The 262,517-nt window shown below is 36.7% G+C and overlaps 31 protein-coding genes, 3 long non-coding RNA genes, 1 other non-coding gene and 1 pseudogene across 47 annotated transcripts; 17 read left to right on the top strand and 19 right to left on the bottom strand.

Annotated features, from left to right (window-relative positions):
• Positions 1–4,830: 4,830 nt before the first annotated feature.
• Positions 4,831–5,603, top strand: LOC122312977 (LYR motif-containing protein At3g19508). Its single transcript, XM_043127668.1, has 2 exons — positions 4,831–5,141; positions 5,278–5,603. The coding sequence occupies exons 1-2, from the start codon at positions 4,947–4,949 to the stop codon at positions 5,329–5,331; spliced, it is 249 nt and encodes an 82-aa protein (XP_042983602.1). The 5' UTR covers positions 4,831–4,946; the 3' UTR covers positions 5,332–5,603.
• A 1,834-nt stretch (positions 5,604–7,437) lies between these two features.
• On the top strand, positions 7,438–9,553 carry LOC122313893 (transcription factor bHLH113). The gene is made up of 5 exons (XM_043129191.1): positions 7,438–7,873; positions 7,985–8,113; positions 8,302–8,364; positions 8,538–8,663; positions 9,084–9,553. The coding sequence occupies exons 1-5, from the start codon at positions 7,565–7,567 to the stop codon at positions 9,213–9,215; spliced, it is 759 nt and encodes a 252-aa protein (XP_042985125.1). The 5' UTR covers positions 7,438–7,564; the 3' UTR covers positions 9,216–9,553.
• Positions 9,554–10,222: 669 nt separating this feature from the next.
• On the bottom strand, positions 10,223–11,887 carry LOC122314045 (annotated as a pseudogene).
• A 10,357-nt stretch (positions 11,888–22,244) lies between these two features.
• LOC122314277 (gallate 1-beta-glucosyltransferase-like) lies at positions 22,245–24,202 on the bottom strand. The gene has a single exon (XM_043129767.1). It carries the CDS (start codon positions 24,072–24,074, stop codon positions 22,545–22,547), a length of 1,530 nt encoding a protein of 509 aa, XP_042985701.1. The 5' UTR covers positions 24,075–24,202; the 3' UTR covers positions 22,245–22,544.
• Positions 24,203–43,859: 19,657 nt separating this feature from the next.
• Positions 43,860–46,218, top strand: LOC122314502 (cinnamyl alcohol dehydrogenase 1). Its single transcript, XM_043130133.1, has 5 exons — positions 43,860–44,003; positions 44,107–44,220; positions 44,350–44,577; positions 44,888–45,327; positions 45,735–46,218. Exons 1-5 carry the CDS (start codon positions 43,918–43,920, stop codon positions 45,935–45,937), a joined length of 1,071 nt encoding a protein of 356 aa, XP_042986067.1. The 5' UTR covers positions 43,860–43,917; the 3' UTR covers positions 45,938–46,218.
• A 1,172-nt stretch (positions 46,219–47,390) lies between these two features.
• Positions 47,391–53,998, bottom strand: LOC122313487 (protein unc-50 homolog). 2 transcript variants are annotated; one of them, XM_043128549.1, is made up of 10 exons: positions 53,830–53,998; positions 52,939–53,006; positions 52,668–52,693; positions 51,732–51,822; positions 50,936–51,031; positions 49,861–49,932; positions 49,549–49,607; positions 49,343–49,465; positions 47,872–47,943; positions 47,391–47,793 (listed from the first exon to the last, which is right to left on the bottom strand). In XM_043128549.1, the coding sequence occupies exons 1-10, from the start codon at positions 53,917–53,919 to the stop codon at positions 47,729–47,731; spliced, it is 762 nt and encodes a 253-aa protein (XP_042984483.1). In that variant the 5' UTR covers positions 53,920–53,998; the 3' UTR covers positions 47,391–47,728. The 2 variants fall into 2 exon arrangements, with proteins under 2 accessions (XP_042984483.1, XP_042984484.1); XM_043128550.1 differs by having other exon boundaries at positions 52,668–52,727; positions 53,830–53,989.
• Positions 53,999–55,118: 1,120 nt separating this feature from the next.
• LOC122313486 (transcription factor MYB73-like) lies at positions 55,119–56,361 on the bottom strand. Its single transcript, XM_043128548.1, has one exon. The coding sequence runs from the start codon at positions 56,217–56,219 to the stop codon at positions 55,311–55,313; it is 909 nt and encodes a 302-aa protein (XP_042984482.1). The 5' UTR covers positions 56,220–56,361; the 3' UTR covers positions 55,119–55,310.
• An 8,543-nt stretch (positions 56,362–64,904) lies between these two features.
• Positions 64,905–68,032, top strand: LOC122313369 (reticulon-like protein B11). The gene is made up of 6 exons (XM_043128301.1): positions 64,905–65,109; positions 65,466–65,646; positions 66,116–66,257; positions 66,350–66,419; positions 66,518–66,684; positions 67,685–68,032. The coding sequence occupies exons 1-5, from the start codon at positions 65,073–65,075 to the stop codon at positions 66,682–66,684; spliced, it is 597 nt and encodes a 198-aa protein (XP_042984235.1). The 5' UTR covers positions 64,905–65,072; the 3' UTR covers positions 67,685–68,032.
• Positions 68,033–68,538: 506 nt separating this feature from the next.
• On the bottom strand, positions 68,539–70,974 carry LOC122313368 (protein TIC 21, chloroplastic-like). Its single transcript, XM_043128300.1, has 4 exons — positions 70,587–70,974; positions 70,011–70,268; positions 69,302–69,505; positions 68,539–68,788 (listed from the first exon to the last, which is right to left on the bottom strand). The coding sequence occupies exons 1-4, from the start codon at positions 70,875–70,877 to the stop codon at positions 68,675–68,677; spliced, it is 867 nt and encodes a 288-aa protein (XP_042984234.1). The 5' UTR covers positions 70,878–70,974; the 3' UTR covers positions 68,539–68,674.
• Positions 70,975–73,391: 2,417 nt separating this feature from the next.
• On the top strand, positions 73,392–76,534 carry LOC122313367 (probable LRR receptor-like serine/threonine-protein kinase At4g37250). Its single transcript, XM_043128299.1, has 2 exons — positions 73,392–75,318; positions 75,680–76,534. Exons 1-2 carry the CDS (start codon positions 73,683–73,685, stop codon positions 76,369–76,371), a joined length of 2,328 nt encoding a protein of 775 aa, XP_042984233.1. The 5' UTR covers positions 73,392–73,682; the 3' UTR covers positions 76,372–76,534.
• Positions 76,535–78,675: 2,141 nt separating this feature from the next.
• On the top strand, positions 78,676–82,280 carry LOC122313304 (D-3-phosphoglycerate dehydrogenase 1, chloroplastic-like). Its single transcript, XM_043128180.1, has 5 exons — positions 78,676–79,634; positions 80,206–80,582; positions 80,658–80,768; positions 80,849–80,944; positions 81,442–82,280. The coding sequence occupies exons 1-5, from the start codon at positions 79,097–79,099 to the stop codon at positions 82,111–82,113; spliced, it is 1,794 nt and encodes a 597-aa protein (XP_042984114.1). The 5' UTR covers positions 78,676–79,096; the 3' UTR covers positions 82,114–82,280.
• A 230-nt stretch (positions 82,281–82,510) lies between these two features.
• LOC122313305 (sodium/proton antiporter 1-like) lies at positions 82,511–98,618 on the bottom strand. Of its 2 annotated transcripts, none has more exons than XM_043128183.1 (10): positions 97,991–98,618; positions 97,588–97,667; positions 97,333–97,461; positions 90,939–91,115; positions 86,123–86,229; positions 84,843–84,963; positions 83,962–84,023; positions 83,550–83,852; positions 83,056–83,350; positions 82,511–82,962 (listed from the first exon to the last, which is right to left on the bottom strand). In XM_043128183.1, exons 2-10 carry the CDS (start codon positions 97,645–97,647, stop codon positions 82,816–82,818), a joined length of 1,401 nt encoding a protein of 466 aa, XP_042984117.1. In that variant the 5' UTR covers positions 97,648–97,667; positions 97,991–98,618; the 3' UTR covers positions 82,511–82,815. The 2 variants fall into 2 exon arrangements, with proteins under 2 accessions (XP_042984117.1, XP_042984116.1); XM_043128182.1 differs by having other exon boundaries at positions 97,913–98,618.
• LOC122313306 lies at positions 91,771–93,798 on the top strand. Its single transcript, XM_043128184.1, has 2 exons — positions 91,771–93,230; positions 93,555–93,798. Exons 1-2 carry the CDS (start codon positions 91,982–91,984, stop codon positions 93,587–93,589), a joined length of 1,284 nt encoding a protein of 427 aa, XP_042984118.1. The 5' UTR covers positions 91,771–91,981; the 3' UTR covers positions 93,590–93,798.
• A 3,752-nt stretch (positions 98,619–102,370) lies between the features above and the next one.
• On the bottom strand, positions 102,371–103,865 carry LOC122312828 (protein FAR1-RELATED SEQUENCE 5-like). The gene is made up of 2 exons (XM_043127473.1): positions 102,546–103,865; positions 102,371–102,502 (listed from the first exon to the last, which is right to left on the bottom strand). Exons 1-2 carry the CDS (start codon positions 103,863–103,865, stop codon positions 102,371–102,373), a joined length of 1,452 nt encoding a protein of 483 aa, XP_042983407.1.
• A 3,182-nt stretch (positions 103,866–107,047) lies between these two features.
• LOC122313890 lies at positions 107,048–110,137 on the top strand. Its single transcript, XM_043129186.1, has 5 exons — positions 107,048–107,208; positions 107,296–107,406; positions 108,537–108,721; positions 109,453–109,549; positions 109,860–110,137. Exons 1-5 carry the CDS (start codon positions 107,160–107,162, stop codon positions 110,081–110,083), a joined length of 666 nt encoding a protein of 221 aa, XP_042985120.1. The 5' UTR covers positions 107,048–107,159; the 3' UTR covers positions 110,084–110,137.
• A 669-nt stretch (positions 110,138–110,806) lies between these two features.
• LOC122313891 (putative ribosome biogenesis protein slx9-like) lies at positions 110,807–113,189 on the bottom strand. The gene is made up of 6 exons (XM_043129187.1): positions 112,860–113,189; positions 112,601–112,790; positions 112,386–112,444; positions 111,900–111,949; positions 111,499–111,635; positions 110,807–111,385 (listed from the first exon to the last, which is right to left on the bottom strand). Exons 2-6 carry the CDS (start codon positions 112,618–112,620, stop codon positions 111,181–111,183), a joined length of 471 nt encoding a protein of 156 aa, XP_042985121.1. The 5' UTR covers positions 112,621–112,790; positions 112,860–113,189; the 3' UTR covers positions 110,807–111,180.
• Positions 113,190–113,814: 625 nt separating this feature from the next.
• On the top strand, positions 113,815–119,011 carry LOC122313700 (DNA-directed RNA polymerases II, IV and V subunit 3-like). The gene is made up of 3 exons (XM_043128885.1): positions 113,815–114,379; positions 115,059–115,296; positions 118,406–119,011. The coding sequence occupies exons 1-3, from the start codon at positions 113,937–113,939 to the stop codon at positions 118,676–118,678; spliced, it is 954 nt and encodes a 317-aa protein (XP_042984819.1). The 5' UTR covers positions 113,815–113,936; the 3' UTR covers positions 118,679–119,011.
• Positions 116,439–116,594, top strand: LOC122314606. Its single transcript, XR_006243820.1, has one exon. It is a non-coding gene; the product is annotated as a small nucleolar RNA snoR134 (small nucleolar RNA).
• A 6,860-nt stretch (positions 119,012–125,871) lies between the features above and the next one.
• Positions 125,872–126,861, top strand: LOC122312349. The gene is made up of 3 exons (XR_006243169.1): positions 125,872–126,126; positions 126,568–126,724; positions 126,806–126,861. It is a non-coding gene; the product is annotated as an uncharacterized LOC122312349 (long non-coding RNA).
• Positions 126,862–129,074: 2,213 nt separating this feature from the next.
• LOC122312531 (cyclin-D3-1-like) lies at positions 129,075–131,392 on the bottom strand. The gene is made up of 4 exons (XM_043127173.1): positions 130,655–131,392; positions 130,355–130,556; positions 129,920–130,050; positions 129,075–129,784 (listed from the first exon to the last, which is right to left on the bottom strand). Exons 1-4 carry the CDS (start codon positions 131,195–131,197, stop codon positions 129,485–129,487), a joined length of 1,176 nt encoding a protein of 391 aa, XP_042983107.1. The 5' UTR covers positions 131,198–131,392; the 3' UTR covers positions 129,075–129,484.
• A 5,507-nt stretch (positions 131,393–136,899) lies between these two features.
• Positions 136,900–137,297, top strand: LOC122312829 (luminal-binding protein 5-like). Its single transcript, XM_043127474.1, has 2 exons — positions 136,900–137,140; positions 137,260–137,297. The coding sequence occupies exons 1-2, from the start codon at positions 136,912–136,914 to the stop codon at positions 137,295–137,297; spliced, it is 267 nt and encodes an 88-aa protein (XP_042983408.1). The 5' UTR covers positions 136,900–136,911.
• A 6,503-nt stretch (positions 137,298–143,800) lies between these two features.
• Positions 143,801–150,911, bottom strand: LOC122313342 (phosphatidylinositol 3,4,5-trisphosphate 3-phosphatase and protein-tyrosine-phosphatase PTEN2A-like). 3 transcript variants are annotated; one of them, XM_043128245.1, is made up of 14 exons: positions 150,650–150,911; positions 150,211–150,483; positions 149,283–149,817; positions 149,006–149,107; positions 148,861–148,917; positions 147,985–148,050; positions 147,493–147,669; positions 147,286–147,372; positions 146,911–146,975; positions 146,759–146,835; positions 145,248–145,294; positions 144,970–145,100; positions 144,814–144,883; positions 143,801–144,618 (listed from the first exon to the last, which is right to left on the bottom strand). In XM_043128245.1, the coding sequence occupies exons 3-14, from the start codon at positions 149,727–149,729 to the stop codon at positions 144,100–144,102; spliced, it is 1,845 nt and encodes a 614-aa protein (XP_042984179.1). In that variant the 5' UTR covers positions 149,730–149,817; positions 150,211–150,483; positions 150,650–150,911; the 3' UTR covers positions 143,801–144,099. The 3 variants fall into 3 exon arrangements, with proteins under 3 accessions (XP_042984179.1, XP_042984178.1, XP_042984177.1); XM_043128244.1 differs by having other exon boundaries at positions 149,283–149,823; positions 150,211–150,479; positions 150,650–150,910; XM_043128243.1 differs by having other exon boundaries at positions 149,283–149,823; positions 150,650–150,910.
• A 400-nt stretch (positions 150,912–151,311) lies between these two features.
• LOC122313093 lies at positions 151,312–169,308 on the bottom strand. Of its 6 annotated transcripts, none has more exons than XR_006243288.1 (10): positions 168,938–169,308; positions 168,783–168,859; positions 168,431–168,538; positions 167,049–167,090; positions 153,091–153,185; positions 152,924–153,006; positions 152,734–152,815; positions 151,965–152,108; positions 151,775–151,846; positions 151,312–151,681 (listed from the first exon to the last, which is right to left on the bottom strand). It is a non-coding gene; the product is annotated as an uncharacterized LOC122313093 (long non-coding RNA). The 6 variants fall into 6 exon arrangements; XR_006243284.1 differs by having other exon boundaries at positions 168,431–168,548; XR_006243286.1 differs by lacking the exon at positions 167,049–167,090.
• A 4,403-nt stretch (positions 169,309–173,711) lies between these two features.
• On the top strand, positions 173,712–175,688 carry LOC122313950 (uncharacterized protein At4g06744-like). Its single transcript, XM_043129294.1, has one exon. It carries the CDS (start codon positions 173,791–173,793, stop codon positions 175,393–175,395), a length of 1,605 nt encoding a protein of 534 aa, XP_042985228.1. The 5' UTR covers positions 173,712–173,790; the 3' UTR covers positions 175,396–175,688.
• Positions 175,689–189,247: 13,559 nt separating this feature from the next.
• LOC122313786 (uncharacterized protein At4g06744-like) lies at positions 189,248–191,186 on the top strand. The gene has a single exon (XM_043129011.1). It carries the CDS (start codon positions 189,424–189,426, stop codon positions 191,035–191,037), a length of 1,614 nt encoding a protein of 537 aa, XP_042984945.1. The 5' UTR covers positions 189,248–189,423; the 3' UTR covers positions 191,038–191,186.
• A 6,344-nt stretch (positions 191,187–197,530) lies between these two features.
• Positions 197,531–198,588, bottom strand: LOC122314179 (protein IRX15-LIKE-like). The gene has a single exon (XM_043129601.1). The coding sequence runs from the start codon at positions 198,537–198,539 to the stop codon at positions 197,607–197,609; it is 933 nt and encodes a 310-aa protein (XP_042985535.1). The 5' UTR covers positions 198,540–198,588; the 3' UTR covers positions 197,531–197,606.
• Positions 198,589–206,364: 7,776 nt separating this feature from the next.
• LOC122312302 (scopoletin glucosyltransferase-like) lies at positions 206,365–208,174 on the bottom strand. The gene has a single exon (XM_043126857.1). It carries the CDS (start codon positions 208,048–208,050, stop codon positions 206,584–206,586), a length of 1,467 nt encoding a protein of 488 aa, XP_042982791.1. The 5' UTR covers positions 208,051–208,174; the 3' UTR covers positions 206,365–206,583.
• Positions 208,175–209,599: 1,425 nt separating this feature from the next.
• On the bottom strand, positions 209,600–211,356 carry LOC122313743 (scopoletin glucosyltransferase-like). Its single transcript, XM_043128956.1, has one exon. It carries the CDS (start codon positions 211,213–211,215, stop codon positions 209,767–209,769), a length of 1,449 nt encoding a protein of 482 aa, XP_042984890.1. The 5' UTR covers positions 211,216–211,356; the 3' UTR covers positions 209,600–209,766.
• Positions 211,357–211,711: 355 nt separating this feature from the next.
• On the bottom strand, positions 211,712–213,443 carry LOC122313744 (abscisate beta-glucosyltransferase-like). The gene has a single exon (XM_043128957.1). It carries the CDS (start codon positions 213,251–213,253, stop codon positions 211,817–211,819), a length of 1,437 nt encoding a protein of 478 aa, XP_042984891.1. The 5' UTR covers positions 213,254–213,443; the 3' UTR covers positions 211,712–211,816.
• A 2,261-nt stretch (positions 213,444–215,704) lies between these two features.
• On the bottom strand, positions 215,705–222,435 carry LOC122313192 (probable E3 ubiquitin ligase SUD1). 2 transcript variants are annotated; one of them, XM_043127967.1, is made up of 9 exons: positions 222,064–222,435; positions 220,364–221,056; positions 218,570–219,337; positions 218,256–218,467; positions 217,775–218,140; positions 217,343–217,503; positions 217,097–217,260; positions 216,830–216,976; positions 215,705–216,422 (listed from the first exon to the last, which is right to left on the bottom strand). In XM_043127967.1, the coding sequence occupies exons 1-9, from the start codon at positions 222,340–222,342 to the stop codon at positions 215,916–215,918; spliced, it is 3,297 nt and encodes a 1,098-aa protein (XP_042983901.1). In that variant the 5' UTR covers positions 222,343–222,435; the 3' UTR covers positions 215,705–215,915. The 2 variants fall into 2 exon arrangements, with proteins under 2 accessions (XP_042983901.1, XP_042983902.1); XM_043127968.1 differs by having other exon boundaries at positions 217,343–217,500; positions 222,064–222,434.
• Positions 222,436–225,500: 3,065 nt separating this feature from the next.
• On the top strand, positions 225,501–231,349 carry LOC122313793 (filament-like plant protein 7). 3 transcript variants are annotated; one of them, XM_043129031.1, is made up of 6 exons: positions 225,502–225,765; positions 227,065–227,221; positions 227,494–227,641; positions 227,772–230,181; positions 230,277–230,334; positions 230,683–231,349. In XM_043129031.1, exons 2-6 carry the CDS (start codon positions 227,123–227,125, stop codon positions 231,217–231,219), a joined length of 3,252 nt encoding a protein of 1,083 aa, XP_042984965.1. In that variant the 5' UTR covers positions 225,502–225,765; positions 227,065–227,122; the 3' UTR covers positions 231,220–231,349. The 3 variants fall into 3 exon arrangements, with proteins under 3 accessions (XP_042984966.1, XP_042984965.1, XP_042984964.1); XM_043129030.1 differs by having other exon boundaries at positions 227,083–227,221; XM_043129032.1 differs by lacking the exon at positions 230,277–230,334 and having other exon boundaries at positions 225,501–225,765; positions 227,083–227,221; positions 230,683–230,859.
• A 288-nt stretch (positions 231,350–231,637) lies between these two features.
• Positions 231,638–232,510, bottom strand: LOC122313794. Its single transcript, XR_006243499.1, has 2 exons — positions 232,164–232,510; positions 231,638–232,083 (listed from the first exon to the last, which is right to left on the bottom strand). It is a non-coding gene; the product is annotated as an uncharacterized LOC122313794 (long non-coding RNA).
• Positions 232,511–235,174: 2,664 nt separating this feature from the next.
• Positions 235,175–237,244, bottom strand: LOC122312350 (caffeoyl-CoA O-methyltransferase 5). Its single transcript, XM_043126925.1, has 5 exons — positions 237,055–237,244; positions 236,782–236,861; positions 236,456–236,600; positions 236,201–236,332; positions 235,175–235,798 (listed from the first exon to the last, which is right to left on the bottom strand). Exons 1-5 carry the CDS (start codon positions 237,145–237,147, stop codon positions 235,505–235,507), a joined length of 744 nt encoding a protein of 247 aa, XP_042982859.1. The 5' UTR covers positions 237,148–237,244; the 3' UTR covers positions 235,175–235,504.
• A 3,565-nt stretch (positions 237,245–240,809) lies between these two features.
• LOC122312383 (protein ALP1-like) lies at positions 240,810–242,647 on the bottom strand. Its single transcript, XM_043126965.1, has one exon. It carries the CDS (start codon positions 242,508–242,510, stop codon positions 241,170–241,172), a length of 1,341 nt encoding a protein of 446 aa, XP_042982899.1. The 5' UTR covers positions 242,511–242,647; the 3' UTR covers positions 240,810–241,169.
• A 1,461-nt stretch (positions 242,648–244,108) lies between these two features.
• LOC122313491 (E3 ubiquitin-protein ligase MBR2-like) lies at positions 244,109–250,178 on the top strand. The gene is made up of 5 exons (XM_043128555.1): positions 244,109–244,381; positions 245,413–247,297; positions 249,286–249,384; positions 249,462–249,602; positions 249,762–250,178. The coding sequence occupies exons 2-5, from the start codon at positions 245,597–245,599 to the stop codon at positions 249,891–249,893; spliced, it is 2,073 nt and encodes a 690-aa protein (XP_042984489.1). The 5' UTR covers positions 244,109–244,381; positions 245,413–245,596; the 3' UTR covers positions 249,894–250,178.
• A 7,877-nt stretch (positions 250,179–258,055) lies between these two features.
• On the top strand, positions 258,056–260,497 carry LOC122313088 (transcription factor bHLH95). The gene is made up of 3 exons (XM_043127815.1): positions 258,056–258,538; positions 259,508–259,975; positions 260,121–260,497. The coding sequence occupies exons 1-3, from the start codon at positions 258,164–258,166 to the stop codon at positions 260,214–260,216; spliced, it is 939 nt and encodes a 312-aa protein (XP_042983749.1). The 5' UTR covers positions 258,056–258,163; the 3' UTR covers positions 260,217–260,497.
• The last annotated feature ends 2,020 nt before the right edge of the window (positions 260,498–262,517 follow it).

Below are 262,517 nucleotides of genomic sequence, written 5' to 3' on the forward strand. Positions count from 1 at the left end.
TTACATAGTAAATTCTGTCTCGTACATTGCATCCTAAAAATTTCTTTACACGAAATTAGTTAAATCGCTTGCTTTTTACCAATAGGTGTGGCTTTAAAAGATTGTTTTTATCCATAAAGTGTTGAACCTGGATCTTGAAATGAGTGATACTTCAAATCAAGGCCTTCACCATTTGGGCTAACCCATTGGAATAAATTTCAACAATTCCACATGGAATTAACTAAAAAGTATAAATGATAGTAATGAAGAAATGCCTCCAGCCACGGACAATCGAAAACTGTTTTTGTCCAAGTGATACTGCAGCGATGAAAAATAACAAACAGTAAGCAAGCAATGCGCACAAGAAACCACGTGTCGATAAACTGTAGAGGGGAATGCTCTAAGATCCAAAATAAACCACATTTGGGCAATTCTCGTGAAGCACATGGTGGACTCTGATTCAGGAACCAACTTCTCTATGTTGGAGCTTAGAAAGAATAGAAAGAAAGGAACGAAAATATAGGTGAATGGAGTGGACCATGCCGACTTAATAGAGCGACATACAGCATCCCATGTGCTCACTATCATGAAAGCTATCAACTCCAGGACAGATACAATTGCGAACAGGACTACAAGACTTTCGTCACAAACTTCTGTGAAGTTGGATCCTTTCATGGTGCATTCCCCACTAGCATCTGTTCAAATAATATATACTCACGGATTGCTAATTACCTCCCAACTCAGAGCCAAAAAGAAATATATATATATATATATATATATATATATGGGAAATCAAATATGTCTTCAATCCAAGAGTACTCAACCCTGGCAACAACACTGGTATTAAGTGCCTCTCATCCATAATGAGAAAATAGTTCACTTTTATTCAAAACAATGCAGCAGTAAAAGTTAATATATGTGCTCCAGAAACTACTGCACCATGCTTTTTTCAAAAAGAATCTTGGGTACTAGAAATCAGTCGACAAGGAATTTAAATTGCCATATTGATTACAACAGAAAGGAAAACAAATCTTCAAATTTCTTGTTTGAAATGGCCCTACTCGCATGCAGCCTTTTACTACTTACTAGAAAGCAGAAAGTTCCTACTGGATATCCACTCTATCATCGCCCCAAAACAACTTCTTGCACTCAAATGTGCTGATCCAGCAGCCCTTCAAGTACCTGCAATAACATGGGGAAAGGAACATAGCATGTGTAAACCATTCCATAATCATGGCAACTCCCGAGATACACAATAATGTTTCCCAAACAAACAATGATTAGTGATGGAATGAGAAACCACAAATATAACCTTGACAGAGTATTTCCCCCCGAATAGAAATTGAAACACACAACACACAAAAACGCTGGTTGCAAAAAAGGCATTTAAGTGAATGAAGTGAAAGAAATAGCGCACACACCAAATTCCAAACGAGAAAACATCAAAATTCTTCAAAACTTGTGAAGACATGGAAAACTCAATAAACCACACATCCAAAATTATTATTGTCAATGCTTAAAGGAAGGTGTTGTGACTTCTTTCTTATTGCAAAATCTACACTCTTTTGTAATTCTTTTAAGTCCTTACCCCGCTGGAAGAAACAACAAGAAATTTGTTATGTGTGATACCCCATATGATAAGATTGAAGGTAGGTGGTGTATGAGATCCCATATTGTTTGGAAAGGAGAAGTTTTTGCTCTTTATAAGGTTTTAATAGGGCTCCAATTATATCATTAATTAATCCTTTTGGAGTATGAGTAATGTAGTTTGACCTTCCATTGGAGCGTTACACTATGATTATGTATTTGAACAAGACATAACTTGGAATTCAGCTACACAAGTACTAATTTCTAAGACAGATAGCAGTAGAGTTACCATTTTCTTGAATTTTATTCTAGAACACTACAAATGATGCTTTTCGTAACAATCACATATCAGTATGTTTCTGAAATAAAAATTACATTTTTTAATAGGTAAACAAGGGGTGCAACACGAGGACTTCCTAAGAGGTCACCAAAATGAAAATTACATAACATGGCAATGTTTAATACATGGCGCCATGTCTCATAAGAGCAAGGAAAAACAAATAAAATTAGGTACTCCGTAGTGTTACTGTAACACGATTGAAAAGCTACTTTGAACAATGAAAAATAAAAAATAAAAACCTAAAAGATCCCAGAAAAATTAGCATTTCCAACGAACTTAACATACAAAGAAGATCCAAAACCCCAAGAATTGACTATATGTAAAATCAAGTAAAAGACTAGACACAGAAAGTATGCACCAGATGACTCTTAAGTCTTAAAGCAGTGTTTTATCAACATATAAAAACTGTGTTTGGAGGGTTATGGTAAGTCATGACAGCTAAATTAATTAACATAATCTTTTCCATAACTACAACCTCATCAAGTCCAAATAAAAACTCCAAAGTCCAATCATTTCTAGGGTTCCTCATTATCCATTTACTCATAAAACATCATAAATTTTACTAGAATCATGTCTCAGATAGAAAGGTTTAAAAAGAGAGTAATGTTACATATAGTCATGGAGTGTGCAAATACCGCGCAATCGCTTTGAAAAAGAGGAGGGTCCACGATTAAAAAGTTTTTTTTTTTTTTTTTCATGCGGGTTCTGTATTAATTCATTTTTTAAAAAAAGACTGTGCGACATTTGCACAACTACGACTACAAATATCATTTCTCTTAAGAGCATTGGCAATTGATTCTTTTATCTTCATATGTAAAATTACATATTTTGAAGATTGATTTTGAATATGAAGAAAAATTCCTATATTGGATTATGTATTTTTTGATCAAATAATAATAAAATAATAAAGAGAGAGAAGAGAAAAAAGAAAAGAGAGAAAAAGAGAGAAGAAAGAGTTGGGAGGAGAGAGAAAAAATAATAAAATAATGTTTGAAGAAGGAAAATAACATCTTTAAAGATGAATAATCACTGTTCATAATTATTTAAAATTATAAAGATAGATAAGTCAATGTAGGTGATTTTAAGACAAATTTATTCAAATTTGAGAATAAAAATAAAGATAAATAAATCATTACTAATACTCTAAAAGATAACCCAAACAGTGAAGCATCATTCTCACTGCCTTTTGGACGCTTGAAAGTCCTCTGCATAACCCGTGTTTTCCACTGCTCCCTATCAATCCCAATTCCAAAGTCATTTTATCAACCAAGCTCAAGATATTAAAAACTCCCACCAAGCCCTCACCCTATAAGGTATAAACCAAGCTCAAGGGTAACTAGATTTCATGCCAAAACCTTTAATGCGGCCACGGAAATTAGTGGAAAAATAACAAAAAAAAATCAGAAAGAAGTAGTCAATTTCGGCCATGTGTCCTAGAAACAGCAAGAATCACAGAGACTACTAGCGATCCTGACAAGTACGTCGGAAGGTACCATGGGACATCTCACAAAAGGCCCGCACATTGACAGAAAGGTAAGATGTGAGGCGGGGTCGTAGCCAACACGTTGCCGAGTGGTAGAAGGGACTGCGTACATCCTAGTTCTCCCAAGTTCCTATTGAAAAGACAAGAAACCCACTACACAAGTAAAACCCAAAAGAACTATAATTCAGCATCTAATAATGTAGAATTTCTATCTTTTAAAAATAAGCTTTATTTGCCAGGATGATGCCCAAAAAAAAAAAAAAAAAAAAAAAGGAGGATTGTGCGAATTAAAAACGAACATGCTTAGAAAACAATGCACTAGGTAATTTCGCGGAACACAAAGAAACAGAAACCACAGAAAGAAGGTTTTTTTTCTTCCTTTTCTTTTTTGATGTGTAAAACCGCAAAGGAAAGTAAAGGTATTTCGGAGCTCATTTTCTTTCTTTAAGACCTGAGAAAATAATTATTTATAATTTAGTCCATTTTTTTTTTCAATTATATGGAAGAAAAATTAAAGGAAAGATAACACATGCTCATGATCGTTTGCTTAACTCGCCTTTCAAACATCTATCTATTTACTCAAACCGAGCAGAAATATACTAATTGCAATTTTTGAAGTACTTGTACATTCAAATAAAAAAGAATAATGAAACAAATGAACCGCGTCATGAAATTCATGTTTCCTTTATTGTACTTGTTTTTTTTCCCTCGTAGAACTTATAATGGTTGACATATCAGATACTTGGGACCTAAATCTCACATATCAGATATCCATAAATCTAAAGCAACAGGGATAAATAAATAAGTAAACTACATGATTTTTCTCAATTTCCACACAACCAAAAGGGGGTGCAGGAGGTTAGGGTTCAGGTGGGGACTTGGGGGTAGGACTAGCGAAGGAGAGGTGGTGAGACTGGACGCGTGGAGGGGGCTAGAGGCGGCGAGCGAAGATGGAAGAGAGGCAAAGATGACCTGCGGGACAATGACCTAATGGTCGTGAGCAATGACCGAGATAGGGATCTTGAGCGCCAAGCCATTTTTTCCAAAGTCGGAAAAAAGGCGCCATAGGACGAGGGTTTATACTTTTAAAGGGGATAATCTCATTCATTTATAAATGAAAAAAAAAAAAACTCATTTTATGTATCCATATCTCTTTATTATCTGTTATTCTGTACTCTATAATTTGAATTTTTTTTTTTTTTTTTGAAGAAGTGAGAAATTATAAATTTTACTATTTTGAATTAAATTATCTTAAATAAATAATGAAGAGATTTGTTTTTTTTTTTTAAATGGTTTCAAATGAAACTCACGTTGGGCCTCAATAGCCAGGTGGAAAGAAACAATTGGACTACAGAAGTGGGCTGGTTTTAAAAAGCTTCGAACACATTGGTAACCGAATATTTAGACACCATGAGCGGCTGGACCAGCTAAAAGGATACCGAGTCCAAGGATCTCACTTTTACACCCTTTTCTTTCCCAAATTTCAAGCACGCCCAAAAGAAAGTGAAGCCCATTCTATTTGAGGAGGTTCTGGTTGGCTGTTGAATCGGAATTGATATGGAGAAAGCGCTGAGAGTCTATGGCGAGGTCCTGAGACTAGTGAGGCGGTTGCCAAAGGACACAAGGCCTTACTACGCCAAGTATGCGCGCGAAAACTTCGTTAACTACAGAGATGTCGATGCCAACGATCCCAAAGCCCTCGAAGAACTCTTCCACCGTGCTTACAATCACTCTGTCTGGGTCCTCAACAAGGTCCTCCTCTCCACACCCCCCCGCCCCCCTGGGGGCCTCTGTCTCTCTCTCTCTCTCAAACAAAAAACATTTTTTTTTTTCATTTGTATTGTGTTTTTACTTTTGCTGAGCCATTTCGGTTTTGTTGTTAATGCAGTATTCGGTGGATCAATCGGCCGCTGATAAGCTGAAGGATATCTGCCACGCATAGTGGATACGAATATGCCTGCCAAATGCTTGCTTCTATTTCTCAAAGAGCAGCTTCCCAGTACCATTTTTGGATTTTCAAACTGATGTTTTGGTTTTTTCTGACAAAGGGTACCATTTCTATTGCATAATGTTTTTTTGAACGTGGGTTAGAAATAATTGTGATCACTTAACAATGGTGTTGGAGTGCTGTATCCGCTATTGAACTGTTATAGCTCTGGCTGATATGTCTAATAATCTAATGCTACAATATGGGCTTTGAACCTGCTTTAGTTATATTTAACTCTCTTATACTGATGTTGGCTATGATCATCAACAAGGTGTGTCTTTATTATTGCTGTTGTAAATGGATATTGAGGTCGGAGGCAATAGCCATGTTATTGTAGATCAATTATTTCGAACTTTCCTCTTGCGATGTACTGCTTACAGTTATATGTTATTGTTGTTAAGTAATTGACCAGCATTAATAGATCGGCAAAATCTTGTCATTTGGGGAGCTACTTTCTCAATTTTAAACATTGGAACTTTGTTTGGCAAGTTGGGTCGAATCTGTTCTTACCAATTTTTTCCGTAGATCGGATGCATTTATATCGTATTGCACGTATGAACCTGGGAAACATTTTTCAAGATACAATTCAAAATAATGCCGACATTAATGTAGAATAGAAAGGAAAATAAATAACTTTTCCGAAACCCCAGAGACCAAGACAGAGAAATGTGTGTTTCAAAAGCCCTTACCATGTAAGCACAAGCTGTTATTACCCGTCAACTCCAGTCAACTCTCTAATTTACCGAAGGAAAGAATCCCAGGCTTGGTCGAGTTCCGTCACCCAGCCCGGTAATAATTTGGGGAATCGACCTTTTTTATCTCAGGTGTTGAAGTCCGCAAAGGGGGAGACATTGACAATAACGGAGCCAACGACCAACGAGGTGTCGGAAGACGCAGCTTGCGACGAAGCAAATGTCTGGAACAGCCTTGACTGTTGTGCCTCCTCATCCTTACTGTCTCACTCTCTCGTACATTTTCCCCACGTGTCTTTTCGATTAAAGAAGGTTCCACGTGCGAAATATGTGCCATTCTTCCTCCTGCTTGCAAGTCTGCTAGTCTCGGTTTCACCATCAAATAGAGTCCGTCCTTCATCACGATCATCTAAACATGGTGGGATCTATTCGTAAGGTGTCTTAGCTTGTGATGTAAATGTTTCAGACTTTAAAGTGAATAATCTTAAATTGATTTTTTCATCGATAAATGGGGGAAGTTTATTCCTGGAGAATTAGGTCATAGATGTCACGTACGGTCGGTCTTATATTTAGGACGGATGGAGGCAATATCAACAATTTGTACAGGTTTTTTTTATGTATTTATTTGACTCGGAATCGGTCACACAAGTTGCCAAGCATAGTACCAGGCACAGCTTCTTATTATTATACTATAAAAGTTGGTGAAGTTTCAATGTTTCATGTTGAAATTGGACGTTTGTACTATGTGAACACTGCCCAAGAGGCCATGATTCCGACAGCTCTCGCATGGCGATGATCCTTCTGGAATGGGACCCAACCTTGCTCAGTTTGTTTCTAATTTCTCGGTCACCTCAGCTAGGTTCCCACGCGCTTCCTGCTTCGTGGCTGGGCGCAAGCCTCCTTTGCATTCAAGAGGCGCAATGGCGCATGTAGTATGCACTCGTGGAATCCTCATTGAAGTTCCACTCGATGCCGAGGAACAGTGCGTCGGTGGCGACTCTTCGCATTGATCCATCAGTTTCTGGGGTTGCCAAAGCCGAAGCAAATCGACCGGGTTTGGGCAAAAATGCATTGGAAGGCGAAACCACGGTTTTCTCGGGCTGCGTGGATTTGACCGAAGACGCCGAAAACCAACGCCAGCCAGCCTTGGAAAAAGGAAGCTCATCACCAGCCACAGTCACGGTTGAGCGAGCCCTCTAGTTCATATAGTAGCGGCTCTCACCACGACTCCACCACAAGCAAACTCAACGAAGTCAGAGACGTACATATTTGCATCTCTAATAAGAAGCTTCTGCCGTTTTAACCTCAAAACGAAACACAACGTTTTAAAACACCCCACCCCCCCCCCCCCCCCCCCCCCCCCCCTCTCTGTCTCTCTGTTTTTGTTTCTTTCTTTGTGGTCTCTTTCTCTGTCTCGCTGGACATTAAATACACAAAAGAGGCTAAAATATTGGGCTTCTGCTTTATTGGTTTGGGCGGAAGATTACCGGGTTTCGATGGCGACGAATGAGGGATTTGGGGGGGACCATCTCACAGGGGAAATTAGTTTCTCCCAGTTATTGTTGGCAGATGATGATAGCGATGTTGCTGTAGCTCTTGATGTGGACCGGTCCTTGAATTACTCTGTTTTTTCCTCCGGAAAGCCTCCCAAAATGCTCTGCTTCGGGAACTGCGATCAGCAAGAAGCGGAGCAAGTATATCCTGAAACTAAAAGGACTCCCCAGAAATCAGGGGTCACGCGGAGTGACTCCTCCTCAGCTTCTTCCAGCAACAACGGCAGTATAAACATGTTGTCAAAATCTGTTGTAAGTGAGAATGCAATTATCCCAAAGTTACTATTTTGGTTTCGTTTGACAGACAAAAAGATCTTTTTGAATGTTTATTTTCAATTTTCATTTTCCTTTTTAATTCTGTAGAAAAAGAGAATTGGGTCGGGCCAGGAATCCGTGCAGTGCACCAACACCATCACCCCAGCTGTGGTGACAGGTCAGAGAACATCTAAAAAGACGAAAATGGAGAATCCCACGCCGGTCGGCCATGCAAAGGTTAGGCAAATCAAGATGGATATAAAATTTCACCCTTCCTTTCGGACTCCCTCTGTCGCACACCCAAGTTTTTTTTTTTTTTTTTTTGCAGTATTTTGTTGAGCAAGTGATAAAAAGGGCTATTCGTCGGATATATAATTTCGCGAGTAATGGTGTTGTTTTGCTTATCGGCTCTTTTGAAATCACAGAGGAAAGAGAAGCTAGGAGAAAGAGTCGCAGCATTGCAGCAGCTTGTTTCTCCCTTCGGCAAGGTAGAATGTCAACTTCAAATACATTATCTAGAAAAATAGATTTTATATTTCAAGTCCATGCAAGTCTTTCCTTTTTCTTTTTGGTTGAAATCTATGCAAAGTTGAAGTACGATATTTGGGAATGGCATGCGGCGATCTTTGGAAATTGAAACTCTGAAATTGAAATGGTGCAGACAGATACAGCCTCAGTGCTGCACGAAGCGATGGGATATATCAGGTTTCTGCACGACCAGGTTCAGGTTCTGTGCTCCCCTTACCTTCAGCGACTGCGCTCTTCACCGGAACTCCTACCTCTACCTGTACGTAGCAGAGCGCATCCTTCTTAAATTTTTTATTTTTTATTTTCGCCTCTTTCATCGTTGGCATAAAGTCACAATATTCCTTTATTTTCTACCAATTTGCGTTTCTCGGGTTTTTAATTACGCATATTACATTTTTGGAATCGTTGTCAATCAGATTTCTATTCCAGCGGGAGCCCCCAGCGGATCCCTCTTTCCTTTTCGATAAGTTTTTGAGCAATGTTATAGTCGTGGAATTATAAACGTCGTGTAATTATTTTAAAAAAAAATGAGATCTACGATTAAAAAATTAATTTTTTTTCACGTGGATCTCATATTAATTTTTTTTTTTAAAGTAACTATACATCGCTTGCTTGTACAAACACAACTGCAAATACCATTTTTCTAAATTTTTACTCTCATATTCTGTGGTGACGTTAGGATGACTTGAGGGGCAGAGGGCTGTGCCTGGTTCCAGTGGAATGCACCGTACATGTGGCGAATAGCAACGGTGCTGATTTTTGGTCGCCCGCTGCCATGGGGAGCAAGGTTACGTTGTCAACAAAGCAGTGAGAATACTGGTGTCAAACTCTGCTTTTTTGTTAATGGCGGCCCATATCCTTTTCTTTCTTGGCAATATGGTGGCCAAATTTCACTCAGTAATCTGATAATATGTAAAGGCAGAAGGGTTTTGAACAATGACAGAAATGGTGAAAAAAGAAAAGAAAAAAACAAAGCATTAGGGAGACAGCTTGCTAGGAGAATCAAAGCTGGCGCATGGTTAGGAAGGAAATAGTAGCTGAAAAAAAAGTTTTGTTTTGTTTTTTTCGATTCCTGGGTACTTTTAAGAGGAAAGTAATGCATTTTTCCTTTCGATCTTTAAGAGGAAAGTAATGCATTTTTCCTTTCCATCTTTTGGGTGAAGACGTGTGGTTTTGGGTGTGGGAAGCCTTTACCAGGGCTTGAACCTACAGATTTCCCAAGGCGATTTTGAGAAAAGCAGGTTGATCCCTTTCCTGCAGTAGTTCTCTCGTCTTTGCAGCTTTTAGATTGCAAAGTAGGAATGATATGGTTAAAGTAACCTGGTTAGTGTTTCCACATCAATAGCACTTAAGTCGCCATTAAAACCTCCCGAAGAATTATAAAGAAGCGGAGGATATAACACTGCCATGGAATGTTTATACGCTCGAAATAACGAAGCAAATGTGGGTGAAATAGGAAGAAGACAGATTAAAAAAAAAGATGAAAAAGATAGTAGGAACTACTCAACAAGACCTAACCTATTTGCAATGAAAAATGATAAATGCAAGTAACTTTTCACAGTACTTTGCACGGCTATGTTTTATTTTTTAAATAATGAATATTTTTATAAAATACCTAATAAAATAACATCATTGTATAAAAAAAAAAAAATACACTCATTTTATAACATGGTTTAGTTTGCTTTTATTTAGTTTTGACAAGCAGTTATGACAAGCATGATTACATGATCTCAAACGATACAGTAGTGCTAGCCATTTTACGTTAAAAAAAAAAAAACCCTTCGGCCATTATACATACATCCAAGAGCCAAACAAGACCTAAGCCTTGTTATTAATGGGTGACAGGCTGACAGCAGCACGTCTCTTCCTAATCTCGTCCACAAATGCTTTAATATTCTGGTCGGAGGAGCCACCTTCTGCCACCGCCTCATTGGCAACCCTCTTCCATTCCAAGGTATTACGCTTCATTTCCTCTGCCTTGGGTCCCATCATTGCCTCCAACAAGCACTTCTCGATCTCATCTCTCAAGATCACTCTGTTTTCAGCCAGGCCACGGGATAATCTCATCCCTACTCCAAATACATCGCCCAAGAATTTTGCATTAGTAACCCGATCACCCTACTGTGGAAATGCAACTACTGGCACGCCCAAGGTGAGGGCTTCGATGGAGGAGTTCCACCCGCAGTGGGTTACGAAACAAGCAACCGAATGGTAAGCTAACACCTCTTCTTGTGGACTCCATTGTATTACCTTTCCTCTATTCCCAACTTTTTCCATGAAACCGTATGGCAGAACATGGGGCTTGTGAATGGAATGTTCTTCGGAAGTTGGTTTCATTATCCACAAAAACGAGATCTCGGAATTTAAGAGCCCGTAAGCAAGCTCATTCACTTGTTCGATATAGGCAATACTGCCAAAGGAGATGTTTGCGACGGATGCGGGGGACTTTGCGTTGAGCCACTCGATGCAATCATCGGCTTTCAATAAGTCACCACGGATAATTGTTTTTGGTGCTTTGGGATTAAAGAACAAGGGACCGACTGGCTTGACCATAAAGAGATTTGACATGTAGTCATCGATCTCGTGCTCGAGCTCCCGGAAAGTGTCCATCAGTACGCAGAATGGTATCGATAAGTTCTTGAACTGGCCTAGGATGAGCTTCCCTAACATTTGAAAGGGACTTGAAGGGTGCAAGAATTCGGGAACTTCGTCGTATTTTAAGAGAGGCAAGCAGGGCAATTGAACATCAATCTTGGGCTCGGTTTGAGAAGGGAAAGGCAATAGGTTATGGAAATAATGATAAGGAAAAAACTAGTTGCAAGCATAATTGTGTACTAATTTGTGCATCAATTTAATGTGATTGGTCAAAAAGTATATTTTATTGAAAACAGTATTAATTTAAATTTTAAGTATGAAGGAATCAGTATTGATACGCAAATTAGTACGCGACTTTACTTGTATATAGCAAAACTCTAATGATAATAAGCAGAAAAGACTGCACATGACTGAACCCAAAGGACGGCATTAGGATTGCCAAGTTCGTAGGCAGCGTCACAAACCCATGGGACAAAAGAATTGTTTATAAGAGATGAAACGGGACAATCCTAATTGGCATGTTTCTTGATTATTTGGTGAAGTGCGTCCTTTCCAGCAAGCTCGAGCTAAGGCAAGAAGTCAGTCGGGTCATTCCGTCTAGGCTCGTCCTCTTCCCAACCATCTTCGAAAAACTCAAACCTTATAAAACCATCTCCCACCGGCGTGACTTGGTCAGTGATATTGCTATTGGCTTTACACACGTCTCTGCCAAACTTTTTCGTGGTGGTGAAGGTGACAAGGAGACCATTGGCAGCAAGTCTCTTATCCAGTCTAAGCAAAGGGTTAATGTGACCTTGGGTTGGGAAGGACACAAGGAGTACGTGAGTGGGAGCCTCTGATCCCATTGTATTTCTTGGTGGTTTGTGCATAAGAAGATAAAACCAAGCTCGTGTTTCGTAGAAACTTGCAAGTGTGGCTGAAACGCAAGGCAAGCAGTGTTAATAAATTGCTTATTGCCTCCCCACAGCTTTACGTGTCATTCTCCCTATCACTCAAAGAGAAATGATATTTGCAGTCGTGGTTGTGTAAGTGGCGTGCAGTCGCTTTGAAAAAAATGAATTAATATGGTACCCACATGAAAAAAAAATTAACTTTTTAATCGTGGACCCCACTCTTTTTCAAAGCGATTGCGCGGCGTTTGCAATTCCACGACTGTATGTAATATTGCTCTATGGGAAAATAAGTAGCATCTCTCTTTTAAATTTAACTCCATAAATCTTTTACAATTTATTTCACAATCAATCAATGCAATCTTATTAAAAATAAATTTAAAATTACAAAGCTACACTTCATTTAATATGAGATTATAAAATTTTTTTAAGATAATTGTAGGTTAATTTAGATAACACTATAGGACCAGAACTCCAAAACTAGTAATTAACATACGAGAAAGGGAAATAAAGATCAAAATCATTAGAATCTATTAGGTATGGTTTGGTAGTAAGATGAAAATTTTGAATTTTAAGATAAAATATTAAAATATGATATTTTAATATTATTATTATTTTAGAATTTAAGGATTGTAACTCTCATGAGGATGCACCTCTGGTCTGTCTAAAAAACACATAAGATGATATAGAGACAATATTTAAGTGGTTTGGTAACTTGCATACGTCCACTGAAGCGGAAACTCAGTATTTTTAATATGTTTGTACAAAATTACAAACACTCATAAATAAGCTCTCTATCTCTCAAATGGTTTCTGTTTTGGGTTTCCCTAAAACCTAAATTTTGTTCAGCCCTCTACCTTGATCTCTCACCGCAGAGAGGATGATTTTAATTTTCAGCAAATGACTTCCTTTTATAGGAGAAGGCATGAGGGACAAAACACCCACACTTCTTGACCAAGAGGAGGCTTCTTTCGGTGCAGAAATATTGGTCTATATTTGCTGCTAGAAACTTTCAATGGCTGGCTGGTTGGCTGCAAGTTCAAATGGCATTTCACACTTGGGGGATTTCCAACAATCACCCCCTCCACCTAAGTGTGTCATATTATGATGCTACAAATGGTTGCATCATTCAAATGATTACACTCCTTCATTGGAATGCTTGTTAGCCGTGAGAAATTTTCGCTATCAAATGCATCTACAGGTACGTCTTCAAATGGATGTCCAGATGCTTATCCAAATGTATCTACTACCTTCCTGTCATCTGAGAGCCACAAACTTATATGACTAGAAGGTAGTAGCCACTCACACTTCAAACCATAATTTGGTAGGCCACTTTATCTCTTCATGTCCCCTCAACAGGTACACATTCCACACCACTGTTAAAGCAATTTGGAGCTTTGCAACAGGTATTTCCATAGAGGACATAAACAACTATACTTTCCCTTCACCTAGGACAAAGCATCTATGAAATAAACCTAGATTATACAACCTTTTAGGTGCAAATCCATGGGCTTTCTTTAAAACTGATGTGTTAGAGGATTTTTCCCCAGCACCAAGAGGCCCAAAGGTTGCGCTCAATACTCAAGGGCCTATACTAGCCAAGCCATCCGCCAACCCAACTAAAAGGGCTTTTGACCCGATTAATAGGATTCAGGGCCTCAGAATAGAGGTACGTCTATTGCCCAAGAAGAGTAGGAAATCCACCCTGGCACAAAGGGAGGAAGAACATGTCATCTCGACGGGATTGAACCCTAGGATGAGACAGCGGATTATGCTGCACTAAATGCACCCTCCAGAGGATCATGCCACATTAAATGCATTTCCCCATAAGGCCACGCCGCATTAAATGGACATGGTGGAAGGGACTAAGGGAGGACTTCCCCCTAACCATAGGGCATGGTTGCCTGATCCCCGAGACCAGGTATAAAAGAGAACCCCCAAGAATTAGAAGACACTTTTTATACTCTTTGAACTCCTCTACTCGCTTAAATGCTCATATAGAGGATTACTGACTTTAGCATCGTAAGCTCCTTCGATCACCATCTCTCGGTGTTTTCCTTGTATTTGTAGGCCTGATACTGAAGACTCAAGTTGGTACGAGCTTGTGCCAAAGGCATATGAAACACGACATTAACAGTGACGTCGTCTGTGGGATCCTTAAATTTTTTTTACATGTCATTTGTATACCTAGAAAAACCTGTTCTTAGATAGCTCACAACCAAGAAGAAGTGTAACAGCCCGCTAGAAATTCAATTGTGAAACTTCTATTAACTTTAGGAATCTCGTGAAAAACCCATAAGTTTTCACGAATCCATTAATCGTATAGGTTTTTGTCTAACTACATAGTTAGTGTTATTATTTACTATGGTATTAGAAGTGTATTTTTGATTATTGGAGATAGTTAGAAGTATCAAAATGTATTATGATTTGTGCCATTAGACTCGGAGGGTTATTTAAAGTCTTATGGCGCAATAACATTTTTTCATTTTTTCGGACAAAACGTCTGTTCAAAACTGTAAATATTATTGGATAAAAAGAAATATCTTGAGGTAATTTTCGTGAATATTATTGGGTAAAAATATTTTGAGTTGATTTTTATAGATATTATTAGATAAAAATATCTTAAGTTGATTTTTGTAGATATTATTGGATAGAATATTATGAGATAATCTTTTATAGATATTTTGGGTATGAGAAAACCACACTTAACTCTCAACTCCAGCCTTATCACCTCCCTTATCTCGTCCATAAATGTGTCCAGCCAGCACCCATGAACTTATCTTCAATTACTCCTTCTAATAAAAGATTATCAAACACTCTCTCTCGGACAGATTTTAGGAGATCTTTTGCATGCCCATTTCGAAGCTGTTGTAAGTGTTTTATCATAAAGTCTCCTTCATATAAGTTGTTCCTTTTTGAGTCTAGTTTACATGGATATCTTATTTGCCCCATTTGAAGATCATTTGGTCAGTCAAATATTGTGTAAACTATAGAAAGGTCATTCTGGGAGATAAACTGGAGAATATGTTATAGTTTGGAGTTTTTGACCAAGCTAATGGATAGATATTGGTCCGAAATTTTTATGGAGTATTGTTAACATGTATATGTGACTATTGGTTGAGGATTTTTGCATGATTAAAGGTTTTGATGAAAGATGTTCTTAGATTTAGAAACTTAGAAACTGGAAGAGGAAAAACAGTTTCTGTTTTGTGAAAGTTTAACTCTTTGGTGGTCTAAACCTATTCTAATGACTTTGATAATTTTATTGGAGGATCCTAAACATCTTATATACATGTTATATTATTATTTTGAAGATATTTGATGTTAGTTTCAAAGATATGAAATTTTATGCAAAGAGATATTCAAATAAGTCAAAGTGTGGATATTCTTGGCTAAATTTATGTTTTGGTTAATTTCTAACCATATGATCTTGAATTAGAAGCTTATATATATTTTAGGACATATTTTTAAACCATGTGATGGTTTGGTTTGAAGATCATATATTTATAAGTCATAGATCAAGAGATTTATCAAAACTAGTTGAGGGAAAAGTTTATGTTTTTGGACTAAGTGTAAAACCAAAAACTCCAAATGTTATTTTGTGATTTTGGTGACTTTAGTTTGATGATTTAAAGTATGGTTGATGTTAGGATGATATTATGAATATGTTAGAAGTAAGATTTGATTTTTTGAAATTCTTGGAGATGTTTTGATTTAAGGTCAAAACTTGTGATTCAAGTGCTTGGATATTTTTACAAAAAAGTTTGGTGTTGATTATTAGTTTTTTTTAAATGGATGTTTTAAGTATGGTTTTGAACTTAGGATTGGAAGATGTTTGTTGCAAAATTTTGGTTTAAGCATGAGTTTTGAAGTTGGAAGGAATTGCAACAAAAATAAAGGGAAATGGCCTAAGGATGTTTCGACCATAGTGTGTTCTTCATAGTTGTGTTTTGTTTTAAATTTTTCTGAGTTGATATTTAAGTTTAGGACAAGATTTACATGAGGAATGTAAATTTTGAAAACTTTTGGAGTTAGTATGCAAAATCCTTAAGTTATGGGTAAAACGGTCATTTTCCCACATGTAGAGAGTAAAATGAAAATTTTACTCTTTAAGTTAGTATTTTCCATATTTCAAATTATTAGTGATTTAGTTCTAACTTTTAGAATCACTAATTACAGTTCATCGTGATCGCACTTGAAGTTTTATAAGAAACGCGGAGATCGAGGTAAGTTAGCTTTTAACTTACTAGCAGTCTACTGTGTATGTGTGCTAAGTAAAAGAATTACAGTGTATGTATGTATGTTATCATATATGTCATGCCATGCCAAGTTATCATGTAATTGTCTATTATACAGAATTTATTCTGTCATTAATTTTTATCTGTTACACAATATATTCTGTCATGTATTACTATACATTACAAATATGTCATGCTAAATATGTTGTTTGTTATATGTTATGCCATGTTACGAAATGTTACTATCTCAAGTTGGTTATGTATTTCAAATTATGTTCAAGTCACGTTATGTTACGTCAGGGCTTCAGTCCTTTCATATTCCAGTCACGTTTCATCTTGAGTATATTCAGTTTATGTAGAATACATGGGGCCACAACAACTGTGGAGTATGTATTTAACTGCATAGTGATATATAGAATACATGGGGCCACAACAACTGTGGAGTATGTATTTACACATAGAATACATGGGGCCACAACAATTGTGGAGTATGTATTTTTAATGTTAAGTCAAGTTTGTGTAGAATACATGGGGCCACAACAACTGTGGAGTATGTATTTACACGTAGAATACATGGGGCCACAACAACTGTGGAGTATGTATTTTTCATGTTAATTCAAGTTTCATAGCAAGTTCATGCTAAGTCAAGTTTCAGATCAAGTTCATATCAAGTCAAGTTCAGTTCATGATTCAATTTAAGCTTGTCAATTATGCTATGTTGTACGCTAAGTTATGCTTTAATTACTTATAAATTTGATTATGCATTTATGCTTTTACTGTCATACATGCATCATTAGTCTGTATGGAAGTTTTTTGTTAACTTGCTGAGATTTGTAATCAAATCTCACTGTGGTAGTCCCAACTACCATTCCCCCCGAATGGTAGATCTTGTTACAGGACCTGAAGGAGGATCAGGAGCTGACCAACTAGACACAGTCGACTGAACGACGGTGCGTCGTTAATGTTAATATAGTAGTTAAATTACTACTTGTACGATGGAGTTGCATCTCCAGTACTTTTGGATCATAACTATTTTGGAATAGTGCTGTGATCTTAGTTATTCAATGGATCTTTATGTATGAAGTATGTTTTAAGTATTGGGATATTTTCAGTTTGGTGCATAGTATTGCTAAAGAAAAAAATTATCCGCTGCGAATATTGCATAATGTTAGATGCATGTTAGGATTATTGCATCTTATATGTCATGAACGGGGGCAGGTAACCTTGTGTTGCATGTCTCGACGCTTCAAATGTCCGTCCGATCCCAAACGGAATTTGGGGGCGTCACAAGAAGCAACATCAACGAATATGGAGGCGTGATTAGCAACGATGGAACAATTGGTGAAGAGTCTGACTAGTGAGGTAAGTGTCCTCAGAGAGGAAAACAAAACCCTCAAGGACAATGCCCAAGACCAGGGTAGGATGAAGAACCTATCAACAGCGAGCATTATGGGTCTAGAAACGCCGGTGGGGACGATGATAAGATGAGGAAGGAAGAACATGTTGAACAAACTGCGTAACCTCAAGGGAAAGTATGAGGAGATGACAAGAAAAATTGGCACCTCAACATCAGTGGACCAGCTGCTCCTCAGCTCTGAGGTGATGGCGGTGTCCCTACCATCGAAGTTCCAAATCCCCCTGTGAAAATGTATGACAGAACCCGAGACTTGGTCGAACACTTCAAAACTTTTAAGGGACACATAACCTTGTACGGTTTCTTGTACTATAGATAACAATATAGAACATAGAGTCCATCTTTGATTGGGAGATGGGGTAAAACTTAGCTTAGCTTTTACACGATCCAATAAAATGCAACTTAGCTTCTTGTACCCTTCTAAAAATTATGAGAAGCATTGAATCATTCTCAAACAAGGGCATGAAAAGCATCCCCCTTGTCTAGAGACATCAAAACCCAATCACATGAGATCTTAGGGGTTGTTTGGAAATAATTTTCATCTCATCTTATTTCTTAAATATCACTTAAATACAAATACTTTTAAATTAATTATTATAACTCTTTCAAATTTTCAAATAAAAAATAAAAAATCATTCAAGTTGTTCAAATTTTAAAATAAAAATTATATTCTAACAATATTTTAACTTTATAATATTTTTTATTTAATTTTTTTCTCTCATTTCATAAAATTTAGTAAATACTTAACTCAAACTATCTCACTACTATTCGTAAATCATCTTTTTAGTATCCACAAAATTTTTATTTTATCTCATTTCCCAAACATCCCTTCAAAAAATAGATTCAAATTTTGATGAAATAGAATTCTCCGATTCAAACTTACCCTCTACTACCTAAAAAAATCCATGTTTTTCACACCATCCCTAATCCATTGTTGCCAGACTTCCAAGGAAAAAGTGATTGACACCACTTACCATTTTATAAGCAAGTGGTGGTGGGGCTTCTTCAAAAATTGTAAATCCACGAGGACCTAAATTCTTGGATTCCAATAACAAATTTTCCAAATGAAAAGGCACTTATTTTCTAACAACCTAGTGACTCAAGATAATGATGAAACCTATATAAAACAAAATATGTTAACGTCGTGTTTCATACACTCTTGGGCAGGATCGGTCAGCTGGATCGGGTCTTCATTTGAGCGGGATCATGAGGTAAGAGAAGGGTGGCCTTACGGTGGCCTGGGAAACCTTCGATGCCAAGGTTAGTATAGATATCAAAATAATTTAAAGAAGAAGACAATAGTGTAGTATTCTTCACAACAGACTTGGGTTCAACTTTTTTTACCGTACAGTTCTGGGTGACCTTTATACTTGGTCTTTTATGTCAGGTGGGTCATGCCTTGTGTTCTGAGGCAGAGGGATGCCTCTCTCAGGAGTGTCCACAACCATTTTGCATTTAATCGGCGTAGTTTTGTTGGTATCAGTCATTTAATGTGGCGTGAGTCTCTGGCAGAGTTGTCTGGTGCCGTCTCTCTCCCTTGTTCCCGATCATGGTTTCCCGTGTCCTTCTGCAATGTCTCATCTCAATGTTAATGATTACTTCTGACTTACATGGGTTCGGAGCCCACCTGACTCGCATGAATTTAGGTCCCACCTCGGGCTACCAAGGGAGGCCATTCCAGGCTCGAGCTGATATTCCTGAAACTCATGGGGCCTGGTGAAATAATGGACTTGTGGTAGTATCATGGGTTTTGGGTCCTGATGAAAATACCCCCTAACAAAATAGATTCTAGGTATTGAAATGTAGTATTCTAATGTCTATAATGAAGGCAAAGCTCACTGTAGTATGTAGATTCAATTCGCAGAGAGAACAAATAAGCAGAAATAGATTATTTGATCTAGAAAAAGAAAATAGAAAAAAGAAAAAAAAAAAAAAAAAAAGACTCTTTTGCTTGGTGGAAATAATCAGATACTTTTACGTGTGTTATCTTGTTTCTATGACCCTTATGTGTTAGCTCTTGATTAGAGGGTGCCAAACATTGTTGTTTTTTAAACCAGATCCGAATCGCAGTTAAGGTTCATGCTAAGTCTGCCGAAAATGTATCCCCATAAATGTATTCTATTTGTTTTTTCATGCACTTTTTTAATATTTATAAAAAATTCACAACTTCATTAAAATTATTTTCTTAATCATTAAATAATAATATATAAATAAATAAAAAAACAGTCGGACAAACCAGCCATAGCATTTTCCTTGAAGGTAAACTCTAGAAAAATACATTGGTCGATTAAGAGCATCTTCATTAGCTTAAAATTTATTTTTAAATTTGATCAATATCAACATTTCTTTATATTTACTTATTTTATTTAAATTCAATCCTCGCATTTGATTAGCCATTCATTCTCTATATAATAATAAGATATTATTAAATTAATATTTTTTAAAAAATATTTATTTTTATCACATTTTATAACTCTATCTATATGATATTATTAATAATTATATTATAATTAAATTAATATAAAAAACATATTTTCAAAAGTTATTTAATCATTTGAAATAAAAGTGTAGAATATTTAAAATATTTTATTGATGAAATGAAAGTGTAGAATATTTTAATATTTTAATTAATGAAATGGAAGTGTAAAAATAAAAGTGTACAAGTGAGAAAATAATTTTTTAATTTTTAATAAATAAAAGTTATCTTTTATATTTAATCAATTACTATAATAAAAGTTTAAAATATTTTATATTTATTCAAATTAATGTGAATTTTTTTTTATACAAATAATTTAAATTTTGACCGGCATTCTTGTTTGACCGAGCGATACTTTCACGTGAAGTTATGCAGATTGTACAACCTGGGCACTGGTGAGCATGCAGTACGTCTCCAGATGGCTGATGGGCCGACCAATCGAGGAGGATGGACAGCGATTAAAATGGGCCCACCAATCATCGAGCATGAACGATCAAGACAAGGGCCATTAATCAACCAACTACACACTTTAATGAGTTCCCCAATCAGGCAATGAACGGTTCCTCCTTCTAGACCTTTCTTCCTTCTAGACCTTTCTTCATCTTGACAAGATACTATTTATTGTCAAAACACATATTTTATTTCAAAATATTGGTATCTCCAATTATTAATTAACATTGTGGATAATAATATTAATACCTGATTTTGTGCATGGTTATTAATATTATTAGTTCTAATTATTAATTAACATACGATTAGTGTAGTTGTAAAATATTAAAAAAATATATTAAAAATATTATTATTAAAAAAATAATATTATATTAATATTTTGACTAATATATGGATAATTCATTATTGGGCTATATATTGAATGGTTTTGGATTTAGGCAAAACATGTAGTTTTAGGCAAATTTTAACTTTGGTTTTAGTTAGACCATTACGAATGTTCTCAGAGAAATCTAACCAAAATGCTAGTGAAATCAAATATTTGTCTCCTTTTGTGCTAAAACTTCTGCATTGGACTAGCTAAAATAATATTTTTTGAGTAATTCTATACATCAGCCTCTTACACCGTACACCCATACATGTGGTTGTCAGGTTTAATTTTTTTTCCTCTTCCCCAAACAACATCTTCCCTATGTACAAATATCTCCCCCTATGTGTGGATACCTCTATATGTAGATTTTCTATAAATCTTGTAATTTTGTAAATATCGTTTCTCTCGAACTTGCCTATTATTTTCTTTTACTTTAACAGATTCATGGGTTTGCGGGGGTTGACAACACTCAACGGACGACAGACATTTCTTTTTGATCTAATCAAAAAAATTTGTATTTCTGAATAGCTTTCTATTGCTAATATGTTTGCAGTGTGGGGGACGTCAACACTTTTAACCATGCTAACGGGCACTCTTTCAGAAGCTGCTTCTTATGAGTTCGCAATGCTTACTTGCATTCCTGGGATTATTTACTATAATGACACTAAAATTCAATTGCTCGACTTTCCTGGTATTATTGAAGATGCATCTGAAGGCAAGGGACGAGGGACATGGGAGGGGCAGGAGAAACCCTTAAAATGCTTTTTATTTTGGATAATTATGAATCATTTGTATATATGCAACCTTGTAAGCTACTAGAAAAAGGATTTTGTATGATTGTCTTTTCGTCTTAAATCAAATATAGATGATATTTTAATGGGCACTTGATTCTTTCATCTTGGTGTCATGATTATTAAAAACTTTGATATTACTGTTTCTTTAAGGTTATTGTTGTTACCCATTTGTTGCAATTATTTTGCAACATAATTGCAACCATGAACAGAGAATGAATTTTTTCCAATCTACCAACCTATTCTTCGGAGACGAACTCTAGCCTTACCAACATTGCATAAAGGCATCATGGGCCACGTGCCGAGCAAAAAGCCCATATATACTAATAGTCGAGTGGGCGTCAAGCCTATGGATATGTGGCATTAGCCTTTACGAGACAACATAATGTCCAGGATCGGCTATGAGCCAGCAGAAAAATGATACATATGTTTACATTTTAATATTTGTATTTCAAGAAAAAAGATAAAAATAATAAATTATATGTTAGTGTGTGATGTAGAGGATAATAAATTTATATATAGCTAAAATCCTGTGGCAATTTCCTCCGTCCCGAACAAAAAATCGAGTCCTAATAATGCAACCATAAAAGCAATTTCAAACCCAAATAAAAGGCCAAGATAATACAAAGGCAAATCGTTTCTGACACAAAACTCGAGCAGGGGTTACATATATAATATATGATAAAGTCCACGAAGACTAAAGGAATCATAGCGCCCAGTCCCAACTGACCGGCCTGTTTATGCAACAAAGACAACTATATATGAATATTCCAAAGGAAAGAAAAAAGAAAAAGAAAAAAAAAGGAGAAGATAAAATAAACAAATAACCAAATCTAAAGGTACGATCCCAGTTATTTTATTCCACACTTAAATCAGGTGCACCTTAATTTCCACCAAATTCCTTAATCGGAGAAGACTCTTAGGATGCAACCAAGTTCAGGCTGCCATTTGCCTTTGACTCAACCAGATCTGCAAGTCCATTGGTGGCTGACTTATTGGCCAAGTCTTCAACCCCATTCACCGTTGTCTTACTGGTGATTGCAATGCTTCTCTTCCTCACCTCGTCCACAAAGGCTTGGATATTCCGGTCGGAGGATCCACCCTCCGCCACCGCGGCCTCCGCCTTGGCCTTCCACTGCAACGCATTCTGCTTCATTTCCGCCGCCTTGGCCCCCACCGTGGCCTCCAACAAGCACGTTTCCACCTCTTCTCTAGTGATCACCTTGTTTTCAGCTTCCCCGCGGCACATTCTCACGCCGGTCTTGAACACATCCACCAAGTAAACTGCGTCCGTAACCTGGTCTCCCCACTGCGGGAACGCCACCACCGGCATGCCTGAGGTGAGCGACTCCATGGTTGAGTTCCACCCACAGTGGGTCACAAAGCATGCAACCGAAGGGTGGGCCAACACTTGTTCTTGTGGGCTCCATTGGACCACCCTGCCTTTGTCACCAGCTTTCTCCAAGAATCCATCTGGAAGAACCAGCAGTTCGTACCCAGAGTCTTTATGAGGTGGCTTCATCACCCACAAGAACGAGACCCCAGAATTCAAGATGCCGTGAGCAATCTCGTCCACCTGGGCTTGAGTCAAGTAGACTACGCTGCCGAAGGAGATGTACACCACGGATTGTGGTGGCTTTGAGTCCAGCCACTCTATGCAGTCATCGGCCTTCATGAAATCACCGCGGACGTTTGCGTTCTGAGCTGTGGGGTTCTTGAAGAGAGGCCCGACCGTTTTGATTGGGCAGAACTTGGACGCGTACTCGATGACATCTTGCTCCAGTTCCTGGAACGTGTCCATCAGTACGCAGAAGGGTTTGTCCAAGTTCCTGTACTGGCCCAGAATGGCCCTCCTCAAGAATGGGTACGGAGTGGTAGGGTACAAGAAGCTAGGAACTTCGTCATACTTCAGAAGTGGCATACTTGGCAATTGAACATCAATAAAGGGCTCAGCTTCAGAGGGGAAAGGGACTAAGCCGTGGCAATAATGGTAGTACGCGGAGAAGCACGCACAAGATTGGACCCAAAGCATGGCTGAAGGGAGGCCAAGACTATCAGCCACATCCGAAACCCAAGGAATAAATGGGTTGTTGATTAGGCACGAAATGGGGCGTCCCTGTTCTGCGTTTCTCTTTATCATCTGGGGGAAGACCACTTTGCCAACGAGCTCGAGTTGGGGCAAGTACAGGTCCAAGTCTTGGCGTCTCGGCTCGTCCTCGTCCCAGCCATCTTCAAAGAATTCGAAGCGTATAAATCCCTCACCAACCGGTGCAGGCTCGTCAGTAATGTTGCTGGCTTTTCGCATCTGCTTGCCAATGCTTTCGGGGGTGGAGAAGGTTACAAGCAAACCCTTTGAAGCAAGGCGTTTTCCAAGCCTGAGTAGAGGGTTAACATGGCCTTGGCCTGGGAAAGAAACCAGAAGAACGTGGACTAGAGCTTCGGATCCCATCGTTCCACGAGTACTTGAGCCAAGGCACAAAGGAAAAGAGAGAGAGTTGTTTAAGAAGATTAAGGGTGTTCTGAACAAGGTAGTAATACTGGCTAGCTAATTGTGTGGGATTGGATGGCGGACATGAGGAGGAAGGCTGCAAATATATACGGTGAAGAAATGCTCAAATCTTGGAATTGGTGGAAATAGGAATGACTGTTAGGTGAGTAAATAATATTATTGAAACTTGAAAGTTTGGTTAGAGTCGCAGCATCAAATGTGATATTAGTGATCAACTAGGTAGATAGATACGTACGTGTTGAGGGTGCACCATCAATATCGAATATTGAACTACATATTACTGTCTTACTCATCAACTTTAAACGTACATTTAACCCACGTAATTTTGTTTACGTACGTACGTAATTAAATTTAGAAGCTTAGTTCTCCTTTTATAGATAAATAATTAAATAAAACTTTGTTTACGTAATTAATGAATCTCTCCTTTCGATCCCTACAAACACACACATATATTATTAGACAATGTTGCTTAAGACTTAAGAGTACTTCAGAACATATGATTAGTTACTATCTCTCTCATACGATGCAACACACGCTACTAGAAAAACGGGATGCAGGCCTCATTGCAATTTGCATGCGCGCGCATCTATATAACATATATAGATATATATATATATATAATATTATGTGTGTATTTAATTTAATTATCATGAGATCCTCCAATTAATTTTTTATATCACATGGATTTCACTCTTAATAACAAAAGGTCGAAATTAGTATTTATCATTGAATTCTGAACACAATGTACGCATACCTAGGCCATTGTCAAGTCTAAAATAGAATTCCAATGTATCATTTTAGTTATAATATAGACTTTTAGTTAGATTAGTTCACATTAGACTAATTATCTTAAACTTTAAATAATAATATAATATTAATTATTTTAATAATATTTGATAATTTTTTTTTAATATTTTACAAATACACTTCATATATTAATTAATAATTTTATTAAAAAATAAAATTATTATTTTTTCCCTCAATCTAATTATTCAATAAATATAGTTTGCCAACCATTCATCTAACAATTACATATATAACCATACCAACATTTATTCTATCCAAGATTTACATTTTAAGGAAAGAAAATATTTGAAGGAAGATTTATATTTTTAAGATAAAATCATATTTGATCCTTGTACAGTCGTTTGTCATAAATGGAGAGCACCTAAGATTTACTGTAATTAATATATAAAACTTTTCAGTTTTCGTTTGGCCAATACAGAGAGTTTTTATCATATTTATTTTCCATTTGCACTTACATTTAGCAAGGTTAGTGCCAATGCTCTAATCGAGATCAGTATGTTAGCCATCCAATATCTAGAGATGATTTCATCTATCAAATTGCTTTCTATTTATCTATTTTGATGGCTAACATTTAATTGTTTATTTAATTTCTCTTACCTATTATTCATTTTTAAGGAATCTTGACTGTCATCTGTAATTTGATTGATGAACCATCTAACACGAAGAAAAGGGGACAAAGAAGTGTCGCTCACGGGGCATAACAAAAAGAAAATAAAATTAGGACAGTCAGCATGCTTCCATCCTGTAGTATTATCTCCGTACGTAGGGCCCCGCGTGATTAACGTTTTTCATTTTTTATTCCCGTACTTAACTTATCGGATCCTCCAAACTTTCCTCCAGTTTCAACAGTATGTCAATTTTATGCTGAAGCGACAAATATGCTTTTAAGTTGTAAGCCACGTACGGATGGACGTCGGACAATATTAATGACCTAAACTTAGGAAATTAACGGCGAAGGCTACGGTGCTATAAAGCAGAAATATGAGCCCCGCCATCTTGGAACAGAAAAGAGAGCTAGCTCAGTGACAAAGAATATACATGAGTAGTACTGTAGTACTGTGATACAACCTTATTTTTATAAATATCTCATCTCATCTTATTTAATTATTATAATTTTTTTAATTTTTATATAAAATATAATATTAAAATAATATTTTATAATAATATTTTATTCCACTTTTAATTTTAATCTAAATTCATCTAGCTCTAAAATCACACGAAATGACCGGTACCATTATTTTCTGTTGACACTTACAGTTGATAGTTCGTTGTCATTGCTTTCAAGCCATGACAATCGGTTACCACACGTACGTTACAATGGCATGATCTGTTCTCTCTTTTCCCAAGCAAAGTCAAATATCAAAAACAAACAATTGATCTTCGAGTACATACTCCGTAGGGATTCGAGCAAAGCAAGTTGAAGGGTAAAAAAAGACAAATTCCATGAAGTGGGTTTTATCATAGATTCACCCTTATTTTTACTGCAATACTTGTATTTTTTATGTTTTGTGAAGTATTTTATCTCTCTCTCTATTTTTAGGAAAGAGCTGCATGAAACTGCATGTCCTGCCTTTGTCGAGTCCTTGATACAATATCGACGCATCATCATCGTCTAGTCGTTGACATGTTGTTGCCTCATTGAAGAAGAAGGATTGAAAAAAAAACGTTAAATATTGTGCGGCAATATTGCAACTGTAATTACCATTGGAGTCAATAGAAGAATATGACTCGCTGCTCCGTGCAGCTAATTTTTGAGGTCCCATCAAATTTTCCTAGCTATATACTTAGAAGTCATATAAGGCTGTCAAACAAGTATACGTTAATACCAGATTAATTTCGAATCGATCGGATAGTTAGTTACGTACAGGATTACTGGGCATGCATGTGCCATGAGGCATGATGCCATTTCGATCGACCTGTACTTTTCCTTGAATAATACACATCATGCATGCATGGAACTTAACCATAAATAAAATTAAAGATCAATATATCCTTCCCTGCATCCCGAGCTATATTTTATATATATATATATATATATATATATATAGAAAGTTGAATAATTCAACTTTCAAGTAAAATAATTTTTTTTTTTTTTTTAATCTCATTATCCAAACCAGTCACCTCCTGATCTATCTGCATGCACTCAAACTCTTAGTTCTAGGGGGTACCTCCACGTTTTCGGAAAACATTTGAGTCTGTGAAATATTGAAAAAATTAATTCATGTGTCTAACTTATCTCATTAAACCAATTCAACAAAAGAAATTTGTTCATTTCTTATAAACATACCCAAGACTTTTTTCACAAGTAATGTGAGATTTAATCCTCAACATCATTTCTTACGTGCATGTCAATATTTTTCCTAATCATTGTCATGTGATTAGTAATGTAGGCTCTCATTTGTCCTGAACTTGGTTATGATATTATGAAGAAATTTATGAGTCAAACTCATCTTATTAAATCGGTTCAATAAGAAAAGTTTGCTCATTACTTATAAACATATACAAGACTTTGTTTACAGATAATGTGAAATTTATTGCTCAACAAATATTTATGAAATATGATTATTTAAAAATAATTCTAGGCCGGCGGAGTTTTTATTATTGATCTGGAATATTAGTTGCCTTGAATAAAGTATGTACGTACTTACATAGCTACTCTAGTAAAATCTGCAATTTTAGGTTGGGACGTTATTGAGAGCATCATCATCTTCATACCTATAATTTAACTCAAAATCACATTTCTTCAAATTTTTTCCTAAATTTTATTCATCTTTCAAAAACCTCCTACATCTCATTCCCCATCCCCATCTCTATTATAATAAATAATATTTTTCTATTCTTTTTTTATTATTTTTTTCTTTCACTTCTATTTATAAAGTTAACTACTCAATATTTTTTCTTATTTTTTGAACTATTACTCTAGTGAATATTTTAAACAAAAATTTAAATTATTTTTTTGTGAATATGATAATATTTTTAAAATTAATTTTTTTATATTTTCGTAATTAATTAAATTATTTTTAAAATTATTATTTAAAACTATAATAAATATGAGTATGAGAGAAAGTGTAGATAATTGAAAAATTATTTATTTTATATATTATAATAAAATATTGATAAAAATAATTTAGGAAATGAATAGTGAGTCCTCAAATATGGGGACTTACTGTTTATCCCTTAAATCTTTTTCCTAAAATAGGGATCCGGATGTGGGGGGCATTTTGATCAAAACTCCATAATAAATTTCAAATTATGAGGAATTCGGTGCTTTGGAGAACCGGATGGGGATGTTCTAACCGGATCAGAAGCAGATCAATAGGCTTTAAAAAGAATGGGATTAGCAATATTTGCCAATCTAGATAGAATATTGTTAAATTTTTGTTTCAATTTGAGGGTTTTAAATAAATGAAAAATAAATACATAAAATTAGTTGTATAGTATTTATTATTGTTCATGCTAACTTTAATTTTAAATAATATTATTAATACTCAATTATTAATAAATATTAAAATGTTTAAATCTGTACCAGTACGTACTTAATTAAGAGGTCTTGATTCACAAAGAAATATTACATCTCATGACTTTTTCATTTTTACTGTTGCGATCGCTTTCCTTCAATCATAATCAATATCCCGACCTCACGAGAATGTTTGTTGCAACCGAACATCATGCACGTGTATTTAATGCATGCACATTACTTGTTTTTGCTTACAAATGTATAAAATAATAAATGATTGGATCCAAGGCGCATGACTGCATGAGATCATGGCTGCATTATTAACCACGCGGTCACGTACAATTTGCAGCTTGGCATTCAGTAGTTGAAAATAGACACTATTAATGTCTACAAATATTAAAATATATGTCTTTAACTGCTAATTCGTAAGTAATCTGGTTGGTTATCAAGCGGCAAGAACATGGATGATGATGCATGCTTGAAGAATAACAAATATTAAAATGTTTTGAAAGTGAAGTGGAAAGACGGTTGGAAAGAAGAGGGGCTGTGTAGCAGTTGTACTTGTCCAAATTAAGCAGAGAGACGTGGCCTGCGGGTGTGGGGACAAGTAGCTCACGCTAGCTGCTCTTCAATATCCGAACAGATAACATGGACTAGATAACATGGACTTGGGAAGTGAAAATCGATCCTTTTGGTTTAGTTAAGTATCATCAAAGTTTTAAAATTCGTTTCAAAGACCATTCTGATTGAAGTATTGAAACGGAATATTTCGATATCAATACATTTCGATGTACCGTTTCGAGATTAATTATATATTATATATAAATATTTATATGTATATATAAACTAACAATTAATAAAATAAATACATATATATATATATATATATATATATATATATAAGTGTGTGATATGTATATGTGTATATATATAAAAAAATTAAAAATTTATAAAATGAATATATATTGAAAAAAATCACAAACTTGAGTTAAGATACAAAAATAAAGAAAAAAAATTAAAGAATAGACAGATTATTAAAAGTAACAATACTTCTAGTGCATGGAAATGGGTATTTGAATTCTAAAAATATAATTTTATCTATTATTTTTTAACTTATTTACAAGAGAGTTATTTTTTATTTTTTTTTAATTTGAATTTTAATTTTAGACCGAAATTACTATTTCGGCCTGGAATTGACCTGAACAGTCGAAATTTGACCCGGAACGAAATAGATACCTATCCCATTCTGATTACTGTTTCGGCATGAAAAATTTCAGCCATTCCAAGCAGAATGGAATGATTTTTAAAACATTAAGTATCCCTAGGAGAGCCGTATGTGCCAGGTGGCTCCAACTACCGTTGGGGGCTTCAACGTTCACCAGACTCATGGATATATAGATCTAGTCATCGAGAGAGATCGAGAGAGAGAGAGAGAGAGAGAGAGAGAGAGAGAGTTTTCATCTGTGCTCCATTCTTAATTATTTATTCATTTTTATGGACATCTTTTTGGGCCCGGGGGGAGGGCTTTGGTTTTGTGGTTTTTGCTAATTTGTAAGATTTGAATGAAAACAGTATCCACTCTCGTGGCCCGGAAAGCCTATTCCCAGTTGCATTTAACTGTCTGTCTCGTGGGCTATTTAGATCGTAAGGCCCGCTCTATACTAGTTTTGTCCACTAGCTCCTTGTAGACCAAATTTTCCAAATTCCAAGTTAACAAACCATTATATAACAACAACAACAACGTAATGTAAGATGTGCGGCATGCACTATTAGGACAGCGCAATGTGTGACCACAGTTCAGTCCGTCCATAATTAAAATCCATCAAACTTTTATAGAAATAATTAGTTTAAAATCACCCTGTTGACTTTGACGCCGGAGTAGGAGGCCAGTTGAATTTTTTCTTAATCTTTTTTAACCTCACGTCTTCTTCTTTCAGCTTCTCATGATGCCTTCCATATACTTACACTCTCAGTACGGCTCTCTAGTATTTTTCAATTCGTTTTCTTTAGTCATTTTCTCTTTGTCACATTTTTCAATTTTGTGTTTGATTTTTAATTTGATCATTGATTTTATTTTATTAGTATATAGATTTGATTTTTATTTTTGAAAATAACCAAACGAGGAGCTTGTACGTACGTCCTACCTAGCCGTCGGCAGCGGGATTTCATCTGACAGGTCACTCCAACCCAAAGGGGAAGGAAGCACCGTTACTAGTCATGGAAGGCTCAATAATTATTTTACAAACCTCAACCCTTGCATGTTTAATAAAAAAGAAAAAATTAGTATTACATTCACGCCATGACTTAGCTTACAGCAAGACTCATGGGTACTGATTTATTGGACTCTAATTAAACTTCACGTTCAACCACATGTTACAGATATATCTCATTACCAAAACAAGTTTGGCCACGTAACATGACGAAGATACGATAATATTGTAAAACACATTTATAACTAGCTGCAGTACTGCATTTTATGTAGTTCCAACAATCTGCAATTAGCACCATGCATATATATATGTTGGAATAATAAGCATATACGTACGTGTGTGTGTGTGTGTGTATAAGGCAGGCCTTGTATTTGGAACGACAATAATGGAGGATTACTGGTGAACGCTAGGAACATTCTTATGCCCATCACCAGGACTTGGACCAAAGCGGCCAATTACCCCCGTAGTTGGAGGGTATTTATATTTATGTTCTCCAACACCCGCGCTTAGCCCTGTACTCTGTTGCACCACCCCCTTAGGTAATTCTTTAAAGACAGTACCGTCATGAGTCTCTGCAGCATGATCACCTGCAGGAAACTTTCCTCCATTCAGTCGTGGCCGAACTGGTTCTGCAACATATATGATGCAGCTCAACCAAAGGAGAACAAACAGAAAAAAGGGCAAGCTGGTGGTAGCTAGTTTGAATGCTTTAGCCATGCTTAGCTAGCTAGAGATGGATGTTAATTTGGTGCTACTCGGGCTTAGGAAATTGATATTATTTTGAGAGTGTATGTGCGCTGGGCTGCCTTGGAAAAGAATGCCAAGTTGGTGCTCTATTTATACTAGTTTGATCAGGAGGTAGCTGGCTTGTTTCTGAAATATTGCAACGCTTAAAGATGTGTGTGAATATACTTATGGATTTGGAACTCATGAGATCCCTGATCGACCTGTAGCTCATGCTGGCTACCAAAAAAGGTAGGCTCATCGCAAAAATGGAACTTGAAGGCGGATACATGCATACGTAAAAGTCTATTTTCGAAAACGACAGCTCGGGTTAGTCGTTAGAGTCGAGCAACGTCTTTCTTCCTGCGTAAATCGGTTTGCCAGTGTTAACTTAAATTGCAAGTATCACGTCCGGCCTCCCATGCATGCATACATGCATATATACATATATACATATATTTGCTGCCACTTGTAGTCCTATCTGCCTCAAATCAAAGAAGAAATAAACCATATAAACGATTACCTATGCTCGGTTCAATCCATCGATTCAAACTCGGTTATCTAAGTTAATATATAAAAAAGGAGAAAAATGCGTGAAGGTAATTTAATAACCCAGCTAACGTTGGAACGACAGCTAGCATTAGATCATAATATATGGTTTAGATGAAGTCCAAAAATTGTCTTTGAAGTTGCCCGACAAGAAGGTTAAATTCTCAATCTATCAGCACCATGTTACAGTGCAAATCCAGCACAGAAATAGACGCCACTAAAGACTCTGGCAACCTCAGTGAGTCAGTGGAATGTGGCGTACCAAGAAATTGCTTAATTAATTCATGAGTTGGTTCGTGCATTCATGTGACGTTGTGATCGAGCTAGTTGTGACTAAATGGGGTGACCCCAAACCATATACATATGCAAGCTATCGATCAGCTGGTGGATTTTTCAAGAATAATAGAGAATATTCATTGATCAATAATCAATCACATGATATATACTTTTCAATTTCTCATGTCCCTTCCTCTATTATTCTAAATTTATTTGCTGTTTTCATTCATGGCTCAGCCAATATTCATGCATGACTTTTGAGGTAAAGTCTGTCACAGGTGATCATCAATATGGTCTGGTTGCTGAACTATTGGAATTAACAAACCAAACGCAGTTTTATTTGGGTTTTTTGCATTTCTAAACGAATTCGAGACTTAAGTACAAATTGCAATTAAGTATATGGGTCAGTCCTCAAACTTCCGGCCTGTAGACTTCCAATATGACTGATGCAATGTACTATTTATAATTAATGTATAGCCAATATCATGTTGATCGGGGATTAGAACTTGATCGAGCTAGTATAAATGTAAATGGCAAAACCAGAGAAAAAGGATGCATGCATGGAAGGCTTTTGGGTTATATAATGGAACTGTAGGAGGGGAGAAATTTCGAAGATCTTCGGAGCATACAGTATTATTATAGATCATTTACCAATTGATCTATAGACTGGTAATGACTGGTGGACTTTTTGGAAATAGAAAATGGGAAAGAAAAGAAGCTAAATCACGGTAGTGACGCAACAAATTAATGTTACAGTGCGAAACGGGTAGTACTGCTCCAAGCAACTAAGACAATTTGGATCTTTAACAAATTTAGAATTAGGTGGTGGATAGAACATTTACATTGCGTATAAGCTAGCTATAGAGCCTAACAAATTGCGACTACTTTAATTTCTTCCCATCTTTAAATTACATTAATTAATTAGTACTGTGATTAGCCACTTAGCAGTCAACAAAAAATTGCATAAAATTTTCTTTCCGAATTCGAATGGTGCATTTGAGAAAGATGGCATGGATATATTTTTGTAGTTTCAAGAAATATTCAATGGGCATCTAATATTGTCCTAAAAATTCAAGTAGATATATGGTAATAAAAAGTACTGCTCCACTTATGGTAAATTAATGATCTCTCTCTATGCATAATCCTAATGTTCTTTAACAGACCTGTGCACTAGGTTATTCATCTTTTATTTGAGATCTCATGGTGCTAGCCAACTCGGGCGCTTCCAGGTTCACCATATAAATCTCAGGCCCAGATCCCAAGCGCACTAAGTATAAGAAGAAGGTAAAATTTAGCTGCAAGCATGACTGTGTACTAATATATACATCATAAAAAGTAAATTTTATTAAAAATAGTGCTAATTTAAATTTTGAATATAAAGAAATCAATATTGATACTCAGATTAGTATACGATTTTGCTTGTACGTAACAAAACTCAAAGAACAAATGCGATAATGCGAGCCAAACGAAATACGTATTGGTTGCAAAAGTACTTAATCCGCTTCTAATTTTTGACGTATGGTTTTGATATTGAGAAGTCGTAGATTGGGAGGCTGATCGAGCTTTGATAGATCTAGAGATCATAATTCTCAAATCCGGACAAGTCGTCGGCATGGTTGTCTTTGAAGCTGCTTAGTGATGGACCGATGGTGGAAATGAGAGAGCCTAGCTCCAGAGCTTGTCTTTCGCCTTTCGTGGTATAGACTATTTTACCTATTCACTTTTGGAAGAATGATGAAAATTGTGAGGTTTTTTGCGGGCAGGAGGTTACATTCAGATTAATTAATTCCCTCCGAGGAGGGGGCATGCATTGTTCTCGGTAACAATCTAGGTGTTATGATTTATAATCCAACTTGGATTATCATCGTTAATGTCAAAAATCGGCTGGAAGGGAGGAAATTAGAGACCTCTATACGAGGAGTATCTCTCCACAAATTTACAGGGACTCCCGACGGATTAGCTTCATTACACGCAATGACTTCAAAGAATCTTCTCTCAGTGGAGGCATTGTTTCCTGAAATCTTAAATTCTTTTATTATAATATGAGATATGTGAGGTTATGAGAAATTATAAAATTGTCTATTAGAATATATTTCACTCCAAACATCTCATGGATGTAGGTTTTTATTCCGAACCACGTAAATTTTTATCTTTCTTTATTTATTTTTATTTGCATATTTATTATTTATTTTAAGAATAAACATGAACAGCACGGTATCGAAACTTGAATCACTATCGTGGCCGGAGATGACTATTTCATTCATTCCTGCCTGTCGTGTAATTTTTGACATTCAAACGAGCATACAAATTGATATGTCATTCTCATGTCATGACAGTGAAATGCGAATTAATTCTTTAAAACTTGGTTTTGTTTTTATTTTGTGGCGTTCATGAATAACTGTTGGGTTTTAGCAATGACAAAACCGAAGACATGGACACATATTTACTGGGCTTACACTTTTTAGCTTTCCTATTAATTAGTCCAGAGACGTCTGATCAGTCCATTAGCTTTCACAAACACAGGCACACTCATGCTTACCCTTTGTTGCTTTTGGGCCAGACCTTCCTTCAAAGTCTTCTTAGCCATCTTTGTAACGGGCTTAGACGATTGTTTCCACTTGCCATTATTCTTCCCTCGAGTGGGTCGGTAGCCCCACTCGGACGTGGATATAAAGTATATAATGTCTATATATATATGTATGTATATGGTATATGCTAATAGACACATCGAGAAGGCAATAGTGGTGAAAGATGAGTTAAAATAAATAATTAATTAAGGGGAGAGAGACAAGCGACGACTATAGGTACATTGCGGGAAGACAATGAGGTACATACATGGATATGGATAAGCGAGCAAATGCGTCTACGGTAATGGCATTACAATGACACGAAATGTATCTAGCTCTCCCCAAAAGAGAACAACAATGTATCCGAGAAAAAAAGACCAATTCATGACAATGGAGTAATGTCATGATCTGTTGTTGCCTACGACAGATTTAATTATGTCCTACATCAGAGCTAGGAGCAGAGTTCTCAGGAATCCTTCCCAGAGATTGAAGGTTTTTAGAACTGTGTCCACCACCCTCACTTGGCCCTGAGTTACTCGCTGCCTTGTAAAAGAAGCTACGTGACCTTGAGCTACTCAACGGCCGGGCTTCTGTTGCAGAACGCATAGAGCTCAGTAAGAGGTACAGAAAAAGAATATGAAAGAGGCTAATATTCTTCTGACCTCTACCCATGTTAGATATATAGTACTGCAGTCGAGGTTAAGCTTAAAGGAACAATACTTTTTTTGGGTGTATTCTTTTCTGTGTTGTGTGTGCTTGAGGAAAGAGTGAGGCGGTGGAGTTCTACTTATAGTGTCTGAGATTTTGAGGTAAGGAAGTTCGCTGGCTATCAAGGGAAGGTTAGGACCTTTTGACAAATGTAAGCACTACTTTTTAAAGGCATGCGGGAATTTAGAATTGTTGAGGTGCCGCCACCTTTATTTTGGTTCGGATATAGTCATACGATTATCATGGAATCAACACATTGCTGATTCTTTGGAGAGTAGTTTGAGTGCAAACTCGAAATTTGGTTGTTTCTAAAAGTCCATGAGATATAATAGTCAAATTTTTCTTTCAATAATGCTTCTATGATGGGAATTGCTTGCTCCTAACGTCGAGTTAAAGGTCCAAATTAAGATTCAGATCAAAGAAAAAATATTTTTAAAGAAAAAAAAGGCGAAATGTATGACTTAAGAAACCATACGTGTCATTGAAAACGATTTATTGGATTTCAACCGATGAATTATTAAGGGAAAATCAATCGAACTGACTCTGATATTGGTTTTGAACCTAACCTCAAAAAGCCGTTTCCCAGTCTTGACATGTTGGCCTGCGATATCGCAAAGGTCGGGATCTACGACTTGTAGCAACCATCGAGGCGGCACGAAAGATATTGACGTCCACATTAATTACATCTTTTTTTGGAAAGAATGAACATGATTCATTTAATTTGTTCTTGCAAATTAATGAAGGGTGGACCACAACATCATGATGGAGATTCGAGAAAAACCATTTGCAATATCATTAGGAGGGTTAGGCGTGCCGATATTAGGAGAGTTGCATTACGTTGCATGCATGATTCGGGTGACGAGGTAATAGGCGTCCAAAATAAGTGTAATTAGAGAAGTTTTATGTATTGACCAATTTCTTGATTTTAGAGATTGGATGATAAGTTCCTAAAAAATATGGGTGGAGGCCCCATTCATGGTGGTGGCCGGCCATGATTCTTTTATTTAGGAATTTATTTATTTGTAATATGTTTATGTTATTTTTTAGTTTATTTATTCTATTTTAGATATTAGATGTTGTTTATTTAAATTTAGGATTCCTAAAACTTAGGAATAGATTTAAGAGTGAGATCTAGGTTAAGGGAAGAGAGGGGGAGGCATGTGGCGCCAACTCTAGGGGTTTCTCTATTTATATTTCAGTTTTGTTCGTTTATTCATCAATTATTGTTATATTATTCAATGAATGAGAATTTTTTCTTCAATACTTTAGAGAATTAAGTATTAGCCTGAGCTAATCTTGATTTTCACTATCAAACTTGATTTAGATTTTTGTGTTGCCTTGAATTAACACTAGATCTAGTTAACCAACAAGTAACAAACTCTAGATCTAATCACCCAACAAGCTAAACACAAGTGAGTGAGAGTGATCATTCCATTACATCAACATGGTACCAATGATGCAAAAATGCATGCGGCCTGAGTGGCATGATGACGTCCTGTATCACATAACCCCAGCTTTTAAAATAGAGATCTGAAATTCGAAACACTCCCAAATATATCCAGGAAAAAAAAATGTTACCAATGACTATGAGCCATCACCATGAATAAATAGTATAACCTCTCCCTACATGCATGATTTTTTATTCCTAAATTCTTTTGGAACATTATTCCTGACCCAGAATTGGTTCATGCATGAACTTCTCAACAGATCTGGTTGAATTTTTTGGGTTTAGATGTTCCTCATGTTTTTAGTCCTCTTAAGGTCAGGGGTTTGGACCTACATGCATTTTCCGGTCATCACCGACGTTATTCTCTTATATAGCCATCCCTCGTCTAGATTCACTGAAAATTGTTGTTGATACGTTAAAAGAAAGTTATTCACCAATGAGTTATGAGTCTCTTATCAAAATTAGATCGATATAAATTGCAGAGTTGGACTAATTATATAGTTCGTTGACAACATTTCTTTAGCCATCTGAATTCGAAATCAGCGACGTGGAGTGGTTCATGACAGTGACAATAGGGATATTTGCTTACTGTTCGACCAATTATCTGCATGTGTTTATATCAGTTGTCGAAAAACTTGCTCTGTTTCTTCCAAACAACTTAAGGGGAAAAAATCCAACAACATAGTCATGTGGATGGTTATAATATTTAACTCTTTTTGTGCATCTTGCACCAACATAACTGCATGCAAAGTTCTTATCTCTGATTCACATGATGTTCACCACCCCAAGCCTCTGTGGATGCTTACTCCGAGGCATGTACATGAATTCATAAATTTAGAAACTGATTTATATAAATCACGTGAGGGGAGCCTGATCAATTGAAGATCCTTTATATATTTCTTCATGGGGACTTGCACACTAGCTCTATAGTCTCTGTTTCTTTTTCTTTTTCTTTTTTTTTTTTTTTGTGTGGGAGAGATAGAGAGGAGGGGGAGATGAAGATCAAGAAGAAGAGGAGGAGGAGGAGAATAATAAGGTAAGACATAAGCTAGAAGAATAGAATGATGTCATTTTGGTTGCAACTTTTGACTTTTGTAACCACTCATATTCTCATGTACTGTTATTAGGTAAACTTCAGATACCAGATCTGGGCCCTTCCCTTGACCTGAGTATCAATTTTAATTGCACCAAGTTTTCCGCTAGCATTCTTGCCACTCCATCTAGTAAACAATAATTTTTAAAAAGCATCCGTTCACGTTACAGCAGAACTTGTTTGGTTAATCAAAATCTCATCTTATCTCATCTCATCTTAATTTATTATTATATTTTTTTTTTAAATTTTAATATAAAATATAATAAACAATTTAACTTTTTCAAATCCTAATACAAAATTAATATTTAAAAATTATATTATAACAATATTTTATTTATTACTATTTAAAACATCTTATCTCATATTATTGTGTAATCAAGCGGGGCCTAAGTGACATTTGTACAGTAAAAATGTTTCATTTCATTTTATTTTATTATTATAAATTTTTTAAATTTTCAAATAAAATATAATAAATAATTTTTTTTTTTAAATTTCAAAACAACAATAATATTAAAAAATAATATTTTAATAATATTTTATTCAATTTTAATTTTTATCTCAACTCAAAATCCAAACAGAAACTAAGAGATAATAAACGTTTTGGCACCTACAAATCATTGATGGGAATTAAAGCAACCTGTTTGACCCAATTAACCGATGGATTAACGAGATTTAATCCAATCTTTATGAATACCTGTCATCATTTTAAACAGTTACAACTCCAGTTTGGATCGCAGTTGTTGCCATTAAAACCACCTAACTTTGATTGTGGTAGATATTGAATCAGATAAGAGTCCATTACTTCTCACAATGGAGAGCAGATAGCTGAGCCAGCAATCGTCAATATCCCCCAAATCTCATGCATGAATCTAAAAGAAACCACTGCATTAGGCAAGTGAAAGCGACTCACTAATATTCATAACGAGTGAAAGGATCCTACTTAATTCACTGCATATATCATATATCACTTCGAAGCAATCCGAGGAAAATTCTGCACGAAACTTAGTGTGAAACCAAGCCAAAAAGTGTCGCAGGTGGCCCAAAAGCATTGCAAGTTAGAGCCACGACCAAGCATGATATAGGAACTTGCGTCGTATGTGGCTTTCGAGGTCCAAAATCAATGACCTAATAGTATATGGCTAGCGTGCGTGCGTGCGTATGTAGGGTAGGACTGGCTTAGTTTTGACGTGAGGCGGAAGGAAATGTTACATTTGAGAGGGTCACAATTCACAACAACTTGTGGATGGAGCAACTCTCTGCATTGGCTGATTTCTTTAATTTTGTGATCAAGAGGTCAACAGCCTTGATATTATATCATGTTCCCAATGACCCAAGACACGGCATAATATCTGTTTTCTGGTAGCTACGATCAGTCCAGAAACTCAGGAAATTAAAATATACCAGCTTGATGCATGAACCATGCATGATATTATACGTATTTAATTAATCTTATGATTCATGCATAATATATTATACAACTACAACGAATTTAGGGCGTAGACTATAGTTTATTCCCTTGGGTTATACACTCATGATTTTTAAATTAAATGCTCCAATAAACTTCAAATCATTACAATTTTATGAAGGCTATTGAATTTCAAAAATAAGTTTATTTGAGCTCCTGGCCCGTAGGCTATCATCACCCTTAATGGGTACTTAAATTAGTTTCTCTCTCAGCTCCACTCAAATCCGCACATCTCGTGGCCGGTCTGCAACTTGTCGTCCCTAAAATGAAGATCGTTCCCAAGCAAATTAATTGATGACAAGAAAATCGATTCTAACTTCAATGCATTGCCTCCCCAGTCCGCAACCTCTTTGCTGTCATCGGAAAAGTTAAATCATATACGGCAAAATGAAAAAACGTGGAAAAAAAAACAGTTAAACAGATAAAGAAAGAAAGATATGTCCCTCACCTATCACACAGTCAAGGTAAGTGATAACAAGCTTAGAGTAGTTCCCAATACATTATAGCTTGTATATAAAAGGACTCCAAGTGATCGTGAATAACCTCTGTAATGCATTTTACCAGTTGTTGCACTGATCTCCAAAATAAAATGGCTGGAAAGTTTGGGTCTTTTTGTACTGTTGCTCTGATTCTAGTCTTCTGCAGCGTTGTCGTGTTTGGGAGACATAGCTCGTTTAGAGCTGGGAGGGATCATCAGGGTGTTGTGGACAGATTGTCTCTTCGGATGATAAAGCATTCAGGACCAAGCCAAAGCGGTGGAGGACACAAATCTCGTCATGCTCGAATCTTAGTACGGGCTGAAGACTCTGGTCCAAGTCCTGGTGAAGGACATAAGATTTACAGTCGCATCCACCAATAAACCTTTGCTAGTGTTGAACGTTTTAACTTTCCGTTTCTTTTTCTCAGCGTTTCTTTCCAACTAAATATTCGTGTAATAATGTTTATTTTGCATTACTTCGATCTTCTGATGTGATGAGAATTCCTTGCTTGCTGTATAATCTGGAAACGATATTCTGGAGTCCGGACTAAAGTAGGCAACTTATATTTGGAACGAAATCCAGTATCATCGTTCAACACCAAAATAATGATCTGCATGGATTATACTCTTTAATTTTTCTTTTCCGATATTCCTGATAGTTTTTTATTTTGAAACCACAATGATTCAGGGAAGAAAAACGAGGAAAACGTTTTAGCAAGAATGTTCATATTTTGCATTTGGACAGAGAGGCTCTATGGTTGTCAGTAAACAGAACAGCTAGAAATTTGAAAGATTGATGAGACGTTCTATATTCATATTCACCGTTCAGTAATTAACAGGCAGAAGAAAAGATAATCAGTACTGTACAAAGATAAATTCTATTTCATTTGCTGGGCTTTGACTGACGACGACAAGCCCAACTTAAGTCAAGAAGCTCGTAAGACCTCCCAACTTCAGCAGCCCATCCCGATCATCCAAAAAATAAAAAAAGGGTCCAAGACCTTTTCCCGACATCTAAACGCCCAAATTCTACCCAAATTAATAAGCTAGTCATGGTGGTGAACCCCATAATCCTCCAAAAGAGTCAGCCTCCTATCGCGCGACCGCCAACGTCCAACACTGCACCCATCAACTTTGGACCCTACATCTCGGTCTTACTCAACTTGTGCTCAAAATTCGCCATAGCTAGCAAAAGACGGTAACAACAGCGACAAGTCAGGTACATTACCTTCGTTCACCCCGATCGTAATTAACGGCGCCGCATTTAGGAAAGAAAATCTCCTTACAGAGCCTTGCCCCCAATAAAAGCCAATGCCATTTCTTCCTGGGTGCATGTGAGTGTGTCGTTTTCTGAATTTTACTCCTCGCTCATCGTTTGCTTTGCACAAATCCTTTTTGTGTTGCTATATATGGGACACATAAGTACTCCATGTGCATTGTGCTGATGATGTATTGGGAACACCATTAATATTATATAGTTGTAGATCACCTTAAATTTTGATGGCATGCCTATAACAACTGCATGGAAAGGCACAATATTTCTCTTTTTATATATAGTACGTGTATGCATATACACATATCATATATCATGATGCTACAGCTTACGCTTATATTCTTCTATATATTATGCTTTACGCGGCGTCAGTGAACTTATATGAACCAAACATATCCTGTCGGCGGGTTTTTTAGCTGAATTATGTACCGCATATCGATCAACCTTGACCATCGTAACTTATAAGAATAACATTATATATACAATATGAGTGTTGCATTGGCCTCACACGTACGTACGTAATGTGGAGGAAGGATTCAACTGCATGCTTGCTTAATTATGAGTACTTACGCACGCAAATATAATTGCGTGCGTGCGTGCGTGCGTGGGCCGTGCATCGTTATCTTCTCATGTATACTTGTCTTTATCATCACGTACGCTTCTAGCTAGCTAGGATAAAGCTGATAGACTGCGTAATATGAATGTGTCAAAAGATAATTATGGTGCTGATTTTCTACCAATAAAATCTCTTTTTAGTTTTTCCAGTTAATTATCGAACGCTAGAAGCTTCCACTTACATATGTAGACTTATTAGGGGAGATGTGAACGACAAGATCGTTGATGCATGCCTAATTAATGAAATTCCAGATCGTCCTAATTGCATGATTTCACATCAGAAAGTCAGTCAGCGGTAGAGAATTAGTACAGTACTTGCACCATGACAAAATAGCATTATATATATTTTAGGGAAAATGCTACACAACTTCTAAACACATTATATTCTATTTTTTTTTAATTTTTTAATATTTTTTTTAAATTTATTCTTTTTAATATTTTGGAGCCCATGCCAGGACTTTTAATCGAGGTGTCCGTCGTATCTACATGAATCATGCTACGTCGACGAATAAAGACACACCACCTAATTTTGCTTTGGAGGAGAGATGATGTCACGTCACTCTATTAACATTTTGATTGCGTGCTCCATAATCGTTTGAAAAAATTTCCAGATATCTAAAATATTCTTTAAAAAAAAACAAAAAAAAAAAAACCAAGATTAGGGGCTTGCTCACAATTACCCTCATCACGGGATGGGTATGCTACCGTATGCTTCGAGCTACCAGTACCTTGTGAGGTGGTAGATCCTCGCCAATTGGTGGCTGACCCTAGCTCCACGGGGTTTTGCATGCATGGCCACGGCACATAACATTAACCCTTCTTGGAATGGCAAATTCACACGCGTTGACCGTCTACCACTAGTGCGTGAATCGCATGCGTTGTTATTATCGTTTCTCTTAAGTTTTTGTGCCAGCAAACATTCAATTATGTGTCTTATTTTTACTATATTTTTTCTTCAAATAATTAAAAAAAGGCCGACTAACGTAACAATTTTTCCTGTAATCATAAGATCTTCCTCTTAAATATTTGGTTTAAGTCATAACTACTGTCTCAAATGCGAATCCACATCACATCATTTTTAAAATATTTAATTAGTCTAAAACCTACAACATGATTCAAAGATTAGACTTTACTATTAAGCTTAAGGAATTGAAATAAATTTTTTTTGCTTTTCATTATAGAAATGGTGTCTATTTATTGACATTACAAAGAATCAAGGGAATATTTGTTTGTTACAAATCACAGTAGAAAATAACTATCACTTTGTACTCTATAGTTCCAATTCTAGAATATATTAATTTTGTACAGTATGTGTATTGGTGCTCTGCCGTGCAGTAGAATTATACCAGCAATACATAGATTAATATTTACTACTATAGTTTTATTTTACGGCAATATTATATACAGTTGTAGAATTGTAAACGCCGCGCAATCGCTTTAAAAAAAGTATAGTTTACGAGTAAAAAGTTAGTTTTTTTTAATTCATTTTTTTCAAAGCAACTGTACTCCGCTTGCACAACCACGACTGTAAATATCATTTCTCTTTATTTTATATCATGATTCAAATTTCTGATTTTAAAGTTATGAAAGATTAGCTCATACTATCTGAGATACAATCTTGATAATATTTTTACTAAATGATCATGCTAATATTTTTCCTAAATAAAAATTCGTAAGAAATGGATCCAGGAAATTCCATTGAAAGAGATATAATAATCAATTATAAACCCCTCCCAATGATAGCTCAACCTATTTTATGGACTACAACAATTTGTTTCTTATTGAAGTTGGTAAAGAAACAAGGATTCCGACCATCAATCTATATTCTCCTATTTTCTCTTTATTTTTTGTGCTGTTAGAATTTTGTTTGAGATCTAACCTCTCGAAAGATGCGTTGATCGCTGGGACGGAGATTGCAGGAGTTGTGGTGTGGTAGAGGAGAGAAGTGGTGGATCCCATTCACCTACTTCCATCAGGTTGGCAGGTTGCTTAGACCTCATACCTACTTTCTCATCTTTTGCTTCACTTTTCGTTTTGTCTAGTCTCACTCGTCAATATATACACGACGCCGTTCAGGTTCCCCCTACTCTCTCTCTCTCGTGTTGTCCTAGGAAAATGGCCCTTGAAACAGAGAGGACAACAACAGGATGGGCAGCCAGAGACGCTTCTGGGATTCTCTCACCTTATACTTACAGTCTAAGGTAATCTTAATCCCCCTCTTTGATTTTCTTCTCCACAAATTTTACGGCACATTCCTTTGATTGACCTCATCGGGGTTTCTTCCTAAAACGAAAAATCTGGCAGAAACACAGGCCCAGAAGATGTTTACGTCAAAGTACTCTGCTGTGGAGTTTGCCACTCTGATATTCATCAGATCAAGAATGATCTTGGCATGTCCAACTATCCCATGGTTCCTGGGTAAACTATATATATCTATGCAACCCAACTTCCATCTTTTAGACTTTGAGTGCTCGCCACAATTATCTCTCAGCTCTCTCTCTAATATTTCTTTTCTTTACTTCAAATGTAACCATTATTATGAAACAGGCACGAAGTGGTTGGTGAGGTGGTGGAGGTGGGATCAACTGTGACTAAGTTCAAAGTAGGAGACACCGTGGGAGTCGGAGTGCTCGTTGGATGCTGCAGAAACTGCCGCCCATGCAAAGCGGATATCGAGCAATACTGCAACAAGAAAATTTGGTCCTACAACGATGTTTACACTGATGGCAAACCCACCCAAGGTGGCTTTGCTGGCGCCATGGTGGTTGACCAAAAGTAACAACAAAATCAAAACTCTTCTCATTCTTTAACATGCTAGCTTGATGCCATATCCTGATCATATCCTACAACATAAAATGGAATCCTTGAAAAGCCGAAGTTTACATTTTAACACCGTCATTTAAAAATATTCTATGACTGAGATTTCATCATCAATATAGTGCATCCACACTTGAGCTTCGAAATGAGCGATTCTATGAGTAAAATGTGTTCCAAACCGTTTTTTTTTCCTCCCAAGTTGCAATGCAAGACGAGTAAATATTTAAGCTTTTGATAGAATTCTAATTAAGGCCTTTTCTGTTTATAGATTTGTGGTCAAGATACCGGAGGGGATGGCCCCAGAACAGGCAGCGCCACTATTGTGCGCAGGGTTGACAGTATACAGTCCTCTGAGTCACTTCGGGTTGACCCAGAGGGGATTGAGGGGAGGGATATTGGGGATTGGAGGAGTGGGACACATGGGGGTGAAGATAGCTAAGGCCATGGGGCACCATGTGACTGTAATAAGCTCTTCAGAGAAGAAGAGAGAAGAGGCTATGGAGCATCTTGGGGCTGACGAGTACGTGGTCAGCTCGGACTCGAGTCGGATGCAGGAAGCGGCTGACTCACTGGATTATATCATTGATACTGTGCCTGTGTTTCACCCTCTCGAGCCTTACCTTTCTTTGTTGAAACTGGATGGCAAGCTAATCTTGATGGGTGTTATAAATACTCCTCTGCAATTTCTCACCCCCGTTGTTATGCTTGGTGAGTCGGTGACTCTCTCTATCTCTCTCTCTCTCTCAACTGCTCAATAAGTTTTGGTTTTGGTCCTATCCTTTTATTTGGTTTCCCTGGTTTTAACTCCATAATGTTATCTTTTATCTTCCATGAGTACTTTCGGTTTGTTTTCATGAGTAGGATAGGTTTGCTGGCTATCTCCTTCGCTTTTATATTATTTAGTCGGTTCTTATTTTCCAAACAATTAAATGCTACCTTTGGTTGGTAAAACCATTTGTCAAGGGTTAAATTTCTTCTGCTTTAATTAATGTTTTTGGAGGTGGGTCCTCTATTCTCTCTCTCTCTCTAAAGTCAGACTGAAAATTATTCTCTGGTGTTTGATTTCTCCGAATCTTCTGCTAATTGCGGGAGCTCTGCTTCTTCTGTTTCAATAGGGAGGAAGTCAATTACAGGGAGCTTCATAGGGAGCATGAAGGAAACGGAGGAGATGCTTGAGTTCTGCAAAGAGAAGGGCCTAAGTTCCATGATTGAAGTGGTGAAGATGGATTACGTTAACAAAGCTCTTGAAAGGTTGGAGAAGAATGACGTTCGATACAGATTCGTTGTGGATGTTGCCGGAAGCAAACTTGATCAGTGAAAAACCAGGGCACTCGTGAAAGGCCAAATCCTATATTCCTATACTGTTTAAGATACATGCAGCTAAATGTCACTATTCGCTCCGAGTAGTGTTCAATGTTTTTCTCAAATGATAACAATCTGAGGTGGTGTTTACTAATTTTTTAAAGATATTGATGTTTTGTGTTTCGAATCTAATTCAGCAATTCTAAATGTGTTGCAATATGTTTGTTGTGCCGTGTGGCTTAAATGTTGGATCATGGGTTAGTAGTGACAATGGAAGCTTTAAATTTTATTATTTAATATTCGTATTTGTTATAGGATATATTTTAAATATGGCTATCACTTGGATGTTAAGGGGATGTCAGATCATATTGGCTGAATGGGCACTGCTGAAGTCTTTAGAACTTTATAGGTGTATTCTATAAAATAATCGACAATGGTCGATGGTCGTAGAGCATCCTAGCCAAATGTAGGTAAAGGTGGTTCGTGTGTCGAAGACACAGAGGGGAAGTCTTCGCTTGATAGAAAAGCAGTTTGACTGCCGTGTAATTGACCAATAAATCATCTGCCCGTCTTCAAACGTTGGCCCCACATCTAGAATTCCTAGCCTTCTACGTTAAAGGGTAGGAAAATTCTTCCTACTTTTTTAACGAGGATGGACTTTCTGGCCTTCAACAACGTCAAGACACGATTTGTTCAAAAAAAGAAGCCTTTCTCAACCACCACGGCTGAGAAAATTAGCTTTTATCTTTAAAGTTGAATCACCTTAGCTATTAGCACCTAGTCGACGAGGTTGGTCTTTCATGGCCTTGAGAACGAAATATGATTTGGCTGATTAAACTCATCCCACCAACCTCATTTGAAAAATCACTAACCAATTACTTAAAAAGTCTTGCCACTTTCCAACCGCGGCGGTTGACTAAGGTTATAAGGTTTTGTTTTTGAGTGTATGCTACCATGCTCTTGTGCCTGTGGGTTTAATATTCAAAACCCCCAATACAAATAATTCTTAGAATCCACATCCCATTGGTGAAAAACTGACGATTTATTAGATCCACGTCATATGTACTTGGAATTTAATCGGTTCAAAAATATGTTGTATTTACACGTTCGTCGAGTTCCTCCGCATCAATATTTTTCCTTATCCTATTTCTTTGTTCACACATAATTTAGAAAATTGAGACTGTGGGGGCGGCACACTGGCTTTTTTCTATGAATAATGTTGGGGGCACCTACTGAGTTGTTTGCTAATGCACGTGTAGTCTTTTCAGAGCTTGGTTTCAACACTTGGTCAACTAGCTTGAATTGACTATAACTGTCATACTTCCCAAACCACCTACAATGGGTTACAGAGAGAGAGTCATTGGCTTCTAATCAAATCTGAGCAACTCCAGATTCTTATGAAAAACAAAATAAACGGCTACCTTGAACATGATTTCCAAACACTAGATCGTGGAAAACACTTCTAAGCATAGGTAAAGTAAACTTTTTGAACCTATTATGATGGTAAACACGTGACAATATGGGAAAAAATCAATACATTCAACAGATCCATTGATCAATGTCCCCCAATCAATATACACTTAGCTGCCCTCCCTTCACTTGGTTCCAACTTGCATGTCGCAGCTGCAGCAGAAAGATTTCCAGAAGGAAAGCTACAACAGTTGCTCCATGCAGTGCAGCTGCTTTTCCTTTCACGTTTTCGTGAAACAGTCATAGCATTCATCGAAGCCTCCCGTGTGCTGATGCGGTACCTGAACTAGTCCTCAAGCCTCATTATGTCTGCTACCTAAGTGTTAACCTTACTGAATCATAAACGTTGACTGAAGTACAAGTTCATAAAATATCTCGAAGGATTGAAGCCGCTCAAAATCACTGCAAATTAAAACGCTTTGAATTAGCTGCAATGTTATCCACGGGAAAACAAAATCAGGAGTCACATTCAACACTTACAAATAGGAGAAAGGACAATGACAGCACCAATAGGATATAGAAAGAAAGTGGTCCTCTCCAGAAAGGGCAAAACTGCAAAAGGCCACCATATTAAGTTCATGAAGACAATTAACTCACCATGTCTGAAACTGAAAGCCATATCCAGTCAAACAATTTACGGAAAACAAAAGGTCCAAATAAACTGGTTTGGGAAAATTATACTTCGCCCTCTCAAGCTACCAATCCTTTTGCCATACGGCCACCAAACTACCATTTTTTTTAGAAGCAAAGAAACCAACATTATTAAAAGAGCGCTATGGGTGCAACCCATGTAATCAGAAGGTATACAATGGAAAACACCTAGCTACAGTGAGGAGCAGAACAAGAATTCATAAAATCTACAAGAGAAGAGAAGCAAGTGTTATTTGGGTGATTGTCCGCTCAGACAGGGATTTGAGCATGGACAAATTCAGTTCTATCAAATCCTTTACAAGGAAGGAAGAAGCATCTGGGAACCAGCACCCCTTCAGGTCCTTCTCCATTATGCAGACGAGACAAAGGTTAAGCAGCGACATATCAAAGTCTTTCAATAGCAAGACCACATATTTGACCACTAGGCACTGCTTTATTCACCAAATACAATAAGGCCTGATGGTTCACAAAGAAAAGAACTTTACACCCAGTCTCCACTTTTTCACTAAATAGATCATGGCCAACAATGCCAGTAACCAAGGCACCAGGAACCCTCTCTATGATGGGGACAAAGAAGAGTCCACTGGCTCTAACCACCAGCTGAATGATTGCTTCCATTACTGACCAGAAAGACACCAAATTCACCTTTTATCACACAATCTTCAAAATTGTACTTCGATATACTCCATGTCAAGCACAATGAAGTCATTTGTTATACATCTGCATTCTATTTACTTCCTATTATAACTCCCCAAGCCACCAATAACTCAAACCCCCTTTTGTGGCATCACCCAATTAATATAAGGTGGAAGATCATTGAAGCAGTAAGTGGTTGATAACCTACTTTCTGGTGAATAAACTATATGCACAGAAAAATGCATAAATTATCATCTATACCACATAATGATAAATTTCGATCAACAAACCAATCTGCTTTACATTTTTCGCACGGAAAATTTTTCATTTCGCTCATAAAAACTTGTTCGATTTGAGGATCCAAGCCATACAGCCACAAGACCTGTTTTCACTGTGTTCAAAAGAGAAAATAACAAAGTCCTGGGAAAGTTTGTCCATAATAGTGATGAGACTTAGTTATATGGACCTGGATATGCTCTTCTCTTGTATATGTCATGCGTATTTGGGTTTTGCTTAAATTGCTATTAATAAGATTTTTACTTATCAATGAACAATATGGACCTGGATTCACTCCCACCCAAACCCTCTTCTCCTTGCAAAAAAAAAAAAAAAAAACAAAAAGAATGCTTAAAGCATACCAGTAAGAACAAAGAAGTTAGCTTACCATCATAACCTAAAAAGTTCAGATAATGGTAGTAAGAAGCTGCCACCATGAAAAGCAAGTTTGACAGCAACAAGGGAATGAAACCATGGGCTACCAAAAGTGGTGACAGAAAGTAATGTATGACTGCCATGAATAAAACGCATCAGCACATGCCATTAATCAAGGTTAAATCTAAAAATAAAAACACAGTGTAAAAGAGCAGTTACCATAAAGTAGAACAAAGATTGGGAAGAAAGAGTTGCAATGAACATCAAAAGCGTACAGCCTTCAAACGAAAAAGTCAGCACACTGAGTTATTTAGATGGTAAATACATAATAAAAGCAAAAATAGATCACATTTACAGAGAAATTGAAAGACTAAAATTGGGAAAGCAACAAATACAATATTAGCAAAACACAACAATGAACACACATGAATATATAAAAATTTGATACACTTTGTTCCAACTAAAACTTGGTTAAACTATAATATGAATTCAACTTGTAATGAAGTGGGAAACAAAATTTTCCAGACTTGCCATTCAACTCGTTGCTCAACCACATGACTGTTGAAGGGGGCCTCTTCCCGAAGGTAAGAATTAGTCAGGAACCTGAATGGACAATGAGGAATCCAAACTGTAATTACAATAATGTACTGAATAACATCAGGTCAATCTACAGGGTGAAATAGAACTTGGTGGAGACACTAGAGTAAAAGCATTTCAGCCAGATCAAAAAAACAAATTTAATCATTTTGCATTGCAAACCATAAAATCACTTGAGATCTTAATTTAGAGTACAAATAATGTGCAGATGAAGTGAAAAGGTTACATAAAATAAGGAGCTGAGAGTATTTTTATTTTTGTTTTTCTAATAGTATTTTGAGATAGAACAATAAAACGGAATACATATAACTCACCCCAATTAGTGGATAAGGATCCAAGCAGCTGACCCAGTTTAAGTGGGATAAAGACATGATTGAATTGAGAATTATCTTAAAGTCCATATTTTTTTAGAAATCATGGATGAAAGAAAGCCATTTGTCTGACTGCAAGTTGAGTTCGAGTAACCATATCATGGGAAATAGAGCGTTTTGTGCCAATAATTTCCTTTTTCTTTTCAAGAATACTAAAATTCAACATATTTTTTAAAACCTCCTAGAGCTATTGCCCCCACAATTAGTGCTTAGCCAGCAAACAGTAATCCATTTTATTATTTTCTTAGGCTAACAAACAATCTCACAATAGGAGTTGCATAATAGAGAGCTGTTCAGACCATGGATTACGTCAAGGGCCAAGGACCATAGTCTTTGCAATTAAAGCAGGAGCTGGACAGTTAATGCTATAGGTCCCATGAAAGACCTGTGGCAACCCATGCCATCCTCTGCGATAATTGCAAGGAATATCAGCGCAATAGTTAGTCCAGCCTTGTAGCAATGTCCATTCTTGTACTTCCATGACTTATTGAACAATTTAATACCAAAGCAGGTTCTCATACTGTTGGTCCCCAGGTGGGTGACTTCAATTTTACAGATGCGGGTGTTACAATAAAGTACCCCAACAATAAGACAATTAGGCAAGCATGATTTCATAGTTAGCAGGAAGTTGCTCTTACCAACAACATGTAGCTATAACTACTCCAGTTATTAAAAAATGGAAAAGCAATACTGAGATAACAACATAAACAGCATGTGCAGCACTATGGTCGTACCTGAAATAAAATAAAGATAAGAAAATTAGAATCAATACAGATTAAGGATAGGTTTGAATACAAAAAGCATTTCATCTCATCTCATCTAATCATTACAATTTTCCCAAATTCCCACACAAAATACAATAAACAATTCAACCTTTTCAAATCCCAAAACAATAATAATATTAAAAAATAATATTCTAACAATATTTTATTCAACTTTCAACTTTTATCTCAACTTATCTCATCTCAACTCACCATCCAAACCTACCCTAAAGAACTCATGATGCACGATTTGAAAAATCAAAAGTAATATATAAGGCAAATAAAATATTTAAATAGATATTGTGAGATGATAAATTACCTATCTGAGAGAGTAAAACAATAACTGAAATGCGTGCTTGCAGCTATTCAGCACCAGGATGAAATATGAGTATCAAATCTATATTAAAGGATCTCTCTTAGCTAGTTTTCATAATTTGCTTGTATCTATCTCTAGTGCCTAGTGGTTGCTAGGTGTATTCCGTGTATACTTCCTCTGTACTTGGGCTATTTTCAATTAATAAAATCTTATTCTTACTTAAATATATAAGTATCTCACTCAGCTGAGCATTGAGTAAACCAAACTTTTTGACACTGGTTTTGAAAATGGTACAACTATCACTATTTAGTAGTATTATAGCAGTAGCCATCAAGAGCAAGTATCTTAGAGACTTACGCAGCACAATAAGCCAAAGTTGCAACCATTAAAAGAATGCTGCAGATTACAACAAAAGCAGGATCGTCACGTGCCCATTGATTCTTAGTTTCTGAGACCAAAAACAAAGTAAAGCTTTCAAGTTTCATCTACAATTAGCAGCAAAATTTCATATTACCATATGTTCAATGAGTCTAGACTCCATAGCACTAACAACTAAGAAAGTATGAGACTGCAAACAATGATTAATGTTTCTCCTTCTCTATTAGATTCTTTTTTTTTTTTTTTAATAAGTAATCAAAACTTTAATTGAATAGCACAAAGGCTTAGCCAAAGTACTCAGGATGCATACTAAAAAAACACCCAATTAGGAATAGAAAAAGATAGAAGGAAATCATGAAAACTCATCCCCTTCAAATCTACAGCACCTGCCCCAAGAAAGAGAGTGTTGAAGAAGAAGGTTTTAAGCTCTTTATTGTCCTTTCATGGTCCTCAAGATTTATAATATTTTTACTCCAAATACACCACAATAAGTATATAGGAGATATCTTCCAAGGAAAAAAGTTGCTATCTTGAGGTATGAGTACATAGAATGAATGCCAGTGGGTCTTATCTACACCTCTGAGACTTAATTTTGGACCTTCTAGAGATGATACTTTGAAACTTATAGGGAACACTACTACAATAAATTAAAATTACTCTTAGCCTTGGCTTATCTTCATTTCTTTTGATATATGCCAGTTTATTAGTCAACCAATGTATGTACAATTTCCACACCTAGCCTGCTGATGGCTACATCTTATTACAATCATTACAAACTGTTAGCACGGTTGAAAGTTTTGTTAGTCAGGAAAACCAACAGCTATATGTGATAATCTAATTGAAATACCAGACAACAAATCAACAGCACCAATTACATAACAGTAGCAAATGATATCCAATGGAAAGTGGACTTACGCTTGTGATACTTGGTGTGCTGATAGCTACATCCATTTGAAATTTCAACATGCAAAATACCTAATCAGTAATTAGCAAGTTTCCATATCTAAACTTGACAAATCTTGTCCATGGTAAAAAAATATAATTAAAATGAAATGAAAAGGTCTCCTCTTACAAGAGTGGGTAACTACTTTTTGTAGTAAGAATATTAATATCAGTAGGAAAACAAATAACAAAAACAAAAATATCTTTCTCGTTCACAAAAATTCAAAGGGTTGTGGATACTTACACAACTTTTGGCGAGGTGCATAGGTGAAGCATTTGCCAAAAGGTATATTCAACATCCATTTGTTGCCACTACAATCAACCAGCCACGAGCATAAATGAATACACGAGAAAAAGCTTTTTAAGTATAGGGAAAGTTGAGTGGGGGTTCAATCATATTTCAAATTTCCTAAAAACATTGGCCTAACTATGCGGGACATATACAAGAGCAACCAATGGAATCTATTACAATCAACCAATGGAATAAACAGGAGTAATTTTTTACCATCACGAAGGGAAAGTCCAATATAGCAACGGCTAGAACAGCAAATAGTAAATGAGAGAGCGAGAAAATTGCACAATCATATCAATAGACCATTTACGCAATTTTATACCTTAGTACTGTTGCATTAGCATACAACATTAACGAGGAGAGACAGATGCTCTTTTTCTCGGATTTTTTTGCCCGGGCAACAAGTCCGATACAGAATGTAAGAAAAAATAGTTAAGACAATAAATTCACTTAATCAAGATTACTAGCATATAAATAGCTAACATGTTTATGCTGATTTTAGCAGTGGATGAACTGCTTGATCATCATCAGCATCCATCAGGGACTTTTTAGTTTTTACACGAATCGAGCAAATAAGCCAATAATCTAAATTTTTCGAGAGTAGAAATTAACTCTCAGTAAACTTCTAATTCTAGAACAATAAACCATACAGCATTTCAAAGAACCAAATGTTCAGGTCATGATTGAATACAGAGATGGCTCGCCAGAGTGTGTACAACAATACAATTCGCATATCGAGCTCGTGAACATGATGCGTATTCAGGTGAGAATTGTGCTAAGTTGGAAATTCGATTGGGATGGAAATCAGATCCACTGAGGGAAAAAGACTTCAGAGAGAGGAACCTTGATTATTCGGCGGAGGTACTGAAGGAACATTGGGTTACTTCGAGATGTAGAGGACGACGATCGCCCTTTCGATACTGTGGGTAACATCTCCTTCTTCCCTTTCGACTTCACAGATTCTTCTTCGATCGAGGATCTCAGAATTTTCCACAACCCTCGCTCTCAGATGGGAAGGAAACGTTAAAACGACACCGGCTGGTGAGCCAGTTGGGCCGATAGATGGATTCTATCTTGGGCTTTGGGAGGGACCAAATTTTGATTCGGTCAAGTCGATGCGCCTAGCGCCAACAGATGGATTCTATGTTGGGCTTCCCGTAGGGCCCAGGTTTTACTGCTTGAACTGCTTCTGTACTCATGCAACCGTCGAAAGTTGACTGTAATGTCTTGTCTGCAATGATCCCCTGGTTGAAGGTGTTAGCATTTGATCCGGAACATTTGTTATACATAATACATAAGTACTACTATTACAAAAATATCTCAAAAATTTATATAGTGAGATGGTTTTATATGATATATTAAATTTATTTTATAATCTAATATATCAGCTGAAGTTACGTTAATTTATGAAATTTAGTTTATAAAATTTATTTATAGTTAAAAAGCATTTTTCTTTATTCTACGTCATTCCTGTAAAGATATATCCTTCTATTTTACTTCTAATGTATTATAGCGACGGGCTTGTCCGTTTCTACTTTCTAGTGAAAGTAAAGTAATAGTGCAGGATGAGAGAGTTTTCCACTCATTTCTTCGAACCTCATGTAGAATAGGACAACCCAAGTAAAGTAATAGTCTTTGTTTTTCTAATCTATCCTTTTTAAAAAAAAAAAAAAAAAAAAAAAAAAAAAAAAAAAGGTAACGCTCTTTCACCCTTTTTAAAAACATTAGCATATTTTGCTTTCTTTGAAATAAATGTTGAGACGGGCATGTTAAAGAATACGTCTCAATAGTGTCATACTCTTAAGGTTGTTTTACTTTCGAGATTTCAGATTAAAAATTTATTAAATACACATCACAAACGGATTACGTGTCATACTCTGAGGTTGTTCGCTAATATTCTTTAAATTAAATGCAAATTCCTCAAACCTCTAATTCCACTATCACTTTCTGAAAGGATCCATATTGTTTTCCTATTTTTTGTACGGAAAAATATAATTACAAGTATAATTATGTATTAATTTGTACATTAATATGATGTGATTAATAAAAAAATAAATTTTATTAAAAACAATATTAATTTAAATTTTAAGTATGAATAAATCAGTATTGATATATAGATTAATGCACGACTGTAGTTGTATATAGCAAACTCTTTCTGTACAGAAGCCTCAAATTTTTATCTTTTTTTTCCTCCTAAAATATAGAGAAGCTAAAAGAAACAAAACAAAAAGGAACAATGGTAGTTTCTCTCTGTTTTACCGAGCTTCTTTTTCTCTTCTGTTTTGTAATCTCAATCCCATTCATTCTATTCGAAGTCTCTCTCTCTAAAGCTCAAGCCCGGCCATGTAATTCTTCACTTCCTTTCTTATCATTTCCTGTATCACGGACAATAAATCTGGCGGAAACGTTGTCGTTCTGTATTGATTGTTTGGCATTGCCGGCGTTATGTCTTCATTCAAATCGGGCAGTTCCGACGGTGATCCGCTCTCTTTATATTCCTGGCAAGGCGCTGAGTGACGGCTGGTACGTAACGCATACGACTCGGTCCCTGGCAAGGACAAAGTGAGCAGAGTCAATGGCTCGTCGTACTTGTGGCGGTTATCTGCTTTGTTATGGTGCTCACTCGGTGGTGACTCGTCCCCATGGGAAAGCGACGGGACCGCGCGGGTTCTCGCTCCAGGCCGAACCACATGCGAGGTGGACATCGCAGGGAGAACCGAATCGCTCGCGTCCGATTCGGACGTGGTACATGGACTGTAACGTCGACCCGAAACCGACACAAACGGATGGGTTTCGGAAGATTTCTTGAGCGGCCGGGATAGAGCTTCGTCGACGGTGATTGTGGTGGCGGCGGTGTCATTGCTCATCGAGGTGTACTTCCTCTTCAACGTAGAGTTCCAATGGTTCTTGATCGCGTTGTCCGTACGGCCATTGAGAAGCCTAGCGATGGTGGCCCACTTGTTGCCATACTTAGCGTGTGCCTTGACGATGATCTGGTCCTCCTCGGGTGTAAATGTCCGGTGCTCCACCTCTGGCGAGAGTTGGTTGCACCATCGGAGCCTGCAAGACTTTGCGGACCGCCCCGGAATCTCCTTGCTAATCACCGACCAGCTACGAGCCCCGTGGCTCTGCACCAGCTTCCACAACATCTCGTCCTCTTCAGGGCTCCACGGACCCTTAACCCGATCTTTGTCTCTCTGCGACGCCTCCATAGCCCAAGAATCTTGGTCCATAATCAAAGCTAAAAAACTTAACCCAAAATATATAAATATATATGATATAGCCAAGAAAAGAAAAGAAAGCGAGAAAAGTTTCAGGCTTTCAGCCTGGGTAAAGGCGGTGGAGAATACTGGAGATAGATCAAGGGTACTCGAAGCCGCTTTGGCAGACGAGGTAGGAGCGGAGTAGGAGAGGTTTATAAAGAAAAGAATACAGGTAAGGGTTACGTAGTCGTTTGTGACACGTAAGATTATTCCATTTCGCATCCTTCCCATTGGAATTCTTTTTAAATTTTTTTTATTAATTTTTAAATAATAAAGCCTGTAATAGGAGAATTAAGGTCCTCCCTAGTCCCTCGTATTGTTCATCCGGTGAGTTAATCAGATAAGAGACTCGTTAAAGGATGAGGTTCATTTAACCAGATTATGTGCTGTATATATATATATTAAACGTTGATCTATCTCTGTTCTGGATAATTAGTTGCAACGGTCTTAACAAAAACTACCTTAAGTGGATTTTTTTTTGTTTAGTTGTAGACGTTGATGCTCATGTCTTAGGAAATATATATATATCTTAGGAATTATATATATATATATATATATAGAACTGATCATCATTAAAACCCAACAAATGTAAGTTTCTTTACTTAATTATATATGAAGTTTCTTTACTTAATTATATATGATTCTCTGTAAAAACTGAATTTTGATGTTTATGATAGTTATTAAAAAGCTAATTAATATTCCTGATAAATAACTGTATAGATAATTGTGTGTGCGTGTGTGTAATAGTAAGTTTAACGGGTGTTGGATTTCAGTTGAAGTTCCAAACCAACGAAAAACCTGCAGGCTGTTAATGATGCGAATGTTAACGTCTGCACTGAGTGCTAAACAGGAGTTGATTGTTGGACTTTCTTGCTACTTTGGCATTTCCTAAACTGTAGAAAAAAAAAAAAAAACCCTTTTTCTGTTAAAAAACGAGCAAAACGATATTCCTTTTTGTTTTTTAATTAAAATTTTCCTTACGCCCAATTAGCTTGTCATCATATGGGTGTATGGATGCATGCATGCATCTCAATCTTCAGAGAGATGAGAGCGAAAAAAAAGAAGAGCTAGCTCCGCGTCCTTTACTTTCAACCATTCCTATATGATAAAAATGCTTGATACATAAAAGAGAATATATAAAAATAAAGTCATAAATTAATATAGTTTCACGTGATTCGTTAGTTTTATTTTACATCAAGTCATATCAATTTATTGATTTATATATTTTATATAATTTATCTATTTATGATTAAAATATTTCTCTTCGTATAAACTACTAAAATCATGTTATAAAAAAATATATATGTTACTGTTACTGTATATATACACCGAAATCATTCCATGCAATGGTCAAATGGACTCATGTGATGAAGAGGGCATAAATTAACAAGGAATATGGCATACAAAATTCACACGTGGTGTGGATTAGAGGATAAGCTTGCTATAGCTTGGATGTTTTCTTTCCCAGTGTAATGTTCCCCGGCCAATTATAAAATTTTGGGAATTGCTTTTCCCTAGGTAGAGCACATGTTACAGCCTTTACCATTAGGCACCGTGAGGATGAACCGGAACATCTTGAATAATATACATTGATAATTAATCTATAAAATGCTGGTTTTAATCATATTTTAAGGTTAAAATAACAAACTATGAACTACAATTGATACTTGTTGGACCATATGTTCCCAAAAGGAGGTAGGGAACAAAAAATAACATGTGAATAATAAAATATTATTTGTACGTGGTCGAAGGATAATCGATCGAGGATGTTTTTTCTTTTTTCTTGTGATTTAAGTATAATATGTGTCCCTAACTACTTTGGTGATGTCATTGGTTCCACAAAGTTGAAGGTATTTTACACTAGATGGTATAAGATCTGGTGGTCTCCAAATGAAATAATCAAGATTCCAACTCTCACTTTCTTATAAATAAATAAATAAAAGCTCGAGTTTTGAACCCCTATTGTATTGATATGAGATAAAACAAAGTAATCATCATCGTTTGGGGCAGCTGGTAAGTAGAAGATCAAAGTTCGACGATTGCTTGATTGAAATCTCAAAATATTTTGGCTTTTGGTATCAGAATTGATGACAAGAAGAAAGACATAAGAAGGAAGAAAGAAAAAGAGTATCATATTGATTTCATTATTCAGATAGTAAGAGACAAATGGTTACTAAAGTTTGCATATGAAGTTACGTGTTAATGATGCTCTGAACATGATTTAGCCTTCGCCCCCCCCCCCCCCCCCCCCCCCCACCACAAAAAAAAAGAGTCAAATTGAAGTTTGAGCAACAGTGATGAGGTGCTAGCTATAGACTATGTTTAGTCCTTATTTCCAATTCTTGTTATTTTGTTTTTAAAAATTTTATTTACAGTCATTTTTATATACTTTTTTGTATACTCTACTGATGTAATTAGTTCTATATTAAAAAAAAATTGATCAAACGAATTATATTAGTAGAGTGTGCAGGGAGTACACAAAAGTGACTATACAGAGTATTACTCTTTTCTTTTATATGGACCAGGTCAAATGCAGGCCGGTTGTTGCATTTCTCTTTTATGCTGAAGAGTTTTACTACGTACAAGAAAAGTCACATATTAATCTGTATATCAATATCGATTCCTTCATATTCAAAATTTAAATTAACATTATTTTCAATAAATTCTATTTTTTGACCAATTACATTAGATTGGTCCACATATTAGTGTGCAATTGTGCTTGCAACTAGATTTTTCCTTCTCATAATTACTTCACTATTATTCTTAAAATATTCAGTATTCACTTCTATTCATTGATTATTTAAAACAGTTCTAGTATCCAAACGATTATTCAGGATACGTAGGATTTCCTTAGGGTATATGTACCCAAGCACGATGTGTTGTAAGGCTTTCTGAACCTTAATAGAACTTTCTTTTCAATCACTTTTCTCTCTATTCCCTTTCCCCACTTCACAAGAAGAGCTCCTCTCCAAGAGAGCAGTTTATTCTTGCATTTTGTCAAACACTTGGGGTGTGTTAACCCCTCCCCCCCCCCAAAACCAACACCTCTCTATTTATGTGTGGAGCTAAAATGGCTGTAGATTGGTATTCATTTTCTTGCTTGAACCATCTGGTTTATATCTTATATTGGACCTGGCTACATGCTGACCTCATAGATTATGGAATTTGTGACCCACTCTAATTTTTTGCATCCTTTGTTCTTTCAAGTATAACCACATACATAAATGTAAATACATGCACAAGTTGTGGGAAGGGGGGAATGGTCGTAAAGTGTTAAGCTTTTAACGGAGATCTGATGTTCAATATACAATTCTTTATGCCTGATATTAGCTATTGGCTGAAGAAGGAAAAAACCATTGACTAACGAAATTTTTGACAATGCACAAAATTATTAAACAATTTGTTATGTTATAAAAATTAGCAATTTAGCACACAATCTGGAGCCCCCTGCATTGTTGAAGGCTCCAGTTAGAGTACGTTCAATCAAGTTTCACACACACACACACACACACACTCTCTCTCTCTCTCTCTCTCTCTCTCTCTCTCTCTCTCTCTCTCTCACTAAAAGTTTTGCATTCTCTTTGTTGCAATAACTCTCTCCTCTCTCAAATACCACATCAACTGTTGGAATAAACAAAACCATGTATAGGAATTAGAATTAAAAGCTTTAGAAGCCAAACAGAAAGCTTTATAATACACGGCAATTAGCAGTTAAATTAATTATTTCATCTCTATAATTAAGTGGTCCAAATGGCAACTTGTAAACAAGCTCAATTGTATAAATAGCTCATTATATAGAGTTTGTAAACTCAACTCAGATATTCATTCTTCGATAATGAAAAGCTCAATTCATTCCCTTCCTCTGCTTTCTAGTTTTCCAGTTTTCATGCTATGCATAATTTCACATGGTATCATCGAGTAATACAACTCCGCTGCAAATTTTAATTGATATTTCATCGTTCTTGAATTCTCTTTCTTGTCTCTATGATGGATTCTGAAAATTTTGAAAACTCTGCTTCTATGGCGAATTCTAGGGTTAATCCCTCTGATGATATATTGGACACCTTGCCAATAAATGCTTTTAGTTGATTGGTTATCCACCTGGATGAAAGGGTCCAAGGGGCAAGAGAGATCCCCACACTCAATCTGGAAATTCGAATACCAAATTACCTGTTACAAACGTTGCTTTTTATTTGGAGAATAATACAAATATCCCAAACATATTTTCTCAAGAGCAAATTCAAAACCTGCTGACACTTGCTAATAGCTTGTCCAATACAAATATAACCTCTAATCTTATAGTAGACACTGCTTCCACTTCAGGTATGAAATTCTGCCACATTGATGTTTCTTCTTTCAAGAATAATTCTCCTTGGATTTTAGATATAGGAACAATAGATCATATGATCTATTCTCCTCACTTCTTCAGCTCAATTCAATTACCAACAAAAACCTCTTTCATCCATTTACCAAATGGACAATCTGTTCCCATTTCATTTACTAGAAATGTTCATTTATCCTCTGATATAATCCTACATAATGCTCTTTACATACCTTCTTTTAATGTCAATCTTATATCTGCTTCTAAACTGACCAATGATAACTTCATTGGTTTATTTTTCTTTAAATCCACTTGTATCTTGCGGAATCTCATCAACTGGAGAATGATTGGTCTTGCTAAAGCAAAATTTGACTTATACCACCTACAATTTCCTACTGCTCAATCAAGGAATATACAACCTGATTCAGTTTGTGCATCTTTTACTTCTTTACCAAATAAATGTACTACCAATGCTAATACTTGGCATCTTCGATTAGGACATATTTCATCTACTAGATTACAATTCATTACTCAAATAAATTTCAATGTAACTTCTTCTGAAAATCATGTATGTGAAATCTGTCCTCTAGCCAAACGGAAGAGGCTTCCATTCTCTATATCAAATAATCATTCAAATAAAGTATTTCAATTGGTCTATTGTGACATTTGGAGTCCTTTCTCTACTATTTCATATTTGGGTTTCAGTTATTTTCTAACTATTGTAGATGATTATAGCAGATTTACTTGGCTATATCTCATGAAAACTAAAGCTGAAACTCGCACTATCCTCACAAAATTCATCAGCTATGTCCACACCCAATTTAACACAATCATTAAAACTTTTCGGTCTGATAATGGATAAGAGTTTAATATGCCCAACTTCTATCAAGAGCCTGACATATTACATCAATTATCTTGTGTTAAATCACCCTAACAAAATGGTAGAGTTGAAAGAAAACATCAACACTTACTAAATGTGGCTAGAGCATTGTTTTTTTAATCCAAATTACCTCTTTCCTATTGGTTTGATTGTGTATTGACACCCACACATATCATAAACAGAACTCCTTCTTCTGTACTCCAAAATAAAACAACATATTTCCTTCTATTCCAAAAACATCCAAATTACAATTATCTCAAAGTATTTGGATGCTTGTGTTTTGCTAGCACACTAAAAAATCATAGAGGGAAATTTGACTCAAGAGCCTCAAAGTGTCTCTTTCTAAGTTATCTACCAAACATCAAAGGTTACAAACTCTTGGATCTTATCACTCTTAAAACTTTTGTTTCCAGAAATGTGATTTTTTATGAATCCATTTTCCATCCATACCAGATATAACTTATACACCATTTGTATTTCCTAATTACCCTCAAGTGTATGAATACTCAGATTCTACCTTAGTTCAAAATCCTGTTTCTGCTATTGATTCAGACTCAATCTCAAATCTTGTTTCTATTATAGATCCTTTCTCAGCTTCAAGTCCATCTGAACAACCTTTAAGAAGATCTCAACGAATTAGGCATCCTCCTACACATTTGCAGAATTTCTATTGTGGTAATACAGCTCAGACAACTTTAGTAGCTCAATCATCTTCCAGCTGCACTTCCTCTTCTCAAACAGGTATTCACTATTCAATATTAACCTATCTTTCAACTTCTTAGTTGTCTCCCAAATATAAAAATTTTGTTGCTACCATTACCTCAACCTTTCAACCAAAAACCTTTAAGCAAGTTATTTCTCATCCTCAATGGCAAGCTGCCATGGCAGAAGAAATAAAGGCTTTTGAATTCAACAAAACATGGGATTTAGTTATTTTACCTCCAAATAAGATTGCAATAGGTTGTAAATGGGTTTATAGGGTGGTAAAATTCAAAGCTAATGGCACAGTTGAGAGATGCAAAACTAAACTAGTAGCAAAGGGGTACACTAAAAAAGAAGAGCTTGATTTTTTTGACACCTATTCCCCGATTGCTAAGATGACCACAGTAAGGATATTACTTGTTGTTGCTGCTATAAAATGGTTGCATTTACATTAATTAGATGTAAATAATGCATTCTTGCATAAAGACCTTAATGAGGAGGTGTATATGCAATTACCACCAGGTTATTTCTCACCAAATGACCCTTGGGTTTGCAAGCTTAAAAAGAGTTTATATGGGCTAAAACAGGCATCCAGGCAATGGTTTTTCAAACTCTCTTCCTCTTTGCTTCAATTGGGTTTCATTCAAGGAAAATCATATTCCTCTTTATTTACTAAACAGACATCAACATCTTTCATAACTTTACTCATTTATGTTGACGATGTAATTCTTACCTCTAATAGTATTGAGCATATCAACATTGTGAAGAAGTACTTGCATGATTCATTTACAATTAAGGATCTTAGCAAACTAAAATACATTTTGGGGATAGAAGTGGCTAGATCATCCAAGGGCATAGCCTTATCTCAAAGGAAATATGGTATGGAGATACTGGTTTCTCTACTTGCAAACCAGTTGCATTTCCCATGGAGTCTAATCTCAAGTTAACTGCAAATGACTCATCTTCACCCTTAACTGATCATACAGTATTTCGTAGACTTGTGGACAGATTGTTATACTTAACCATAACAAGACCTAACATAGCTTATTTTGTCCAAGCTTTAAGCCAATTTATGGCAAATCCAACTGCTTTGCATCTTGAAGTTGCCGAGAGGGTACTCAAGTACATTAAAGCCACTCTAGATCAGGAAATTTTCATGTCTAAATCATCCCCTTTGCATCTTAAAGCATACTCAGATAGTGATTGGGGCGGATGCTTGGACACTAGGAGAAGTGTAACTAGTTTCACAATATTTATAGGAGACTCACTTGTTTCATGGAAGTTAAGGAAACAACTCACTTTAAGCAGATCATCTGCTGAATCCAAGTACAGTGCCTTGGCCTCAAACACTTATGAAGTTCAATGGCTTATCTATCTCCTAGCTAATTTGAATTTCCCTCATTCTCAAGCTGCCATACTGTATACAGATAGCAAACTAGCATCTGATATTGCTTCTAATTCTGTCCATCACAAGAAAACCAAGCACATTCAATTGGATTGTCATTTGGTTCTGGAAAAACTATCTCAAGGGATCATCAAAATTATTCACATTCCTTCAAAGCATTAGTTGGCTAATATTCTAACTAAACCTCTTGGATCACTAAACTTTCATCATCTTATTCGTAAGATGAGAATGATCAAGATCCATTCTCATCTTGAGGAGGACTGTTGGAATATACAAAACCATGTAGAGGAATTGGAGTTAAAAGCTTTAGAAGCCAAACAAAGGCTTCATAATACATGACAGTTAGCAGTTAAATTAGTTATTTCATCTCTGTAATTAAGTGGTCCAGATGGCAACTTGTAAACAATCTCAATTGTATAAATAGCTCATTGTATAGAGTCTGTTAACTCAACTCAGATATTCATTCTTTGATAATGAAAAGCTCAATTCATTCCCTTCCTCTGCTTTCCAGTTTTCATGCTATGCATAATTTCACATCAACTATGAATTAGGGTCCTTGTTTACCTATCAAAATAAAATGAATTACGGTCTCTGTTACGTGGAGAAACCTTCTTATATCAACCTGATGAAAGAATGGATAAGCTTAGGTAAAAAATAATATGGAGCTTTATTCTTTTGATCATTACTTTAAGTCCAATGATGAATTAATTCAAAACATGTTGATATCATGCCTCATAAGATATTGTTATTTTTGTGGACTTTTAACTGTTTGCATGACATGTGGATCTATGAGTGGTTATGACTAGTTGGAGAAGCTTGCTGACATATTGTATTTTCATATATCATGTTTTGTTCTTCCTTGAATTGCTGTTACAACAGTATCGCCAAATGAGACGGAAAGAACAAGATCGGCTTGCAAGGATGGATGTTGACTACCAGAGAAGGAAAGAATTGGCTGAATTCCAAATGAGAAGGGAGGAAAGAATGAAAGCTGCCGATGAACGGACAGCAAACAAGCGTTTGAAACGTCAAAAGAAAAGGCAAAGAAAAAAGGAGAAGAAAAGCAAATTGAATGGAGGTGGAGAAGAGCATCATAGAGAAGATTCTTCAGACGATGAAGGGAACTCTGATGATGGTGAGGATGCAGCAAAATGAATGAACAAGCTCCTACCAAAGTCTTATTTTCCAGGCATGGTCCAAAGATTTTATATTAATTGCAGTAACACCATCACCACGAGGGAAAAATCAGAAAGGCATGCGGTAACGATAATTATTTTTGCGGCATGCGGAAACAAGATTTTGGTCGCCGCAATAATGTTTGAGACTATAAAACGGTTAGCATTTACAAATGGCTCAACGCGCAAACGGGAAACTTACGTTAAGTCTGAAGCCCCCTCCTCCCTTTGTACGTTTCTATTTCTCGTCTGGCCTTTCCCTCTTGTATCTTCACACTCTCCCTCCCTACTCTCTTCTCTTTCTGTCCTATTCTCTGTGTGAATCCCTAAGATTAGCGTCATGGTCGACGTTCATCGGGCTCTCGGCGGCGGTTCAGGTTCTCTTCCGCCCCTCTCCCTACGTACATATATTCATACATATTCGTCGTTCTAGGATTCACATTCATACACGTATATATACATCTATACAATATATATATGCCCGCTATTTGCTCATCCGTCGATCGGGTTCCTCATATGTTGCATTGCTCTCTTAGTGATAGTTGGCGGAATTCCTTATTTGGCATCAATTCCGTAACCTCCATCCATTGAGCGATTCTCGTTTCTCCTTTTTGATACAAAATTTTGGAGGAATTTAATTTGCATAATGGTTAATGAACCAATAAACCAATTAGGTATTGAGTTAGCTAATTGCTTAACTAATTATATGCATTTGGGTTTTTCATTATGATAGTTGCCGATGTGCTGCTGTGGAAGAAATGTCATGGAGGGGTTGTGGTGCTAATCTCTGCCACAATATTCTGGTGCCTCTTTGAATTAGCTGGCTATAACCTTCTATCATTCGTGGCAAATGTTCTATTGCTTCTGGTTGTCATTCTCTTTTTTTGGGGAAAATCTGCTTCTCTTCTCAACAGGTATGTTCCTCTTTTGATATATTTACGGTGCGTATATTTTACTTGGGTTATCTCTGATATCTTGGTAACTTTGCAAGTTTCTCGTTGCATTAATGGAAGATGTTCTTACTGAGAAAAATATTTCAAGGAAAATGATGACTCTAGACTATGAAGGGATTATTTATCGATATGACCTGAAACCTATTTGACTTAAAGAGATTAGTATCACAGATTCATGGAACCATCCCGAAAGATAATATTTTGGTTGAACCAGATACAGAGGCATGTGAAAGATTAAAATTTCTTCTGAATGATTCTACTAAAGTAACTACAAGGATAAATGGAGCAATGGAAAGAAAATGGAGTTATGGTTCCCATGGAACAGTTTATTGTGATGCATGATGCTATCTTAGGCCTTGGATTAGTGTGAACAAAAATTTACCCTTTTACGTGGTTTTTGTTTTTCAAAAATAAATCCTATGTAATTCAGGCCTCTGCCTCCCCTTCCTGATATGGAGATTTCTGAGAAGTCTGTTGTGAAGGCTTCTGAAGCACTCCAAGTGTGGATCAATCCTGCATTGTCAATTGCACATGACATTGCGCACGGGCGGAATTTAAAACTTTTTCTTAAGGTGGAGTGCAGTTGACTCCAAGACGCCATTTTTTGTACTTTGCGTAATACAAATGGTTTACATTTCTGTTAAGTTGGGGTTTGGGGTTTCAGGTTGCTCTTGGCTTGTGGATAGTATCTTTTATTGGTAGTCTCTTCAACTTCCTCACTCTGGTCTATATTGGTGAGCTGCTTTGTTGCCCATCATTATGATTTTTATTTATCGTTAATAAAGGTGTACTTCTTAAAAGAGTTCCTTAACCATCAATTTAATTTCTGCAGGGGTTCTTCTTAGTCTTTCAGTTCCGTTGGTGTATGACAAGTACCAGGACAGCATTAATCCAAAGCTGTTCAGGATGCATGAAATCTTGCAGAAGCCATATAGGAAAATTGATGATAATCTTCTAAAAAAGATTCCAATTTTAAACAAGGAAAAGAAGATAGAATAGGTAAACATAATCTCTCTCTTTCTCTCTCTTTCTCTGTGTGTTTGTGTGTGTGTGTGACACTCAGAGTTGTGTAAATAGTGCATTTTGCATTGTAATATGCATATTACTCCAAGAAATTCCTTCATTGTTTCCTAATGAACATAATTTTAATCCGCATGCAGTTCATTGATTTAGCCGCAATGATTATAGGAAAATTCTGCAAAGATAAGAGTTACAGCAGAATGGATTAAAAAACCATATAATGTTTTATACTGTCATCTTTTTTATTTTCTTGATTTTAAAATTTAAAATTCATTTATTTAGACAGGAAATATGTTGTTGGGGATTTCTAGATTAGCTGATACAGATGGTTGCTGCTAAAATGGCGTTCCATGATCTAACTAGTTTGTGCTCCCTTGTAATGAATGCATATCAATTCCAATTAGTATATGGATAACTTTTTGCCAGTGTTGATATGGGGTTTTTTTTCTCCGTTGTTGATATTATAATTAAGGAAGATAAGTGCAATGAGGTCCAGTAGAGGTGGCTTTATCCATTTGGAATCGAAAGTACATCAGTGATGGCAAATTATGTCATAGATTAGGACCCCTATGTCTGTCAGAGATAATTGTATCGCTAGAACTTATAGCAAATTGCCCTTCGTTTTGAATTGTATCTTATCTGATTAGAAACTTTGCGTTTCCTGGCCTTTCTCAAATGAAACTTAGATTTTTTCAAGGAGCCGGCTATGATGTTTCATTACCTTTCTTTAACAAATCTCACTTTTCTGTGAATACTATTCAGCACAGCATCAAAAGGTAAAATCACTCGGGTGTTTCGTAGGGGGCAAGGACTAGCATACTGTGTTGTTGCTGTCTTGTAGCGTTATATCACATGAAGACCTCTTATCTTTCAGATAATTTGTCATTACCATTTTTTTTCGAGTTAGTACTTCGGAGTTATTTTTTTGTACTTCATTAGAAATCTTGTGCAATTTGGGTTTTTTTTTTTTTGGGTGCAGGATATCGAGGAGTTCAGCAAAGTTTCATTAGGAGCGTGGAAAATGGGTTTTGCTGGGATCCTATCAATTCATAGTAAGTGCTGGCATGATTCAAAATCTTCTAACTTCCAGTTATCATCACAATCAACCAGGAACAGGGGTGACACTAATAGGGTTGGTACTGTTCAACTTCTTCTTCTTCTTCTTCTTCTTTTTTTTTTTTTTCATAGTTGATCCTTTTTGGACTACTGTTATTTGAACCTTTTGGTTATGCCTTTTGTGTTGATCTGTTTTGTATGAATTGCCCCATATGGCGAGGGGAAAACTTCCGCTTGTTAATGGAAGGTAGAAATTTTAGGTTCCCTGTCATGCCTCGTGCATTTTATTTTTTCTCAATAGCTTGTCTTCCTGTTGATCGAGACCTATTACTTGTATCATCAAATACCACCGTCCAAGGATCTTTTCATACGTATTAGTAAACGGGAATTGAATCGGTGGAATTTAGATCCAAGTAAATGGGACTTTGGGTTGGAGGGCGTTAAGGATTTAATTGAATAAGAACAAAGAAAATGATCGAGAGGGTGCTACTTTATTCTAGTTTACTTACAATTTGGGCCATTGTTGCCAGTAGAGTGAACGCAAGCAAACCAGTTAGACGATTTCTTGGGCAACATCTTGAGGGTTGCAGCAACTTCAAAGTTGCATTGCATGTACCTTTTCCCTGGGAGAGCCCTTCATACAGATACTGGAAATAGGACATCGACTTTATGTAACGACGTACCCCATCACTTAGAAGCTCTAACTTCTTCCCACGAATTGGAATTACAGGTTTTTGTAATGAATTATTTGTCATTTGAAAGAGTGGTTGCACGATCTTGGAATAGAAATGCATATAACTTTTTGAGTTACCGCATAGAAAAGTGAATATCTAGACATGAATATCCATGGCTCCAAAAACATGGCGTCACCTCCAACTTTTAAATACCTTGTGTCGGCTACCTAAAGGACAGCTTATGCAACTCTAGGAACCGGAATGCTTTCAAAAGGTGGTAATGTCACCGAGCGCAACAACTCTAATGAGAAAACAAGCCCCAAGAAATGAGAAAGGATGGTGTTTGCTGATGCCTGCAAAAGGAATAAACGGTTGAGGATGGTTAAAAAAGCATTCAATACTAACCTAAATGTCTCCAAACTATTCAAAAGACTAAAGAGTAGCTTGACATGTTAATATCCTCTAATCAAATATGAGATTTTACTGATCCAAAGCACCAATGAAATTTTATATGGGGGAAAGTTGAATGAAAACCTTTTAACTTGACAAGTTAAAAATGCAATTCCAGGATTTCAAAACTCATCATTACAGAGTAGAAAATCGGCCACTCATGTTGCAGGCATCAGCAAACCCCATCCATACACACTTTTTTTTTTTTGATAAGTAACCCCATCCATACACACTTATGTGAATTTTTATTTGAATGTTTCATTTTCTCCATGGTGTTAAAGTATGTTGCTGTTCTACTTCTTTATGAAATTAGGAACAACATTGTCTCACAAGCCAACAGCAGCACAAAGAGCTACTTCTTTCAAAACATCATTGATTTTTTTTATTGGAAACTTATAATTAAGTCAAATGAGTACCTGCACCAGGAATACGTCCAATGCCAGAACAGGACTGTACCCAGGAGCAATTCCTTGGGAGTAAGGGTTCACTGAGGATGTAAGAGCTTTGGCAACCAGCAATCCGACTGTGGCTTGCATACCAAGAATGGCAGCACCCAATCCAAGTAAGTTTACTATTATGCCATTTTTTAAGCTTTTGACAACATCTGCACGAGGAGGAGCCTGATAACCACAAGCAATTAATAGGACACAGAATCTTAGAAGGTCTCATGAGCAAAATACTATAAAACATACATTCCTTGGAAGCAAACCTAGGCTACAATCATTGATCCAAGCTGGGTCAAGCTTTGAACTTCGTAGATATAATAAAACGAAGAATCAAAAAACATGAGCAATCTGTCCATGGCCATTGGAACAAAACTTCAGCAGAATTTAAGCCACAAAAGAAAAGATTAAACGTGTAATTTGTCATTGGACATGATAAACTCAGATTCTACGAAATTACATCATCTTATGCAAATGTATTATAAAGACCACGAATGTCTAGTCAATTTTAATCAATTTGAAGAAGGTAGAATTGATACAAAAACAGCGCTATCACCATTAAAACAAAGTCCAACGAGGCTTATACAATTTAGTTAGAAATTGATTCATTTTCACAACTGATGTCATATACACTACAATAACTTCAAGTATCACAGCGAAAACTAAAAATATCAAGCCTTACTTTTGAAGGCTCATTGGCAGTTCTTCGAAGATAATCTGAAAGCCGAACATAACCAAATGACCAAAATACTGAAATGAATGCCGCGGTAATCCCAGCAGCAGTAGCATAAAAAGTAGCCGGCGACGATATCTTCCCGGTAACGACGACCGAAAACGAAAGAATCACAGCGGCCACAACGGTGCACACAAGCTGTGCCCAAAATCCAATACTACCAAATCTCTTGAACTGCCTTGAAGTGTTCTCTAATCTTTTTGCCACCTACAACATCATCAAAATTACTTATCTTCGGCGCCCGTCAAACGCAATTTAAATATGGGTGAGAAAACCCAAATGCTCCGAAACGGCAGCAACTTCTATACATATCCTATATTAAAATTATCGACTTCGATTTAGAAACATTTCCGAAAACCTAGTTGGGCAAAAGAAAAAAGAAAGTGCAAATGACATAAACTGAGTAATTAAAAAGAAATTTATTTTCTTTCAATTTGTTTCGCTACATCTTATCAGCAACCTAACAGCGCATATTTGAAGTTTAAACAAGGTTAAAAAGAAAATTATGGGAGAAAGACAGAGAACCTGAGCGAGCTTTTCCTTTTCGGCCTCAGCGTTTGGGGAAGAGAAAGCTGGAGGGGGAATTGAAGCCCTTACAGAGAAGGAGAGCTTCTGCCGAACGTGATTCGGAGCTGAGTAAGAAGGCAAAGGAAAAGAAAAGGGTGGTTGGTAGGTTTTGGCTGAAGCAGAGTGAGAATTTATAAGTGGTAGAGAAAAATAAGAGACATGGAAGGTCGGGCTTGGCCGTCTGGGGAGGCAAGAAGTGAAGGAAGATCCCGCTGACACCGCCGTCGCCGGCAGTAGTAGCGTTTGCATAGTTGGAACTTGGAAGTTGGAAGAGTCCGAGTACGGAAAAGAGAGGCCGGGAGAGTAGAGAACTGAGCTGAGCTGTAACTTTGGTACTGTTTAAACGTTTCACGTGGCTGGCTACCCTATCAAAAACAAATCCTTTTTCATTTTTTTTTTTTTTAAACGGGAAGATAAAAAAGTTAAAAGAAAGCTCGATATATCAATACGTACACGTATTTAATATGATTTGCGGGAAAGTTAAATTTTAATAAAATAATATTAATTTAAATTTTAAATATAAAAATAATAATATTAATATGCAGATTAAGATTAGAATTAATAATAACAAAATTCAAAAGTTTAAACAAATTAGAAACTCAACAGATGTCAGAAATCAAGGAAATAATTTATTTACAATCTTATTTTTTAATATACTTGATACATTATTCAAATGGATTTTGTGTTGAACCACCAAAGTTTATACAAAAACACCACAAACTAGTAAATATAAAAATTTTTAAAAAATAAAAAAAATTAACGAGTTACCATTTACTGAGTCAGGGAAGTTCCACAACTTTAACTGCTTCCAGGAAATAAACGCTTAAAGAGGAAGGCATCACCATGTGACTAGGAACTTGGGAAGTGACGAAAAGAAATGGCATCCCGAAAAAGGTAAGTGGGAAAATTGTGTGGGATTCAGACTTCTTAAGGAGATCTTCTGTTACTGTAGGACTTCTCTGACCATTCTGCAGACAAAGATGCACCAAATGTGGTGCATTGGACCTCTATTGTACAGCGATCATACCATTGAAGTTATATAAACATTAGTGTCTGTAAATTTTAATTGTGTTGCTTGGACATCAGGACAGCAGGGCAACTTGTTTGTGCTTGGCAAATTTTTCCCATTTCCAGGGTCCCCCGAAAAATGTCCCATCTCCAGATAAAGCCATCCTGGTAAAATCAGGGAGTCTACAATGCCACTCTTGAGCTTTTATTGCTGTCACATACCACTTCAATATAGATAAAACCATAGAAAATTTCCAAAATTAAATGACCCAAAAAAAAAAAAAAAAGAAAGGAAAATTGGTGCAACTCCAATGCTGAAAGTGAAAGCTCCTTTTCTTCAAAATTTTGTCTCGTTCCTTGTATATTTGACTATATTCAACATATATGCATCACATTTGAATAACCAAAACATGTATTCGTGACTATGATAAAATAAATAAATACACGCCCTTTACCCCTTTAATCTTCCCAATTGTCTACTGATGTGGGTTATTTTATTTTATTTTATTTACCTTGCTCTGTTTTACAGTCAAGTCTATTTTATACCTTATCAAATACAATTCAGAAAAATAGGATACTGAGTAAATCATGGGATATAGTCCATATATTGAACTCTAGCACCAGTAATAAAATAGGAAATGAGATCCGCTCATAAAGTTGAGAAGAGAATTCTCATTGGATTATTCAAATGTAAATATACAATTTGTATAATATGATATGATTTTACATTTGACTATTTCATTCAAAACTTATTTACACATTAGATTATCCATTTATTAGTCAAAATAATAATAAAATATTATAAATTTAATAATTTTTTAAAAATTATTTTCTATTAATTTTTTTTCTAAATTAAGAGCTTATACGAAAATACATTATTATTTTTTATTAAATAATATGGAGAAATAATGTAGGAGAAAGAATGAGAATGATGAGGGAGAATAGAGGGAAGAGAGAGAGTGTATAAAGATATTATTTTTTATTTATTTAGATGTGAAATAGTAACAATCAAATTTAATTGTAAACTTTAATTGTATTGTAGTTAAAAGTAAAAAATTTTAAAATTAGATAATCTAATATAAAATATTTTTAACTCTTATTAACTAAATTTCTCATTTGATTTATATTTATATAATTCAATAAAAATGCTCTAAAGTAAGGCTTTATTGGATTGTGGCCCCTTTCATGACATGTTGGTCATTCATTTGTTACACGTTAACCAAAAAGAGAGCAAAATGTAGAAGGTAATTGTGAAGGAATTTCTAAAATGCAGTGCATTCTGCCTATGGAAGGAAAAATTGGAAAGTATTTATAAACCCGAGAGAGAGAGACCGACGGAATAAAAATTGAGAAGTATTAACGACAAAAAAAGATTTCATAAAGATAAATTTAAAAATTAATATATTTTTATATGATAGATCGATCAAAATACTTTTATAATCGAATGTAATAAATCTATAAATTTACTTTCGGGGGAGTCAAATAAAAATTTCGGGTCAATACTCCATAGCACAGTAGACTTCGTTATTGGCAACATGATATGGGTTCCAACTCACTTGGGTGTCTTGTAGCAGAAGATTCCTTCTCTGTTTTACCTACCTGACTCGTGAGTTCACAGATAAACGGAGAGGGTTAGCAGAAGCAGTACAACTTGTCCCCATCGAAGTTATATTTCCCATGTTCAGCGTAGTTCTCCTATCATTATTAATTTATTATTCACAGATTTACTTTTACACCGCCCCTTTTGCTCTCTGCTACACACTGCATCTTTCTGCAACAAAACAACTTTTCCTCTATTCTCTTGGTACTAATTTTATACAAATTACTAACTGCCATTTTTCTCTCTACACTTGACTTCAGAGTCGGTGTCTTTTAGCATAGCACACCTAGTTTTCCTCCATTTTCACTTGCTTATTCTCCCAATTAAAGATTTGGTCACCAAAACAACTTAACCATAGTTGGTCACCCTATCTCTCCTTCTCTGTCTCTGACTCTATTTCTTCACCATGAACTTAGAGCTACGGTGCTGAATTAGTTCAACAAATCATGAGCTGCAACACCAAGAACCTCCATTTCTGGTGGAGAATCACTGCCTCTGTTCTCCTTCTACTTCCCTCATTCGCTCTCAACTCGGATGGGATCCTCTTGCTTTCCTTCAGATACTCAATCCTCAGTGACCCACTATCAGTCTTGGAGAGCTGGAATTACAACGACGAAACACCATGCTCATGGACCGGAGTAGCCTGCACCGAAATCGGAAACTCCGGCACGCCGGATAAGTTTAGGGTCACCAGCTTAGTCCTCCCCAACAGCCAGCTTCTGGGTTCGGTCCCCGCCGACCTCGGCATGATCCAACACCTTCGCCATCTCGATCTCTCCGGCAATTTCTTCAATGGGTCTCTGCCCAATTCAATCTTCAATGCCTCAGAGCTTAAGGTGCTTTCCCTTTCAAACAATGTCATCACCGGTGAGCTACCAGCTGAGCTTATAGGTGGGTTAAGAAGCTTAAAGTTGCTGAATCTTTCTGATAATGCACTTTCCGGGAAGATACCTCAAAGTCTCACTCCTTTGCAGAATCTGACTGCTGTTTCTTTGAGGAGTAATTACTTTTCCGGTAGTGTTCCAAGTGGTTTCAACTCGGTTGAAGTTTTAGACTTGTCTTCGAATCTGCTTAATGGCTCTTTGCCTCTTGGTTTTGGTGGAGGTAATTTGCGCCACTTGAACCTCTCTTACAATAAGATTTCAGGAAAAATCCCACCAGAGTTTTCAGAACAAATTCCGCAAAATTCTACAATCGATCTCTCCTTCAACAACCTAACCGGACCTATTCCGGATTCTCTGGCTTCGCTCAACCAGAAAAACGAGTTCTTTGCAGGGAACACGGACCTATGTGGCAAACCTCTGAAGAACCTTTGCTCGATTCCTTCCACTTTGTCTAATCCTCCCAATGACACATCCACTTCTCCAGCAATTGCGGTCATACCCAAAAGCGTTGGCTCAACCCCAGTAACAGGCTCATCTAACACACCAAATTGGGCAGATCAGAACTCAGCACAAGGAGGTCTAAAGCCTGGGACCATAGCCGGAATAGCTCTCGGAGACTTGGCCGGTATAGGCCTCCTTGCAATGCTCGTTTTCTATGTCTACCATCTGAGAAAGAAAAACAACATTCTCAAACCACAAAATGCGGCAACGAAGTCAGAAAAGAAAGTAGAAGCAAGCATCAAACACGACACGGTTCACAGAAACCCCATGGCTTGGTCCTGCCTAGGCGAAGAGAATTCAGAAGCAACCAATTCTGATAGTGACCCTGATATTAAACGCAAAGTCGGAAACGTCCATCCAAGCGGGGATCATGATCAGAAAGGTGAGCTTGTGACAGTGGACGGAGAGACAGAGCTGGAGCTGGAGACTTTGCTCAAGGCGTCGGCATATATGCTGGGAGCCAGCGGGGCGAGCATTGTTTACAAGGCGGTACTTGAGGATGGGACTGCGTTGGCAGTGAGAAGGATAGGAGAGAGCGGGGTTGAGAGGATGAGGGACTTTGAGGACCAGGTCAGGGCCATAGCTAAGCTGCGCCACCCCAACGTGGTACGGATTCGTGGGTTCTACTGGGGAGAGGATGAGAAACTCGTTATCTATGACTATGTTTCCAATGGCAGCCTTGCGAGCACCAGCTACAGTAAGCTCCCTCTTCAATATCTTTTTTATGTATATCCTTACAAAATTCTCGCGTTAGCCAAATGGAAAATAGAAGGATATTAGAGAGAGAGAGAGAGAGAGAGAGGAGGAAAGGAATTGATCTAGTAAAAATTGGGTTTTTTTTTTTCCTATATCTATTTATGTAAATAGAAAAATTAAATAAACCATTGATCTATTTATTACTAATGTCTTTGAGCTAGTATTTTTGTGCTTAATTTTCTCGAGCCATTTGGAATGGGATATCGTATATTCAACTCAAATTTTTTGCATGAATGGCTGCAATTACAGCTAAACAAAACAAATTTTCATGTTCTTCTTTGTTTTAATTTCCTGATATTCAGGAAAATCAGGCTCATCACCAAGTACTCATCTCTCTCTTGAGGTCCGACTGAAGATTGCAAGAGGAGCAGCCCGAGGACTGGCCTACATCCACGAGAAGAAACACGTGCATGGCAACATTAAACCCAGCAACATCCTTTTGAACTCTAACATGGAGCCGATAATCGGAGACTTTGGGCTGGAGCGCCTCGTCTTGGGCAACAGCAGTCACAAAGCGATCAGTTCAGCACGGTTTTTTGGAAGCCATGGCCAAAGAGTTGCAACAACCATTCGCGAGGGCATGCCAGACCTCCCCATCACTGGTGCCAGCCCCCACGCACCTGCGGGAACGTCAGTAGGAAGCAGTTCATCGCCTTATCAAGCACCCGAGTCCCTCGAGAACCCGAAACCCCAACCCAAGTGGGACGTGTACTCATTTGGGATAGTTTTGCTTGAACTTCTGACTGGGAGGGTGTTCTCAGAGGGGGAACTGGGACAGTACTGGACTGCGGCCGGTTTAGTTGTAGAGGAGAAAAACCGGGTTTCGCTTTCGAGAATGGCGGATGCGTCAATCAGGAATGAAGTGGAGGGCAGGGAGGATGTCATGTTCACGTGCTTCAAATTAGGTTTTAGCTGCGCTTCTCCTGTCCCCCATAAGAGACCCACCATGAAAGAAGCCCTTCAAGTCCTAGAGAGGACCTCGTACTATGCTTAATTAGTGATGTATTTAGTTTCCACTAAAGGTTGCTTGGTTTGGTTTGTTTTGTGTTCGTGTTTAGTTGAGTTGGAGGTTGGACACAGAGCTAACATAAGTGTTGTATGTTTGGCTGATTATTAATTAGAATTTTCTACGTATAATATACATCTTGTGATGATTATGGCATGGCTTATTAAGTATATATATTAATTCACATTAATTCGTAAAGAAATTGATTTTTATAATTCTCTTTATAGATCAAGACATTTCAACAAAATTCAAAAACTACATGGATTCACACACAAACTGTAGACTGAATATACATTGACATGATTTAAAAAATTTCCTACCGTTGTATCAAGCAAGACATCACCCATATCCCATACAAAGACTTCGTGTAATATTTAATTCAATTTGGTAACAAAAAATGATCATCTGAAATTTAAAATTCTCGTATCATCATTACAATTTTTTTAAATTTTTAGATAAAATATAATAAATAATTCAACTTTTTCAAATTTCAAAATAATAATAATATATTTTATTTTAAATTTAAAATTTTCATCTCACTTTTCAAACAAGTGTAGCAAGTATGTCAACATCTATCACATCCATTATAAAATAGATTAGTTGAGTTGGTATGAAGATTGTTGGCTTGGCCTCAACGCTGTGTATACATTTGGATTATTTCAAATTTTTGTGCAATAGAAACGAAATTTTATTTGAATAGTAATAAAATAATTTGAGTTAAAATGTTTTCTAAGTTTTGAGAAATAAAAAAGAAAAAGTTGAATAAAAATATTATAAAATTAAAAAGCTGTTTGAATTTATTTTTATTTTAAAGTTTGAAAAATTGTATTAATTTTTGTATTTTGTTGTGAAATTTGTAAAAGTTGTAATGATTGAAAAATGTTTATAAAAAAAATTAAATATTTAAAATTAAAAAAAATTTTATATTTACTTAATGTTGAAAATGAAGTTTCGATAAAGTTTTAAAACTATTCATTTAACGTAATAAGAAATTTTGTCCTCTACTAAAAATGAAAGAAATCCTTGTATTACAGTACGATGGTTGATGGGTTGGATCATAATGGATTAAGTTGGTGTTGGTTCTTCCCGAAGACATCAAACCAACAACTAGAGAGATCCCACAAGTACAATGGAGTAGAACAGAACTAATCTATTAGTTTAAGGAGGCCCATGGGGACCAGTACTACAATTCGCACCCTGTTGGAATTCTGTGGATACAAAACTTGCCGACAAATTCCTCTTACGTTTTGCTGCTGTGTTAAGGTACCCAATGCCTAATAAAAGATGTATTGAGGGCCATTGGCCCAATTTGCATAAAGAAAATAGGGCCTACCCCAACCCAATTACGACATCCCATGTGGCTTCTGTTTCTTTTCAAATGTATCATTGTATATGCTTTCTACTCACAATCAAGTGAAATACACACTAATCATATTTCTTAATTCTTAACTTACACGGTAAGATTTTATTTGAAAATTTGAAAATTTAAAATTCATCTTTCAAGTTAAATAATTTGATTGAAATCAATAATGTAGAAAATATGTGTTATACACTGATTATAAATAATAAAAGTTATAGGGGATATTCATGGATATATGGAGATCCTATGTAGTCCAAGTGAAAGTGATTGCCATTTCTTCTATTTTCAAACCCCCACCAACCCATAAAGCATATGCCATTTCCATTAGGGTATTTACACATATTGATGCTGCCTTTAATGCCGTTCCTACCACTCGACTAGATGGAGCGTGGTGGATGCATCCCAAAATATTGTTCACCAACCATTTAGGATGGAATTCAGTCTCTCTTTGAATTTTTATATTTGATTTAGGACTTACACCAACCATTTAGTTGTGCTGTGAATCTCACATCATTTGTAAAAATTAAAAAAGAAATTATAGGTAACATCACCTCAACCAATGTGATCAAGCATAATCAAGGCTGAGAGCCTGCGGTTGGTAGCTTACCCACTCGGGATCCCCAGAATTTGTAATTGAGAAAAGGGCGATTGACAAGTTATCGGAAAAAAATAGATTCTATCTAAATATATATTTATTAGAAAGATAATTTATATAAAATTTATCTATTTTAAAATTTTTATCTATCATTATTCTTTATAATTTTGTACGCAAGACGAGCCTGCCTTCCCAATCAACCCAGCCAACAGGTTCGAGAATAAGGTGGGATCCCTGGACCCTTCCCCTGGATCTGGTTGCCGGTGAATCACTGATAAAAGAGCAGATTTTGGAGAGATTCTTTCGTCAATCTAATAGCCGGTGAATCACTTGATCAAAGCGCCAGTAGAGCCGCCTGGACCCCTGGTTTAATGATTTGGTGGGATCTACAGATTTCTTGCCTTTTGTCTTGATTCATATGGTCTGGCAACCATTTCGACCCCAACTCTCACCATCAAGAGCGCGTGTGGAACTACAATTTTCTCATTCAAGCTATAAAGCCTAGCCAAGTTCTAACTTCCCACCATGAACCATGCCAGTTCGGATCTGTCCCAGCATTCACCGTACTGTGTAACACCTACCAAACTCACTCACGTTACTTTTTCTTATTGGAAGTTGGAACCCGGAGAATCTTATTTACTCCCCAAACCAAACCAGCCCCCCGCCGTCGCAAGTTAGCCAACCTCGTATTCTCTCTCTCCCCCCCCCCCCCCCCCCCCCCCCTCCCCAATCCGGCCTGCACTTTCCCACCACCGGTTATGGCTACCTCCTCATCCCAAACCCTCCGGACCCCATTTCTCAAGACGCCGTCTCTTAACTCTAAACTACCGCTCTACTCCGCGTTTTCAGTTGCGATCCATCCCACCCGCAGGTCAGTCAAGCCACTTGTGGTGGTTGTCTCCGCGGCGGCTCTTGGCGGCAAGCCGACCGTGCTGGTGGCGGAGAAGCTGGGAGATGCCGGGATTGAGTTGCTGAAGGAGTTTGCCAACGTGGATTGCGCCTATAACCTGAGCCCCGAGGAGCTGTGCACCAAGATCTCGCTCTGCGACGCGCTGATCGTCCGGAGCGGGACCAAGGTGAGCCGTGAGGTGTTCGAGTCCTCGGCTGGGCGGCTCAAGGTCGTTGGGAGGGCCGGCGTGGGCATCGACAATGTCGATCTGGCCGCAGCGACTGAGTACGGATGTTTGGTGGTCAACGCCCCCACCGCTAACACTGTCGCCGCCGCCGAGCACGGTATAGCGCTTTTGGCTGCCATGGCCAGGAACGTTGCTCAAGCCGATGCTTCTGTTAAAGCTGGTCAGTTTATATATTAACGTTTTTTTTTACAAGGATACTTGAATTGAATTTCTTCTGGACATTTCATCGATTTGTTTTTTCGGTGCAGTTAGGAAACGGGTTTGAAACCATTTTTTAAAGAGTAGTTGTGTTTGGAATCTGGATGGCATTTATTCGAGTTCTTTTGCTTTGAAAAGCAGGGGAAATTAGTTTAGAAATGCATTTCTCATACAGATCTGCTTTCTTGCATTTTAGATTCTTTAATTTGTGTGGTGATTGACATCTGAGTTTAAAAAATAAAAGCACATCTACATAGTGAAAAATAGAAGATTTTGGGTGACCTTTTTATTTTCTCTCAGATCTCTGGATGAAAAATCGATGCTTTTTGGGTGAAGGAAGGGATTTCACTAATCGTTGAGGTTCCCTAACTTGCTTATATTGATACCGGTTATTCTATAGATCGTTTTATTGTATTATAATATGTTTGTTTGTCAAGTAAAGATAAGTAATTACAAATATTTTTAAGATATTGGCTTCAGTTTCTGGTCTAGAAGCATAAAGACCTATAAATTACACAAGTTTTTTATTCCAGGAAAATGGCAGCGGAATAAATATGTAGGAGTCTCACTTGTTGGAAAAACACTTGCTGTGATGGGGTTTGGAAAGGTTGGATCAGAAGTTGCTCGACGTGCGAAGGGGCTTGGTATGCATGTGATTGCACATGATCCATATGCCCCATCAGACCGTGCTCGTGCAATAGGAGTGGACCTTGTGAGTTTTGATGAAGCCTTGGCAACTGCAGATTTCATCTCTTTGCACATGCCTCTTACCCCTGCTACATCAAAGATTCTCAATGATGAAACTTTTGCAAAGATGAAGAAAGGAGTTCGGATTGTCAATGTTGCTCGTGGGGGAGTTATTGATGAAGAAGCTCTAGTGAGGGCACTGGATGCTGGAATTGTTGCTCAGGTTCTTACATTCTCATGCTTGAAGAACAAATTCTTATTGTTGAGAAAGTTTCATAACATGGTCTATTTGTTCTAGGCGGCACTCGATGTTTTCACACAGGAGCCACCACCAAAAGACAGCAAGTTGGTTCAGCACGAGAGAGTTACTGTGACCCCTCATCTTGGTGCCAGCACAATGGAAGCTCAAGTACGTTGAATGACCAGTATTTTTTGTATGCGCTAGCTTTTTCTTGACCAAGTTATCGAATATGTGAGCTTTATATGCAGGAAGGGGTGGCCATTGAAGTAGCCGAAGCTGTTGTGGGAGCCCTGAAAGGGGAGCTTGCTGCTACTGCAGTCAATGCCCCAATGGTTCCTGCAGAGGTATTTATTTGTGTCATCTTTCTTTGCTTTCAGTGTCAAGATCCAGAGTTTTATTTAAATCTCACTTTAGAATTTAATGTGTCCTCTCTCATTTAAACATCCTGGAGTTATACGTGTATTGCATGGCAGATTAGTTTTTGATACCGAACAAGGTGTAATGCAGGTGTTAAGTAGACATTTTCTTCGCTGTGTGAGTTTTCTGTAGTTATTTTTTTCTGAAAGTAAGGCCAATAGACTAACAGTTTTAGTTTTATTTGGCAAAGGAGGGCAAAGGAGAAATCTACATCTTGCATCCTCAAGCTATCTTCATTTTCTTAATTTGCACCCTAAACTACCAAATTTTGATAAGTTGCCAATTTGTTGAAAATAGATAGCACATTGCAACCATGGTCAGTATTCTGGGTCTGTACATATAATAACCTTTACATGTGATGCATAAACTAGATTTCATTGAGTTACTTAAATTTCACAATTTTATCATTCCTTATCAACCGCAGGTGTTAACAGAACTGAAACCATATGTTGAACTTGCCGAGAAACTGGGTAGACTTGCTGTTCAATTGGTAGCTGGAGGAAGTGGCATGAAAACTGTTAAAGTGACCTATGCTTCTGCTAGAGGCCCTGATGATCTTGACACCAGGCTTCTTCGGGCCATGATCACCAAGGGTCTCATTGAGCCTATATCCAGTGTCTTTGTGAATTTGGTTAATGCTGATTTCACCGCTAAGCAGAGAGGTCTCAAGATAACTGAGGAGAGAATCAATCTAGATGGATCGCCCGAGAATCCACTTGATTTCATCCAAGTCCAGATTGCCAACGTGGAATCCAGATTTGCCAGTTCTATGTCTGAGCATGGGGAGATTAAGGTTGAGGGACGCGTGAAAGATGGGATTCCCCATTTGACAAAGGTAGGATCTTTCGAAGTTGATGTCACTTTGGAAGGTAGTATTATACTCTGCAGGCAGGTCGATCAGCCAGGTATGATTGGAACGGTTGGGAGCATTTTGGGTGAGGAGAATGTGAATGTCAACTTTATGAGTGTTGGAAGGATTGCCCCAAGAAAACAAGCTGTAATGGCAATTGGGGTGGACGATCAACCTAGCAATGAAGCTTTGAAGAAAATAGGCGATGTTCCGGCCATTGAAGAGTTTGTTTTCCTCAAGTTGTAGTGCCATCAATATTCCATCTTTCTTCCGTATGTTCCGCTGATGCAAATCACATAACCACATCCTACTGCCGATTTTGAGGAGGAGAACGTTAGTTCTGCTTTGCGAATGAAAAATTTTGTGTTTTAACGAGTTATTAATATGCTTTAATGCAAGTTTCTGTTTCAATATTTGTTGCTGTAATTGTATTACTTGATAGATGCATGTTGGTGCTCAGCGCGTAGTCACGCAGTCGTGTCTCAGCCGAAAACAAATATTGCACTGTCGGTAGAAATCCAAAGCGGGATTTCTTGGTATACGTAGTAGGATCCTTTAACTTATCCACTGCAAGTACGTGTCCTTGCCGACGAATGTCTGCTGTACAGAAACAAAATACAAGACATGGATTTCAACCCCTTAATAGGAAAACTTATTCGACTCCCATTTTTCATTGAAGTCATCAGAATGCTAATGTTTGAGAGCACGAGATCTAAACAATCTGGTTTCCCTTGTATAGTAACTACGATGTTGATGTAACCAAGGTTTGGGAAAAAAAGAAAAAGAAAGATCTATACAATCTAAATTTATCAGCTATAAGATTCTTACCTATCAAAAAAAATTTATCAGCTAAAAGATTCTTTTTCAACTTTTCATCATCTGAGTATCCTATTATCAAACTTCCATCTATTTTCCATTCGCTAGATTAATGCACACTGCCAAATTTTGTTACTGCGTTGCTTGATGCCAAGGAAACGTTCTGGCCAAAGCTGGAACCTCTGCTGCTGAAGTCGTGGACAGGGAGATTAGGAGGTTATGTATTGCTAGGTAAGCACCAATTCCAGCAACATAGCCTGCAAAAGCAAAAGCGCTCACCTGCACAGACTCAGAGGACAACGACTTCTTTTTACTAGAAAGAATAATATAATTTGGTTAGAAAAGAATGTCTTCATAAAAGCAAATCCATACCTTCCGCAGGTACCAAAAGAAATCGACCTTTTCCATCCCCATGAATGCAACTCCAGCGGACGAGCCAATAACTAGCAAGGATCCACCAGTGCCGGCACAATACGCAATCAACTGCCAAAACTCAGAATCTTGGGGAAAAGTGGAGAGATCATACATTCCGATTGCTGCCGCAACCAGTGGAACATTGTCTATAACTGCTGTTACAACTCCTATTGCACTAGCAATCACTTCAATACTAGGAATATGAGCATCAAGGTAATTTGCCAATTCCCGAAGAATCCCGGCAGCCTCCAGGCTAGAAATTGAAAACTCAAATTTGTAATAGTGCAGAAGTAGTAACTTCAGGATATTTCTAGTGCGTGTGTGCCCCACAATAGGCGCAGATATATGTCTTTCTAAAGTCATAATCATATACCATACACAACGCATCAGTTATTGTGTAGCATAAAAAATCAGTAAAACGAAACGGACATAGAAGTTCAAACCATACTCACCTGCTAATGGACAAAAGGGTTCCAAGCAAGAAAAGAGCTCCTTGAGAGTCAATCCGTGATAAAGCTTCTGGTATTTTTAAATTTTTCCTTTCAGATTCACCATTGTGGATGGCATCAGTCAGAATCCAAAGAACTCCAAGTCCAAGTAGCATACCCATGTAGGGAGGCAAACCAGTTACGACCTTGAAAACTGGAACAAAAAACAAAGCTCCAATACCTACTGAGAAAACAAGCTTTCCTCGAGGAGCCATCTGTTCAGATGCCAAAACATTGGAAAAGTCCTGTTCCTTCCCATTAATGTCACTGCATGGAAGAAGAGACTCGTATCATTTCATCTGTAATCCAACAATTCAAATCCAACCTTTCAAGATTTAAATTCCCTGGCTTTGCTTTGACAACTCAGGAAGAGTACCTAGTTAGGGAAATAAGTGCCAGAGGGACAGCTAGAGAAACGACTGAAGGAACAAACAAGATCTGTCAGAATAGAAAATGCTAGTTAAAACATCATCTAGTCAAAACTGCTTTTATAATTGAAACAAGCCCAGTCATTGTAATTGAACAGGTATATCTCAAGTGATTGAAGAATCTAATTAAAGGGAGTTGGTAAACCTCATGCTTTATGAGATTTTCTTATCACAAACAAAAACCCCGGTTGCCTTACATTTAAGATATTTAAAGAGAAAAAAGGGATCAAAATTTCATCATGGTAGAGTAGTTTTATAACTTTCGTGATCAAAGCTCAACTTTGAGAACGTAGTATCAATATATTTATCTCTATACATATAGTCAGTTCCATACTTGCACGAGAAATTTCAACTCCATGGTTCAACAATCCTGAAGTCTGAATTTTGAAGACAAAATTGTTTTTCCCCACCCAATCGAGCATGTTTAACTGCCATTATACAGTATTTAAACAACCAACCTTTTTCGTATATGGCTCAACTTTGAGCAATTCATTTTTTAGGATCCTTCTTGCCCCTCTTTTTCAGGCGCCTATCTGGCAGAGAAATATGCACTAATTACACAATTTAAATGTAGCAAGGTTCAACTAGTAAATCTTAGATTTAGCTAGGTACACACATAAATATTCAGGTCAGTAAATCTATATATATGCTTGATTTTAATTTCTATTAACTTTGTCTTTTAATGACACAAGGCCGGGAAGGCAAATTAGCTAATCCAGATGTTTTAATTGGACCGCCTAGGTCTCCAACAAACAGATATACGAACATACAAAATAAGTGCAAGCATATTCTTTCATGGGATCAGTCTTTTAGGATGATGTTTAAAGACCTTCATTGTCTGTAAAGTGGATAATTGACCATGTATCCACAGCATTGTAGTGGTAATATCACCAATAGGCGTCCATGCACCACCAGCATTTGCCGCTATCACTACAACAGCTCCTAAAAGCCTGCAAATAAAATTCAAATAAGAAAGGAAGATTTACCAATCAAATTAATATCTATAAAAGAAAAAAATCAGCAACGGCTATATGATAATTTAGTAGACATAAGATAGCAAGCGGGCATCCTTTGCTTTCTCTTTCTTTCATTCATTCTTTTCTTTTCTTTTTTTCTTTTTTTTTTTTTGGGGGGGGGGGGGGGGGGGGGGGGGGGGCGTATGTTATGTAGGGACCTCCTCTATTCGAACACCTCAGCAGATAGAGGTTTCTGAAAATCATACGAGTATACTGAGCTCATCATCTACAGTTCAACATGTGCCCATAAAGATTTCTAGCAAGGGTGAGGTTCATGACTGTTATGTACTAAGGCATTAACTTCTCGAAAATGTGCTTCTTATTGTTCTTGGTTTTTGACAGAAATCAAAAGTTGATAGAAATTCTCATGAACCTTCTAAACACTCATGGTCATTTAAGATAGTGGTTCAGATACTGTTAATGATTTTTTGGAGATGCAGTGATCAAATCAATAGCCCTCTATTTAGAAGATTATGAGAACCTTAGAAGATTGGAGAATCCTAGAACGTAAAGATCAATAAAAGGGTGTTGGAAAATATCAATAAAAGGAATCGAACGTCCTTGATCAGTTTAACTCTTGAAGTAATTAGTTTGTTAACATGGTTAAATATCCTGATACAAGTGAAATAGATAAGCAATAAAATAGGCCCCCCTTGGGAATATGCTGGATTTAAAATATCAACTATTAATGCAATGCCATTTCCAAGAGGCATTCTCAAGAATACCTTTCAAGCAACCATAGCCTTCAACTCTAGGCAATCTTATATATATTCTATATATTATACTACCATTCCACTTGCATCTTATTAAGTAAAATGTAGCATATTTATCACCATTGAATGATCATTTATTATATATTTATTTATTATCAAACGGTGATAAATACGTCACATTATATATAATGGAATATAAGTGAGATAATGGTATGGTGTATAGCATAGTTTAAAAAAAAAAAGAACTTGTATATTATTATAAATAATTTTTTTTTTTCAATGGGCTGTACAAATCCAAGAGAAAATAGTAGAGTAGTAACATGCAAAACTCTTGATGATATCAAAACGTACTAGACAATTGAATAATAATCAGAACATACTTGCGGAATTCTGATGGAGGTACTAGTTTCCGCAATAATGACACCATGACAACTGTAGATGTCAGGTTGTCAAGAAAAGAACTAAGTAAAAATGTCACAAAGCCAACCTGCAATTTTCATGACTATCTGTCAAGTTCCATCATGATGAAGTAAATATGATGGAGAAAAATAGGGCTGATGCTGCAAACTCAAACTACAAAAAATATCAAATACCCTCAAGGTTCCCTGCAGTGAAATGCATAGCTGGAACGAGACAAGAAACAACTAATTTCTTTTGGAACTTAAATAGTTTTGGAATTTTTGCTAAAGAGGGACCAAACATCATTATCACTACACACAATTAACAAAATAACATACAGTTATTCTGCCTAAGTAAGTGGTAAAGTGGTTGTTCTGGGATAATGAGCTAGAGTTTGAACTTGTTGCTATGTCAGATCAAGCACTGTCTGGGTAGTTTATTTGCGGCAGTATCAAAGTGTTGGTTACTACTGTCTATGCGAGCTATTTTTAGGGGAAAAGACTGGAGTTGTGGGATCATATTTGTGTTTTAGATGTGGGTAGTTGGCCGGCTTTTGTTGAGGGGGATTTTAATATTGTTTGTGGGGATGATGAAAAAGTGGGAGGTCTTTTGAGAGCTCCTCATACAAAATTGGAGTTTAACAATTATATTCATGATTGCGAATTGATTGATCTTCCTTCTATTGGAAATAAATTTTCTTGGTGTAATGGGAGGCTTGGAGGTCGACAAATTTGGGTGAAGTTGGATCGTATTTTGGTTTCATCGAGGTTCTTGAATTTTTGAGTAGGCTCGTATGGAGTATCTTCCGCAGACTTCTTCTGATCATTGTCCTATGCTACTGTATTTGATGAGGAGAGGGGGAACTACGTTAAATATTTTCAATTTCAGCATATGTGGGGAACTCATGAGGGGTTTCTACCGTTGGTTCGGGAGGCTTGGAATCAAAATGTGGATGGCTCTCCTATGGTGAAAGTTAGTCGAAAACTTAAAATTTTAAAAACCATGATATTGCGGAAATGAAACATTGATATTTTGGGAGATGTGATTTTGAATTGGCTAATGTGGAAGCTCGAATGGTCAAAATTGAAGATATGCTTACTGTTGATTATTCCCAGGATTGGGAAAATGAGCTATTGGTTTGTAAACAAAACCATATTCAATGGCTTCATAGAGGAGATTTTGGGATGTCAAAAATCTCGTATTAAATGGCTGAAGGAAGGGGATTCAAACACAGCTTTTTTTCATGAGTCTATGTGTGTTAAAAAGAAGAGTTTGATTGTGGATCATATGGCGTTGAGTAATGGTCAGGTCTTGGATTCAGCTAAAGCCGTGCATGATGAAGTTGTTTGGTTCTTTCAGGAGCTCTTGTTAATGTCAGATGTTAACTTGGATGAGGAGGCTCTAACTTTATTATTTATGGTGGTTTCGAAACAGAAAAATGAGGCATTATGTGCCCCGCCATCTTTGGAAGAGGTAAGAGAGGCATTATGGTCTATTCCATAGGATGGAAGTCCGGGACTGGATAGTTTCTCGGCTAGTTTTTTCATACTAGCATGGGAGGTGGTGAAGCAGGATATTCTAGACATGGCTAAGGAATTTTTTGAGGGAATTCCGTTGACTACTATCTTGGGGGCTACTAATCTTGTATTGATTCCTAAGGTGGGTGCTCCAGCCGGTTTTGGGCAATTTCGACCAATCAGTTTATGTTCAGTGGTCTATAAAATCATAGTGTCTCATTTGGCCCCAATTCTTGGGGGAATTATTTCGTCGGAACAAGCTGCATTTATTCAGGGACGTAGCATCTTTGATAATATGGCTCTTGCTCAGGAACTTGTGCATGGCATGAATCGTAAAACAAGGGGTGGCAATGTCATGTTGAAGATCGATATGGCTAACGCATATGACCGTGTAAATTGGAGATTTTTGTTGGAGGTGATGCAAAGGCCAGGTTTTTAAGATAAGTGGTGCTCTTTGATTTTGAATTCCATTTCCTAACCTGTTTTTTCAGTTATGTTAAATGGTTGTTGCAAAGGTTTTTTCAAGCCTTCCTGTGGACTTCGTTAAGGCGACCCACTTTCGCCGTATCTATTTATTTTGTCGGAGGATCTTCTTTCAAGAATGCTCCATAAAGCTTTTTCCCAGGGCCAAGTTAAGTATTTTAATACTTGTGGGAGTGTGAGTATTTTTCATTTATTGTATGTTGATGATTTGCTAATTTTTGCTAATGGCAGTAAAGTTTCTATTCGGAATTTGAGGGGGGTGATTAAAAAATATGAAGAAATCTCGGGTCAGTTAGTAAATCCACAAAAGTTCTTGATTTTCTTCTCGTCTAATATTCCATGGGGTCGGAAAGAGGATTTGAAGCGGCTGTTGGTTTTATAGAGGGTGCATGGCCTTGTACATATTTGGGTATTTCATTACATGTTGGGCGTATTAATTTGAGATTGTTTGAGCCTTTGTTGTTTAGGGTGCAAAAAAAGTTGGCTAGGTGGAAGAGTAAATTGTTATCTTTTGGTGGTAAAATTATTCTTATCAAGCATGTGCTTAGTAGTATGCCCATTCATTTAATGTCAGTGATGAATTTGCCTAAAGGAATTTTTGGGAAGCTAAATTCAATTTTCTCAAATTTTCTTTGGGATTCTAGTGAGGAAGCTAAGAAGTGTAAATGGGTTTCGTGGCGGAATATTTGTTTTCCAATAAAGGAGGGGGGACTTGGTATTCGTGATTTGTCTGAGGTTCAAAGCTCATTATTCATGAAATTTGCTTGGAATTTGTTAAGGGGGGTTCTCTATGGTAGGATTTTTTTTCGGTCTAAATATGTGAGAAGCTCTCAGATTGGTTCGGTGATTGAAGGATCAAGGGGGTCTCGATTTTGGTGTGGGGTCATTCAGGCTTTACCTTTAGTTTTAAGTAACTTAAGATGGTTGGTTTGCGAGGGCTCTTCCAGTTTTTGGTTTGATAATTGGCTAGGTGATGGTGCTATTGTTGATCGGCAAATGGTGGTGGGGGATAGAGGAATACATGTTCGAGATATATTCGAATGGGCTGATTGTAATGTTCCGATGTTAAGACAGATGGTGGATGAGGAAACTATGAACAAAATTTTAATATCACAGGTTCACATTTGCAAGGGACCTGATTTTTTTGGTATGGAAACATTCTATAGATGGTACATTGAATACTAAATTAGCTTGGAATATTGTTAGAGCTCATGGTTATATTTTTCCTTGGAAGAAATGGTTATAGCAAGCTTCAGTTCCTAAGAAGATGTCTTTCTTATGTTGGCGTGCTCGTCGTGGTGCTCTCCCCGTGGATGAGGTAATTAAGAAACTTGGTAGCCCATTGGTTTCAAAGTGTCATTGTTGTCTATCTTCCCAAGTTGAATTTTTGGATCATATTCTTTGTGAAGGGGGGGGGGGGGGGGGGTCCAAGGAAGGTTTGGAATTATTTTGCAGCTATTTTTGGAATAAATTTGCCTTCTATATAGGTTTGGGCTGGGTTGATGAATATCTGGTGCAGTCGTGCTTCGAATTCTTCCCAAGTGCGTTGGTTACGTGGTGTTATTCCTATCTTTATTTCTTGGGCACTTTGGAGATCTCGTTGTGCGGCTCATATGGAGGAGCTAAATTTTGATTGGAAGAATATTATATGAATGGTAAAAGGTTTATTTTAGAATCTTTGGGCATGGTGAGGAAGTTCAAAAGATTAGGCCCCCATGATGTTTCGATATTAGCAGATTTAAATTGTCATATGGTGGCTTTGGAGTGTAGAATGCCTACATATATTGCATGCGAGTTACCGGAGGATGGGATGGTGAAACTTAATGTTGACAGGGGTTCTTGTGGTAATCATGTGCTATCCGGTGGAGAGGGAATTGTTAGAGATGATACTAGTCGCGTCTTGGGTGAGTTTGCTCATTGCTATGGTCAAGCCACTAAAACTATTGCGGAATGTCAAGCGGTTATTGATGGCCTTCGAATGTGCAAGCAACTTGGGTTGAGGAATTTCGTGATAGAGTTGGATTCTAGTGTTATAGTGAGATGGTTTCTCTCAGGTGTTTGTAATTATTGGTACCTTTGGGATTTTTGGGAGGAAGCTCAATGTCTTGTTAGGGAGCTTAATGTTCAGTTTAAATTGGTGTTTAGAGAGGTGAATATGGTAGTTGATTTTTTTGCTAAACTTGGTGCTAATGGTGGGTCTCTGGATTTTTTTGGGTAAGATGTTGGTATAGGAAGACTTAGAGGTCTTTTACGTTTGGATAGTTGGGGTTTCCCCTATATTAGATGCTAGTTTTTGTGAGGTTGGGTCTTGTATTATTAAGTGGGATGTTATCTGTTACTAAGGTATTCTTCCACCATAAGTGAATGTTTTTTTAATAAAATTAGGAGGGGTCACTCATGGACAGATAACTTTCGTCTATTTTAGAAAAAAAAAAAAAAAAAAAGAAACAAAATAACAAGAATGTTAAGGGTATGTCCAAATAACATGAATCTTAAGATTTAGTTATGAAAAATGATTTATATAGTTTTAGAATGCGCAAGTCTCACGTAAGATTTCTTAAAAAGTAGAGAAATCTAGAATCCATATAAAAAATTTACTTTTTTTTAAAAAAAAGTACTTGCACATTCTAAAATTATACATAGGCATTACTATTAGTTAAAAAAAAAAAAAAATACTAATAACATGACTTTATATGACATTCGACCATAGGCAACAACTGTTATATAAACTCCAATAATAAACCTGAAACTCCCACAGAAATGGAGATTGTCATGATACCCAAAGCAGACTACTCACCAACCAGAGGAGAGTCCTTGGCTTTCGAGTGGTTATATTGTCAGTAATTAGATTAAAACCTTGATGAGCATTAACTATCTCTACAATGGTCATGGCGCCAAGCAAGAAAAACACTATTTCGCTAACTTCTGCAGTCGCACGTGTTAGCTCTGAAACGGCTATCTCAGTTGAAGGAGCCTGAAAAAGTCAAAACACCCAAAGCATACTGCATAAAGTAATTTATATGGGTACAAGGAATTAAACCAATATCTTTTTTACAGATAAAGCCAGGTCTGTATAGTAAGAGTCATTGGGACAAAGGGGTGTTGTATCAAAGGATGAGAGCAACTTGCCCTAAAACCACTGGAGGTAAGTGAATCAGATATATACAAATCTATTACCCTGACCCTACTAAACATATTGAAAAGCATCCAGTTGACTAGTATCATAAAACATACAAATCCCTTTGTCTCCCTTTGCTCGTGGGGGCTTCCTTGGAGAAAAAGAGTTAAAACTCTGTTTTGTTATAATAGTAATCCCATGCGCAGATAAAACAATGGTACTAAAAACTTTCGCCAACAGAATCCAATTGACTTCAAGAATCGAGGGAGTCTTATCCTAACCACTATCGTATGGAAAAAGGTATAATCTAGGGGGAAAAACCACTTTAAACTCTCAGAAGAACAACACTCCCAACATCCTGTTGCATCAAAATTATGGTTATAGACAAAATAAAAACTATTTCAGCACCCCTAATATATGTACCTAATGATTAACAATGTTTTTCAACAGCTTGATCTGATTACACCCAATCTAAAGCTAAATTATTGGAATTATCACATGCAGCCACTCATGCATTGGACACCCTGGAATTATCACATGCAGCCAATCATGCATTGGACACCCCACGTTTACAACCACCGAATAATGGAATGTGATGGAAAGCATTGGAATCTCCTTTTAGCTAATTGTGTCTGCCACCTTATGCCATTTATGTCTACCACCAAACCACATGCTTTTATTATTCAATTCATTTTCATTGTATATATATTTCTTGCAAGATAATGGAAACAGGTAGAGGGAATATTGCCTTCTCACATAGCTTTGTCTTGTACTTTTCTCTAATATTGTTTCTAAACCATTTCCATTATGGTATCATGAGCCAATCGTCTTCAAGCCCTCCAAATTCCCCAACTCATACAACCATGTCTACTCTTGAGAATCCCAAACCCGAGGACAATCCTCATCACCCAGCCAGTCCGTATTTCATTCAGCCTGGGGAGAATGCCTCATCTCCATTAGTCCCTGAGTTACTCACCACCAAAAACTATATTACCTGGTCTCGCTCCATGCGCAGAGCTCTAAACATAAAAAATAAGCTCGGTTTCCTCGAGAGTAAGATTTCCAAACCTCTGGATTCAGATCCTTTGTTCCTCCCATGGGAAAGATGCAATGACATGATCATTGCATGGCTCCAAAATTCTGTTGGTCCAGATCTTCGACCCACGATTGCCCATGCCGAGACAGCAGCAGAGGTATGGAGTGATCTCCGTGAGCGCTTTTCTATAAAGAACGCTCCTCGCATTTTCCAACTCACGAAGGCCGTGTCTTCCTTAACTCAAGATACTGATTCTGTGAGCATTTATTACAATAAGCTCAAAGGGTATTGGGATGAACTCGAGGTATACGAGCCCATGCCTCTGTGTACCTGCGGATCTGTCAAGGCTCTCATGGAATATCATCATTGTCACAAGGTCATGCAGTTCTTAATGGGACTTCAGGATTCCTATGATGCTATCCGTGCTCAAATACTTTTGTCTGATCCACTTCCATCATTAAACCGTGTTTTCTCTCTGATTCAACAAGAAGAGAGACGTTGGCAACTCCATTATGCACCAACACCAGCACCAACTGCGATGGTCACACGAGGACTAGATCCAAGGCTTTCGTCGTCCTCACGCAAGGAACGTTTATATTGCTCTCACTGCAACATTTCAGGACATTCCCTTGAGCGCTGTTTCAAAGCTAATCCCAACCTTCCAGTTTGCTCTCACTGCTGTATACCAGGCCATACCAAAGATAAATGTTATCGGTTGAATGGTTATCCTTCAAGCCACAAAAATGGCCCCAAGTCCAAATACATTGCTAATATTGTTTCTCTTGAGCAGGAGCAAAATCATAATGGCTCGCCCATTACTCAAGAACAGTATAGCAAGCTTCTTGCCTTACTCCAACCATCTTCATCCTCCACCATTGACAACACACCTGCAGCTGTAAACCAGGCGCAGCTTCTCCACTCCCCCACCATGTCTGGTAACAGTTCCTATTTCTTAACACACAATAGCACAAGCACCTCATCCCCACAGTGGATTCTCGACACTGGGGCAATAGACCACATGGTCTGCAGTCTCAATTTTTTTACACACAATATCACTCGTGTTAGTCACTCAGTTAAACTTCCCAATGGTACAACCACGATTGCCACTTATCTCGGTGACATACATTTTTCTCCTCATTTGATTTTCAAACATGTATTGTGTGTTCCAGCATTTTCCTTTAACCTTGTTTTCGGCCAAGTCTTTAACTACAAATTCCAATTGTTGCTTACTTTTCTTCTCCAATTCATGCTATATACAGGACCTTTCAACTTTGATGACGACTGGGAAGGGTGAGATGCATGATGGATTATACTACTTACAGCCCGAACCGCCTCCTCCCACTGCTCTTCACAATTTTTTTTCTACCTTATTTCATTCCAAAAGTGTCAACACTGCTGTTATTACAAAACATGATGAATTTACTTTGTGGCATTTTCGGCTTGGACATAGCTCCATGACACAAACTGTTTTAAATGATATTGGTAAAAGTGATGTTCATTTTTCGACTAAAGCCAGTCCATGTAATATATGTCCACTTGCCAAACAGCATAGACTACCCTTTCCACAATCAGAAAACAATGTCATGAACCCTTTTGATCTCATCTCAGTTGATATATGGGGTCCCAATTCTATTCAAGCATACGATGGTTCCAAGTATTTTTTAACTATAGTTGATCAATTTACTAGATGTACTTGGCTCTATCTTTTAAAATCCAAAGCTGAAGCACGCCCCTGTCTCCAAAATTTTTGTTCCCTCATTAACAACCAATTTGCTTCCAAAATTAAGGTAATCCGAAGTGATAATGGTCCCGAGTTTTCTATGCCAGATTTTTATCACCCAAGAGGCATCATTCATCAACTCACTTGTGTAGCCACACCCCAACAAAATGCTTTGGTCGAAAGAAAACATCAACATATTTTAAATGTTACAAGAGCACTAAAATTTCAGTCTGGTCTTCCCACAAAATATTGGAATGATTTTGTCTTAACAACAACTTATTTGATTAACCGAACCCCAACTCCCATTCTCAACTACAGATCCTCTTTTGAGGTTTTATACAACAAAAAACCCTCCTACTTTCATCTACGTGTTTTTGGATCCTTATGTTTTGCTTCAACTCTATCCCAAACTCAGTCCAAGTTTGATCCTCGTGCCCGCCGATGTTTATTCTTAGGCTACCCCCATGGCATAAAAGGCTAAAAACTCCTTGATTTAAACACCCATCAAATTTTTATTTCTCGTGATGTCGTTTTTCATGAGGATACCTTTCCCCTCAAAACCATTCTTACCACATCCAATTCCACTCAACCCATTCTTCTCGATTCACAACCTCTCCACATAGATACAGACTCCACCCAACCTGTTCCCCCTTACGTCCAGCCCTCTCTTCTCATACTACACCACTTCCTGCCTCTACAGAGCCACTTCACTCAGACGTACATATATCCAATAACTCACTCTCACCCAATAACCCAAGCCCACCTGCTAACTCAAACCCCACCAACCCAACTCCACGACGCTCAACTCGAACCAGACATGCACCAGCTTACCTACGTGATTTTCATTGCCCTCACATCACTGCATCTAACTTGACTCAGTCCGCATCTCAGTTGACCGGCTCCTCTCAGCATTCCCAGGTTCGTTTTCCTCTGTCTAACTCCATTTCTTATCATTTACTTTCCCCTCAATTCAAAGCTTTCACTGTCTCTATTTCTTCCCAAACCGAGCCAACCTCTTATACCCAAGCCATCAAAGAACCTGTTTGGTGCGAGGCAATGAAGCTAGAACTTACTGCTCTTGAGCTCAATGAGACATGGTCCATTGTGGAATTACCTCATGCCAAGAAAGCAATTGACTGCAAATGGATATACAAATACAAGTTTCGGGCCGACGGAACTATTGAAAGAGCCAAAGCTCGATTGGTCGCGAAGGGCTTCACACAGCGGCCGAGGGTATCGATTTCCATGATACTTTCTCGCCAGTAGCAAAGATTGTCTCCATTCGGTGTCTCCTTGCCATCGCAGCCATCAAAGGATGGGAACTCCAACAACTCGACATCAACAACGCCTTCCTCTACGGCGAGCTTGACGAAGAAATCTACATGCGACCCCCTCCTGGACATCCTGCTGCCAAGACAAACAAAGTCTGCCAATTGAAGAAAAGTATCTATGGTTTACGACAAGCTTCACGACAATGGAATGCGAAGCTTACTGCCTCTCTGGTTGAATTTGGCTTTGTACAATCCAAGGCCGATTACAGCCTATTCACCAAGACAACCTCCACCTCATTTATGGCATTATTGGTCTATGTAGATGACATCGTCTTATTGAGTTCTGATGCAACATCAAATGCCACAGTGAAGCAGTTTTTGGAGTCTAAATTCAGAATCAAAGACCTTGGGAGTCTTAAATACTTCCTTGGGATGGAAGTTTGGTCGTACAAAGAAAGGAATTCAACTATGCCAGCGCAAATATGCACTTGACATACTGGCCGAAACAGGTATGCTGGCCTCCAAGCCATCTCTGTTGCCCATGGAGCCAAATCTAAAACTCAGAAGGGACGAGGGTGACATCTTCAATCATCCTGCACTGTATCGTCAACTTGTCGGCAAAACTTCTATATCTCACGCACACAAGACCAGATCTCACTCATAGTGTACACCTATTAAGTCAGTTTATGGAGACACCGAGGATTCCTCACTACAATGCAATTCTCAAGATTCTACGATATCTGAAAGGGACACCAGGTCAGGGACTATTTTTTCCCGTTGATTCACAACTAAATCTCACAGCCTATTCAGATGCAAGTTGGGCTGATTGCCCAGATACAAGACGGTCAACTACTGGATTCTGTGTATTCATAGGAAAATCCCTGGTTTCATGGAAATCAAAAAAACAAACTACCGTCTCTAGATCGTCTGCGGAATCTGAGTACAGGTCAATGGCATCGGTGGTATGCGAGCTAACTTGGCTAAAGTACCTTCTTGCCGATTTGCATGTTAATATTTCTGGACCTGCCACATTGTTCTGTGACAATTTAGCAGCCATTCACATAGCTGCGAATCCCATTTTTCATGAACGGACGAAACACATCGAACTAGATTGTCATCTAGTCCGAGACAAAGTGACTGAGGGACAGGTCCGAACAGTTCATGTGCCTTCACATTCTCAAGTTGCAGACCTACTCACTAAGCCGTTGCAATCTCCTGCGTTTACTCGACTCTTGTCCAAGATGGGAATAATCAATGTTTACTCTCCATCTTGCGGGAGGGTATTGGAATTATCACATGCAGCCACTTATGCATTGGACACCCTGGAATTATCACATGCAGCCAATCATGCATTGGACACCCCACGTTTACAACCACCGAATAATGGAATGTGATGGAAAGCATTGGAATCTCCTTTTAGCTAATTGTGTCTGCCACCTTATGCCATTTATGTCTACCACCAAACCACATGCTTTTATTATTCAATTCATTTTCATTGTATATATATTTCTTGCAAGATAATGGAAACAGGCAGAGGGAATATTGCCTTCTCACATAGCTTTGTCTCGTACTTTTCTCTAATATTGTTTCTAAACCATTTCCATTATAAATACATATGATTTTTTTGTAACAGTTTGATCTGATTTCAAACCATTAGCAGCTACTTTTTGACCTTTTGTCAAGGTCCAGTATAGTCAGTACAAGGCACCTTTGGTTTATAAATCCCAAGATCAAAGACAACAAACTCGGCAATGATGTCACCAAATGAACATATCATGGACGCTATAAATTCTGTTGAAAATCAGAAATCAGAGAAGGGAAAAATACCGTAAACATCATTTTGTTCTAAATTTACTTTACTACGCCAAGAAATTTGCAGGACTTGGAACACGATGTAAACAAAATTTAAGCACGAACTAGAGCCTACCAGGATTTAATATGAACCCTTCATTGCCAGCAAAACTTATATCACAGGAGAATTAGGAACGGTATAGAGGTTGTGCTTGGACAATATGTCCGACAATTTCAAGTAACAGATAATCTTACCCCGATGCTACGCACAACCCATAAGCTCACGGCCATCAGTAATCCTACTCCGCTTTTATTCAAGGCCAGAGAATGTTCAAAAATGATGCCTGCATAACCTATTCCAAATAGCAATGCCATCGCAACATCCTACAGCGCAAGATTTGATCACATCATCTGACGTTAATAGAACTCAACGTCCATTAATCCCCTTTCTCCTTAAAGGCATGTAATTATCATGGGAAACTCACCCAAAAAAAAAAAAAAAAAACTTACCCCGATTCTATTGAAGCTCACCACCATCGGCAAGCCTACTCCACTTTGATTGAAGGCCATAGATTCTTCAAAAATGATGCCTGCATAACCTATTCCGAATATCAATGCTATAACACAAGATGTAGCACCTACGTACTCTCGAAGTTTGGGTTGGTAGTAGATAATTTTGAATTTTAAGATGAAATATTAAAATATTATATTTTATATATTATTATTATTTTAAAATTTAAAAAAATTAAAATAAATTGAATTATTTATTATATTTTGTATATAAATTTAAAAAAATTATAACAATCAGATGAGAATTTGAAATAAAAATTCTTACGTGCCAAACCACATATAAGCTCTCAAGATGAACAATGAAGCTTTGTATTTTGATCGAACAAAAAAAGAGTCTACGAACCAGGGGAAGAATTTAAAGTCCAAGTTACTGATGATTTCGTAGAACTTGTGACAAAGGAGGAAATGGGGGAATGGCCTGAAAAAGTTGACAATAAAGAGGTGATGCCTTTATAGGAAGAATAAATAGACGATGAGGTCGAGCTTTCCACACTTCCACACCGCTGGCCTTGTCTTCATCCCAAGCAAGAACGCCATGGACAAGCAATCTTGAACACATGATTGATACACAGAGACAAGCCAAAGTAAGAAGGAGCGAGGAAACCACGGGGGGAGCTTACTTTAATTAATCCTGTCTCCCTTTGGCCCATCCCCCTCTAAAATAGTTAGCATCCGTGCCTAACAAGTTAAAAAAAATGACATTTTTCTTCAAGCACGAATTTGGCCATTACGAGGGAGTAGGGATTGGGTCTGAGGACATTTGGTACGAAGAGATGAAGAGAGAGAAGTAATCGCCAGCTTGATGATATTTTGGATTAGGTACAGGCGGATCCCAGCCGAGAGTGGACACATCGGAGCTTTGCTTTTCAAGGCGACATACTTAGAATCGTGAAGAAGGTGGAGGAGAAGCTGGCTCTGGGGCGTGTTTGGCTGAGTACATGGCTGTTGATCAATGATATTGTCGTTGCGACTTGCATGGGAAACCGAATGGTTGTGTAAAGTCTGGAAATAGATAGATTTATACCCTGTTACTTATACAGATTAGATGTTATGAATAAATAAAATATTATTATAATATAATTTTTTAATATTAATTTTATATCAAAATTTAAAAAAATTAAATTATTTATTATATTTTGTATAAAAGTTTAAAAAATTATAATGATAAATTGTGATAAGATTAAATGAGATTTTTAATTTTGATTAACAAAATGAGCATTAATAATAGTGAGTGGAAGAAGTGCTTTTCTTTATTTTTAGAGTATTAGTAGTGGTCTCAATAAACTTTTGCTAAAATTTAATTAGAAAAGTTACTTTTATAAATTTTAGCTGGTCATTTTTTACAATATTAAATAATAAATTCAACAAATTTTTTATTATTTTATTAAAATATTAATTTTAAATTTTAACCAATCTCTTTTATTTAATAAATTTGACCAGTCATGTAAATAAAAGTTAAATTTATTGTACATTTATTAAGTCTTTTATAACACTTTATTTTATATTTTGATTATTTTTTAACTAAAATTTAATTGAATAATTCTTCTTGCAGGCCGATTAAGTGGACTGCAATACAGTCATAATGAAACGAGTCGTTTCATTTCATTTACACGGGAGGAGACCAAGTGCAAAAGACATCCGATGGTTTGAAAGCAAAAGTTGCGAAACGAGTCCGAAGCAACATACGAAGGAATACCCAAGTCTTTCACCCCCAGATACCCAAGTCACCCCATAGCCAAATCATCGGCAGAAGCTATTGACCCAAAACCCAGCAAACCCAGTCCGATACCCAGCAGCTTCGGCACCGTCACGGCTCCCCATCTCCATCGCAGCTTCCAATCGGTGCTGTAACGTATTCCGAAACTATACTCCATCTTATTTTTCTTTTCCCTTTGTTTTTTGTGCTGGAAAATTGGTGGGGGGTTCTGGTAATTGGTGTTTGATAATGAAAAATCGTAGATGTGTGTTTAATATTGTCACATTGTAAATTTGTGTTAAGATCTCTGCTTGTAATTATAAATTTTCTGGTTTATATTGTCTGCACCGTAAATGTTTGTTAAAATGTCTCTTTGGTCATTAAGAAAGAAATTTTAGCAAAGGTGCATTGGTTCATTCATAATCACTTGGCCATGAGTCAGGAAAGGTGCATGCACCCATGTGCCTAAAAAACCTGGCATAAGGACACGAGATTCCGATTGCTATAACATATAAGCTTTTTTCTTTTTTAAATTGTAAGCTGCTGGAGGAATCGGCTAGGCTAATTACCTTTAAAATAAAAAAAGAAATGAGGAAAACAAATCACGAAGAAAACTCATATTGGATCTGCCTACTCAACCAAGTTAGCAGCTGTAAATTTCACTTTGCTTTGGAAATGCCATAAAAGAAAGATGGAGAATATACACTTTTTCCACCTTCTAACTAACATGTATTTTACAGTACTTTGTATCCTGAACTATCAAAATTCATATACTAAACCTTCTAACTACCGTTAACTGTCAAATAGAAATTTTCGTTAAGATTTGTTGGTCACGATTGTACCATGTAGTTTGTGTCAGTTTTGTTAGGTTGCGATGCTGAACGTTGGAGGGAGTAAGTATATTTTTCCCAATAAATATTTATGTAAATGAAGTGAATGCTTGTTTCTTCTTTTATTGGCATACACTCTTAGATTAGCTACATATTATTACTAAACACATCCATGCACAGACACCGTATATATAAGGGATTGAACTACATCTTATTGATACCAATTCATCTCATGTGGTCAGATTATGCTTTCACTACACTCCCACCAACTTTCACTTTTTTTTACATAATAATATTTTACATAATTAACTGCTTTAGGCATATAGCAGTGCAGCACTACACAGTTTCAATCGAGAGTTTTTGTTCTTGATACGCAATGTCTTATTCATCGAATTCTTCGAATTATGCTCCAAAATGTTTATGCAGAGAGATGGCACGCTTAAAGTTATCGAAAACATAAAAAAATCCGATGCGACCTTTTTATTCCTGTCCAAATTATAATAGAGAGGTAAACACTAATTAGTCTTGTTTATGCAAACATTCTTGTATTAATTATAATTTGTCACACTAATTAGATGTTTGCTGCAGGGAAGACCCTACTGCGAGTACTTTTTATGGGCAGATATTGAAGTAAAAAATGAAGACAAAGTTATCTGCGAAAGAGAACATCCCTTCCAAAAGAGAGATGAAGAACTCCAAAAAAAAGAGGAAAAACTCCAAAAGAAAGAGAAAAAACTCCAAAAGAAAGAGGAAGAACTCAAACAGTTATAGGAATATCTCCAAAAGTGGGAGGACAATTTGAATGATCGAGACATAAATCGTACACACATACGATCCTGCATGTATTGGGGACTTGCAATTCTAATATTTTGTTGTTGGATAGGATCAAGAACAGTTACAAATTAAGTATCTTTGTATCAAACTATGTAATTTTGTTACGTAGGTTGTAATAGATAGGTTTATAACCTTTATGAATATTGTAATATTCAAACCCATCAGTTGTGTATGGAACTTTGTGAACCTGTGATATCCTATCAGTTATTATAAGTGTTATGCTTTTAGACAATTTGGATTGCCATCTTTTCAATACTAAAAGTGATAACATTATCTCCCATATGAAACTTTTCTATATGTTATGTCATGAACATTACGATCCTGTAATAATTTGAGAATGAGGAAACATACAACAATACACAGAGTTTAAAATGGTTGCAATATCCATGATTGTGCAATACATATTGATTTAAAATGGTTGCAATATCCAAGCTTCCATAATACATATCGATTTAAAATGTCAATAAATATCCAAGCTTCTTCAATACACCAACGTCACAACATATAATTCCAAGTTTACAAGAATACAAAATAGAGAGGGCTCAGATCTTATTAATAGCTTCTCGCGCAGCAGTCTTACATGCCTTTCATCAATTATCGAGAGGGCCATGAGATACAATGTTCACCTGCAAGTAGGGTAAAATATGGCAAAGTAAAAAATCATGCAAAACTTGGACTCGCAGGGATGAGGGATTTAAAATTTACCTGAGAAATAACACTTTGTTGTGTAGCAGGTATTTGCGAAGGCTGTTCTGGTGTGCCATGCAGTATTACCTCATCTGTGGGGTTTAAGACATCTTCCGTATGTGATGTTGCCTACATTGAAATACATAAACAAATTATTACCATAAAAGATAAATGCGTTAAAACAAAATGACATTATTTAAATTGCCTACACTTTTTCTTTGTCGCTTGCTACCAGCCTTTTTGTTTTTGGTTTGCAGCTTCTCTATTGTAGGTTGTCTCCTCTTTGATGGGGGCCTCCCTTTGCCTCTGACAACACGAGGACTCAACACCTTTTTCGAACTACCAGTTTCAGCATAAATGGAAGTATGAGTGCTTGCAACTGTGGCCTGAGGCTTTGATTTGGTGTAAATTGAATTCATTGCCTTTAGCTTCTCTGTCATGTCCAGGGAATTATCTTCGCTTTCACATGCATTTGTAGCGACTTCGTAACATAATTTTATCAAATCAGAGTACCGACTAGCAGCTGGTTTACCACTCAAGTCATCGTAACTGCTGCGAATGAGCGCATATCTACGTTTAATGTCCTTTCTCTACCTCTCCATAATGTATTTTTCTGGCAACTGTTGGACATCTCTTGCGGCAAAAATAGAAAGAATGTGCCTACATATAATTCCTCTCATCTCAAATAGACCACACATGCATTTTGCCTCACACTCTTCTTCATTAAAGTACGCTTGCAAAGTTGACTTCTTGATGCCATCTTCAACTTCTCTTTGGTCATTAACTTGATACGTAGTAATTGCCCCTTCTGTTTTTATGATAACACAGTGAGAGTAGATAATCCCCATTACTTCTAACTGCACTTCCTTAAACTTGGAATTTGTGTACACTGCTTGAAACTTTTTCTCCATGGGCAAATGAGATATACAAGGGACTGTACAATTAAATGAATGGAAATCCGCTGCCATCTCATTCTCTACTTTCTTCCTCAGTGCATTGTTGAATTGATCTACGAATTCTTTCAATGTAGTTCCTGAATGTACATATTCATCAAAAAAGGCATTCATGCTCTCACTCCTCTGAGTTGTGCTTATCCCAGCCCAAAATGTATTTTTTAGGTATACCGGAACCCAATACGTGCGCTCATTATAGAGACTCTGAAGCCAGACATTTTCATGCAATTTGTAAGTGTCAATAAACACCTCCCAAGACTTCTCAAACTCGTCAGAAGTTAGAGAATCATACACACATCGTTGCAATGCACTTTTCAAACCACACTTAAATTCAGCATGTGAGCCCAACTTCTCTGGCAGTTTTCTCATTATGTGCCACAAACAGTATCTATGCCGGGTATTTGGAAAAGCTATTGCAATAGCATTTTTCATGGCTCTGTCTTGATCAGTGATGATAGTTTTTGGTGCTCTCTCATCCATACATTTCAACCAAGTGTCAAATAACCAGACAAATGTTTCAGTATTTTCACTTGATATCAAGCCTGCTCCCAAAAGTATTGACTGTCCATGGTGGTTCACACCCACAAACGGGGCAAATGGCATGCCATATCTATTTGTTAGGTATGTTGTATCAAATGTTACAACATCCCCAAAATACTCATATGCCGCTCTGCTGCGTGCATCGGCCCAAAATATGTTTTTTAATCGACCATTGTCATCCAAATCCATCGATGAGTAAAACCTATCATTCTTATACTGCATCCTCTCAAAATAACCACGAAGTGCATCAGCACCTCCTTTGCCAAGTCTAAGGTGTCGAGCCTTATCAATATAATTCCTTGCATCTTTTTCAATAAATGGAAGTTTCTCAAAGCCACCAGCCTCAACAACCAATGCGTTAAAACTTTTGGACATACCAATGCCTGCTTTGTCGTTAATATCTAACTGCCTCTTCACAGAATCATCAATTGCACGATTACATCTAAAAAATCTTGCCTTTTGTGGACTTAACCCATGATTGTGAACATTATAGACAGTACTTATGCGTAAGACACCATCAACCAAACTTGCATTAATTCTCGCCTTACAATCAGTTTTTGTTGTTGGGCGTGGTTTAAAAAGGTTGGTAATACGTCTCCTTGCCTTACCACCACGAGCACAACCAACTGTTACATATCGAACAGTCACATCTTCTTCTCTTTTACTTCTTTGGGTCATTATGCCGAATCCAGCCTGTCTCCCATATTGCTTGTAGTAATAAATGAGTTCTTTCTCAGTTTTAAACAACATCCCCGGTGTTGGTTCTAAAACTCCATCATCATCATTTCTTGGCGTTGGCTCTGAAACCCCATCATCATCATTTCCCGACGTTGGTTATGAAATCTCATTATCATTATATGCCGGTGTTGGCTCTAATACCACATCAACATCATCATTCTCCAGCACTACTTCCTCATTATTTCTAACATTTGAGGTATCCATATCATTACTGTTTTCATCAAAAAACAGCGGTCGCCTAGTAGATGTGCATTCTTCCCCTTTCTCCATCAACAATAATCTTGATATATTTAAGCACAACACAACATAAAGGTAAAAAAAAAATTAAATAGGCAATATGAAAACAACATAAATAAAAGAAATATAAAAGCATGATGGAGTAGATATATTGATAATTTCTTCAAGTTTGTTGGGATAAAACATGTACGTAATATTTTCTGACAACTTTGAAACTAGACTTCTGATCTTGTATCACATGCATATTACTGACATTACCAATACACTATCCAAAGCAAAGATTATATGTGCACACATGGTAATTAAATGAACTCCTTTATATATAACAAATTATATATATTTATATAATGATGCTTAAATTATATATTTGATCAAAGCGTTTAATGAATTAATTAAATTTACAAATTGTACTCCAAGAGTTTAATTAATGAAGAAGCTAGGTAACTTTTCAAAGTTAGCAGCTGGTATGCAATATATATTAAATGGCCATTATACGGCCTAATAGGTTTTAACTTCTATTTTTTCTTGATCCCTTGAGGTGGACTCTTATCTTTGGGGGGACGGGAAAAAGTTGGAAATGAGGGAGAGATCAGGGAGGTAGATGAAAGGGGGGTGGGTAGTCTGTTGTTTCTTAGATAGGCTTGAAATGAACAAAAAAAATCACACAAAGCACACGCATACTGGACTGAAATGAAATGAATTCCGAGCAGTAAAAATCAGCACACCAGCACACGCATACTGGACTGAAATCAAATGAATTTAAAGCAGTAAAAATCAGCACACCAAATGAATTTAGAGCAGTAAAAATCAGCACACCAGCACACGCATATTGGACTGAAGTCGTGGGATCCGCAGGTCATGAAGTCGTGGGAGTTGTCCTTCATTCATAATGGTCACTCGATTGTTTAGAACAGTTTTCTGCTTGAATTTTTGTGCTGCAGAGGTTGCTATATATACATATAACAAATGGAGGGAATATTAATTAACGTATAATTTTCTTCCTATTTTCAGAGTTGTGTTGTCACCATTGACCAGATAGAGAAAATCAGCATACCAGCACACACGCATATTGGACTGAAATCAAATGAATTTAGAGCAGTAAAAATCAGCACGCGCATTCTAAAAATCAGTTCAGTATGCATCAAATAAATGCCTTCAAAACAAAAAGAAATTTGTTAAATTCCAACCAAGACCAGATACACTCACTGAATTGAAAGGAAGAAGCAATAACTCATATTTAGAGCAGCAAAAATCAAATAAATGCCTTCAAAACAAGATTTTAGTTCATACTCGAAAATTCTAACCAAGACTCAGTAAAATTTACATTGAATGAAGTCTAAACCAACTTCATTGTGGCGTCTCTCGATGGTCGATGGTGGAGGGGATTTGGGGGAACGCACGGCAGGGAGGGGAACGCACGACTCAATTTAATTTTGTTGACTCTATTACTAATTCTCTTAACCTTTTCCTTACCTCTTAGATTAGTTAGAGTCTGTCCGACTGTCAATACTGACAGTACGGTGAATCAATCATTGTTCTCTTTAACTTTAAATCATTCATTGTAATTATGATACTACGAGAATTTGTCGTGGTTGATGATGCGTAACGAGACGCGTATCTTTTAGACTTTTACTCAACTTTTCACTTCAAATCGTTCATTGCATGAGTAATGATATAAATTTCATTTTATAAAGCATTTTATAAAAATATCATTATTTTAAAATATTATTATGTAAAGTGCGGTAAAAAATGATATATAAATATATATTATATATTTATCATTTTTCTTAAAATATAATTTTGAATTTGATAATAGACACCCTAAATAATAAAATAATTATAGATTAATTGTAAATTCTAACAACCTTATAAAAAAAAAAAAATCTAGTTACAAATATAATTATATACTAATATATATATCAATCTATTATGATTGATTAAAAAGTAGATTTTATTAAAAATAGTACTAATTTAAATTTTAAATATAAAAAAATTAATATTTATATGTAAATTAGTACGTGACTTTATTTATATGTAGTAAAATTAAAAAAAAATCTTACTTATAATTTACGCAACATTGTTGATGTGATGTGTATATAAGCTGAAATCAGGGAATGATTTTAGTATTGACAAATATCAAATATTGTAACTAATTATGGAAAAAAGTCTTGTCGCTAATATGGGTGTAAAATTTTCAGTCTGATTGAAAATTGGTATAAGGGTGGGATTTTAATCCACCGAACTATAAATACATATTTTTAATTTTTTTATAAACTATATATATTATTTTATATAATAGTTATATAATCGAATTATTAATTAAAAATATAAAATATAATTTGAACAACTTTTTAGGTTATTTTTAAGTAAAAAATATGTAAATAAAGTTAAATAATTATTTCATCTAAAATTATAAACATTATGATTTTTTTAATACTAATGAGTCAAAAATATACGTTGCAAACTTTTGTTACATATTTCAATAATAATAGACTTTTTTGTATAATTAGATCCCTATTTACATCTAACCTGAACGGACCGATAGCTAAGCGTTTGGTTTGGATGATGGATTTACCGCCTAGTTGCTAGTTCTGTCCAAACCTTACTGCCTATGTTCCAATGGATAAGGATAGGTTTACTATTTTTTTATTATTTTTTATTGTTTTATAGTATATTTAAAATTTTTATTTTTTATTATTTTTTTGAATATTTTTTTAACATATTTAATCATTAAAAAAAATTAAAAATGATACAATTTTATTAATAATCACTTTATTAACTATTATATAAAAAAATATAAATAATAATAAAAGAGTAAGAAAGGTAAGCCTATCATTAACGGTTGACCATGTTCCAATACCACCCAAATTCTATGGTACACGTGTCACGTTCCCATCTCCGCATTCTGAATGGTCGTCATCTATCTTCACAAAGCTCACTTCATTTCGATTGCAGTCGAGAGGCCAACTCCTTGGCGCCACTATCAACTCCTCCCCAATGGCCTTTGCAACTCCAATCTCAGCGTCTCTCTCCCTTTCCTTTAGTGGTAACTTTCTCTCTTTCTTCCCCTCTCCCTTCTTCGGCTTCTAGAGTTCCCATTTGTCTGGGATAATAATGGTAGATATTGTGGCAGATGTTCGAGCTTTTAGCTCAGCCATGGCCAAAGCCCCTGCTGCAATTCCTCGGCCTCCTCTTTCTAAATGCTCACCAACTGGGTCCTCCTTCTCTACCGGTTCTCCGCTCTGTAAGAATTCTAATTCTTTTCCCCCCATTTCCCCCCAGTTTTTCTTATTGAGATATTAGATACGTCTCTAAAAACGAAATTTTGAAATGTTGCACAATTAGTTGGAACCCAAAACTTCTTGTCAAACAAATACTTTTAACAGGTGAATATGCAAACACCCTTAAGGCTTTATAATAAAAGAAATTACTGTACAAACAAGTATCTTATATGGGCTGGAATGACTACCGAGGCTGTATGTGCGGCTGTTTTCGGTACAACTTGTTCAATAGAATAAAATTGCAAGCTTGTGAGTTGCTGCCCATTATGCTTAAGTGGGTAAACAGTACTTCCCCTCTCTTCACAACTATCTTTGGGAAAAAGAAGTCGCAGTTTCAGTATAATTTACTTAATTTTGTGACATATTTAGGTATAATCCGTTTCCTCCTTTTCCCCCTAGGATTTGAAATCTTGTATTTTACACATCCATGCGATTGACATGTCATGGTTTTAGCACTAACCCAGTAGAAGTTTTCAAGAGAGTGCTTTGGATATTGGTCTTATTCATTTCCCCTTAAAGTTGCTTGGTTTGACGTCGCATTGGGCTTCATTAGAATTCCATATTTTTATACGTGTAATTATACTTATCAAATAATCCGTGCTTTATATTTGGAAGACCAAGAAAGTGCTTTCAAAACGCATAGAATTACATGCTACCTCCTAGAACGTGTTGTCATGTTAGTCATTATCTCTCCTTAAGAATCTACTCCTTTGTCCTAGTTCTTATAAGCTCATGAGCTTAATTTGGTTTTGAATGCTTACTTGACAAGACCTCTACAGCTTAATTTGATTTTATCATATTTTCATTGCTCTGAAAGCTTATGTGCATATATTTCAGTAATATTCCTGCTAAACTTGGTCATTCTTCCCCTTCTTTAATTTTTTTCTTGCTTTCTCTCAAATGGTACTCCGGCTTTTCTATTCCCAATCCCCTTATTTTCTGTATGGATGCTATATACATAAGACAACATGCAAAAAGAAAAGTTTGAACCATTTGTAAGTCTAGTGCCAAATTTTCCTCTTGGAGACCGAGGGATCATTTTCTTAACTTTTAAGTTAAGCGGGTGGGTAGTGATGTTTGCTTCCATCTGTAGTGATACGAAGAACTTATTGTCAAAAGAAGCCTGCCCTCAAAGCTATGCGACCATTTTCCATCAGATGTGAGCAAAGTAGCAAGGAGGCAAACGGTACTGTGGATGTATGGCTAGGCCGGCTTGCAATGGTTGGCTTTGCAGCGGCTATTAGTGTTGAAATAGCAACAGGCAAGGGACTCCTGGAGGTATGCTACGTACAATAATTGGCTTTGCTGAGGCTCTTAGTTTAATTCCAAGCCTTGTTATTACTGCCATTGGTCAGTGTGTTAGAGAGCTGGGATACAACTTGCAGTTTTATATATAAAGCCCAATCAACAGAAGTATCACAGCATTAAGTTTGTTTAGAAATTAAAATGAGTGGACCGTCCTATGATAAATATTTAACATATGCTGAAAAATTTAATAAATGCGCTATATATGCTGTTGCTTATTACATAAGCTCATAAAATTCTAGCTAGGTTATTTCAATCTATTAACCACTCGTACGATACAGCAATGATCATCTTTGCTTCTGTCATCAGAAGGTTCATTCATAAGTTATTTGTTTAAATTAAAAACTGAAGAAAAAAACTGGTTTAATCATTTGAGGAAAGTACTCTCATTAATCAAACAATCATAACCCATCCCTCAAAAAGAAAGATACACTTGCCATCTCTGATTGAAATCCTATTAATTAGGATTGCCTTAGACACTCGATGATGCCTGAGCTATTTTCAGTGCTGTGGTCCTGTTTTTCCATTCTTGATCTACTCCTATTCAAATAGTAGATAATATCAACCACTAACAAGTAATCTAAAACCATCCTGACTGTATTGATTCTCCATAATTACATACCTAGCTAGAAGGTTTCTTCTGGCTCTAGTCCTAAACAAGTGTTTTATATAATCCTAATATCCTATGATTGATCTGTAACCAGATCGAAATGCTATTGGATTTATGGGACACGCTGCATAAAATCCAGCGGGTCCAACTCCAACTCAAGATTGACTCACCAGAATTACCAGCTCTTAGAGGTCTCTTTTTTCATTAAAAACAAAAACAAAACAAAACCGTGTCCTGCAAACTTTGAAGTTGGGGTTGTCAGATGATTTTGGGCAGTTTAGTATATTGTTTTCAATAATTATTTTGCTGAAATTGAAACCCCCACCATTCACTCTCCGTCTCTCTTTCTGCGGGGAGAAAAACAAGCACACAAAACCATTTTTAAAGTAAAAGTAATATATATTTAGTTTTATTTGCTTATCAAATATTAAGAGAACAGTGCAACTTTCATAAACAATTATTTTATAAAATGCTTGTATGTCTTGATTTTCTTTTTTACAGAATTTTGGGCTCACATCTCCCCTGCCTACAGTAGCCTTGGCAGTTACCGGATTGGTGGTCGTTTTAACTGCGATTTTTATCTTCCAGTCTGCTTCAAAAGATTGATCGCGTTTCAGCTAGGTTGCTTCATTTTGTTAAGTTTCCAATTCTTAAAAAATCTAATAGATTGCGTTTTTCTTCTTTTGTTATGTAAACTGTATGCAAAGGCCAGTGCCAGTTTTTAGGCATTAACAATGGGTGATTGTATAAACAATTTTAATAGTACGGCAATTTCGAAACTTGTTTTGTTCTGTTTCAAATAACCTAGATGATTGGATTGTATCTCTCAAATTACTCTCAATCGCAAACTCAAAGAAGCAGAAAACCTTGATCTGAAATCCTTATTTTATCTTGTTCAAAATATTCTAAACGATCCAAGCTCCCTCTCTCACCGTTGCCCGCCGCAATCAACTTTGATCACCGCACTGATTCATCCCATCTGGTCTCCCTCTCCTATCTTGGCATGGACAGCCTTTGCAGCCTCCTTTCCTGATCACCATCTCCAATACAATCCCACAGCTACAACTATCTACTTGAGACGTGACGGACGGACGGACGCACACACGGATTGAACACTCAGTCCAGAGCCATGTAACCGTGGATCCTCTCATACTTGAGAAGCTTGAGTTGTTTGATTCACCTCTATTTCGTAGTTTAAAGATTTGACATCGCGGTGAATACCCCTCTACAAACAAACACTCTTCATGTTCTTGGACACCAAATCACGTTTACATCAAATTTTTTTTGAGAAAAGTAAGAAGTCGTTTACATCAAATTAAACGCCTTTCTATTTCTTTTTCCAATATGGGATTACCCAGAAAATAAAATGCATGTAATTTGATTGGTTTTTATTAATTTATAGCGGCAGGTACATCCAGACTAGTACTGCCATATCCGGCCAACGACTATTTACGAATGGCTATTCAAAATCATTTCTATCAAGCCTGCATTACATAGGTTCTTGCCCAATGTCTCTTACAATAATAGGACTGTTTAGTTTAAGACCTGGAAAATCCTAACAAATACGCGGCCTTGGTCTACTTCAGGACCGAGGATAAATTATAACTTTCTTTGAATGGTACCCTTGATCCAATAAAAAAAGAGAGAAACTAAATTGGTTAGACAAATGATATCAATAGAAAATAGAAACGAAACAAGCCTTGTAGATATGTTAACAAGGTGAGCACATCTCACATTCAAAATGTGCAAATTCGAATGTTGAAGGCAGAAGGATCCAATATGAACAACGCAGAAGCAGAACAACAGAAGCTTATCTTTTAGATCACACGACCATCGATTGGGGTCCATCTAAAGATTTAATTTTCTTTCCCTTTCTCTTCTTTCCTCCATTTTTGTTACTCCTTTTCTCAGGCTTCTCATCTACAATCGGTTGTGTGCTTTGTAGGTGTTGATGAATGGCGGCAAAGGGATCTGACTGGAATGCAGGATGGCTAAGAACCATGCTCAAGTGTTTTCCTTCCTTCAAGCTGATCACGATGAACCCATCATACATTAAGAAAGACTTTAGCACATAGTATAAGGAGTCAAGGACTAATTAAACCTTACAACTTGATGTAAATCATGGAAGTCGAGAGCTCACATTAACTTTTGTCTGGATTTACAATTCAGCTTTAACTCAGTTGGTTGCCTCTGGGACTTCAACTCAGGAAGGAACTCGGAGAGAGAAGAGAGATCATATGCTTTTAATTTCTTTTGCCGGCTTCGAAGTTTCTTTTTCTGAAAGAACATAGAATGGCCTTTTACATAATATAGATTACCAACACCATTCAAATATGTTTTGCAAGTGCCACTACCTATAAGTTGAGGGTTTGAAACGGAAAAGGAAAAAAAAAAAAATCATATATATCAAATAAAAGTGTGCAACTTTAGTATGCCATTGAGACTAACAAGTCCGGACGGAACTTGAGGAAGACGATAAAGTACAAAGATTATGCCCCAAAAGAACAGTTTGCTCAACAAAAGGTTGTAAGGATGTATTACCTTACCAATGGCCTTCTGAGCACTCAAGGAAGCAACAGTCTCTCTAACCTCTGCATATTTTCAGGAAAAAACTGAACTAAATATATAGCAGAAAAAAAAGGGGTTTAAATATGGAAATGAATTTAAACGATCTCAACGGTACCAATACCAGCCAAATTAATTCACCAAATGATCATTTACTGACAAGGAAACAAAAGGAAGCTATATTCCTTTAGACAAAAAAGGAAACCAAAAAGTCCCACAATACCAAACAAGAGTATCTATCATGGTAAAATACAAGCTCTGAAACTACAATCAACCATGGTATTTCAATCTCCTTAGATACTAACCGAACGTTATTTTTACTCCAGAGGGGCTCATGATTGACAACACTGGGAGCAATATTGACTAGTAATTGCAACAACTATCGCAGGCACACGCAATACAACATATAAGTAGGAAAAAGAGAATTCGTTGTTTGGTGATATAAAAGGAATCCAGACTTACTGCCATAGAACTGGCGCTTCTTCTCGAATTTGAGGTCCGCTTTAGACATTGATTGCGGTCTGCGTTATATTTCACCATTACAGTTTACGGAGCAATATATTTATCAGAGAAAAAAATAAAGCAAAAAATTCTGATGAACCAAGTACGGATTTTACAAAAAAAAAAAAAAAAAAAAAACGAAATTAAACGAGTGCCGATGTGATAGATATCCTTACAGCGAGCGTGACTTCCCCATGACGGAAGATTTTGGAGCTTCCTTCAGGCGAATTAAATTGGGAGAAAGCTAGTAAACGGTAAGAGTCTGAGGGAAAGGGATACGGACGGAGAGGGCCTACGGCGTGTGATGTTCGGAACGTCGGGGATCTGCGCGGCACGAACCTGGGACAGACGGCGTGGGGCTGGGCGCTGCGAAACATCATTAGAGGATGAGAGAGAGAGAGGCACGGACTGAGAGAGAAAGAGAGAGAGACTTACCGGCTTCGGCGTCCGAAACCAGGGACGGAGGGCGTCAGCGTGAGGAGTCCAACGGGAAAAAGATCGCGGAGAAGAGAGAGAGAGACGGACGGATAGAAAGAGGGAATTACCGGCGCTGGTGCATTCTGGCCGGACGAAGAGGAATAGAGGCGTCGCAGCAAGAGAGAGCGCGGCGTAGACGAGCTGGTGAGAGGGAGAGAAGGAGGAGAGAGAGAAGGGCGAGAGAAAGAGAGAGTGAGGGACGTCGGCCTGTGGGAAGAAGAAGGGGAAGGAAAAGATCCTCTGCGCCTCCTTTTGTATTTTCACTGGGAAAGTGGAATGCTACTGAACCTCCCTTTCACTGGTTTGGGTTTTAGAAAAGGATCTTGGGCCGGGACATTACAAGTAGGCTTCAATATTTATAAGTGAAAGGCTTAAGCCTAGATGACCCAAAATTCAATTAACCGGGCCTACTGATAAGTCAATTTCGTGTTATTAGGGAGAGTAAGCCTCTCTCGTTTTATGATTGAAAAATATTCAATTTATTACTCTTTAATTACTATTTCATAATGAGTATATGATAATATGTATATAGAATATATTATTTATATTATTTAACTGATAATATTTAATTTATAAAATTTAAATTTTATATTTTAATTTAAAATATGTTATATAAATATTTTATTAAATATAATATTCACACCGATTTATAAATATAATTTTTCTTGTTTTTAGTCCAATGTTAATTTCACTCAATGGTGAAACGGGTCGCATAAAATAAAATAGTTGAAAATGATTTGTGCACACGCAAAATTGACTTTTTATAAATAAAGAAATACTTTAATTATAAAAAAAAAAAAAATTACGCAAAATTAATCTCACGCATATTTCGCAATGAATTTATTTTATAAACCAAATATTTTTGCTTTATTTTCCCCCCTCGCGTGAATATATTATTGTTTCTCGAAAATGGCCTTGGGTGGAGAGTAGGAGACTCGAGAGTGGGCATCATACATATTACATAGCCCTCCGAAAAACCCACTGAGCAGTGAGAACCTCCAAAAAGAAGAAACATACCAAGGAAAAACGGCGAACATGGACGGAGGAGTGACGTACCAGCGTTTCCCGAAGCTGAAAATCCGAGAGATGAGGGACGACGTCGTGAAGTTCGAGCTGCGGGAGACAGACGCCAGCATGGCGAACGCTCTGAGGCGCGTCATGATCGCGGAGGTGCCCACCGTGGCCATCGACCTGGTCGAGATCGAGGTCAACTCCACGGTCCTCAACGACGAGTTCATCGCCCACCGCCTTGGCCTCATCCCCCTCACCAGCGACCGCGCCATGAGCATGCGCTTCTCCCGAGACTGCGACGCCTGCGATGGCGACGGACAGTGCGAGTTCTGCTCCGTCGAGTTCCACCTCCGTGCCAAGTGCCTCACCGACCAAACCCTTGACGTCACCAGCAAGGACCTCTACAGCTCCGACCACACCGTCGTTCCCGTCGATTTCTCCGATCCCAATGAGCCCGGCGAGCAGAGGTTAGGAAAAACCGCATTTTTTTTCTTGGGGAATTCAAGAATTTATCCTTACGTTCTTACTATTATACCCCTAAATTTTTTAATTTTCAAATTTTAAATTTTTTTCTGAGAGATTGTGATGGAGTTATTTTGTGGTCTTTCGGGTTATTCTCTGTAATTTAGCAAATGATTTTGTAAAGATGATAGAGTTTTCTTAGAGTGAAAAATTGGGTTTTTAGTAATGATCTATAACATATAATAGGGTCTTCTTCTAGGGCTGCTGGAGCTCGGTTTTTATGTCTGGCCAAAATGCAATTGTGTACTATACATGACCGCATTTCTTAATTAGCGATGTGCCATGTGGTTTCTGAGAATGAGTTTTGAGGATTTGTATTGCTCGTTGTTTATGTATGTATTGTGCAATTAGCGGACTTCTCGCATGTTTTTTGTCGGAATAAACTATACACCGAATTTCTTTACTCAGTTTCTCGGTATCCTACAAAGTCTTGAACACTTGGTGGATTGTAATTTTAGTTTTCATCTTCTTCTACTTATGTTTTATTGACTTTCTATTGCAACAGAAGTTTTGCCGTTCTTTTCTCTAATAGCTTTTCATTCACCACAACAGAAGGGCACAGCCGTTATTTACGATTAAGGATTTGAAGATTGTTATTTTTGAGTTAATTTATATTGTCTTTAGGGGGATTATCATTGTGAAGTTACGTCGTGGACAAGAGCTGAGGCTGAGAGCTATAGCCAGAAAAGGGATTGGTAAAGATCATGCAAAATGGTCGCCTGCTGCTACTGTCACATTCATGTATGAACCAATGATTAGAATTAATGAAGACTTGATGGAAACTTTATCGCTGGAGGATAAAAGAAGTTGGGTTGAGAGCAGTCCTACCAAAGTGTTTGACATCGACCCTGTTACCCAACAGGTTGGTTGTTCTCAAATCTGAAGTTTTAAAATATGTGTTTGTATATGTTCTTCTGTATTGCCTTGGCGGACTTTACTTGCTTGTATGGAATAATCAAGTTGCTGTCCCTAGAGAAGAAAGGAGATCAAAAGGGAAGGTGGTATAGATGGTGCTAGCTATTAGCTCAAGTGTGTATAAATAGAGTTCTATTAATAGTTAGATATAGGGGCCTTCGGTTGGATGATGTTGGCTCTGAAGGAGCAGGAATGAGTATATTTTGGAGATATGCTATAATGTTGGGACCAAGTTATGGAAAGTTTAACATATAAACTGTATTTTCAAAACCCTCAAACTTCAGGTTGGCATATCTCAATGTCTCCAGTTAAATGTCTGTAGCAGTTATTAGTTGCATGTGCTCTTGTGTCTTCTCCTCCTCCTTCTTGGATCATGGTGTGGGACAAATTAAATGTAACTTAAATGTAACTATACTTGGACTAATTAATCCATGTTATGGGAACTTTGGATGAAGAAAAAATGCTGCTGTTAACTGGGCGAAGAAAATTTTGATTGCGGAACAGCTCTGGTAAGCATGTGTAACGATATGGGTAAAGCGCTGGTTACACTTGCGTTATAAACCCAAAAAGAGTAGTCAGTTTGAAGCTCCTCTAGAATCAATTGTGGCCCAATTTCACCTAGCAAGTAGCCAATTTGGGACTTCACACTCATGGCTACTTTTATGACCTACCCACTTTACTTGGGTTACTCATCTTTTCAATGCAGAACTAGCGGGTTACAAGTATGCATGGTCTAGCGAGACTTAGGTGACTAATGAGGTCTAGTTTCTTGGCATTTACCACCTTGCAATTGTTATTGTTTTGCTATGTGTCCTATGCTAAAACTAAACGCTCTTCTTGACGAAAAAGGTGGAATTTTAAAAGAACAAAAAAGTTTTGAAATAAATTGTGAAGACTTAGAAAAAGGGAAGATCTTTTAGTTATTGATGTTTGAGATTTTTTTTTTTTTTTTTCATGACACAGTTCGCAATCTCTCTTAGGTTATGGTTTCATTTTGACTTCCTCTGTTAGTTCCTCTCACTCTCACTTTCTCTCTGTGTTTGTCTCTGTACCCCTTCTTTTTCTTTTGAGATTCTTGGCTGCTTCAATCTGCACGATGCACTACCCCGGGCTTCTCTGAACGAGTAATCAATCGATGACGACGAAAGCCCCATTGCTTGTGCCAAAACGATGTGATGTCAAGTGTTGCAGTTCAGCCATTCTCTTTCTCTACAGCTGAGCTGTGTCAAATCGACGCCCACATCTCAATCTCTCTCTCTTAAGCATAAAGCTGTTGTTTTTGAGAAATACTTTTTGCAGTCGGGAGATGCAGTCGGTGTGCAGTCGGCTGTAAAAAAAAAATTAATAAGGGACTTACATGAAAAAAAAAATTATTTTTATAACTTTTTATAATTCATGTAAGTCCCCTTGAATATAAAAAAAAAATTTTATAATTTTTTTTTATTCATTCCGTACAGCCGACTGCACGCCGACTGCATGTGGCGACTGTATGTAGCAAAGCTGGTTGTTTTTTCCCTTAGCATTTGCCTTGCCACACCTTTAGCTTGTTTTCTTGTTATAGATAGCAATATGAAAACACGGCTAGTCATTGAGGCATATATTGATGACTCTTTGGCGGTTTTCACATGGGGATTTATTTCTTTCAATGGTTTTGCCTCTAAAAATATTCGCTACATATTTTTTCTTTCCTTCTTACCTATCAAAAAAAAGATGTTTTGAGATTTTTCATGTGGATTATAGCCTGCATTGGATAAGATATTTCTTTGTTCAATTGTAGTTTTGGGTCCTAACTCAAATGGTGTATTAGGTCAGGTTTATTTTTATGTGTATATTGTTGCAGATTGGTCCATCTGAAGGCTGAAATTTGACTTGTAAGTTTTGGAGATTGTTTCTGTCATTCAGCTCCTATCCCACCCCCTAAAAAAAAAATCTCTCAAGCTTTAGTTGTTGCCTTGCTATCTTGATTCTTCTCTGTTTCTCCCTCCATTTATTTTTTCTTCTTATTTCTTTCTCAGAACTTTTTTAAGGTATTTCTTTCTCAGAACTAGCATGTTCCTCTAGTGTGCCACCACCAATGTGGCACTATGCTTTCAACTTCTTATATACACGTCTATGGGGGGACTTCTTATATATATTTAAGGGTTTGTCATCTATGACCTTGACTGTATTGAAGTTTGCGCTGCTCATATATGGTTTATAGTATTTGACTTTTTGAGGATCATGAATGTTCCTCGGAAAAGAGTTTCAGAGTTTTTTTCTGGAAGACTTTATTTTTGTGGGCCATTACTTTAGATTTTAATGGCCTTAGCTTCCATTATTTCCTTGTAACTATTTCTAGCTCTTAAGTAGGTGTATGCACATGTATACTTCCAGTGCACCTAGGCTATACGCATCCTTATTTCAATAAACTAACTTATTACCTATCAAAAAAAAAAATTATAGGACATAATCCCTAGGGGTTGGCTCAAGTGGTAAGGCCTTGGTCTTGGTGATATGCTCCTCCTAGCTCTAAGGTTTGAATCCTATTAGGTGCAAATAATTTCTAGGGGCCATCTTGGGGAACTTTCCCTTGAATAGTCTAGGTGCATTTGCAGGAAACTCCTTGCCGAGGGCCCGTGCATCCTCGAGATTAGTTAGGACTTTTTTCTTGGACATCTGGTGCCACCTGGTGTCAATAAAAAAAAATTGTAGGACATGCTCAAACTGACTAGACTTTTTTCTTGTATGAGAATGGTTAGGTGGCTCATGTAATAATGGATTGTTTGATAGATTTGCATTTGTAAGGATGATGCATGTCTATACAGATACCCCATACAATGAGCATGAAAGGGTTTTATTTTAATAATTATTGGCCTGGTTCACTTGGTTTGACAATCTATGTTGTTTGGGCTAGTTACAACTTTCCTCGCGTTTTGGAAATTATCAATAAACCATCAAATTTACCCCTTATTATTTTGTGGTGATCATATTCTGATTTCTTTTTTGTACTATCTGATGCGTCCTTTCATTGGTTGCATTGTTTGTCATTGTAACGGGCTTTTACTTTTTTTTATTAGGTTGTAGTGGTCGATCCTGAGGCATACACTTATGATGATGAAGTGATCAAGAAAGCAGAGTCTATGGGGAAGCCCGGGCTTGTGGAGATTGAAGCCAAGGAAGATAGTTTTATATTCACTGTAGAATCTACTGGTGCAATCAAAGCTTCTCAGTTGGTACTCAATGCCATAGAAATCCTGAAACAAAAGCTGGATGCAGTTCGTCTGTCAGATGATACTGTAGAAGCTGATGATCAGTTTGGCGAACTGGGTGCTCATATGCGAGGAGGATGATCCAGTTGTTGAAAGAGGAATAATCAAATGATCCTTGCAGATTCTAGGATATCAATTGAATTCCATGCACTTTCTGGGACTTGGTAATAGTACTAACTGCTTCTTCCCTCTTTAATTTTTGCTGTGGATGCTGCTCACAAGAAGAGAGGGGGAGGGGGGGGGAATGCTGGGGAAGCTGATCTGTTTCTCTAGCAAAATATGCCTTTGGATCTTTTGAGACATCAACTTGTGTTTTCTTTGTGAACTTGCGTCCCATGGCACGTTACCTACTAGCAAGACATAAATACAGCATGGTTAATCTAATTCAATATAATTTCTATCTGCTTTTGGAAATCGAAGAACTTCATTTTTATTTTTTGTTTTGCCTGGAGATTTATGGTTGTCGTTACTATACGCACTCATGTTTCGGCTGAGTCCGGATGATTCTGTGGCAATGTAATTGAAAACTTTGGACCAAATCATATCATGTTGCTGATATCTACAACCCCATTTGTACTTGGATTTGGACGGTCAGGCATGGTTGAATGGGCTTGAGTTGCAACTAGCGAATACAGTTATTTTCTAAATTAAGAAGAGTGCTTGGTTATCAAGTAATTATATTGTACCTACGAGATGATATGGAAACCTCCACTTATCTTGTGTTTGGACGCTACACTACACTGTATTCAGCACAATATTATACAACAGTTGAACTATCAGAGTTTACATCAACTAATATAAGCCAAAGCACGCCACCATTTTAAGTTTAGGAACCATTTGGGGGAGTTGATTTCCAGCAAATACTCCTAGGTATTCAATTCTTGTTCCTACATCTCAAGTTCAAATGAACTAACGGTCCCAAAACTTCACCAAATCCTAGCCATTTTTTATCTCCCCCTTCCCCCACCCCTTAATGATCGATGCATCTTGTTCATCTAGCTGTGTACTAGGAACAAGTCACGGGTTGTGTCTCTATAGAAAGTGTGGACCAATTTATCTCCATTCTGGCTTGAAGGTGTGGTACTCTAAAGCCAGGGCCACTTGCGACAGCATGGTAGTTGTGAAAGATCAAAAGAATAAAACTTAATTCTGTAGTTGCCCTGATTATCAATAACTAGGCCTGAAATCCTCCAGGATTAGATTTAAAACCATGAAAATTATGACGTCACCATCATGATCCACATCATCATTCGGAATTCTAGCTGGTCCGAAGAGATCGACCAGCTAACACAAGGGTCCTCGACTACTTAGTGGTCCTCAAGTGTTGGCCATGAAAGTAATTTCATCCTGTAATATTGAGGTGAGGTTGTGGATTTTGACAACTGGTGTCGTAAATGCCTGAAAACCATTTGCAGAAGAGGATAGTCCCATACAAAGATGCATGATTTGTACATGATCGTGGAGTATTATTAATCGCAGTATAAAGACAGATATAGCAAGCACATGAATAGATCCCCTAGTTAAAGTGAATTAATCAAAAGTATTACTGCATGCGCACCTGAAACATAGGTCTTGTATTAAATCCATCATACTTCAAATATATGTGGGTTTTAGTTTTACTTCTCACGTAGCAATTAACAATCTTCAAGATCCTGTTGTTGATGATAGGGGTTGGGACATTCTAGACTGTCAAAAGATGCCCAAATCTTTGTCTGCAAAGCGAGACATGCTTGCAGGTGGGCAACCAAGTTTCACAGATTTTGGCCATGCGATGGCTGACCCCTGAAAATATCTCCAATTGTCTTTTTCTTTCTGACTCTGAAATGACCCCTGAGGCCTAAAATGCATCCAACTTGGGATAGAAATAAGTTCTGGTTTAAATACAAGAAGTTTTCATTTTATTATTACAAAATTTTCAAATTACCACTTAAAATATAATAAATAATTTAACCTTTTTAGATTTCAAAACAATAATAATATTAAAAAATAATATTATAATAAAATTTTATTCAACTTTTAATTTTTATCTCAACTCATCTCATCTCAAGTCACTATCCAAACCGCATTTAACACATAAAAGAGACCTAACATCTTCGATCGCATTTAACACACCCAAGAAGGCAAGGACCACATAAACGCAACATGCACTGGCTTTTCCATTGGGTAAAAAAGATCGAGTTCATTTCAGTGTACGTATATATATGCATGTATATATATATTAATGAATTTCTGAGCCTCTTTATAATATTCCAATATGCTACATTTTAATACTCCTGATAAAATTGTAGGTTTTTGTACATTTTATAAGAAAATTAATATGAAGTCCCTCTTGAAGTTCTTGGGCGGGAGTGAGATTTTATTGCACTTCTATATTTATTAATTTTAAATATGATCGATGCCATTCAAGTTAATTAGGTAAATTATAAGCCTTGTTGCTCATAAACAGACACAACTCAGTTCAGTACTTGGTTTGTTTGCTGATTGATCGGCCTTGCTTATCAATTACACAAATTAGTCAAAATTCACCAATCATGATCAGCTATATATTGCGTATTTGCACAACTGGTCGGATCGGGCCGTTGTTTTTTGAAGTCACTGCTGATGATCTTAAGTATCGACTAACCATAAAAGTTTCCTTTCTTTTGCTGGTTACTACTTAATAATAAAAGAGCTTAATGGTAAATGGTTGATCATCAGTTTATTAAGGAGGATTCCAACAATCACGGCCAGAAAACTGAATCAAGTTCAAATCAGCTAAGTCAACCAAATCAAGCTCAAATATAGAATTCTAACTGTTTTCATTGACTGTAAATATTTTTATTTATTGTAAAATTTATTCCTGCACAATACTAGTTTTCGTGTATATGTAGTTACCAAAAACAGCCTCTGCACTTGTATATATTTAGTTAAAAGATCAATGAAAATGTGTGGTGTTTTTCATTGAAAATGTATGTTTTAAATTTCTTATTTGATGTCCAGAGAGCCGTTTTCTCACGAGCAAACAGATCCTACTCTCTAAGATGGCCTCCTCATCGGAACAAACTTCTACTCATCCACCCCACTCTCATCCCATCTCACCCACTGAAAATGCCCTCATTACTCTCAATATCTCTACACAGATCAATAAGAAACTGACACCATCTACCTTCCCTCAATGGAGAGCTCAATTTGAAGCTCTCCTCATCGACTATAATCTCCTTGACTATGTCAATGGCATTTCACAGTGCCCCTCCCCTGTCGGCACTTCTTCCACCGAGTTAAATAAAACTCATTGGGTTCGTCAGGATAAATTAATCCTAAGTACTATTCTGGCTTCAACCTCCACCACCATTACTCCCCTCATCGCCACTGCCAAAACCTCCCATGAGGCTTGGCAAAAATTGAATCATATGTATGCCAATAAATCTAAAATCCGAGCCGTGCAACTCAAGAAAGAACTTACCCTGATTCAGCAACAAACTTGTTCCATACCTTGACAATCTTGGAGCCACTCATCTAAGTTTTAATCCAGTTTATCATTCTCGCATGAAGCACATTCAAATAGATCTTCATTTTATCCGTGACTTGGTTCAAAAAGGGACTCTCCATGTCAAACATATACACACCCAGGACCAACTTGCAGACTTGCTAACCAAACCATTGTCTAGGCACCGTACTGAACTTCTTCGATCCAAGATTGGTCTTGCCGATGGAAGCCTTATCTTGGGGGGCGTATTAAGGAAGATTCCAACAATCACGGCCAGAAAATTGAATCAAGTTCAAATCAGTTAAGTCAACCAAATCAAGTTCAAATATAGAATCCTTGCTGTTTCCATTGACTGTAAATATTTTCATTTATTGTAAAATTTATTCCTGCACAATACTAGTTTTCGTGTATATGTAGTTACCAAAAATAGCTTCTGCACTTGTATATATTTGATTAAAAGATCAATAAAAATGTGTGGTGTTTTTCATTAAAACTATGTATTTTAAATTTCTTATACAATCAACACTGGGCTTGGTTCAGTCAGTTAGCTGGTAAAATGAGCAGGCTAATTGATCGTACGTGCGGTGTGTAAGAAGAAGAATCTTAATTAATTTCTAAATCATCATCACTTGATGTCAGTTGGCAACAAATTGATAATTGGTGCTAAAGTCTAAACTAGGGCAAGTTTCTTGGATATAAGCGTACGTACGGTTTTTCTGTCATAGATAAAATGTTATATAATACACTTGTAATATCCCGTAGTACTAGTACATGATATTATCTATATATTTATAATTAATTGAATTTATTATTTTAAAAAATAAGATATAATCTAATGGGATGAGAATCATGTAGAGGATTGGATATTCATCTGTAGCTAGTCATGTACTATATATATATTAATGAAGTCTTGAACACATTTATGTCAAGTTTTTATATATGGAGATGACCTGATCATTTAAGATTGGCAAGTACATCTAGCTAGCTAGCTAGGTCAGACATGTCTATGCTCGTGATTATTAAATTTTTGATTGTACAAACTGAAGAAGCTGACAAGTTTTTTGTAGTCACACAACTTGTGGCTAAAGATCGAGTTGTATGTTTTTGGCATTGCATGAGATGGTGACCACTTCGGAAGAAAGGGATCGATATTCTATAAGCAAAGGCAGCGCATTGGATGCCGATCGATGTATAGCTAGCGTTTGTATCATGAAATATTGTTAACTGTTTACAGACAAGAAGAAGAGAAGCTTGGGACAATAATTTGAATCACGCATCAGACATGCAGTACTGCAGGCTAGCTAATTGACAGTCACCCCCTCCGTCCCCAATTCTGCTTTCTGTGGGGGCCATGCATGAATTGAACGTCAGCTCCCTGGAGCTAGCCCTTGCATGCATGTGGTTTCTGGGACCATCTGACCAATTGTTCATGGGAGTTTTTTAATCAGGGCATGCACATAATTGACAAGTTTAGTCATGCATGGTACTAGCGCTAGAAGGTTCTATCTTGAAAGACATTCTCCCTTTTATATGTTTCGGAGAAAAACATTAATTTTTACCATTTTTAATGAATAGTACTTGACATGATATATTAATATTATATATAATGTTGGACCCAAATCCGGTACGTAGTAGTGTACGTACGTACGTACACTTTTGGGGTACGATAGTACTAGTATTGTTTCATATTATGCAATACTCTAATTAATAATCCACTTTGGAATTTTATTTTTTTCTGAGGCAAAAATTCACTTCCCTAATATTCATATACCTATCATTTAAAGATCGATGCAAGAAAGCAAATCATTTGTTTTCTGCTAGATAGCTAGGTACTGTACTTACTTCCCAAGTCAAGTTCATATATATTTTGATCGGGACATCTTATTGAAATTAGTTGGGATCAGATATAAGAAAAGAGTTTTGCTACGGATCAGCCACTGTTCACGGCTGATCCGGAGCACACCTTACGTGTCGGTGTGTTTTTTTTCTTTTTAATAACAAAATCCTGTTTCTCCCTCCCCCACCCGGTTCCCTCTCCCCTCACCCGATTCCCTCTCAGCTCACAACCTCACCCAACCCCGTCTTGCGCCACTTGCAGTGCCATCGACTACCACCATTCGACTCCCCATCGCGCCAGCCACCTCCAGCCATCTCCAAACCTCCACGGAAGCCCCAATGCGTAGCACCCTCTCTCAACCTGAAATGGGTTCTCCTACACGGTTTGCCGCTACTACCGCCGCCATTGTCAACCTCCAGCCCCACCGTCAAGCACCACCAAGCCCACGGATTATGCCGCCACCCACGGCTTCCAGCCTTCCTCACCCACGGCTTCCAAACTCGAAATGGGTTTCACCCGAAATGAGTTCTGCCCCTTACCCTGCCGTATGCCACCACCCACGGCTTCCAGCCTCCACCTAGAGCCTCACTCAGCCACCACTAACTCCACCCCTACCTCTCTCGGCCCCCTCCATGCACAGTCATTACTCTCATTTGGCCTAGATGGGCGACGAGGGGTACGAGTGAGGGAGAGGATGGCGTTGCAGGTTGCGGGTGGGGGAGAGGATGCCGACGCCGGGTGGGGGTAGGGGTGGGGATGCCGACACGGGTGGTGGGGGTGGGGGTAGAAGAGGGGCGGGGGCCGGGGGGCTTGGGCGACACACGGGGTAGAGAGAGGGAGAAAAAAGACTTGGTTTTGTTGTGGAGTGTTTTTGGTCTTTTTACCCTATGACACGTAAGGTGTGTTTTGGCTGCCCCCAAACAGAAGCTGATGTCAATACTTTTTCATAAGAAAACTATATCTTATTGTTATATCTAAATAACATACATATATATATATATATATATATATATATATATAACATTTATTTGAAATGATTACAATCTTAATTAGCTCTACGGATTGCAGATCAGGCTATATATCATGCACACTTTGTCATTCCCGTCCATGATGTTTCCATCTTCCACAAACAAGCTAAGCAACCCCTTAATTGGGCGCTGCATGGGGACTTAAATGTGTGTGTGTGTGTGAGAGAGAGAGAGAGAGAGAGAGAGAGCTACATCCTCAAATGGTCCTCGTCTTTGTCGTCCTTTACTTTACAGTTGTAAGCAATAAAAAGGTATAAGCTGAAAACTACTCGCAGTTTGGTTCGTATTTGATTTCTTGTGATTTTTTTAATGAACGAAAAACACCCAACAATGACATGATATCGGAACATGCACCCTACTTTTTGGCAAAAATAATTAAAAGAAATTACAGAAGACCCAGTTCCCCATTAATTATTAATCTAAAACTATTGGCATGGGGACAGACTGACCTTATGAGCTTTGGTCCTTGGGAGCAAGCTAGCTGTTTCCCTTTGAAAAAACAGTCTCTCTCCCATCTTCCATGATCACGAGCATGAATATAGCCACCTATACTCTACCAACCTTAAAGTAGAAAACAAAAGGACCAAAGACAATCTTCCTACAAAATCAAAGATCCTAGCTTGTCTCCCAATTTCAATATGTATCCACCCACTTTTTCACTTTTCAGTTGAGTGCTATATGATCAAATGAGACCGAAACCGAAATCCCAAAATCTCTCTCTCTCTCTCTGATCTGCCTTTCTCTTGTGGGAAGACTTTTTCATGATTCTTAGGTGAAATGTCATTTCTTCCGGGACTAGGCCGGTTTTTGTTAATTTGGTTTTATTACACATCATGCAGCATAATGATACTCATTATTAATTATGTCTTTCTAGCTAGCTAGCTAACTGCCATGCACCACTTCTTTTTCCAAAGACAGATATATCAATATGAGAAAGAGAAATCCTGGGGACCGGTCCGACTGTTAAAACCAAAATAACAGCCCTCCAATAACCATGCGCCACGTAAGAGGTTCATTGGAAAAAATCTGCATCTGCGTACACCCGATCAAATGACTCTCCCCTCTCTCACTCCTTCGTATTCCCTTTCTTCCTCGCTTTTTCCACTCAATCCCTGAAGCTCTCGACCCCCTCATCCCGCATGGCGCTCGACCCAAACGGTAGCAGAGCTCAATTCAGACGATGAAGAAGACCCAAACGGTAATCTCTCTCATTAATCTTTTTCAATTTTTGCTTTTTTAAATTTCTCTATCGGCACTCTGTCGGTAATCTTTCTCAGTTTTGAGTTTTGAAATTTATTTCAAAGTTTTGTTATTGTCATGATTGTCTCTCGGTGATTTTGTTATCTTCTCATTACCAAGGATTTCTCTTCTTAATCTCATGTCTAAGACTTCGATGTATCAATTTGAGGGATGGACATGGAGCCCTAATTAGAACGACAGTGGAGTCTCCTACCAGATCAAAAGAAAAAAAAAAAAGAAAAAGAAAAAGAAAAACAACTCTTGATCCTCATTCTAGCCTCTAATCAGTAGGATAAGGGCAGTGGAAAATAAATGGGTGTTTGAGAATGGTTTGTTGGAAGAAATTTAGTAGTTCATTAGGGGTTTCGTTATATGAAGTTTCTTTATCCGTGTGGGTCAGGTGGTCTGAAAAAATGGAGATGTCGGCGTCGGACTGAGATGGTGGCAGTGGAACTAAGCTTTGTTGGGCGGCAAGGATTGATGGCTGTGCAAAGCAACGCTGAGCTTGGAGCGAAGACGGAATGAACCTGAGAGAGAATGGAGATGCTAATTTCTGGGTAGTGCTTCTAGTAATCATGTGTGGTGAGGTGTAAAATATTTATGGTGTTTTAGCTTACGTGTCGCTTTGTGAATGGCAGGCTGCTTTTCAGGCTTTGACAGACGGACCGCTCCACAGCGCCTCGCTATGAGAAATTCTTCCCATTTCATTTGCGTTCGCATGCATGCTAATCTGAAACAAAAGAATTCCTGAAAGCCATGTGAAATATGGGGTGAATAGGCGCACGTACGTACGTGACCGCGGTGGCATGGCTCGAACATTAATTATAGATGAGAATTTTTAGACCGAATTATTTGGATTATTGATCAGCTTCATCGATTTAAAAAAAATAACATTAGATAAAAAATAAAAAAATAAAAAAAAAAAAGGCTCAGGAACCTTTTTTAATTGGGCTAAGAAAAAAGGGAAAAGGAGGGAAAAAAAAAAGGGCAAAGAAAACAAGCAAAAGGAGGGTAGGCGTGCTCGATTTATAAGAATCCACTAAAACCAGCATCATGAGTCTCCACGCAATACAGAGAAAAAAAAAAAAAAAAAAAAGGAAGGAAGGAATGGACAAAGTCACAAGAGAATGATCAATGTACAGAACTAACTTTATATATACGGTAATGCATGGCATGGGCCGGGTATATATATACCCTTTTCACATTTACGTACTCATTTTATACAATGAATCGAAAGATTCATGCAGTCTATTAATCCAATAATTAACCATATATACATACATACATATATATATATATGTATATATATGAGAAATAATGATTGGACAGAGTAAAGTCAGCAATATATACATGATCATCATTGACGATGATCAGTAGTTAAAAGTGGAGGTGTGGTACATATACAGTGCTGTATATATATATGTATGACCAGTACTGGTAACATGCACTCATCATCATAGACAAAAAGTGCGTGCCCTACACATGATAAGACCAGATCGATCGAGTAATGATCATCAGCTAGACTTTGACACAAGAATAGTACTGTTTTAATTTTTATTTTTTATTTTGGAGGTAGCATGCATGCATGCATGGAGCTTGCATGAATTAATGCGGGCTAGATCGCTAGCGAGGAGATCATAGAAGCAGCACCGATCCATCTTTATTGCCATTATTTAACTACATATAATACGCATTCTTTGGTTTATATAATTAGTTCATTTAAGTAGTCGATCTGATCTTCTTTAATTTCAATATAATCATAGACCTCATTTAAGTTAATTTTTGTTAGTTATATCATCGGAAAAAACTACGATTATTTAGAGAAATCGACCCTGCATGAATTTTTAATGTCTCTATATACGTACCAACTGAAAAAAAAAACTTAATTAAGTAACAAATCCTGGCAGTTGGCACCCTATTCATATAAGATATTACTATTCTAGTGTTAGACCGTCATAATTTTAATTTTTTTCGTGAAATACATTATATATGCAACTTATAAAAAGAGATCAAATGACTTTTAATTTTTACTCTATTAATTCGTACGTATGAAGTAAATATATCCGAGCACTGATCTATAGATAGCATTATCACATGTCCATGCATGCCCAATTGATTGGCATAGTCGAATGTATTGTACGTGGACATGTTCTTCCTTATTTAAGGCACGCAAAGACGACAGACCTGAGAGTAGGAAACAGTACAATATGATTTGGCTCCTGCACTCAATGCCAAAAATCCAGAAAATCTACTGTCATGGAGTATTAATGTTTATTATATGAGTATAAATATTGTAGCTTTAAAAAAATTACACGTAAATAAATTTATAAATTGACTGTATTTTAATATAATATGTTAAATATGTTAAAAAGAATATAATATAAATAATAAAATCTATGTCTCTCTCTTGTAAATTTAAAATGTTAAAACAAGTATTCGCTGCATATAATATGAAGTGAAATCAGTTCATTCGTTGATTTACTTTTGAATCCGATCCGGCTACCGGAGAACTTCCGACGTTGGGTGGTTTTGTTCATGTTAGAGATTAATTATTACGTACGTACGGTTGCTCAATCGTTCACCAAAAGGAAGGAGTGCGGCTCGATTAGCGAGGTCAAAGCCCCCGCGCAATAAAAAAAAGTCTCCTATAAACCTAACCCTCCAAACAAAAACCCACTGGCCGACAGCCTGTTTCTTCCTTCCACACGATGCAGTCAAATCTATTCCCCCCGGTTGAATTTGTTTCTGCCAGAACAGTTCGTATATATATATATACACACACACATACATGGTTAATTGGTAGATAACGTTGGATTAGATTTAAATCAGGGACACCTGATGTCCTAGCGCTACGTAAAACTAGCAAAGGCTTTTTTCTAAGCAAATGAGAAGTGACCAGAGATCATATATGAAAAATAGTCATGATTTTATAATAGAATTAATATCATATAAATTATTTAATTCTGTCCAGACAAAATATGTCTAACGAGGAGGCTTCCAGATAGAGAAGACGTGTGCCAAAAACATATACACGAATATACTTATTATCTTCAATGTATGTCACTGATCTTGTCCCTTCTTTTCCTGCAAAGTGCCCTCCATCTCCATAGCTGCATGTGTTTCCTCTCCAAGACGTACGTGCATGAATATATGCTGGACATTGTTGGAAATGCAAATCAGATGGACTGGAAGCTGGCACGGCCTCTCCTCTTTTTTCTTTGATATTTTTTTCTTTTTTCTTCTCCCTCGTAAGCGGATCGAATTCACTCTAACTTTGTTTTTGGGGTGGTGGGGGTCTGGGGGGAGGGAGAGAGGGATTATGGATGGCTGCCAACAATGCCAAGGGAGACGCGTTTGAATGTTGGTAATTTCGTTTGATGTTCATGGGTTCTGGTCTTCTTGATTAACAGAGGCTCTGACGATGAAAATACCGAGGAGGACCCCACAGCGCAAGAATTATTGGAGCTATAAGAGGTAAAAAGGGCATCAAGTACACCATTTGGGCAGCCAGAATTAGAAATTTCTTCATGCTTGCGCTTGTGAGGGTTGTTGTGTCCGCAATTATAGGCCTTTGATAGCTCAGTGATCATGAGATTATAGCAGTCATTCACTTTTTCCTGTTACAGTGCAGTTCGTAATCATAGATCAAATAATGTGTATTAATATCTTCACGTTTGAACTTAAATCTGGACAAACATTAAAGAAAAGAAAAGAAAGTCATATATATGTATATATGGGAGCCAGAGATATACCTTGCTTATTTTAAGGGCGCCCAGAAGCTGGTTTTTGTATTCTATGGGATTGCACTGTTCAACTTGATCTATAACGTGCATCATAGTGGCAGTAGCCAAAACAGAAGGAAGATGACGGACGAATCTTGAACCTACAATATTTGACAAAACGTAAACTAACTGGAAATTAAGGGTCTCTTTCTTTGTTTTTTGTGATTTCAAATTTTCAATAAAATTTAATTATTTTATACTTAAATATTATCATTTTTATATTAAAGCCTCATGTTAATGGCTCGCTTAGGCCACAAAATATAATGAGCCGCCCCAGCTGGAAAGTACTAAGCTTTCGTACGTCATTGATACTGACCGGAGAAGAAGACGGGTGAAGTGGTGGTGTTGTTAATGATAGTTTAAAGGGTAGTGAAAAATATAAGCCAAGCAGGAGGAGATGCTTACCCGAAACCACAGACAGGAGGAGATGCTCACAGCGTCTGAGGAATTCCCAGTGGAGATGTGACTTCATTCCAAGCCTTCTTATGATGTGGTCAAGAAATGAGAGTGGGGTCACCGGGTGCATCTTCCATTGAAGAGTGGAGAGCACAAGGAGCTCCATTCTTTGAATAGTTTTGGCCTCAAAAACATAATTTGTATCCTCCACCTGAAACGAAACAAAACCCAGATTCGTTCCTGAAATCAAAAAAAAGACACCAACGTAGTACTTATGATACATGATGTGTTGGCTGTGGTTGAACGTACTTGTAGGTCTAAGAGAAGGGGTACTTGGGTCTCTTCTACTTTTGCAGCCAAAGAGAGACAAGCCACGGCCACAAGTTGGATCATCCACGGCTTCTCTCTCTGAAAATGGAGGCTTGTGAGGAACCTATCGAGATAGTTAATGGCTAGGATTGATGTGAGAGCCGAGAACCCATAATGGACATTAACTTTGAGCATCCACTCCACAGCCTCACGACGAGCCACTGAGATAGCAGAGTCTGTTTCCGCAATGCTGTTATCAAGATGAGCTTCTTCTTGTTCTTTGCAGAAGAGAGAAACAAGCTCTTCATCTTCCCAGAACAAATCTTGCTCCAAGAAGAGTAAAGGAACAAGAGAAGTACTGTTATTAACAACAATGTTTTTGCTGCTATATATCCCACTCTCAGTACTCTCCCCTTCTAAAACTTGCTCGATTTCTTCCTCCTCCCATGACTCTTCCTCGCAGTACAGAGCATCCAGCAAGGATGAAGGGTTTTGTTCTTGTTGTTGTTCTATTTGTTGCTCGTTTTGTAGTTGAATTGCCATCTTCTTCTCAGAAGAAGAGGTTTCACTCCTCTATTCATTGTGCAAAAAAAAAGGTCTGTCTGGCCCCCATCTCTCTCTCTCTCTCTCACTCAATTCTCTGTGGTTGGAGTGCAGAGACTAGAGAGAGAAGCTTAAAGCAAAGAAGGAAAAGGTGGGAAGGAATTGATTTTTAGCAGAGTGGGTTTCACGCTTGTCTTTATTTATATTATATATATATATGTATATGTAAGTATGTATGTATGTATGTCTGTATATAATGTATTGGGGTTTGGAATTCTTTTGTGCTTTCGGTGTGTTTCGTTGGCGGGCAGAAATGAAACGGCACACACACCAAGCCGGACCCCATGAAAACAACCTCTTATGGAAGCTAAATAAAGAGACTGTGGATTGGTTGTGGACAAATAAATCCGAGAGAGAGAGAGAGAGAGAGAGAGAGAGTTGTTTGAATAGGGTTTTCAGTTTTGTTCGAATAGCGTGTCGAGTTTCAGGTTAATGTATCAATGTGTCAGGATTCGTGCGGATATGACATACATTAACAGCCAACAATTTAGTTAATATAAACGAAGAAATTATAAATATAAAAGAATCTCACCTATTAATATGCCACGTCTCTCCTCTTCTTCTTCTTTTTTTTTTTTTTTCCCCTCCTTTCTCCCCCTCTCCCCATACCTCTCTGCTTGCCTGCCATGGTGGTTAGGGACCACATTAGAGGGGGTAGAAGACACAAGCAGTCCAAGCGGCACCACAGGTGTGGAGCTATCGTGAGCTCACCGTGCATGTTGGTACACATTTTGCACACTATGTGCATGGTTGACGGCTGCTATTAGTTGGTCAGAGTTGTTGGGATCCACCCCTAAGCCGACAGAAGTTTCCAACGATCTAAGTAGTAACCGCTCACTACAAGAAATCAGGTCATTTGCAGCACTTAAAATCGTTGCAAAAAATATCTAAAATGCTGCATATACCCATTTCCAGCGTTTTTAAATTCCTTGCACATTCGCCGCTATAATCGCGTCTTTTTTGCCCAAACCAGCGATAAAAAAAATTTCGCTGCTTAAACTACTTTTAGCAGCGATTATTTTTCCTTGCTAACTCTCCCAACATCGCTGTAATTGCCCTCATGCCCATTAATACATATCGCTGAGAAATCTCAATTGCAGCATCTAAAATCCTTGCAAATACTCTCTAAATCGCTGCAATTGATATCATTTATTTACAGCGAAAATTTAAAAAATTGTTGCAAATAATATTTTCCAGCGTAATTTGAATGCTGGAAATATAACAAAAAGCGCTGCAATTAATGTTATAATAGCAACGATTTATTTTGTAATTGTTGCAAATGATCATTAACAGCGTAATATAAATGCTGAAAATTGAATCAAAAGCCCTGCAAATACGAAAAAACTGTTGCAATTGTGATCATACTAGCATGGAAAATCGTTGTTAAAGTATAATTGCAGCATTTACAATCGCTGCAATTGCTCTAAAAAGTGCTGGAATTAATACATTAATACCAGCGATTTATTGTGGAATTGTTGCAAATAATCGTTTGCAGCGTAATATAAATGCTGAAAAAAGAACCAAAAGCGCTACAAATACTAAAACTGTTGCAATTGTTGTTAGCATGAAAAATCGTTGTTAAAGTATAATTGCAGCATTTACAATCGCTACAATTGCTCTAAAAAGCGCTGGAATTGACTTTTTGTTGTATTTTTTTTTTTCGATCTCGCCAGTTACGTTGGTTATATATATAACCATCATTTTCGAACTTGAACTGAAATGCTGTTTTTATTTATCCTGTTCATGTCAATCACTAAATAATTATTTAATCAATTTATTATCTAGCCTGAAATAATCAATTAACTTTTTATATATACCTTAAACTTTACTTAATTTAAATCATTTAATTGTTGTTAATTCATCATTCATTGGCATCACCACAAGTTTCCAAATCCTACATGAAACGATCACACATAAACCTATGACCAATTCTATTCCATTGCTATAAAACACTTATATTTTATCCAACACTCAATTTAGAAATAGGAAAAATAAATATAAATTCTAGGCACAATCATTATAAATCAAACACATTCATCCATCTAAATCCAGTGAGAAATTCACATTAATGTAGTTATGGGCTATATACATTGGGATGGACCAATTTCTTCCTACAACTTACAAACTACTAAATAAATAGCTGCCATTTCTTGCTTCTAAACATTAATTGGAAAATGATCCACATTCATTCAATTTTGTTCAACTGTCCTGCTCCTCTATGGAGTAAAATTAGTTCATGTCATCTATAACAATGTGCACCTGGGCATTGTAGCTTGGGTAGAACAGCTTCAACACGTCTGAATCATGTGGGGGAGGATTCATACTAAATCATTTGTGAGCCTTTCAATCTCTCTCTAACTCCAATCTGTCAATGAATGAAGAGAACCGTTACGTAAACCGATTAATTTAATAGATCAAACATTCTATTTAAAGAAGAAAATCATACTCAAATTTGTAAACTAACTTTAATGTTCCTTCATCAGCGCCAAATGCCAAAATAAACCTAAAGTATGCATTAAAACAGTCATATCTTACAGTCATGAAAAGCAAAACACTCTTCACAATGCCCATAGCAATTTTAGTAATGCTGCTTGTAAATAAATAGACTGTAAATTTGTTGTGTAAATTATTTTGTTTATCTTATCAAGGTAAGGCCACATGTCAGAGATAATTTTGTTTAACCAGTCAACCTGCACATTTGTGTAAATGATCAACATGCTAATGAAATTTAATTAGCATGTTGCAACCACAGAAAGTATGGTATAAAAGTTCTAAGATGGCTGTATGGCAATACTAACCAAATCATAATCAGGGTTCTTCACCTAGGAAAAAATTTTCTGGGTAGCAATCTTAAGTCTATATTACACACCATAATATCTATCCTCAAAAACTTTTGATTTGCTCTTAAGCTTAATAAAAAATATGAAAAGAAACAGCTTATTACATCTAAAAGTGCATAACAACATATGAAAACAAAATTCTCCATTTCTCAACATTGAAGATGTTGCTTTTGCCTGTGTGAGTTTAAAATAGAAAATATATACTTAAAAAATAGAGAAATGTAAAAAAGGGCCCATAAACGTATTACTAAATCTGTTTGCTGTCAGTTTAAGTAAGAAGGATAATGTTATCTAGTATATATGAATAATCTGGTATGAGTCTGTAGAGTTCTAACTTATTTGTCAAGTTTGATAAATAATCTTCTGTCATACACACAACTGAATGAATACTCAAAGAAATTACAGTGATAGTATATATTTTTAACTATTAACAACAAAATGCATAAATACATATGCATACAAACATATACAACTTTGAGAATTGATTTACACAAATTTACAGTCTATGAAGGTCAACTTTTTATTTATGATATTTCATAATTGTAGACTATTCTTGATAAATTTGAGCATTACTATTAAATTCTCTGTGAGATTTTGATTTGCCATAAATACATATGCATACAAACATATACAAACCAGCTCAGCAGTAATCATCACCCACATTCAGCCCCCCTAAATCCAGAATTCTTGTTCCCATCCACTGGCTAAGCAAATTATCATAAAGACCCACAAGAAGAACGTGAGAAAGAGAGGATAAACTGTAAGGAGAGCTGCAATCTTGTTTTGCCTACAATTTTTATCTAAACTTGATCCAAAACTTCATACACTCTGATATATTCTAGTGCAATGGCAGGCTTAAAAACAACAAACCTTAACTATATAATTGCATATATATAACTATGTACCCATTAACATTAAACAAGTCCCAATTGGCTAGATCTTTGCAGGCTTATAATGCTACTGATGATATGTGGCCCACAGATAAGAGATAAGTTTGTGGCACCAGTCTACCTGCACAATAGGTGCTAATGATCAACATGCTAATGAAATTAAATTAATTCTAAGAGCAACCACAGAAAGTATGTTATATAAGTCCTAAGATGGCTGTATGGCAATACTAACCACATCATAATCAGGCAGCTTCACCCAGGAAAATCGTTTCTGCTAGTAATTACTTAAATACTAGTTACACACCATCCTTTGTTATCCTCAAATCCTTTAAAAAGCTCTTATGATTATTCAGAAATATGAAAAGAATTGCTAATTTCATCTAAAAGTCTAAGTCTCCAACAAAATATTAGTTACATAATTCACATTTTTCAAAACTGGTTGTTGCTTTTTCCTGTGTGTGTTTAAAACAGAAAATATACACTTAATGTATATTAAGTGTATAAATAAAACCCATAAAAGTACAGAAAAATTAAACTATTATCATGTAAGACTAGCCTGGAAGTTGGAGATACATATCTTTCTCCAAAGCATTAGGCAAATGGTATATGTTTTAAAGACAAGATGCAAGAGCTTTGCATTAAGCATAACAAGTCAAGGTTGCATGTTGCTTTAATAAAGACTTACGGCATAATGCTAGCAACAAATCATCCACACTACTATAATCTATAACCAAAAGGAAGAATTTGATCACTATCAAGAGGAAGAATTTATAGTCCAGTTCCTCGATCTCTGTCTCTGCATCTTCCAATTAATTTATTGAAGTTTCTAGTTAACTTTCATCATCACCAAATAGAACTTCAGACATCCACAATTTAGATTTAATAATATCTATGAGAATTCTAGATCCGATCGATCAATAAAAACAACTACAAATAGTTCCGTTTCGTGCCAATGAAAATTAACTAAAAGTAATTCAAAAATATATAATTTGTAAATATTGTAAGTCAAGCTCAGTACTTTTACATCCCCAACCACCTTTTCATGTCCATTACATCCCTAGCCACCTTTTCAAACTCCTAAAAGTCATCATGACCGTTTAATAACTCCATAACCAAGTCTGTAATTGTTTCAATACACATTCTTCCTTAAAATTAATCTTATTATTACTATTATTATTATTATTATTATTATTATTATTATTATTTTATTACATATATATATATATATTCTTGTGTGTGTGTCTTAGTATTTTCTGTTACTTGGATGGAACACACCAAGGGAGAGACTTAGAAAATCATGAACACTAATGGAGAAATATGGGTTTCAAATAAACACATCTGAAACCCATCTGAAAATCATTTAGTGGTATTGGACCAAAGAAATTGAAGTCTATACTTCTGCTGATTTGAAGCTAACCGAGAGTTACCACAAGAATAGTCATTCTAAACAACAAAGGAAATATCACATCCACACACCTGTTGAAGCCACACATTTCCAATGGTTCAGAAAAACAAAAGGCAACATCAACAACCAGATTTAATGTAGTATATAAGCCATACATTAAATATTCGATTGGCATACAATCCTAGTCCTGATTTAATCACATAAATTATATATATATATATGAATACAAAAATCACCAATTTCCTTGCAGGTGAGGATTTTGATCATAGAATTATGGACTATTTCATCAAATTGATATATATATATATATATATATATATATGTATGGCAAGGACATCAGCAAGGATAACAGAGCTCTTGGGAAGCTGAGGAGGGAAAGTGAGCGCGCCAAGAGAGCTCTTAGCAGCCAACACCAAGTCCGTGTCAAGATTGAATCACTTTTTGATGGTGTTGACTTCTCTTAACCACTAACCCGAGCTAGATTTGAGGAGCTGAATTAATGATTTGTTTAGAAAGACCATGGGACGTCTTAAGAAGGCTATGGAAGATGCCGGTTTGGAGAACAACCAAATTGATGAAATTGTGCTTGTTGGTGGAAGCACTAGGATTCCAAAGGTTCAACAGCTTCTTAAGGACTATTTTGATGGAAAGGAACCGAACAAAGCTGTGAACCCAGATGAGGCAGTTGCTTATGGTGCTTCTGTACAAGGAAGCATATTGAGTGGAGAGGGTGGTGAAGAAACTAAAGGTACTTTTCTTTTCATATTATATGTTTGCAATTATGTTATCCATGAGATGGTGCTACCATAATGTAGCTGAACTATATGGGCAGCACTGACAATGTGCCTTATGGGATTCTTGATGCAGATATCCTTCTCTTGTTACGTGGCTCCACTAATCCTTAGAATTGAAATTGTTGGTGGAGTGATGACCAAGTTGATCCCAAGAGACACTGTTATCCCAACAAAGAAATCGCAGGTTTTCACCACTTACCAAGATCAGCAGACTACCGTGTCCATTCAAGTATGGGACCGGCATGTTGTTTATTTTTCTTCCAGCATGGACAAATTTTTTCCTAGTTGTGTGTTAGCTTTCTTGAACTGTTAATCTAAAAGTTGGATGCTCCTATTATGATACCAGGTCTTTGAAGGTGAAAGGAGTCTTACAAAGGATTGCAGGAATCTCGGGAAATTTGATCTAAATAGAGCAGAATTCCTCCAGCTCCAATGTTTGCTTTCTGCCTTTGTAAAATGTTTATCAATAGGGTTTGCTCAACCAGTAATTAGTGTCTTTCAGAACTCTATTACCTTCCCTTCTTACTTGACTGTTGATGCGACGGTAAGGGTGATAGAGCAATTCACAAAATGGGCTGACATTCATGTTAGCTGCAACATACAAAGCCATGGTACCATGGTAGCATATTACATCTCCGATGCTTAGAACCCCAAATAGCATATTGGATTCAGCTAAAGTGGACATAACAAATGTTAGCTGACATCCAAATGGCCACACACAAATGACTGTAAGAAAATAGTTTAAGCTTCTCTTTAAACATAAGTGTTACTCAGGAATTACTCTAGAAAGAAAAGTTTGAAACACAAAAACCAGGAGCTGTTGCTGTCTTTAGAGTGCATAGATGATGGTTAGGCTTAAAATCTCTAATGTTTGTAACATAAGAACCCCACAAAGCTTGGATTCAGCTAGAGTGGCTAGCAAATTTAAGTGACCCAGAAAATCCTAGCATGCAGTTTACAAATTGCAACTAGAACATATCATCAATAAATAACAGCAAATAATAACACAACCATATATTTGTTTTCAAAACAGTCTCTCTTCAATGTGAGCAAAACGATCATGTAAAATCCCCATTTATTCCTCTTTTAAGTTGTGTTTACCACAAAAGCAGAACAACTAGAACATAGCATCAATAAATAGCAGCAATTAATCCCATTGCCTTTAGGTAGTTGATCGGAAGACAGGGGCTCATGGAAGAGTTAATTGATGGAAAGATTGTTTTGGGAGATATGGGAGTCAGGACAATCTGAGTAAAGCCATATTTATATGATCTATGCAAACACACAGAAAATTGGTAATGTTGATATACACACAGAGTTTACTTAACAGAAACCAAACAAGAAACCATCGGAAAAAACCTCTTACAAATCAAACTTTGAATTACAACACAGAGCATACAACCAAACTTCACCAAGGGATAGGAAAACAAATAACATATTAAGTCAACTAGCTCGGTTTTAAGTATGCACAAGATGCATGCCAACTCCTGTAACTTTAATGGAGTATTAATAATTACATTTACTGATTAGGTACTTAGAAACAAACCAAAATATATTCTCACTCAAGAAATTAAGCTCTAACAGATCAAGTGCATGCTTTTTGCTCTAAATTGAGGAGGTCTTCAATTTAGACTCTTCAATTTAGATCAAAAGGCATAATTTGGACAACTTAAAAGCTGTTAATAAACCAGAATTTGCAAAAGTTACCCCCTCACAAATGACAAATCATAAAAGTTTGCTTGCTTTTTGAAGAGATTAGAAATGATAGATGTTCACCCCAGCTACCCTATAATTAAAATGATTAAACAGATAATGAGTTTATACAAGAATTAGTTTATCCCACAGAGAAGTTGTAATCATATATATTCAGAATAAATCTATAGCACACTGAATGTCAATATGAAAAGAGGTTAGGCCATAGCAAAAACGTGCATTGATAAACTTAAACTATGTGCGCTGTCTTTGCAACAATAAGTGGGCTAAGTTTTGCCATATTTGAGGTGTGATAATCAAAGGTTCTAGGCTTTATGAGGCATCGCAATAATTTTGACTATTACACTCTAACCTGAACAGTTTTTGGTGCAATCAATTAGGAAAGCCATAATCAGGCCTATATGGTAAAAGTGCATATAATATCATGCACTTCATCTTCCTATATTGATTGAAAGAGATGCCCATAGTGGGGGCAGAAGGATACATGTTATTCTAGTTTAAAACATTACTCAAACTCTTCAGCTAATAATTATTTATAAGTATTTAGAGCAGCCTAACACCCAGACCACAATCAAGATGCTCCTATCTTCTATAGTTAGATTATGGCAGTTTGATCAACACTACACGAGGTTGGGGGTTTCTACAATTTATTAATTTCAGCATTTATTTTCTTGGCCCTTCTATATTTTAAATAAGTTAATTACATAAATAAGTTAAATAGTATGTATATATATATATATACACACATCAATCCTTGCATTAGATGTATGCCAGATTTATGGAAGGTCTCTCCGCGCGCAACATGATAAGCATGTAAGGTGCATGCCGACTCTAACCACGTATCTTTGTAGTAAAAAGGTGCTTGGATGGTTAATTATATACACACACACACACCATACATGAGTACCCAACCATATAACATGATAAAGAGAACATTTCTACATATATAGTTTATATTATCATTCTGCAGGCTGATAATTTGGGCCAATATTGGATAACCCTGAATTTCATAACTCATGTGGAGTTTGGATGCAGACAGCAGACAGCAGACCAACATAAAAGATTTAATGCATGCTCATATACTGCAGAGTGAAAATGGACATTTCGTGACCTATAGTAAATGCTGGGTTGGCGAGATAATAAATCACAGTTGGGATGGCTTTTAACGTACCCATTAAAAGCCATAGGTTTCATGGCGGATCGAGACAACAACCAAAGCAGTAACTTTCTTGACATTTCACCGTAAACGGAATAACTACTCGTATTTTTTTTCATCCCATACCGATGTGATGGAAAAAGACACTAGTAGTATTCATCCTTTAGTTAATACCAACACCTTTATTCTAGCAATAAGTAGGTTTGACAGATGGAAAATCGATGCATAATGGCTTGACCATTTAGGTTGTGGTTTGAGAAGCTCAACAATGCCCATAATTACTTAAAATACATTCTATTTTTTTTTTTAATTTACCTTGTAAGTTTCAACCATTTTATTTTCCAATTTGCTACTAAAATGAAAAATCTTTCCCCTACTTACAGGACTGTGTACCTCAGAAATAGTTTTTTTCTCTAGAAACTAGAAAGCCTTTCTACATGTCATTAATTATCATCTTCGAAAATCACATGACATCAATATGGATTTTAATTTAATTTCCTCCTAAAAGTATGTTATTAGGACTTGGTTAAGATTGTAATTGTTAATTAACTTGATGAATTCGTAAGAGCACTTGAAAGGAAGACAATTGAGAGTGTTTCTAGAATGAAGTCTTGCTCTGAAGCCCAGTCAATGAGAGATTGTCCTAATTAGAGTCCTCAAGTCATAATTGGTGAATAATCAAATTATCTAATACCCACAACTGATTGAGCAATCCAAACATAAGAGGCAAATACACAACCAGTATAATGCAAACAGAGGCACATGCAAATCAGTTTCACAGAGGAATACATAAAAATTTGTGTACATCTAAAAACAACACCTTTTGTAATGAAACCTACAAGAAATGGGAGATACCTTTAGCCTCGATTGATCATCTTTGAAAACAGATGATTGATATCTTCAGATTAGAAATGGAGGCACAGAATCATCTAGGGTAACCGAAGGTGGAGACATAAGACCTAGCTTCCCAAACGGAGACAATATTCAAGTTGAGAGAAGGCTGTGCGCACACTAGGGTTTACGATTGGGAGATTAAAATCTTCTTCCCAATTGGTGAACCAGAAACGGCTCTAGAGAAGGTAATCGCATGGAAATGGGAATGGGAGAATCGGTAACCCAGGCGAGAAGCTGAAGCCGTCGTTGCACGCTGGGAAGGGTTTTCGAAAGCAAGGATTGAGAATGGAAACTGGAGTTTGTTGCGGGAATGGGTCGAGTGCAGATGAGCTCCAGTCTCGGTCGAAGTGGGCAGACACGGGGAAAAAAAGGTTGGGGGGAAATTTCCAAAGTGAAATTGGGTGTTTGGCGCGGCACTTCAATCCTAGCGAAAATCACATGCTGCAAAACAAAAATGTTAAAAGCAACAATTAAAATCGTCTTAATAACATAAAAAGTCGCTGTAAATTTCGGTAATGAACAGGAATTCTTTTTTGCAACGATTTTTTTCGTTACAATAACATAAAAATCGCTGCAAATACAACTAATGGAAAATTACTGTTTAAAAAGTGTGCAACGTATTAAAATCGCTGCTTTTGATAATCTATTGCAACGATTTTATTTCCAACAAAATAAAAATCGCTGCAAAAGATCCATTTTCTTGTAGTGGCTGGAGGGGACACAGAGCTCACAACAGTGCTGTGAGCTTGCCATGCATGTTGGTGCATTACTTGCATGGTCAAAGGTCGTCGTCCATTGGCTGTGGAGGTCAGGAACTATGTCAGGAGTAAACAATGCCAACGAGGAGAGAAGGGAAGCGTGACACACTGACAATGTGCTACATCAGTGTGTAAGATCCTTTTGTGAAATCATTTTGTGTCTTTAGCAAGTCTCATAAACATAATTGGAAAACAAGTTTAGACTAGTTGATACGTTACTGGAGGGTTCGATGTAACTAATACCTCATTTGGTTTGAGAGATTGTCTCATCTCATATAATTATTATGATTTTTTAAAAATTTATATACAAAATATAATAAATAATTCAATTTTTTCAAAGTTTAAAATAAAAAATTATATTAAAAAATTATATCTTAATAATATTTTATTCAACTTAAAAATTTTATCTTATATAATTACATAGATAATCTAATCCCATCTATGTAATCAGATGAAGCTTAGAAGCTGGTAATTTATAGATCATCTAGTCCCATCTGTGTAATCAGATGAAGCTTAAAAGCTGGTAATTCGGGTTTTGCTTTCCAATATTTTATTCCATATTTTCCGTCTATTCTTTTTTGAAGTTCGGCTGGAAAAGAAAGTACATAATGTACATTAATTGCTTTAACGCTTTGGACCCAAAACTTAGAAGATTGCACAAACATATATATATATACATATTATATAGTATACACACATATATATATATATTATATAATATACCATGTATTTTCTCTCTTTAACGTACTTAAAATTTTCATGAACTTTCCTTAATTTCCTAGGTACGTTGACCTGTCAATAAGACAATAATGCTTTTGTACTGGTTTGCAATTAATTCATGGGACTGACCATACATACTCCATGATCTTAAAGCTGGGCATTGCATACGAGAAGAAAATAAATGTTTCTCAATAGTACTGAAGGAGAAACAAATGTACTTATCCAGGCAAATAGTTCTAATGCAATCAAGTATGCCCAACAAGTGTGGCCACGTCCTCTCTCTCTCGCTCTCCCTCTCCCACCCGAGCCATGCATGCACCCAATTGAAGTCTTAGCCCTATATACGTATGCTTTCATTTGTTATCCATGTCTAAAATTACTTGCTCACGGATTCCATGTGATCTACAGTAATTAATTAATGGTACGGTGCCCTTTAATTTGTTAGATCCATGTTTATGTTAATATATATATATGTAATAAATTAATTTTTTAGATTTGTATATGATATATGATATGTCGTTCTCTATCGTGAGATCCAAACAGGAAAATAAGCCAATTTTTTAAATTTTGGGTTAATTCTTGAGATTTTAACTCAAATCTGAATATAGGTATTTTTTTTATTTTTTATTTAAATAATTTGTACCTATGTATTTTGGGATACGGATTAAGAAGAATTTTTGTAAAAGTTGTAGAGGTTGTCTCAAGGAAAAGAGCATTAAAAAATAGAATTTTAAGCTTCTCTAACGTCCGTTCACGATCATTATAACTCTAGTCATTCCGGGCCCTCCATATATACACGGCCAGGAACCAGCTTTGGCCCAGCAATAATTGATGGACTTTCCACATTCAAAAATAAAAAGGAGGTCCATTAGATTTTGTTTCGCTACTAGAGATTTCTTATGAGAATTTTAAATTTTAAGATTAAATATTAAAATATTATATTTTAATATTATTATTATTTTAAGATTTAAAAAAAATTAAGAAAAAGTTAAATTGTTTATTATATTTTATATAGAAATTTGAGAAAGTTGTAATGATGAGATGAGAATTCTACGTTTGAGATGAAAAATCCCAATGACCAAACCGAACCTTACTCTTCCAGGCGTGGCCCAAGCCAATATGAATAGTTAGGTTTTTAAGAAAACTAAAATTTTATGTGTTTCTTGCATATTTTATTCATGTGATTAACTGCATCATTACTTTAACTAATTACATCAATAAAGTGCATAAAAAATACGTAAAAATGATTGCACATATAGCAATAAGTGGAGGTAAAGAAAAAGAGAGAACTTAAATTGGTAAAGCGTTGTGTCCGATTGGCTTCCTCTGTATGTCAGAAAACTTAATAATTAAATAAAAAAAACACAACAGGATAAAACAAATATACACCACATGCACATATAATTTTGCTGTGTTATTAACATGTTACAGTTTTTGTTGTTCATAGGAAAGTAATAAAACAAATTCACTATTTTGAGTCCCCTGATATAAAAACGCTTCTCACGTCTAGCCAATTTTTTACATGACAACACAAAACACGAGAACCAGACGTGTCACATTACCAAGGAAACTAAGGGATTGAACACGACCTCGCAATAAGCAATTGGTGCATGTACAAGCCATTTTTATGTACAGATCATTTGTGTCGGAGGCAACAATGTATACCTGTGGTTTACTCACTTTCGTAGTCCTCGTCATCTCCAAATGTGAAAACAGAAGCATCAGCTGCCATTGCCTTGAATTCACTTTCTGTGTTGGGCACCTCAAGGACTGAGGCAGCTCCAGCGACGGAATCACTTTTTCTCTGCCCATCAACATGCATCTGTGTGGAGCCAGCAGTGTTCCCCAGAGATATATGTTCGGTTGCATGACTCACACTTGCAATTTGATCTGAATTTGTCTCCGTCTCAGAACTGGAGATGGTATTGGTGACAGTTCCTCTTGCAGAAGCAGCTTCCGCTTGCCTGCTCTTCGAGGAACCAGTTTCCTCCACCTCACCATCTGAAAAGACTTCATCTTTATCTTTCTTTTGGTTTGGTCTGGGTGCACCCTCATCAACTGATGCAGTAGTAGTGCCCGAGCTTCCATCCGTTTTCTTAGCAATAATTTCAGTGTTGGGTGTTGTAGGGACAGTGCCATCATAATCTACAAGCACAACCTCAACCTGAAATCCGGGGGAAGGAAGTTTCCTCTACAGAAAGTACAAATGAAATATTAAATGGCGTAACATGCTGATCACCAAGAAAGCTAATAATGCAGTAATACTAACGAAGGGAACCAACTCTTTCAGAATTAATATAACTACATCTTGTGGGGAAAAGCATGTAAGTGCTAGGATCTAAGTGCTGTATGTGCAGATCACCACATGATAAATGTTTATTTTTACCTTGTCAAACCCGTCGAGATCGTTTGTGTTTAAAACTTTTCTATTTTCTATCATTGTTGTGTTTAACCAACTGAAAACCAAAAAATAAACAAATTTCAGTTTCACATGAAAAGTGTAAAACAAAGTGATTCGTTAGGAAGAAGCCGGATTACAGACAAGTAGAAATCTCCTTGGCGGTCGTGAAAATGGACTTTGAAGTCCCCAGCCAACTCTGTAAGGCCAGACTCCCCTGGCAAAGTGAAGACCATTACCCCCTTCTTGGGTGCACTAAACCAAAAATCTTCTGGCTGCAGGAAATAGAAAAGGGGCATGTAATCTTAAATTAGTATAACACTCCAAATCCCAAACGTAAAAATGGAATATCATCAAGACCTTTTCTTCAGATTCCTAACTAGATGCTAGCAAACGGTCAAAAAAATATCATCAAGTCCTACCGAATGATCCTTGGTTCGTGGATGACTTCTTGTGGAAAAGAGAACACCTATGCATTGAAAAAGCATATCAAAGCAAATTAATACAGTAAGCATTAGGGAAAAAAATAAAGCAAAATCAGTGAGCAAGCATAATGACATTTTATTTAAAAACAAATTTTGATGCCATGCAGTGCTTCAGAGATACCAATTCATGACTAAGAAGAATTACAGCAATTGTCCCTTTAACCTATCAACCGAGTCCATTAAGCATACCAATGCATGATTAAGAAGAATCCGTAACAAGTCAAGTTGTTATCAGCATGCAAAATCAGAAGATTCAAGAGTAAGGAACAACCCCCCCCCCCCCCCCCCCCCCCCCTCCCAAAAAAAAAAAAACGTGGGGATTCAAGAACCAGCAGTACAAATTCCCACACTATATTATGAGATTGCATAGAACTCTTTTTGGAAATTAGAATTCAATAGTCTATGGTGATCTTCAGATGTTGGTTCCTTTCAAGCAGAAGCATGGCAAGTAAAATACTTTTTTTTTATAAGATTTTTAAAGAAAGGAACAAAATTGATAAAGGTCGTAAAATGGGAGGTTCGGCCCCAGGACAGGGTGGTATACAAGAGAAAAAAATCTGGATAATGAAGAAAGAACGAAGTAAGAGAAGAAAACAGCTACCTCCTAGATTCGAACAGCTCTAAGAAATCAAGAAGAGAAAGAGCAACAATTACTTGCATCCATTTCAGCATATATTGGTCTATAAAACAAAAGCTGTATGGTTTGGCCCTTCAAAATTTTTATCTTAAACTCAAAATTCTCATCTCATCATTACAACTTTTCCAAATCCCCATACAAAATATAATAAATAATTCAACTTTTTCTTAACTTTTTCAAATCCCAAAACAATAATAATATTCATCTTAAAACTTAAAATTCTCATCTTACTACCAAACCATACATTTTTCTAAGCATTTTTCTGACCTCTCCCCAGATGCAACACATAGGACAGGAAAGTGCAGTCTCACAAATATCACCACACGTTTCATGCAGAACATCAATGTCCATACCTATAAACCCAAACAAAGAGAACACCAGCAACTATGGTTCTCATTGGCAAAAGTGTAAAAAATGCGACACCCATCTGCATCAATGAGCTATCAGTGCCAGGACATGCCAATGAGTTCTTGCTCAATTTGTCTGGGCTGTAAGGTTACGGAATATGGCCTTGAATCAACTTGGTAAAATTCTTCTAGACACCCAAAAACTTAGGTTGTACAACAACAATTAAAACAATGCCCCAGAGTATGTCAAAAGAAGAATATTAAAAAAATTTTAAAAAGTATAGAACCAATATGTGTATAGTTAAGTATGTAAATATGCATGTATCTGCACAAGCACTGATGAATATCAGGGGAAAAAACCAAAGGGATGTATGGCAAATAAACGTCAATAGAATATAAATATCATAGAAGAGTGGAGGAAAGGGAGGAAAACTTTCAAACAGAACAGGTATGCCACAACAAACCATTATGATCAGAAACAGTAATGGAGGGCCTGATCCAATAGGGACATCTGTGAATTCGAAATCCCCTAAGCATGCACCTGCACCAGATGTGATGTCAATGCCCTTGTAAAAACCTGAAGATGCTACAAACAAATACAAAGTCAGAAGTATACCTACGCCCAGGAGGAGTTTCACCATTGAAGTATGTTAAAATACGCTCAAAATACTTGACATACCTCTGAAGAATTAAAAGGAAAAAAAAAATTATACCTTTTTTGATGAATAAATAAATTATATTGATCAAAAAATGGCAAAAGCCGGTTACACAACTCAGATGCTCTAACTAGGTAGGCACATTAGAGACAAGAAAATCATGAAGGGCCATGCCATTAAAATCCACAGCAATAGCCCAAGTACAAAGAGTTCTGAAAAATAAAACTTTTAGCTCCTCTAACAATCTCTCCTATCAACTATGTAAAATGTAAAGAAGCTCAGCAATAGATAAGATATGAGATCAAAAAAATATCAGAGAGAAATGAAACACTAACAATCTGACTTGGTAGAACAAGCCCTTTTCCATCGAAACATCTTTTCTGATTGTAGTACTCAATTGACTCCTCAGCAGTTGGGAAGAACTGCAAAGAGATTAAAAGCCCATGTTGAAACAAGCCATGAATTTAAAAAAAAAAGAAAAAATGATTAAAACTTCCACTGTGATCATCGTCACATAATTCAGAAACACAATGAATCCTTGCCTTCAAGAATAGAAGAAGACTGGAAATCATCAACCCTGTTCTTGCCATTCCAGCCTTGCAATGCACAACCACAACATTCTCGATATCCTCCTTCAACCATGAGTAAGCACTTTGGCAAAATGATATTATCAGTTGAATTGGGGGGCAATTATGGTCATTGAACGGGAAACAAGCCACCTGTAGATACATTTAAGAACTTGATATATAAAGATATAAGTAGCAGTCAACTTTTTTCAAATGCCTTTGTGTCAACCATTGTAGCTTGTTTTACCATGTAGGACCACCTAGTGGGGACTCATATTTTTGTCACAACAAATGTAAAATATGCTTTCTTCACTAGCTGTCAGTTGAGAGCTATGTGCAATACCTTGTGAAGCTCAATCAGAGACAAGGCAAACATGCGAATGGCCCGATACATTAAGGTCTATGATGTACAAGGAATGTAACCCTATATTTTCCACCTAGTAAATTAAGTTACAAATTATGACACACCTTTCCTTCAAATAAGGACGCATCATACAGCCTCTCGGAACAAAGATTGTACACTTTGTACTTGTCCTGCACATGGAACAAGTAATACAATTTATTCCAACACATAGCAATAAGACAATGAAAAAATTTCAGAGTACAAAAATAGCATTTAGTTTATATTATACAATTGCAACAACAATGATAACACATAAGGCCAGAACCTGCATACTGTATCCAATGGACAGACTAACAAGATGAAAAGTAGGCTTACAAAGTGTTTACAATTAAACCAAAGAAAAGGCCAGAACCTGCATACTGTATCCAATGGACAGACTAACAAGATGAAAAGTAGGCTTACAAAGTGTTTACAATTAAACCAAAGAAGGTCAAAACAAATTCAATTTACTTTTTTTTTTTTTTTTATAAGTAAAAGATTTTTTTGATCCATGTAAAAAAATTCAATTTACATATTTATTTTAAAAAAAATCCATATCCAGTGCACACTAATCTTGACAGAATAGATGAAGAACTTTCTTTTTCCATTTCTTATGAACATTGGTGGTGGATATTCCACCACAATTAGCTATAATTATTAAAAAAGAACCATGACCTAGCTGAATCCAAGTAAAATGAAATGAAAGCCAAGCACTTCCAATATGCAAATTTGAATAACTATACCTATGACAATCTCATAGTCAGGAAAACAGTTGCTATATAATTTACAAGAATCAAACTATATGGTAATGATACAACAAATATTGGGAATAAAATCTACACTAACAATGAAGCATTCAAGAGTATTATTTATCTTTATTCTACAAGGAAGCCTTCTTTTTTTTGATACGTGCAGAGATGTAATTAAAATGTCAATAATCAATAAAATGTAGTTGTAGTTACCTTGTGATGAGTTTCAAAGAATTTGATAACTTCTTCCATGTGGTTTCGGTAGAACCCCTGATCACATATCAAGATAGTTTGAAAACTCGTGTATAATTGAACAGGACAAGGAGACTCAGCTGTGCAGTTCAGATGAATTGTTTACCTCAAAATAACCGAAAAATCCAGAGCTCATATCACCAGCAGGGAACCCCATTGCAATTATATTCTCGGTGATATAAGTCATATCCAGATCAAATCCTCCTTCCTGAAGCAAGGTACACCAGTCAAGGTTATAATCACATTAGACAAATACATTACAGAGAAATGAATAGAAAAATGTAGCCAAAACCACAATAATACACATTTAGGATTCATCCCCAAATAAATCACAAATATGGGTAAAAACCAAGGATAAAAGTCAAATAACAATAGCAACCCACCTGGTATCTTCGTTTATTTTGAGAGACAACATGCCGAGCCTTCACCTGTACAGCCTTTACTGCATTCTTAGAAGAATCTACTAATCCTTTTGTAACAGTTCCAATAAAACCAGGTTGTGCAGTCATTGAAGTTCCATCAGAACTATTGTCTGAAGAAGAGGCTTTTGGAGACAAGCGCAATCCTAATCCACTGGTAAAACGTGCAAAAGTTGACTTTCCAGCATTTCCAGTTGGAGAGTCATCTTGTGGTGTAGCCAATGGCTGAGGAATTTTCAAACTTTTGGCCCATGCAGATATTGCAGAAGAAGATAATTTAGATGGTACAACACGGGGCGAATTATCTAGTCCAGAATCAGCAGCAGCTGGAATTTGTATAGAAGCTGGGGGTGGTGGGTCAGGAGCTTTAAGAGGAGGTGAAGTTGATGAATCAGCAGATTCTGAATCCATTCCACAACCACTAAGGTCTTGACAGATACCGTTGATAGATGTTCAATGTCCCAACATAAAAGGTGTCTATAGCATCTTGAAATTAAAGCTGCAACTGAAGAATAACAATGAATGAATGGATAATTTAGGAACATCCTGATAAATCAAGTTTCCTAACACTTGTAAAAAAAAAAAAAAAAGTTCCCTAACTTCCCTATATCTGTATCAATGTAGATCACAGGTTTCCTATTAAAAAACAGCTATTAAGATAGCAACATTCCCATATATGATTTTATAGGGACTTTAGTTTTGGGATTTATGTAACCCCCAAAGCTCTTCCACTGCTTGTGAAAGGTATTCCTCCGCCATTACAGATGGCTGTCAATAAAATTAGTGGTACCATCCCTCTTCTAAAAAATAAATAAATAAAGATAGTAACATTCATCAGGATCAACCCTGAAATTACATCACCGCATTGGTAGACCTAAGAGAAGAAACTGACCTCAAATCATTCTTCTGAGACGACCAAAAAACCTCCCGAAATTCTATGCCGAAACGGTTAAAAGAGTCCAGGCCAAAGTGGATAAGATGTGCCCAAAAAAAACATAATACAGGCATCGAGGACCATGCTCCGGTTAAAAAAACTTTCTCAGAGCAAAATCAAAGCAAATTTCGCTTCGAATGACAGAGCTTTGAGAATCCACTCGCATACAATGTTGCCAATCAATTCAATTCAACTCCCTGACATAGCCAATCTCCCTTATGCTACAGCTAGCTACAAATAATTTATAAATTAGTAATGGAATAAAAAACCGCATTCAATCGTTAAAACTAAGCCAAAATATATATATATATAAGAAATAAATTATTTGAAAAATGAACCAAAGCTTTCCAGATCCATGGGCATGAAATTTTGATTAGGCGAAGTTTAAACATCTTACCGAGATTGGAAGGCGAGCGTATGGAGTTTCGAAAGCTAGTTAGGGTTCGCGAGAGAGAGAGAGAGAGTAATCGGACGGTTATGAAGATGATGGAGATGGGAAGAGTAGCCTCGCGTCGGGCTCCGGTTGGTCAACTAATCGGAAGGCGGTGATTTCGGGAGCGATTGTCATGAGATTTTTAGTTGGTAATCGAACGGTGGTAAAGATTCAGGGTTTCCACGATGAAGCTCCAGGCAGAATACAAGCACACATTCTTCGTACCTCTTATTTTAAGGGACGGTAAACACCTATTGATTTTCAGTATATTTTTCTTTCTATTTTATTAGCTATTGTTTTTTTTTTAAAAGTATATTTTTCTAAAATTTTACTACTTATTATTCTCATATATTATAGTTTTTATTTTTTATTTTTTATTTTATTTTTACTAAACTAATTGAGTTATTCTATTCATTATTCATACACTACATATTTAATAAAATTAAAATTTATGTATGATATATGATATGAAAATGAGGAGCAGAATTTTTTATTTTTCTAGTTAGTCCAAATGAAACCCTCATTTTCAATAAAACTAAAATTAATCGCAATGTAAAAGACAGATAACTTCTTGGGTCGAGATCAGGAATAACGTTGTCTTCCTCCCTAAAAAAGCAAACAACAGGTGGCCTGGAAATTTAATAATGTATTCTCATTTTTCTGTTGGATATTATGATCCGTCGGATCTCTAGTGACAGTAATGGCAGGTTTGCTCGTTACTCTCAATCCATGACCACGATTATACCATTTTAGGGGTTGCTTGTATTTTCAGAAAAGTAATTTATAATTTCTCAAAATTTCCTATAACCAGTCATGCCCCCACACTGAGACTGTCAGCCATATAAGCACATCAGCACTGACACACCATACTCATATTTAAAGACTCAGCGCTTGGCCTTGGATTTCTTATCAGAAGATTTGCCGGCTGCTGCAATATAAGCTTCAGCATTGATATTCTCACCCAACTTTTGCCTTCCAAACGCCTTTAGCCTTTTCCTGTAGAGCAATTTTTGCAGGGAATTACGTTAAAATGGAAAAGTCCCAAAAATTAAGACGCCTGAATCTCATGGTCTCGCGATCTTATATTACCTTTAGAGACATGGCTATGGACGCCACATATTTGGTATCATCCTCAGATTTTGTATCCTGGATTCTCGGCTCCTGAGATTGCCATGACCAAATTGTTCACTCATTGGAATAAAAGATGAAATCAACCAAAAGAGCATGAATCAAGATTACAATAAAGTGACAAAGGAGTGAAACCGCTTCAGAATCTGACCTCCGGGGGAATAAATGAAGCTTCTCTTTTTCTTTTGTTTTCTGTGGTTTTCTGTGCCTGCTGCTACTGCTTCTCTTGCCACTTCTTTGTCGATTTCTTTTTCTGAGACATGAAGAATTATCCACTTGCCAATTGTTCATCGATCTGAAAATACAATAGAAATTGCACATCATATAAATTAATACTATCTCTTAGGCAAGACAACAAATTAGATAAACTCATAAAAGAGACATAGCATTGGAAGGAGTCTCAGTGCTCTAAAAATATGCAAGGAACCCACAGAAAAATACTTCACCCCACCAATTTAGCAAGTAAATCCGTGTCTCCACACTAAATCGACAACCAACCAAAGCACAAGGAAAAGAAAATTTGACATCTTTTTTATTCTGCGTACCAAAATTATGGTTAATCTTTGAAAGATACACATCTTTGCAGCCACCTTGTTCGTATTAAATACAGGTAAAAAACCAATAGTCACAAACATCATATTCAAAGGTGCATATAATCAAATTGTGCAATATAATCAGAGACAGTAATAATCACTAAACAATTAAAAATTCATAATAACTGCTGAAATTTGTATCTTTATCACGTGCAGAAGAAATTATTGTTCTAGGGGTTTTCAGAGACTTAAGATATCAAAATTGAAAGAAAAGGGTTCTCACCTTTGGTGGCATTGAGGGAATGGTGATGATGATGACAATACATTAAAGCATTGAATCTCTTGCAGAAATCTAAAACGTGTAGATACTAGAAGCAGTTCTCTCACCTTGCTAGGCTGTTGTGGAGGAGGGAAAGGTGTATATGGTTTCTTCTCTTTAGTCTTAACCTTCTTTTGTTTAACATTTTTCCTGTGTGAGGGTTACAGAAGTAACGTATATAAAAATTATATGCAGCAAAAGAGATTGAAAAGAATAGATTCTGTCCATAAACAACAAACAATGTAGTAGATTCTGTACTTCTTGAATTTGGGAAGAAACCTATCCCAGTTTTCATGTGCAAGTGCAGGATCCTTTGCAAGTTCTTTCTTCATCATAAGAACCTACTCAGAAAAGAGAGTTTGAGAATGTTTACATATCCTCAAGAATAAATAACTATAATCGTAATAGAGGACCAGTCAATTCACCTTGATATGGTATACAGGATGCATTCTATTTAGTATGCAGTCTTCCACAATCCTCCTGACTTGCTTCAAACCTTTAAATTAACTCATTGCAGCAACTGTATTGTCCCATGCATTCACAATCAAAAAGAAAAGGAATTCATTTCTGTAACTCCCCGTTCCCGTAGGATAGAGACGTTACTAACAAACATAATAAAATGCCCGGTAAAAAGACTCATTACTCTGAAATACCTTATTTATTGAAAGAAACTTAACTGAAAGGATATAAATAGTCTTGAAACTTGAAACTGAATAAAGCAAAACATGAGCTAATCTTAAACAAGACTAATTATTGAAATGACATAAAAGAAACTTAATCCTTGTGTAAATGACACTTATTCATCTCTAAGTCCTTATACTAAATCTACTCCTGGCCATCCAGCTCCGCATCATCATAATCACCATCTGTGGCAATCAACATAGAAGAAAACAAAAAGACAAACAACAAAAATGAGTCGAATACTCAGTAAATAATACATCATACCGTAAAATACTATCTAGCTTAGCATAAATTTGGTTTTTAAAGCCTTATCATAACTTTCATATAACATTCATGGATTAACATGGGTGGAAACACTCATAATCATGGCAAACATGAAGCGTGAATGCATGAGTAATTTGTTTATCTTGAATTGTACTTATTTCATGGTGAACCACGCTTGAGTCCGTGGCACCACATAACTTGTCATGTAGTGAAACACGCTTGAGTCTGTGTTTCACTTAACTTGCATAACATGAAGTGAAATACGCTTAAGTCCATATTTCACTTATCCTGCTTGACGTGGAGTGAAACACGCTTGGGTCCGTGTTTCACTTATCTTGCTTAACATGGAGTGAAACACGCTTGAGTCCGTGTTTCACTTATCTTGCTTGACATGGAGTGAAACACGCTTGGGTCTGTGTTTCACTTATCTTGTTTGACATGAAGTGAAACATGCTTGGGTCCATGTTCACTTAACTTGCATGACATGGAGTGAAACACGCTTGAGTCCGTGTTTCACTTAACTTGTGGTAACCACGCTTGAGTCCGTGGTACCGTCTTAGCATAACTGTGGTAAACACGCTTGGATCCGTGTTACCTTAAAATGTTTATCTTTCTTGATGCATGATAATTTTCTTGGACTTCTTAGACTTTTCTAACATGGCATATTCTTGTACATGGCATGGCATAACATGATATATTCTTGTACATGGTATAGTATAGCATGACATGGCCTAACATGATTTAATCATTTTATGACATTTCATGGCATGCATGATCTGAGAACTAATGAACATGTCATACATGATTAGGCTATTTATTACATGGCATGCTTGACTTAAGTTATTGCATGAACAATACATGGCATATATGGTCTAAGTACTACATGAATGAAGCATGCATGATCTGGCTATTTTAATTCATAGAATACCTATCTTAAATTATTATATGATCATATCATGATTTCCATGTGATTTTTGTAACATTCAATCCATCAATCAACAATCCGTAAAAGCATAACATATATATAGGCTTACTTTCATGTAAATCATCGTAATTCATAGAAGTTCGTGAAAGCAATCTAACCTTGACTTGGCTCTTAGCGCAACGTAGATAACCATCAAAACCATATCATATTATCATACCCAATTATAATATTTACATTACGTGTACATTTATATGATCATACTATTTACCTCTTAGCGCTGCTTCAGAAATCTCACGTTGTAGCTCGTGACCTATACGAGGCACTAGACGTTACTAATCTTTCTAGAAAACGTGTCGTAGCAATCTAATTACTTAAAATCTTACCATAGAGATAATTTAATAAATAAGTAATTAATAAAAAGAATAAATATAATCATAACATAACTAAATAATTTCTAACTGACTTAACCTAAATTCTAGGTTCGTATGTTACAATCTCCCCTCCTTAAGAAAAATCTCGTCCTCGAGATTACGTACCTCAATCAAACAAGTATGGGTACTTGTTCTTCATGTCCTCCTCTAGTTCCCATGTAGCCTCTTTTTCCGTATGGTTACTCCAAAGTACTTTGACCATCGAAATGGTCTTCTTACAGAGGACTTGAGTCCTTTGTGCAAGGATCCCAACTGGAAACTCCTCGTAGGTGAGATCCTCGCGAACTTGGAGAGGTTCGTATTCTAAAATGTGTGTCGGATCTGGTATATACTCCCGAAGCATGGAGATGTGAAAAACATCGTGAATCGCAGACAACCGTGGTGGAAGAGCCAACCTATAAGCTGTAGCTCCAATCCTCTCCAGTACATCAAAGGGTCCAAAATATCTCGAACTCAACTTGCCCTTCTTTCTGAACCTCATGATTCCCTTCACCGGCGCAATTTTCAAGAATACTTTGCTTCCTACCTCAAATTGTAGCTCTCGACACCTCTGATCTGCATACTTTTTCTGTTGTTCTTGCGCAATGGCGAGCCTTTTCCGAATGACAACTATCTTTTCACGCATATTTTGAATAATTTCCTGCCCAAGGATTCTACGTTCTCCAACCTCATCCCAATAAAGGGGTGACCGACACTTACGACCATAAAGAACCTCATATGGGGCCGCCTGAATGCTCTCTTGGTAACTGTTATTGTATGCAAACTCAATCAGGGTAAGTATTTAATCCAACTGCCCTTGAAGTCCATCATGCAAGCTCTAAGCATATCCTCCAAAATTTGCACTGTCCTCTCTGATTGCCCATCTGTTTGCTGATGAAAGGCTGTACTATAGGTCAATTCTGTCCCTAACTCTTTCTGTACACTTCTCCAGAACACTGAAGTGAAACGAGTATCCCTGTCTGATACAATCTTTGAAGGGATTCCATGCAACCTAACAATTTCGCGTACATACAACTCTGCCAATTTTTCTGATGAAAGGCTGTACTATAGGTCAATTCCGTCCCTAACTCTTTCTGTACACTTCTCCAGAACACTGAAGTGAAACGAGTATCCCTGTCTGATACAATCTTTGAAGGGATTCCATGCAACCTAACAATTTCGCGTACATACAACTCTGCCAATTTTTCTGTAGAATACGTCATCTGAACTGGAATGAAATGAGCTGACTTTGACAATCTGTCAATAATCACCCATGCCGCATCCTGACCCCCTGGTGCCTTAGGAAATCCTGAAACAAAATCCATACCAAATTCATCCCAGGTCCAAACCGGTATAGGGAGTGGTTGTAATAGCCCGGATGGCCTCTGATGCTCTGCTTTGACCTATTGACAAGTTAGACACTGAGCCACATAATTAGCTATCTCACGTTTCATACCGCTCCACCAGAACTGTTGCTTCAAATCTCTATACATCTTAGTGCTACCAGGGTGAACTGTATAGAGTGAGCGGTGAGCCTTTTTCAAAATCACATCTCTAATCTCTTTAACATTCGGAACACAAATTTTTCCTTTAAACCTCAGAGTGCCATCCCCAGATATTGAAAATTCAGGCCTTTTGTCTTCTGGTACCTCTCCTTTGATCTTCACTAAGCCTGGATCACTGTTTTGGGCAACTTTTATCTGATCTATTAATGATGATCCCAAAGTCAGACTGCTCAACCGAGCCTGTGTGTCCATAATCATCTCTATCCCTGCTCTCTCCATATCCAAAAGAATGTGCTTCTGAGGGGTCTACATAGAAGCGAGGGTACTAGAGGACGATTTCCAACTCAAGGCATCTGCCACTACATTAGCTTTACCCGGATGATAGTTGATGTTGCAGTCATAATTCTTTACAAGTTCTAACCATCTGCGCTGTCTCATATTCAAGTCTTTCTGAGTAAAGAAATACTTTAAGCTCTTATAGTCGGTATAAATCTCGCATTTCTCCCCATAGAGATAGTGTCTCCATAACTTCAAGAAAAACACAACAGCTGCAAGCTCTAGGTCATGCGTCGGATAATTCTCTTCGTAACTCTTGAGTTGTCGAGAAGCGTAGGCAATAATCTTCCCATGCTGCCTTAAGACACAACCCAAACCCTTGAGAGAAGCATCACTGTAAATGATAAATCCTGCATTGCCTGAGGGAACAATGAGTACAGGTGCTGTGACTAGTCTCTTCTTCAGCTCCTGAAAGCTTCTTTCACAATCTTCAGTCCATATAAATTTCTCATTTTTCCTCGTCAGCTTAGTCATCGGGCTGCGATACTGGAGAACCCCTCGACGAACCTCCTGTAGTACCCTGCAAGACCTAAGAAGCTTCTGACTTCATTAACATTGGTTGGCGTGGCCCAGTTCACAACTGCTTCAATTTTCATCGGGTCTACTAAAATTCCTTCTTTTGACACGACATGCCCCAAAAAGGTAATCTCTTTCAACCAGAAATCACACTTCTTGAATTTTGCGAACATTTGTTGCTTCCTTAATATCTGTAACACAACCCTCAAATGTCCTTCATGATTTGCTGGGCTTTTAGAGTAGATTAGAATGTCATCAATAAACACAAAAACAAATTGATCTACATACTCCCTGAACACTTTATTCATCATGTCCATGAAGACTGTTAGGGCATTCGTCAAACCGAATGGCATGACTAAAAAAAACTCAGTGTCCTAACGAGTTTTGAACGCCATCTTGAAAACATCTTCTGACTTGATCTTAAGGTTGGTGGTAGCCTGATCGTAGATCAATCTGGAGAAAACTTGGGCCCCTTGTAACTAGTCAAACAAATCATCAATTCTTGGTAAGGGGTATTTGTTCTTCACTGTCACCCAATTCAATTCTCGATAATCAACGCAGAGTCTCATTGAATCGTCCTTCTTTTTCACAAAAAAGAACCGGTGCGCCCCATGGTGACACACTAGGGCCGATGTAACCCTTCTCCAACAACTCCTTCAACTGCTCCTTAAGCTCCTTCAGCTCCACTAGAGCCATACGGTAAGGTGCCTTCGATATAGGTGCCGTCCCAGGTAAAAGATCAATTGAAAAGTCAACCTCCCGGTCCGGGGGCAACCCTGGAAGATCCTCCGGAAACACATCCGAAAATTCCGACAACGGGGATATCTTCAAGCTTGGGTCCCTCTACAGGTGGTGCTACAAGACTAGCCAGAAACCCAAAGCATCCCTGTCTTAGTAATCTGGTTGCTTGCAAAACTGAGATCATTCGAGGTGGGGAGTTTCCTCTCTTTGCACAAAAGCTGAATTCTTCCTTGCCCGGGGTTTTGAAAACTACTTCCTTTTTAAAACAGTCTACACAGGCGTGATTTCGGAATAACCAATCCATTCCCAAAATTACATCAAACCCCATCATATCAAAAATTACCAAGTCTGCTAGAAGGTGCCTCCCACTAATATCTATAGGGCAAATTTTTAATTATGGTGTCGCAAACTACGTGCTCACCGGTAGGTGTCGCAACGGATAGGGGACAGTCAAGCCTCGCTCAAATTTTTTCACACTTCTTTTCCTCATCAGGAATCAGATAACTTGCAAACCTCGATAATGCCACGAAGGTGGCGGCATAGTGCTCCACCGTCATGGTTCCCTAAGCTATGTCAATAAACTGCCTAGCTCTTGCCTCCCGGAGTGCAGGAGAAAAGAATCGGTCCAAAAAGGCCTTTTTGAAGCGGTCCCAAGTGATGGGTACCCCTTCACCAAGTTCAAGTTGCAGTAGCTCCCGGGTAGAGGTCCACCACTCATCTGCCTCATCAGCCAGCACATAAGTGGCATACTCTACCTTCTGTTTGTCAGTACAGAACAGAGCTCTGAAAATCTTTTCCATTCTTTTTATCCAACTCTCTACATCAAGTGCTTCTGCTTTGCCGTCAAAAGTCGGAGGGTGCTGTTGCGTAAACTGGTTTAGGGTGCAACCGACCCTGGGATTCCTCACTCCTAAACCCTGATCATCAGCAAGGTACCGAAGAAGTCTGGTAGTAGCAGCAGCAAATACCTCAGGCTCATTCGGTGCTGGTTCTGTGGAGCCTTCAGGGTGCTCATTACGCCTAGTAACCGGTGCCATTCTAATAACAGCGTTCATGCAATGAGTATAACTAATACAATCAATCAACAATGAAGCACTCAATCAAGCAAAGCAATAATTAAAACATAATCATAAAGATCCTCGTGAACCTCGAGCTGGCCAGGAGTCGTCCTAGGTAATTTCTATCCTAACTTATTTTTTTTTTTTTTTTTTTTTTATAAAACAAAAGGAGTCTACAGAATCTCTCAACCTGGCTCTGATACCAATTGTAACTCCCCGTTCCCGTAGGATAGAGACATTACTAACAAACATAATAAAATGCCCGGTAAAAAGACTCATTACTCTGAAATACCTTATTTATTGAAAGAAACTTAACTGAAAGGATATAAATAGTCTTGAAACTTGAAACTGAATAAAGCAAAACATGAGCTAATCTTAAACAAGACTAATTATTGAAATGACATAAAAGAAACTTAATCCTTGTGTAAATGACACTTATTCATCTCTAAGTCCTTATACTAAATCTACTCCTGGCCATCCAGCTCCGCATCATCATAATCACCATCTGTGGCAATCAACATAGAAGAAAACAAAAAGACAAACAACAAAAATGAGTCGAATACTCAGTAAATAATACATCATACCGTAAAATACTATCTAGCTTAGCATAAATTTGGTTTTTAAAGCCTTATCATAACTTTCATATAACATTCATGGATTAACATGGGTGGAAACACTCATAATCATGGCAAACATGAAGCGTGAATGCATGAGTAATTTGTTTATCTTGAATTGTACTTATTTCATGGTGAACCACGCTTGAGTCCGTGGCACCACATAACTTGTCATGTAGTGAAACACGCTTGAGTCTGTGTTTCACTTAACTTGCATAACATGAAGTGAAATACGCTTAAGTCCATATTTCACTTATCCTGCTTGACGTGGAGTGAAACACGCTTGGGTCCGTGTTTCACTTATCTTGCTTAACATGGAGTGAAACACGCTTGAGTCCGTGTTTCACTTATCTTGCTTGACATGGAGTGAAACACGCTTGGGTCTGTGTTTCACTTATCTTGTTTGACATGAAGTGAAACATGCTTGGGTCCATGTTCACTTAACTTGCATGACATGGAGTGAAACACGCTTGAGTCCGTGTTTCACTTAACTTGTGGTAACCACGCTTGAGTCCGTGGTACCGTCTTAGCATAACTGTGGTAAACACGCTTGGATCCGTGTTACCTTAAAATGTTTATCTTTCTTGATGCATGATAATTTTCTTGGACTTCTTAGACTTTTCTAACATGGCATATTCTTGTACATGGCATGGCATAACATGATATATTCTTGTACATGGTATAGTATAGCATGACATGGCCTAACATGATTTAATCATTTTATGACATTTCATGGCATGCATGATCTGAGAACTAATGAACATGTCATACATGATTAGGCTATTTATTACATGGCATGCTTGACTTAAGTTATTGCATGAACAATACATGGCATATATGGTCTAAGTACTACATGAATGAAGCATGCATGATCTGGCTATTTTAATTCATAGAATACCTATCTTAAATTATTATATGATCATATCATGATTTCCATGTGATTTTTGTAACATTCAATCCATCAATCAACAATCCGTAAAAGCATAACATATATATAGGCTTACTTTCATGTAAATCATCGTAATTCATAGAAGTTCGTGAAAGCAATCTAACCTTGACTTGGCTCTTAGCGCAACGTAGATAACCATCAAAACCATATCATATTATCATACCCAATTATAATATTTACATTACGTGTACATTTATATGATCATACTATTTACCTCTTAGCGCTGCTTCAGAAATCTCACGTTGTAGCTCGTGACCTATACGAGGCACTAGACGTTACTAATCTTTCTAGAAAACGTGTCGTAGCAATCTAATTACTTAAAATCTTACCATAGAGATAATTTAATAAATAAGTAATTAATAAAAAGAATAAATATAATCATAACATAACTAAATAATTTCTAACTGACTTAACCTAAATTCTAGGTTCGTATGTTACAATCTCCCCTCCTTAAGAAAAATCTCGTCCTCGAGATTACGTACCTCAATCAAACAAGTATGGGTACTTGTTCTTCATGTCCTCCTCTAGTTCCCATGTAGCCTCTTTTTCCGTATGGTTACTCCAAAGTACTTTGACCATCGAAATGGTCTTCTTACAGAGGACTTGAGTCCTTTGTGCAAGGATCCCAACTGGAAACTCCTCGTAGGTGAGATCCTCGCGAACTTGGAGAGGTTCGTATTCTAAAATGTGTGTCGGATCTGGTATATACTCCCGAAGCATGGAGATGTGAAAAACATCGTGAATCGCAGACAACCGTGGTGGAAGAGCCAACCTATAAGCTGTAGCTCCAATCCTCTCCAGTACATCAAAGGGTCCAAAATATCTCGAACTCAACTTGCCCTTCTTTCTGAACCTCATGATTCCCTTCACCGGCGCAATTTTCAAGAATACTTTGCTTCCTACCTCAAATTGTAGCTCTCGACACCTCTGATCTGCATACTTTTTCTGTTGTTCTTGCGCAATGGCGAGCCTTTTCCGAATGACAACTATCTTTTCACGCATATTTTGAATAATTTCCTGCCCAAGGATTCTACGTTCTCCAACCTCATCCCAATAAAGGGGTGACCGACACTTACGACCATAAAGAACCTCATATGGGGCCGCCTGAATGCTCTCTTGGTAACTGTTATTGTATGCAAACTCAATCAGGGTAAGTATTTAATCCAACTGCCCTTGAAGTCCATCATGCAAGCTCTAAGCATATCCTCCAAAATTTGCACTGTCCTCTCTGATTGCCCATCTGTTTGCTGATGAAAGGCTGTACTATAGGTCAATTCTGTCCCTAACTCTTTCTGTACACTTCTCCAGAACACTGAAGTGAAACGAGTATCCCTGTCTGATACAATCTTTGAAGGGATTCCATGCAACCTAACAATTTCGCGTACATACAACTCTGCCAATTTTTCTGATGAAAGGCTGTACTATAGGTCAATTCCGTCCCTAACTCTTTCTGTACACTTCTCCAGAACACTGAAGTGAAACGAGTATCCCTGTCTGATACAATCTTTGAAGGGATTCCATGCAACCTAACAATTTCGCGTACATACAACTCTGCCAATTTTTCTGTAGAATACGTCATCTGAACTGGAATGAAATGAGCTGACTTTGACAATCTGTCAATAATCACCCATGCCGCATCCTGACCCCCTGGTGCCTTAGGAAATCCTGAAACAAAATCCATACCAAATTCATCCCAGGTCCAAACCGGTATAGGGAGTGGTTGTAATAGCCCGGATGGCCTCTGATGCTCTGCTTTGACCTATTGACAAGTTAGACACTGAGCCACATAATTAGCTATCTCACGTTTCATACCGCTCCACCAGAACTGTTGCTTCAAATCTCTATACATCTTAGTGCTACCAGGGTGAACTGTATAGAGTGAGCGGTGAGCCTTTTTCAAAATCACATCTCTAATCTCTTTAACATTCGGAACACAAATTTTTCCTTTAAACCTCAGAGTGCCATCCCCAGATATTGAAAATTCAGGCCTTTTGTCTTCTGGTACCTCTCCTTTGATCTTCACTAAGCCTGGATCACTGTTTTGGGCAACTTTTATCTGATCTATTAATGATGATCCCAAAGTCAGACTGCTCAACCGAGCCTGTGTGTCCATAATCATCTCTATCCCTGCTCTCTCCATATCCAAAAGAATGTGCTTCTGAGGGGTCTACATAGAAGCGAGGGTACTAGAGGACGATTTCCAACTCAAGGCATCTGCCACTACATTAGCTTTACCCGGATGATAGTTGATGTTGCAGTCATAATTCTTTACAAGTTCTAACCATCTGCGCTGTCTCATATTCAAGTCTTTCTGAGTAAAGAAATACTTTAAGCTCTTATAGTCGGTATAAATCTCGCATTTCTCCCCATAGAGATAGTGTCTCCATAACTTCAAGAAAAACACAACAGCTGCAAGCTCTAGGTCATGCGTCGGATAATTCTCTTCGTAACTCTTGAGTTGTCGAGAAGCGTAGGCAATAATCTTCCCATGCTGCCTTAAGACACAACCCAAACCCTTGAGAGAAGCATCACTGTAAATGATAAATCCTGCATTGCCTGAGGGAACAATGAGTACAGGTGCTGTGACTAGTCTCTTCTTCAGCTCCTGAAAGCTTCTTTCACAATCTTCAGTCCATATAAATTTCTCATTTTTCCTCGTCAGCTTAGTCATCGGGCTGCGATACTGGAGAACCCCTCGACGAACCTCCTGTAGTACCCTGCAAGACCTAAGAAGCTTCTGACTTCATTAACATTGGTTGGCGTGGCCCAGTTCACAACTGCTTCAATTTTCATCGGGTCTACTAAAATTCCTTCTTTTGACACGACATGCCCCAAAAAGGTAATCTCTTTCAACCAGAAATCACACTTCTTGAATTTTGCGAACATTTGTTGCTTCCTTAATATCTGTAACACAACCCTCAAATGTCCTTCATGATTTGCTGGGCTTTTAGAGTAGATTAGAATGTCATCAATAAACACAAAAACAAATTGATCTACATACTCCCTGAACACTTTATTCATCATGTCCATGAAGACTGTTAGGGCATTCGTCAAACCGAATGGCATGACTAAAAAAAACTCAGTGTCCTAACGAGTTTTGAACGCCATCTTGAAAACATCTTCTGACTTGATCTTAAGGTTGGTGGTAGCCTGATCGTAGATCAATCTGGAGAAAACTTGGGCCCCTTGTAACTAGTCAAACAAATCATCAATTCTTGGTAAGGGGTATTTGTTCTTCACTGTCACCCAATTCAATTCTCGATAATCAACGCAGAGTCTCATTGAATCGTCCTTCTTTTTCACAAAAAAGAACCGGTGCGCCCCATGGTGACACACTAGGGCCGATGTAACCCTTCTCCAACAACTCCTTCAACTGCTCCTTAAGCTCCTTCAGCTCCACTAGAGCCATACGGTAAGGTGCCTTCGATATAGGTGCCGTCCCAGGTAAAAGATCAATTGAAAAGTCAACCTCCCGGTCCGGGGGCAACCCTGGAAGATCCTCCGGAAACACATCCGAAAATTCCGACAACGGGGATATCTTCAAGCTTGGGTCCCTCTACAGGTGGTGCTACAAGACTAGCCAGAAACCCAAAGCATCCCTGTCTTAGTAATCTGGTTGCTTGCAAAACTGAGATCATTCGAGGTGGGGAGTTTCCTCTCTTTGCACAAAAGCTGAATTCTTCCTTGCCCGGGGTTTTGAAAACTACTTCCTTTTTAAAACAGTCTACACAGGCGTGATTTCGGAATAACCAATCCATTCCCAAAATTACATCAAACCCCATCATATCAAAAATTACCAAGTCTGCTAGAAGGTGCCTCCCACTAATATCTATAGGGCAAATTTTTAATTATGGTGTCGCAAACTACGTGCTCACCGGTAGGTGTCGCAACGGATAGGGGACAGTCAAGCCTCGCTCAAATTTTTTCACACTTCTTTTCCTCATCAGGAATCAGATAACTTGCAAACCTCGATAATGCCACGAAGGTGGCGGCATAGTGCTCCACCGTCATGGTTCCCTAAGCTATGTCAATAAACTGCCTAGCTCTTGCCTCCCGGAGTGCAGGAGAAAAGAATCGGTCCAAAAAGGCCTTTTTGAAGCGGTCCCAAGTGATGGGTACCCCTTCACCAAGTTCAAGTTGCAGTAGCTCCCGGGTAGAGGTCCACCACTCATCTGCCTCATCAGCCAGCACATAAGTGGCATACTCTACCTTCTGTTTGTCAGTACAGAACAGAGCTCTGAAAATCTTTTCCATTCTTTTTATCCAACTCTCTACATCAAGTGCTTCTGCTTTGCCGTCAAAAGTCGGAGGGTGCTGTTGCGTAAACTGGTTTAGGGTGCAACCGACCCTGGGATTCCTCACTCCTAAACCCTGATCATCAGCAAGGTACCGAAGAAGTCTGGTAGTAGCAGCAGCAAATACCTCAGGCTCATTCGGTGCTGGTTCTGTGGAGCCTTCAGGGTGCTCATTACGCCTAGTAACCGGTGCCATTCTAATAACAGCGTTCATGCAATGAGTATAACTAATACAATCAATCAACAATGAAGCACTCAATCAAGCAAAGCAATAATTAAAACATAATCATAAAGATCCTCGTGAACCTCGAGCTGGCCAGGAGTCGTCCTAGGTAATTTCTATCCTAACTTATTTTTTTTTTTTTTTTTTTTTTATAAAACAAAAGGAGTCTACAGAATCTCTCAACCTGGCTCTGATACCAATTGTAACTCCCCGTTCCCGTAGGATAGAGACATTACTAACAAACATAATAAAATGCCCGGTAAAAAGACTCATTACTCTGAAATACCTTATTTATTGAAAGAAACTTAACTGAAAGGATATAAATAGTCTTGAAACTTGAAACTGAATAAAGCAAAACATGAGCTAATCTTAAACAAGACTAATTATTGAAATGACATAAAAGAAACTTAATCCTTGTGTAATTGACACTTATTCATCTCTAAGTCCTTATACTAAATCTACTCCTGGCCATCCAGCTCCGCATCATCATAATCACCATCTGTGGCAATCAACATAGAAGAAAACAAAAAGACAAACAACAAAAATGAGTCGAATACTCAGTAAATAATACATCATACCGTAAAATACTATCTAGCTTAGCATAAATTTGGTTTTTAAAGCCTTATCATAACTTTCATATAACATTCATGGATTAACATGGGTGGAAACACTCATAATCATGGCAAACATGAAGCGTGAATGCATGAGTAATTTGTTTATCTTGAATTGTACTTATTTCATGGTGAACCACGCTTGAGTCCGTGGCACCACATAACTTGTCATGTAGTGAAACACGCTTGAGTCCGTGTTTCACTTAACTTGCATAACATGAAGTGAAATACGCTTGAGTCCATATTTCACTTATCCTGCTTGACGTGGAGTGAAACACGCTTGGGTCCGTGTTTCACTTATCTTGCTTAACATGGAGTGAAACACGCTTGAGTCCGTGTTTCACTTATCTTGCTTGACATGGAGTGAAACACGCTTGAGTCCGTGTTTCACTTATCTTGCTTGACATGGAGTGAAACACGCTTGAGTCCGTGTTTCACTTATCTTGCTTGACATGGAGTGAAACACGCTTGGGTCTGTGTTTCACTTATCTTGTTTGACATGAAATGAAACATGCTTGGGTCCATGTTCACTTAACTTGCATGACATGGAGTGAAACACGCTTGAGTCCGTGTTTCACTTAACTTGTGGTAACCACGCTTGAGTCCGTGGTACCGTCTTAGCATAACTGTGGTAAACACGCTTGGATCCGTGTTACCTTAAAATGTTTATCTTTCTTGATGCATGATAATTTTCTTGGACTTCTTAGACTTTTCTAACATGGCATATTCTTGTACATGGCATGGCATAACATGATATATTCTTGTACATGGTATAGTATAGCATGACATGGCCTAACATGATTTAATCATTTTATGACATTTCATGGCATGCATGATCTGAGAACTAATGAACATGTCATACATGATTAGGCTATTTATTACATGGCATGCTTGACTTAAGTTATTGCATGAACAATACATGGCATATATGGTCTAAGTACTACATGAATGAAGCATGCATGATCTGGCTATTTTAATTCATAGAATACCTATCTTAAATTATTATATGATCATATCATGATTTCCATGTGATTTTTTGTAACATTCAATCCATCAATCAACAATCCGTAAAAGCATAACATATATATAGGCTTACTTTCATGTAAATCATCGTAATTCATAGAAGTTCGTGAAAGCAATCTAACCTTGACTTGGCTCTTAGCGCAACGTAGATAACCATCAAAACCATATCATATTATCATACCCAATTATAATATTTACATTACGTGTACATTTATATGATCATACTATTTACCTCTTAGCGCTGCTTCAGAAATCTCACGTTGTAGCTCGTGACCTATACGAGGCACTAGACGTTACTAATCTTTCTAGAAAACGTGTCGTAGCAATCTAATTACTTAAAATCTTACCATAGAGATAATTTAATAAATAAGTAATTAATAAAAAGAATAAATATAATCATAACATAACTAAATAATTTCTAACTGACTTAACCTAAATTCTAGGTTCGTATGTTACAATTTCATGACTCCACTTTGAAGAAATCCCACAATTTGAAGTTCCAGCTACTAGCAAAATGGAATTGGGCAATGGGTACTTAAGAAGCTAATAAAGGTGAAACCAGCAAACCAAAGAAATGACATATGACTACCAGTGGAAAAAAATAAAATAAAATCTGGATAACCTAGTTTGGAAATATTATGTCGTGCCAATGGGACAGTAACTTGGAATATCACTTTTACAAGAAATGCTCAGGATTAGGAACTCGAAGAGCTGGTAGATTTCTACAGTTATTTGTATTCAGTAAATCTAGGCGTCAATGGGCGTGACCGTATGTTGTGGACTCACACGGGGAATAAAAAGTTTACTGTTAAATCTTTTTACAAGGCCCTGACAATACAACAATCTACTTTCTTTCCGTGGAAGAGTATATGGCAGGTGTTGGTACCTTCTAAAGTTGCTTTCTTTATTTGGACAGCCGCTCATGGGAAGATTTTAAAGATTGATAACCTTAGAAAGCAAGGTATGGTTGTAATGGAGTGGTGCTATATGTGCAAAAAGAGTGGGAAATCGATAAATCACCTGCTTTTACATTGTGAGGTGGCTAGGGAGTTATGGGCCGGAATCTTTAGTAGAGCTGGGCTAAGCTGGGTTATGCCTAGGAGTGTGGTGGAGGTACTTGCATGCTGGAATAGATCTCACAACAGTGCTCAATTGGCAGCAGTGTGGCGGATGATACCTTTGTGCTTAATGTGGTGTTTATGGTCGGAAAGGAATGAGAGGTGCTTTAATGATAAGGAGCATCGAGTGGGGGCAATCTGAAATTTTTTTGTATTCTCTCTGTTTCAATGGTTTTCTGCTATTGTTCTAAACGGCGGGAATGTTCATGAGTTTCTACTTTCCTTATAGCCCACTAGAATGTAACTAGGTGTCTCACTTTGTATACTTCCTGTGTACTTGGGCATTGCCTAGTTTCTTCATATTCAACAAAGATTATTACTTATAAAAAAAAAATGTTTGATATAACTGGATTGGTGACACCCACATGTGCACCTTATATTCTTCAAGAGTGGCACAAAACCTGATATGAATCATAGTTGGTAAAGCTTTCTTTTTTAAACTTTCTATTAAAATATTTGCTAAAATGTAATGAAACGCAGTATAAATCCACATTACATTGATGGGACGAGAGCAATCTGATACAACAAAGATTTCACCCGGATTCTCCTACTCTCTTTCCAGTGCACTTCTTGCTCCTCTTCTGCAGACTTATCCAACCATTGCCTGTTTTTTACTAGTTTTACACCAAAATTGACACAATAACTCATTAGAATCGCTTCTCCCAATTATTCCTCAATCGCAACAACACGCTTTTTCTGCCATAAACCCTAAACTGACCAGTCCCAAACCACCACCCTAAGCGAGTACACTCCGGTTTCAGTGCGCAATAACAAGGTAATCAAAAATCAGTTTTCATGTAAATAAAAATCAGTAATCCGTTCACTAAAAAGAAATTTATGGAACTCACCAGATTAAGTTCACACGAAATACAATACTCTTTCAAAGCAGATTTCACATTGGGCCAAACCTCTTGCAAGTATTTTTCTGAACAAGTTAATTGAAGAATCAACTCAGAAATCTCAAATCAACTAAAAATGCCCAAAAGAACTGGGTTTTAATTACCTCTGTATTGAGGGAAGAGAGTGGAGAAGGAGCTGACTTCGAGCAAACCGGATTCGTTCCAGGAGGGGTCGAACTTGCCGATCTTCCAGTGGTCGATGTTGGGGTCTTCGTCCCATGGCTTCGGCTTGTCGTGCTTCCCCCTGTGCTTCTTCAACTTCTGCGCCGCCAAAGCGTCGCCGTCGTTGTCGTTCTCCCTCGCCCACTTGGATATTGAGCAAGAGACAGGAACGCTTGTCAGCGATTCGAAGCCGAGGTTTGATTATAAACCCTGGATAGAACGAGAGAGAGGATTGTGAAGCACAAGGGTTTTACAGACCGTTACACAAACACAACGGAGCTGGAGTCAGAGATAGAGCCGTTAATTACCTAACTTCATTTGGGTTCATTGTGCTTTAGGCTAATCGAAGAAGGATGGGCTCCGCATATAACCATGAGACCAAATCTGACCCAACAAAAATACAAGGCCCATATCAAGTTTCCCAAGAAGTGGGGTAGAAGATTTCCAAAGCCCAAAATATCAATACCGGTTGATGGACGAGGATTGAGATCCATTATAAATGCTGTACTGTAAAGATCTAAATCCTAAATTGATTTTGTAAAACGGAAAAGAGACGAGAGTTTAGTATCTAATTTCAAATTATCATGGTTTAATTAAATTGTACTATAAACTATCAAATTTAGCAACTGACACCTAAACTTTTAAATTTTTGCAATTTATGCATATATGTTTGAGATGGGATATTTGACCGATTGTGTCACATGTCCTATTTGTTATTAATCTCAATAATTGTATCCTTAATGAATCAAATAAATTGTCAAAATTAGATAGTTTATGTTGCGTTTGGACGTTGAGCTGAACTAAATTTTTTAAGATAGTAGTGAGTTATGTGGGACCCATTTAAAATAAGTTTAAATGTTAAGTTGAGTTTAATACCATTTATAAAAAGTTGAAAAATGTTGTGGGTTTCATGTATAAAAAGATGATGAGTTAAAAAATATTGTAGAGTGGAAAGAGTTTTTGAATTGAGATGAGTTTAGTAATTTGAGAGTTAAGTGTTTAGATATTAAACTTAACTTAAAATTAGACTGAATTAAGTTGATCTCAGTTAAGTCTTACAATCAAATGAGGCCCTATGTTATGAGTTGTCAATTTTGAGAGTATATCGTGTAATTTTTTTTATTTGCTTTAAAAGAAAGTGATATTTCAGAGGTTTAAAATGCGATTCCTCCCAACATTTTTAAACGTGGGAGTAAGATTAGATTGTGATCTTATAAGAACAAAAGAAGCTTGAGACAAAAGGAGTTGTACTCTATGAAGAGTAACATATATATAGAAAAGGCTTGTAGGCCAGAGCCTTTAAAACTTGAATGGCAATACTTGGAAGGGCGGCACTACAGCCACAGCTTTGAGCTGTCGCTGGGAGCCACTGTTATTATAAAAGTGTGTTTTTTTTTTTTTTTTATATGTATTTTTTTTTTACATTTTTAAATATTTTTTTTTAAAAAATCACTACATCATTAAAAAGTACTTCTTTGATCACAAAGGAAAAAAATCACAAAATAAAAAATAAAAAAATTGGCAGCTATAGCTCCCTCTGAGTGGTGGGTTTAGCATTTTCCATCCTTGAATGGGACGGAAGCTGCAAGCTTTAATCTAAAAAATATTCCGATAACATAAAATGACCACACACGGCCGAGATCATTATACACCAATTATATATGCATGCATGGGGGACCGAATCAAATCATCAATACAGAGAGAGAGAGAGTTTCCTTTTGTTACTGCTTGCAAAGCAGCATAGTACTTCCTTTTGATCTTTCAACGTCGATCATAAGTTATTTCTATAAATATTTGTTTTAAATTCTTCATATGTTTTTTTTTTCACATATTCAATATATAATTAATATGCCACTTTTTTCTGGTTGTGGTAATTGCTGCCATTTTAAGCCTCACCAAGGTCGACCACGCACCCTCCTGCATGGCGCTGTGTCTTTGAGTTGGTTTTAGTGGCCAAAATGGGAGGTGCATGTACGTACATAGTTCAAACGCGCGCACGATTTCTATTTTCTCCGATATTTATCTCACTGATCTGATACTCCAAGTTCGAGTACTCTTCCAGTACGTACCCCGGCCGATCGGTTTTTTGGAGTCGAGGCACAAAAACAAAACAAAAAATCTCATTCGAAGGAAAGTATTAAGTCATATATGGCCCGCTAGCAGCTGGCTATTGCACCTACAAGATTCCCAATTAATTCCCAAAAGCTAGTCCACATGGGCAATGCTTGTTTTTTTTTTTTTAATGGGGCATAGGGTATTTTGTAACGTGGTCCGTGTCGTGTATTTTGAAAGACGTGTTTTGTTATGATCTCACATTTTTGCATCAATAATTTTCACACTGAGTCCAAATATATAAGAATAATCCATTCAACCGCACACGTCATTGGGCTGTCGATCGGATGCACCCAAGGGAGACTCATCAGCGTAGGGTAGCCCTCGAGAACGCGAAGTTTGGTGCCTTGCCCAAAGGGTTAAAGAACAGTGACGGAACTAAAAATATTTACTTTTGGAAGGGCCGAATTAATAGTGTATGTAGGAGTGTATATATTGTTGTTTATTTTCATATGTATCAGTTTCATAATCATTCAATGTACTACATATTATTTTCATTAAAATTGTAATTAGTCGTGTTAAATCTTTCAAATTGACAGATTAGATATATATATATATATATATATTTTGAAACGTTGAGATCCCAACAATTTTTCCAAAAAAAACGAAAAAGGAAACAGAGAGAAGGTCCAATATTGTAATTAGCTCATCAAGAAATGAACATGCATCGATCTTGATTAGTGGTTGCATCAATTGCGGCGACTGTAAGAATCTCAATTGTTTAGATTAGTTCGAAAATATAAGATATCCATTAAACGTTTGTATAAAAGAAATCTATTACGTATAATCATTTTTATATATTTATTATATATTTTATTGATGTGATTAGTTAAATTAATAATTTTATATTAAAAAAATAATGTAACGTATCATATTAATAAAATGTATAAAAATAAATAAAAATAATTACATATAAAATTTTTGTGTATAAACTTGCGGTAACTTGTATATATAATGTTGCATGTATGAAATTAAGTACCCGAATTATTAGCTATTAAATTGGAGAACTAATATTGGACACTAAGCCTGAATTATTTATCTCATTAATGACAAGCTTTAGCTTGTTGACATCTCCACATCAAATAATTATATATATAGAGTAGGTGATATCCTTTCAATTTAAAACTTCTATATTTATATAATATTCGTAAAAATTAAAAATAAAAAAACCTCTGTTTGGTACCCGCGACGGGGTGGACTTGGCCAAAGACTTCGAACCCCAGTGCCAATATTCTATTTTTAACAAAGAAAACGACTTAAATGTAAAGAAATTACGTAAAATTAAATTTATAAACTGACGTAATTTAATATAATACGTCAGATTATTAAATTAAAATTAATCTAACATATTTCATAAAATTATATTAATTTATAAATTTATTAGCAATTTTCTTCTCACAATATATATATGTTTTGCTTAGCAGTGTCAATCTTCAATTATATTACGTTTCGTTTAGATATTAAGATGAGAAGAAAAATCTGTTTATAATAATAAAATAATTTATAAATAATAATAAAATAATTTAAATAAAGATGTTTAAATTTTTAATTATATTACGTTTCGTTTAGATATTAAGATGAGATGAAAAATTTATTTATAATAATAAAATAATTTATAAATAATAAAAAAAAAATAAATAAAGATGTTTAAGAAAGTTTTAAAAATTTTAATATATATATATATAATTAATACGGCAGATAAAGTTCTAGATTTGTCTTTTGCCTCTGCAATTTGATTGCAGACCGAATAAATCTTCCCAACCCCCCAACCCCAACACCCCAATTCTTTTTTATTTTTTAATATTTTTTTAATATTTTTTTTTTAAATTTATTTTTTTAAATTAATTTAATTAATTAATTATTTATTTATATATTAAATATTTGATAAAAAATAAAATAATAAAAATTAAAAAATAGGTAGAGTGTTGGGGGGTCGGGGGGTTGTGTAGCATAACCCTTGCAGACCATTGTTCGAGAGAGGGGGCCATTGGGTATAGACTTTTATAATTGTAAGTACAAAAAAGTATCAGTAGTCTCCCCATGCACCAAGTTAATTGAAGAATTTTACTTATGATTAGTCCAATTCCTGTGAAATATTGAACTGCAATCCATTTGATCAGCAGCAAGTGGTGTTCCACGCCAAAACGAAGGACCTACCTATAGTTTTCCCTTCTTCTTTTTTTTTTTTTTTTTTTTTTTAAAGCCGGTAACTCATTTGGATTTAGAGATAAAGAATATTTTATTTTATCTCATCATTATAATTTTTAAATTTTTTACATAAAATATAATAAATAATTTATTATTAAATTTTAATTTAATTTTTTTAAATTTTAAAATAATAATATTAAAAAATAATATTTTATTTAACTTTTAATTTCATACCCCTCATATCTCACTTACCTCCGAATGCGAACGAGCCCGGAGCCAGAAAAACAGAGTGCTGAAAAAGTATGTGGGAAATTACGGTAATGACAAGAAAGTGTCTCACTCGTGACAATGAGAGGGCAACAGCCTCCAACCCCGGACAAACTTTTCCAGCAGTGTCATCTGTATTGCCCGTGAATGGAACAGAATGCCTCTCTGACTTTTCTCCATGCAGTCTACGCTCCCTCTATATAACATTACCTTAAACTAATCTACTGATCTTGAGAGTCCCTAGCTAACTTGCACAGAGGGATCAGAGATGGTCACCCTCTCGTTTTGTGTTCCATTTCTTTTGCTATCGACATGCTTGCTTCATCAATGTTTGCACTATGAGGTGGCTGCTGGTGATCCTGTTGTTGGGTCCAATAGAGAAGCATTGGAGATAATCATAGGTGGTGGTGGCGGTGGCAATTATCCTGCTCCTGCTCCTGAATACGTAGACTGTCCTCCTCCCCCTCCTGAACCCGTTTGCCCCCCACCTCCATCTCCACCGCCGCCCCCATCGCCACCGCCGCCCCCATCTCCACCGCCCCCATCGCCACCGCCGCCCCCATCTCCACCGCCCCCATCGCCACCGCCGCCCCCATCTCCACCGCCCCCATCGCCACCGCCACCACCATCTCCACCGCCACCACGACCGCCACCGCCACCACCATCTCCACCGCCACCACGACCGCCACCGCCACCACGACCGCCACCGCCCCCATCTCCACCGCCACCACGACCACCACCGCCTTCGCGACTTGAACTAGTCAAACCCGTTCTTCGAAAATTTCAAAAATTGGCCACCTCAGACCCAAAGAACATTTTCAAGTCATGGAAGGGCGACGACATATGCAAGTACAAGGGCTTATATTGTGACACGCGTCCGGACTTCAATCAACGAGCTCTTTCTGCAGTGGACTTCAATGGCTTCTTGTTTGGCCGTAAGGACGGCGGCAACCTCCCACTCGCTGGCTTCGTGGACGAGTTACCAGATATAACCGTGTTCCACGCAAACTCCAACAATTTCACCGGCCTCGTCCCCAAGAAGATCTCCACCCTGAAGTACTTCTTTGAGCTTGATCTAAGCAACAACAAGTTATCCGGCCAGTTTCCAATGGAAGTTCTTGGAGCCAAAAAATTGACGTTCTTGGACCTCCGGTTTAACTCCTTGTACGGCACAGTGCCACCTGGAGTGTTCAACCTAGACGTGGACGTGATCTTCATCAATAACAACAACTTTGTGCAAGAGCTTCCCGACAATCTTGGCTCCACGTCAGCTCTGTATCTCACTTTTGCCAACAACAAGTTCACGGGGAAAATCCCACCAAGCATTGGCACTGGCAAAACTTCAGAAAACCTTATTGAGGTGCTCTTCTTGAACAACCAGCTCTCGGGATGCTTGCCACCCGAGATTGGCCGCTTGAAACGGGCAACTGTGTTTGATGTGAGCCGTAACATGTTGACAGGTCCCATACCCCAGTCATTTCAGTGCCTGGCCAAAATAGCATTGCTTATTTTGGATAAGAACCAATTCTATGGGGCGATCCCGGAGGCCATCTGCAAGCTACCTAACTTGTCTAAATTCACGTTATCATTCAACTACATCACCGAAGTCGGCCCCGAATGCAGGAAGTTGATAGGAAAGGGCGTTCTTAATGTTCGAATGAATTGCATTATTGATCTTCCAAATCAGAGAGAAGAGGAGGAATGTGCTAATTTTTTCACCAAGAACAAGTACCACACCTGCCCCTCCTATAAGATGTACCAGTCTTACATTCCATGCAAGAATAAGTATTATTCAGGTCCCGATGATCATCAACCAACGGTTGCAGCCACTTCGCCATTGTCCTATGACGCTCTTACGCCGCATGGGTCGTGATTTTCTTGCTCTTTAAATTGACTCGATTAACGAAGATGGGGTCATCGGGGGATCAGGCCAGCTTTGCTCTTTAGTAATTACGTGTCTTTATATATATATCATTGTCAGTAATTAAAAACTGTAAGTTCATGAATAAGCAGTACTAGTACTGTAATTACCATAATTATTAGGCATCTTGATCATCATTACCAGATGCTAAATGCATATATGTAGTCGGTGCTAAATTGTATTCCTCATGAGGATATTGTTCCGATGATGTATGAATGAGATATAATTAGCTGGTAATTGGTAAATGCCATGGTTACGATTCCTTTCCTTCTCCGTTAAAGTCTGAATTGAGTGGGACAACGACTTTTCTTCTCCATAATGAAAACAGCTCTATCTATTAGGGATGAGATAGTTAAGATTGCACTATATAAAGGCAAAATCCCACGAGCACGGTCCAGGCTGTACTGCATGGCCCACTGCCCACATTTTAAGTAATCCTAATATTATCTATATATATATATATATATATATGATCCTCACTTCCTTTATTTATTTATTTTTACTTTATTTTAGTTCTCTTTAATCTTTACGTTTCTAATTTCCTTCCCATGATTGTGATATTTTAGGAGTTGATTTTTTTTTTTTTTTTTTAAGACAAATTGAAAGCCAGTAGTCACAAACCTCGAGGAAGGGCACTTAGGGCAGGAAAGACCGGGGAGAAAATTATGAACATGGTGGGTCCATGGAGACACCGTCTAATCTGGCACTCATTATCATACCCATTTTTCTTTCCTTTTTTTAAGTATATATTTATTTTGCATTTGTTCCTTAAAATAATAATAAAAAAAAGGATAGATTATTAAATACGAAGACCATTACGCTTCGACTGAGACGTGGGATGATATCATTTTCATTTCACATCTGTTAATCATGGGTTTCCAACCCGGTGTGCACGTGAAGTTTTGTGTGGTCTGTCGGTTGCCCGTCTTTCCTACCACTATCAAAATTTAGTTTGAATCAATATACCCTCGCACCTTTTTTATTATTATTTTATTAATTATTATTTTGTTCATTTTACTCTCTAAATTTAGATTTAAAATTTTAAAACATAACCTTCTTATATAATTTAAAAGAAAATAAATTTAATTGAATTACATTAAATTTATTTTCTTTTAAATTACATAAAAATGTCATGTTTTGAGATCTTTCATCTAAATTTAAAGAATGAAAAGATAAAATATATATATATATATATATATATATCTTAATAATAAAAGAGGAGTAAAGGAGGTGTTACCCTTTGATCAATATTGACAACTTAGTACTTCGTTTCTCCAGCTTCCTGGTTGGGTTAGTGACAGTTTCAACGTTAATTTGTTTGATGAAATGGTTCAATCATTCAATGACTCTGTCTTAAAAGGAACTAAACCAATAATTAATTTCAACTCTCTAATACTAATCTTAAAAAAATAATTGTCCCCTTGCTCACGTTACTCCTTTTTATAATTCCTTCATATTAATTATTGCATGCGACTAATTCAACTCCACTTTTGTCGGGGAAAGAGATAGTCATTATCGATGGTTTCTTCTTCAAATAGTTATTTAAAAAAAAAAAAAAGTAAATTTATTTACAGTCCCCGTTCGGGGATTGCATTGCAAACTTAAATAAAATACAGTGTTTCATTACAAATCTAGAGACGCCCAAGGTCTTCTGACCTTTAGAGAAATTTTCCTTCCTCAAATGAAATTTCACTCCCCTCGCCCCTCACCATCGAACTGCACATTGGAACCCAATTGAAGTAGAAGTTTTATTTTAACCAAGAATTAGTGGGGGCCACTCCTCCTCAATTTCCTACACTCCAAATGGAGGGGAGAATGCTAGACAACCTGAAGAAACAGCTTGTTCTAGCTGTGAGAAACATCCAGTGGAGCTACAGAATCTTTTAATCCATTTCAGCCAGACAATCAAGATACAATGCATCTCTTTCCTACTTCATTTTTTTTTTCCTTCCTGTAGTTTCGGAGTTAAATATTTTTCCTAAAATTTGTATAAGTTCACATAATGCGGATATTGTGTTGCTAAAACTAAGTAAACTCGTAATCTGCTTATTTAATTTTGGTGTGGATGCTTCTTTTTTCACCCCAAACAATATTCCAAATCAAACCAATAGATTTGATTTTTTCACTCCAACAGATTCATTTAATCAAACCAAAAGGAGAAGTTATTAAAACAAAGAACCAAACCAATAGGCGTCAATGGGCAGTGGAGGTAGAGGTTGCCGATGGGCATTGATGAGGAGGTCGTCGATGGGCGTTGATGGCACTCTCTCTTTTGAAGACCAAGGAGGGAAGGTGCTCTTTCTGATTTCTCTTTGCTCATGAAAGTTTAATGACTTTTTAGTCATTTAACTGACATACACGTGCGGATTGCAAAGTAGTCTCAAAATCGAGACGGTATGTAGCACGTCTCAAAAAAGAATATGTGTTCATTGTACATAATAAGTATCGTATAATTATTTTAAAAAAATTAAATAAATATAAAATTTATATAATAAATAATTAGTTTTTAATAATAATACTTTTTTAAAATAATTATATAATATTTATATATTTTATAATTATACGTAATATTAATCATATAACAAACATAGAAGGGATGCCTAAACATCTTGTTGTACTAGATAGTAGACTTTCTTGAGAGATGGGTCAGGCCCAAAACGTTGTTCGTTGGGATGAGAGGGTGCCTGAAAAAGAAGAAACGAACACAGACGTCGAAACATAATAAAGGGCCTGCAACTACGCAGATTAAACTCAATATGATCGCTTGTACAAAGAAATGCACCTTTCAATTTTTTGGATATTATCTTTAAATAAAGTCTTGGAGATTCTGTCCCATTTATAATTTCAAAATTATGCTTTTTTAAGCCTCCCATTGAAAGTCAATTAGTATTTTTTTTCTGCCTCACCGGTGAATGTGTCATTTCACAAGTAATAAAATTCACATGTACATGGTAGATATACAAGAGCGTTGTACGTCACAAAATATATTCGCATCACTGGCACGAGTTTTCAATAATTTCAATATATAATAAAGAAATGATCTTTATAACTTTCAAGATTAAAAATACATCGTTTGGTTACAAAGATGAAATAAGAAATCTGTAAATATTAATGAAATAATTTGTTAATTATAATAAAATAATTTAAATTAAAATTTTTATATAATTTTGGTAACGAGAAAAAAATTTAAATAAAAAAATTATAAAGTTAAAAGATGGTTAAAATGTAATTTTTTAATATCATTTTTATTTTGATATTTGAAAAAGTTAAATCATTTTTTATGTTTTATTTAAAAGTTTGAAAATATTGTAATGATTAGATAAAAGATTTGAAATTAGTGTTTGGATGTTCAAGCTGGACTAGATGAACTAAGGAGTCCCAGCTTGCCATCAAGAAACTGAAATCTATCATGAGTAAGAGACTTAGTAAGAATATCAGCTAGCTAAAATTGTGTAGATATATGTAAAGTTTGTATGAAACTAGCTTGAATCATATCATGAACTAGATGGCAATCTATCTGAATATACTTTGTTCTCTCATGAAAAAAATGATTTTCAACAGTATGTATAGCAGCCTTATTGTTGTCATAGGAAAGAACAATGGTGATTTAATGGAAATGGGAAATGCTTTAAGTAAAGTTGTAAGCCATTTAATTGCAAACATGTTGTAGTAGCCATTGAACAATATTTAGCTTCAGCAGATGAGTGAGATACTATCGTTTACTTTTTTGATTTCCAAGCAACAAGAAAATCACCATAAAAACTCAAAAGCTAGTAACTGATCTTCTAGTGTCAAGGCAGGCAGCCCAATCAGAGCTACAAAAAGCTTTTAGTTGTGTAGAGGAGGATCTAGAAAAGAAAATCCCTTGGTCATGATTTAATTTCACATGTCTGAGTACACGATTGGCTACATCAAGATGAGACTAACATGGCTTGTCTAGGAACTGATTTGGTGTATTTACAATATAAGAGACGTCTGGTCTGATTATTGTCAAGTAAATCTGTAAATGAGACGACCAATAAACCTTCTATATAAACTGGGATAAGCCAATAAAGTAGTATCAACTTTGGATAACTTGTAGTTTTGGTCCATGGGGGATTGAGCTGGTTTAGCAGCCAATAAACCTGAATCTGAGAGAAGTTCTAAAGCATATTTACGTTGTTAAAGAGATATACTAGTGGATGATCTATCAACTTCAGGCCCTAGGAAATATTTAAGATTCCCTAGATCTTTAAGCCTAAATTTAGAATCAAGAAAGGACTTGGGTGCAGAAATTGAAGAAGAATATTTGCTAGCAATTAAGATATCATCCACATATACCAAGAGAACCATGAAAGAAGAACCCAAGGCCTTGCTAAAAAGGGAATAATTTGACTTTAATTGTATAAAGCCATAGGCAAGTAAGATAGTGGAAAACGTGAAAAATCACTAGTTAGAGGCTTGTTTTAAGCCATATAAGAACTTATTGAGCTTACAAACTCGAGTATCATTGAAATGTGCAGAGGCAGAAGACAGTATTGTGACGCCCCCAAATTTCGTTTGGGATTGGACGGACATTTGAAGCGTCAAGACATGCAACACAAGGTTACATGCACCCGTTCATGACATATAATATGCAATATTCGCAGCGGATAAATTTTTTCTTTAGCAATACTATGCACCAAATTGAAAATATCCCAAATGTTTAAAACATACTTCATACATAAAAATTCATTGAACAACTAAGATCACAACACTAGTCCAAAATGATTATGATCCAAAAAGTACTAGAGATGCAACTCAATCGTACAAGTAGTAATTTACGTTAATTACTATATTAACATTTATGTCGCACCGTCGCTTAGTCAACTGTATCTAGTTGATCAGCTCCTGATTCTCCTTCAAGTCCTGTAATAAGATCTACCATTCGGGGGGAATGGTAGTTGGGACTACCAAAGTGAGATTTGATTACAAATCTCAGTAAGTTAATAAAAAACTTCCACACAAGCTAATAATGCATGGACGACAGTAAAAGCATAAATGCATAATCAAATTCATAAGTAATTAAAGCATAACTTAGCGTACAACATAGCATAATTGACATAACTTAAATTGAAACATGAACTGAACTTGACTTGACATGAACTTGATCTGAAACTTGACTTAGCATGAACTTGCTTTGAAACTTGAATTAACATGAAAAATACATACTCCACAGTTGTTGTGGTCCTATGTATTCTACGTGTAAATACATACTCCACAGTTGTTGTGGCCCCATGTATTCTACACAAACTTGACTTCACATGAAAAATACATACTCCACAGTTGTTGTGGCCCCATGTATTCTACGTGTAAATACATACTCCACAGTTGTTGTGACCCCATGTATTCTATGAAAACTTATTCTTTAACTGCTTAAATACATACTCCACAGTTGTTGTGGCCCCATGTATTCTACGTGTCACAATTGCTGTGTCTCACGTAGTGTATGCGCCACAATTGCTGTGACCCCATACATAAGTAATCAAGATGAAACGTGACTGGAATACGAAATGACTGAAGCCCTGACGTAACATAACGTGACTTGAACATAACTTGAAATACATGACCAACTTGAGATAGAAACATTTCGTAACATGACATAACATATAATAGACAACATATTTAACATGACATACTTGCAACAGTGAATATTACATGACTTGACATACATGTAATAGATGACATACTTAGCATGACGTACTTGTAAGGTACAGTAATACATGACAGAATATATTATGTAACAGATAAAAAATTGATGACAGAATAAATTTTGTATAATAGAAAATTACGTGATAATTTGGCATGGCATGACATATATGATAACACACATACATACACTGTAGTTCCTTTACTTAGCACACATACACAGTAGACTGCTAGTAAGTTAAAAGCTAACTTACCTCGATCTCCGCGTTTGTTATAAAACCTCAAGCGCGATCACGAGGAACTGTAATTAGTGATTCTAAAAGTTAGCACTAAATCACTAATAACTTGAAATATGGAAAATACTAACTTAAAGAGTAAAATTTTCATTTTACTCTCTACATGTAGGAAAATGACCGTTTTACCCATAACTTAAGGATTTTGCATACTAACTCCAAAAGTCACCAAAATTTACATGCCTCATGTAAATTTTATCCTCAACTCAAATATCAATTTAGAAAAATTTAAAACTAATCACAACTATTAAAACTCCATAGGGCCGAAATTTCCATATGCTATTTCTATTGATTTTTGTTTCCAACTTGTTTTGATCAACCTTTTGATCTATGACTTATAAATATGTGATATTCAAATCAAGTCATCACATGGTTTAAAAAGATATCTTAAAACATATATAAGCTTCTAATTCAAGATCACATGGTTAAAAATTAACCAAAACATAAATTTAGCCAAGAACATCCACACTTTGGCTTATCTGAATATCTCTTTGCATAAAATTTCATATATTTGAAACTAATATCAAATATCTTCAAAATAATAATATACATGTATATAAGATGCTTAGGATCCTCCAATAAAATTATCAAAGTCATTGGAATAGGTTTAGACCACCAAAGAGTTAAACTTTCTCAAAACAGAAATTGTCTTTCCTCTTCCAGTTTCTAAGTTTCTAAATCTAAAAAAATATTTCATCAAAACCTTTAATCATACAAAAATCCTCAACCAATAATCATATACACATGTTAACAATACTCCATAAAAATTTCGGACCAATATCTATCCATTAGCTTGGTCAAAAACTCCAAACTATAACATATTCTCCAGTTTATCTCCCAGAATAACCTTTCTATAGTTTATACAATATTTGACTGACCAAATGATTTTCAAATGGGACAAATAAGATATTCACGTAAACTAGACTAAAAAAGGAACAACTTATATGAAAGATATTTTATGATAAAATACTTACAAAAGCTTCGAAATGAGTGTGCAAAAGACCTCCTAAAATCTGTTCGAGAGAGAGTGTTTGATATTCTTTCAATGGAAAGTGTAAATGAAGATAATTTGGTGGGAATGGGTGGCTGGAAATACTTATGGATGAGATATGGAAGATGATAAGGCTGGAGTTGAGAGTTGAGTCTAGTTTTCTCCTATTCAAAATATCTATTAAAGATTATCTCATAATATTCTATCCAATAATATCTATAAAAAATCAACTTAAGATATTTTTATCTAATAATATCTATAAAAATCAACTCAAAATATTTTTACCCAATAATATTCACGAAAATTATCTTAAGATATTTCTTTTTATCCAATAATATCTACAGTTTTGAACAGACGTTTTGTCCGAAAATATGAAAAAATGTTATTGCGCCATAAGACTTTAAATAACCCTCCGAGTCTAATGGCACAAACCATAATACATTTTGACACTTCTAACTATCTCCAATAATCAAAAATACACTTCTGATACCATAGTAAATAATAACACCAACTATATAGTTAGACAAAAACCTATACGATTAATGGATTCGTGAAAACTTATGGGATTTTCACGAGGTTTCTAAAGTTAATTGAAATTTCACAATTGAATTTTTAACAGGCTGTTACAAGTATCATATACACTTCTTCATGTAAAACTCCATAAAAAAATGTATTATTAACATCAAGCTGCTGCAAACACCAATTCTAAGGGGCAGCTAAAGGAAGCAAAGGTAGTGAGTTTTGCTACAGGTGAAAATGTATCAAAATAATCAACTCCCTCTTGTTGAGTGTAGCCATTATCTACTAATCTAACCTTGTATTACTCCAAAGACCCATCTGACCTAAGTTTGCACTTATAAACCCATTTACATCCAATTAGATGTTTTCATGGAGGAAGTTCAGTTAAGGTCCAAATATTATTTGCTTCAAGAGCAGAAATCTCAGCTTACCTTGCTTCTTTCCAATTAGGAAATTTAATGGTTTGGAAAAAAAATTTAGGTTCAAAGTGAGAGGAAGTAGCTAAGGTGAATGCTAAATGTGATGGGGAGAGTCTAGAGTAAGAGATACAAGAAGAGAGGAAATGTTTTTTTACCTTTGAATGCAGAAACAATACCATCATACATGGAAGACTGATGGAGTGAATGCTGAAATGAGGCCAAATTACAATGATAATCTTGCAAGTATTGAGGTTGCTTATCAGACCATGATGACCTTAAAAGGTTATGTGAAGGAACTGAAGTAGTTGAGGAATTATTTAGGTGGAAATTAGAATCATCTGCATGTACATGGGAAGCTGTAGAATAAGGTGGTGGAATTGAAATAGGAGTAGGAAGAGCAATATTAGGTATTGAAGATTTGGAAGGGATAGAAATGAATGATGAATATGAATTATTAGATTGAGAAGGAAAGGCATTTTTATGAAAGATGACATCTCTGGAAATATAACAGTACGGTGAAAAAGGCTATAAACTTTGCAACCTTTCACACTAGTGGGTTAACCAAGAAATATGTAGGGTTGTACTCGAGGATCAAATTCTGTTTTATGTGTTAGAACATAAACATAACAAATGCAGCTAAAAGTTTTCAAGTAGTTGTAAGTCGGTTTAATAGAAAATAGAATTGCATAAGAAGATTAGTGATTTGGTAGGAGTGTAGGAAGAACATTAATAAGAGCATTGTTATTGAATTATGCATATGTAAATGACATTTTTTATGAATGTAAGATGAATTTAGATATTAGTTATTCCATTTACATAAATCTCCATATTGGAATAGCCATTTTTTCATTATATAACAATAAAATAATATAAGATGAATTTGACTTTAACTATTTATATCAAATTTTTACATTAGATTATCTATTTATATATTAGATAATAATAAATAATTAATAAATTAATAAATATTTAATTTTTTTAATTATTATTTTATTTTATTTTATCATATTTTACTATTTTACTTATTATATGTTAATTAGTAATCATATTCTAATTAAATGATGGATTAAAAAATAAAAAAGATTTTGAAAAAGTAACTATCAAATGAGAGGGACTTAAAAAATAATAAAATAAAGATTTGCTTGTGGAACAGTAACTATCAAATTTAATTTTATCTTTACATGTATTGTAGCTAAAAGCTAAAAAATTTGATTTTAGATAATCCATTGCAAGTGATTTTTATGTCTAATAGATAAAAAGAGACTTTAGTTTTAGATATAAATAATCCAATGAGAGTGCTTTAAGATAGATTGCAATTAGATTACTGTCACTCCAAAGTATAAAGAACAAAAATGATTGGAACATAAGAGCTCGAGCAATGTTAAGAATATGCTAATGTTTTCTTTCCGCAACAACATTTTGTTGAGGAGAATAAGGACAACTCTTTTGATGTAAAACACCATGAGAGTTAAAGAATTGTTTCATGTCAAACTTAGGTCCATTTTCAGATATAATTACCTTGATGGTGCATTGATATTGAGTTTGAACCAATTAAAAGAAAGATTGAATATAATTCCTAGCTTCTGATTTAGACTTTATGAGATAAACCTATGTACATCTACTAAAATCATCAACTAGAGTAAGAAAATAACAGAAACCATCATAAGAAATCACCGAATAAGGTCTCCAAATATCACAATATACTAGATCAAATATAGAAGAAGAAGTTGAAGTACTAGTAGGAAAATGCAATCTTTTAATGCTTTGCAAGAGGACAAATCTTACAATAGGAGTTATTTGAACTAAAGTATGAAATTGGGTAAGAATTCATGAAGCAAGAACTTCATTCGAGAGGGAGATACATGTCCTAATCTACAATGCTAGATTCCAAAGGCATGATTAACAATGGAATTGTAATTACAATTGGAAAAAGAAATTGAAGAATCATCAACAATCTTCTTTGTGAACCTTGCAATAAATGATAGAGGCCTCAAACTTCTTTACCCACTCCAATTGTCTTTCAGTTGGAGAGGTCCAATAAGAAATAAAAATTGTGAAGAAATATGAGGCAACGATGTAGTCGAGACACTAATTTGCTAATTGAGATGAGGTTACGATGAAAAGAGAGAATATAGAGAGCACATTTAAGTATTAAAGATGCATAAATTTGAACATTACCAATATGAGTGACTGGAACAAAATTACTATTTAGTAATTGAACTAAAATATTGATGGAGGAAGGAACATATGTGAACAAATGAAGGAAATTGATCATATGATCAGTTGCACCAATGTCAAAAATCCAAGAATTAATGACGGATTCTGTATGAAGATCTTGATTAACAGAAAAAACAAATGAATATGGAAGAAATGAACAATTTGTACTTGAAAATGAAGGAACATTGGAACTTGAAGTATTGTCAAGTGATGAAACAATACCTACGTACATTATTAACAAATAGTTAAGTTTTGTGGAATAGGGGATGAATTATGTAAAAAGGATTGAGATTGAAGCGTTGAAATGAGTTGTTGACACTACTCCTGAGAAAAATGCATGATTGGACTAGAATTGGTTGTAGAACCATTAATGCCTGAGTGAGGTCCAGATTTATCAAATACTTGCTTGGTCTTGGTGAATTTGAAACCAGGCGGGAATCCTTGAATTTGATAGCATTTGTCATCTGTATGATCCTAAATCCCACAGTGACTCCAATAAGGTTTATCCTTGCATGAAGTGCTTTGTTTTTCAATAAATTTATTTTAAAATTTTGTTGGTTGGGATTGGGTGACCATAGCCACGGGTTCAGAAGCAAAATTGCTAGGGATAGACCACTGACTGTTATGGCGCTGTCTTTCTTCTCAGAGTACAAGTGAAAAAACTTAGTTGATGGGAGAGAGAGGATTAGAAAACAAGATCTAACCTCAAATGTTAGCATAAGACTCATTAAGGCCCATCAAGAATTGTAAAACATATTCTTGTTGGTGAAATTCCACCTCACTTTTTACAGCACAACAAGAACATGTCGGTAAAGGTCGATAATTCTGCATTTGATCCCATAAGGCTTTCAAATGAGTAGAATACACACTGACTGATAACTATTCTTGATTCAAACTAGAAACGGCCTTGCGAAGTTGAAAAATACGAGGATCATTGCTTTGAAAAAATCACGATCAAAGATCTTTCCATATATCGACAACATATTCAATGAAAATAACTCTAATTCAAGATCCAAGAAAGAATCATTGTGTTACATCGAATCCAAGAACTGAAAAGGATTATTCTCAGGAGGTTTCAATAGAGTACCATCAACAAAAGAAATTTTATTCTGGGCGATTAAAAGCCATGGTCCTTTACCGATTTCATGTATGGTAATTTTCATCAGAAAGAAGTTGAGAAACAAGTTGAGCACTTGGAGTATTGCCGTGATGTAAGAAATATGGACTGGAGGCATCCTCTGCAGCAAAAGGCGGAGCCGAGGTCGACGAAGTACCCATGGATTAAGCTTCTTACAATTTTGGTATGATATTATAACATAAATAAATAATCACAAAATAAGGGCTGAAGGAGAGAAAACTAGAGAAGAGGGAAAAGTAAAGTTGTATATTAATCTCAAGTTACAAAAGTGCAGTATACATACAATGAACTCCAGCTTATATACATGTAAAATACAATTGACAGGTGTACATAAATATTAAGACTATTAGTGATTCGCACAAGTAGCCTGAATCAAGGAACTGCGAAGAAATTAATGGTTTGCTAAAGGTCGTGGTTGCTAATAAGCTCATACCAAGCTCCAAGCGCACATCCCCCATCAAAAAATGGAAAATCTTGTCACGAATTTACATATCAACTTTCGAATTAGTATTAATTAAATATCTTAATAGAAAAGAAAGGTCAAATTCTGTCAACAACTTCTTGTCATCGTTGTTTTGATAGTCTTATGTAAGTTTATTTTTTTTTTTTTTAGAAATGATATTTGTAATTGTGGAATGCATAAGTATTGCGTAATCTGTTTTTTTTTCTTTTTTATAATAATGAATAAATAAGAAATTTATGTAAAAAATTAATTTTTTAATAATAAAACTCATTATTTTTTAAAATAATTATATAATATTTACACACTATACAAATGTAACTAACATTACTTTTGACAGAGATTTTTGTCCAATTTGTAAATAATTTTCATACACAACTATAATACTCAACTGTTGTCGATGATATATGGTACGGCGTGTACATAAATATTACGAATATTAGTCATGCACATAAGAGTAATTGTATAAATAATTATGAAGTGCGTAAATATCGTGTAATTATTTAAAAAAAAATTAAGTCTATTATTAAAAAATTAATTTTAATGATGTAAATCTTACATTTGATTTATTTTTTAAAAAACAATTACATGGTAGTTATAAAATTCATAATTATAAATACCTTTTTTTCTATGCACAAATAGCCTGAATCAAGGAACAGTGGAGAAATTCATGCTTTGCAAAAGGTCGTGGTTGCTGTATTAAGCTCACACCAAGCTCCAAGCGCACGTCCCCACAAATGGAAAATATTGTCACCAATTTACTTTCAAATTTTGAATGAAATAAAATAAAATGAGATTAAATGAGGTAATGAGATGAAGGTACCGTTTAGATAATGATAGGCTCGTGTAAGAGTTTTTTTTTTTTTTTAATGATGATATTTGTAATTATGAAATGTAAAAGTTGTAATAATCTTTTTAAAAAAAAAAAGTAAATACTGAATTCAATTAAAAAATTATTTTTTTAATAATATAATTTAATTTTTTTTTTTTAAAAAATTATGTAATGATTGCGTAATCTACAAATATATCTAACTTTACATTTAAGGAAGATATCCAATTTGTAGATAATTTTCATACACAACTATAGTAATCAACCGTTTTCGGGGATATTTGGTACGACGTTTTGTCCTCCCGTCCAGCCTGTCTTGTTCGTTCAATCACTTAATCGAGTGAGAACGTTTTAATGCATCATGTGCGAGCGCAACCCCCCAACGGCTACTTAATTGTCTCCGAAAGTGAGAGGGCAGGCAGCAGCAGCCTCTTATTTAGCGAAGAGTATAGTGAAATTATTTAAATTAAAATATTTAATTTAATTTCAGAAAATAAGAAAGGATAAAAATATTATAAAATTAAATAATTATTTGAATATTTATTTTTTTATTTTAAATTTTGAAAAATTAATATTATTTTTTATATTTTGATTGAAAGTTTGAAAAAATTTTAATGATTAGATAAAAAATTAAAAATTAAAAATATTTTATATTTAAGTAATATTGAAGAAGAATTAAATACCAAAGAATATATCAATTTTACGGTTCTGCGATTCACATGCTAGATTGGTAAGTAATCTTAGCGTCGTAGATCAGAACGATACTAATATCAGGAAAAAAAAAAGAAATTATAAGTATTTATTATAGAGAAATGCTACACATCATCCCACACCACACATTTTATATATTAAAATATTATTTTTTATTTTTATTTTATTTTATTTTATTCTTATTAAACTAATTAAATTATTCCATTTATCATCTACATACTATATATTTATTATAGAAAAAATAAAAAAAAAAATTAAAACAAGTGTAGTGTGTGAAGTGTGAGGATGGCAAGAAGATTTTTCATTTATGATAAGAATGTTAGACTTTCCAAGTAATTGTAATTGAGAAATGCTGAGGTCACCGCTAGGGTTACTGCTGCTTATTTTTATTTTTTTTTCTTAATTATTAAGAAAAAATTATTTAATATTATTATTAATTATTTATATTTTTTTAATATTAAAAAATGATTTGAAAAACAAAAACAAAAGGTTTTTTTTTTAAGCCTAGCGGTGGCTCCAGTTGTACTCAATTTGTGTTGTGTACTTGTCGGGGCAAATTGGAAAGAGAATTTCTCAATATTTTTCTTAAAACGAATCTGAGTGGAAGACCTCTGTAGACTTTTCTTCTACATGGCCGAAGGATTGTTGCTTACGCTCCCTCTATTTAACAGCCCTCTCCTTGATCTATGTAGTATGTACTATTAAGAGTGGAGTCCTTAGCAGGAAGAGACCAGAGATGAGGAGCATCACCTTGTGTGTTTCATTCTTGCTATCTACTTTCCTGCTTCATCTATGTTTGTACCATGAGGTGGCTTCCGGTGATCAAATTATTGGGTCCGATAGTAAAGCATTAGAAACAATCAAAGGTGGTTATGGTGGCGGCGGCGGCTATTACCCTGCTTCACCTCCTCCTCCCCCTCCTAAACCCATTTGCACCACACTGCCACCTCCTCCTCCACCGCCTAAACCCAAATGTCCCCAAGCACCACCACCGCCTCCTCCTCCTCCTCCTCCTCCTCCACCACCACCGCCGCCCAAATGTAACCCACCGCCACCACCACCCCCACCCCCTCCACCACCACTGCCGCCCAAATGTAACCCACCCCCACCTCCACCACCCCCACCGCCACCACCACCACCACCCCCACCCCCACCTCCACCACCACCACCACCACCACCCCCACCCCCACCTCCACCACCACCACCACCACCCATAAGTCCGCGAGTTGCAAAAGTGCACCCGGTTGTTCAAAATTTTAAATCGAAAATCCGTGACGACCCAAAGGGCATCACGAAGTCATGGAATGGTGAGAACGTATGCAATTACCAGGGCTTTACTTGTGACAACTACCCGGATGACAAACATGAACCAGCAGTTGCTGCAGTGGACTTCAACGGCTTCCATTTTGCCGGTAAGAACGGCCTCCTACCTCTCGTTGGCTTCATTGACGAGTTACCAGATATAACCGTGTTCCACGCAAACTCCAACAATTTCACCGGCGGCGTCCCCATGAAGATCTCCAAGCTAAAGTACTTCTTTGAGATTGATCTAAGCAACAACAAGTTATCCGGCCAGTTTCCAATGGAAGTTCTTGGAGCCACACAATTGACGTTCTTGGACCTCCGGTTTAACTCATTGTGCGGCACAGTTCCACCAGGAGTGTTCAACCTAGACGTGGACGTGATCTTCATCAATAACAACAACTTTGTGCAAAAGCTTCCTGACAATCTTGGCTCTACGCCAGCTCTTTATCTCACTTTTGCCAACAACAAGTTCACAGGGCCAATCCCACGAAGCATTGGCACTGGCAACAGTTCAGAAAACCTCATTGAGGTGCTCTTCTTGAACAACCAGCTCTCGGGATGCTTGCCACCTGTGATTGGCCGCTTGAAACGGGCAACCGTGTTTGATGTGAGCCGTAACATGTTGACAGGTTCAATACCCCAGTCATTTCAGTGCCTGGCCAAAATAGCATTGCTTATTTTGGATAAGAACCAATTCTATGGGGCGATCCCGGAGGCCATCTGCAAGTTACCTAACTTGTCTAAATTCACGTTATCGCACAACTACATCACCGAAGTCGGCCCCGAATGCAGGAAGTTGATAGGAAAGGGCGTTCTTGATGTTCGAATGAATTGCATTATTGATCTTCCAAATCAGAGAACAAAGGAGGCATGTGCTAATTTTTTCACCAAGAACAAGTACCACACCTGCCCCGACGATAAGATGATGTACCAGTCTTACATTCCATGCGAGAATAAGTATTATTCAGGTTCCGATGATCATCAACCAACGGTTGCAGCCACTCCGCCATTGTCCTATGGTGCTCTTACACCGCATAAGTTGTGATTTTCGTGCCCGGAGTTGACTCATTGACAGATGGGTCATCGGGGTGTGTTTCTTTATTTTACGTCTAAATTGTTAGTTTATGTACAAGCAGGCTACGCACCCATATATATGGATAATTATTTGGCATCTTGAACAGATGCCATTGTTAATGCGATCCTGTTCGGCTGAGTATTGCCGGGGCTAAATATGTGGTACGTACTGTTCGTGCCATAGGCTTCGATCGTTGGGCTGTTGGGGAAAGCTTGCTTGAACTTATCCGTTAGCTTATCGTTGACTCTGTTAGGTAACAATGTTTATCAATACTTTTAATTCACCTTATCTTATTATTATAATTTTTTAAAATTATTAAATAATTTATTTTTTAAATTTTAAAATAATATTAATATTTTAAATATATTTTATTTTAAAAAATAATATTCTAATAATAAAATTATTTCGTTAAAAATTAACAATTTTATCTTTACATGTATTGCTTTCATCTATTAAAAATAGATAAAACTTATGTTGAAGTTTTGGAAAAATATTTATCAACAAGTCTAAAAGTATTGGGAAGAAGATTTTAGTGACAAGGTCCTACCTGTAAGAGATGACAATGAAAACATAAAAATGTCAAAACAATCCAGCTTTGATTCAAATCAGAAACTAAAAATGAAGGGAAGCCTATCAAAATAGGTGTCGGTAGGCTCTGAAAACCTCTTTTATTTTTGTTTACTTCGTTATTTTTAAGAGTGTGTATTTACTTTTGTGGTTGCTTTATTGTTCGCGTGGAATATTTTAGGCCCCGGTTATGTCGTGCTTTTGATAAAAGATAAGATAGAAATTTAAAGAGGGCGGGGTCCGTGGTTGTTTGCCGACATACATTAGATAATAAAATAAACCCGATATGGAATCTCTTAATACTTTAAATGCTTAAATGGTTGTACGATCAGAACATTGTTCATGCATTTCATCTTTCTCATCCCGAGTGCAGACACACATCGTTAGCTGAAAGCCTTTTCTTTTTTTGTTGTCTATTTCTTTTCTTGGTGAGTTGGTGTATATATTTCTTTTGAAAAAATAATAAAGGTGGAGTACTATTTTAATTTTTAGGTAGGAAAATGACTCGGGCTAAGCACAAGTTCTCCCTGTCTCGATCTTGATGCTCTCTCTCTCTCTCTTCAATTATCGCTCATTTTCATGGCCCATGACGCTGAATTGCATTCAATTTCAGCAGTCGTACTCAGTTCTGTGACAATACACAAGGAGTGGTCACTCACTGGTCACATTTATTAATGAGATGCTTCGCTTCTGGTCGTCGCTCACAAGTGCACGGCAGGGCTATTCATGTGCAGAATGAAAGCAAACTTATATGGCACAATGAATTGAAGAACTTCAAGCATTCTCATTGCTTTATTTATATTTGTGTCTCAAAAAGTACTCAAATCAATGATAATCTAATTTCTCGCGAAACTGGTTGAAAAATACATCTTTTTCATAAAAGGAAAAGAGAGGGAGATTTCTGTTCAAAACGGTGTGCCTTGAGGACCAATATCAATCAACATTTAAATTACATTTCCTTTGCACTTGTTGATACCTTTATCATAGATGACTGAAAAATATTATTTTATTGCAAAACACATGAGTGCCTTCTTCAATTTCTTCTAAGATTAGATATAAAAAAAAAAAAAAAATAGTACAAGGAAAGCCACCACAGGCAAGTGAGAAACTTCTCCATCCACGGTTCTTCGAAATTTCCACATTTTCGAGGAGAAAGTAAGAGGTACATGTCTACTTTTTAAGACTAGCATCTTGTCTGAATGAAAAGAACGTTTCTTTAATTTTTTCCCAATAATTACAGTTTTGAATGTTCATTCGTCCAAACATAAAATGAACAAAAGTAATGAATTATGAAAGCTTCTCTCTTTCCTCTGCCGCAACTTACGCTTTACTCACGTGTACCACCTGACAACCCCATGCTTACGACGACAAAAAAAAATCCATGCCCTGTCGTAGCATTGCCTCATCGATCCTACAAGACGCTCCGAAGTTTCTAACCTTCACGCGCCGCAAATGACCAAACAAGGTACGCGTTTCGGATCGTATAGTGTTGCTGATCTCCGGTTAGGGATGAAATTAGTTTTGAATTAATTTTAAAATTTTATTTTTGTTAAATTATAATATTGATGTTTTTGAGTGTGCTTATATTTTATTATAATTTTAGATCTATGCTAATATTTATTATTGTATAGTTAATAATATTAGTTTTATTATATTTTAAAATTTTAAAAAATATCGATATATTTTTTAAGAGATTATAGTTATTATTAAATATTGATTTTAGATTTTAATTTTTATGTAAAATTATATTAATTAAGTCAAATAAATTATGCATTTCAGTTCAACTCATTTACATAAAACAAACGATTTTAAATGAATCATATTATATTAATATATTTCTAATTAATTATTAAACAAATAAAAATAAATTATATAATCTATTATCTTAATGAATTGAAATAGAATTTAAAAATTTTACATATTTAACTTAACAATTAAGTTCATACTGACGAATATAGTGGAATGCTTATGACTTTTAAGTCATAATAAAAATACGATCTGACATTCCGATTTGTCACGCTAGACTCTCTCTCCTACAGTTATAAGGTCCGAAATTCAAACAATCCCAAATTCCAATTACCATTAGTCCGTTACTGACAATCCTGATGATACAGCACAGACACCTTTTCCCCCATAGAAGAATGAAACCAACCTTTTAATGAAACGGTTTTAAAAACGGGAGTTTCGGATCCATTTCATTTACCGGTGTAAGTGTTTTTGGGTTTAGTGTATTTTTAGAGTTACCGTAGAAAATATTACCTTTTAACTTAAGACTTATAATTTAAAACTTCAAATAATAAATTCTATTATTAAAAAATTATTTATTATTTAAAATCCATATGTTTAGAGTATTTTTAAACATATTAAATTTATTTAAAAATAAATTTAGAAAATAATTTTTGACATAGAAATTACATAAAAGGGCATATATTTTATACAAATAAAATATTATAATAACTAAAATAGTCTAATAGATTTTTCAATAATTATAATGAAAAGGAAAATTTCTTCAACAATGCATAAGTGATAGGAGAATAATGAAAAATATTGATGGGCAAAATCTTGAGTAGATTATACAAGAATAATAAAAAATATAGATTGGCAAAGTTGTCAATGTGCTAAAATGATGAGTGTCATTTCGTAATGTACACAACACGGTAAAATAAAGATTATTTTTTTCTGAAGTGCTTCTAACAAAAAACATCACTTTGCTACTTTTATTGAAACGTAGTTTTCTACTTTTTCTTAATTTAGAAGTACTTTAATGTAAAACTATCAAACAGATAAGTACTTATTTGGAGTTGCGGTAGAAATATTACTTTTAACTTAAATTTTTTAGCTTAGAGTTTAACGCAATAAGCTCTACTATTAAAAAACTATTTATTATTTGGGATTCCTATATATATCACTTTTAAACATACTAATTTGTTTGGAAAAAAAATTTAAAAAGTACTTTTTAACGTAAAAATGACATAAAATGGCATATACTTGATAAAAATAAAATATTATAATAAAAAAATATCAAACATAGTTTAATAGATTTTTCAATAATTATAATGAAAAAGAAAAATTCTTCAATGATGAATAAGTAATAGGAGAATAATGAAAAATATTGATGGGCAAAGTCTTGAGTAGATTATACGGGAATAATAAAAAATATAGATTGATAAAGTTGTCATTGTGCTAAAATGATGACGGTCATTTCGTAATGTACTAAAATAGGGATTACTTTTTCTAAAATGCTTATTAAGGCACCAGCAATATCACAAACAGAATATCAAGAATCATCTAGAATATTTGAGAACAATCCTTATAACGATAGAATAAATAGTAGGACTACGTGTCACAATAAGACTAGTCTTTACAAACAATTATGTTATGTAAATATCTATATATATGCCCAATCTGTACAATGATAATATACGAAGAATTCAGTTTCTCTAAGAAACAATTTCACAAACTTCTCGTGTGCTTTATATTTTCCCTGCTTTATCATGGTATCATGAGCCTTAGGACTCACGTTTAAGTTTTTTTTTTTTTTCTTCGATGGCTTCCGCTACTAAAAACGAACCATCTCTCAATCCTTCCATTCTCAATATCGCTTCTCACTTCATCAATATTAAACTTACTACTGAGAACTTTTTGCTATGGAAAGCTCAAATTGTGCCATTTTTGGAAGGTCGTCAACTTTTTCCATATGTTGATGGCTCACTTCCACAACCTCCAGCAACTCTCAATGATAAACCAAATCTGGCTCATAAACAATGGCGTCTTCAGGATAAGTTGATAATGTTTACTATTAATTCCTCGCTGTCCAACTCTGTTCTGGCACAAGTACTTGATTGGTCTACCTCATGTGAGGTATGGACAACCTTGTAAAACATTTTTGCTGCCAAATCATCTGCTCACCTCATTCATACTAAGTTTCAATTAACGACCATCAAGAAAGGAGCAAATTCTGTGACTGACTATTATAATAAAGTCAGATCTCTTGCTTTTACTCTAACAGCTGCGGGACGTCCTCTAGACGATTCCAAGCTCGCCATCTACCTCCTGGCCGAACTTGGTACAGATTACGAGAGTCTAGTCACTTCCCTCACTACTAGAGCAAATGCTTTATCTCCACATTAAATCTGCAATTATCTCTTAAATCATGAGTCTCGACTCACTCATCAGACTCAATCTCTACTCTCTGGCACATCTATTACAACCAATACTACCATTAAAAACTCACCAAGTAATTCTTTCAATCGAGGTCGCACCAGTGTATCTAGAGGTCATGGTTGTGCTTGTCATAATGTTAGAGGAATCCTTTCTAGCCCTCGACCCAATAGTTCCCCTTTCTGTAATAAATCCATTTGTCAAGTATGTCAAAAAGGAGGGCACACAGCTGTCACCTGTCATTATAAGTTTGACCATGGATATCAATCCCCTCCTCCTCAATCTTTCATTGCAAACTACACGGCCATACAGCCTAATTCACCACAAAATACTACCTGGTTTCCAGATTCGGCAGCATCCCATCACTTCACCTCAGATTTTCAGAACCATTCTGCGTTATCTTAATTCAACTCGTGATCTTGGTCTTTTTTTGTCTTCCTCGTCTTCTACAAAATTGACAGCCTACTCCAGCCCAGATGATAGGCAATCCACTGGAGGTTTCTGTATTTATTTTAGAAACCATTTAGTTTCATGGGGTTCAAAAAAACAACCTACCATAGCTCGATCTTCTACAGAAGCTGAGTGCAAATCCGTAGGTAATACTACTTGTGAGATTCTTTGGTTGCAATCACTTCTAAAAGAACTTGGTATTGGTCTATCGGAGCCTCTCACTCTTTGGTGCGACAATATAGGAGCAACTTATCTCTCCGTGCATCCGGTTTTACACTCAAGAACAAAGCATGTCGAACTTGACTATCATTTTGTACATGAAGGAGTTGCTGCCTTTGTCTCCAGCAAAGACCAAGTAGTATACATCCTCACCAAACCTTTGTCTACTGCCTACTTCTCTCTTCTTCGATCTAGTCTCAACCTTATCTCAATCCCGCTCAAATCGAGGAGGGATATTAAGGCACCAGCAATATCACAAATAGAGCATCAAGAATCATCTAGAATATTTGAGAACAATCCTTATAACAGAAAGAATAAATAGTAGGACTACGTGTCACAATAAGACTAGTCTTTACAAACAATTCTGTTATGTAAATATCTATATATATGCCCAATCTGTACAGTGATAATATACGAAGAATTCATTTTCTCTAAGAAACAATTGCACAAACTTCTCGTGTGCTTTATATTTTTGCTTTATATTTTCCCTGCTTTATCAGTGCTTCTGACAAAAAGCATAAATTTAGTACTTTGAAACGTAATTTTTTACTTTTTTTTTTATTTAAAAGTGCTTTAATATAAAACTACCAAATGGATAAATTTTGTCCAATAAGCACTTTATACCGTTCTACCGTACTTTTTAGACCTCCCACCGCAATCTCAAACAGGCTCTAAATTTTGTCATTTAAACACTTTAGACCGTTCTACTGCACTTTTTAGACCTCACACCGTAATCCCAAACAGACCCTTAATGAAATGAAAATCTTAATGATTTAATTATTGATTTATCATTTTAGTTTTTAATCAGTCGTTATGATCAACTCTTGAGCAGAGTAAATAATTAATGGAATCCCCGTTCAGATATTTTTTTATTTTTTTATTTTTTCCCTAGCTCCCCCGTTGGAGATTCAAACACTATCATCATCGATCAAATTCTGCTCTTTTCCCACCGTTTCTCGGCTATGCATACTTTTAGATACCCAGGACGTGATCTTTATCTTTGTTTTCGAAACACTTGGATGCTGAAAAACTAAGCACCTATACAATTACATTACATTTTATAATCATAAAAAACAAAACAAAAATTAATCACAGGCCCCATCTCTCAATGATTGTCTTCGTCATCTCCTAATGATAAAGAGCTAAACCGACAATGGCATTAATGTTGATGAGGAAGAACTCGAGTATGTACAGAACTGAAAGCTATTCTCCTCCATTCTCGCCACCACAAAATGCCCCAACAAATCCACAGTTTCAACCATATTCTCTTCGCACAGGAATTCATAGCTGCAATTCTGCTTGACCTCTCGGTCGAAGTCGTGCACGAACACATGGGTGTGGGTCCGACCGTCGCTTGTGCTCCTCGCCAGCACGCTCACCGTGAATATAGCAGACATCCTACCAGGAGCATTTGGGTAGTACCCACGTGGCCCATCGACCAGAATAACGTCCCAAGGCACGTCGTAAATGTGGTTGGGAAGGTCGTTGATTCCGAGAATGCATTCCGAGAATAAGAGATTCTGCACAGGTCTGCACTCATTGCGGACCAGGGATTTGGTTTCTTTGATGAGCTCCGGCATGTCGGAGACCTTGGTGGAGTACCACACGTCGTAGGCTTCGATTCCCGGGTGAGACTGTTCGAACCTGGAGACCAAGAACTCGCTCTCGTCCAAATAGATTGTGCGGCCGTTGAAGTTGAGGGCGTGCCAGAGGAGGGACTCGTGGGGGAGACCAAATGCCAAGAAGTTGCAGCGGGGAGAACAGGGGCTAAGAGCTGTGGCTATGGAGGTGAGCTCGGCGGACGACATGTGAGGCGAGTTGGTCGAGTTCGGGGTCATGGAAGCGTAGTGGACGAGGGCGTCGGAGATGGAGAAAGGGAGTGGAGTGGAAACGGAGGCAGAGGTTAAGCTTGGGGATCTGGCAGAGGAGTAAGGGAAGGCGGAGTTGATGAGGGTGAGGGTGAAGGTTGAAGCGAAAAACGTGGTGAGGAAGAGGAGCCAGAGGCGGTGGGAGTTTGAGAAGGAGGAGGCAACGGCGCCGTTTTGTCTATAAATTAGAATGAGCCTGCTCTTCATTTTTGTTTTTGCCGGGAAGAGGCATAGATTGAGGCCTTAAGCCGTAAGGAACTGGAGATTTGGAGGCCTTTCATTTTGTAAGAATAATGCTATAAACCGGACCATCAACTATAAATCGGACTGTCAACTATAAAGCGGACCGTCAACTTATTTATATCTTATTATATATAACATGATATGATATATGAATAATAAAATGGACCAAAAAAAAGAATAATAAAAGAATATATAATAAATGATTATTTAATTATAATAAATGGCTAATAATAAGCTAACAATATATTTATAACTTATAAATAACTTTAAATATAATAATATTTTTTTTATTATATTTAAACACATCAAATCAAAAGAAAAGTTAAAATAAAATATAAAATATTTTTATTTTATTACATAATTATATACATGTGATTAATTAGAAGTAAATTTATTATTTTCATAATAAATATGTTATATTTTATTTAATAAAATGTAAATAAAATAATAATATAGTATATATAATTTTCCTTTTGTTAAGGACTCATTTGGTTGAGGCTTGAGAGCACTAGCATTGGCTTCATCAAAAGCCAATGCATCTTCAAATTTTGATGAATTTATTTAAAATGAACTTACATTGGATTCATCAAAAGAGTATTTGGGAAGCTTTGAGCCATAGTAATTGTTAATCTTCCTTCAAATTTGAGGTCTACTATTCCACCTTCAAACTAATATTTTATTCTAATTTTAATAGGCAATGGTTTTATTTTATTTTATTCTAAATTATTTGGAAATAAATTATTTAAGTACTAAATTAAACAATTAATGTCCATATAGCTAGCATAATTACAAAATATGAAGAAAAAAAATAAAAATATTATTATTAAAAAAATAATATTATATTATTATTTAGATGAATCTAGTGATTAATTCAATGTGAAATTATAGATATGAAGGTTTTGGATTTATGAAAAATTTATACTTTTCATCAAATTTTAAAAATGAATTTGATGAGTCCAATGCTAATGTTTTGAGCAATGAATTGATTACTCTGTTTGATTGAGAGAGATTGGGGGGGGGGGGGGGGGGGGGGACAAACAGGAGTAATATCGGAATTCAGAAAGACCGATGAGATTTCACGAAGATCATGGGATGAAGAGGATGTGGGACCGTGGGTGGTGTAGATGACGTGTGGGGCCCTCTGAGATTGAGTTTCTCAGAGGTGTGGTGGGGACAGCAATTGGAGAAGTCAATAAGGACGATCGGGAAGGGGGTGGGGCTAACGGACGGCTTTAAGTAGGCCCATTTGGATTTTTACATTAAATATAATAAATAATTTAATTTTTTAAATTTTAAAATAATAATATTTTAAAAATATTTTTTTTTAATTATTTAAGTTTTATTACATCCCACCTCATTTAATCTTAATTCATTATCTAAATTTATTTTCTATTTGTTGTTTCTTTAAATTAAGTGAGATGATACTCATATCTCATGCCATACATTTGACATATTTTAATTTAATTTAATTTATTTTTATTAAATTAATTGAGTTGTTTTGTTCATTAGGGCCGTAGGTGGTGTAGATGACGTGTGGGGCCTTCTGAGATTGAGTTTCTCGAGGGAGTGGTGGGGACAGCAATTGGAGAAGTCAAGAAGGATGATCAGGAAGGGGGTGGGGCTGACGGACGGCTTTTAGCAGGCCTGTTTGGATTTTTACATTAAATATAATAAATAATTTAATTTTTTTAAATTTTCAAATAATAATAATATTTTTAAAATATTTTTTTTCAATTATTTAAGTTTTATCACATCTTACCTCATTTAATCTTAATTCATTATCTAAACTTATTTTCTACTTGCTGTTTCTTTAAATTAAGTGAGATGATACTCATATCTCATTCTATATATTTGACATATTTTAATTTAATTTAATTTATTTTTATTAAATTAATTGAGTTATTTTGTTTATCATCCACACATATTTATAAAAAAAATTTATCATCTGTACACTGCATACTTATTATAGAAAAAAAAAATTAAAAACTATGTGGTGTGTGAGATGTTAAGTAGAATTATTCATGTTTAAAATGCTAAAAACTGAAACTTGATACTCTAATTGTGGCAACCCATGTCAGTTCAGGGTTCACGTCATGGCATGTCCGTTTCCGACCTTCATTAAAAGTAGCATGGTCTCGGGACCTTTCAAGTCTATCTAGCCATCGGCGTCTAGGGATTGAGGTTGTCCTTGACTTTGTGTATTAAGGATTGTCACCAGTAAGGATGTTAGGCATACTGACTTAGGGGTCCATGTCCTATACGTGCTACTTTGCTACTTCTTTCTGGGCTTCTTAGGTCGATCTTGCCCTTCTTGGCCTAGCCCATTATATCATTTCATGCCGATTTCTTATTGCTAGGCTACCCTTAGACCCATTGGGGCCTCATGGGCTTGGCTCGATACTGGAAATGGCCTCCCTCATAATAGGTTTATTTTTATATAATTTTTTTTATGTATGTAGCAGTTATCTTTATAATATAATGGATTTGTTTGAACAATCAAAAGACATGAAGAAAGAAAGTGGTTTTATTTTACATGGAGTGGAGGAGTCCATGTGAGAAGAATAATGCAGAGAGATGCCATCTTCTTTGTTTGTTGTTTACGCACCGCACATAACGGACATCAAATTTAAAGAAGATCCATGTAAAGCCCCATGCAATAAATGATGTCCATCTTTACAGAGTTAACACAAATATATACTGTAACAGCCCGTTAGAAATTCAATTGTGAAATTTCTATTAACTTTAGGAACCTCGTGAAAACCCCATAAGTTTTCACGAATCCATTAATCGTATAGATTTTTGTCTAACTACATAGTTAGTGTTATTATTTACTATGGTATCAGAAGTGTGTTTTTGATTATTGGAGATAGTTAGAAGTGTCAAAATGTATTATGGTTTGTGCCATTAGACTCGGAGGGTTATTTAAAGTCTTATGGCGCAATAACATTTTTTCATATTTTCGGACAAAACGTCTGTTCAAAACTGTAGATATTATTGGATAAAAAAAAATATCTTGAGGTAATTTTCATGAATATTATTGGGTAAAAATATTTTGAGTTGATTTTTATAGATATTATTAGATAAAAATATCTTAAGTTGTTTTTTTGTAGATACTATTGGATAGAATATTATGAGATAATCTTTTATAGATATTTTGGGTAGGAGAAAACTACACTCAACTCTCAACTCCAGCCTCATCTCTTCCATATCTCATCCATAATTATCTCCAGCCACCTCTCCCCACGAAATTATCTTCATTTACACTTTCCATTGAAAGAATATCAAACACTCTCTCTCGGACAGCTTTTAGGAGGTATTTTGCACGCCAATTTCGAAGCTGTTGTAAATGTTTTATCATAAAGTCTCCTTCATATAATTTGTTCCTTTTTGAGTCTAGTTTACATGTATATCTTATTTGCCCCATTTGAAGATCATTTGGTCAGTCAAATATTGTATAAACTATAAAAAGGTCATTCTGGGAGGTAAACTGGAGAATATGTTATAGTTTGGAGTTTTTGACCAAGCTAATGGATAGATATTGGTCCGAAATTTTTATGGAGTATTGTTAACATGTATATATGACTATTGGTTGAGGATTTTTGCATGATTAAAGGTTTTGATGAAAGATTTTCTTAGATTTAGAAACTTAGAAACTGGAAGAGGAAAAACAGTTTTTGTTTTGAGAAAGTTTAACTCTTTGGTGGTCTAAACCTATTCTAATGACTTTGATAATTTTATTGGAGGATCCTAAACATCTTATATACATGTTATATTATTATTTTGAAGATGTTTGATGTTAGTTTCAAAGATATGAAATTTTATGCAAAGAGATATTCAGATAAGCCAAAGTGTGGATATTCTTGGCTAAATTTATGTTTTGACTAATTTCTAACCATGTGATCTTGAATTAGAAGCTTGTATATGTTTTAGGACATCTTTTTAAACCATGTAATGGTTTGGTTTCAAGATCATATATTTATAAGTCATAGATCAAGAGATTTATCAAAACTAGTTGAGGAAAAAGTTTCTGTTTTTGGACAAAGTGTAAAACCAAAAACTCCAAATTTTATTTTGTGATTTTGGTGACTTTAGTTTGATGATTTAAAGCATGGTTGATGTTAGGATGATATTATGAATATGTTAGAAGTAAGATTTGATTTTTGAAATTCTTGGAGATGTTTTGATTTAAGGTCAAAACTTGTGATTCAAGTGCTTGGATCTTTTTACAAAAAAGTTTGGTGTTGATTATTAGATTTTTCTAAATGGATGTTTTAAGTATGGTTTTGAACTTAGGATTGGAAGATGTTTGTTGCAAAATTTTGGTTTAAGCATGAGTTTTGAAGTTGGAAGGAATTGCAACAAAAATAAAGGGAAATGGCCTATGGATGTTTCAGTCATAGTGTGTTCTTCATAGTTGTGTTTTGTTTTAAATTTTTCTGAGTTGATATTTAAGTTTATGACAAAATTTACATGAGGAATGTAAATTTTAGAAACTTCTAGAGTTAGTATGCAAAATCCTTAAGTTATGGATAAAACGGTCATTTTTCCACATGTAGAGAGTAAAATGAAAATTTTACTCTTTAAGTTAGTATTTTCCATATTTCAAATATTTAGTGATTTAGTTCTAACTTTTAGAATCACTAATTACAGTTCCTCGTGGTCGCACTTGAAGTTTTATAAGAAAATCAGATATCGAGGTAAGTTAGCTTTTAACTTACTAGCAATCTACTGTGTATGTGTGCTAAGTAAAGGAACTACAGTGTATGTATGTGTGTTATCATATATGTCATGCCATACCAAGTTATCACGTAATTGGCTATTATACAGAATTTATTCTGTCATCAAATTTTTATCGTTACATAATATATTCTGTCATGTATTACTGTACCTTACAAGTACGTTATGCTAAGTATGCCATCTATTACATGTATATCAAGTCATGTAATATTCACTGTTGCAAGTATGTCATGTTAAATATGTTGTCTATTATATGTTATGCCATGTTACGAAATGTTTCTATCTCAAGTTGGTCATGTATTTCAAGTTATGTTCAAGTCACGTTATGTTACGTCAGGGCTTCAGTCTTTTCGTATTCCAATCACGTTTCATCTTGATTACTTATGTATGGGGTCACAGCAATTGTAACGCATACATTACGTGAGACACAGCAATTGTGACATGTAGAATACATGGGGCCACAACAACTGTGGAGTATGTATTTAAGCAGTTAAAGAATAAGTTTCCGTATAATACATGGGGCCACAACAACTGTGGAGTATGTATTTACACGTAGAATACATAGGGCCACAACAACTGTGGAGTATGTATTTTTCATGTTAAGTCAAGTTTGTGTAGAATACATGGTGCCACAACAACTGTGGAGTATGTATTTACACGTAGAATACATGGGGCCACAACAACTGTGGAGTATGTATTTTTCATGTTAAGTCAAGTTTGTGTAAAATACATGGGGCCACAACAACTGTGGAGTATGTATTTACACGTAGAATACATGGGGCCACAACAACTGTGGAGTATGTATTTTTCATGTTAAGTCAAGTTTCAGAACAAGTTCATGCTAAGTCAAGTTTCAGATCAAGTTCATTACAAGTCAAGTTCAGTTCATGTTTCAATTTAAGTTATGTCAATTATGCTATGTTGTATGCCAAGTTATGCTTTAATTACTTATGAATTTGATTATGCATTTATGCTTTTACTGTCATCCATGCATTATTAGCTTGTGTGGAAGTTTTTTGTTAACTTACTGAGATTTGTAATCAAATCTCACTTTGGTAGTCCCAACTACCATTCCCTTCGAATGGTAGATCTTGTTACAGGACCTGAAGGAGAATCAGGAGCTGATCAACTAGACACAGTTGACTAAGCGACGGTGCGACGTCAATGTTAATATAGTAATTAACGTAAATTACTACTTGTACGATTGAGTTGCATCTCTAGTACTTTTTGGATCATAACTATTTTGGACTAGTGTTGTGATCTTAGTTGTTCAATGGGTTTTTATGTATGAAGTATGTTTTAAGCATTTGGGATATTTTCAATTTGGTGCATAGTATTGCTAAAGAAAAAAAATTTATCCGCTGCGAATATTGCATATTGTTAGATACATGTTAGGAACATTGCATCTTATATGTCATGAACGGGGGCAGATAACCTTGTGTTGCATGTCTCGACGCTTCAAATATCCGTCCAATCCCAAACGGAATTTGAGGGCGTCACATATACATTATATATGACGGGGCAATATCGTCACAATAGCTAGTATCCAAACTCCCTTATTTAACAGTATTCACATTTTAGGAAAGTTACCAGAAGTTATGGGACAGTAGAGGTCCTATGGTTAATTCGATGTTTCAATCAATGTTGGTATTGAATAATGTAAGGGTGGCTGCCCAACAGGCAACAAGAGTTTCAAAGGTCGTTTTTTTGTTGTTGTTATCTATCCAAATCATGACAAGCCACCCCTTCCGCATTTATCGGCCCTTTTTTCCAGCACGTTGAAGAAGTTGTTTGCATCCTTGCATTGGCTAGCAAGGAATTTTAGTTTCCACGTTGATTGACGTATTTACAGGCGTTAATTTTCAAAAATTCTGTCGTTTATGTTCATAAGTCTATGCTAAAATTTCTTTTGGTCCCGAGTGAATCAGTGACTGGCATCAGCGTCTTTATCTCGATAATAATGTAACGTCTTTCGTTTGAGAAAAAAAGTGTAAAAGATAAAGAGACTCGATGAGTGAATTAACTTGATATATTGCCGTCAAAATCCCAACCTAAAACCTTTTAGTGAGTATATTAAACTTTTGGTACGTTGATATATGCTTAAGGCTGATCTTTTGAATGAATCCATAAGCTAGCTACTGATTGCTGCTACAAAAGTTTGAAATGATTGAGCGGTACCACACAAAGTGCCTTCCCCATAAAGGCGATACTTTTGCAAAAGTTTGAAGTTTTGCCTTCCACTCATCTCTATACTTTAGGTTGTTTAAGATAATACTTTTTCCAAAACACTTTGCTCTTTCTTCTTGGCAAAGTTATTCTATGAAGCTGAACTCATGAGTTGGACAGAATCATGATGGGTGGGAATCTCTTGATTAACTTTATGATTATTGATATGATATGGAGCATTTTGATGCTCCCATGCATGCATGCATGCAAAGTAGCAGTGAGGCCGTGCTGAGACAGTTAAGTTGAAGATAAAAGCCCATTTATAATGAGATGGGCCTGACAAGACCCATTCTGTAAGAGAAAATTTAGCTGCTTGTTAGTATTGAGCAGTTGTAATAAATAAGATCTTGATCCGAAGAATGATGTTTTGCACTGGGCTTCGACAAATGGTCTATTTTTCCCAGTCCCCACTATCTGCAACATGACACCCAATGCATTCCCGAGTATTGGGCCCTTAAATCCCTCTTGAAAATGAGTATCTTTAACTGCCCAATTACTGAGGCTCTTAGCCCATGTTACACAGCACCAAAGAAACTCACCACAAAAGGAGTACCAGCCCCAACTCCCCCTCTTCAAAACACCGGCAATCAACTTCTCGTTAATTTTGGAGTATTTTGTTTCAAATATTTGAATTGTATTTTTACTTGTTGTGCTAATTTTCATTCACTCCATAATTTCAAGTCTCTCAGAGTTAGTAGAATATTATTCTCCTTACAATTGATTTGAAGGGCTTGGAGTCGTTAGATATAGATGCTGGAGTTTGAAAGTATTTTTCGGTTGTGTTGTAAACCAAGTTCTCTCTCATTAAGGTTAACTAAAATTAGAGTGCTTGAAAAATTTTTGTTTGTATTTTGATGTAATTATTTAATCCTTAATTTGGATTTGAAATGGAAAATCTAATTTTTTGTCTAAGAAGTTTGTTGAGTTTCTTTCTCTAAAGGAATTTTGATATGAATTGAGACAGCCTGATTCTTCTTGTTTTTTTTTTAGCCGAAACGCTTTTTTCAGTGTCTCAGTTGCAACAAGCACAAAGTGAAAAACTAAACTAGTTCTTCTCGGTAGCTTCACCAGCAATGGCTTGCGAGCTCAGATCTTCAATCAGGGCATTCAAATCAGAGTAAGAGCATCCTCCTCCTTCAACAGAGCTCTTTGCCATCTTCATAAGCTCTCTTGCTCTGCTTCTCATTTCCTCTGCTTCTTCCCCAACCATTAGTTGAATTAACGCCTTCTCTATTGCTTCCTTCCCAATGCTGTCGCCCAAAAATCTTACCCATTGTTGAGCACCAACACCAACTCCAATTTTCAGGATCTGGGTGACCAACTTCTCATTGTAGAATTGCTCAGCAGACACCGGCCATGTTACCATGGGCACCCCTGCAACCACTCCTTCCAACGTAGAGTTCCACCCACAATGAGTCACAAATCCACCAACTGCTTCGTGATCTAGAATCAACAGTTGGGGTGCCCAACCTCTTATGATTAGACCCTTTGCTTCAACTCTTTTCTCAAACCCTTCGGGCAGCCACTCGTCTTTTGTTCCATGAATTTTTTCTCTCTTCACAACCCAAATGAAATGCTGCTGAGAAGCCTCAAGACCCATTGCAATCTCCATTAGCTGAGAATCATTGAAGTTAGCCATACTCCCAAAACATACATAAACAACAGAATCGGGTTTCTTCGAATCAAGCCACTTCAAGCACTCATGGCCATGAATGGAAGCTTCCTTACCCCTTTGTGCTTTATCCTCAGTCTCCTTATTGCATAATGAAACCGGGCCTATATGCCATGCCTTCCTTCCAAGGACCTTCTTGTAATAATCAGCATAAGCTGGCTCAAGATCGTAGAAGCTATTGAAAACAGCCCCGTCACTCGTTAGCTCTGCTTCTATCACCTGTTTAATGAGCTTCCCGACATCGGTCTCGATGTCTTGTGTAAAAAAATCTGGAAGTTGGTTTCTTGTCAACTTGATCTCGTCGGGGAAGTTGGGGAGGATGAACGGTTCTGAATCTGACGAAACGTTTTTGTAAGGCTCGTATAGCCTAAGACATTCTGAGGCGCATATAGAGAAAGAACTTGTGGCATGAAAAATAAGCCTTGGTATGCCAAATATCCTAGCAACATCGGTGGTCCACGGGAACAGCACGCTGGTTATAAGGCAATCAGGACAATAATCTTGAACAAGTTCTTCAAGAGGTTGCCTCAGCAAGGTTACGGCCTCCCGGAATTTCATCCGCAAATCAGGTGAAGTGGCTAAGTGGTAGCTCTCGCATCCTTTGGGCAATCCAACCTGTTCAGCAGGGAACTCCATGATTAACACGTCCATTTTTAAACCCAGAATTTTGCTTTTTTCGACTGTTTTGGAGATCGAGGAGGCATTGAGAGGAGTAGTGATTATGGTTATTCTCAAACCTCGGGAAGCAAATAGCTTGGCCATGTCTATGGCCGGGATCATGTGGCCTGCGGCCATGTATGGGAAGATAAACAGGTGAAGCTGGCGCTTTTGACTCTCCATATGGAGTTCGTAGAAAAACTTTTGTGGCAGAAGAGAAGTATTGAGTAATGGTGACGAAGAAGAGCAAGGAGGAGAAAGAAAGCACGACTTAGCAAGACATTGGATTTGGGGTGATTGTTGCACCGTAGATGGATGAGTTTTGTACTCATCGTTCCATACACTGTAGCTCACATTTATTATTATTTTTTCTTATTAAATTAATTGAACTTTTTCAATAATTATTTATAACCCTGTATTTAAAAAAAATAGAGAATTTTACTATTTATCATCTCATATACTATACTTATTTTTATTTTATTTTTATTAAATTAATTAAATTCTTTTATTTATCATATATACAATACATATTTATTAAAAAAATTTAAAAAAATTATCGTAGTATATATAGTTGAAGAATGATTAATTGAATTTTTTTTTTAGCTTATATTTAGCTTTAATTAATTCCTCTAGAAAAAATAAAATAAAAGGTAGAGATGTAATTGCTTGGTGTGCACACCAAGCGTCTGCTTTTCAGTCTTACTTACTAATAATAATAATGATAAAAACTCGGCCTTTGCTTTCACCGGTAACGTAACGGCTTGCGTCACGATAGTGGAATAAACCAGCAATACTATATATAGTTATAAAATTATAAATATTATAAATATCGTATAATTATTTTGAAAAAATGTAGAATTTATGATTAAAAAATTAATTTTTTTAATATAAATTTTATATTAATTTATTCATAACTGCACATCATTTACATAATTATAATTATAAATATCATCACGATTATAAATATTATTTTTCGAAATAAATGCATAGATATCTTAAAAACCTTGACATTTTCGTAGCGTGACCATGTCATCTCCGAGAATCCTATTGGCGCAACATCGCTGTCATTGTAGAAAAGTTCTACTTCCAGAATTGGAACGGCTCATCGCTATGTCATTGTAGATAAGTTCTACTTCCAGATGTGGAATGGTTCATCGCTGTCTCATTATTTTATTTTATTATTATAATTTTTTTTCAATTTTTATATAAAATATAATAAATAATTTAATTTTTTTAAAATTTTAAAATAATAATATTAAAAAATATTATTTTATTTAATTTTTAATTTCTATTTAAATTTATCTCATCTCATTTTACTGTTTAAACCACACTTAAATCTATAAAAAAATAAAATAAAATAAGAAGTCAGAAAATTGTTTGTTCAACGATACGATAAGAGAGGGAGGTGGCGTTATTTCACTTTAGACAATCATTCAATCAAATAGGACCGACCCTTGGATTGGGGTTTAAATCATGAGAATTTTCCTAATGGTTGAATTGTAACATTACTGATGGAAGAAACTGTCTTCTTCCAAAAAGAAAAGAAAAAAAATTCCTTTCTTACACTTTGGATTAAATTGGATAGAAAATAAAATATAATATAAAAGAAGATAGAGAAGAGAGAAAGAAGAAAAGAGATTTTGATAATTATATTTTTATTTTTTAAATTATTATTAAATACGAAACATATGTTCTTATTTATAAAAAAAAATTATATTAAAATGAGATAAGATAATATAGATATTTTAAATATTATAGAAATTAAATTAAGATCATATCAAATCATCAAAGTAATTTGATAATTATAAAAATCAAATCAAGATAATATGATTTGATAATCTTCCTTTTTCAACGCTCGCTCTTATCACGAGCTTGTTCTGAGATGTTTTGTTTATGGCATCAATGTCTGAGGGACTTCAATTCTTCAATTGAAGCATTCAAATCGGAGTAAGACGATCCACCTTCTTCAACGGCTATCCTCGCCATCTCCGCAAGTGCCTTGGCTCTTCTTCTCATTTCCTCTGCTTCTTCACCCACCATAATTTGCCTCACTGCCTTCTCTATTGCTTCCTTCTTTATACTATCTCCCACCACTCTAATCCATTGCTGAACACCAACAGCAACCCCTATTTTTAGTACCTGAGTCACCAACTTCTCATTGTAAAATTGCTCCGCCGAAACAGGCCACGTAACCATTGTCACCCCAGCAGCCACTCCTTCCAATGTAGAATTCCACCCACAATGAGTCACAAACCCTCCAACTGCTTCATGATCGAGAATCGACACTTGGGGTGCCCAATCTCTTATAATTAGACCCTTATCTTGCATTCTCTTCTCAAATCCTTCGGGCAACCACTCTTCTTTCCCTCCACTATTCATTCCTTTCTTCACAACCCAAATGAACTGCTGACCTGAAGCTTCAAGACCCATTGCTATCTCCATTAATTGAGAATCTCTGAAGTTTGCCACACTCCCAAAACATACATAAACAACGGAATTTGGTTTCCTTGAGTCAAGCCACTTCAAGCTTTCATGTTGATCGGTGAGGGCTTCCTTCGATCCTCTAAACGCTTTCTCTTCAGCGTCCTTATTGCATAGCGATACTGGTCCTATATGCCAGGCCTTTCTTCCAAGAACTTTCCTGTAATGATCAGCATAAGCCGTCTCAAGCTCATAGAAGCTATTCACAATAACCCCGAAACTCTTCCGGTCGGCTTCTTGGAGTGCTTTAAAAAGCTTTCCAAATTCTGTTTCGACACTACTTGTGACAAAAGCGGGGAGCTGTTTTTTTGTTAGCTTGATCTCATCGGGAAGAGTAGGGATGACAAAAGGCTCTGAATCAGATGACACCTTATTGTAAGGCTCATATGATCTCACACTCTCTGAAGCACACAGAGAGAAGAAACCGGTTCCGTGGAAGACAAGCCGGGGAATCCCACATCTACTAGCAACATCTGTAGACCAAGGAAAGAACATGTCAGAGACGAGGCAATCGGGACGATGTTTTTGGAGCAGTTGCTCAAGTGGTTGTTCAAGCATGTTGCTGGCCCTGAAGAAATTCTGGATCATCTCGGGCACAACCAAGTGAGCACTTTCGCATCCTTCAGGCAATCCTACCTCTTTAGTTGGGAATTTGATGGTAAGAACTCCAATTTCGATACCTAAACTCTTGCTTTTGTCGATTGTCTTGGAGAAGAGTGGCGCGTTGAAAGGGGTGGTGACTATGGTTGCTTTCACACCTCGCGAAGCATATTGCCTGGCCATGTCTACTACTGGTATAATATGACCTTGAGCCATATATGGGAAGAAGAAAATATGAAGTTGACGATGGGTTTCAGTACTCCCCATATTACCTTTCTCGTAGATGACGCGTATTCCCGAGTAGAGAGAATTCAGTTGGGCTATAAATTTCTCATTGAGAGAGAAGGTATAAATAAAGGGAAGTATAAAGTAGGTCAAGGAGGAAAATGCGAGGCAGGCGAAAATACTAACAATTTTCTTTGCTAACGTAAGCACTTGCGTCGGGGAAAAAGGAATCTTGCGCTGCACCCAGCCAGACTTTGTTATGGTTGTCAAGGAAAATACGCTTACATCAAGTATTTAATGGTATAATATATGGAGAAATAGTACTGTGCCAGGACTTGAAAGTCACTATCGAGAGGAATTTTGTTGACAATAACCATTTGATATTTAAATTTTGCTACGTATAAGTATAATCACACATTAATCTATATATTAATATTAATTTATTCATATTTAAAATTTAAATTAATATTATTTTTAATAAAATTTACTTTTTAATCAATCACATCATATTAATATACAGATTAATACATAATTATATTTATAATTATATTTTCACTTCATATTTTATTTATAATAATATGAACGATGTTGTCCTTTCGAACGCGGGATCATCAGATGGTTCCATCTCCAATCAAATCCTCTTTCAAAGTCTCACTTTTTTAAGCTCCACAATTAATGCATCAGCATCCTTAAACGAAGATCCACCTTGTTCCACGGCTCTCTTGGCTTTCTCTGCAAGTTCTCCAGCTCGCCTTCTCATCTCCACTACTGCCTCACCACCACCCATCAATCTTTTCACTGCCTCCTCCACCTTCTCCCTGCCCACCAACGCCGCCTTCTCAACATTAAACGACATCCACTCCAAGCTTCCGACTCGAACCCCAACCCCCAACACATCGGTTATCAGTTTCTCATTGTAGAACTGCTCCGCCGAGACAGGCCATGTAATCATGGGCACTCCACAACTCACTCCCTCCAAGGTTGAGTTCCACCCACAATGAGTCATGAATCCACCCACCGCAACATGCTCCAATATCAATAACTGCGGTGCCCACCCTCTTATTATCAATCCCCTGTTGGATTCCCTAATCCGCTCTTCGAATCCGCTGGGAAGCCAACTTTCTTCTCCTCCTCCTTCACCTTCTCCACTCGATTTGGAGAAGATTTTCCCAACCACCCAAATGAATGGATGCTTGGAAGCCTCGAGACCATGAGCGATCTCAAGGAGCTGTTGAGGTGAGAAGCGAACCAAGCTCCCGAAACTGACATAAAGAACAGAGCCTGGTTCTTTATCAGCCAACCACCTCAAGCAGGTTTGATCGTCGATTGAGGCTTGTTTGCCTCTCTCAGCCTTATCTGCAACATTTCTATTGCATAAAGACACCGGTCCTATAACCCAAGCCTTCTGTCCCATCTGGTTCCTAAAGTACTCAACGTAAGCTGGCTCCAACTCGTGGAAACTATTAATCACTGTCCCAAAGCTTTTCTCCTGTGTCTTAAACATCTTATCAGAAAAACCAGATTTCTCTCGAACAAAAGGCGGGAGCTGAGACCTCGTCAATTCAATCCGATCGGGAAGACCCGGCACAACAAAAGGCTCATGGTCCGAACCCACCGTCTCGTGCGGCACATACCGTCGAATATTCTCTGTGACACAGCGAGAGAAGCACCCATTACCTGTGAAGACCATCCTTCTAATTTGGAGTCCGTCGAAGAGATCAGCCGCCCAGCGGTGAAAACCGTCAAAAACAATGCAATCGGGTCGGTGTTCAAGTAGGAAGAGCCTGAGAGGCTCTCTGAGGGCTGAAGTATCAGTGAAAGGTGTGGCGGACATGTCGATGTCCGGAGAAACGGCGTCGTCTGGCAATGGGAGGGCATGGATTGAGATTGAGCGGCCGGAATGTTGGTCGCGGAGGATGGAGTTTTGGAATTGGAGGACGTTGGTGGGTGTGGCTATGATGGTGGATTTAGCTCCATGGGATGCGAACACTCTGGCCGTGTCTATCATTGGGATCTGGTGGCCTCCGCCCACGAACGGGAAGAAGAACATTTCAACTCTACGAGCTTGTTCAGAGTCCATGATGCAGGAGGGCCGGGGGTGTAGGAGGAACAGAGAAGACTTGGACTGGACGGTAGGCAGCTCCTAGAATTTAAGGAACTGAAGAATGTTTATGCGTTCCAGTTCTTGTGGAAGAGGTTTGTAGAAGCATAGGTTTAGAACAATGCTAACGTCATGGATGACATAGTTTGAGATGATTTGAAATGTGATGTATGATTTGAGTCGGTAATATTTTGTCAATCATCTGAACAGTTATAATAATAAATTGGTCCATTTGTGGGGCCGTCGGTCCCCAAGCATTTTTCAAAGAAAAATGACATAAAACATTTTTATCTTATATAATATATTTATTATAATTAAATAATTTTTTATTAAATAATTATTTATCATTTAATAATAATAAATATATTATATCTTGTATAATATAATAAAAATAAAATAACAGTATAATATAGTATTACTCAACACTTCAAACATACTGTCATCAAAAGCGATGGCGATATGATCCGTCCGACCATTGAGGCCAATGCATCAACAAAATCCATTGCTATAAAAACTTCATACCCTATCCATGGAATCCAATTAAATTAGCAGTCCTAGGCGCCGCGGAGAGGAAGAACGAACTTTAATCGGCTCCTGCAGAAATCTGTACAAGATGCAGCACATCCCAACGACGACAACCAGCTCCTTTTCAGATGGCAAAGTTTAACTCATTCTTCAGCACGCTTATGAAGATCAGGTGGAGGAGCATTGGCAGCTTGCACCTTGATTATCATCATGTAACATGTTCGTGATAATTAACGCTATCACCGTTGCTGCTACAAGTCTCTGTCTCCCTGTTTCGTCCATAACTCCTTTCTCCTCAAAAACATCATCACTCCACTCGTATTATGTAGTTGAATGCATATCTAAAAGAATTATAAAGTGAAGATAATTTTTTATTTTATTTTATTTTAAATAATGATCAATAATATTAGAATTAAGGAACATTATATTATATGAGGCTTGCTAGGTACAATCCGCGAATGCAATTCTCGTGCATCCCTCTCTTTGTCGTTTTGTTCATATCAACTTAACCGAATGACCAAATTAACCTCATTCCAAATAAATGATTTTTACATTTCACAAAAAGCTAAAAAATTCAAAAGTGAAAGATTTTGCCGTTGTCATTAACTCCACGTGAGCCAAATATTTTCGTCATCTCCACCAACAGCGTCGGGCTCATCTCCTCCACCACCGGCGCAGTATTCTTCTCAACTCCAATCTAGGTGAGCCTAAAAGCAAACATTTAGTGAGTAAAAATAAAAACCCACAATCCAAATCATGTTTTTTCGCTCTCCTGTTATGCTACACAAATTAAATCATTATTTCCAGTAACCATAACATCCCCCCACCCCCATTTTCCAAGCAACCAACCAGAAACTCAAATACAACATAAATAACAAAAAAGATGACCACAAAAAAGATATATTCTAAACAAGAAAATTGTGAAACTGAATATAATTTACATACCTGAGAGAAAAAGGTATTTAGGGCTAAGGAAAGGGACATCGAACTCGAGTTGGGGAAGGGGACAATGGTCTTCAGCTGAGGAAGGGAACGACACTATCCAGATAAGGAGGACGAACTGGGACGACGGTCTCGTTTCCAGCTGAGGAGGAAGGCTCGTTGAATGCCGTCTCTGCTTTTTACAGAAAATATGAAGCAAGCGCTACGATTTTAGTTTGAGACCTCTTTCAGTTTTAAGTTTAATCATTGTTTTATTTTATAAATGAAACGAACCGTTTCATCTTACTTTTTCACGTCAAGGGTGCGCGAGGAGTCCCGTAATGCGGGACTGCATAAAGACTTTCTCATATGGTATTGATCTAGAGGAGTATTGATTTATACAAGCATATGTTTAAGACTAAAAATGTCGACTCTTTGCAAATTAAGTAGTGTCGTGTGGTTTCGCATTGGCTACCTCTTCAGGTTTTAGGAGACATATACTTCAATATCTGGGTGAGGCTTCTTGAGTACCGATGGTGCATTTTGTTTTTTAATTAATTGTAAAAAGGTATCGTACGATGATGCATTCACACTTTCAAGAGTCCATTACAGGCTAGGCTGTATGCTACAATATACATGTATATATTTTCGATGGCTCACGAAAAGTTACAAGAAAAGGGGGTAAATTTTATTAGAGGCACCCTATTTTCAGGTGTTTGATTGGTCAAATTGCGAGAGTTTGTTAATGTGCTGGGATCGAGTGGTTCATGTAACACCCAAACCCAATCACAAAGAGAAAGAAAGAAAGAAAAAGACGAGAAGACTGATGACACCCGATTCGTATTTTGTCTTGTACGGTTGGATATGTTATTTGAATAAAAATGTATTGGGCTCTCTCTCTACCTCTCTGTGTCCATGCAGACGCATAAAAGACAATTTTCCACAAATATCCATACAAATACCATATACATATATAAAGGGAAATAAACAAGAAAAATATAAGATATAAGCAATTTTATAGACAGTATAGGTATATTGTTTTGGTCAACTAACTTAACAAGTAAACATATGCACAAACCGCACATAACCCTGAACTTAAACAGAGCATTTTAAAGACCCGGAAAAAAGTGTATACATCCTGCTGAAATATGGCGTACTACAGGCTCAACGATGCCAAAACTGGACAACACATTCCTCATGCGTCATGTTGGTGAGCTTGCCTCAACCGCAACCCCACATCGACTTCGTGGTCATGTGGAATTAAACCAGTGCCATGCAGATTAGAATCTAGCATTTCAGAGGAAGTCCCTGCCTCAATTTGCTTCTCTCCAGTGTCTTCCCCAAAGTTATGAAGCCTACGGCCAATCAAATAACGATCATCACGTATGGAATTGTGAAGATTGGTGAACCAGACATGAAACCTCTTGGCACAGAAGAGCAATAAGCTGATGCAGAGGCATCCCAGCCAGGCAAACCGGTAGACTGCAGAGTTTACTATTAACGGATACCCCAGCACAGGAAACACCCCTCTGGCTAAAACATAAGGTACACATAATGCTGTCAACAGCTTCATTATGATTGGGAACACGATCTCACGCAACACCCAAAGGCCCTGCAGCCTAGAGAAGCCGTCTTCTCTCACTCTCTCGAATTTTATTCGCCAACTTTCATCTACCAGTGGCATCATGTGATCCAACATAACCTGTAAAGAAACCACAACAAACTCGAGAAAATAAATGATAAGTCAACTGTAATAGAAGCAACCTAGACGTAAAAAGAGCTCAATAACTACAATTTGGTCCTCGTCTACACATGTAAAAGACTCAATTGTCCCCCCAAATAAGTTTCTACAACAGTTGTATTCCCCGTTAATTTAGGGTGTTAAAAACCCCCCTTTGCAAAACTCCCAACGTCCTTGTCAGGGCCTATGTCTCAGTGCTCTAGCATCACTAATAACCCAGTAAATAGTTACATTGACTTTATAATTGCAACAGTGGAGCATACTTCAGGCAGTGGGAGCAAAAGCAAATATACCCAAGACAATCCAAACAACTTGTTTATTTATTTGATGCCAACATAAATTGAATAGAATGTGTTTTAAACACTAACCAGTCTAGTCCAGATCTTAAGAAAGATGAGGCCCAATGCCCAATCCTGATACAGTAGGAAAACCGGGCTTTCATCCACAGGCACTCGCATTGGCACAATTACCAAAAGCTCAAATAGAAGCCCAATTAACACAGGGATAACAAAAATCTGGATCACAATAATACGTGAGTCAAAGCATTTTGAAAACCTGGTATAGTTAAAAAACAATAACTATGTCTAACAAAAAGAAACCGACTTCTGTGAGAAATAACCATAATCAAGTCTTACCCATATTGACAAAAGTGCAGAACTCTTGAAGACGATACCACACCACTTGCAGATTCGGTTCAACAAAACTGTAGCCCTCTTAGTTCTAATATGCTCAATAGAGTATCTAGCACCAGCTATGGCAGTCCAAATTACATAGCTTCCAATGACGAAAGCATATAGATCTAAGAAGTATAGAACACCATATTAACATTCTCATCCAGAAGTATGAATAGCTAGAAAATGGATTCAGTCAGACCATTTTACCATTACACTTGATGCCATGAGTCATTGGGAGAAGAGGAATTGCGTTGAAGATAGCCCTTCCAAGTGAAACGGGTACAACTATCAAGGTAGAGTTGAAGATAAGTAGAGTCATCCAAGCCAGCACCAACAATAGGACAATGCGGAGAACAAAGCCATACCTGCTAAAAGACAATAGGAGCAAATTTTATACGGTAGCCAGAGGAGTCTAGAACCAATAAACAAATAACAACAGTTTTACTCAACTCATAAAGTTGCAGTCAGAATGCAAACCTATAATGGCAGGTTAAGGCAGTAACATACAAACTAGGATAGAAAACAGTATTGTTAAAAGGACAAAACTTGATAGCTAAGATTATTCAACAGCTCTTTCTTCCATTGAAGTAATTAGGATCTGCTAACGATTTTAAAACTATGACACATCAAAAAACTTACTCTGAATCAGACCGTTCATCACCAATGTACTCTTCTGAAACATTCGAGTCCTCTGATGCAAGAATCTGTGTGTTTGGATCATCAGCACGAGCAAGCGCCACCAGAGCCCTATCCTGTACACCTACTTGTACTGCCTGTAGTCTATCTTGCCTTCCTGGATACCCATTACCGTTTTCCTGACCACCGTTGTCCTCAGGTCTGGGTAATAAAAAATCTGTTAAGCCAAGTGCCCAGCCAACTGCTGTAAACCAATACCTTAGAAGGGATTTAATTGTTGTCCGTAATTTAAAATGCTCAATGGCAAATGGAATACAAATTTGAAAGAGAAGCATGTCAGCTGGAATTTCAGTAAATGGGTCGGACACCCTGCAAATAAAAAGATAAGATCCATAAGTTAGCAAACAGAGGTGACATATCAACGTGGAAATCACATGAGTTAATCAATAAACAATAGGAGCCACAATGACATCAACCAACGTACGAAATATCAAGCGGGAAAACGGAGGGAGCCATTCTCATCGCAAGTTTAACCGGTAAGAACACCAGCATCACAATCAAACTTCCATAAACAGCAACTGATAACAGAACCCTGCGAGCATGCTTGTGCACAGGGTCATCAATCAAATCACGGAACGGATTGTAGTTTGGATCAGCAGGATCTCGAAGAAAGTACAGCACTCCATTACGCAAGACCTGACAGTGCAAGAAAGGAGAAAATCTTTCAGATCAAAACATAACAGGATAAGTGGTCCAGATATCATAGAATCAATATGATACAATGGCAAAGAATAATACCCCTCTGAGAAGGCTAACGAAAATGCTTATTTGCAGCATGTACACAATTCCTACAACCCAATGAACTAATGAGCTAGCCAAAGGAGAAGCTGATAAGAATTGAACTCTTTGAGACATTGACTTCCCAAACATCCTTATCGTACAGACATCTAGCCACCATCCACACATCAAAGGGAACACCCCAAGTTCAATGACAAGAAGGAAAGCAACTTTTATCATAGTCATCAAATGCCTCATTGCTGCCAAAAACTGCCTGAAGAGAGATGGAATTGTATCTGCTACAGAAGCAATACCATAGAATCTTCCCACGGTCAAAGGCTCACCCTTGGTGTATCGAATCAGCGCAACAATGCCAAGATAGAGGAAAACTAGAGAAAAAATAAAAATATATCCAATGGCAAGAGTTGTAACATCAGAAAGCCGTGATGTAGCAACAGTTGCCCCTTTCAAAAGATCCGTCGAGAGTGGTGAACTAATGTTGTTTGAGGCCTCATTTAGACCACTATAGTTACTCTTCAACATTTCTGCACCCTGACCAAGCATACCATTTTCTTGATTCTCAGATGATAAATTTGTTATTGCAGTTAATGCATTCTTCAATGTAATATTTGCTAAGGAGAGGGCTGTGTCTGTAATTGGCAGAACCGTTGACAAAACTGGACCACTAGCAACAAAGGAAAGCCAAGATACATAATAAAGTATAATCCGGCCGAACGAAAAAGGCACAAAGATCACAACACCAAGGAATATCATATTGCTAGCCAGAACCTGCAGAGACATAGGACCAATTTATAGACCAATCAGAGCAAGAGCAAAAATTGACACAACAGTTTTTTTTTTTTTTGACATTGGAGCAACACAGTAAGTTAGAACAGATAGATTGCAACATTATTATGTCAGGCAGCTCAAGTGACGAGAGATACATGAGAAAAATACACATGCGCCTGCAAAATATTCATGCAGAAAATAAGGCAGATGATCCAATACCAATAACATAGGCCACAACAAAGATAGAACATTTTAAAATCTTACTTAGTAAGTCTTTATCCTTTTTTTTTTGTTACCCTCTGTCAATTGAGTCAAGTGGAACATATTTGAAGTGTTTAACATCTCATCTGAGTGGAAGCAGGAGCCCACCAAACATTATATTTTCCCTGCTTTTTTTACTTAAAAGAAAAAAAAAAACAAAATTCCCTGCTTTCCAACTGTTTCATAGATATGACCCAGCTCTAAATGAATAAGGGGCAGCATCTGACTCCATTCCTCTACTTCTTCCAGTACAATCACCCACCATGAATATCAGCGGGACTAAATCAGTAATATGTGACCCACATGCATTATAAGGTGGTTGATTGTACCAGACCAATTAGTAGAGCCACACCTCCCCATCAGCATACTTATCCAATTACATCCTATTTGGTTGCCATGCCGCGTGCACTTCTACCAAGTTGCATCAACATGCATGGTGATAGTGCTGTAATGATCTGTTTACCCAGTTAAAAGGGGTCTTAAACATGCCAGAATGCCTATATTTGTACAAATAAAAAAGAAATAAATAAAATAAAGATGTAAAACAGCAAACTTAGAGTTGAAACTCATACTAACTAACTAACTGAAATTGCAGACTACCCTTCTAAAGTAATTGATGGTACAAACAATTCTCCCACAAAAATAAAGTAAAACACCAAGAGTGTTGTCAAAGCATGATAGCATGTGAAACCAACTGATGAATGGATATTATAACCAGAAATAACCAGAAAGAGAGTAAAAACATGAGGGAAATAGCAAACTCACAGTGAATGCATTTTCAACCAAATGAAAGACAGGGCCCTGCATGCCAACAAGCTCATCAAAAGGCACATCCTCTGCACCATCAGCATCATCCAAACCATCAAACATCTGTTCAACATGAGCTTCAAGACGAGCTGCCTGAATCTCCCACCGAGCAGCAACATTTTCTGCATTTCTCCTGAGTATTTGACCAGCACCTCCAATCCCTTGTCCTCCACCCACATCTTCAACGTTTCCATCACCGGCATTATTCCTATTAGCTTGCCCGGGAGGTCTTCTTGCAGCACGAGCACCATTTCTGTCCCCTTCATCTTCTCTCTCAGCATCCTGTCCTCCAAGTTCCCGTAAATGCCTGAAGTAATCCCTCAAAGAAGTTGCGCACAGAAAAATAAACACGATGCTGGCAGAAAGTAGAAACCCATGTAGGCAATCAGTAAGGATGAGTGTTATGGATAAATGACTTAGGAATAATCTCTGGGCTTCACCAAAACTCCTCACAAAAGCCAACCGCCATATCCAGAATGTAATGAAAGGTATAATGAGGAGCCAAACAGAAAGGACAAAACCAAGGCGCAGAAAGAATTGCAGAACATGGCAAGCTTTCATTGCCATCCCAACTACAAACTCCTGGAAAGGAAGCCTCGCTGGAGCATTCTCAGCATAAACAGGGGAGAAGGAAAATGCATGTTTGCAGACCTGTAATGCAAAGGGAGTATATTTAATAATGACATAAACTAATCTCCAAGCAGAAAGCTAAAATCATTTTAACCATAAACCTATGCTTCCCGGAGAAACACAACTCTACCCAAACCCAAATCATGTTAACCATCAACCTATGCTTCCTGTTGAAACGCTATGCTACTCAAACCCACAAGGAGAAACGTAAGCCACCATTGTGCTTCAGCTTGCATGACATCAAGCCGACCATTTGCGATTCAGTGGCTTAGTATTTGCCTAATGATATTCTTTTATTGTCATCTTCCTAACAAAACCATAAAAACGTTAAATTTTACATTTTAGAGCCTAGGAAAACTAAATCATAGTTCCTTAAACATAAATTTCAAAGTCGACAGTCTTTTTTTTTTTTTTTTTTTTTTTTATATGTCGGGGAACCTCTCCAAGGCAGGGCCCTTTGGACCCACCCCTGCAGAATAAACCCCGGTTCCGTGCACCGGGGTTCATTTTAAATGTTCACCAAAACATAAGTACGAAAATAAGGCTAAAACCATTTCAAAGATTGGTCATGCTATTCTCATAGTTGTAAGTTACATTGCTTAACACTAATTGCTACACCGCAATATCTAAATTAGACACTATTCTCAACAAACATGTCACAAAAACACTTCGGCTCAGTTCAACTCTCAAAGGCAACTACTTGTCAAACAATTCTTTCTGTTTGAATCTATAACAGCTAAAATTCAGCTAACAAGTCAAAATCAACACACAAAAGAGGCACACTAATAACAAATTAAAAGAAGGAGAAACCTAAAACCCTAATTATAGACTTTTTAAAACGATGTTTCAACATTTCTCTCAATCAAACTATCAATCCAACGAAAAACAAAAAAAACAAAAGCCCTAATCACGCCCTCTTTAATCGATATTTCAAACTTCCACCTAAAATATTCATAAATTTCATTAAAAAGGAAACAAGACCATCACAATTTGAAAAAATTAACGTTGAACAGAGAGAGATAGATAACCTCGCACTGGCGAGCGTTGCTGTGATTGAGCCACTGCAAAAGGCAATCCTGGTGGACGTACTTGATGCTTCCGCTACACGCACACGGGAAACGAAGCGGGTTATCGGAGTCACCCGGGTTCCGGCAGATCCGGCACACGTCCTCCTCTTCCTCCTCCTCTTCCTCCTCGTACCTTTCTGCCAGTTTCGTCGGCGCTTCGTTCTCCTTAATGCCTCCAGGTTTCGACGAAGTGGCAGAAGAACACGACAGTTTGACGCCAGCATCCGGGGAGATCTCCATGTGGACGGTTTCAACGAGATGATGGATCGCGAGGAGAGACGGAGACCAGGGATGGAAGGGAGGCTTTAATTAGCGTTCCGAGTTTGCCCCTTGTGGGCGGTTTTATATTACTGTTGCGTCCCGATAGGTTTCCAATGAATCTAATCTATTAATTACGTGGATGTCGGTTAAACAGCCTCCGCGTAATCTGATGACGTGGACGTGGGTATAGGTCTGTCACATAGTGCTTCGAAAAGTACAAACTTACGTTTCGGGCTGGTTTGGATACATCGTTCAAAATATTTTGAATGATAATGTAAATTTTAAATTAAGATAAGATAAAATAATTTATAAAATTATATAAATTTAAATAATAGGATAAAATAAGATAATTTTTTAATTTTTAAAATTTAAAAAAGGCATAAGTTTAATTATTTTAATTTTTAATCAAATTGTATATTGTTCATTATTGTTCACATATTGAACCTGTTCACATAAAATTTATTGATAAATTTTACTGTTTATTACTATTCATATACTATTTATATATTATTGATATACTGTTCGTTGCTAGATTTTATTGTTTATTATTGTTTATTTAAATTTATAAAAATATATAAATTTAAACAGGGATATAAGATAAAATAATTTTTTAAATTTTAAAATTTAAAAGAGATATAGGTTTTACTATTTTAATTTTTAATCAAATTGTGTACGGTTCATTATTGTTCACACACTGAACCTACTTCGTTCACATAAGGTTTATTGTCAAATTTTACTGTTTATTACTATTTACATACTATTTATATACTATCGATGTATTGTTCATTGCTAGATTTTATTGCTTATTTAAATTGATGGTTTTAAAAAAATAAATAGAATTTTATATTTATTTATATTTTAAAAAAATAAATACATAATATTTATACACTTTATTATTGTAAATGTCATTTGTCTTCATAAATTTTGTTATCATTATATTTTTAATAAACAAGTCGGTCAATCAAAACATTATATTTTATATTAAATAGATTTTGTTGATTTCAAAGTTTATCAAGTGTATAACCTAGACTTGACCACAAGTGTGGTGAAGCTTTCTAGATTAAGATTCTTTATTATTTTTTATTGAGATTTTAAGTCTAAATTAGGAGATATTGACATGAAATAAATTCTATAATGGTTATTTATATGGGTAATGATACACCACTAATTTATTTATAATTTATAAATAATTTTAAATATAATAATAATTTTTTATTATATTTAAACACATCAAATCATTAATAAAGTCAAAATAAAATTTAAAATAATATTATTTTCTACATAATTGTATATAAATTGTAAATAAAAAATAAGTTTATTATTTTTCTATTTATATATAATATGTAAGGGATAAAATATATCACATCAAGATATTTGCTAGGCCGGTCCAATGGGAAGAACTCATTAAGAGGAAAGAATAAAAAGAGAGAAGAAATGAACAAAGAATGAGCGAATGGAGAGTGTCAGGAGGAGAGGGAGAAAGTGACATAAAATAAAGGAAAAATAACATCAAGCAAGAAGCACAAAATAAAAGGAGGTGATACAGACTAGTTAGGGGACTTTTGGTAGACTTCTTTTGAAAGGTTTCTTCAACCTTACTAAATGAGTTATAGTAATGATAATTTGATCAAAAAATAATTTTTTTGAGATTTATTATATAGTGAAGATGAAAGATTATAAGAGATTACAAAATAAGTATAGTATTAAGAATTATCTCCTCTTCAAATCACATAAATCTGTATGTCTATTTCTTTATTTTTTTTATATTTATTTACTATTCACTCCCGTAGATATATACATAGACACCGTGCAATCGCACTGAATCAATATCTGAACATAATACTGATCGAGCTATAACAATCTCGATTGAATTAGAAATGGATTTTTTTCACCTTCTAACTTGTTGTGCTGTTTTTAGACATTAATGTAATGTTTTTTTGAAAATTCACGTAAACGGAGTGAACGAGAACTCGAGAAGTATTACAATAGTAGAAAGTATTATAAAAATAAAGTAATATTATTTTATATAATATATTACATGTACTTTTTAATAAAAAATAATTTTATAATTTAATATATATTAATTTCTAAATTTATTTTTAAATAATTATTTTTTTAACGGCACAACTAGTTTGATGTATTATCATTATTTTCGGTGAATCATGATCCAAACACAGGTACATTTGACACACGGGAAGGATCTACTGATCATCGATATCATAAGCAGACAGATATGACTTTGCTGACTTTTTTATGTTTCACGAAGATCGTGAAAGATATTTTTAGCCGTTAACACTTGCTTTGTTACTTTTTAAGGGCAATGAATCCCTTTAATTTCCTCGCGAAATGATTTGAAAGTCAGTGCTTACTGTTTCGGATGCCTCGTCGTCCATTCTTTAGTTGCCTTGATGCTAATGAAGGGAGTGATCATGATTGAAGTCCGGGTAAACAAAGGAAGTAATTTTTAATCCAAAAGATGACTTCGAAACCTGAATAGGGTGAAATGTTCCTACTTTGAATTTAACACCTGACTTATAGCCATACTTTCTTTCCATCTCGGGGTGTCATAAATGGCACGAGAAGATTTTGCCGACTGTTCATACTTTATTCCCAGTCTGACTTGGGTCTATGTCCGGCACTTGGTCCCAGAAATTCAAATGCTTTGCTTTGTCGCAAGCTTACTTACTGTTTCTCTTTCTGTGTCAGCCTAAGTAGATATCTGCGGATTAAAAAAACAGGAAAGTAAGAAGCTCGGAAGAACAGCTCCAGGCGAGTGTGATAAGAACCTGAAGGAAGGGTTTAATCAATTATAGCTTATTATCTTACTGCCACTTTTTTATTATTTTAATTTTTAAAATAATAATTTTTAAAAAAATAATAAATTTATCACTACCTTTAATCAATAATTTCATTAGACCCCACCCAGTATTTAATCTTACTGGGATCCCACTCATGGCCGATCGATCGATCACCTCTCTCTTTTTTACTCTTTCTGCACTTTTGTCACCGCTTTGTCTCTTTATGACTCTTCTACTGTTGGCCATTGCCATTGAATCCTTTTTCTTTTTCCTTTTCCTCTCATGTTATATTTTCTTTGTGGGGCCAAGGCTGTTTCTTTCTCCCTGGGGCCCCCCCCCCCCCCCCCTCCTTTCTCTGCTACCTCTCTCTATCTTTATACTCAGGCATGTGTCGGTGGACAGCAAGCATCCTATGATGTTTTTCTCCCAGCTTTGCAATATATAGTTAATAGTTCCCTTTCACTTTCATTTCCAGAAGTTGAATTGTCCTTTCTGGTGCATTCATGGCTCCAGCTTGTGTCTTTCACTCCCCTCTCAGTTTTACAGCATAAATGGTGGATGATTCTTGAACTGATAGTCATCTCTCTGATGCTGCTCTTGTCAGGTGATTGTTACTAGCCTACTGCAGCTTGAACTCACACTACTACTTTCAGACTTAAATTTCATTTTTTAATTTTTTGGGACTCAGCTCTTTGCCTTTATGGCAGTCTACAACAGAGTCATTCGGAATAACTGTTCATTTTGTAAGACCACTGGTGTGGCATTAGTTAGCACAAGACCTTGTTCATTATTTTGGTTTCAGAAACTTAGAATATTTTTTTTACACCATTTGTGTTTCCATTTACTGATCCTCTATGTAAACACTATTTTGATATTTTCTGATTGAAGAGGAACGGACTGAGCACCAAATGTAGAAATCTCCTTATATTGTCCTGCTCTTAGATTGAGAGAGATAAATACAGTGTGTAGGTCCTACGGTAAATGTTGTGGAGTCCACAGATTGCGAGTATTTTTTTCCAGTCTAGGCTCTAGAACTTGGGGATGAATTATGGGGGATCTTTTTTTTTTGTGAGGGACAAACTGCATTTATGTCTGTACCCAATTAAGAACTCTACTCAGTCAATCAACATGCGTATAATGCTGTAGTTGTTAAAAGAAATTATGGGGGATCTCAATCCACCTTGTCACAATTATTATCATAGCTAGAACACAATATTCCCTAATTTACCTTAATATTTAACCCCTTCACACTTTCCTTCGATGAAAGTGAATCAATTGCAATTAGTTCTCTGGAGTTTGTTGTCTTGGCAAAGAGATAAGTGTTGTATAATCTACAATTTCCACTAGACTTACTTCATAACCATCAATTATTGTCAGGAAGAATTTACCCCAAATCTCCATAAGTTGGTTTCTTTGTATTGTTCTTTTTTACTCAATATTTAGTCGAGTTATTGACATTAATGGAACAATTTACCAAAAGGCGTCCCCTTTCAGCTGCAATTTGTAAATCGCTGAATAAGGATGGAACAATTACAATTTCCCGAAAGGTGTCCTCTTTCAGCTACTGAATAAGAATGGTTACTGAAATGTTTAGTTTTGCTTACTGATGAAAAAATAGATTTACTAATCAAGTTATTGTGATTTAGATTGAAATTAAGTCATCTTAGAAGGACCTTTAATGCAATTATCAGTAACATGTGCTTGTAATAGCGGAAGGCAAAAGATGGATCAGTAAAGCATTGATTTTTCTTATAAAGTGTGTTGATATGGCTAAGATTGTAAATCTCAGAGCTGAATACCTCAACAATCAAAAGATATTACCTTGCGTCTTAGTTAAATGGACTTGCTTTCTTTTCTTTAATTTTTGATCTGGTATTTTCCTAAGAAAGATTCTTGTTGATAGATGGTTTTTGTACGTCAGGATTGAGTTCCGCCCCCCTGGCTGAATAGAAACCGAAATCATGGACCACAAGTCTTGGCTTTGGAGGAAAAAATCTTTAGACAAGACAATTGTTTCAGCTGAAAGGGTTTCTGTTCCCTTGAGGAGAACTGAAAAAGAGGTAATGGAGGCTTCTCTTGATCATCTACCTTGTGTTCTATTAACAAATTTCCTTCATCTTGTCTCACTTTTCATTTTCTGTTCATCAATTTACCATGGAAGATTCCACATCTACATTTTCTATCTTGCGCATGCCTCTTCTATTTTCTGACTTATTTTTTTCTTCCCCACTGTCTGACCACTTGTGTGAGCACCTCATAGCCCATGGCATTTTAATTGGTGGAGGATGTGTTAAATGTGATTATAATACATCAGTCATGTTTCTTTTATTAGATATGTATACTTCCAACACCACATGAAGGAGGACCAGAAAGACATGTGAAAAATCTCAACGAGAAGTTAGCTTCAGTCCTCCTTGATTGTCATGCCAAAGATGACCTTGTGACAAAACATGCAAAAGGGGCTCAAGAAGCTGAAACAGGTTATTCACTGATATTCTTAACTGTCCTCTTCAATGATGCATCCTGTGGAGATTAGTTGTATTGGTTTATGCAAATCATCTGCTCTCTTTGGCTTTCCGCTGACTCAATAAACGGAAATCTTCTTTTTAGGGTGGGGGAAAGAAGCAGCAGTATGCCAAAAACAAGAAGCAGATGAAGCTTTAATGCAGGGAACAACTGCAAATGAACAAGTAGCTTGCTCAGATGCTGCATTGAAGGAATGTATTCAGCAATTATGCACTGTTCGTGAAGAACAGGAGCAGAGGATACGTGATGCCACCATGAAAACATCAAGAGAATACGAGAAAGCCCAGAAGAAATTGGTGGATGAATTGGAGGAGAAGAGCAAACAGCTCGCGAAATTGGCTATTGAGAATGCCCATCTGAGTAAGGCCTTAATAGCCACAGAGAAAGTTGTCAAAGATTTACAAAAACACAAGTCTCAGGCAGATGCAGAATTCAATGTCCTAATGGTTAGATTAGATTCTGTAGAAAAGGAAAACACTTATGTAAAGTATGAGTTTCACATACTTGAGAAGGAGCTTGAGATTCGAAATGAGGAGATTGAATATCGTCGTCGATCTGCGGATGCAGCACACAACCAACATTTGGAAAGTGCAAAGAAAATTGTAGAATTGGAAGCAGAGTGTCAAAGACTCCGTCTCCTCATGCAAAAGCGGCTGCCAGGTCCTGCTGCTTTGCAAAATGTGAAGAGTGAAGCTAATATGTTGGGAAGGGATCACACGGATATGAGAAGAAAAAAGCAGAATCCTACAAGAGATCTTGTTGTCCGAGAAGCCACCGCCTCTCCTGAAATTCCCAGTAAGAAGATCAATTTCCTGGTCGAAAAAGTACGTGATGTGGAAGAAGAAAACAAGGCTCTTAAAGAAATTATAACCAAGAAGAACTCTGAACTTTATTCTTCAAGGATCATGTATGCTCATACAGCTTCCAAATTATCGCAGGTGGAGGCTCATGTTAGACAGCTTTCTAAAGATCAAAAATCCATGGAGGCATTGAGCTGTAGTCCTATGTCAAATGAACTTTCTCTACTGTCAGAGTCTGAAATTGGCAGTGATGATGGTGTTAGTTCTTCTGGATCTTGGGCTAATGCACTAATTTTAGGATTGGAGCATTTCCGAAATGTGAAACTCAAAGATCCAACGGTACACAAAGCAATCGAAGCTTCAGACATGTGTTTAATGGATGATTTTGCCACGATGGAGAAACTTGCGATAGTTTCTGTGGATACACCTGGAAATGCGTCTCTCCCCAATTTGGATGGTAAGGATCTAGGTCCAGTTTCAACTCATTCTGGTTTCAGTAACAGAAAACAAGAGATGCAATCAAAAAACATGCCGACTGACAAAACGTTTGACTGGCTTCAAGTTGTTTTACAAGCAATGCTGGAGCAAAAGCATATTTCGAAAAGAAGCCTTTTTGAACTTTTTGAGGACATCAAGATCGCTTTGGGTTATATAAACCATCCAACAACACATGAAGCTGATGCAACTGCAATCTCAGGGCATTCTGGAGAGTCTACCCCTCTCCACGTTAGAGGTAATATAACCCCAAAATCTCCCAAGACATCCCCACTTGTAGATTCTTTGAACATAGTTTCGACAATTGACACCCTAGTGGAAGGAAAGGGAAAACAACATTACCTACCTAATCTGAGTAAGTCGATCCATCAAATCATCAAGCTGGTTGAAGGAATCAAACTGACTTCGTATGTCAGCAGTAATAATCCAGAAGAGTCTAAGGGGGATCAAAATCCTAAACCATTTCATTCAGCAACATCGGCAGACTACTTTGTCCACGTTTTCCAGTGGAAAAGTTTGGAGCTAAGTGCTGTTCTACAACAATTCATTTGTACCTGTACTGATCTCTTAAATGGAAAAGCAGATCTTGAAAAATTTGCCGCGGAAGTGATGTTTGCTTTAGACTGGATTATTAACAACCATGTGACCCCTAAAGATGCTTCAAGCTTAAGAAATAAAATCAAGAAGCATTTTGGTTGGATGGAATCTGGAACTGAAAATCAACCTGGAGTTCAGACATCTAAAGAGTCATCGTGTTTGCCATTGATTGCTTCTTCACATGACCAAGTTGTTTTGCTCCAAATGGAGGACATTCAGTGTAAACTGCAAGAAGAAAACAGTAGATTAAAGGAGGAATTGAAGAAGAAGGAAGCTGCAAAGAAAGACATGGAAGCTAGGTTACAATCAGCAATTGATATGAGTGAGGCCTTGATGATACAACTTGGGGACTCGGAGAAAAGCCTTGGAAACTTACAAGCAGAAGTGGAAACTTTAAAGCAATCAAAGGGGATGATTGAAGATCAGATTGAAAATCAACAGTTGATAAACGAAGATCTTGATACTCAACTTACTGTTGCCAAAGCTAAAGTGAATGAAGTTTTCCAGAAGTTCTCATCTTTGGAAGTTGAACTGGAGGATAAAAGTAACTGCTGTGAAGAATTAGAGGCAACATGTCTTGAGCTTCAACTTCAGCTAGAAAGGTAACTACTGATTGCATAGTTCTACCTTATTTACTAACTAAACAAAAGCATTTCTATTTTATGGGGGATTTTGATTTCTTCAATGTAACTCACAGTGTTGCTAAGGAAACTCCGAAGTACAGCATGAATCAAGAGGGAAGGCAATCCCAAAATGTATGTTTTTGACATCTTTTGTGTTTGGGAACAGACCCATGTTTTAGCTACACAAACTTTGTATTTAACTGAAAATAGATATGTTTGATGAGTTGAGCTAATGGTATCATAAAAACCAATCGTATTCGTATTCAGTATTTTAAATAAGAGGGAGATTATTGTTAACATCAGATAATATACACAGCAAAGAATTATTGTGCAGATATATTGCGATACAACATCTTTTTTGCATGGTAGTTTGTTTTACATGGAGTTCAGTATTGTGAGATATAATTTTTCAATGCATTTTTAACAAAGCAAATTACTATATTCTATCATATAAAATTAATTTTGTCGAATGTTTTTCAGGGTTGGGAGATCACAACAGCTTCCCTAAAGTTGGCAGAGTGCCAAGAAACTATCCTACACCTGGGAAAACAGCTGAAGGCTCTTGCTTCACCTAGGGAAGCGGCACTGTTTGACAAGGTTTTCTGCAACACCAGCACTGCAGTTTCTACCATTGATGATAATAAGAAATTGAGCAAGCGTTCTTCCCTCCGTGATCGAATGCTAGCTGAGGATGATGCTAAGGTAGAGATCCTTAAGTCTCCAAAAGCTAAAGAAACTACAAGCAGCACTGCAGACGCAGAGAAACAACTTGTTCTCCACTCTAGTAGCTATAATGCTTCATGTGCTCCAAACGCCCTAGTACATGCTCCGGGAGCATGTTTCGGTTCGAACCACGAAGGAGCTAACAGTGCAGCCAGTTCTCTAACTGTTGTCCCAAATAAAAAACAGGGAGGATTCGGTTTGCTAAGGAAACTTCTGCTGAGAAGGAAGAAAGGAAACGTCAAGAAATCAGGATCTGTTGTAGAGGAAGAACCAAGGCTGAAAAAACTGCCTTAGCAACACAACACGTGCCCGACAAAAAAACAATTAAACGCAATGTTCACCGTTATTGTTGATTATTGATTGTATTTGAACCGTTCGACCTTTTCGAATGAAGAGAATGGAAGTTTGGGCTTCTTGTCTTTCATCTTTCTGTTTTCTCATTAGAGGGGTTTTTTTGGTTGTTCCAAGTGGTTGCTGTTGCTGATGTACATATACATCTGGGTTTGAAGAAATTTGAGAGCCTCCATATACATGTTACATAGAAAGGACGCTGTAGTTGATCATGATGACATTGACCATCGGCTATCATTTATTGAGTGTTCTGGTCATGACTGCAAGGCAGGGCAATTTGAAGAAGATAGAATGCAACAGTTAATAAGTCAACTGTCCTATCTTTTCCCTCCATCTTCATTTAGTATTTTTCGCACTGTCATAACTTCAATACAAGTATTCATTTTTTACTTAATTTTTTTTCTACTCGACAATATAAATTTAGAGAGAGAGAGAAATACACTTTGCTCGGATTTTACAAATCAAGAGCAGTTTTTGAACAAAGGGAACTCTATTCGTGCGAGAGGGCCCAAATCAAGGGCATTCTGCCATTTACATCGGTGGCGAAAGCCCAAGCGCGCGCATGACATGCCCATATAAATTTGGAAACAATTCTGCTACGGGTAGTCAATTGGTGCACCCCTTGCACAACCCCGGCTGACCTGAGGGTAAATTCGTAAATTTGTGCTAAAGCTGAATTAAGGATGCAGAGGCCTTCGTCTTTCTCGCTTAGCACGAACGAACAAGGCACTCTGGCAGTAATCCACGATACCCAGCCACTTCTCGTCTCCGCCATCGGCATGGCTCTGCACCGGCACGTCTTCGCTACTGCCTTAAATAGAGGTCTCCAAGTCTCAGAAAGCCATCAGATCAAATATTTCCAGAGAAGAGAGAGAGAGAGAGCCCACCAGGAATTAAACCCAAAGAACTGAAATCCGTACAGACGAGACATAAATGTAATATAGATAAAGGCTTATTAGCACACATCAATGAGGGAAAAATTGCAAAAATTTGGTGAGAATAAGCAGACCGCATTTTTAATTGGTTTCCTATGGTGAATCTAGATCATTGAAAACCCACTTCACTTGTGTGTTTCTAATGGAATAGATCACAATGACTCTGAGCCCAAGATCAAGAGTTATTTATCTTGAAATAAACGCAGGCAGCTTTAAGATTAAGAGCTAATAGAGAAAGATAATGCAATCTCAACAACCCAAAAAACAAAATTAGGAGATCATGAAAAAGTATGAATTTTTCCAAGAGCCACACATTTATGATCAGAGCTACGCATTTTTTAATTTTTCCAAGATTTTGGACAATGCCACAGCAATATGGAACTATTTTACATCTTTTCTTTTTCTAGGGCTCAGTTGTTCTGCTTGGTCAAAGAGAATTTTTAGATGAAAATTTTAAATTTTAAAATTAAATATTAAAATATTATATTTTAATATTATTATTATTTTAAAATTTGAAAAATTAAGAAAAAAATTAAATTGTTTATTATATTTTGTACGAGAATTTGAAAAAGTTATAATAATAAAATAAAAATTTTATATTTGAAATGAAAATTTTGTGTGACCAAACAATACTGGAGACCATAACCAAAGCTTGTAAGCATAAATAGCCACCAAATCTTTGAGGGTTTTTAAAGGCTTCAAGAATTAAAGAATAAAAATTACAAGTTTTTATGAACTGAAAATCATCTATATATATATGCTAGAAAAATAAAAAATTGCAAAAATTTAGAGAAAGTAGACTAAACACGTGAATATACCAAAATCCTTCACCAAAGCTTCCTCGTTCTCATATGAACTGAGGGTGTGGGGGGAACTATGGGAAGGAGAGCTTCAACGTCGGTGACGGGGGAATTCGGGACGGAGGGCTTCAACGCACCGTTTAGAATAAGTCTATCAGCTCATTGCCAAAGAATAGCTAAAGTATAAAATAAAATGCAATAATAGGCTCAATAAATTAACAGTAAATTTAACCATCAACTATATAGTTGGTCAAATTTATTGAATAAAAGGGGCTGGCTAAATATTATTTTTGGACTAAAATATTCACTTCCCATCCTTCTCTCCAGCGCAAGAAGAAATAGTTGAAGAAAAACTCAATATTTTCTGCCTTTTCTCTCCATCACTTTAAACTTTAAAGCACTTCAATGAGATTCATATTAATGAACTAATGCTTGTTTTTATAATTCACTGGACCACACGTTGATGATATTATTTTTAGTTTTTTTAGCAGCATATAATTCACTACATCTCAACCTACTTTGCACACAAATTTTTAGCTTATATATTTACTAAGATTGATTACAAACAAGCACCATAAATTTTAATACAACAATAAACTTTAATGCATCCATAATATTTGATATAATCGAATTCAAATTATAATTATAATTAAAATAATAAAAATTTTAAAATTAATATTTTAATAGAATAATGAAATATTTGTTGAATCTATTATTTAAGTTGTAAAAAATAACTAGCTAAAATTTATAAAAATAAATTTTTTAATTAAATTTTATTGAGGCCAGTAACATTAACTGAAAAATATATATATAAACCACAATTCGTATGATACCAGAAGCTTCGAAAAATCAACTCCCACTTCTCCTTCCCAGTTCCTATCATCGTCTATAATGCGCAAGCTTATCTTCCACTAGTCGCGAGTCAGTAAACCGTATCCACAGCTTGCAAAATGGTCTAAACTCTAAAGTCGCGCTGCTTTTGATTTTTTTTTTTTTTTGCATGCATATGCCACGCGCGTGTTAAATATGCTTGAGGATTAATTACTTCCTTCTTTTTGTATTTTTCAGACTTTCAGAGCGAATGAAAAATAGAAAAAATCTGAGATGTCTTTTACACGATGGTTACTTTCTTACACCATGTATTCAGCTTTTGCCATGTGAATGAATTGAAAATTAAAGACCCCGATTAGCTAAACTATAGACCAGCCTCAGACAAGACCGAACCGTGGAACAGAAGGCTGTGTATCTTCATGGGAATGCCGAAGATGACACTTATCTGTTCAAGCAATCTTGCCCACTAGGTTATACAGACAGACCACATGATTGCTGGGACCTTTAATTAATTAGAACTTGGTATCTCACCCTCTTTTTCCTATAATATAATGAACTGATGAGGACTGCCATTTAGGAAGACGAATTCTGGTCACGACTATCTCTATGTTGAAATTTCGCGCATTTAAACTGAAAACCAAGTCTCTACTTTTCAAAACAAAGTTGGTCGCCAAAGCTCAACAACTAGATTAGCTAGGGAACATAATATTAAGAGTTAATTCTATTTTACTTCAAGTATGCTACAGATCATGCATGTTACTTACTCTCTTTGACATGTTTGGGTTTGGTGGATGGGTGGGTGGATGCCCCCGCCGTCCACCAATTATCAATGATCCAACCAATTCATTTCTTTATTGTGCAAAACATCATAATTATGGAGACGATCGTAAAAGTGGATTAATATTTTATAGTTTGTCGTTTCGAACGGATTTAAGTACAAGTTAGGTGATTCACAACTTGCATGCATATTTGGTAGACATTAAAAAAGATGAGTGATCGCTTCTTTCAAACATTTTAGCATACAGAAACCAAACAATATTATATGTTAATTATCTAAACAATATTATTCTAAAACACATTATCATAACCTATTAAAACTGATCACGCAATACTTTCACGAATCCTATTGCCAAAAAAAAAAAAAAGGAATTTTATGAAGCCTTGATGAGATGGCATGATTACGAAAGCGGGTTGTATTATGAAGAATGTTAAGACCTAGACTGCTGATAAACAAAACAATACAGCTAATCATCCATTAATCTACACTCCAAAAACCTAGAGGCCTATCGGGCCATGGAAAGTTACCAGTGGAAAAGGACGTAAGACCGTTCATTGAGTTGGGATCAAACGCTATCAAAGGCTAATATTTTATTTTTCTTTTGTACATAGTTAGCACTTAGCCGTTGTATCTTATTGACTTGAATTTCGAACACAAACATGTGTAGACCATATTACCATCACTAAAATACAATAATGATATTTTTATGGCAACAAATGAAATCAGCACCATCGGAATGTGGTCATCTTCCATCACTCACCGTCCATCACATTATACAAAAGCAAAGTAGAAATGAATTACAAGATAAAAAGGAAAATAATTAGACGGTGAGTTGATGTTGAACGAGCAGCGGTGTTTTTTCTTTTTGGGGGAGGGTTGGTTGGTCATTTGATCCGACGGCAGAGAGTGATGCCATCACCAACAGGAAGCATGCAGATCTCAATCCTAGGGTCGGCAGCAAGGGCCTTGTTGAGCTCCAAGACGAAGTCTCTGTAGTATCTAACATACTTGCGAAGTGGCGCATCGGCAGGCGCCACGACAGAGCCGTTCCAGAGGGTGTTGTCGTAGCCGATCAATCCCCCGACCTTCACGAGGTCAATTAGCCTCTTGTGATAGTTGATGTAGTTGTCCTTGTCCGCGTCCACGAATATGAAATCATATGTTCCATGGTTCTTTTCCTGTGGTTCACCAAACATATAGCTTAGCTTTCAAGACTTTATGATAATTTTAGGCACGACGTCGTTATTTTATCTTATCAAATGAATGGTTTTGCAAGATTCTTAAATAAGTCTTCAAAATTAAAATTTAATTTATTATTGAAGTTTGAGAGAGGTGTAGTCCCCGAGGCCCAAGGCAATACCTGAGTCTGCTCGGATGCACACACGTAACAAGATGGTATCAACCTTTTTTTATGATTTTTGGGGAATGAGTTCGCCCGTAATGGTTTGAATGGTATCAAACTATCTGAAAGGCGGTATCTTTATTTTATTTTTTTCTAATTTTTGCAGAAAAATTTATGATTTTTTTATAAGTTCAAAATGTTTACGAACAGTGAAAGTAATGGGGCTCGAGAAATTTACATCTTCAACCAAAAGGTCAAGAACTGGGAGAGCAGGGCCTTCTTTGAATTCGATCTTGTGGGCAACACCGGCTTTTTCGATGATGGGCAGGCCTAGCTCGTAATTTTCTCTGTTGATGTCCATGGCCAGGATCTGTGACAATCAAAAATAGAATATTATTATTACTTTTTTTTAACTTTTTTGGGCTGTTTGGTTGAATTTGAGAGGCCATCTTATTGTTATTATTGATGATTGGTAAGTTATGAAATTTCTTACCTTTCCATCGTCAGGAATCGCTAAGGCTGTAGCGAGGAGGGAGTAGCCGGTGTAGACACCGATCTCCATGGTGTTCTTGGCATTGATGAGTTTGAGTAGCATGTTCAAGAACTGGCCTTCATCGGCTGAGGTGGTCATGATGTTCCTATTTTACCATTCAAACCATATTGACATTAAAAAGACATAAAATATTCATTTTCATTAATCATTTAAATTCATTGTTTCTTACTAAATTGAACTTTTGAGGGTCATGGTACCAGAATTGGTCTGAGATGGAAAGGAAAAAACATAAAACAGAGATAAGGAATCTTAATCACGAAACTCACCATGGATGCTTGGCAGTCACCTCTCTAAGCTCCTTCATGGGTTCAGGCTCTCTCGGGTAGACACTGGTCTCCAATATATACTACAAAACCATACCCAAAAACCAGAAACAGTCTTTTAAAACCAGAAATGGAAGATCGATAATTGAAATAATAATAATAAAAAGCTACAAAAGCCCGCTAATGGTATAAATTGATTCTCTTTCTTTTCCCTTTTCAATGTTTTCATCCGTTGGGGGCGTTAATACATGAAAGCTTTGATGGAAACACATGTACCTGGTAAAGAGCATCACTCTGCAAAAGGCTCTTGTGACCAACCTCCTGGTGCCTCCCGGCTTGGTTTTGATTTTCTTCTCCCTTGGAAGCCATTGGTGTAATACCTTTTCTTGTTCTTCTTCTTCCTCTTATCTGGCCTTTTGATCTCTGGACTTTTGCTCACCGATTAACAGTTAAGCCTGAGCTGAGAAGAGGAAAGAGGAGGGGTATATATGGGGACAGAGGAATCCGGTTTGAACCGGATGGCGGGTGTTTGGACCGCCCGCCAAACCGGTCGGGGGTGGGTGAGACACTGCAAATGTACCATGAGTCTTGCTCGAGGTCCCACTCGCTGGGGCCAATATTATATTGTTTTGGAATTAGAAATTTTGGATTCATCGCCCGTGGACCCCTGGTCTCAGTTGGGGTCTTTTTCGGCTCGCGAGGAAGGATTTAAAATATTTTGTGTACTCCCATTTTGTAGCTTGCATCTGCTCCGCTTTTACTTAAATAAAATAAAATATGTGTCATAATTACGTAAATAATGTATAATTATTTTAAAAAAATATAAATTTATTATTTAAAAATTTAATTAATTTTTTTTAAGTGAATCCAATATTAACTCATTTATTTTAATAAGATTTTACGGGCACTTAAACACTCAACGACTATAAATATCATTTTTCATAAAATATAGAGTCAAAATTCAAGTTTTTTTATTTTAATATCATCTAAAATTATTAGTTACTTTACAAATTTAAATGAATAAAGAAATATAAATTTAATCATTTATATTTTTTATTTAACCGTTACTACGCTGTAAACCAATAAAATGCTTGATAAAAATCAATAGATAATTTTCAGGAATCAGAATTCAAGGTGTCTGTCCGATCCGTGTGTATAGTAATAGATAAATAAATATAATACAGGTATTTGCCTTATCGGACCCGCAAGCTGTTTGGTGGAATGATACACGTGGCAATTTTAAATTGAAGTGCGGTTGGTGGACAAGACTAGGCAAAGAGTCGGTAGGCCGTGCCTAAACTTTTGTAAGATTTTACTGCAGTCTACCGTGGAAAAAGTAATGTGATTGTTTAATTGTTGTGCATTATTTTTATTTTTAAAAAGAATTATATTTTTAATAAAAAATTACTTTTTTACATAAATTTTATATTTACTCTTTCTTTTTTTTAAAAGAATGTATGATATAATTGTAAATATTATTTATATTTTATCAATTTATTTTTTGTAAAATGGTTTTGAGAGTGAGTTCTGAAAATTCCACTTCATCAATACGTAGAGAATGACCTTACAGTGTACTACTCAATGCTTTGAATACCGTATCGGATGGCGTACCGGTCAAGGCATTGGAACGAAATATTTCGATACTGGTATTGTTTCGTGTACCGTTTCGGGATAATCGATATATAAATAAATTATATGTATAAATATAAATAAATAAATTATATTATAAAATAATAGTTTATATATGAATAATTTATACATAAATACATATATATAAATTATAAATAATCTGGTATAAATTGGGGGTCAAAAAATAAACTTGTAGTTTGAAAAAATGAAAAAAGAAAAGAAAAGTAGAAGGCCGAAATACCGGCCGGTACGGGCCGGTACGTAGGCTGGTACAGGCCGAAATATCGGCCGGTACGACCGGTACCGGCCGGTACGGCCGGTACGGCCGGTATTCAGACCGGTACGAAATATGTGCAATATCTGTACTAGACCGGTGACCGGTACGGAATATTCTACCATTCTGACTGGTACGGTACGGTATTTAAAACCATGGTACTACTTCACACAAACGGTGGTGAAATATCGGATTTGAAAAAGAAAATTACAAGGAAATATCTAAATCAAGGTTGGTTCATTGTTAGGTGAGGTATAAGGGCGAGGCCATATGCTTGAAGTTGAAGTCAAAGCAAATAGGCAAACCGAACAACTTGAACAAGCCGCCACAACCAAAACCTACGGAAATGGGCGGTGGTTGTGTGGGGAAGACATAAGGCATAAACTAGCCTCCTTTTTGGAGTGATTGACCAGCTTCATTGACCTTTCATGGAGGTTTCTTTGGAGGAAGTTTCCTGGTTCAATTCAGTCTATAAATTTGACTGAACATGTGAGAGAAACATATATTTTTAAAAGTTTAATTTCAAAAAAAAAAAAACATATAAATTTAAGATGGACGTGAGAAGTTTATAGCCAGATCAGTTCTTTTTCCCATTATTTCTTGATTTATTTGTTGAGGACGTCTTGTTTACTGCACGTCTAATGCATGCAGTGTTTTTCATATCTATTCATGCATGACAAGTCAACACATTGATAGGATGTTGAGGTATATGCTATCCATATCTGTGTTGGGCAGAAATGAAGACAAAACATTACTCCATTACTGATTTATTTATTCAGAGGAAAGAAAAGGTTTCTTCATTGGAGTCAAATTAATTGAAAATAGTGAAAGGCTGAAGGTCAGTGTGGGAAATTGGGAATAGAAAAAAGGCAAAAGATAAAAGTCGGAAAATGATAAACATTTTACACAACAACGTTTAAAAAAATGGGTATTTTTGTAAACTACTTTATAAAATTAAAATCACTTTACAAAAATACTCTTATTTTACAACGTGTTGTGTAAATTATTGTAAAATACGTTGTCTATATCATTTATCTTTCGACAATGGTTGGGTAGTTGAACATAGGTCACAATGTGGAGTTCCGGTTGTATCAAGTATGCAAGTTCTCTACAGCCACCCTGTAAAAAAGTTAGATTACACCGTGAAAAATGTAAAAAGATTTTTTTTTTTTTTTTGGGCCCTACATTTTTTTAATAAAAGGTCTATGCAAGCTTTCAGCCTTGCATACCTGCGACTTGTATCGTATTTTTTTCCTTCTTTTCTCCTCTGGAAAAAATAAGGATTTGGAGTTTCAACATAAATATCAAATATGAGGTTATATTATAAAACTTATTTCCTAGACAATGTGAAATCCCCCTTCATGAAACTCTCATTTATCACCATTTTCATAGATATGAGGTGTCACAATCGAATCTTGCATCTAACGACGCTGTTGAAAATCTATTTGGATGCAGGAAACAGAAAGAAATTCACATGTCTATGAAAATCTGGTTTAAAGTAATCTTTCCTTAAAAGTTTGAATCCAAAGACACGTACTGTTGCTAGTGTACGTATAGAACTTCAATGACAACTACCAAAACCAAGCAAAAACTACTCGCAGCAATATAAACAATATTGTCATCTACAGCCACTTTTCAATTCTGCAGCAATTATGACAAAGACTAATAAATTATGATCTAATTTACTGTATTCCATTACACAAAATATAATGGTTACACCACACTACAAAAACATTCTCATAAAGCCTTAATCGTAAAAATCTTTTCAATCCTTCTCGTCAATGAAGTCAGTGGACATAATGGTTTTCGATGATCTTACATTTTGGATATCCCATGGTTTATTGCCCACAAAGGAACATAAGCAAGAAGAACGCGAAATGTTCTTAGTTGACGACTAATAAATCAAAAGAGTACATAAAGTTAACCAGACGTACCAATCTAGTGAGATCCTAGGAACCAAATACATACTGTCATTACGGAGATAGTAAAGCATGAAGGGGAACCATATTGAAGTTCTCATTTCTAAACAGCATTTCAATATCCACATGTTCTCTTGTCACTGAAAAGCTGAGAGAGATTTTGTAAAACCCATATCAGAACTAGAAAATTAGATAGACGAGCTTTTTTGGCCCTCAAAAAGTTGAGAATTATCTACCCATGTCCAGTACATGTTAATTTTAGAGAGAGAGAGAGAGAGAGAGAGAGAGAGAGAGAGAGAGAGAGAGAGAGAGAGAGAGAGAGAATCGTCTGCATTGCTAAGGATTCTGAAGTGTTTGCATCTTAACAAATCAATTGGGGAGCAAATGGAACAACTGGAGCTACAGGCAAGAAAGGTTCTATAATCTTCTTTTCTAAAAAATCTTAATTACCAATCTCAAAAATGTTGATCAGAATAGGGGTCACCCACGCCTTTCCAAAATTCACAAGAAGCTGACTCATGATTAGTTTTTAAACAGCACCAAACCAGGGAGACCAACAGAGAACAAGCTTAATCACTTGACTCTTTTGCTCTCCTAGCCAATGCACTTCTGATAACATAGGCCTTGCTGTCAATCAAATTCTCCTCCAACCCACTATCTTTATAGCAGCGAGTGCTCTGATCACAATCCCCCGACCCATCCCACAATGCCGTATAGTCCTCTCTCATTAGCAACGCATTATGAAGCATCGAACAAGCACCAATATAAGCAACAGCATTCTTAAACTCCTCCTCTATAGGCCGGCTCAAAACGCCCCAATTCTTCAAACTAGCAATGGTTTTAAGTGCCGGAACACGCATCAAACCATGCGCCTTATTGAAATTCTCTTCGCAAGAACCCGGCAAAGCGTCCACATATGGTACCATTAACCAAGGAAGCAAAGGGTACCCACCACTTCCAACCAAATACTGATTCACAGCCACCTCATTTATAGTCACTGAAAGTGAATTTAGTAACATTTCGTCTTCAATATCCTTGTATAAAGTTGATGACTTTAGAACCTCATAATCGCCCTTATTGCCTCGAAATCCCGCTACAATACTCAAAATTTTCGATGAGGAATCTACCACTATTTGAGCAGCAATTCTGTCTTCTTGAACTTCATCGTTTGGTGACTTGGGCACATGGCTTTTTGGAACAATTTTGAACCTTGCGCAATCAAGTACTCCACAGCAATTTGGCAATCCGGTAAGGCTTTGGAACGCTGTGGCCACGGATTCGAGCTCGTTTGGGGCCGGGAAAGTGACCCAGAATCGAAAATCAGTGCATAAGACACGGCACAATTGCTTGGTGCAGAATTTTGCTACGGACTCCGAGACACCAAACTGCTTGGAAAGCTGGCGGTAATCGGAGCCGGTGGCTATGCGAAACAGGCCGAGACCGAGCCGAAGCTCTGCAGAGAGGTTTAAGGGTGAACCGGAGGGATCGCGGCACTCCAGTAAAGGTTCGAGCAAGCCGGAGAGCCATTCGAAGGTTGAGGAGTTCATTCTGAAGCAATTCTTGAACGAGTCGGGGCTACGATTCGGTCCGAATTCAACCCGGACTTCACCGAGTCCTAGGTTTTCTTTGTCATCTGTAGGTCTAGAATCTCTTTCAGGTAAATGGATTCGCTTGCGTTTTCGGGAAGTAGATAGGAGGGTGAGAGAAGCGGAGATTTCTTGGGAGAAGAAGAAGTGGTGGATGAGAGGTAAAAAATTTGCATTGGAATTGGAATAGAAATTACGATGGGAATTAGAATTGTTATCGGACGTAAGGGAGAGGGGATTGGAGCAAGGGAAGAGAAGTAGAAGGAGCATGAGGAGTTCGGAGATCAAGGAGGAGAGTAAAGCTGCCAATTTCCGGGACTCCATTTAGAGGCAGATTTGATTTTCTCGGGAATCGAGGTATGGAGTTGTCGTGTGAAGGGTTGAGTGCGGGCAAATGGACGTGAAACAAAGGGCACATCTGATCTGGGTGTAGAGGCAGATCGTGCGGTCCCTTTATTCTTCTTCTTGTCTTTTTTAGCTGCAATAAAAATCTTCATTCCGGGGTCGGGGACACGTATAACGTGCGACTGTTTTGGAAGTTTTGATTGGTCTACTTTCCTCTTTTTCCCATTTTGTTGCAGTTGTTTCAGTGAAGTTTAAAGGACTTGACTTTTTAACCTTAGAAGTTTTACAAAAATATTCCTCCTCTAAACCAATATTGTGTACAAAATATTATGAAAAATGTTGTATGATTATCATTTTCCAATATCTAAACTCTAAAATTCTCTTTTTATTCATTAAGTATAAGTGATTGGTGTTTTTCATCTAATCTAATAAGTAGATACTATCTATGTTGATAAAAGAAAAACCTTCTCATCAGTCACTGCTTTGTATCATCTGTTGCACACCTTATGTGAAAAGTAGCTTTCATTTTTTTTTATTTCTTTTGAGTTTTGAACCGGTTCTTACTTTACAACCTCCCCCCTCCCTTCCCCCCTCCCAGGGGCCGAAACTCAACCTCCATAGTCTATTGAAGCCATGTACGGCGGTTATGTTGGAGACCGGAGATTGAAGATTGGAGAGAGAGCTTGATGAGATGTTGAGAAGAGAGATTGAAGTGATGAGAGAGGGAGAAAGGGGGTCGGATGAGAAGAAAATAAAAAATTTAAAAGAATTTAAAAAGAGAAAGAGGGCTCTGATAAGATGAGAGAGAGTTTGAAAATAGAGAGAGATGAGGGTCTAATGAGATTGAGGTGAGGAGAGAGAGTTTTATGAGATTGAAGAGAGTTGAGGAGAGAGAGTGAAATGATGAGAGAGAGAGAGAGTCAAATGAGGAAAAAAGAAAAAATTGAAAAGAAATTGAAGAGAGAGAGGGTCCGATGAGTTGAGAGAGTTTGAGGAGAGAGAGAGTTTATTGATAGAGGAGGGTTCGAGGTCAGGAGAGAGAGAGAGAGAGAGAGAGAGAGAGAGAGAGAGAGAGAGAGAGAGAGAGAGAGAGAGAGAGAGTTTGATGAGAGAGGGAGAGATTGAAAAGAGTTGAGGAGAGAGAGTGAGATGATAAGTTATTTTGTATAAAGTATAGAATGTGGTTATCTACAGTAACCGATCTGTAAAATTACTCGTTGATAGGCAATGAAATGAAACAACTCACTTACTCACAAAACATGCTTCTTTTATGAATAACACCATTAAGTAGAGACATCAATATCCATATTTTATTCTACCTAAAATCTTGCTGGATACTAATTTGTAATTGCATTGACATTATTATTGGCTTACATTACGAATACAATTTGTTCTGTTCTGCCAAAAAAAAAAAAATACTAAATTAGACAGCAACAACATCAGCCCATTAGCCCACGCAAGATCTGCTGGATCTCAAGTGCATGTTCAGTGAAGTGTGTAAACAACAAATTGGGCTGTGTCGGAGTATCAGAGCCAGACCCAAAAAAGAGACCAACCCAATCCAACCTCCCCATTGGCACTTTCACATCACATACCACAGATCACTGCACTCTCCCTCATCCATTGCTCCTGTGCCTCTGTCGACTTTCTTCTATGAACCTATTCTCTCTCTGAAACAAGATATAGTAACTGAACGAAGATGAAGACTCAGAATCTGGGAGAAGGAGAGAGGGAGATTAGAAACGAGTCGCAAACGTTTCCAAATCTGGCTCAAACTGCGACCTTTTTCTCTTTGTCCGGAACCCCAATTTGAACGCGCATCCTCTCTTTTTTCTCTCTCGGGGCCTCAGGTTCTTTTTCCTCATCCCTGTAATTCTTCTTACGGTTACCATTATAGTATCTTGTTTTATATTTTGACTTTTGGCTTTTATTCGTTTGTTTGAAGGGATCCGATTGACCCATCTAATTTTGTTTATTCCATTTATATTTGAAAATTTCGTTTTTTTCGTAGTATATTCATGTTAGGCAAACCAACCCCCCTCCTCCTCTCTAAAAAAAAAAAAATTGCTGTTGTTGAGATTTTGAGACTTGTGATGCTGAATCTAGTAATTTTATCGCCTTAAATGATGCTATGTTGAAGTGGGCATATTTGGAGCTTTGCTAGTTGAAGGAGTGCTGCAAGTGCGGGCGATCTTTACAAAGCGTTTTTTTTTTTTTTTTTGTTGGTATCATGTTATGAGATTTGTGATTTGATAATGCAGATTACTACTCTTTCATGCTCTGTCTTTAAAAGAAAAAATTAAAATGTTAGGGTAGAAAAGTTTGAATTTTTAAGACGGTTCACGTATTATCTGGGGCTCTAGTTACTTATAAAAAAAAAAAAAAAATTGTCTGCGGCTCTACTATTAGAACCATTATTGTACAATGGCCCTGTTATTTCTCCCCATTTAGGAATACAATAACTATTTCAAAGTGTCATGTCCTAGCAATTCGTTTTTTCTGGCATTTAAAGATCTCTCTCTCTCTCTGTGCCCGTCTCTTTGTCTCTCTGTGGCTTTGGAATGTATTTTAGGCTTTGGTAACTATAATGGTGGAGTTGTCTCAGGTCAATGTTGTATGGGTTCGTAAATTGTGTTTTCCTGTCACTGAAAAATGCAAGGTGGGTTAAGTCCTTGCGATGGCAGCTTCACCTTACGTTGCTGCATCTTTTGGTTGCCTTTTTAACATTCCCTGACGTGCTATTTCCCTATCTGGTTCAGCTACTTTCTTTCATTATTTGATATCCAAAATTCCAAATATATACAGCTATATTGACCTTCTTTGGTCCCTTGTTTTTGAGACACAAACTTGGGTTTGATTTGTATCCTTTTGCTACTGGTAGGATTCCTTCCATATGTGCCCAAGAAGCGTTTGACATGAACCAGCATTTGCATCGGAAACTGGAATTTTGTTTAGCATCCTAGAAACTTCTGGTGGAATAAACTCACCCTGATGCAAGGACAGGGATTACCTTTTACCACTCTGAAGTTGATATTAGGCAGGGTTTTGTTTCTTAGAGCACTGGTATGAGTCATCAGACTTCTCTGAATAACACGCTAGATCCTGTAGAAAGAGCGTTGTCAAATTATAGGGTATCTTCTGGTGAGACAACATTTGTGAACACAAGTACTCACGATGTTCTGAGCTTTAGTGGCTGGAATACAGGTGAACCCAGCTCTAGACTGAATCCACAAAATCAAGTGAATGGTGATGGGTTTAAAATTGAACATGGGTGGTCTTCTTCGCTAAATGTACATTCTGGGGCCAGCCCAAGGTTGGAGGAAGGGCGACTTGAAGTAAATAATATCCTTTTTCCTGGGAGAGTTAATATTGGCCTTGGTGGCAGTCGGATTAGAAGTGGGCCTTTGTTCATGGAAGGCTCCAGCTCTAATAATGTCCCTCAGAATGTGAATCTAAATGAAGGATATGCGGGTAATAGTGGGAATAGTGGTGGGGGCATAGAATCTGGTCTAGGCCCTCATCGTAACAAGTCAAGTGGAGCAGAAATAGAGCAGACATCTTCTGCTTGTGGTTCATCTACTTATATTGAGACTTCATCTGGAAGCTCCAGCTACATGGTGGAGGACAGTACTGGTGGCTCAGGTTCTTCTTTGGGGACTTGGGGTTTATCCTGCAAGCGAAAGGCCCTTGAAGGTACTTCTGGGCAGTCTTATCCTGGTGGAAGTTCTAACTCCTTTCCACAGGCTGAAAATGCTGGATGGCGTGGTGGCTCTGGTGGTTATAGTTCTTCTAACAGTCTATTTATACTCTCCCAGGATTCTTCTGATGTTAGTCCTTCTGAACAGCAGAACCTAAGCATTGGGATTGGTATAAGAGGAGGGGCTTCTGATGCCTTTCCTTCTTCAAGTGTTATGGGTAATGCAGAAATCCCCTTCAGAAATTTTGTTAGGAGACCAAGTTCTGGAAATCAGCAGGAAGCTTTACCACTGAATTTATCTTCAACAGGGAGTAATAGGCATTCTCATTTTTTCTCCTCTCATGAATCACCTAGATCTGCTCCATTTGGTGATTCTCTGGACCTGAGACCTGCAGCAGTAACATCAGCAAGTTTGGGTGGTCCCCAAAGCCATTCTCATGCTATGCATGATCCTGGTTTGTCAGGAATCACACATCCTTTCCATTGGAATGGGGCTTCCACTTCAAGAGTGAGTGGATTTTCAAATTCTCTCAACTCTAGAGAAAGAGGCTCTTCATTAAGAGAAGAACCAAACTTAAGAAGCATCACAAGAAACGCTACAGTGCACCCCATGTTTGAACCTGCAACTGATGTGAGAAATTCTGTAAATGATCCAACAAGTTGGAGTTTGGCTTCTAGAAATATTGGCAATTCTGATGGAGTTACTTCCACTACTAGAGCTGGCGCCAGTTCAAGCATCCATATGTGGCCTAATTCTACCTGGATTCCGCACCACAATCCCCCGGCACAAAATCAGCTAAGACCATCTGAGTCCCCATGGTCTTTGTTTCCCCCCATTGACTCGGAATCTGGAGGTCGTAGTGGTCATTTTACCTCATTACCTTCAGGCCCTTCTTCTTCTTCACAAGATGCAGTGAGGTCATCTGGATCTAATGGCCAGGGCCATCACCAACAATATCCAAGGTCTGCATTTCTTATGGAAAGACAAACTGATGATATTCTTGGTATGCCCCATTCTTTGCGAGCTTTAGCTGTTGACATTGAAGGGAGACGACGACTAATATCTGAGGTTTGTATTCTAATGTTTCTCTCCCCTCTCCATGTTAACTTTTTTGGTGTCTATATTGCTTAGAGGCTATGCTTTTTTTATAAGTGCTTAGAGGCTATGTTCTTGTGATCAATCTTTTACCATGTTTTGTATTCATGTATCAACTATTACTGGTGTGCTCATGAAATGTACAAAGTTTTCTTTAGATGTATAATATTCTCTTATACTAGCTGTTAGGTTGGGTTTGGGTAGTGAGAAGTGTTGTGAATGGTAGTAAAAAAGTAGATGAAAAGTAATAATATAATATTGAATAGTAGTAAAAAGTAATGAATAATAATTAAAAGTAGGTGAAAAGTAATAATAAAGTAATAAATAGTAGTGGAGTATGCTGAGAATACCTGAGGTACTTTCAGTACCCAACCACAGTCTTAAACTCTCTCGTACTCTCGGTGTGTGTATGTGTGGATCTTCGCATTGGTAATGTGCCTGGTAGTAATGGTACAGTTGCATATGTTTGAACTCCCTAAGAGTTTTTTCCCTTGTTTCTATAAATCTTTAGAAAATGTTTGGACGTTCTTCAGGAAATTTTATTCATCCTGATATTATGTTGGCCTAGAAAAGTAAACTAAGAATTTCCATCTTCGTAACTAGCTTTTATCTGCAACTTATGGTCTTGGGTTGAACCACTGTAGATGGGTTTAAAGCTTTTTAGTTTAGTTTTGTAGTTTTAAATGAGTAAAAAAGTGAACATTGATCCACACAGATGTAGGATATCATACATCTCAGTTCAGTGCAAGTTTTCTCAATTGATAATTTAAGCATATCAAAGCAAGACAGACTCCATTTAACTATAGTTAATCTAGGACAAAGCAGACCTACCCTTGGATTACCCATCACTCTGGTGGTGCCCTTTGGATGTTGGGTGAGGAGCACCTGGAGCTATCTCCTTGTATCCATACCCCAAACACCCCTGAAACTGCTCCAACGTCTTAAGAAATTGGGCTGGATTATCTTGTAATTTTTTATTTGCCAACACACATTTTCAAAGAAAAGCTTGCTGCATGGTTCATCAAAGTTTGGTTGAAATTGAGAGTATTGAATTTATTCAGTCTTTGTTGTGTACAATCAACGATTTGAGCTATTGGCTTGTTCGGGTATCTAATTTAAATTTATAAAATACTTGTTTCAACTTTTAGCTCTGGGGTCTTAAGCAAGTATTTTACAAGGGAGTGAGAAGTCTGTGGTGTATTTGAAGATGTTCTTTCTAAACACTCTTTACCAATAGCTGGCGGTCTACACTGGGGTAACACCCACTGTCTTTGATACAATTTATCTTATCAGAAAAAAATGAATAATCTCTTCACCAGTTATGCGTTGCAACTAATGGTAGACTAAAAAAGAATTATGAGTATGTTGTTGGTGCATGGATGATCAGCGAACGATTATACTGGAATGGATTATTATCTCATTGTCTTCTTACTTTGATATGCTTTTGTTGTAAAGCTGCTGGCTTGACTATGTGAACCGTGAGCTACCTTTTATGGCTATGGCATATGGTCCACTGTTGGGTATCATGTGTAGCACATGTAGAGTACTTTCTTATGGATGACATATACGCAAGATGCTCGCATACATTTAGTTTTGCAAACTCCCTGCCTCCCATCACACCTTAACACTTAAATTCTCCTTCTTATCCTTATGTTTGATCAACTCCCACTATTGGGAGAAAATTAAATATGAACTTGAGAAGAAGCATATTGGACCACATGCTTTGTGTACCTTTCATTTACACTTAAAACAATTTTCCTTATGATTCGGCATACTCAAGCTGCCAGCAGATCCTTGCACTTGTGAGTAAGACAATTGACATGATAGCTCTTTAGGCACGCACCTAGTTAGGACTGACTAAGATGCTCTGTTGATCCAGAAAAATGCTTAGTACGTGCTTGCCATTTGACACATGCTATGGCTTTGGCTAACATTTAAACTTCATATTGGTGATATGCCAGGACTATATGTTTTTTGACCCGTTCATATATCATGGCATGGCTGATGTGCATGACATGCACAGGGATATGAGGCTTGATGTTGATAACATGTCTTATGAGGTATGAAAAGAAAAATTATTTTCCATCGGCAATTCTAGTAGAAATTGTTCTCTTGATACAAACGGTTTGGATTTTAGGAACTGCTGGCATTGGAAGAACGCATTGGAGATGTGAGCACTGGACTGAGTGAGGATAGCATTTTCAAGTTAATGAAACAGCGGAAACATTTAACTGTTGCACCAAATCCTCCAGACTTGGAACCATGCTGTATCTGTCAGGTATGAGCTATCTCCATCTCTACTCTGTGTGCACGTATTTTTTTTTTAAATTTATTAAACCGCTATATTTCTACCTTCTGTTTTCCTTTTCATCTCTTAAGTAGACTGCCGTCTTGGATTGCCGTAATTTTGTTTACACTGCTTGAACCTTTGTGGCAGGAGGAATATGCCGATGGGGATGGTCTTGGGACACTAGATTGTGGGCATGATTTCCACACCGATTGCATCAAACAGTGGCTAATGCAGAAGAATTTATGCCCCATTTGTAAAACGACAGCCCTGTTGACATGAGAGGGATGATGACATTGTCTAATCCGTGAAATGATTATTTCCTTGCACATGAATCAACAAACCCATAATTGGGTTGATAATAACTTAAACATACCTTTCTTTCTGAACGCAGTTTTCTTGTTCACGAACTGCATATGAAGACGAAAAGGTGTAGTTATCTGTAAAAGGGGAAAAAAAAATGCTACTTTAGTATAAAGGATTTGTCTATACCTTAGCAACGAATACGTTCATATCTTCATGCGAATTATATATACATTAAAAGTATATTTGTCCCATTACGAAGCATTGAAAATGGTACTGGAAATAAGAATTTAACTTTTTCCGTTATAACTATCAGATTGGTTAGATTTTAATTTGGCTCGTCTCCATTATATGGTGTGATGATCTCCTTGTTGGAATTGAATTTCGAAGATAATTTATCGTATAATTTCTTTAGAACTTACTCAGTTTTGGTATAAGATATGCTGGTCTTGTTGATGAATATGCAAGATGAGTTATTTGTGATGTGATTAAGAGGGCTAGGTGTGTTGAGACTAGGAGGCTTGCATTAGGTTGCATGCATAGCTTGGGTAGTGAGGCGATGAGCATCCAAGATAAGTGCTACTAGAGAAATCTCATAACAAGATGATACGTTTTTAAAAAGTAGGAGTGGAGGCACCATTCATAGTGGTGGTAGGCAATGAACATTTTATTTAGGAATTTATTTATTTTAATATGTTTATTCTATTTTCTAGTTCGGCAATGCTACATACAGTCGTGGAATTGTAAATGTCGCGCAATCGTTTTGAAAAAGAGTGGGGTTCACGATTAAAAAGTTAATTTTTTTTTTTCATGTGGGTCTTATATTAATTCATTTTTTTCAAAGCGACTGTACGCCGCTTGCACAACCACGACTGCAAATATCATTTCTCTTTCTAGTTTAATTTTTAGTTTGTTTTCTTTATTTTAGACATTTAATGTTGTTTCTCTAAAGTTAGGATTCTTAAAACTAAGGAGTGGATTATGAGTGAGATTTAGATCTAGGGAAGAGATGAGAATGCATGTGGCGCCAATCCTAGGGGAGAATTCCTATTTATAGTTTGCTTGCTTGTTTATTCATCAATTAATGTTTTATTCAATGAATGATAATTTTCTTTTCAATTCTTTTAAGAAATAAGTGTTAGTTTGAACTAGTCTTGATTTTTACTAACAAATTTACTTGGATCTTTGTGTTGCCTTGAGGTAACCTTAGATCTAGCCAACTAACAATCAACAAACCTAGATCTAATCACTCAACACACCAAACACAAGTGAGTGAGAGTGAGACTTCCATTACTTGTTCAAAGATCCATGATTTTATAGAGTTATATATTCGTTTGTATGTATATATATCTTCTCATTGTTCATGTGCCCATTTGCACGGGATTTCTTTAATAAATATCTCTGGTCAGAAATAATTTCTTCCAAATTATCGTTCACCTCTAAATGGCGAATTAAATAATCTAGATTCCTGAAAAAATATAAGAAAATAAAAAGTTTCAAAGATTAAATTTCGGCCAAGACCTTTGTTTTGAACATGTCAAAACGCGATAGGCTTCAAAAGGAAATTAAGGCAGGAGAGAGAGAGAGAGAGAGAGAGAGAGAGAGAGAGAGAGAGAGAGAGAGAGAGAGAGAGAGAGAGAGAGAGAGAGAGAGAGAGAGAGAGAGAGAGAGAGAGAGAGAGAGAGGAGAAGTTATACCAGTGGTAGATAGGCAATTTAAGTTTTAGATCTTGAGTGCATGCTAGAGGCAAAGCCTCTATGGTTAATTAATACAGTTCTTCTACAGCCAGTCGGTGGCTGCAAACGGCATGCAATCGGCTAATTATATTATAGTTTGTTTTATTTTTCTTATTCAATTCTTATGCCACGTCAGCCTTATATTATATTTTTAAAAAAAATGTAGAAAAGTTCAAATGTTGGTGTGTTCTTCAAGTTTCGCTGAAGCGAAAATGGAACTCTCAATTGGAAACCAACCCAGACAACAAATCAGAAACCAACCCAGACAACAAATCGGGGCATCTTCTTCATGCAATACTCTCAATCGGAAACCAACTCAGACAACAAATCTCAAAAGATCTTAAAAAAAAGAAACCACCAAAACTGTCCCAAGAACTGAAAAACGTCCAACCAACCCGCAATGAAAACAACCCATCTTCAACAATACACAGAGGACAACATGTGGTACAAGGAGAGACTTACCACACGAACTCAGCACCAAAAACCAGATACCAACAACAAACCAATTTCATAAACCGCGCAACAAAGGCGCATGGGTGAAGATATGAACAGTACACAAGCATAATCATCTAATCTCATCGGCACCCATATTTTAGCTTTGCGTAGAGAGCCACTTTCCTCGTGCGATGGGGAAAATCTCTGTATGAACACTGGTGCTCCGACCTCCTCCTCTAGAGTTAGTGTGCCGTTGTGAGGGGAGGCTTGAGGGCTTGGGAACTACCGGTACGATGATGGAGAGCGGGTGAGAAGTGGGTCTTGGCGCAAGGGTGGCCTAAATTTGTAAGGGGTTTCACACAAAGAGAAAGAAGAGGGAGAAAGGGCGGTCGACGGCGTGACTGAGGGGAGAATTAGAGAGAGAGATAGAGAGGGTGCCGTTTTGATTTTTGATCTTTAAAGGTTGAAACACAGAGATAGAGATAGAGACGGTGCCGTTTTAATTTTTTCCACATCAACACCGTTTGCATAGCGCTTGCACGTCTCGACTACATCTAGACTTTTTTTTAATTAATAACGGCTACATCTTGATTTTGTGGTGTTTCATGAATATCTATCATTAAAAGAAGAAGCTGCAAAAACTAATTGGCTTGGATGTTGTGTTAGCAACACAATCCCAACCTAATCTCACTACAACAAAACTGCCCTTTTTTCACGAGTTCTTTTTCCACTATATAAGTTTATGAAAAATACTTCCTATTGTTACAAATCTTGTTTGTGGAAAAAAATATTTGTTTTTATCACTACTTCAAGTTCCACGATTTTGAAATAGTGGGTAAAACTATCTTTTGCGGCTACACAATAGCGCCACAAATAAGTTGGAATATTTTTCACTGAAATACGTTTGACGATGCAATTTTGTGAGTAAAATTAACTTTTTGCGGCGAGTTTTTGTCGCCGCAAATGAACACTTTAATCTCCACCGTTCGATAAAACCCTAATTTCCCTTATTACTTTCTCCACTCTTCCTCCTGCCCCACGGACGCAGCCTTCCCCTTATTTCCTTCTCTTCTCTCTTCTCTGCCCCTTGCCCTCTGTTCTTTCTCTCCCCCACCCCCCGGCACACAACCTCAGGCCCTCACCCAATCACTCTCTTCTCCGTTCTCTGCCCCCTGCCCTCGCCCTTTCCTCTGTTCTTTCTCTCCCCCACCCCCCGGCACACGGCCTCAGGCCCTCACCCAGTCACTCTCTTCTCCGTTCTCTGCCCCCTGCCCTCGCCCTTTCCTCTATTCTCTGTCTCTCTCTCTCTCTCTCTCTCTCTCTCTCTCTCTCTCTCTCTCTCTCTCTCTCTCTCTCTCTCTACAAATCTCGATCTCACCCTGTGACAGTCCCCCATCTCACCCTGACGGCCTGACCCAGTTCCCTTGACCCTGATCCAGTCCCCTTGACTCTCGTCTCTCTCTTGCCGAGTCGCCGCAAGACCTCACGCTGATCCAGTAACCACCCTCGCAGGCCGCGGTCGACACGGTAAGCCTCTCTTTCTCTTCTCCCTTCGTCTTATCTCTTTGTTTAAAATGTAAATCTGTGTAATCTTGCGATGATATCTTGTATAAAATTTGTTTGATTTTGTGATGATATAGTTGTGTAAAATTTGTGTAATGTTGTGATGATATGATTGTGTAAAATCTGTGTGATATTGTGATGATATGGTTTTGTAAAATCTGTGTAATGTTGCGATGATATGATTTTGTAAAATCTGTGTAATATTGTGATGATATAGTTGTATAAAATTTGTGTAATTTTGTGATGATGAGTTTGTATAAAATCTGTGTAATTTTGTGATGATGATGTCCATTTTATGTTATTCAGGATGCAGTAGAGGTGATTTTCTGTCAATTTCTTTCAAATGGGTATGTAGAAGGACTGATTCCTTTCATATATGCACCTATTTAAGTCCTAATCAGTCCTTCATTTTTTAAATGGCAGCCAAACTTTCAATTTAAGATTGTGTTTAAATATTAAAGTGGGAATTAATAACATGCTCTTTCTAAATTACGTTTTACTTTTTATTGGAATTAACTTGGATTTGGTTTTATGCTACCCTCAGGAGCAAAAGGCCATATTGGAGAATGAGGCCCTGCCCCTGCACAAACAGGTGAGAATTAAACTTGATTCAACTATGCATGCATACACATCATATTAGTGTTATGTTATGCTTTTGGATGTCAGAAATAAATGGAACTTGATTTGGTGTTAGATTAGTGTTGGATTGGATTTGATTGTGTATGGAGGAAGGGTTGTATTGGTCCATTGGGACAATCGTGTAGCCATGACAGAAGAGATCAATTCTGATGTGTAGTGTGGGCAGTTTTAGGGGTGAAGTAGTCAACAACATGATGGTTTTGTTATGATCCTATAATTATATAGATGGCTGTATATCTTTTTGGGAAGGTGTTTACAAATGGCCCTCAAAACCTTTTCTGTGTGAACTGATTACTTGATTATTCTATACAGGTTCCACAAATGGATGGGATATCTTCTTCACTTGGTGCACAGTTACTGATGACACACTCTATGATACCACTAGCATGCATTTAGAAGGGCTCGAGATTGGTTCCAGCAATGTTGGTATCAAAGCTAACAAAGTAAGTTACCAACTTTGCTTTAGATCTTGAGTTTGTCATGGTTGAAATGCATCATAGAGTTATGTTAGCTACTTGACAACTGGTTGCTGGATATGAGGTAGGACTTTAATTGGGTTTGGTCATTATATAAATACCTATATATAGTTGGAATGCCTTTGGGTTAGCCAAAGGGTTTGTATTCATAAGGACTTGGCTGGAAAATTGATTGCAGTTTGGTTGATATGATTAATGAAGCTTGAAGAGCATGCTATGGCTTTAATACAAGTTTGTTTTAAAAAATGCTGGTAAAAAATCAGGGTAGATGCAGGAAAAAAGTATGGCAGATCAAAACAATGCAAATTATGCGTTACAGTGTATGGGTGGGATTGTAAATCCAAATCTGGTTATTATTATGATGTTGGGAGTTTGGTTATTATATAAATAAATATATATCCAATAGTGGTTCGAGTATGATTAACATGTTCTTGATGGTGCACCTTAGATATCAGTAAAAGATGGTGGTATTTTACATTCTGGAAATATGTTGTAACGCTGGAGCTAATCAGTAATAGTTTTAGTACACAAATACTATCTGTTCCTAGTCCTTGTATGTTTGATGTGATAAATTCCATTGGAGTCTTTTCTTTAAAAAAAAAAAAGGAGGAATTCCACTACAGTCATGTTATCATGGTTTGTAACATGTGTGGCACAATAGCTCCTAATAAAAAAAAAAAAAGAGTGTTCTTATCTGGATGCAGATGGATGTAGTGGGCTTAACAACTAGATGTTTTAGTTGATGTACTAATATGGTTTTGGGCAAACTGGTGGAATGTTAAACTGTTAAAACTGGTATGGTTTTCAGGTACTTAACAGCAGGATGTATGGATAAAGAGCTTTGTTTGCCCAAAGTTATACTGGAGGGATTGCAAACTGGAACTGGATCTTGTGCAGCCGTTTACGTGTGTCTAGAACTGTTGATATTATGTATACATGGATTATATTAAGTAGTGTTGGATTCTATTAGTTGATTAGGCTGTTGTGAGTTGGGAAAATGTATGCTTCCCTCTTGTATTCCCTACTTTACAAACATTGATGTATCTCCATGCATGGGTTGATTTATTTCAATATTGGAATGAGGTTTTCCAAAGTGTTATATATCTTCAGTCGGTGCAACCACAGAATTTGGATCCAAGTACTTGCCATTAGTTATGTTATGGATATATATATCTATATATATATATATATATATATATATGTGATGGCAAATTCAATAATATTCATATTCAGCCTGTATATATAGCATTTTGATATAAGTAGCATATTGTGAGAAAAGACCATTTTGGAAAAGTGAGAAATGGCCGGTCAAAAAATGGTCATGCAAAAAATTCTTAACCCACGAGTACATTAGGTGGGAAATGGTATAATTTCACCAGTTATTGACAATGCACTTTGGTTGGGAAAGATCTATTCCCACAAAATGCGTTCATGAAAACTATAAATGCCACCAAATCATTTAGTGTGAAAACTAGTATTTCCCACTAGTTATAGTTGATTTTTGTCACATTTTGCCACGAAATTTATTGTCTTTCTCCACTACCTATTTGGTGAAAAAATGTAAGCATTTCCCACTAGTTTACAAATTAGTGGAAAAAAACACTTAGTGTCACCAACTTTAAGTCACTAGTCTCTCACGGATAGATTTAGTGGAAAAAGAATGTTTCCCACTACGAGTATAGTTTTTCCGAGTAAATACTCTCACGGCAAAAGCTGACAAATGTTGTAGTGTCTAGCGGCCTGGATCGGATTATCAAATAGTGATAGAAAAAATAAGTGCCAAACTGCGATCATATATATATGTATTCGAGTGTTAAACTTCATGATGTCTTTGAGGTGCCATTCCCCCACCCCACCCTCCACAAGGAAAGATAAAAAGTTCTCACCTTTGCTTCGCCGACGTACTCCTCATCTTTTACAAAATAGACATGTTCGGTGCAAGTAGCCAAGGAACCCATATGATCATATTACATTTGGTAGAGGATCTTCTTCTTTCTTTTTTTTTTGGTTCTAAAATTGATCTTAGCCTTAGAAATATAGGATTGAAATTCCATTAAGAGACAAATAGTTGATCATTAATAGTAATTAAAATTGATATAATCTGCATATATTTTCATACCTTTCTGAAAAAGCTAGATGCATGCATGCTTACATACATTATATATGAGGTTGCCCTCAAGCCGGCCTCTTAACTCTTTATAGGAAATAATTAAATGATGCAAATACAACTGTTACACAACAGTACTTAACTTTTCAATAAAAATATTATTACTTCTTTAAATTCAAACTAATAAAATAAAATTCAAATAAAATTTAAAAATTAATATTTTATTAAATAGTTGGGTAAGATCAATTGTATAATAAATATTGTATTTATAAATTTTTTATATTACGTGTTAATTATTGTTGCCAACCCGAAAATATGTAGTAATAAACATATTATATCCTGACATCTAATCATCATATAATATGACGAAACGCTCGCATGATCTTTCTCCTGATGAAAAAATAAATAAAATAGCTCGCGTTTTACTCGGAATATCTAATGATTAAAGACATGAATATTGTCTTTTTGCTTTAATGTGATCATGAAAACCATGAATTCTAACGGGTTGCATGCATGAGGTAGATGATGATCATGATCTAGTACTTAAAGAAAACTATTACGCGTTTCCTGCTGAGATCCAGATGAGATCAATTAATTTTAAGCTCAATCTCATAATCTTAAGAATCCAAAACTAGCTAAGAATATCAAATAACACTTTGTTTATAACTTTCACTACTGATCGAGCCAATTATTACACACACACACACACACACACACACATATATGTTGATTATATAATGAATATTTGATCCATGCTAGCTGCAATATTCCACCTTATATGTATACATATTTTGATCTTGTTCAAGCTGTTTCCTTAAAGAAACTGATTGAATGTCAAGTTTTAGGACAAATAATTTATCTGGAAGGAAGAACTCATTTAACCTTAAACCCTACCCAGAAGACTAGGCATGTTTGTTTCCAGTTGAGGCAATATTAATGTATAATATTATATATATATATATATATATATATATATATATAATCGTAGTACAGTTAATATATGGCTTGGCCAAGTGGGGCCATCATGATGCTTTGTTTTGTGGGACCCTCGAATACTTTAGGCTATACGTTTTTGTTTCTATCTAAGCCTAGTAACGGCATCGGCTTATGATTGTATTTTGGGTGCTTTCGTGCCGGCCGAGTCATCCCTCTCTCACACACACCTAAGCCTTCGCCATCTTTTTTAAACGCCTCCTCGCCGCCCAATCTCCCTCCTCGACTCAATCTCTATCTCTTGCGTTCTTTCTCCGTCGCTCTCTCTCTCTCTCTCTCTCTCTCTGTTTGTAGCTAGCCATGTCAGAAGAAGGAGAGGGATTAGGCCATGAAAGGTTCTTATGGGAAAACCAGTCGTGGGCCTTCTCGAATTTAGAAAATTCAGCTGGCAGTGAAGGGAAACCGGGCAAGAAGTTGCCAGGGTCGAGCTCGAATAGCCATATAGAGCTAGGAGCAAAAGAGGTGGAGCTGCCACCCGGTAAGAAGAAGCGGGGCCGAGGCAGCGTGAGCAAAAATGGGAAAGGGAGTACTGATGGTGATCAAAAGAAGGGAGAAGAAAAAGGAGGCGGTGAATCTGATCATGATATACATATATGGACGGAGCGAGAGAGGAGGAAGAAGATGAGGAACATGTTTGCTAATCTCCATGCTTTGCTTCCCCAACTTCCTCCCAAGGTAAAAGTATTGTAGCTTCTTCGAGAGTGAAGGTTCATATATAGATATTGGTTTCTGCATGATGGGTCTCTCGCTAGCTAGCTATTAATTAGTTTTATATCATTTCAAAAAGAGAATGTCTTTTTGATCTAAATTTCCCTTTCGATATTTATAAATATCAAGTTCTTAACTTTTTGGTTTCTTTTGCTTCATGGGAGTTAGAGATGAAAAAGAAAAGGTGGATCTCTGTCAATCTCTGTTTTGTCTTTTCCTCATTTTACTACTATACGAGGATAATTCTTAAAGGCAGTACTAGATATCCATCAAAACCAAGCTGAATTCAACCTTGATGTAACATTTGCTATAGGCCAGTCTGAAATATTTAAGCAGCAAGCATATTGTCGATCCAAAGCTGGTGTCGCTTTTGTTATTTAGTAAAGCTGCTACTCAATTGATCCTAAGATTACAGCTAGAAATTAAAGGTTCTATAGGCATGCATGCATATTGTGCTCGAGGTCATTTTATCTTGAAGTAATAATTACCCTTGCATGCTATAAATTCAGTGCATTTCTTATCTAAAAGCTGGAATATTAGTATGGCATGTACATGTAGTTCCTTTTCCTAGCCTTCACTTAAATCAATCATGTGGACATGTATTTCAACGACGGCTTTAACGTCGTTTGACTGGCTTGCTGGTAAGTTTTAAACGGATCAGAAATCAATATATTTTAGCTGAGCTTTTACGCGTCTGCAATTAAAATCTACAATTCCAACTTAAATATTCTTTCATTAATTAGCTAGTATCCTATATGTGGGGACAAACAACCTCAAAGAAAGTACTTCTGTCGCATCATGTTTCAGCTAATTAATTCCTTATAACCTGATTAATTATCGGTACTACTGTTCTAATTTCATTTCATCAAAAAAACATTCCTATAATTTCTCGAACAAAAAGTTATCATGTATGTTTCATTTGTCCTTATCAATTAGGCGGACAAGTCCACCATCGTGGATGAAGCGGTAAGCTACATCAAAACCCTACAGCGCACTCTCCAGAAGCTACAAAATCAGAAGCTAGAAAGACTTCAAGGCGCAGCGTCGACTTTCGGCTTCGAGTCACCCATAATGATCTCGCAAAGGCTATCAAACGACTCGAGGGAAGCATTCTTAGCCGATCAAGGATCTTCAAACAACCTGGGCGCCGTTACAGCAAATAATTCTTTTTCAAATCCACTTTCAAAGCCCAGCTTACGGTATCCCGTAATCTTTGAAACCTGGACTTCTTCAAATGTCGTCTTGAATATATGTGGTGAGGAAGCACAGTTCAGTGTGTGCTCGTGTACGAAGCCAGGCCTCTTGACCACCATCTGCTATGTGTTGGAGAAGCATAGAATAGAGGTGGTATCTGCTCATATTAACTCTGATTCTAATCGGAGCATGTATATTATTCAAGCACGTGTAAGTCATGCATATGTTATTTCCTAGCTAGTACTTGACCTTTCATTTTCACTTAACTGCCGCGTTAATTTACTCGCATGTTTCAAGAGATTTCTGACATCAAGCTAAGTAATGCCAGGTGGATGGTGTTTTGTGTATTGAGCAGGTAAGCGGAGCTTCCAATCATCAGTTCCAAGAGGCGGCATTTCCTGTGGAGGAAATATACAAGCAAGCTGCGGGAGAGATAATGTTGTGGGTCTGATCTGCGTGATCATGCATGCTAGATCAGACTTAACAGAGATCAGAAAGCTTATCATTAATTTGTTGGGGACGGCTATACGGCTATGTATTTGCAGCCGCCAAATAGCTAGCTTTCATGGTCATGATATATATAGCTAATTTCTGGCGTATATTTGTAGCCATAGCTCCATATATACATACAATCAGCTGTATGTAATTTCCAACTATCATGTTGTAACTAAGCTGCTTTTCTTAAAGTACACATGAAGTAAAGTTCATATATTGTCTTGGGACTTTCATGAATTATATATGTCAGTAAAAGTGCCCTTACGTAAACCAGAAAAAGTTTGGGCCGCCAGCCTGGCCTTTTGCAGTAACTGTGGCAAGACAAGTAGATTCATAATCCAAATATTATAATATTCTCAATTTTCATTGGAAGGTCGATAGTACTACGTACGTAGGAGTGCATAATTAATTAAAGGCCCTTTAATTAATCGTGGCATTCAGTGAATAGGTTCCATTGATGGCCCTTGTGAAGAAAAACGATCACTTTTTTAGAGCACTAGTAATAATTTATTTATCTTTATTTTTGAAGTCAAATTTAAATAAACTTGTCACAATTTCATCTATATTGATTTATTTATCTTCATAATTTTAAATAAATATGAACAGTCATTATTCATGTTTGAAAATGTACTTTTCCTTCTTGAAACATTATTTTTATTATTTCTTTTTTCTTTCTCATTAGAACGGCACATCCGAGGACCCCGAACGACACTTTCTTCCACTTTGATTTTTCTTTCTCTTCTTTCTTTTCATTTCTCTCTTCACTGTCGTTTCTCCCTCTTCCCAAACGGCTTGCGTTGCTCACGACATGGCCCCCACATCGTTTCTCTCTCTCGTTGCTCCTGGCTGGATTTATACTCTTCACGGCTGGAACTGCTCTTCACGATTCTCTCTGCTTTGGATTCATCACCAACACAAATCCATCAACAACACAACCCGAAAGCTCTAGCTTGCAGGTGATTTCGTCTTCCATTCCTACTTTTTGGTGGTAGAAACTTGGGTCTTATTTCCCCTGAATGGTGCTGCCCTAGAACGATTTAGGGTTTTTTTTTAGAATAATTTCCCCTGATTTTATGCATGCCGTAGCCTCTGTTGTTGAATTTTTTGTTATGATCAATGGTGGATTTACATGCCTTTAGACTAGATTGCACGAAATAGGTTAATGAATTTGACATGGACATTGATTTGGGTCTAATCTAGAATTTTGGCATGCACTTGGAGGATTTGGGTAATCTCTTCTTTCGGTTTTAAAGATGATCAATGATATTGTACATGCCTCTAGATGTGGGTTGGAGGATTTTTTTTTTTCTGATTTGAATTTTTTCTGGAATGGTGTTGCCGTGGAGCTGCTGTGGAGCTGCCAAGTTGTATTAAAATCCACTTTGTGGATTTTCTATTAAGTTGATTTTGATACATGGGATTTATTTAAATTTGTATGGAGGTTCTTTTGGTTGGAAGTTAAATTTGTATTGGACTATTAAGATTTTAGGGGGAAAAAAAATAATAATATTTTATTATTATTTGGTTAAAAAATACATAATCCAATATAGAAATTTTTCTTCATCTTCAAAATCAATCTTCAAAAGATATGATTTTAAAGATGAAGATACATAAACCATTATTAGTGCTCTTATGATCCTTTCGAATGAAGAATCAAGATGGTTTTAAGCACAAAGCTAAAATTGATAAATAAATAAAATAAATCATATAAAATAAGGCTGCCACCTGCCATCAAGACCGCTCACCAAAGTCTATACCTAAGGTGGCACTGGCTGATCCTTTTCCTTGTTCCTTTTTTTTTTTCCTCATCCGATGCTGATATTTTTTTCCACCTGATGAATTAGCTGACAGTTTTCTTATAATTTACCATCTTCATTCCCCAAAGCCCTAGAGGTAAGTCTTTTACTTCCACCGATCACACTTTACCCTTACTCAGATCATGACAACTCTTTAGTTTTGAAAAACTTATAAATGGTGCCTTGTGAAGAACGATCAACAACATGCTGTCAAATTCAAAAAGGTTAAGAGACCAAAGACTTGGTGCTGGCTCGCTCGTAGGTCTGACCGGTACGGAGGGTCACCGGGTCATGCATATATGAGCTCGAGCGAGATCCGACACATCATTAAATGATCAGGAATCTGAACCCCCAAGTCCAACGGCTCTAAACTCCCTGGCATTCTCTCTCTCTCTCTCTCTCTGGCTGTATGTCTTCGCTTATCCTCTTTGTACGTAGTTTGTATTGGAAACAACGTCCTG

This window comes from Carya illinoinensis, chromosome 6, assembly GCF_018687715.1.
Source record: "Carya illinoinensis cultivar Pawnee chromosome 6, C.illinoinensisPawnee_v1, whole genome shotgun sequence".
NCBI classification, from domain to species: domain Eukaryota; kingdom Viridiplantae; phylum Streptophyta; class Magnoliopsida; order Fagales; family Juglandaceae; genus Carya; species Carya illinoinensis.

Excerpts from the sequence above, each read along its gene's own strand:
- LOC122312977 (XM_043127668.1), top strand. The coding sequence starts at position 4,947 with ATGGAGAAAGCGCTGAGAGTCTATGGCGAGGTCCTGAGACTAGTGAGG. Across the intron at positions 5,142-5,277 it reads CTGTCTGGGTCCTCAACAAG|TATTCGGTGGATCAATCGGC; the intron begins GTCCTCCTCTCC and ends TTGTTAATGCAG.
- LOC122313893 (XM_043129191.1), top strand. The coding sequence starts at position 7,565 with ATGGCGACGAATGAGGGATTTGGGGGGGACCATCTCACAGGGGAAATT. Across the intron at positions 8,114-8,301 it reads CGCCGGTCGGCCATGCAAAG|AGGAAAGAGAAGCTAGGAGA; the intron begins GTTAGGCAAATC and ends TTGAAATCACAG. Across the intron at positions 8,664-9,083 it reads CGGAACTCCTACCTCTACCT|GATGACTTGAGGGGCAGAGG; the intron begins GTACGTAGCAGA and ends TGGTGACGTTAG.
- LOC122314277 (XM_043129767.1), bottom strand. The coding sequence starts at position 24,074 with ATGGGATCCGAAGCTCTAGTCCACGTTCTTCTGGTTTCTTTCCCAGGC.
- LOC122314502 (XM_043130133.1), top strand. The coding sequence starts at position 43,918 with ATGGCCCTTGAAACAGAGAGGACAACAACAGGATGGGCAGCCAGAGAC. Across the intron at positions 44,578-44,887 it reads GCCATGGTGGTTGACCAAAA|ATTTGTGGTCAAGATACCGG; the intron begins GTAACAACAAAA and ends TTCTGTTTATAG. Across the intron at positions 45,328-45,734 it reads CACCCCCGTTGTTATGCTTG|GGAGGAAGTCAATTACAGGG; the intron begins GTGAGTCGGTGA and ends CTGTTTCAATAG.
- LOC122313487 (XM_043128549.1), bottom strand. The coding sequence starts at position 53,919 with ATGTTACCCACAGTATCGAAAGGGCGATCGTCGTCCTCTACATCTCGA. Across the intron at positions 53,007-53,829 it reads ACCTCCGCCGAATAATCAAG|TGGCAACAAATGGATGTTGA; the intron begins GTTCCTCTCTCT and ends GGTTGATTGTAG. Across the intron at positions 49,608-49,860 it reads GTTGAGCAACGAGTTGAATG|GCTGTACGCTTTTGATGTTC; the intron begins GCAAGTCTGGAA and ends TTTCGTTTGAAG.
- LOC122313486 (XM_043128548.1), bottom strand. The coding sequence starts at position 56,219 with ATGGACCAAGATTCTTGGGCTATGGAGGCGTCGCAGAGAGACAAAGAT.
- LOC122313369 (XM_043128301.1), top strand. The coding sequence starts at position 65,073 with ATGGTCGACGTTCATCGGGCTCTCGGCGGCGGTTCAG. Across the intron at positions 65,110-65,465 it reads GGCTCTCGGCGGCGGTTCAG|TTGCCGATGTGCTGCTGTGG; the intron begins GTTCTCTTCCGC and ends TCATTATGATAG. Across the intron at positions 65,647-66,115 it reads TCTGCTTCTCTTCTCAACAG|GCCTCTGCCTCCCCTTCCTG; the intron begins GTATGTTCCTCT and ends TATGTAATTCAG.
- LOC122313368 (XM_043128300.1), bottom strand. The coding sequence starts at position 70,877 with ATGCAAACGCTACTACTGCCGGCGACGGCGGTGTCAGCGGGATCTTCC. Across the intron at positions 70,269-70,586 it reads AAAAGGAAAAGCTCGCTCAG|GTGGCAAAAAGATTAGAGAA; the intron begins GTTCTCTGTCTT and ends ATGATGTTGTAG. Across the intron at positions 69,506-70,010 it reads CTGCCAATGAGCCTTCAAAA|GCTCCTCCTCGTGCAGATGT; the intron begins GTAAGGCTTGAT and ends TGTGGTTATCAG.
- LOC122313367 (XM_043128299.1), top strand. The coding sequence starts at position 73,683 with ATGAGCTGCAACACCAAGAACCTCCATTTCTGGTGGAGAATCACTGCC. Across the intron at positions 75,319-75,679 it reads CCTTGCGAGCACCAGCTACA|GAAAATCAGGCTCATCACCA; the intron begins GTAAGCTCCCTC and ends CCTGATATTCAG.
- LOC122313304 (XM_043128180.1), top strand. The coding sequence starts at position 79,097 with ATGGCTACCTCCTCATCCCAAACCCTCCGGACCCCATTTCTCAAGACG. Across the intron at positions 79,635-80,205 it reads CGATGCTTCTGTTAAAGCTG|GAAAATGGCAGCGGAATAAA; the intron begins GTCAGTTTATAT and ends TTTTTATTCCAG. Across the intron at positions 80,945-81,441 it reads CCCCAATGGTTCCTGCAGAG|GTGTTAACAGAACTGAAACC; the intron begins GTATTTATTTGT and ends TATCAACCGCAG.
- LOC122313306 (XM_043128184.1), top strand. The coding sequence starts at position 91,982 with ATGGAAACAGGTAGAGGGAATATTGCCTTCTCACATAGCTTTGTCTTG. Across the intron at positions 93,231-93,554 it reads CCACTCCCCCACCATGTCTG|GACCTTTCAACTTTGATGAC; the intron begins GTAACAGTTCCT and ends TGCTATATACAG.
- LOC122313305 (XM_043128183.1), bottom strand. The coding sequence starts at position 97,647 with ATGGCCTTCAATCAAAGTGGAGTAGGCTTGCCGATGGTGGTGAGCTTC. Across the intron at positions 86,230-90,938 it reads CAAGGACTCTCCTCTGGTTG|GTTGGCTTTGTGACATTTTT; the intron begins GTGAGTAGTCTG and ends TGAAAATTGCAG. Across the intron at positions 83,351-83,549 it reads ACCCTTTTGTCCATTAGCAG|CCTGGAGGCTGCCGGGATTC; the intron begins GTGAGTATGGTT and ends TTCAATTTCTAG.
- LOC122312828 (XM_043127473.1), bottom strand. The coding sequence starts at position 103,865 with ATGACCCAAAGAAGTAAAAGAGAAGAAGATGTGACTGTTCGATATGTA. Across the intron at positions 102,503-102,545 it reads TTAAGGAAGTGCAGTTAGAA|AAGGGGCAATTACTACGTAT; the intron begins GTAATGGGGATT and ends TCATAAAAACAG.
- LOC122313890 (XM_043129186.1), top strand. The coding sequence starts at position 107,160 with ATGGCCTTTGCAACTCCAATCTCAGCGTCTCTCTCCCTTTCCTTTAGT. Across the intron at positions 107,209-107,295 it reads TCTCTCCCTTTCCTTTAGTG|ATGTTCGAGCTTTTAGCTCA; the intron begins GTAACTTTCTCT and ends ATATTGTGGCAG. Across the intron at positions 109,550-109,859 it reads AGAATTACCAGCTCTTAGAG|AATTTTGGGCTCACATCTCC; the intron begins GTCTCTTTTTTC and ends TCTTTTTTACAG.
- LOC122313891 (XM_043129187.1), bottom strand. The coding sequence starts at position 112,620 with ATGGGGAAGTCACGCTCGCT. Across the intron at positions 111,636-111,899 it reads CTCAGAAGGCCATTGGTAAG|AAAAAGAAACTTCGAAGCCG; the intron begins GTAATACATCCT and ends ATGTTCTTTCAG. Across the intron at positions 111,386-111,498 it reads AAATCCAGACAAAAGTTAAT|CTTGAAGGAAGGAAAACACT; the intron begins GTGAGCTCTCGA and ends CATCGTGATCAG.
- LOC122313700 (XM_043128885.1), top strand. The coding sequence starts at position 113,937 with ATGGACGGAGGAGTGACGTACCAGCGTTTCCCGAAGCTGAAAATCCGA. Across the intron at positions 114,380-115,058 it reads AATGAGCCCGGCGAGCAGAG|GGGGATTATCATTGTGAAGT; the intron begins GTTAGGAAAAAC and ends TATTGTCTTTAG. Across the intron at positions 115,297-118,405 it reads TCGACCCTGTTACCCAACAG|GTTGTAGTGGTCGATCCTGA; the intron begins GTTGGTTGTTCT and ends TTTTTTTATTAG.
- LOC122312531 (XM_043127173.1), bottom strand. The coding sequence starts at position 131,197 with ATGGCAATTCAACTACAAAACGAGCAACAAATAGAACAACAACAAGAA. Across the intron at positions 130,051-130,354 it reads CCTCCTGTCTGTGGTTTCGG|GTTCAAGATTCGTCCGTCAT; the intron begins GTAAGCATCTCC and ends CAAATATTGTAG. Across the intron at positions 129,785-129,919 it reads GCGCCCTTAAAATAAGCAAG|GAAAAAGTGAATGACTGCTA; the intron begins GTATATCTCTGG and ends GCACTGTAACAG.
- LOC122312829 (XM_043127474.1), top strand. The coding sequence starts at position 136,912 with ATGGGACGTCTTAAGAAGGCTATGGAAGATGCCGGTTTGGAGAACAAC. Across the intron at positions 137,141-137,259 it reads GGGTGGTGAAGAAACTAAAG|ATATCCTTCTCTTGTTACGT; the intron begins GTACTTTTCTTT and ends TTCTTGATGCAG.
- LOC122313342 (XM_043128245.1), bottom strand. The coding sequence starts at position 149,729 with ATGGATTCAGAATCTGCTGATTCATCAACTTCACCTCCTCTTAAAGCT. Across the intron at positions 146,976-147,285 it reads TTGTTCTACCAAGTCAGATT|AGGTATGTCAAGTATTTTGA; the intron begins GTTAGTGTTTCA and ends TTAATTCTTCAG. Across the intron at positions 145,295-146,758 it reads TACTGTTTCTGATCATAATG|GTGTTCTCTTTTCCACAAGA; the intron begins GTTTGTTGTGGC and ends TTCAATGCATAG.
- LOC122313950 (XM_043129294.1), top strand. The coding sequence starts at position 173,791 with ATGGTCACCCTCTCGTTTTGTGTTCCATTTCTTTTGCTATCGACATGC.
- LOC122313786 (XM_043129011.1), top strand. The coding sequence starts at position 189,424 with ATGAGGAGCATCACCTTGTGTGTTTCATTCTTGCTATCTACTTTCCTG.
- LOC122314179 (XM_043129601.1), bottom strand. The coding sequence starts at position 198,539 with ATGAAGAGCAGGCTCATTCTAATTTATAGACAAAACGGCGCCGTTGCC.
- LOC122312302 (XM_043126857.1), bottom strand. The coding sequence starts at position 208,050 with ATGGAGAGTCAAAAGCGCCAGCTTCACCTGTTTATCTTCCCATACATG.
- LOC122313743 (XM_043128956.1), bottom strand. The coding sequence starts at position 211,215 with ATGGGGAGTACTGAAACCCATCGTCAACTTCATATTTTCTTCTTCCCA.
- LOC122313744 (XM_043128957.1), bottom strand. The coding sequence starts at position 213,253 with ATGGACTCTGAACAAGCTCGTAGAGTTGAAATGTTCTTCTTCCCGTTC.
- LOC122313192 (XM_043127967.1), bottom strand. The coding sequence starts at position 222,342 with ATGGAGATCTCCCCGGATGCTGGCGTCAAACTGTCGTGTTCTTCTGCC. Across the intron at positions 217,504-217,774 it reads GATGAACGGTCTGATTCAGA|CAGGTATGGCTTTGTTCTCC; the intron begins GTAAGTTTTTTG and ends ATTGTCTTTTAG. Across the intron at positions 216,977-217,096 it reads CTGCACTTTTGTCAATATGG|ATTTTTGTTATCCCTGTGTT; the intron begins GTAAGACTTGAT and ends ATTGTGATCCAG.
- LOC122313793 (XM_043129031.1), top strand. The coding sequence starts at position 227,123 with ATGGACCACAAGTCTTGGCTTTGGAGGAAAAAATCTTTAGACAAGACA. Across the intron at positions 227,642-227,771 it reads GGCTCAAGAAGCTGAAACAG|GGTGGGGGAAAGAAGCAGCA; the intron begins GTTATTCACTGA and ends TCTTCTTTTTAG. Across the intron at positions 230,335-230,682 it reads AGGGAAGGCAATCCCAAAAT|GGTTGGGAGATCACAACAGC; the intron begins GTATGTTTTTGA and ends AATGTTTTTCAG.
- LOC122312350 (XM_043126925.1), bottom strand. The coding sequence starts at position 237,147 with ATGGCTTCCAAGGGAGAAGAAAATCAAAACCAAGCCGGGAGGCACCAG. Across the intron at positions 236,601-236,781 it reads GTGACTGCCAAGCATCCATG|GAACATCATGACCACCTCAG; the intron begins GTGAGTTTCGTG and ends ATGGTAAAATAG. Across the intron at positions 236,333-236,455 it reads CGATTCCTGACGATGGAAAG|ATCCTGGCCATGGACATCAA; the intron begins GTAAGAAATTTC and ends TGATTGTCACAG.
- LOC122312383 (XM_043126965.1), bottom strand. The coding sequence starts at position 242,510 with ATGGAGTCCCGGAAATTGGCAGCTTTACTCTCCTCCTTGATCTCCGAA.
- LOC122313491 (XM_043128555.1), top strand. The coding sequence starts at position 245,597 with ATGAGTCATCAGACTTCTCTGAATAACACGCTAGATCCTGTAGAAAGA. Across the intron at positions 247,298-249,285 it reads GACGACGACTAATATCTGAG|GACTATATGTTTTTTGACCC; the intron begins GTTTGTATTCTA and ends GTGATATGCCAG. Across the intron at positions 249,385-249,461 it reads TTGATAACATGTCTTATGAG|GAACTGCTGGCATTGGAAGA; the intron begins GTATGAAAAGAA and ends TTTGGATTTTAG.
- LOC122313088 (XM_043127815.1), top strand. The coding sequence starts at position 258,164 with ATGTCAGAAGAAGGAGAGGGATTAGGCCATGAAAGGTTCTTATGGGAA. Across the intron at positions 258,539-259,507 it reads TTCCCCAACTTCCTCCCAAG|GCGGACAAGTCCACCATCGT; the intron begins GTAAAAGTATTG and ends CTTATCAATTAG. Across the intron at positions 259,976-260,120 it reads TGTATATTATTCAAGCACGT|GTAAGCGGAGCTTCCAATCA; the intron begins GTAAGTCATGCA and ends TGTATTGAGCAG.